The sequence below is a fragment of the Vidua macroura genome, chromosome Z (genome assembly GCF_024509145.1).
Source record: "Vidua macroura isolate BioBank_ID:100142 chromosome Z, ASM2450914v1, whole genome shotgun sequence".
NCBI classification, from domain to species: Eukaryota; Metazoa; Chordata; class Aves; order Passeriformes; family Viduidae; genus Vidua; species Vidua macroura.
This window is the reverse complement of record NC_071611.1, coordinates 43,007,186-43,235,988: the sequence shown is the minus strand read 5'-3', so window position 1 is coordinate 43,235,988 and position 228,803 is coordinate 43,007,186. Positions and strand designations below refer to the sequence as shown.

Genomic DNA, 228,803 nt, shown 5'->3' with positions numbered 1-228,803 from the left:
TGTCACTTAATTTTTTAAAGTTTTGAAACAAAAACCCCATGCCCCTCTATACCTTTGTGTGTCCTTTCACAGATTTACAAATGGAAGAGTCCTTTCTCCTGCCACTTGTATGGATTAATCTGTTAAACATTCTCTGTTCTCTGTTGATAATTTAGAAAATAGCTTTGTAATACTACTTTAGTTTTATCTTTGACTAATGAAAAAGTCTTTATAAAAATTAAATGTTTTACAGTTTTGTGAAACATTATGAAACAGCTAAGATTTTCCTTATGAGAAAATACTGTACATGATTCACATGATTTTTATGTTTTCAATAAAAAGTAAAGCTCCTTTTGCTATTTGATTTTTTCTTTTTTTGTGTGTCTGGGTCTGGTAGATTTATCCATTGAGCCCTGCATCGCAGCAGGTAAAGCTACAGTACAAGTGCCTTCTGCCTCTTGACTTAGGCACCACTCTGCAGCTGCAGACAGACATGTCACTCTGTGAGCCTCGAGATATATATATGGAAAGTTGAGAATAACACAGTAACATTCTGTGGAGAGGCAGGTATTTATCTCAGGTGAGTCCTGTAACTGCTGAACTTGGCAAGTGCACAGCAGTGGGTCTTCTTGCCTGCATTTTGTGATGCAAGTCTTTAAGTATGTTCTTAAAATATGTAGGAGAACAAATCCTGAAGGCAAGACAGCTGGAGATATAAGCCAGAAATGCGTATTTTGAGCCATTCAGGAACAGGAGGTGGAGCTTCCTTTGTTCCTGAGTGACTCATTATAAAAGCGCTGAGCAAGTGAGGGGCTTGCATTGTGAGCCATTCAGGAACAAGATGTGGAGCTTCCTTTGTTCCTGAGTGACTCATTATAAAAGCGCTGAGCAGGTGAGGGGTTCGCATTGTGAGCCATTCAGGAACAGGAGGTGGAGCTTCCTTTGTTCCTGAGTGACTCATTATAAGAGACCTCCGGGGAGCACGGCAAAGCCGAGTGTGGTGAACAGGAGCAGGCAAACAGGGTCACAGCAGTTTGCACAGCAGTTCGCGCAGGCAGGGCAAGCAGGCAGGGCTGTAGGTTCTTGCTAGTTTGGTGAGGTGTTTTTATTGGTTGATTGATCTTGGGCTTTCTCCTAAGCAATGGTTTTAACCCAGTCGAAATCTGTGATTGGTACAAGTGTATGTGACCAAGTAGAGCCCTCCAAAAAGGATGTGTCTGTACAGACCCATTCCTGCCCAGAGTGTTTGAGCTTATCAGTGGCTTCAGGGGGTGTTGTGGAGAAGGCCTGCCTACGCTGTGAACAAGTGAATGACCTCCTTTCGCTAGTGGCCAAGCTTAGGGAGGAAGTTGAAAGATTAAGGAGTATCAGGGATAGTGAAAGGGAAATAGACTGGTGGAGTTCAGCCCTTACATCTTAAAGGGAAGCCCACCAGGAGCAGAGGACTCATATGCCTCTCACTCTCAGGCAATAGAGGGGCACCTGGTAGATGAAGGGGAGTGGAAATGGGTCCCTGCTCAGGGTGGTAATAACAAAAATCCCTCCTGCCCCCCATCCCCTAGCCAGCTGCCACTTCAGAATAGGTATGAGGCCCTGGATCTAGAGAGCCAGACAGATGATTTAGAAGAAAATTATCTGCTCAGTGAGCCTCCCAATTATGACTCGTCTAAAAATGGATTACCACCTCTAACGTCAAGAAAAAAAGAAGGGTAATTGTAGTGTGTGATTCCCTTCTGAGGGGGACAGAGGGCCCCGTATGTCGACCTGACCCATCCCACAGGGAGGTCTGCTGCCTCCCTGGGGCCCAGGTACGAAATACCACTGAGAGACTTCCTAGGCTGATTTGGTTCTCTGATTATTACCCACTGCTGATACTCCAGGCTGGCAGTGATGAGATTGAAAAGAGGAGTGTCAAGGCAATTAAAAGGGAGTTTAGGACACTGGGTCAAGTGGTTGATAGGACAGGTGTAGTGATAGCAGGTAGTGTTCTGCTCAGTCCCTTTGGTGGCAGAGAAAAATGATGAAAAGAATAGGAGAACTCACATCATTAACAAGTGGCTCAACAATTGGTGTCATCGGCAAAATTTTGTATTCTTTGATCATGGAGCAACCTTTATGGCACCTGCTCTACTGGAATCAGATGGGATACATCTCTCTGTTAAGGGCAGGAGGTTTTTAGCTCATGAACTGACAGACCTTATTGAGAGGGCTTTAAACTAGGTTTGAAGGGGGAAGGGGATGCAGATGGGCTGTCTGGAAGCAGGCCCAAGGATGGTAAGACTGTGTTAGGGGAGAAATCAGTAGCCCAGCTGAGGTGCATGTATACCAATGCAAGCAGCATGGGTAACAAACAGGAAGAGCTGGAGGCCATGGTGCAACAGCAGAACTGTGATGTAGCTGCCATCACAGAAACTTGGTGGGATGATTCACATAGTTGGAGCACTGCACTGGATGGCTACAAGCTCTTCAGAAGAGACAGAAAAGGGAGAAGAGGTGGAGGGGTGGCCCTTTATATTAGGGGGGTTCTGGATGTCATAGGTATTGAAACTAATGATGATGAAGTTGAGTCCCTATGGGTAAAAATTAAGGGGAAGGCTGACATCCTACTGGGAGTCTGCTATTGTCCACCCAACCAGGATGAAAAGGTGGACAACTTATTCTATAAGCCACTGAACAATGTTTCAGGATCATCAGCCCTTGTTCTTGTAGGTGACTTCAACCTACCAGACATCTACTGGGAACTTAATACAGCAGAAAAACAGCAATCTAGAAAGTTTTTAGAGTGTGTAGAGGATAACTTTTTGTCACAACTGGTGGCCAAGCCCACCAGGGGAGGGACTATTGTTCACAAATTGTTAGACCTATTGTTCACAAATAGACCTATTGTTCACAAATTGTTAGACCTATTGTTCACAAACAGAGACGGACTGGTGGGTGATGTGGAGGTTGGAGGTCGCTTGGGGCACAGTGATCATGAAATTATAGAATTCTCGATAATTGGTGAAATAAGGAGGAATATCAATAAGAACTCTATACTGGACTTCCAGAGGGCAGACTTTGGCCTATTTAAGAGACTTATTCAGAGAGTTCCCCAGGAAACAGCCCTTGAAAACAAAGGAGTTCAGGAGAGATGGGTGTGCTTCAAAGCAGAAATCTTGAGGGCACAAGAACAGACTGTCCCTGTGTGCCAAAAGACAAGTCGATGAAGCAAACGCCCAGTCTGGATGAGCAATGAGGTTTTGAAGGAACTTTGAAATAAAAAAAAAGATGTATCATCTTTTTAAGGAGGGACTGATTTCTCAGGAAGTATTTAAAGGAGCTGCTAGGGCATGTAGAAAAAAAAATCAGGGAGGCCAAAGCTCAGTTTGAACTTAACTTGGCAACTTCTGTTAAAATAATAAAAAAAGTTTTTACAAATATATTAATGGTAAAAGGAAGGGTATAACCAACCTCGGTTCCTTATTGGATGAGGCAGGCAACCTAGTAACTGAAGATGAGGAAAAGGCGGAAATGCTTAATGCCTTCTTTGCCTCAGTCTTTAGTGGTAAGACAGCTTGTCCTCAAGACAACTGTCCCCAGGGGTTGGTAGGTGGTGCCAGGGATCAGAATGGTCCTCTTGTTATCCAAGAGGAGGCAGTCAGAGAACTGCTGGGACACTTGGATATTTATAAATCAATGGGACCAGATGGGATCCAACCTAGGGTGATGCGGGAGCTGGCAGATGAGCTTGTGAAGCCGCTCTCCATCATTTATCAGGAGTCGTGGCTCGCTGGTGAGGTTCCAGATGATTGGAAACTGGCCAATGTGACACCCATTTACAAAAAAGGTAGGAAGGAGGATCCTGGTAATTACAGGCCAGTTAGCCTGACCTCAGTACCAAGTAACATAATGGAACAGTTCATACTGAGTGCTATCACACAGCACTTACAAGATGGCCAGGGTATCAGACCCAGTCAACATGGGTTTACAAAGGGTAGGTCATGTCTGACCAACCTGATCTTCTTCTATGACAAGGTAACTCATCTGGTAGATGCAGGAAAGGCTGTGGATGTTGTCTATTTAGACTTCAGCAAGACCTTTGATACTGTCTCCCATAGCATACTCCTGGAAAAGCTGGCAGCCCATGGCTTGGACAGGAGCACTCTTCGCTGGGTTAGGAACTGGCCAGATGGCCGGGCCCAGAGAGTGATGGTGAATGGTGTTGCATCCAGCTGGCGGCCAGTCACCAGTGGTGTCCCTCAGGGGTCTGTACTGGGACCAGTTCTATTTAATATATTTATAGATGACATGGATGAGGGCATGGAGTCCTTCATTAGATTTGCAGACGACACTAAGCTGGGAGCTTGTGTTGATCTATTGGAAGGAAGGAGGGCTCTACAGAGAGACTTAGATAGGTTGGATGGATGGGCAGAGTCCAACAGCATGAAGTTTAATAAGTCTAAGTGCCGAGTTCTACATTTTGGCCACAAAAATCCCCTACAGCGTCACAGGCTGGGGACAGCATGGCTGGACAGTGTTCAGGCGGAAAGGGACCCGGGGGTGCTGGTCGACAGCTGGTTGGATATGAGCCAGCAATGTGCCTTAGTGGCCAAGAAGGCCAATGGCATCCTGGCCTGCATTAGGAATTGTGTGACCAGCAGGAGTAGGGAGGTCATTCTTCCCCTGTACTCGGCACTGGTAAGACCGCATCTTGAGTGCTGTGTCCAGTTCTGGGCCCCTCAGTTTAGGAAGGATATTGAGATGCTTGAGCATGTCCAGAGGAGGGCAACGAGGCTGGTGAGGGCCTTGGAACACAAGCCCTATGAGGAACGTTTGAAGGAGCTGGGGTTGTTTAGCCTGGAGAAGAGGAGGCTTAGAGGTGACCTTATTGCTCTCTACAACTTCCTGAAGAGAGGCTGTAGACAGGTGGGGGTCGGTCTCTTCCACCGGGCAGCAACTGACAGAACAAGAGGACACAGTCTCAAGCTACGTCAGGGAAGGTATAGGTTAGATATTAGGAAAAAAAAAATCACTGAAAGAATAATAAAGTACTGGAATTGTCTTCCCAGGGAGGTGGAAGAATCACCATCTCTGGATGTGTTTAAAAAAAGACTGGACATGGCACTTGGTGCTATAGTCTAGTTGAGGTGTTAAGGCATAGGTTGGACTTGATAATCTTAGAGGTCTATTCCAACCTCATTATTCTGTGATTCTGTATTTACTACTTGAAGCAAAAAGGGAATGCAGCTTTATTTAATTGAGTGTTGTTTTTCCTTCTCTGCAAAGAATCTAGTGTATAGATGTGATACAGTTTCCACAGACGGAAAACCACAGATACCCACAGACAATAAACTGAGGCCCCCAGTCAGGACTGCGATTCTGTCCAGGAAGAATACTTAGATGCAGTCTTAACTACCATTGAAATCAATATCTGTGTTTCAAATAGCTGTACTATCAAAATCCTTAGTTTGGCATCTTACTGCTCTGCATTTGAAAACTGCAACTTTAATGAGGTGCTAGGTGATTTTAAATAAAATACCTTCTGGTTCTGAAAAGTAAAAAAATAAAGAAAAATAATGTTGACATCATGGAATGTTATATTTTGTACAATAAAAAAGTTTCAATGCACAGAAAATTTAGTTGCTTTGGGGCATAATTCCTTAAAGTCACAGAAGTCCATTTGAAAGTCTAATAGAATTATTGTAGTTGGCAGGCAAAAGAAGCAATTATTATTTAAAATTTTCTTCATACTTAGTACCAGATCTTGGTAATACTCCTGCACTCACTTGAATCACAACTGAAAATGAAGCAAAAAAAAAGATGCCTCCAGACTAGGGCCAGAGGAAAATTTTTATCATCCCATAATATCATCCTCACAGTTCTAAATGTTTATGTTCTGCTGATTTTGAATACTTCACTAACAAGAATGTCATCTTAATTACAAAATTTAAAAAGTGTGGTTTAAGTCGGGCTGTATCAGAGACTGCTGCTGAAATCATCCTCCCATCACCTCTATAAGAAGATCATAAAAAGGAAATACTTTTCATTGGGAGACAGGGATGGAAAGTTGTGGTCTAAAATGACTTTTTTAAAAAAAATGTAATGAGTGAAGTCAGGATATCATAGGATGTTATAGTTTGATCAGGATGTTATAGTGCTGATAAGTCTGGTTCTGATTCCTTTAGCATCTGTAGTACAAAACTACTAGTTAAATGTGTATGAATCATTTTGAAGCAGCTTTGTGTCTAAATAGCAAATATACCTCTGAATTTGAAAGCAAGCTCATTTTACTGCTTCAGTATTTTCTATCATCATTCAGAGGAGCAGTACAGACTGAAATACCCTTTTGGTCAGAAAATTATAAGAAAATTTTGAAAATGTGCCCAGGCTATGGCCTGAGCTGCAGCATGCTGTGGGGAGGGCAGGCATGTGCCAGCCCTGCAGTTTTCCATAGACCTGGGTGGCAGCAGGCAACCCTTTCCAGCTGTGCTCAGGCAAGCCATAGCCTTATGCAGACATAGACAGTTCAGAGTTTACTTTTTTTTTTTTTTTTTAATTTGTTCTTTCTTCTTAAAGAACAATCCCTCTGCATTAATATGTTTTCCTTCCAACATAATGAATACGTATCATTTCAACAAATGAGTGTCAAATCAATCAAGTTCAGCTGGCATGTAAAGGTGAAATTCACTCTTGGCTCCTAAGGTCTAGAGTAGGCCTCTCTGCTAATTAAATACCACTTAGACCCTATTTTGTTGGATTAAGTGGGATTTAAGTGGTACACAGGGATTTTGCTAGGCTAGTGCACAGCAGGTTTACTTCCTCCTTCTTCCCACATATGTGCTGGCTAGCTACAGTAGTGACCAAAAGTTACAACAGTTACCACTTGTCATAACTCTTAAAGAAATACCTGAATTTTAATAGCATTGTCATTTATTCTGAAAGGAAATTGCTGCTTTGTTCTGGAGGAAGTGGGTTACATTTTAGATTGTTTCAGGTTTTTTCCATTCAGTTTTCATTATCTTCTTCAGTAACAGAAAAACAGCCATTTTCATATTCCAAAAATACACTGGAAATAGAAAGCTTGCCTTCATCGTGAGACCAATGGAGGCCCTAAAACCTAACAGATCAATTACAAAAAGAAAATTAGAAGCACTCAGGAAGAATTTTTAAAAGTTTGTAAAAAAGATGTACAAACTAATAGAAAGGGAACTTGAAATATGTCCAAACCAGGAAGCCGAAAGGGGAGATGGTGGGACCATCTGATAGCACAAGTGTGAAAGGGACGTTCAGGAGTGATAAAGCAGTGAAAGAGAAGCTCAGTGAATTACTTGTGTTGGCTTTTCCAGATGAAATGTTGCAGGGTTCCTTATAGCAGAGATGTCAGATAAATTGGATCAAGGTGAAGGAAATGTACAAGAAAGTAAGACAAATAAATATGTTCAATGCAAGCAACATCTTGGGTTGTAGTCACCTGAGAATATTGGAAGAACACAACTGGGAAACTGGTATCAGAGCCACTTGCCATGGTGCCCAAGCTGTTGTTGCAAAGATTCAGTCTGGCAGATTGGTTGACTGCAGTATAATTCCTACCTGTGGAAAAGGCAACCCCTTGAGCTACAGATTGCCATAATAGCCAGTAAAAAAAAATAAGATCCTTGAGCACCTGGATAAGCCTGTGCTCTTGGGTGAGAGTCAGCATGGTTTCAGTTGTGAATGGAGAAAAGAGGATCTGCTGGACACAGAAATCTCTGACAAAGTTCAGTATTACAGGATATTCAAGAAACTGCATTCACACAGGACTACAGGAGCAATCTTTATGGCTTGAAAGGTGATTAAAGGATTGGAAGCAAAACAGTCGTCTGTCAGGATGGAGAGAAGTCAGCAGGTTTTTTGGCATTTTCATCTGTGGCATGAAGAAGAGTAAAAACTGAGGTCTTCATCTACGCAGGTGACATAAAGCTCTTCTGGTTAACTCCTGACTTAGTTGGCAAGAAACACAAAACTGAGTGATTAGACAAGACATTAACTGAAAAACTTTGCTGTAGGTAAATGTCAAGTATTATAGCTATGAGAATAGCCTGAACCATTCCTATGAGAACTGAATTTGCAACTGGCTGTCACAGAAGTGAAGTTACTAGCCCTGTGAGAGTTACTACTGCTATGAGAATAGCAGGAAAAAAAGCACCAAAAACTGATGGATATTTCAGAAGGGAAGACATAATTTTTCCCATTTTTGGAACTGGTGTAACCACAACATGAGCATTGTATTCCTTTATGGTTGCTATATTCTTATGAATAATGTCGTGGCATTACAGTGCAACACACTGAAAATGGAAAATAAATTAGCAAGGAGATAGACTAGGTGGCTTACAAGATATTTAAAAGGTTGATAATTCAGATTGAAAAGAGACTGAGATAGCTATAGTTTAAAAAATCCTGAAGGTGATGGATAAGCTATGTGAGGAGCTCTTCTTAAAGCCCTTGCAGTACTGCAAAGAAGTCATCCTTGCTATGGTTAATGTAGAAATTAATTTAAAAATACATAAAAGTAAGCAATTTAGGCAGATGGTCATGAGGTTCTGAATCTTGCTTCTGGAGGACGTACTAGAAGAATTATTGAAAAGCAGTTAGACAAATTTATTGACAATTTATAAATAATAAAAGGCCTGGAAAAGAGATACTTCAGCACCAAAAAAAAAAAAAAAAAAAAAAGAAAAAAAAAAAAAAAGTGTGGCTTCTGAGGGAGTAAAAGAATGAACTGCAGAAAGTAGCAGGGTGTACACTATCTCCCTAAACAGCATCTTGTTCTTGTCCTTTTCAAACAAAGTGATAGATCCTGGGACTGGGAGAGGTCTGACTTAGTAACATACCTTTTATGTTCTTATGCCCAATGGAGTAGTGTTGGTATGTATTTTAGAACACAAATTATTACTCCCTTAGTTATTACTGGACAGGGAAAAAGTGAGAACTACGTGTCATGGTAAGTCCAAAACAGGAGCTTCATGGTAATCCCTAGGGTATGCTGGAAAGGTGTATTAGTGTTTCAGGGCTTCATTAGACAGGGGAGACATAGTTGTAAATGTAGCACCAGGTTCCCCAAAAGCATGTACATCCACTCAGAAACACAGTCACTACTGTCTCATTTGTGGCTGCTCACAGCTAACTTATTTGAGCATCTACTTGAAAAGTGCAATATTAATAATTTTAAACAGATATGCTTTAAAATAATCTTGAATAATTACATGCAAGGAAACATCATTAGCTTTCTAAGTAAATAACAGATTGAACCTATATGTTTATCCAACTATTCATTTTTACTTTAGGGTTTAAAAAATGTTTTCCTATTTTTATTTAGTTTCTGTATTTAGCTGTTTTCTGTGTGATAAATAGATTGGTTTGATTCTATGGTCTAAGTAAAGAGCTACATTTTTTTTTATGCCCTGATTCTCAGCACAAATTTGATTAAAAAAAAGGTTTTCCTGGATTTCAAGCGATGACCTTTCAAAAGCTTATCCTCTGTGGTAATTTCATCAAAATGAAATATATCCTAGAAAAACATGCATATTTTAAGAGAAGGTTCAAATAAGAATGGGGAGGCTACTTTTGCTAGTCATACATAGAGGCCATAATGAGAAGGAGAATTTCATGAGCTGAAAGTCAAAAGGACTTAAGATTCATAAAATTATGATGAAAATATCAAATCTCAAAATAAAATAATAAAAGTGATGGGACTGACACCATATCATTTAAGTCAGTTACAGTGAATTTTTTGCATTTGAATGGGAGCAGAATCAATTCCCTGAAAACTTCTGTTATCAATTACTTGAAACAATCTAATATTTCCCAGGGTCAAGAAGAATTTACTGTGAAAGAAATCCCTGACCCTAAAAAAAAAATGCATGTCATAACTGTTGTGGTAAATGGTACCAACCCACACAGCACAATGGAGCCTCTTGGTACTGCTGCAGAAAAGGAAGACTTGCTTTGACTGGAAGCTGCTTCTAATTTTCTCGGGAAAAAAATGTTACTTTGAAGTATTGTAGGCTTGACATTTTTGGCAGATAACTTGAGGAAGTGCTGGCATGCATTTAAGTGTCTTATGCATCTACTCACTGGTACTCAGTTAGTTTTAATGAGCACATATGTATCTATCAAAACAGACCTTGAACCTGAAAACTTAAGCTAGGCACTTACAGAAACTTCTCTTGTCTGCTCTGCCACTTCTAAACAATCTTTTATCATTAGTAGATGTTATAAGTGAGCCTGATACCAAACAGGGGTCAGATACAGTTTCAGGAAACTGTCGTATCCTTCTTCACATCATTAATAATAGAAAGAGCATGCACAGCCAGGAAGCAGAAGCTGGGGCTGTTTTCATTATTACTTTACAGCACAGAAACATGGACGGCTCCGTTTTGCCAAACAACAACCATCCTGATAAATTCCTGCAACTGGAGGTTAAATCTTTAGTGAAAAACTCTGCCTTTCTACCAGCCAACTGGGAAAAATTCCCAGAAGCAGCTTTACCTGGAGTGCAGCGGTGGCACAACAGGGTCTATTTACAGGTAAGATCTAAAAGAGGCTGACATTTTCCTGATTTTTCTACCTTGTTTTAAGGATCAGGAGAAAAATTACATGATGGTGACAGATCAGCTGTAGTTTCAGCTTCCTGCATCTCTTAATTGCCATCATTAATATTCCTGTGTATTTTTCTATGGACATCAGCGAGGATCAGGCTCCATGAGAAGAGTTAGTCTCTTCAGGGAGGTCTACTGTCTTTATTTCAGTGTATTAGGATTTCTACTGCTCTTTGTAACATTTTCATTGCATTTCCCAGAAAGTCTACTGAAGTCAAATACCACTTAATTGTACTAAAGATGTGTGTGGAATATGCTCTCTGAAGCAAGAAAAGCCCCAGATTTAAAACTGAAAGTGAAGTCATATCCCTTAAACTTTATAAAAAGGCATATTAGAGGGACATCAGGGATTCTTGCTAGAAATGTAAATATCTACATAGCTCACCACAACTTCCTTTTTATTTTCCTTCATTTTTTCCCTCATTCAACTTTGTCCTTCCCGGTATACTGAAAGACAACTGTTAGAAGTGTGAAACATGCTAACTGCATCAATCCAGGTTATTATATAGAGGTAGCAGCAGTTTCTTGGTAAAAACGTAAATGTGCACTGCCTAGCAGAGGCCCTGGAGCTGGCAGAGAAGAAGTTCATGTCTGGATCAGCGGCAGTACAGCTGCATCAGCTCACACCCCTCTGGGCCCCACTTGCTGCTCCACAGTGCTCCTTCCCTGCTGCCTGGGGAGCCCCTTGCCTTTCCTCACCCCTAGCATGAGCAAAAGCTCCAATGTCTGGTTCTTGTCAAGGGATGGAGACATACATAAGTGGTTGGGGGTGAGGGGAGTGATGGAGAAGGATCTACAGTCTCAGGATCCTTAGCGTAGGGGTTTGATTCCCCAGGGGAATGAGGAGTAAGAGCCAAAAGAACCTGGGGGAAGGGAGGAGAATGATGCTGAAAGTCTCCTACAGCTACTTCCTGTTGCACTGCTCTCTTTTCAGACATTTCTCCCCATCATCTTTGCTCCCTCCCAGAGTCCATTCCAGTCCCCTTCCAACTGCAAAAGTCCTCTCCCCCCGTGACACCCGCTTCCATGCTCCCCCCTTACTTTACCTAGCTTCTTCCCTACCCCAGACACCCTTCCCTCTGACTACTCCACTGCCCCCAGCCACCCTGTTCTTGTTGTATAATCTTTGCTGACGGCTCCCCAAGGAGAGCTGGGGCGCGGAACACGCGGTCGCCCGTAGTGTCCCATGCAAACAGCCCTAACCAAGGGACGGAGCCTGAAGGATCCCAAACTATAGGGTATGGTGCAATGCTGCCTCAGCCCCTCCCCCCATCTAAGCCACTCTTTTATGCAGGAGGGAGGCAGCCACACACAGAGCCTCCTCCGCAGCAGGGATCCTTCTCCCCATTGTTGTCAATCAGGACACACTGTCACCGAGCCAGGGCTGCAGAGCTGCGGGAGGATTAAAACTGTGTAGGGAGCCCTGTGCTTTTTGACTTGTGCTCTGCTTTTTTGCCACCAGCGAGAAGGTTTTCCTGGAACTCTGTGTCCCAACCCAGGATGGCTGTTACAAAGGAAATGTCTGTACTCACCATGACTCCAAAAATGGAGTTTTCAAAGTGGTGTATTTTATAAGTGTTAAATCTAGGATACAATCTATACTTTTTAATGTAGTCATTAGTGGATTCAAGCTGTCCAGATAAAATGTATTGTGCCATTCTCTTCCCTTAGGAGCTCGCCTTCTTTTTCTCCTTTTGCTGACAATCAAATAAAGGGAAAAGTACTGATGAGTTCCAGACATTAGAAGAAAACATGATGGCACAGTGGAGAACTAATGGTGCAGGAATAACATATTTCACTTCAAGATGAGAGAGATAATGAGGTTAAGGGTTAGTTAATTCAGAAACGGAAAAAGGGGGAATGGGAGGAGAGAGAGAATTAATTTCAGAACATGTGTGCATGATCTAAAGATTCCTAAAGTCATTAAACCTTGAAAGTAGCCTAAATTCCCTCTTTAGAAGTTAATATTCTCTGAAGAAACTAATGCTACTCATGTCTCCCTATGCAAAGTGTCTCCTCAGTGGTATGTTTGTGGTCTCTTCCAAACTTTTATTATGAGATCACTTAAATTCAAAAGCAATGAAGTGCTTATGTGTTTTCTCCACCTTTAAGTTTTAAAATTTGTTTCCATTACAAAAAGCAGCTTTCATGTAATGACAAAAACTGCTGTCTTTCTCCTCACTTTCCTCTTTGGTATCAGGCAAACTAAACAGCTTCTCCACTTAGCATTTACTTTCATCATCTACTTTGACTTAAACAAACCATAAAGCAGTCCAGGAATTTTGGCCCTTTCTTGTGAAAAGCAGCATAAAAAGCACAGACTTTCTCCTGCAAATGTATCACTGCTGACTGCATTCTGACTATTTCCCCTGACAATTTCCAGTCCTGCTGGACTCCCTGCCCCACAATATGTTTTAATGCCCGGCACACACCTGATGATTAATCCTCCCTATCTGTTTCTCATGCATGTCTCCACTGTAGTCAACCTGGTAGTTTTCTGCAATTCTCAGACTTCTCTTTCTTGTTTATATTTCCCTTTTGCCCCCCTATTTTTTGGAAGACAGAAAAGAACATTCAGTCTAAGCAGCATGCTACTTCTTGGCATGGTGTTTTTTGAGCCTTACATATGAGTTAATGACTATGTCCTATCCTTGCTTGTTTCTCAATATACCAGGACAAGAGGGTTTTAAAAAATCTTTAAGTTAGGTGCCAGGTTAGAATCACTTCTTTGTCCCCTGGCTCAAATGTGAATTACATATTTCCACTCTCTTCCTTATTCTTCCCTAGACAACTGCAAGTGGCCACAGCAAGAGCCAGCAGCAAGGTTTGCAGGAGCATTTGTCTGAGACTGTACAAAAGTTTTTATATAAAAGTTTTTATTTTGCATTATATAAAATGCAAAATATATATACATATAAAAATGCAGCCCTGCAGAGCTGCATTGCCAATGACAGATAAAAAAACTTTTTAAACTAAACAATTAATTACAAGAAGTGGTCTCAATAATGCACAATTAAAATAGTCCATATGAACATTCACTTTTGTCTAAATATCTCTGTCACTTTGGCTGAAGTGTTTGTAACCCTCTCTTTCCAGTCCATGTCAGGTGGCTTGTCAGTTTTGCAGTACCTGAGGCTGCCTTAATGTCTCTGACAAGGAATCCAGATCCCCTTCATTTCCTTCCTTAAGAAAAGTTTCATTTCTAGAATCATAGAAAGGTTTGAGTTGGAAGGGACCTTACAGGTCATCTGGTGCAAACTCCCATGCCAAACACAGAGATGTCTTCCACTTGAGCAGGTGTCTTCAAAGCCCCAGCCAGCCTGGCTTTGAATACTGTCAGGAATGGGGCATTCACAACTTCTCTGGGCAACCTGTTCAAGTGTCTCACCATCCTCACAGAGAAGAATGTCATCCTTATAACTAATCTAAACCCACCCTCTTTCAGTTTAAAGCCATTTCCTTTGTCTTATTTTTGTAAAAATTCTCTCTTCAGCTTTCTTGTCAGACATCTGTATGTTTTAGAAGGGTGCTACATGGTCTCCCTGTAGCCTTCTCTTCCCCAGGCTGAACAACCCCAGCTCACACAAATAGGAGATATGCTTCAACCCTCTGATCATCTTTGCAGCCTCATCTGGACCTGCTTGGGCTTCTCAGGAGCCCTTGATGTGAGCTGTCTGCCCTACTGCCTTTCTTATCTCCTTATGTACCTTTGGTTAATCCTTGCCTTCCCGACTGCTTTTCCATCACATCTCCTATGAGATGTGATTTGTTGAATGAAGCTCTCAAGTGCTAATATTCTTCATAAAAAAAGAGCTTTTACTTTTCCAAATGCAGCAAAAGTAGTAATACCTACACAGTTGATGCACCTACCACAGGGATTCTTAGCTACACCCTAGAAGTTTTTTGTCTGTCAGACATTTTGTTTGCCTTCAAAGTAGTTCTCTACATCAGAAAAATTACCCTACCAGTGCAGGGAGGGTCCTCCACAATCTGTTACAAGGGTTTTTGCACAACAGAGGGTTATAGTATTAAACAAACTACTGTCAAATATAATGACCACCCTTCTAGTCACTTTCATTAGGATTGAGAAGGCTGTTATGAAACAAATCCTGCAGTATTTTGTGACTGTAAGTTTCTGTAGGACTGCCTTGGTTAAAATTTCTAGTTGTAGCTGCCCATCAACAGCATTTCTTACTTTCCCTGAGCATCATTGACAACATCAAGTGGAAACTGGGGCTGGCCATGGGAACAGAGAAACTGGTTCTATCTGGGGGGCAAGGAAAGAAAAGCTTGAGTTCCAGGAAGTATATTTCCTTAATTTTTTATCGGTCTCTTTGTTCTCTTCTTTCAGGTAGAGGGGCTTGAAACCAAGGTCTAGCCTTAACTGTTGATGTCCTGGGTTTGATGAGTGATACCTCATATCACAGGCTGAGAAAAAAATGTTTAGGCTCTTGGGTTGTTTCAGTGCTATCAACAATAGAAGTGGGAACAGAAGGATGAAGTCAAGATAAAAATGTTTCCTAGTAATAAAGACTAAATTATAACTTTAGTTATATGTATTGTAAGGTATGCATAATTTGCATTATAAAATAATCAGCAAGAAAAAATATGGAGTAGGCACATGTTGACTCAGTAATGGAACTAACATCAACTCTCTATAGATCTCTGGGCTTTTCACAGAATACTAGTACTTGTATGTAACAGCTCTCTGGGTCTGTCAAAGAGGAACATATTTTTCTCAGTGACAAATGAGTTATTAACCAGTTATAACACTGCTTTTGCTCATGAGCTATATGTAGATGAAACACAGCTATGTGTTTGCAGAGTTGAGCACTTTTCAGCTTGTTAAATAAGTATTTCAGAAACTTATTTCATCTACAATTTTCAGTGTTCTCCCTAATACTGCTTCTTTGAGTATTTGCTGTTTGCTCCTTCCATTCAGTGAATAACAACATAAACAGCCTTTGATTTGTTCTGTTCCAGCCTCATTCACACTGTCTTCTTATATTCAGTGTATATAGTATGAATTCTGTAATGGATATTGATACCTAAATTTACAATATTTTTCTCTTTATTTGAACATTTGCTGCATGACTCAGAGTCTGTGACAAAGATTGGGATGTGTTTTGAATCTCAAAAGAAAATGCAAAAAAAGTAGCTTTTTCAATAATTAATACTAGCAAGCATATTTTTGTTATCTAACCTTATGTTTCTCTGCTTCTAGAAATGCATATGTTTAATGCAATATTGTTCATATTTCTTTGTATGATATCTTAGTCTTAAAACTTTTGGGATTTGATGTGATTCCAGCTTTTGTCCTTACTTTTCCCAAACTAGTCTGTAGGACATATCTACCGCAGAAATTTTACAATCAAGCATCTGCTGTACTCAAGTACATTCTCCCAATTAGTTTGTCACTTCAATGTCTGTTCTCTAAAATTTCTGCAAACTATATCCTACCCCAAATTCTGGTCCAGCTCTCATGATACAACTGGTTGCCCCTCCCAATCTATTCCCTCTCTATATCTGCTCCAAGCCACCACAGTTTCCTCATCCCCATGAAAAGAAAAGTACTTCAGACAGTAGGTGAAAAAAGTTTTGCTACAAAGCACTGTTTTTATGAACAAATTTTTGCATCATGCCATCTATCCCAAGTTTTGGAGAATTTTATGGAAAACAGCTTTAAAAATTAATGTCAAGTCACATTCTTTTCACAACATTTTAGCCTAGGGAGACCAATCAACCCCTGGTGAGACGGTTTGCGTTCTTCAACAAAATGTTCTCCAACTTCAACTATTTAGCAAGCCTGAAGGAAGAGTCATTAAGGTCATGACAAATCTTAAATAAGAAATAAAGTAAATAAAATGCAGTCAGGAAAAAAAAAAGGCAGTTAAAAACACCAGCTCAGCTGAAATCTGGCCAGTACAGCCCAGAGGGCTTCAGTGCCAGCTGTAACTGCAATGCAGAGAGTAATATTATCAGGGGATGTGTGGAGGCTAATGAATGACATGTGGAAATTATGAACTAACAGAAGGATGGGAGGTCACTGAGGATCCACCCACCTACTAATGGCAATTATTGATGGGAAACATGCTTAGTCACTTCTGCAGGATTTAGTGATAGCAATACCAGCATGATGCTTCCTCCTAGAGTTTCTTAGACAAAGTCTGCTGTTTTCTCTTCTTCACCTTCAATTTCTGAAGGAAATCAGTTCTTATGCTTCCTTCTACACCTGCCTGCCTCAGACTAATGTATACAAAGCTATACATGCACACAGACACTGCAGTCATGAAGTAGGTGATGGCACACAGCAGCTGACTTCCACTGAAAATGGATTCACCAGCCCACAAACTGGGCAGAAAATTATTCAAGCAGAAGAAGCCAACAGTTTGCTGTCATCTTAGGGACCTTCACTGACTTGATGAGGTGTCCAAGCAGTTCCCAAAGCCAGTGTGCAGGAGGTCAGATGCCCTGAACTCCCACCAGAAAGGTGGAAGAAGAAGCAGTACATGCCCCTAGCCCTTTTGCAGCTGAAGTCCATCCAGCCTGCAGTACCTTAACATCAGGAGATCTCAGTAAAAGTGAAAAATTCAGGGAAAGTCATCCTTACATGGAAGTAAGTTTCTCAGGACCCAGATTCTTCAGTGGCTGTTTACTATATGCACTTTACCTTATGGGCATTGTGCAGGAGGTGCTGCACACATCTTTGTGATTTCTGAGAGGAGAGAGGTGGGTATTGTCCCCTCCCAGCATACCTGACACAGGACCACTGGACCAAGCCAAGGCTCTCCTTGACTCAACATAAAGTTCCTAAGGATAAAAGTACTTGTGAGGAGGGATGAATATGCTCTGTGTCGATTCTAAAATCCTAAGAGATGGGCAAGGTGTTAGTGTAAGGCAAAGGCTCTGCAAAAATCAGGTCTCTTAGGTAGCTGACACACTGTGGTACCACAGGTCAGTGACAGGTTAATTGAAAGTATTGGTGACAGAAGGTTGGGACAAATCTTGAATAGCTTGGATTAGAGAGTCTGATTGCACTCCTCCAGGCAATTACAGATTGAAAAGTAACATAACTACTATTTTACAGACCCCTAAAGAGGCCCTTAGTACTGTTTTAAGAGGCAGCTTGTGATTTCTCAAAAAATATGATCCCACCAGGGCTGTTATTCTCTTCCTCCCTTGACACCCACATATTCTAAAAGGTCTTATTTAACAGCTTTTATTATTGGGAAAGTGCTCAGATATTTAATTACCTATGAATTCTGACAGTGCCCTCAGTTGAATGAAGAGCCTCTTTGACATCCTGAAATGGATCTAACAGTCAAGAGTGTGAACAGAATTGTGCCACACCCCTGCTATCAGAGGTGCATTTCCAGTTGAGTTTGTCATTTACATACCATTGCCCCTGTGATCATTCTGCTTTGTCCTTACATCTTTGCTCCTGCATCACACATCCATGGCTTTCACCAGAACTATAATGTTCTACTGCAGCTCTCTCACTGTTTCATAAAGCAGAGGCCTTCTTCCAGCAGGCATTATAATGTCAGTTCACATTTGGAAAATAACTTAATGTTCAGACTGTACCCACCTGATTTCTTCCTTTCACTAGAAGGAAGAAATATGTCCAGAGTGAGCAGTTAAGCTCCCTCGCTGCCGAAGTTTGCCAGGAGAAAAATGGTTGCATGTTCAGTTTTTAAATGATTCTGTTGCATTACAAGTGATAATTCTGGAAGGGGGCCTGTATTGTAGGTAATGCAAGTGAAAGCCAGGTTCTGATCTAACTTGTGTCTTACAGAAAGAAAAGAGAACTGTCACTGAGCTGCCAGGCTTAGACTTGAACAGGGTCAGTCAAGAAATAATAGACAAATCCTTGGGCAAACACATTACTCCCATCACCCTGAAATCCACAATCAAGAGCAACCCATTGTACAGTGATTTCCATGTTGATGATGACTGGGAGGAGAAGAAAAAGACCCCTTCCTGGACTGTGCAAGAGTATGACAGACAGTCACTGCGTTCTAACTTGGCCAGCCACATAAAGGTAATTGGCTGTTGTGCTGAGTTTGAGCAAGTGAATTGCTGTGAAATGTGTGATGTGTGCATAAACCGCTGTGCAGCTCTCTTGGATCTTTAGGTGGGACTACAGAAGTAACTGTGGAGGTATTTTCTGGTACAGACATGACACTAACATCAGTTTTATCAGGAAAGAAGTCTACATATCTGCTGAGATTCCAGGAATTTCAATTTTACAGTACATGACATCTGATTAGAGGAACTCTTAAACCATAACATTGTATAACTCAGCTTCCCTATTTACAGAGGGAAGAGCTACAAATTTGGCACTTAAATACTATATAGTCACTTTATAAATGTTATTCTGTTATTAAATTACATATGTTTTTCTCAGTCTCATCCACACTATACAGGATCCTGCCTCCCCGTGGGTTGGCACAAATCACTTCTAAGATTACTTTTGGGTTTTTTTTTTGCTTTTTGTTGTTGTTGTTGTTGGGGGGGGGGGCGGTTTGGTGGTGGGGTTTTTTTTGGTTTTTGTTTTTTTTTTGCTGTTCTGTTTTTTGAAAAGGGAGTCAGAACTGTGTTTATACAGCATGACATCTCTTCTTGAGAAGACAACATGGTTTGTTCTGGGTTTTTAAACACATTTCAATGGCTGGTGTCCTACTTTTGGTTCCTGGATGAAAAGTGTGGTTTTAATTTTCCCCAGTGGAACATTTGCAGCATCTGGAAAGTAGCACAACCTACATTCAAGTGAAAGTATCTTGCATATGTGTTGTTATATCTTAAATTCATTAATCAGTGTCTGATGATAGCCAAAATACTTCAGGGTATGTTCTAATGATTTGTATGTAAAAGAGAGAAACTAATTTCATATTCTAATTTTTCTTCTAGGAAAATCCTAATGATCTGCAGTTCTGGATGGGGGATATTTATACTCCTGGGTATGATACCTTGTTAAAAAAGGAGCGAGGAAAAAAACGTTCAAAATATTGCCGAATCATTCTGCTCATGGTACTAGCCATTTGCATCCTAATTACTGTAATCATACTTAGCATTTTACTTACTTAGCTTAGTCAAACGATGATGAAAATTTTTTTCAATAAATATTTTTATTAAACAATTTCCTTCTCTGGTTTTATTTGAATTCCATTTTTTTTTTTTTTTGGTCACAAACACAATTTGCTTGACACCACTTCTTCAGAATATTCCTGTACAGCACAAGGAATTGACCCTGAAAAGAGACAAATATTCTGTGTATGGCTGAATGTCTCCTTACATGTATAATTTAAAAAGAAAACTGTTCTCTATCTTTTTTTATGCCTTCTTTAGTCTAGTGATTTAAGTCAGTATGTGTGGTATGTGTCCACAGAACCAGCTGACTATTTGTTCTAATAAACAGCTACCATCCTCTTTGTCTTTTTATGATAGCTATTTTTATAATATAGAAAAGTATTATTAAAGCATCATTCAAGATATTGCCAAGAATTATAAAAAAAAAATTAACACATTACTTAGTCACTGAGTGCATTGCTGCAATGATGCAGCACACAGTAAAATCCAGCCTAAACACATATTTTCTTACACTTTTTCAGAGAAGAAAAACAGAAAATCAATCACCGAGTTTCTATCAAAAAAAATCCGTAACCCGTGACAAAGTATCTTCCTATCACTAGGTCATATTCTTTAATTATATTTCTGTCATCCCAAAAGATGGAGTGACATTATTTTTTTTTTCAACAAAATATGTGGAGTACAGGAGTATATACTGGAATTAATACACCTTAAAAATATTAAAGTTATATAACCAGGCTGTGAAAAAGGATCTTTGTAAATTAAAGGAACAAAATGAAATGTTTAGAGCACAGAGACCGTTAAGTTAATATACCTCAAAATAATTCAGGAGAATCAAAACATGAGATAAAATTACAAAATAAAAAATGAGTGAACAGGGAGACAAGAACTTATCTTTCTGAAAAGATACTCTAGGTGCTGCAAAAACTTTATACCTCTGTATTTGGTATTTAAGGAGCTATGAATACTGTTGAGATAGGGATTTCCCTTTTGAACGAGAATCTCACAGATGCACATAATCTGGAAAGTTGAAGTTATACCAGATCTGCTTTTTGTCCCACAAAAAATACTTTGGATTAGTCAAGAATAGAACTAAGGTAGAAGGTTTGTACTATCCCCTCTGAATTCTAGAATGTGCTCTACCTACAGCAGGTTTACAGTGCTTCAACTCATGTCAAGATGAATTCATCTTCAGACAAGTGTATTTCATTCCTTTCTTCTCATCTAGTCCATGACTGATTCTTTTGTGTGCTGTAATTTCTTGGATCCTACTCTAGCTTGTACTATAACTAGTTTGAAGATTCAACCTGAAAAAATTCAAGCTAAAATTAACTGCTTTAATCTGGTCTGCAGACAACAGTAAAAGAGTAGCAGCATTTAAATGCACGTGCATAAAATTAATATCCCTGTTACAAAATTGGACATTGCTGTAAATATATAAGGAACTCAGTCTCCCGACTTGCTGCAGTTTCAGTGCAGATGGGAGTTCTTGTCTGAAAGATCAGGCCCGTTCAGTTTACAAAAGTAAGAACTTGGGAGTATTTTACAAGACTAATAGCTGCCATTATGAAGTAACTAATAACATTAAACCAACAATACTTGACTTTTTTTCCAGCCCAAGTACATTTGCTTTAAATGCATTGCATATAATGCAGAGACGTACTTTTGTAAATTATTGAGGCCGGTAGTCTGGAAGCCTAAAAGCAAAGAGCTCTGTAATTTCCAGGAAAACCGCCAATAACGCGAGTTTCTCAACTGCATTACTCTGTGAGGGCTTAGCTGAAAGGATAAAGCTGTTTTCTCCACAAGTTGACTACGGGCGGTTTTACTCCAATTTCACTGCTGTCACCTAGCAGAAAGCCAGCAAACAGGAAAAACGTGTCAGCGTATCAAGCGAAGATGCCGCTTGTAACTTTTTTTTTTTTTTTTTAATAATGTCATGTTTCTCTTGGATGTGGGGGAAGGGCTGCTCTATTTTTTGCGATCCTCAGGCGCCGTCGCGATGCGGGTTCCTTTGGTGACCCCTCGCGGCGGAGCGCGGCGGGCGGAGGGACTCCGCGGCTCCAGCGTGTTCCCGGGAAGGTGCGCAAACGTGCGGAGTGCCGGCAGGGAAGGGAAGGCTCTTTCGTGCCCTGCGGGAGTGTTTGCCCGCCCGTGAAGGAAGGGGCTTGCTGCTGCGCCCTTTGGAGAGCACTTACATGGGGAGAGCCCATTGTCTGTGTAAATGCGAGCTGTGCTGCTGGTAACGGGAAAATGGACAATACTCGAATACTTTGAGAGGAACCAACCAGCTCAGCAAACTGAGAGACAAAGACTTTTCATCAGGGGAGAGTGGTGGAGCCTTGGGATCCTTTGTGCCATGTGCTACCTCTAAAAACAGTAAATTAGACGCCCCTCCTTTAACCATGTGGCGCAGTATAAACTTTACATATCTTGTAGGGAAAAAAAAAAAGGTTAATAGACATTGCTGTGTCTGCTTTCTTTTGTCATGTGAGTTTTTTGTTTTTGTTGGTTTGGGTAATTTAGGGTTCTTTTAATTCATTAGTGACAGAGACTGAAGAAGATAAGTCATCACACAACATTCATAATAAACTAGCATCAGTATTGGTGGTTAGAGAACAGAATGTTTAGTGTATTCCAAAAGTGCTTAAAATGCTATAAGAAAAGGAGACTCAGTGGGACATTGTCACTGTCTACAACTACGTGAAAAGAGGTTGTAGACATGTGGGTGTCAGCTTCTTTCCCCAGGTAGCAAGAGGAAATGGCCTCAAGTTGTGCCAGGGAAGGTTGGGAATGGACATTATAAGAAAGTTCTTCACTGAAATGGTTGTCATGCACTGGAGCAGGTTGCCCAGAGAAGTGACAGAGTCACCACCTATGGAAGTGTTCAAGAAACATATGGACATGGTTTGTATGCATGCGGTTTAGTGGTCATTACAGTGGCGCTGATTTAAGAGTTGGCACTGATTATCTTAGAGGTGTTTTCCAACCTTATGATTCCATGAATGAAACAACTCTACTAGGTAACTTTCCATAAGTAATCTCTATAATCTACATTCATTGGTCTCTTCCTACCCTGAGAGCACACTAACACAGATAATTTCATACTTTCATAGAATCATAAAATATGCTGAATTGGAAGGGGCCTATCAGGATCATCAACTCCCACTCCTTGCCCTGCACGGGACACCCCAAGAATCTCATATCAAGAATGCCTGAGAGCATTGTCCAAATACTTCATGAACTCTGTCAGGCTTGGTGTTGTGACCAATTCCCTGGGGAGACTGTTCCAGGGCACAGCCACCCCCTGGGTGAAAAACCTTTTCCTGGCATCCAACCTAAACCTCCCCTCACTCAGCTTCATTCTATTTCTTCAAGTCCTGTCACTGGTCACAAGAGTGAAGGGGTTGGTGCCTGTTCCTGTTTCACCCTGTGTGGATGTTGAAGACCTCAGTGAGATCTCACCTCAGTCTCCTCCAGGCTGAACAGACCAAGTGACCTCAGCCACTCCTCACACAGCTTCCCCTCTAGACCCTTCACCATCCTCACAACCCTCCTTCAGATGCTCTCCAATAGCTTAATATCTTTTTATATTGTGATATTCAGACCAGCACCCAGAACTCGAGGTGAGGCTGCCCCAGTGCAGAGCAGAGTGAGACAATCCCCTTCCTTGCCCTGCTATGCCTGATGCACCCCAGGACACAGTTGGTCCTCCTGGCTGCCAGGACACTGCTGGCTCATGATCAACTTGCCCTTAACAAGGACCCCGAAGTCCCTTTCCTGCAGCCCTGCAGAAAACTTAACTTCAATAAAACTTTAACCAAATGCTTAAGGATAAGAAAGAAGTCAAGTTTGCATCAGAACATAAATAAATCTTGGCCTGTGTGGTAGCACATTTCTCTCTCTCAGGATTTTTCATAGAGGTGCACAGAAAGAAAGAAAGAGAAAATAATTTCTATTTCTGCTCCTTGTTTTTCTCATGTGGAATGTGCTTGGAGAATTGTTTACCTGGGGTGATTGCTTGATTGGATTCTGGTGAGGATTGTTTGAGCCTGATGGCCAATTCCATCCACCTGTGTCTGGACTCTCACGAACAGGGTCACAAGTTGTGAGTAGTTAGATATGATAGTTAGAGAAAGTAGGTATGTAGTTTTAGTATCTTCCTTTATATAGTATATTATAGCATAGTTAAAATAAATCATTCAGCCTTCTGAAAATGAGTTAGACATCATCATTCTTCCCATTGGGTTTGTCTGCATTTTACAATAGACCTGATTTAAAAATTTTTATTCCAACAGTAATCAACTAAAATAGCAGCAAAGACTTCTATGTAGTCAGTGAAACTTCGTAACATACATCAGCTGCGGTGGTTACCTGCTATGACCTCAAGCAGTCGAGAAGCGCCGGCTAGCACTGCCTTTGTGAGGCTGGGTCCGCCACGTGAGCGGGCACTCCAGGGTTATGGCGTCTGCCTCCCTCATAGTGCTAAGCGCTGCAGCATGGGTAACGCAGCTTTGGTAGCTTCATGCTGAGAGGAAGCGAAGGGACGAGAGAAGGACACTTTGCTTGCGAGCCTAAGAGCTTTTATTCTCCCATGCGTGGTCGGAGTGAATTGTCCTCAGCGCAATGCAAAGCAAATGCCGGAGAACAAAGAACTTGTAACAGATTAAAACAACCAATGGTAACATAACAGAGGTGGGTACAGCGTTCTGGGACAAATAGAAGGGCTAAGGTGGGGTGATTGATGCAGAACTTTCATGAAGAAGCTGGGAGTAGTTACATGATTGACACCCCGACAAGGCGTGAACAAACCTTGACTGACAGAACCAAATAAGGAGAAAACTGTGAGAAGTGAGAAGAATGACAGGTCTGAGTGGCAGGAGCTCTCATGGTAAACAACTTGGAGCAAACCACTGTGAGGGAAAAATAGGGGAGTACAAGGAACCAACCTAATTAACATTAATAAAATCCCTGACTAAATCAACCCAACCTACAACAATCAATATCTTGCCAGCACCTCTAAAAAGATGTAGGACAATGGTATAACTGTGGTAGAATACCGCCTTTTGCTGGGAAAACTGGCATTTGCAGTAACATGCAGTAACTGCAGGAATTTGCTCTTATAAACTGCACAGCAGCAACCTGGAAGCAAATGAGAGTTCTGCAGATTGTGCCCACTTATAATTGCACTGGAAATTACTATATTTCACAAATGATTTTAGAGAAATTATCTATTCTCCAGTAAATAAGGATTAGCTGTTTAAACTACCTAATTGAAATTTTTATACTGTCATTCAGTACAACTACTCTCCCAAGTCACGAGAACATATTGGAAGACTCTGCTGAGGAAATTCTCAGCCCTTCTCTTCCTTTGCTTCATTCTTCTCATCCCAAAAGTGTCCAGAAATATGCAACTATGTTCTCATTATATTTGGTTATGGTGTATAAAGTTGCTGAAAAATAAGTCCTGCATGGTTCTGGCAGTTCAACAGGCACAATTTGGGAAAATTACAGCTACCACTCACCTTCAGTAAAGCACAGACCTGGTCCATGAAAAGATCTCAAAGGGCTTCTTGCTTTAGCAGGGTACATGTTTTCATATTCCAGCCTACTTTTTTTTTTTTTTCCCTTCCAATGCACCTAGTACAGAAGGAAAGGTTTATAATAAAAAAAAAAAAAGAGGAAGGAAAGAGACATTTTTGAGTTTGTCATGAGTAAAACTAGCTGGTCACATCGGGATTTGAGAAAGAAAGAAGCAATGTGAGTTGTGAGTTGCGATATACTATAAATGTGTCTGGGTAGGGCAGAAATTACTCCTTTAATTATGATATTTTGGTGTGCGAATGGTAAATGAATAACAGCAGAATCTGCATAGACACTGTGCATCTCTGCTATCACTGAAAGATCAGGAAGGTCTACCCCAAATTTCCCTACCCAGGTCCCACTGATTAGTTCAGAGATATTTTGATGTAGATGAGACTGCCGAATACACTCCAAGGATCTATTCTATGTGGTTATGCTCCTGAAAGTTGAATAATTCACTGAAATACAAATTTATGAGTGATCTAGTCAGCCATCAGACAAGCATCCAGCACAACAAATGCAATGTTTCTGTCAACTATTTTCTCATGTGGTTTTACTGGCTAGAATATGCATCTAGATTTGAAAAGTTAGAGTAGCAGTTACCTTCTGTAACAAGTGGCAGGTGTAAGATGAAGTGTATCATCTCTTTGTCGCACAAGGTAAATTTCAAAAGTTTTAGCACCTAGTATTTTAAGTGGATTACACTTTTTGATTTAACAACAGCACTTCCTCCTATATAGCTTCCTTTGTGAAAAGCACCTTTAGCATTATTTACTTTTAAATAAAATATATTATTATTTTCCTTATTAGTCTTACTTTGTGGGTGAAGAAGCATACAAATTTCTGTGGATTGATAGTTCTGCTGGGGCCTGCACAGCCATAACCTGCTTATTTGCGAATATGATTATTTACATTCTGGAGAAATGCATTACTGAATGCAGGAAAGGCTCTTCTGTCTGTGAGATCCTACTTGTATTGAAAGATTTTCTCTGTTCCAACTCTTATTTCCCATGATATTTGCTTGGACTCAAGACGCTGTTACACCCCTATTCAGGTACATGCGGTACCATATATTCATAGGAACATGACATGTGCCATGGTTCAATTAATTTCTCAGCAACCTGGTGGCACTGCAAACTCGGAGTTATAAGTCAAGTTTGATAGGCCTGTGCCCACTTACAGGACATTGTCTGAAAGAAGGACAATAGAACAATGGTAGAGAAAAATAAATTTCTTCATGTAATTGTCATCTGTAAGTCCATGAATCTAAATCTGTATAAGATTTAACTTGCAAGATTTGGGATTTGTGGGAGCACTGCCCCCTCTCCTCCTCCCCAGAGAAAACCACATTCCAGGCAGATTTCTGTTGAAGAACAGATGTAGTTCAAGTTTGAGCTGAGGTGGAGTTTGAATGAACATGTGCTTTAGGTAAGGAACTTTTGACCAGATTGCTCTAGCCCTCTTGATTTCTTCCTTTTACAGCTGTTTCTAAGTGAGCTTCTCCCTGGGGGCAGCCTATCTGGTCAGTGGTAGCAGTGCATCCTGACAGGCAACCCTCTTCCTGACAGAGGTACTTGGCAGGATTTTCTAATCATGGAAGCTGACTTTGTGAATCTTTTCAACTGGAAACTTGTTGCAATGATCCTGATATGGCAAAATGCTGATCATGAGATATTGAATCCAAGAGTCAGAATATTCTGTTACAAATTACACATTGTTAAGGGGTCTTTTTCCTCACCAGAGCTATTGTAAGTCATCTGGTTGAGGAAAAAATGCTGGACACTTTCTCCTCTCATGTATTGCATTCTATTAAGGCAACCCAGCAACAAAAGTCCTGTACACAATTATGTTTTCAATGCATTATTGTAACCAGTTGGATGGCAATTTTTAGGCTGAGAGAGAAGAATGGGTAATTCATAGCAGCATGACTAGCAATGTCATTTTCATGAAAACACACAGATCCTGAGTTGGTGTGCATTATTTTTTCCATCCATGTACTTAACTTCACATACAACCCAGTATATGAACCAGCCTTCCTGAAGAGGGCTTGTTTCTCTCCGGGGTTTCGCCTGTACTAATTGTGGTCTTTTTGGAAATTCTCCAATAAGCTACTCTCAGTTCAGAAATCAATTTGCTGCAGCTGCTGTAGTAAATTGAAACTCTTGTAGCTGTAAGTGGGTTCATCTGTGGGAATTCTTGTTGCCTGTGGTAAGGTTAGTCTTCTTGGAGGAAACATTGTGGAGTTAAGGCAGAAGGCAGAAAGTTTTTGGCAGCACAGTTATTGTTCAACACACAGCACAAATCTACTGAGTGTTGGGCTTATTTGCTTCAAATTTGGCAGACTGCTGTTTTTAATACCTGTGGGTATGTGTGCCTTTTCAGCCTTTAAAGCTGCTTTTCTCTAGGTGCAACTGAATACTGAAAACACACACATAAGTATGCATGCTGAAGCAGGGTTTTTTTGTTGTTTTTGTTGTTCCGCTGTTTGGGTCTCTCTTCTAAATACCTTGATCCTGCCTCAGAAAGGGAAGAGATAAAGACAGTGGAAATAACAGGGGATGGTTTTATTGTGGGAGGTACTTGCTTTTGGTCGAAGTCTGATTCCTCTTTTCTATAATAATAATAATAATAATAATAATAATAATAATAATAATAATAATAAAAAACATATGCGTTTTTTATTTTCTGAACTGTAAGAAAGATAATGTTTTGAAACTGCTTGGGATATAAAATAATCTGGGTACAGAAGCCATTAATAAATAATGTTCTGTGTGTGACTAGCCCTGCTGGTGAATTGCTAAAGGAGAGACTGTGTGCCTCATAAAAGTAGTTCTTAGGCTAAAATGAGCACAGGGCATTCAATCTTTAAACTTGCATTAGTTCTCTGGCTTTTTTAATGAGCAATGCCATAAATATTGTCTCAGCTCATTGAGATGTGAGCTGAACCAAGTGTTAGTAAACTGGCATGTTTTTACAATAGTCGAGGGCCTAAATCTTTATTTTACTTTCATTTTTAAAATATCTGTTTCTTAATATTAACTGCATCAAGTTTTATTAGCTGTATCATTTGTGGGGAAAAAATTCAAGTAAGAAATCTGAAAGCTCTGTTTTGTCTGAAATAGTCTGTACTGATCTAAAGGTTTGACAAGTTATTGCACCCCATAAACACTTCTGAAATGCCTGCAATATTAAGTTACTATAGAGCACAGTTTATAGAGACTGTTTAAAAATAAAATAATGAAAAAAGGAATTGAAAACCTCCTAATTTGTTAAAATTAAGCTGAGGATAAAGAGAAAGCTATGACATTAAATCAGTCCCTGATTGAAATGTGACATAGAAAGTATACTTAAGACAAGAATAAATCCTGGGCAAAGCATTTAGAATTGAATGAGCTGACACAACAGTACCTCTGACTTTTTACATATGGGTTAAAATATTAAATATTAGAAGTAATTAAGCTGGAAGTATAAGTTTATGCAAAGCTCAAAGCTGGAGAAAAATGGGTTCTCCCGGTAAATGGAATAGAGATATTGTTTGCAGCCTGGAAGGCAGTGTGTTAAATTGGCAAGTTGTCAAGTCCCGAGGCAGTAGAAAACAAGTGAGTAAAAAGGTTTATAGCAGTAATGTTGTGTGGAAATGAATGTTGCAATACACCACAAACTGCTGAGGGAGAAAAGAATTCACTTAGGGCCTAAATGCATGTCTGACCTTGAAGTGAGAAATCAGCTTTTTTGTGTGTTTTTTGACAAAAATAAAGGTGGATCTCTATAGTGAAATCTATTGAATTCTACCTTAGTGACTACATTGAAGAGTATGTGCCTTGGTCAGATACTTTCCCCAGTGTTGTGCTCATACCCCCATTACAAGCAAGGAATGAGTGACCTTGTTTTCAGACGGCAATTCTACCATCAGAAAATCTTCTTCCATTCCAAGTGAGATCTCCTTCCATTATAGTAGATTATTCCCTGCACCCCAGTTTGAAGTTTAGACACAACAATTGTGATGATGGCTCAGTCAGATGCTGCCAATGGCCTGGCCTTCCTCCCTCTGCATCCTGGCAACAGGCAGCTATCATTGACATTTCCATTTGTTTGACACCTCTAACATTTCTTGGATCCTCAGTTGTACACCCCTTGCTCCAGGCATGCTCTTCAGTTTATTTTCAGTCCTGAATTCTGTCAACTATTTTCTCATGTGGTTTTACTGGCTAGAATATGCATCTAGATTTGAAAAGTTAAGAGTAGCATTTACCTTCTGTAACAAATGACAGGTGTGAGATAAAGTGTATCATCTCTTTGTTGCACAAAATAAATTTCAAAAGTTTTTAGCACCTAGTATTTTAAGAGGTGCAGAGGTCTGCAAATCTGCCTTTCTTACACAGTTGTGAGCTGAGGCTGTGGAGGACATGCAGGGCTGTGGGCACCCTGCTTGTCAGACAGGCAGTTCAGACAAAGAGCTGGACACTAAGCAGCTCAGCAGGCTGTACTGGCTACCTGGGGAGCGAGGCAGCCCTGCAACTGGGGCAAACCAGGCAGGCAGCATTGGTCATCTCTGCTGGCTCCCACCGAAATTTCTTGTGGGATCAGTTCACTTCAGAGAGATGACCCTCGCTTTTAATGAAAAAGATCCTCCCCACTTTCTCCCCGTAAATATTTTAACATGTTATGACTGGGGGCTGAAAGCTTGCTGAAAATAAAACGTCTTTTTGCTGTTGTTTTCTTAATCCATTTTAACTTCATTATTCAGCATGGTGATGTGGACTGTAAATGTGAGATACAATGACAGCTCACCAAAACCAAAATTATACATATTTATGTGAATTATCAGGAGCCTAGTGTCCAAAATCAGTTTCAAACTTAGTAATTAAGTAAACTGCTGCTGCATGCTTATGAAGTGTTAAGGAATAAGGTGTTACTGATGATTTCAGCAGAATCAATTGGAGAGACCTGTTAATCAATGAGATGATGAGGAAGACATCCATTATAAAGTTCTGCAAACTAAGCACAACTAAATTCTGTCACTAGTAGCACAGTGGTATACTGCACTTGACTGACAAGTACTAAAGTCCAGGAGGCTTTCCCTGCCTGCTATCTGTTGGTAGACGTGCTTCCAGCTATACCTTTAAAACTCGATAACAATAAGGGGCATTTCTTGACAATTCATTCTAAGGATTCTGAATAATATCCTCCTCAAAAAAAAAAGTTCAATGGCTTAAGATTTTGTAATTTTTTCCTTTCATACATGGCATTCAGAGAGGATGTCAGGATCCCTTGGAAGTTGTTCTTTGTAACATCAGCAGTGTTGTTAGACAAATTCTACTTTTACAGTATAGTTATGAGATCCTTCTCAACTTTCTTTTCTGACACAAAGTTAGCTCTTGCTAACTGGTTAGATCTGTATATACCAACATCATATTTGGTTATCTGACATGGTTCACGTCTATGGAACCAGCTGCATCCACTGCTTGCTTCTAGCCAGTTTCCATTCATGCCACTCATTGACAGTATGCAAGTTTGGCAAGCACATTTAAGCTTCAAAATATATCAGTTTATATTTGCAGCTCCCTCTGACATATTTTTAAGTGCGCCATTTACAACACAGGTGATGCAATATTCTCTGGAGACTGGCTTGCCACACTAAGCTATCTCATCCAGTGTCATATCATCTGCAGGAAAGATGCACCACCACCTGTATCAGAGTCATGCTTTGCATTGGGGCCAGGTACCTCAAAAAGTGGCCATTATATATTTAAATAAGCAGACTTCAAAATGCATGGGCAAAGACTGATGAAAACAGGTAGACTGTGAAATATGATGCTCTCAGAGGCAGGATGCAGATGACCAGGTGCTGTTAAGCAACAGTCCTGGGTTGCTGGGCTGCTTTAAGAAGTGGGAAGCTGAGAACTCCTGGGGAGTTGGTGGCTGTCACAAAACCATCACCCACTTCCTAGGTGCACAGATCCTACTCCTAAGGAACACAGCAGGAGCTGAGAGCTGCCTGGCATAGAGACACTACCTAAATTATCACCATGCTACTTCTGACAAAATAGCAGTAACTGGTTTTTTGTGCTTGCCACAGTTTATATATATATATATATATATAAAATTCCTTGCTCTCTGTAAAGAGGTGAATAATTTTGACTCATCTCACACATAATTCCTTCAATGTGACAATGTTAAGACACAAAATGAGTTACTATCTATTCCAGAAAATGAAACTCAAGAAAGTTCGCAGTAAATGTTGGTCATAAACAAGGATTTTGTTCTATTTTAATTATGATGGCAGAATTTGCCCAAAACCTACATATTTCTCTTTTTTTTCCTCAGGAAGTCGATTGCTGCTCGATTTTGAAGTGATGCATGTCTTGTGGTTTCTTCTTCCTTTAAAAGATCACTTAGGGCGGCAGAGGTAGCATTGGCTTGCTTGCTGAGCCAGCACCCTAAGTGATTTATTTCCCCAAGAGTTTTAGCTGCAGCTACCCAGGGTAGGAATAGGGAGACTGCAATCTTTTTTGTTTTGTTCCAATCATATAATTTTGGATCGCAATTTTCATCAAATTCTGTGTAGGATCTTTTGTGGTGTTTTATTTCACTTTCTTTTTTCCAGTTATGTAACAAGGTAATATTGGGAGTGAGGGTGGAAAGTTTTCCAAGGCTACAGGGACCTCCCTGAAGGCGGGAGGGAATCCCAGCCCATACTCTGTCACCACAGATGAGAAACGTTCCCTTGGGTAATACTTTGGGGTGGAGAGAGGATACAGAGATCACCTGAGCGGTGTAATTGCACCAATCCGGATAGTTATAGGCTTTATTAATGGGTGATACATCCTTTCTGTATGTGTTTTTTGTCTGTTCAATTTCTGGCCAATTGCTCTTTGGACATCTAAAGTAAAATTTGATGCAGTATGTTGCCTTGGAGGACTCCAACAGGTCCAATTCTTGGGCTTCCTCTTGAGCACTGGGCAACATTTTTGTCCACTTGTCCCAAGTATCTACCATGTTGGGTCTCTTACCTGTGGTGCGGAGTAGCTCTGAATTGTAGGCGGGCCAATCATCTGCTACGAATGGAATCCCTACTAAACATGTGGAAAGTGGGTTATCAAGGCTTCCCATGGATAAGCACATGTTATCCTGTTTTAATGTTTTCGCCAAGGTTACCCAAACATTGTGGCTAGGCTGTGGGCTAATCCAGCCGAAGGCATATGGTATGTTGAAGAGCATCCAGGCAGCAGCGAGGATGGAGATGGAGATAATTTTCATCTTTGGATAAGGATGGGGCTTCTGATAGGGAATATAAGTTAACATTTGTTATCTTTATGGTGGTAGGAGGGGATTCTCTCCCTTATTCCTTTCCTCCTTTCCTTCCCTCCCCACCCCTTTTTTTTTTTTTTTCTATAAGCTAAGGATGGGGGAGTGGGTATAAGGTTAGAGGTTTTTGGTAAGAGTTAAATTAAGAAGGGAAAGCAATAGGGTTTTTTAGGGTAAACAAAGGGTAATAACATATCATTCAGAGAACAATTTGTGTTCAGGCTGTGTCTAGCTTATGGCTTAACTGCTACAGCAGAATGTTGTTACACTTTCTGTTTTGTCTGCTGTCACGTGATGGGATGGTCTTTTCTTCTGTATGTGGATATTCGGCGATGTCTTTGTCTCCAGGCAGAGCTTGTCTGATTTTGAGGAGGTCTTGTATTTGACTCCGGGGGATTCTTGTCGCTGTTTGTGGGAGTAGTGTTTGCATTGCCTAGGTATGGCTTTATGTTTTTTCCTCGGTACCGTCTTGGAAGAGATGGTAGTAGAACACATGCATACCCTCTACCCCAAGTAATCAACTGGAAAGGCCCAGAAATTTGATGTGTTTCCGGGTTCTTCACTAGCACTGGTGGTTTCTCAGTGAGCTTTACTTGGGTGGTATTTGCAAAGTGGCGAAGTATTGGCGGGTCAGGCTCTGATGTTGTACCATTTAGAAAATTGATGACGTAGAGAGCCTTGCAAAGTCTCTCAACTGGAGATATGATTTTTGTCTCTCTTCACTGCTGATTGAGGACTCTTTTGAGTGTTTGATGTGTCCTTTCCACGATTGATTGTCCTGTGGGATTTGCTGGTATGCCTCTCTTGTGTTCTATTCCCCATTCACTGAAGAACTCTCTTAATTTTTGAGAGGTATAGGCAGGTCCATTGTCTGTTTTGATTTGTTTTGGTACTCCCAGGGTAGCGAATGCAAGGAGGAAGTGCTTTATGGTGTGTTGTGTAGTTTCTCCTGGATGAGCTGATGCAAATATTGCTCCCGAAAATGTGTCGACCGATACATGCACATATTTGAACCTTCCAAAAGGTGTGAAATGAGTTACGTCTGTCTGCCACAGCTGGCAGCTGTTCAGTCCTCAGGGATTGACTCCTGTCCCCATAGAGGGTATCTGGTAATTTTGACAGTTTGGGCATGTGGCGACAATAGCTTTTGCTTGATCTTTTGAAAGCTTGAACATTCTAATAAGGGCATGTACATTTTGATGGCAAAATGCGTTTGAGAACTTTGTCTGGGCAAAGATGTCAGGAACGTTAGCAGTTTCTATTGCCATGGCCAATGCATCCGCTTTCCTGTTTCCTTCTGTGATGAAACCTGGGAGATCAGTGTGCGACCTCACATGCATTACATGGTAAGCTTTCTTTCGGTGAGAGATTAAACGTGTTAATGCCGAAATCAATTGATGTAACTTTGGGTTGGAAATCTCTTTGAGAAAAGCGTGTTCTGCTCTCATAGCTATACCTGCGACATATGCAGAATCTGTGACCAGATTAAAAGGTTCATCTTTGAATTTCTCAAAGGCTCTGACAACAGCTGCTAATTCTGCAATCTGTGGAGATCCCTCCACTATTTGGATATCAGACTCCCAATTTTGAGTCTTAGGGTTCTTCCAAGTCATTACAGATTTGTGGGATGACCCTGAGCCGTCTGTAAAAATTGTTAGAGCTTTGAGTGGTGTTTTACTTTGGACTAATTTTGGGGTCAGATTAAAGACTGCATTAAAAAGTTTGTGTTTTAGGATATGAATGGAAATTTGGCCTGTATAGCTGTCTAGGGCAAATTGGAGGTTTTCATTGGTCTGGAGCAAATGTTCCAGATCCCCAGTGGTCAGTGGCAAATATATGCATGTGAAATCACACCCTGCAAGGGAGCGGAGGCGAGTTCTGGCCTTTTTTATTAAATTTCCCATTATTTCCTGGAAGGTAGTAATTGTCTTTGAAGGTTGGTTGTTTGTAAAGATCCATTCCAGTATCAATAAAGGGTCTGGGAGTTGAAGATCCCATTGGAAGATCAGTCCATAGAACCAAGGTGCTTTTCCAAGGATGACGAACTGGAAAAGCAGCTTGGGCTCGAAGCGATGGGCTTGGTGTGAAGACAGGGCTTCTTGGACCTTGGCGATGGTGTCTTGGGCTTCTGTTGTGGGCGTGCATGGAAAGTCTAGGTCTTCGTTGCCATGGAGAAGGTTGAACAGGGGAGCGAGGTCCTCTGTTTTAATTCCTAGCAGGGGACGTACCCAGTTGATGGATCCACACAGACTGTGTAAGTCTCTCAAGGTTTTTGGGTCGTCTCGGATGGCAAGCTGCTGAGGTACAACTGTCCTTTCTCAGATCAGGAATCCAAGATAAGTCCATGGGTTGGTGTACTGTATTTTGTCCTCACGGATCTCGAACCCTGCTTTTTCTATGGTTTTGATTGTCCCTTTAACTGCTTTTTCTAAGTAAGTTTTTCCTGATGCACAGACCAGGATATCGTCCATATAGTGGTAGATGATTGCATCTGGAAATAGGTTCCGAACAGGAGACAGGATGTGAGCAACGTACCACTGACATATGGTAGGTGAGACTTTTAGTCCTTGGAGAAGATACAACCAATGGTATCTTTTGAGTGGAGCCTCTCTGTTAAGAGAGGGTACGAAGAAAGCAAACCATGGAGTGTCCTGGGGGTGCAGCGGAATGCTGAAGAAGCAGTCCTTAATGTCTATGATGGCAAGTGTCCAGTCTCGGGGCAGCATCGATGGTGAAGGCAGGCCAGGCGGGAGGGCACCCATGTCCTCAATGACCGCATTGATTTTGCGAAGGTCATGGAGGAGCCTCCGCCTGTCCATCCCAGGATTTTTCAATATGAAGACTGGAGAATTCCAAGGACTGGTGGTCTCAACAATGTGACCTTTGGCGAGCTGTTCTTCCACAAGGGCTCGTAGTGCGCGCAGTTTTGCTTTAGAGAGGGGCACTGGTCAATCCAGATTGGGTCTTGGCATTTCCAGGTGAGCCGAGGGGTGTCTGGTAGTGCGCGCTCCTCAGTGGCCCCAGTCAGAAATCCTGACTGGGAATACGTAGGGAAGCTCCCCATTGGGATAGAACATCCCTTCCCCAAAGGGTGATGGGGGCTTTTACCATGAATGGGCGGATGGTTGCCAGCTTGCCTTCAGGCCCTTCAACGAGGATGTTGTGTTTGCTTCGCATGGACACTGTGGCTCCACCGATCCCTGAAATCATTCCTGCTACTGGTTGTAGTCCCCAGTGTGCTGGCCATTCCGAGCGAGCGATGGTCACATCCGCACCAGTGTCCAGCATCCCTGGCAGGTGGAACTCTTCTCCTCTGTAGGATAGATCGCACTTGATGGTAGGCTTGCTTGATCCCACAACTTGTGCCCACATTACTGTCGGATTGAGAGGAAGCTGTTCCCTGTGATTCTTTGGGAGTAGAAAGGCTTGTGCGATAGGAGTTCCCTTTGAAAGAAAAAATGGTAAGTCCGTGCAACACAGCTGAACAGAGATTTCTTGTCCTGGGTGCACTGTTTGTACCTCTGGAATGACAAAGATTTCCTCTGGGCCATGGAGAGTGTCCGCTATAATTAAGATAATAAGAGGACCACCTTTTGGTCCATGCTTTCCTGTGGGAACACGATAAACATCCTTATTATTAAAGTCAATGGATAAAGCAGTTACCAACTGGCGCCTTGTTCCCATCTGTATCTCTCTGTGGTTTGGATCCTCTCCATGTGGCCTGGAATCTGCTGGGATGACGCGTGACTGGATCTGGATGGCTTCTGATTTGTTGTCTTTGCGTAGGGCCTGGCCGTGCTCCGCTGGAAGTTTCCCGAACGTTGCTGGTATCGCTGCTGGTTCTGGGGTCTTTGGTAGGTGTTACGGGGGTTTCGGGTAGGTGACCTGTCTGGACAGTCCTTCATGAAATGTCCAAATTCCCCAAAGTAATAGTAGCGGTCCTGGTCTTTGGAAGTTATTACTGCATACACACCAGAAACTCCATCTGCAATACCCTGAGAGACTGCTTGGGCCACTGTGTTCTCAGTGGACAGATGACGTGTGCAGCTTTCCACCATTTGCTCTATGGTGGGTTCTGTATCCAAGGGTAAAGCCCTCAGAATTGTTTTACATTGTTCATTTGCATTTGACAAAGCAAGCTTGCACAACAGTTCTTTTCTTGCTTCTGTGCTCTCTATCTGTTTTTCCAGAGCATCTTTAATTCTGTCTACAAACTTGATAAAGCTTTCATCTATTCCTTGTTTAATACTAGATAAGTGTTGGGTAGGGATAGAGTCATCTGGGGTAAGAAGCAATGAGGTTTTTGCTGCAATAGCCAAATCTTGTAGTGCTGCCTTAGGTAAGGTGTTAGTTTGGTCAGAGGGTTTCTGTAAATCCCCTTCTCTGGCCAGCTGTTGGACTGTAAAATCTTGCTTATTTGCATCTTAAGCATAGGTGTCTGATAATGTTTTTAATTGCCTTTTCCAGTCTTTTCCATAGCATATAATCTGCTGGGGAAAGAAGGCAGTTGGCAATGTTTTTAAGGTCATGAGGGACCAGAATATGTGCCAAAAAAAGCACTTCGAGGAAGTTTCTAAAAATATATGAACTTCTACCATGTTCTTTGGCTGTTTTTTGTAGTTGGATCAGTTCTTTATTTGTGTTAGGTTCCCATGTTATTCTAGTAGTGGTCCCTCCCTTTTCCCCTTTATATAATTTACTGGAAGGCAGTAATTCTCTGAGCTAGTTCCCAATCCCCTGCCCGAGTCGCTTCCATTTTAATTAAAGCCCATGGATCAATTTCGTCTGTGTCAGATTCAGACTCACTGTCCTCTGATGAGGTGTGGTCAGGAGGTGCTCTATGCTTTTTTGGGCGTGTTGGAGTGACCTTTTGCAGGGGTGCGGGAGACTGGACAGAGTGTGGGGGCCTGCTGTTAGGGGGGCATTGAGGGTGGGTGGGTGGATGCATCACTTCGGAATGCAGGCAGGGGAGAAGCGGGGGAGAGGACGCGGTGGGGTTGGGGGGTGCTGCTGCCGCTGGCACCATGGGGGGTGCAGAGATATTTGCTGGGGCTGCGGCAGGCAGGCAGGTAGGGGTGGTAACAGGGGTGGGGAGAGTTGTGGTGGGGGGGGGAGGCATGGCGGCGGGGGGGGAGAGGAGGGGATGCGGCGGGCTGCACAGCGGGCTGCTGGGCAGTGTTGGGGCAGGGCGGGGCATACCTGATCAAGATTTACGTGATTTTACCCGAGCATGGAGGCAGTGCGAGCGCCATGCTGTACATTGCGTAACTGAGGGAGCTGAGTTCTGGCTTGCCGCATCCAGGGGGGGCAGAGGGATGAGCGGGCTCCGCGGACCCCGCAGGTGCAGGAAGGGTGGCGCAGCTCCCCTGTTCCCCATCCCAGGAAGAAGTGAGCTGACAGAGAGAGGACTGTTATCTCGGAGATAAGCATTTGAAGGGTCTGGTGGTGATAGAGATAAGAATGGAATTTCCTCACTAGTAGAGGTTTGCCTAGGAACTGAGTTCTGTATCTTTTTTACAGCTTTAGTGATAGAGTGAAACAGAGGCAGGAATTTGGTAACAGAAAAGTCTTCTTTGGTTTGGAAAACATATATTCTTGTCCCTACTAAGTCCCAAAAAGAGTCTGAAGCAGTCATGCTTATGTTAAAGTCTGGAAACTGAGAAAGGATCCATGTTACAATTTTTTTCAAGTTAGTTTTTGAAAGATTGCCTTTAGAGAAAGAAAAGTTGTTAGCATTTAGGGTTTCTAGGATTTGTAAATATAAATCTCTCTTGTGCTGGGATCGTTTTAATTTACTAGAGTTTGATCCCATTGCTGTAAGTTCCTTTGCCCCCCCAGCAGTGAAAAAGAAAAAAAAAAAGAAAAAAAAAACCAAAAAGGGGACCCAAGATTGAAAGCGTGCAGAAAGGCTGTTTTTAACTTACACTTTTTTCAGCGGAAACTGGGTCAGAGACTGCTGGGTGGGTGGTCTGCTTTGTCCAACTCCTGAGGATCTTCCGTCCCAGATGGTGATATTCAGGTTCGTTGGACGCCTCTTCCAGATAACTTCTTCTATAATGGAGAAGTTACCCTCAGAGGGTCATGGCGGGCTGAGGCAGTAACAATCCGCAAAGGAATGCTGCTCTCAGGAGTACCAGGATATCAGTTCTCCCATTCGGGCTGCCACGTGTGGTGGTCTGGAGTCCTGGGGGTCCGTCCGGCCCCCCGGGCAGCATACGCCTTTGGTGTCCTGGATAGCACTGTTCTGATGAGGCACAGCCTGTCTGGGCTCTCCGGCTAGCTCCCAGCCACAGGCAACTTTAGCGAGCACTTGAGGAATGATTTCAGCTCTAGTCAGTTCAGCTCTCAGTGATTTCAGCTCAGTGCTCGCAAAGTGCCTCGGCAGACACAGGGATGGAGAGAGGTGAAGGCTGTGTGGAATTCTGCGGAGATGTCTTTATTGGCAGCTTCTGCAAAGGGTTCCACTGACAGTTCTTCCACTGAACTGGGCAGAGGTGAGGGTTTATATAGGCTACTGGGGGATTGGAAATCGTCCAATGGCTGGGGTCGAGGAGAATATGACCTATAGCCTTACAGAGAGATAACAGGCGTCTGAGTGCAGAAGAGGGGCAGCTCTGGTCCACTCATCATGACTCTGCATTTCTTATCTTAGGTGAGTGACCGCCATGGAGACCTTTCAGGGCCTGTGACTGCTACAAACTATGACATTTTATTGCATAGGCTTGGAGAGTGATGTGTACAGCATTGATATGGCAGAAAATCCCATGGTCTCCCAGGGCAACAGAGCCTTCATATGCAAACCTCAGCAGAAATATTTGGAAAAATTCACCCAAGATCAGGAGAGTTTAGAACCACTATGGAGGTGTCCAGTGGAATTAGGAGAAATTGAGATCACTTGAAATTAAACAGAGAACAGATGGGAGCTCCTGATCAGAGCTATAGCAGAAGGCTTTTAAAGTACAGACATCTGTAGAGATTCCTAGTTTTCAATGTCAATTTCAGCAGCGAACCTGAAAAATTTGAAAAGAGTTAAAGAATTGGTACTAAGAATAATATATCAATTTTTCCTGCTCTAATTTTGAGCGCCATGCTCAAAAATCTAGAATTTTTGAGTCACTGAACCTGAGTCATTCAATCAAATGCTGATTTGATTCTGTAAAGCATGTTGAAGCCTGAGGACATGTTTTTGTTCTCAAAGATAGAGACTGGCCAAGCACAGCCTCCTGTGCCCAGGAAAGCCCCAAGTTCAGGAGGACTTTCTACTCTCAGCTCTTGTTAGGCTTTTACATAATAGGAAGTTGCTGGATTTGCTTCAGCAATTCTCTCTGGAAGCCATAGTTAAGTAAATGATGAGATTTTAAACACTGAAGTTTGAACTTTAAACCAGTTTAACACTGGTACTGTTTTGTTTGTGTAGAACTTCACCAAACTCGCTATTATGAGATGTAACTTCTGGTTTTACAGCAGCAACCCAGTTCTTGAAGCATCCTAGACTTCACCTTTGCAATATCTAATTTCCCTAAGGGTTCTCACTGGTGTCTTCCTGCCCTACTCTATTTTGAATTCTTATGTCTTTGGTACTGACTGTGTTATCAACCAGTTCAAAAATAGCCTCGGTTAAAATTAATGAGAAATGTAAGTACAATGGCATTTTAAAGCAAAGAAAGATATAATGAGTGCTCACATATCTGCTCTCTGGCCTGCACATCATGACTGCTATTTCTGCAGCTACACAAGAAGTTATTGTTACCCCTGATACCTACTGTTATACTGCATAATTTTAGTCCCTGGATACTTTATTAAATGTTCAGCCTTATTTTCAGTACTTATTTTTCACATTCTGCATACTTCTTTCTTTTATTTAAGGCACTAAAAAATGTAAAATTAAGTCAGGTTGGTTCAGTTGTTGTACTTACCAATGGGTGCACTGTAAATGTACAAAATGGGGATTTCTCTTAGTGCTGGCACTGTTTCTTTGAGAAACCACTTTTTTGCTTCCTTTAAAACCCAAGGGATTTTTGCATGGCAGTGCTCTAAACTTATTCATGTCTGCCCATTCTGTAATGTATCATTCTGCTGAAAACTGGTGTCAGTGATGAAAACTGGTGTCCAGTGATTCTCTTCTAATATGCCCACATGCTAGCCTCAGCTTCATTGGAAATGAGGCATTGCAAAGGAGACTATTCTCTTGTGTAGGATCTGTCAGCTACTGTTTAAGCATAAAGCAGCATGCTGAGCACTCTTCAGTGTGAAACGGCTTTCAAATACAACTCTGAAAACAGAAGAGATGAATCATTGAGGGTATTGAAGGTGAAGATAAGACTTTTTTCCCATGTCCCTGGTTTAAAGAGTGAAGCTAAATAAATGGAAGAGAATGGCAAATTTTAGATCTTCAATAAAATCTATAATTTCCTGCCTGACACTGCAAGAGACAGATAAGGAATATTCTGACTCCCTTCTGCTCAGGAAATCACACTTTGGGAAAAGACAAAGATAAGAAGAGTTGAGGTCTGAACCTTTCCATCAGAATAGGGAGGTCAATCTGTAGAAAATGTTCTCCAGTAAATAAATTCTGCAGCCTTATACTGCTGGGGAAATGCTACTTTCAGGGTAGTAGCAGGGATCTTGATGTGTGCTTGACAGAAAAAATATTTATAAGCTGTATTTACCAAATAACACCGGTTTTATAAATTAATCACCTTTTGTACCATGTCAGAAGAGAAATGCTGCAAAGACAGGGCATGGTTTTATTTTATATGCTCTTGTATTGTACTAGGTGCTGAATAGCTGAAATCTGTTTAAAATATTACTGAGAGAAAATAATTAGTTAGCTGAAAAATAAAACTTCTAATGTTAAAATTCCTAGTGGTGATTACTTGAATAAAAGGAGCCAGAGACAAGGATTAGCCACATACACACAAGGACTAAGAAATGCTGATTCCTTGCTTTCTCATTTACAATTACTGGTGAAATAAAGACAAATATAGCTAATAATAGACTTGAACAACTAGTTTCATATAAAAATATCTTTAGGTAATGATATCAAATGTTCTTTACTGTCCATGTCCCAGGAATAGGGAGGAATGTGGTTGTCTCCCTCAAATGTTTTTGTATTGTGCTGCACAGCTATGCCTTCAGGTCTATCTCCAGCCTTTCAAAGTTTGGTTTAGTTGATTGCTGGCTTCTTCTTTCCTTACTTCATGCTTTACAAAAGATTATAGCCAGAAAAATTACAGAGGGTAAGATATGATGGCCACAGCAGTCAGGCTTACCAGTGCAGCCAAAAGGAGCAGTGCATGCCCTCCTGCTAAACTCTTTGTGGCTGTTTCCTTTGGGTGATGTGATGGTACCTCTCCATATCAGTCCTGTTTGTATCAGCCATCTGGAAAGAACTATACATAATGGAAGTGGTGGAATAAACTATTTGAGGAATTCCTAGGTCCTTTGTTTATTAATTAATAATAATTGGCAATTTAGCCTTCTTGCCCCAGGGGAACTTTCACATCTTTGTCCATAGAGCACTCCAAAGATCTTAACAGCCCCTTCTTCTATGGTTGCCACAGACGCCGTAGCAGCTTGGAGGCACAAGGCATATAAAATTGCTCCTTAATATAAATGAAATGAGAATTCATTGGGAGCAGCCTGCTGTCATCAACCTTGCATCTTCAAGCCTGGAAGGATGGGTTCCCATGTGGGACAGGAGCCTGACTAACTTGCCTAACTTTAAAATCCAAAGCCTTTTTTTACTTTAGCTAGATTTTGCATAGACACAATTCTTGGAGACAACCATAGTTAGGATTATACAAAAGAGAGTAAGACATATATGCTTATTTTATCATCAGAGAAATTAATCCATATTTGTCTTATGATCATCTGAAATTTCAGAAGCTTACCCATGAGAAAATTTATCTTAGAAACTTGTGGCATGAGACTGTAAATTTGTAAATTTTCTTTATTCTTACCTGAAGACCACAATCTAAAATGATAAACAGTCCTAAGTCCTGGATATTTTCTGCAATTTGTTACATGCTGATGCTCATCAGTGTTGTAAATGCCAGTTCCCCACCAAGCAAACTTTTCCTTTGCAAATGTTGCATGAAATACAAGTAGCTATGTAAGCAACTGGATTTTGCAAAGCAAATTTGCCAGAGTTCACGCTTGATGCCATTGCCCTGAGAATGTTAAGTTGCTAAATGCATATAAGTCACAAATTGAATTTCATAGTTTCTCGCTTTACTATGGCCATTTTTAAGAGTAAAAATACATTGAAAAAAAATTTAATTTCAAGCACTCTATTTCTATAATCACAACAAGCTTGAATTCCCACATTAGTGATTTGGGGACAGTGCATTTAAATACAAACCTGTACTTTTACTTTGTAGCATCTCTTAAAATATAGCCATTCTAAAGCAAAATATTGTGGTGCTGTATTTATTTTATGTACAAAGTTAACCTTTTATAATTTTTGTTTTGAAACTTCTAGTTTAACTGCCCTAGTTCCATAAGGATAGCTTCCATGCTAAAAAGAATATATTCTGCTGAATTGGGCCACCATGTACTGCGTAACTGAGTAGAGAAAATATGCCACAAACTGCTTATTGAACAAATGAAATGATAGAATGGAAATCAGGGATGATTCCTTCTTCAGCTGTGGGGTTCTCTTCAACCAAGTGTAGGTTTGCAACATTACTAATCAAATCTCCTATTTGTATTATAAGTAAAAATGCTAGTAAAATTATGATGTATATATTTTATATGATGTATTTTTAAAACAGAGCAACTGTGTTGTTGTAGAAATTTGTTGAATGGATTTCATGGCTGATATTTCATGCATGCATTTTTACTCACAGAAATATATATTTTAAATCTAAAAAGTGTTTTTTTTTAAGTTGTTTTAATTTTTAAAAAAATTTTGAATGCAATCATAGAAAGATAAAACCAAAAATCCAACTTTTTCCTTCTGAAATCCCTTATGCCTCTTAGAAGATTTGTTTATTTGTTTGCTTGTATGGGTTTCCTCTCAAAATTCTAGATTCTCTGAAGAAAATACATTCTACAAATTTGTTATTAATTTTGACAGAGATAGAATTATTTGGGAAAAAAATTATTGTATTAAGAGATACCTACTCTTTGCACAAAGTATTGCAGCTACATAGGACAGAAATAAGCAGGTAAAAGATAATTTTTTCAAAACTGTGACAGCATTTTTCAGGAAATAAATCAGAAAGCAAGTAGAAAAGTTGTTTCTTTTAAAGTATTTTTCTAATAAAAGGTATAAAATAAAATAGTGTAATAATAACTTGGCCTGAAGACATTATGTGATGGTTTGAATTGTAAAGAAATGCTGCCAGAAACCATCTCACTGCAACCACGGTGTTGTTTCACAAGGTGGCACAACTCTCTTCCTATTGTGCATGTGTATTTTCCTCATCCAATGTCTAATTAGGCTCCCAGTGTAGCTGTTAAAGAACCTACCTGTATTCAAATCAAGAAAGCATAAGAAAGGTCTCAGGCATAAACAAGATTTCAGTCCCATTCCAAGGCTAGTTGAAATAAATAAGCAGCTTTCCAATGTCTTTGATAGGAATTTAATAGTTTATCCATGGCATGTTTAAAATCTCCTGCTAGGCTTTCTAATCATGTATGTGATCAGCTACAGCAGACAATATATTAAACTTCTCAGGAAAATAATCTCATATTGCTTAGCTCTTGTCTGGCTTTTTAGAAATCTTAGTATGATTACTAATATACTAATCTAGTAATAAGAACAAGAAGCTGACACATCCATAATCCTACCAAATTCAATTGGACAGCTTCTACGTAAATTCAGAATACTGATAGACTGAAAGACTGGATTCTAATCAAAATTCTTTATATTTTGCTCTCTTAATGTTAAGTATAACTATATTCTTAATTCAGACTTCGGAAATTTGTCTCTAGAACATAGTGGGAAAAGTGATATAATATAAAAAAGAAATTTTTTTTCTGGCTTTACACAATAATTGCAAAATAATGTTATTGCAATGTTTGATAAAGAGGGTGAGTCTTGTAAGTATCAGTATTTGTCCTTCATCCAGGCATTTCAAGTTACAGACTAGAAGGATATTCCATTAGGTGACTTTGATGTCAAATCTGAGTAAAAGTTATACTTGAGTAAAATTCCTAACAAACTTGGGAAAAATGTTGTTTGTTATCAACTTGTTTATAACCTCTTCAATAGTTCTTAAAAAAGGATTACATAAATGCATGAAACCAATACGCCTAGCATCAGACTTTTGACCATACAGTTCTCTCCTTCTAGTTTTTCCTTTTAAGATGCCACATGGTTCATCAACACTGGATGTTGGAAGAGGGGATGTGTATGTGTTTATTGTCAATTCTGTTTTGTCTGTTTATAATGAAACTATTATAATGTTATAATGAAATTATTCAGTTCTTCCTCTGGAAGCAATAGCTGCTCACGTCTGTAGACATCCTGCTATTATCTTTCTAGTTCTCTTCTGAGTGGAATTTTTTTTTAATTCAGTTTAGATTTTTATTTACTTTGCCAGATTTTTCTTTTCAGATTGCTTCAGCAGCCTTACAGCAGTGACCTCTACCTTTCCCAAACCACACAACAAAGTATGTCACACAGTTTCCTGCAGTCTGCAGATTAACCAGTAAGGTATTTGTGTATGTAGGATACTGCTATTGCTATTAGAAATTACTCCTCTATTTTATCTTCTCTTGTTTTCCAGGTGGAAAAAGAAAAAAGACTTCTTGTGGCCAGGTTAATCAAATGGTGCTATTACCTTTTGTAGTAAAACAATTAATAAAAGCTATTACAACTAAAACTTTTTCAGTCTTATGAACATATTTTACAATTTTGAAAGAAAACACTACACAGTTTATTTTCCTAATGCAGAAATTGCAGGGAAGTTATGTAAAGCAAGAAAGGTTTTTAGTTTCAATCTTGATGTTCCTCCATACAGGCTGTTCTCAGAGTGCAAGGCGAATATGTTTGCTGAGGTCTTTAAAAGAGAAATTTTTTGTTGTGCTCCTCACAGCTATAGCCACCTCTTTGCCAGGATTAAGGTACAGTGGATTTCTGTCTATCTTAAATATTTGGAAACACAACACTTTGCTGACTTTCTTTCAAATGGCAACTTTGCTGGTTTTCTTTTAATTCTTTCATCTCTCATTAGAGTAATAGGCAATAATGTATGACAAAAGTATTAAGACAAATCTGTTTAAGACACTTGAGACTATGTCTTCCATTCTAGTCCATGCCTATAGCGGTACCTGAGAAGGAAGAGAGTAAACACTGCTGTCCACCACTTAGAACCTTTTAGTGTATCCCAAGTAGAGGTGGGAGCTATGTATGGAGGTCTTCTATTCGTAAAAGTGATTTTGTCTCATTTGTTTCTCTTCTAAGAGGAGAGGGAAAACAACTACAAAGTACAGACAAGAAAAAGAGTTTGAAATAAGAGTAAGATAAAGCAGGTTAAACAAATTTACCTATAAATTGCTCATGTAAAGTTTTGTGTAATAATATTTTTTTCATAAATAATGTAGAAAATATTAAATCTAAACAGATTTTTCAGAAGTACAGATTTCCCAGCATAGTCTATGTTATATGTAATAGGTATAATTCACGCCTTTTTTTTTTGCATGATATATATAATATTAAATAGTTGTTAGAATGTACCCTTTGGCATTAGAAGCCCCCCTTCTCAGGCAAAACCAGGTGTATGTTGAAACCCGATTTACAAGCAAAGGGATGTGGCTGGCCAGGAGATGAGCCTTATCTGAGGCGATATGGAGACAGCCAGGTGCTGATCATCGCGTGAACGACCCAAGATGGACATCAGGAACATCCCCCCGGGCTGAGACACGTGAATACTGTGTTCCCGTAAATTTCATCAAGGGTTTCAATGACACCAGACTTCGAATTGTTCTGCCTTGTCGCCGAGAAGGAAATCTCATCAACTTATGGGACTTTGAATGAAACAAAGGACTGAATGCCAAAATCCTGGCTTCAGGCAAAATTTTCCCTATAAAAATCGCTTGTTCCAGGATGGTGGGGTGGGAGCATAGAGTGAAACCTCTGCTGAGGCTGATCTCTGTGTCTTGCACCCAGCGCCGATCCCGGGCTCGGCACTGTCCTTTTCCTTGTGGCTGGCTAAGTTAGATCTCTATTGCTAAAATACATTCTTTTTATTTTTTTTTAAATTTGGCTGGATCATTTTTCATTTATAACAATCTTGGTGACCCTGATGTGATCCGGTTTGGGGTATCCAGGGGGTTCCCTATCCTCGATCCGGGTGGCGCCTCGCTGAGTTCAGTGGCCGGACGGGAAGGAGGAATCCCATGGAACCAACTGGATTACGAAAAGCCGCAAAAGCCATGGTAAGGAAAAAGAAAGGTGGGCTCAGAGCCTAAGTCTCCGAGGCTGCAGCAGAAATTTTTTCACTCATAAAATCAATGTGCATGAAGAATCCATGCGGGAAAAGGAGCCGTAAGTATTGCGTGGTTGCGTGAGGCGTGAGTGGGTGTGTGTGTGAGACGTGACCTCGTCACAGGGCGAGAGTGGACCCCAATAAACCGCAGTTTCACTATCCCACAAGGGAAGTGGTCGGCCATGGGGGAAGCGAAAGAACTCGGGTACACTCACAACATGCATACGACCTGAAACTCGGGGGAGTTATGGGGATCCACTCACAGACAGGTCGGGAGAGGGAAGGTACGTTCTCGTGGGTTCGAGAAATTGGTAAACCTCACCGACTTCTGGACTCGGAGAGTCCAGGGAAACAGGTAAAAGAGAGCTCACCCTTCTTCCAACTGAAAACCCACAGAGAGGTTCACTGTGCGGCTACTAAGTTGGCAAGGCTCAGTCTGGGACAGACCGGTTTAAAACATTTGGTAAGACTTGGTCTGGGACAGGACTGGAGTTAAGACTTGGTCCGGGACAGGACTGGAGTATACATTTAGCACGTGAGTAACTGACTTCTTGGAACGGCTTGCAGACACTGACTCGGAAACACGGTAAAGAAAAATTTTAAACATGGGACAAAGGAACAGTAAAGTCCAGGGGAGAACTCAAGAGAAGAGTTCTAAATCCGAAAAAGGTAAGAACTTAAAATCAGGGAAAAATAAATCGGGAGGAGGGAAAAAGGACGGGTTGCCCGAAATTCTGAGGGAAAGTCCCTTGGGCTGGATGTTAGAACACTGGGAAGACTGCTCCTTGAGGCGGAGGAAGTCCAAAGAAAAAATGATACACTACTGTGTAGAAGTATGGGGAAACAGGGAAATTGGAATATTCCTATACTGGCCCATTTTTGGTACCTTTGAAAGTAAGTTTTGCCAAGCACTCTCTGAACACTTATACGAAGAAGGGGAGTGGGATGATGAGGAGCTGGGGTATGCCAGGCTGTGGGAATATGCTAGCGTGTGGCTGTTCCCTATTAAGACTTCTGGCAGCAAGGTAAGTTCAGGTAAAACTTGGGAACCCCTGGAAAACCTACCACCCCCATACCAAGTTCCTCCATCACAAGCACAGGTCCCGGCCACCCCACCAACAGCACCTCCAGCTCAGTCTGCATTGCCACCTAATGCCCAAATACTGGCTGCAGACGCACCGGGACCTTCTCAACCCCCCCTCCCCACACAACATGGGGACACACACACACAGCCGCTTCACACTGGGGAAAACTCATCTCCTCCCACCAGTAGAACTCGGCGTAAAGCAAGGAGAGAAAATACGGAGGATAGTGATGATGAAAGGGACAGACCTAATCTATACCCTTTAAGGGAAATCCCAACCGCCCCCAGAGTCATCAGATTTGTAAACGTTCCCATCAATATGTGGGATGTAAGGGCTTTTAAAAAGGAGATGGAGAAACTAATGGATGACCCGTTGGGGGTGGCGGAGAGGTTGGATGAATTCTTGGGAAATAGTATATACTCATACGATGATATCTCAGCCATATTAAGATCCTTGTTTAATGCAGAGGAACGAGATATGATAAGGCAGGCTGCCATCAAGGATTGGGAATTCAGAAACCCCCAGGGAGGGAGCGGGGCGGAGAAGTGGCCAGAACAAAGACCATCATGGAACGCTCAGGCAGAGGAGGATTGGGCCAAAATGATTGGACTAAGAAACGTGGTAATACAAGGTATCTGGGGAGCAGTCCCCAAAGGACAAAATATTAGTAAAGCACTAGGGGAGTGTCAAGGGAAGGACGAAACTCCCACGGAATGGTTGGAAAGGCTCAGGAAAAGCCTTCAAATGTACTCAGGTACTGATCCCGAATCCCCTGTAGGGGGAATCCTTTTAAAAATGCAATTCGTTGCAAAATCATGGGAGGACATTAGGAGAAAATTGGAGAAAATAGATAATTGGCAAGAGAAAAGCCTACAAGAATTGTTAAAAGAAGGGCAAAAGGTATATATGAGGAGGGATGAGGAGAAACAAAAGATACAAGCCAAGGTATTGGTAGCAGCAGTCAGGGAAGCAAACAAACAAGAGCAAGTCCAAACAATGGGAAAGCCGGCACAGGCTCGAAAGCCCCAGGAAAAGCCGGGACCTACACCATGGTAGGACAAACAGGTAAGTGCCCCGAATGCTTTTACTGTAAGAAAAGAGGACACCTCAAGAGGGACTGTAAAAAAAGGATGAAAGATGAAATGATTTTTCAGGAGGATTAGAGGTGTCAGGGGCTCTATAATTTGGGGTCATGAACATCTGGAGAGCCCTTGATAAAATTAAAGGTTGGACCCCAAAAGCAGGAGTTGATTTTTTTGGTTGATTCAGGAGCAGAAAGAACCACAGTCCAGCAACTACCTCCCGGGTGCACAAAAGGTAAGGATTCTATGACCATAATTGGGGCAAAAGGGGAATCCTTTCAAGTCCCTGTCTTAAGGGATGTAGAAATATAATCTGAGAATAAAATCTGTGTGAGGGACATCTTATTAGTAGAAGAAACAGAATACAATTTACTGGGAAGAGACCTGATTGTAATGCTAGGAATAAGCATAATTACGAAGGACTCAAGACTCATGGTAAGTTTATATAAGCTGACCACCGAGGATGAGGAAAAGATTGATCCCAGGGTTTGGCACACTCCGGGGGAAGCTGGAAAATTAAACATGGAACCAATTCACATCAAAATTGAGAGACCAGAAGATCCCATAAGGATCAAACAATATCCCATCCCTTTAGAGGGAAGAAAGGGATTGAAACCAATAATTGAGGATTTAATAAAGAGAGGCACATTAGAACCTTGCATGTCAAGACATAATACACCTATCCTGGCAGTTCAGAAACTGGATGGTAGTTACTGATTGGTACAAGATTTAAGAGCAGTAAATCTAAGAACAAAAACCTTATTTCCCACGGTCTCTAATCCATATACTTTATTGAATAATATGTCCCTGGAAGATATATGGTATAGTGTGATTGACTTGAAAGACGCCTTCTGGACTTGCCCCCTAGCCGAGGGGAGCCGGGATTTCTTTGCCTTCCAATGGGAGGACCCGGACACACAAAGAAAACAGCAATTGAGGTGGACTTCCCTCCCTCAAGGGTTTGTGGATTCACCTAATCTTTTTGGTCAAGCCCTTGAAAGACTGCTTAGTGAATTTGTGCCAATTCATGGGACCAAACTGTTACAATATGTAGATGATTTATTGGTAGCTGGTTCTAATGAAGAGGAGGTACGAATGGGAACTATAGCTTTATTGAATTTCCTGGGAAAACGGGGGTTGAAGGTATCAAAGTCCAAATTACAATTCACAGAGCCCAAAGTACTTAGAGCACTGGTTAACAAAAGGGAAAAAGAAATTCGATCCAGACCGGGTGGCCGGAATAATTGCACTGCCTCCCCCGAAAACAAAAAGGGAGTTTAGGCAGTTGCTGGGACTTTTGGGTTATTGTAGGCAATGGATTGAAGGATACAGTGAAAAGGTAAGGTTTCTCTATGACAAACTTACCACAGATAGGCTCAAATGGACTGAACAAGATGAAGAAAGCTTCAGGGAATTAAAGGAGACCCGTATGGCAGCCCCTGTATTGAGTCTCCCTGATATAAAAAGGCCCTTTCAGCTTTCTGTAGATGTTAGCAATCATACTGCCCATGGATTTTTAACTCAGGACTGGGCAGGGGCCAAGAAACCGGTTGGATACCTATCCAAGCTCCTGGATCCTGTCAGCAGGGCGTGGCCCACTTGCTTACAAGCAATTGTGGCCGTGGCAATATTGGTAGAAGAAGCCAAAAAGGTAACATTTGGGGCTTCATTGACCATCTACTCCCCCCACAATGTAAGGAGCATTTTACAGCAAAAAGCTGACAAGTGGCTGACAGATGTTAGGCTTCTGAAATACGAAGCCATTTTAATTCATTCCCACAACTTGGAGCTAAAAACCACCCCGGCACAAAACCCAGCCCAATTCCTATTTGGGGACACTCCAGGTGACCTGTCTTATGATTGTGTTGAGATGGTGGAGCTACAAACCAAAATAAGACCGGATTTAGAGGAAGAAGAGCTCAAGGAAGGGGAAAAATGGTTTGTGGATGGTTCTGCAAGGGTAATAGAAGGCAAAAGAAAGTCGGGATATGCGGTAATTGATGGGCAAACGGGAAAAGTGACAGAGTCCAGACCCCTGAATGCAGGATGGTCGGCTCAAGCCTGTGAGCTATATGCCGTATACAGGGCATTGCTTGGACTTGAAGGGAAAAGGGGACGATTTTCACTGATTCCAAGTACGCATTTGGGGTAGTACATACCTTTGGGAAAATTTGGGAAGAAAGGGGACTGCTAAATACCCGGGGAAAGGGGCTAATTCATGAAGAAATAATTAAACAAATATTAAAAGCTATCAGAGGGCCAAAGGCAGTTGCTGTAGTCCATGTAAAAGGACACCAAGCTGGGATGCACTTCCGAACTTGGGGGAACAACTTAGCCGACAAAGAAGCAAAAAGTGCAGCTTTGTTAAAGGTAAGTATCCTGGAGGTTGAAAGGGAGGAAACCCAGGAACCGCCCCCCCAACCCTCCAAAAAGGAGATAGAAGATTATCAGAAGATTGGGGGGGCGTCTGGAAGGAGGTAAGTGGAAGTTGCCAGACGGGAGGGAATTATTATTGAAAGAATACACTAGGAAGATTCTAAGGAGATTACACCAACAAACACACTGGGGGGCCCAAGCACTAGCCGAGCAATTCCTGAGATTCTTTGGCTGTAAAGGGATATATGAACTGGCTAAGCAAGAGGTACAGGAGTACATAATCTGCAAAAAAATAAATAGGGCAAACTCCCAGAAACTAACATCAGGGAGTCGCCCAGCAGCTTACCAACCTTTTGAAAGAATCCAGGTAGATTTCACTGATCTACCTAAGGTTGGGAGATACAAATTTTTACTAGTCATAGTAGACAAACTAACCCACTGGATGGAGGCTTTTCCAAGCTCCAGGGCTACAGCCCAGACAGTATCAAAGTTCTTATTGGAGGAAATTATACCTCGATATGGGTTAGCAAGCTACATTGATTCGGACCAAGGAACACATTTTACTTCAAAAATTATTAAGCAATTGGCAGATACCTTAGGTATCAGATGGGATTATCACACCCCGTGGCACTCTCAGAGTTCTGGGCAAGTGGAAAGGATGAATCAAACATTAAAGGCCCAACTAGCCAAACTAATGCTAGAAACAAAAATGTCATGGATAAAATGTCTCTCATTGGCCTTATTAAACATAAGAACTATGCCTCATTCCGAAACGGGGCTTTCACCTTTTGAAATGTTATATGGGGATGCCTTATACTCATGGTATGCCTGTAGGGCATCCAAGATTAGAAGATGGGCAAATACAACCATACCTGATAACATTAAATAAGAATCTCGAGGAATTGCGAAAGCAGGGTGTAATCATGCAGCACAGCCCCCTTGGCTTCTCGATGCATAAGATACAGCCTGGGGACAGGGTTCTCATAAAAACATGGAAGGAAGTTCCACTATCCTCTCACTGGGAGGGACCCTATATTGTCCTTTTAACTACAGACACTGCTATATGCACTGCAGAGAAGGGGTGGACACATGCGTCAAGGGTGAAGAAAATTGACCTTCAGGACTGAGCCCCGGAGTGGAAAGTTACCTCCTCCCCTGGAGATTTGAAGATAACTTTGCGCTGGCCTAGTAAATGACCGGGAGTAACTTGGTCAGATGTTCTGTACCAGATTGTAACTGTTACCCCTTTGCATATTTCATTCGCGAATACTGTTATAAGAAGTGGGTTGTTCACTGTCGGGAGAGGAATAAGACCTAGTGGGCTGTGTGCAAAGTGCTTTAAACAAGAACAAAACCTGACTAGCCATTTTCTGGTATTGGCCACCAGGCTGAGACTGATTCAATTGGATTCAATAATTTGGTTTCGTCTATATCAGAGCGGATTGAGGGGGAAATTACAAACAAGAGCTCAAATCATTACTGTTGAGTGCCATAGGTTGAACAAGGTACCCTGCAGTGCAGATCCTGTTGAATTACGCTGGTGGGGCACCTTTAAGCGAAAGTATGCAGCTCGGTCTTGGTGCGAAACCACTGACGAAGATTCCTGCTGCCAAGAAGATGGTCTACCCCGCTGCTGGAGGCACCCCAGTGGGCGCAGGGAATGGCAGAGGAATCCTAGCAGTGGGAGTAATCCTGATGAGCCTGAGTCTAGTCACATGCTTCAGTAACCTTCCTAACACTGAAACAGGGGAATCCGGTTGCAGGTACCCAGGAGGTCCAGTGCCCCTGACCCCATGGAACTGCAGTAAAGGTAAGCCTAATAAACCTTGTTCTAAAATTAACACTCAACAGGGAGCATATAAATTCAAGGAAAAATTAAAATACCTCGAAAATGGACAGTCAGCACATAAATCGCACCGAAGGAGCCCAGGGGAAATTTCCATCCCAGCCTGTAGCAAATGTAATCGTACTGTATAGATTGGTGGGAAGCAAGAGTCAGTTTTTGTTGCTTACTTTCAAGGTAATTCAGTGTGTTATAACCCCGATGAACTAGGTATGTGTGTGATGGGGGAAAAAACCTACTGGGTGGGAAATAATCTGAAGTATGAAAATAGGATACCTCTAAAAACTGAGCCAATTATCCTGGACCTTTTAGAGGACCAGGACAACAGGGTTTGTTTACAGTATGACAAGATATTCTGCTTCACAAAGGACAAAGAGGGAATGGACCCAGAAAATAGGATGAAACAGGTAATGCAAGAGATAAAAAGACAGGAGGCTGAAATGAGAAAAAAGAGGGTGGAACAGGAAAGATTGAAAACTCTAAGTGAGCAATATGACCAATTGGAAAAACAATACACAAAATGGGGATTACCTGCTTCAGATCAGAATCTATTTGTGGATCTGATGCAGGAAATTGTCACGGAACTAGGGTTGTTGAATTGCTGGATCTGTGGGGGGCTAAAATCTGCTGAGAAATGGCCTTGGAAGACCAAGGGTTTGACTCCTGAACAACTATTGAAGTGGAAGGCCAACTGGACCCCCAAAATAATTCAAAGACCAGAGGGATGGGTGCTGGATAAACAGGTAATTGGAACTTTCTGTGTCAGCAGAGAAGGTAGAGAATACTCAGAAGTTGTAGGCTACACTCCGTGCATATACACTTTAACCATTAACTCTACCAGCAAAATTAAGACCTGGCAGCCCGAAAACCCTACTGGATATTGGAGACAGAAGAAAAAGGGTAAGTGCGAATGGAGTGATAAAATCGGGCTTTGCTGGAACAAAAGCCCTGGAGCTAACCCATACCAGTCAATCAGCGAGTTAAGTAAGTACTGGGATGAACCGGAGAACATAAGGAATAGATGGAAAGCACCAAATGGGTTGTACTGGATCTGTGGGAAAAAGGCCTACAGCGAGTTACCTCAGCGCTGGAAGGGATCCTGCACTGTAGGACTAATCAGACCTGTTTTCTTCACTTTACCCAGGTCAGAAAGCAACTCACTGGGGGCCCCCTTGTATGAATCTCTAAATCGGGAGAGGAGAAGCTTAAAGGAAAAATTCCCTCTCATTGGTGGGGGACAAACTTGGGGGGAAGACGAATGGCTTGCTGAAAGAATTATTGAATACTATGATCCAGCAACATGGGCACAGGATGAGTCATGGGGATATAGGACCCCCATCTATTTGCTGAACCGCTTAATAAGACTGCAGGCTGTGGTAGAGATCGTATCCAATCAGACCTCAGATGCCCTTGAATTATTATCCAAGCTACACTCTCAGATGAGGGCCTTTGTGTACCAAAACAGGATAGCCCTCAATTACTTACTAGCCGAGGAAGGGGGTGTCTGTGGGAAATTTAACGAATGTCAGTGCTGTGTGGAGATAGATGATTATGGGGAGACTATTAGAGACCTGGCCACAGAGATTAAACGAGTAGCCCATGTCCCGGTACAAAAGTGGAACTCCCTGCTCCAGTCATTGTGGTGGGACCATTTGTTCGACGGGGCCTGGTGGAAAAAGGTAATTTTCTTCATTTCATGCTCGGTGGCAGGGGTCATATTCCTACCCTGTCTCATCCCCTGTTTCATAAGGCTCATACACTCAGTAGTACAGGGGATGCAGATGGCAGCATTACCCAAAGATCCAGAATCCGCTCTAGGAAAAACGAACCAGGTATCAAAACTGATGACACTAGAAGAGGAGATACCACATAGCAGGGCAGCTGAAGCCCTAGCCAGATTTGAAAAACAAATAAAGGGAAGAGAACAGATACACAAATACTACCACGAAATTCCGGGAGAGGACTTGAACATGGGGAAGTAAGGAAAGAATATATATATCAAACTCATTGTAGGCTCTGTAACCGTAAGATAAAATAAAAACTATAGAAACTAGTAGAAATTATAAGTAGGGCGCGAATTAATGGGTTAATATAAAAGGTGAGGGATTATTATATGTAACAGGTATAATTCACGCCATTTTTTTTGCATGATATATATAATATTAAATAGTTGTTAGAATGTACCCTTTGGCATTAGAAGCCCCCCTTCTCAGGCAAAACCAGGTGTGTGTTGAAACCCGATTTACAAGCAAAGGGATGTGACTGGCCAGGAGATGAGCCTTATCTGAGGCGATATGGAGACAGCCAGGTGCTGATCATCGCGTGAACGACCCAAGATGGACATCAGGAACATCCCCCCGGGCTGAGACACGTGAATACTGTGTTCCCGTAAATTTCATCAAGGGTTTCAATGACACCAGACTTCGAATTGTTCTGCCTTGTCGCCGAGAAGGAAATCTCATCAACTTATGGGACTTTGAATGAAACAAAGGACTGAATGCCAAAATCCTGGCTTCAGGCAAAATTTTCCCTATAAAAATCGCTTGTTCCAGGATGGTGGGGTGGGAGCATAGAGTGAAACCTCTGCTGAGGCTGATCTCTGTGTCTTGCACCCAGCGCCGATCCTGGGCTCGGCACTGTCCTTTTCCTTGTGGCTGGCTAAATTAGATCTCTATTGCTAAAATACATTCTTTTTATTTTTTTTTAATTTGGCTGGATAATTTTTCATTTATAACAGTCTATCATAGTATTTAAATTTTGTTTTTACTTAAATTTGAGTATGAAGCGCCACACTTTAATTAAATTGCAGATCGTGTAGTTTGTTTTCCCGAAATAAAAGATGGGTTTAGTAATAGTTGATGTTGCTGAAATAGAGATTTTTAGAGTTCACTTAAGTTAACAAAATTAATTAAGCATTTATACTTTAGTTTGTAGAGTTATGTATTAAATTTTAACCTTTTACTTAAGAAACCTCTGCCTGGTGCAAAGGGTATAAGAAAATGCAAAATCCTGAAGCTTCTTGCATAAAGAACAATACCAGAAGAGGCAAAGAACCCAGATAAAGAAGCTCCTCTGTCTCCAAGCCTATCAAGACTGACAGACGTACTCAGATAAACACCACAGGACCGAAAGCGCACGCGCAGAGAGGAAAACTTCAAAAGTTCAGTCATGAGGAAGACCACAATCTTCAGCCTCAGGACCACCGAGAGACCCCCGTATGACCACCACAGCAAACCATGCATGCCCAGAAGGGCGTGGACTTATTTAGCATGAGAGGCAAAGACAGGCGGGGCCAGGGGTTGAATATGCATGAAAAAGTTGTGCAATGTATTGCATATGGAACATCTTTGGGAATAAAGGTCTGGGTCAGACTGAGGCTCAGGGCACAAGTTTTGGAGAGCTATCTCACTTGTGCCGGGCGCTGACATACATACCCACTTCATAACTACCCCAGGTTGTGGAATCTATTTATTTATCCCGTGTATCGCTTCATTGCGAAATCATCTTGAATCTAAAATTTTAATTACTGATGGATTTTCAGAACTTCAAGTAATTCTAGATGATACAAAGGTTTTGTTTTTAGTAATACCTGTTGCACTTCACTGGTCTCAGTCTGGAACAGGACTGAATATATGAGCATCAGAATTGGTTCTGTGGACAGTAGTGAAGGAGCAAGATATTTCAGTTGGCCTCCTGCTGCACTAGGTGCAATTTCTCTGCAAGGAAATTCTGGTAAGACTGTGTTGGGGGTTAGGGTTATTCCTTTTCTTTCTTTCTCTCATAGAATTTTGTCCCATCTGTTGCTAAGAAACAATAATGACCGATACTTAAGAGAAAAAAAGATATAGCTGGGAGGAAGAGGAAGAGGGGGAAGGGTGCAGCTGGCTACTCTCTTTCCCTGGGTTGACCCCCGAGCCTCTCCCCCCTCAGAGGGATGCTCCCTGTGGCACTGGCATGTGGGAATCACTTTCCAAGTGCTGCTTCAAAGGACGCCAGAAAAGAGTTTGCATGAGGTGTTTAGCCCTAACCCCACCCTACTAATTTCAGTTTGAAAACCCAGGAAGTCTGATATTCTTTAAATAAAATTGCGCCTGCGCGTCTGTATAAACAGAGATAGTGAGGTATACTAATCAAGGCTTTCCACAGGTACAGGGAGGGCGCTGCCAACTGGGATGTCACTTTCCGTGGTCCCACCAAAACCCACCTCCTGTCAGACAGACTGGCAAGAAGGGGAAAAAGTCAACTAATTTCCTCAGAGGTGCTTTGTTCTTCTGGTTCTTTTTGCTGTCGCTGCCGTTGTTGTTTGTTTGCCTTGTTACACATATAAAGTATGTAGTAGTAAAAGTAGTAAAGAACTGTTTATACATGTAAAGTAGTAAAGAACTGTTATTCCTTTTCCTGTATCTCCCTGAAGGCCCCTTAATTTCAAATTTGTAGTAATTCAGAGGGAAAGGTATATTTTTTTTTTCCATTCCAAGGGAGGTTCCCACCTTCCATGGCAGGCACCTGTTTTTCAAACCAAGACAGATGAAGGACATAGCAGCTGATCTCTCTTGAAAGAAAGGGGTATATTAATCTGACTGTGTCCAGTGCCCGGTAAAATCAATTGAAAAGGCTTTAACCATATTCGGATGTCTGTGAGGGTTAATAGATTGAACATATAATAACCTTCCAAAATAAAATGGTGCATAGAAATGCAAATGGTTATAGAGCCAGATGTTGCAATAATGCAAACACTGTAAAAATACCAAACTCAGCCATAAACCCTGAGGTGTTTTGGAACATTATAATAAAAACAAAGGACTATTCTTTTGTTAAGATACAATTAATGCATATGATTACCCAGGTGTATCAATGAATAAATATATACCTACAAAAATATTATAGGATGGTTGGCAGTTACAACTACTGCTCTGTAAATGATGTCTGTATGCCTCCCTAATGAAACCAAATGCCCAACTCAAGCATAGAGTTCCTGTAAGTTTGCTCTACAAAGACAATTGATATTTCTTTATTTATTGCAGGTGATTGTGCTAGCTCTGATATGAGCTATTTTTGTGGGCTGGGCAAATTATTTTGCATCACTTAGAGCCAAAAGCTCTGATTAGTTTTTAATCTCACGCACCTAAAAGGACGTTATTCACTGATTTGTGGTGATAGTTTAAAGAATGAAAGTGAAAAAGTGGTGAAAAAGATTTTGTTTTGGATTTGAACACTGCCACCCTATTGCAAATTTTTCAGATTTGTCTGATTATTGATAGAAATAGCTCCAGTCCTTTCAATAACTAATATATTCCAGTCTTAAATTTCCCCTTTCTTGCATCAAGCATATCTGCTTCCCACCGCTTTTTCAGGCTTTTTTGTTGTTGTTGTCTTGAAAATGGCATTCACAGCCAAAATGGCATTCTTTCTTAACTTTCTAACGGAACACCTAAAGGACAGCTAGATTTAGTCATTGCTTTCCACCTATGGCTGCTATGAATATATATGGTGTTTTAGATGCTCTTTACATGATTTTTAAAGGCATTCTGAACACAGGTACAGGACTGTTATTGTTAACCACTAGATGCCACCATTGCTCCTATAAAAGTGGTCCAGTCTATGTCTGTGTCCATTAAATCCCACAAACCTTCAATAGATTTCTCTTTTTTTCAAAACAGTGGAATAGTATTGAACTAAAAATATAAATGCAGGTAGATACACACCTTATATTCAATTTATTTATAAATTATTTTGATAATATACAACACCTTGGGGTCCATTTTCAACTCAGAAGTGTTTAAAGGGCTTTATAATCACCTCTCACCTGTTCTTTTTGTGAAAAAAATAAGAGCTGTCAGATCTGAGGAGCTGGTGCAGCTGACACTGACAGGAGTAATTTCATTTATATGCATAAGCAAGGGAAGTGGCTTAGTGTACCTCTGCAACCTAAGAGCAGTAAGTTGTCTGAAAATTTAGGATACCATTATGATTGGGCTGTGAAGGTCCCAAGGAGGTTGTACTGCACATGACACCATAGCCCAGCAACTCCAACTGTTTGCAAGGAGTTGGGGGGCAAGGGATGTGAGATAGTATTTTAAAGTGCAAGGCTCATACAGAAAGCTGAGACTTTCATAACACTGGTAACTCCCAATGCCATTGTAAATCCTTTCTGGAGGATATTCTTTCAATTTAGCTTGTCTGTTAGTAGCGTGGGGAAGACAGACTCAGGATGTGCTACCTCGTTGCTCGCGCAACATCTCGGATAGTGATCATAAATCCAGACACAACACTTGGGCTGTTGTTTTTAGTGGTGAATGGAGTGAATGCCTAGTGCCTCACTGATTGGTATTACAAACATGCTAGCCTGTGTGCACATGGGGAGGAAATTAACCATGGTCTGTTTGGAAAGGACATTCAGTCCTGGTGAAACCATAGGGGTATGCTTCCTGAGTCTGATGCTTCCACATCTCAAAAACACAAAGAGCAGGCAGCCTGCTCACTGCACGTGGAGGTGTCACATGGAAAAACTGCAAATTACTTCAGTAAGTGACCTCTTCACAGCTAAAGACTATGCAGAGTGGACTTGCTTTGTTAGGTGGGTAAAGTGGCATCATTTTCCAAAAAGGCTTGAAATTTTTCTTTCACTATTCGCATACTTTTGCTAACATCACAGACCACCAGCCTCCATACTCCTCCTCCCACCTTGACATGTGTCTGACAATTGATAAAGTCACAAGAAGTGATAGACAATGCCATAGATTAGCCACAAAAATGGGTGGTTTTGCTGAAAACTATTAAATATATGCTACTGGATCTGTTGTATTGATGTATTTCAGTGAAAAGATGTATGGATATGAGGAGCAATTTATAGCTTTTGTTGGAGATAGACATCTTGCACAATTAAGAAAGGAATGCATATAAATATGGAGGATCTGCAGGCAACCTTAAACTTCAGAATTAAAACTGTCCCTGTAGCCACAGTGTCCTTAACGTTATATTGCTGCTGTCAATTATCCTAGACAGCGCTGTTACCCAGAGGTTACCCAGAGGTCAGGGGGATGAGGAAGCAATGTTCTAGGATCTTGGAGCTCATGAGAACCAAAGCAATATTAACAATACAAATACTACCAACACTAATTATATACTCAGGCCGTGGGAATCCATGCCATAGGAAAAGGCACTTTTAGCTGGGGAGTTGTTAACTGTCGAGGGCAGAAGGCAGAGGCCAGAGCGGTGGCAGCGGAAAGGGCATCTCTCCTCCCGACACGATACCCCGGACCTGGCTTTCACGACCACCCCTCCGGAGGAGACGACAGGGCGGAACGGTCCCGTCCGTCGCCCCGTGGCCCTCGGATGGTGCTGAGCCGCGGCCGCTGATGAGATCCCGGCCTCGCCCTCTGCTACAGCGGATCCGGGACACACCGGAGGATCCAGACCTAAGCGAGGATGCCGGGGGCAACCCCACCGCGCCCCACCCTTCCGCACCGCCCGGCGGGCGGCCCCGGCCCGGCCGCCGCCCTGCCCCCGCTTCAGCAGGCAGGAGGGTCGCCGGCGGACGGCGGGGCCGGTTCGGGTGCTGACGCCGCGGCGCGGGTGATCCGCGAGAGGCATCTAAAACAAATCGTTTCCTTCCGGAGCGGCGGCGACGGCTGCCACTTCTCCGGCGCAGCTCGGGCGCCGGCGGCGCCCTCCGGGGTGAGGCGCTCAGCAGCCACGGAGGAAGGCGGCGGGCGCCGCGCGGGGGCCGGAGCGGAGGAGGCTGAGCAGTGGGAGGGGCAGGGAGGGACCAGCCAGATGCGGCGGGGACAAGGTGGCAGCGGAGCGGAGGCGCCGCCGCTCGCGCTTCGCTGCCCTCCCGCCCGCAGAAGTTTGACTCGGCAGCAGCGCAGCCGCCCGGGCCGCCGCGGCGGGTGACGCCGCGCTTGAGGCCGCCGCGGGACGGTGGTCGCCTCCAGCGGGACGCCGGCGGCGGTAGCGGTGCTCCGGGAGCCGCCCCGCCCGCGATATGGCAGCGCGATCCCGGAGACCCTGGCTGAGCGTGGTGCTGGGGTTGGTGCTGGGTTTCACCGCTGCCTCCTGGCTCATCGCCCCTAGAGTGGCCGAGCTCAGCGAGAAGAAGCGGCGCAGCGCCAGCCTCTGCTCCTACTACGGCCGCGCGGCGGGGCCGGGGGCGGCCCGGGGCGCGGCGGCGGCGGGCGGGCAGCAGGCGCCGCCGGGGGCAGCGGCGGTGCTGGGCGGCACGAGTTTCAGGAGCAGCCCCTGGGAGCTGCCTTCTGCGGCGGCGGAGGGCACGGTCTCCAGCCCCGCTGCCGGCGGGGAAGGGGAGCCGGAGGAGGAGGATGAAGGTGGCGAGAAGCGGAGCGGCCGGCCTGGCGGCAGCCACAACGGGAGCGGGGACTGGGGGGGCGCCCAGGCCTGCACCAAGCCCCGCAACTTTCTCTACGTGGGCGTGATGACGGCCCAGAAGTACCTGGGCAGTCGGGCGGTGGCGGCGCAGCGGACGTGGGCGCCCTCGGTGCCCGGCCGCGTGGAGTTCTTCTCCAGCCAGGGCTCCGCCGCGCCCCCCGGGATGCCCCCGCTGCCCGTCGTCGCCCTGCCAGGAGTGGACGACTCTTATCCACCGCAGAAGAAGTCTTTCATGATGATCAAGTACATGCACGACCACTACCTGGACAAGTACGAGTGGTTCATGCGGGCGGACGACGACGTCTACATAAAAGGTGACTGGGGCGAATCCTGCCGGCGGGAGGTAGGGAGGAAGGGGAGCGCTGTCTGGGAGCCCATCGGAGTCTCCCCATGGGTCGGGGAGAGATTTGGTTCCCGCCTGGGGCGGAGAGCATGGGGTACCTGGACCTGCCACCACCCCGCCGGCGTTTGCTTCCGGCGCCAGTGTGCGGGGTATGGGAACCGCCCCATCCCTGAGGGAACCCCGGCGTGCCCGGGGCGGGCCGTCTTTGCGGAAGCCGCGACTCATTGGAGAGCCAAAACTGCGGGTTGGACCACGCCAGGCACGATGAGCGGTCCCTTGGATGGTCGTGTGGTCCCGGTGCTGCCCAACCCGCCCTCGCTTTCATGGCGATCCTGCGGACGAGCCTCCGCCGTAGTCCGGCGGAGAGGGTCCGGTCTGACCGGGCGCGGCGGGCTGTGGGGCAGTGCAGGACTCACGACCCGACTGCAGGGTGTCCAGCGGTCGTGCCGCGCACCGGCCCTCCAGTGGAGTCGGTGCGGGACTCCTGGGGAGCGGTGCTGCTATCACCGGTACCAGCTCCCCGCCTGCTTCGACCCTGGGTTGGGCGAGCGCAGCCGCCGCGGGCTCCAATAAAGCTGCTGTTCAGTGCAGCGTGCGCCTCCGGGAAGCACCAGCTCTGCTCCCGTGCGAGTTTCATAGCACCGTTAAGACGTGGTGTTCTGCAGCCTGCTTCCTTTTGGTCTGCGCTTGAGGTTGGCATTGTTTGTGCCGTGTCCCGCGCTTAGGAAAGGGAAGCTGAAGTTGAAAGCATAAGACCAGGTTGTGAGCTTGGTTGCTTACACTGTTGTAGATTCATTGGTGGTGGCTGTACCCTTCCATGTTTGTCACTTTTGAGTCGTTTAATAGGCTGCCTCCTCATCAGTTGTCATTCACCTGTCAAATACTTGCAGATGTACACATGTATATATGTATATACATTCAGTTGCAGGCATAAAGTTGTGTTTTCTTTGAGCTCATTCCGAAGTTGTACTGAACCTCTCTTTAATTGATTACATGGTACCAAATTAAACCTATACAGAAACTTTTAATTTCAAATGAATATTAAAGTTTCCTAAAATAACTAGCTAAGTGATGATAAACACTGTAGCACTGGAACTATTTGAAATTGACAAGAATCTTACTTTCTTTCCAAGAATTAGTCTATAATCTGTTTTCCTTAATTAATTTAGATTTGCTCTGGTATTTAAAAAAATTAATCTTATTAAATCTTACCTGGTATTTCCCATCCACTCTCTTTCCTCCCCAGCCTATATGGGGAGGAACTATATTGTATATTTGGAACTATATTGTCCAAATTGTCCAACTTTAGGGACTTTTATACTAGCAAGTGCTTTCCGTCGTATTGTTTGAACAGAACAAGTTCACTGTCAAAAATTAAGTTTTGGACCATATTCCAGCTTGTGGCTAGAAGGAAAATGTTATTGTAATGTTGATTTAAAAAAAAACTGTTCACTTGTCCAAGGATGTTTTCTATGAGGTCTAGGATATTGCTTTGGAAGTCATTTCCTCTGACAGTCTCAGGTACCTGTTACATTTTTCTAAAAGCTTGAAGTACAGGGAGAGAGATGTCTGGCAGAGTAGTCAGAGAAATAACAGTAATCTTGTCTTTTTTTCAGGTGAAAAATTGGAAGAGTTTCTTCGCTCACTGAATAGCAGTAAACCTCTGTATTTGGGGCAGACTGGTCTGGGTAATACTGAAGAACTTGGAAAACTGGGTCTGGAGCCTGGAGAAAATTTCTGCATGGGAGGGCCAGGAATGATCTTCAGCCGGGAAGTTCTCCGGAGGATGGTGCCACATATAGGTGAATGCCTTCGAGAAATGTACACCACTCACGAGGATGTGGAAGTGGGCAGGTGTGTCCGGAGGTTTGGAGGAACTCAGTGTGTTTGGTCCTATGAGGTGAGTGACAGTATAAATTGCAGTGTGCTATTTGTTTACAGAGTTTTTCATCTTGCAAGGTAAGTAGCTGTATCTGCAATCTCTTTCCACTTTAATTATCTTCCAGTGCTTGCATCAGGATGTGAACTGCAGACTGTAAGGAAAAAAGAGAGGAAAGCATTCACAGCATATTGCTGTAATCATATTTATTTCTACTTGTGTCTTACAGTTTCAATTTACTGCAGCTATGTTATAAGTATTGCTGTGCTGTAAATTGCTAAAGCATTACCGAGAGGGTTTCAAAACAATCCTTGACAGGGAGCTGTTGCATTTGATATATATATATGCTGTTCAGGATAGATTGTTTTAAGAGATCTTTTCAAGTTTAGATAAGCACAAAGCATATCTGTTTGCTCTGTATCACAATCTCTTAAAATACATTGTAGCATTTAAAAAATGGCCTGTATTTTCTTAATTAGTCAGATGTATTTTATTCAAGTTTGTTATTGACAAAAGCAGAAATAGGTGTTGTTTGGCTGGGTTTTTTTTTTGTACAGAAATTAAATTTTTTACACTGCTTTTCTATGATACAACTTTGATAGAGTTTTTCTTAGCATAGAACAGTGTTAAAATGGATTAAGAATATGTGCAGTGTAATAAATTTTCCTATGCCGAAGTAATTTTAGGAACAAATTACTTCATTCAGTAGTAGCATTTTCTAAAGTAATAAGGGTCTGTTGCAGTACCAAAAAAGTGTCTGCAATGCCGTCACTAAAATTCATGCTGGTTTCTCTGGAATTATTGTGATTATTTGCATGACTATCATCACAGATAAAAATAGGCTGAGCATACAACTACAGGAAAGGGTAAAGGGTGAAACCTAATATGCTGAATATTATTTCACTTATTTTGATCAGTTATTTAATATTAAAATATGCTTGCTCTTGTGGCACTCCCTCATTAATCGGAAAAATCCATTTAAATGGGCCACAGAAAGAGGCTATGTGGTATTTAGTGTCAAAAAGTCAGAAAAATAAATTTTGTGTAATAGTATTTTTCTGAATGGCCCAGGGTAAGGTGACCATTTATAAATGTGTTTGGTAGGCTACAGTGTATGTAAACAGGAGAACAAAAGAAAATACTGCATGCTTGTTACTAATTAGATAGAAATCTTAGAGAGACAAATCTACTTCACAATAGAAATATGCTTTTTCAGACTACTTCATTATGTGTTGTAAATGCTACTGTGAGGTAATATACCCGTCGCTCTGGCAGAGAAGGGAAGGCATTTATGGTGTTGATGGAAATCCATGTAGAACTATATAGGACCAGTGGTTCCTAATCAGACATCCAAATTGCATGGTACATCTGCAGCCTAATCATACACTCTGATGTGTTTGGGCTGTGCCTGTACAAAGCGTTTTCCAGTCCTTATGGGCTTGTGATGCTTGCTGATCTGTATCAGGTGGCAGCATTAAGATCCTGCCTTGACAGTTGTATCACGGAAGGAGTTTTGGTTTTGTTTTTATGGCTTGACTTGGGGAGGAATCTGTGGAAGAAAACTGATAATATTGTCACCATGGTTATAATTTGTTTTGATGTTGAATGTCAGGAAATGTTTGCTCCAGGCACTGATCTTAAGGGGGATGGAACAAAAAAATACAGTTTTGGAGACTGGTTTATATGACTACCCAGAAGCTCAGCTTTTCATGGTAGGATCGAGGCCTGAAAACAGACTTTTTGAAAAAAACTCATGCTTGTATGGGATCTGGAATAGAGTGTGGATCTGGAATAGAGTGTGGATCTGGAATAGAGTGACAGTTGCTTGGTTGTCAGTTGCTCTTGAAGTCTATGTAATAAAGAATAGAAGAAAAAAAAAAAGTGTTGGGCATTGCAATAGTTAATACTAATTTCTGACCAGTATTTCTGTCTGATTCTGAAGAATCTTTGACTCTGTTGCCAGTGCAGAAGCTGCTTGGGAAAATGCAGATGATTAAGACAAAGCTGCTTAGGATGTTATCCCAACATTAAACCTATTTAGATGGGAAGGAGTGGAATGGGGTGTCTGGAGAGAGAAGCTGCATTTGTGCTTTGGCATAGTTTGTGCTGTGCAACAGTATGATTCTCCACCTGAGGAGATCTATGTGTTGCAGATTGCTAGATTATTTGGCGAATAGAGTGATTTTTTTCCCTGGGGCACTGAAACTGTTTCTGTGTGCTTTTTCATTCCTGTATTAGACCAGAAACTGTTGATGTGCAAGAAGGGGAGTATTCCTTCAGATACATGTGCACAAAATCTAAGATTGGGGCCAGGACTTCCTGTATAGCCAGTTGCACTTTTGTCCTCTTGTTCTATATAAGTAATAAACTGAATCCTGTTGAGCTGCAAGATTATGATGAACTTAGTTGATTTTAGTAAGATAAATAATTTGTCTTTTGTATGTATTTGTGAAAACCAATGTAAGCTGGAAACAATTACATTAAAATTCATAGAGGCTTTTTAGCTCCAGAAGAGTTGAATCACTGTTGACTCATTTTTTACTAGATTTCTTTTTGAAGAACTGGACTGGAAAATCAAAGAGTTGCTGAGAAAACCTGAAATGCTTGATCTTTGCTGGGTGGCTTAGCTGGTGTAGTTGACTGGCTGCCTGTCAGAGTTTGTTCTGCTGCTACTTAGGGCTAGTCAGAAGCCTATTGTAGCTTATATGCATCATATGCTTGCTGACAAGAAGAGAGTAACAACTTTGGTGGGTTTTTAAAAAAAAATGGTTAAAATTTTTTTTTGTTGTAAGAATGAATAAGAAAAGAAGATATTTATGGGCCTGCAGGAAGTCACTCTTATATTTTGAGCTTTCCAGAGTTAAATTCTAGTTCTGCCAGATTTGAAGCCAGGTCTAAATACTGGGACCCCCACATACCAAGTGACTCACAGCTGAAGTGATGATGCAGCTCCTCCACTCTAAATAAAGAATTAGTCATTAGATTGCTGAGAGAGGGAATCTAATGATAGTGTTTTTAGGGTTCTTACGAAAAATGGAGGACAGAAAGAGGAGGACACTCGGGTTAGTGTCTCTTTTTAGTTGCTGTCCTGTTCTGCTGGACTTGGGCAGCCCTGTGGTGAGCTGTAACAGGGGAGAATCCACTTTGCTGAGCATGAGCATCAGGAGAAAAAGAGGTGGTCATAGCCAGCAAGAAAGGACAAGCAAAGTGTCAAACTGCTGTCTTGGCAGCAGCTTGGATTCAAATTGTCTGGAAGCAACAGCTGAACTGTAGCCTAAATCTAGTCCATTTCCTTGCTTCATGAGAAGGTATCTGCTAGAAGTGTATTTTGGATTAATCATTTTCTTTCTACAGAAAATTCACCCATGTTCTGGTATATTTTTTCAATTATGTTTTAATTTACTCTTAGTTTTGATGACGCTGTAATGACTGAGGTATAATGAACCTGACAAATTTGTCCAAAATATCTCTGTAAAAAGTCTGTTCATTTTTGTAAGGTCATAGCATCTTCTGCTTCCCCAAATCAGAAACTAAAGATTAAAACTGCCTTTTGATTTGTTCTCAGAATCCATATTTCAAGCGATCACTCTCTTCCACTAATTTTGAAGCTTCCAAATGTTTTTATTTCAAAGGAATGAAGAAATTAACGTGATTTTTGTGAGTCATATGTTTTCTATTCTTTTGAAAACAAAAATATAGTTAAAAAGCTGAGATGCTGTGTACTTCCTTGTTTTGCTGTTTAAGAGGGATTTGAGTATAGAGGACGATTTGAAATAAAGGTCTGATTGCTTTATCTCTCTTCCCCCTTTCTTTTAAAAATACATTTTAGGTTTCAGAAGACCATTTTGTAATTTATAACCTGAGATTTGAACAGATCAAATAGTGTAGTTCCATAAAATGACTAAAAGAAATGCTATGTATGAAATAAGTAGCTATAACAATTGAAGAAGACTTTGTCAGAGTGTAAATGCTATCAGGGAATGTGTTTTTTTAGAAAATAAAAAATGTCAAATGGAGAATAAAACATCTAAAGACAATTTATTGCTGTATTTCTAACATATATTCAGTTGCTTGCAAAGCTTTTCTTTTTGTAGCCTTTTTTCCCTTTTTATGGATGAAAATAATATAGAATATCTTAAGGTAGAAGAGACTCGAGGATTATCAAGTCCAGTGCTTGCTATGTTCACTTTAGAGTTAAAAATGACATTCATCCAAAGCATCCTATACAGTATTGTTCCTTTGGTATTGTGTAGGTTGATGTTAAAGAAAATATGGTACTTTGTACATACAAGTAGTCCACATAGATAATATATCTATTTTTCCCATTGTTTTTTTTTTCCCTTTGTTTCCAAAGTTCAAGGACAACCATAGAATACAGTCTCATTACTGCAACATTCTTTTGGTAAAAAAGCTCTCTATTATCCTATTTGTTGTTGATTCCCAGTAGTTACAGTAAATATTGCAGTAAATGTCATGGGAAAATGCCTCTTTGGATCAAGCTGTGTACTCAGAAACTTTTCCTTTACGGTGCATTGGTATTTTGACTGTCTCTGGTGGTACTAGAACTTTGTAAACCATTTTAAAAATGCTTCTAAAAATGCTTTATATTTTCTGTTTTAGTTTAAGATTTCCTTCCTGATATATTTTAATCTCTCATTTGAGGCTTTATCTCTTTCTTTGGTGAAGATTGGTACTAAGCTTTGAGTTCAACCTTGCACCGAACAGAAACATTAGAAGTGTGTGTGCCTTTGATGATAGGATGGTATTTTGCTCATTTTGGGTACTGGAATGATCAGTCTTGAAGCAGCAGTGTCCCACTCCCACTTAAGTTGAATTTGGACAGCATCTTTAGGTAGTTACATAAATGCAGCGAATACTTAAAAAAACCCACCCAGTGATCCTAGAATAAAAATGCATATAAGAGTGGACCCTTGCAGTAGGGGCATCTGAGTGTATAGGAAGAGAAATCGGATGATCCCAGATGCCTTGGAACTTTTTGATTCAGGATTTTTTGTGTGCTGTCTTAACTGTTTGTTACCAACATCTATCCGATTCATTATGTTAACTGTATGTATCAAATTTCTTTCCTTTATGTGATTCTCACCTGGTTAGAAAAATCATACTATTGTAGTATAGTGTTTCGGTGTGTACATGATACAAATAACTGTAAATCCTTAAATGCATATCCTGTTGCTTTAAGCAAGATGCTAAGTTGGGTCATTACTCTTGCCTGTGTGGCTCTGCCTGATCCTCACTTGAGCTGCCAGCCCTAACTGCGCTGTGCAGATTTCCTGCTTATTATTTTTTTTCCCTATGGCTTTTGGCATAACCTCCTGTCATTCATTTGCTCTTTTATGTGGGGAATCTGGGGAGACTGCCTGAGGGCCCTGCCTCCCTTGGGTTCATGAATCCTGTCATGATCGGCTTGGCTGGGAAGTTGAGGAACGTCATGGTGAGAAAGCAGAGTCATTCCTGGTACTTGTATGTTTCATCATGTGGCTGAGCACAACAGCAAGACCTGGAGATACCTTTTCTGGCGTCCTTATTGTGATGGATAGCATTCCCATAGCTACCATGGAGATGTGCAGAAGAACACACATGCCTATGGCTGTGGTCCACTGTATGAGGGCATCTGATATGTGGAGCCAAAAGCTAAGAGGGCCATTTCTCACCTGGTTGAGTGCTAAGGTCTCTTACATTCCTGTCTTGGTTTCAAGTTTAGTGTCCTGTGTTTTCTGCCCTGCCCTAAGAGAAAATATTACTTGTGCGATTTTGGAGTTTTACAGCTGTGTAATTGTGACACCTGGTGCTGAGTTACCAAGTTGTTGAAAGACTCTGGGGCATATTTTCATGCCCCTGGTATGAAGGGATGAATTCATGGCTACACTTTCCTTCCAATGTGTTTTTATCTAAAAGCAGCCCTTTGTTTGGAGGACTAAGTGGCTAGCTAACAGCTTTTGGGTCAGTTGCAAATGTTTGAATATTCTTAAAGCAAGTATTTCAAAATTTCTCCTCTAAGAATAAGCTCTCGTTTGACTTACAAAAGGATCCCACAGACAAGAATAAAAATGTTCCTAAACTATTATAAATGTGTCTTCAGTTCTGCATATGGGTATCTTGACCCATGTCTCTCTGTCTCAGTGTCTCTGAATGTTTAAAGCTAGCCATGTTAGATTTTTTTCCCTCAAGTTTGCTGTCATTTTGTTGGAAATATTTTCTCAAGACTTTTGTGCTATTGTATATATCTAGGTGGTGCTTCCACAGATGTCTAATGCAGAAGTCTAGGTGTTCAAGTGTTTAAAAGAGTGCTTGTCATGAGCTGATGCAGTTGTGGCACAATATTGTAAGACATATCTTGTTTAAACCCATCAGATCATCAGTCTTTACAATGCCCTATTACTGTACAAGGAATAAGCTTGATTTTTAGAATGAGAGTAACAGATGAATAACTGCTTTAAGTGAAAACAACTTTAAGTGAATTTGTGAAGCAAAGCAAGATGAAACCCTGATGTTTACTTTATTTTCCTGAAATAGTTTTCTATACTTTACCTTAAAATCAAGTAAACCTGACCACACAGGAAGCATTAGTTTCTACTGATATTTCCAGAATTACCTATGCTTTCAAAGTTTTGTCTTTCCTACAAGTTCTAAAATAACTGTATTTCACATGTACAGATCTGATTGTGGTAATTGGTCATGCTTTGGCTAACCATTTTGTTAAACTGTCCTACTTCAGCCTTTCTGAAGATGAATGGTGAGTTGAAATGGAATAGTAGAGCATTACTGAAAGTGTGTTTAGTTTTCTCAAAGACACAGATAGTCCTCAAGTTGTTTCCTCCTGCTCCCTCCTGACCTGTAGATGGGTTTTTTACTTGTTCTGGGCTATTCTTTGTATCTCTTCTTATCCCAACTTAGAAAAATCTCGCAGAGATAACTTTTTCCTGACTTTGACATCTTTTGAGATCAAAAGACATATTTCTACTGAAATAGAAAATGCTCACAAAAGAGAGAGGCTGGAAGTTGTAAACAGAGGGAGTTACAAAAACTATTTGAAATAAAAACTTATTAAATGTACTCTTGAAACCTAGTGGAATACTACAGGAGGATATGTCTTTTTCTAGAAGAATAAGCTTTCTAGCTACTATTCCAGATTGTATTTTTCTTGGGAGTTTGCTTCAGGTAGACAACTAGGCATAAAATGTAGCTGGATCACTTAAAGTCTTCTTGCTTTATTTTATGATTCTCATTACTGAAGCGCTTGTCAGTTCTTTTCAGTTCTTATGTGAGAAGGCATTAACTCATCATCAGCATATGCTGCTGTACCATATTCTCTGCAATATGTTTTTGTTTAGTTACTTCATTGCATAGAAAAACACAAAACACTTGAAGAATACCTCACGTATTAAAATGGTAGCAAGAATTGCCAGCTTTGAGGAGTTTATTCCATCAGACCAGTGCTGGGTACTGATTTAAGCTCAAGATGAGTGCCAGGTTTGTGTCTTTTTAGTACATATTTGGAAATGGGGAGCAAATAATTGTGTAGTTCCACCCCTGCTGCAATATTTTTAGTTTCTGGGTATTACTCTAGGCAAAAAGTTTTGGTGTACCTGTAAGAAATATTTTAAAACACTCATATACTTTCAAAAATAAAGAACATCTTGAACTATAGGTACAATTTTAAGAAATTCTGGAGGACGATAAGCAGCCTGGTAGCTGATGCAGGCTTCTGGAATGCTGTTTTATGTATGATTTAGTCTTAAAATGAACATAGGAAAGGAGTTAGCATTTTTTTTTTTAAATGTAGTGGTGTTGAGTTACATTTCCATTATCTTTTATGTAGTACTCTTGAGATACACTTTCAACACATTGGTTGAAGTTTTACCTTTAGTAAGATGAACACTTAAAAATATTTTTAAAAAGGCTTAAAGTAAGTCTTCTGTAGTATGTCGGTTTAGCCATACAGTTGAATACTGAAAGCTGAAACCTGAAGTTCTGACTGGACAGATTGTCTGTTTGGTTTTAATTTTTGGTTTGTGATATTTTATTTAGAAACTTGAAACTGTTCATTTTAATAAGTTTAAAATAGGATGGTAGGCTTCTTGTTTAGTTGCTTGGGGTTTTATTGTGTGTTACTTTGAAGGACTTTATACTTTCAGGAGTGCTTTCAAGTGCTTTGCCATGCTTTTAAAACATTTGAGTCCCTAAACTGTTTTGCTTTTTTTTTTTTTTTCCTTTAATTATTATTATTATTTACAAACATTTCCGGGACAAGATAACATCTGAAGGACAGAAATCTGATCAGCAGGGACACTGCTTCTTTTGACTCTGCATTTGCTGGTATGAGAGAAGTGCTTGTTCATGGGGTCCTTTCTGACTGCAGCTTCTGTGAACGAGCTTCTTATGGTGTATGAACAAATGCATTGAAGAAATGCAGCATTTCTTTAGCAGTATATGTGGCTGCAATATAGTGTAAATATATGTGGGCTTTGCTGCTAGATGAGGCATACACTGTAACTCTGCATGCATGGAAATGTGCATGTGTACATACGCATATGTTTAAAGCTTGTGCCTAGGTGATAAACAAGCTTCCTGGGGCACCAGTGAAAATCCTTTGGAGAATAAGCTGTGCTTCTAAGTTGTTACTGCAGTCTCTCTACTGTAAAGCTAAAGAATTTAACTTTCAGTTTGTTTTAAATTTATCTTTCCAGTTAGATCTGTGTCCTTCTGTTCTGTACATATGTATTTTTTTGCCTTCAATTTGACATAGCTTTTTTTAGCTTTCCTTGAAAGCTTTTTCTTTACTGCTGCAGACTGTAGTACACCTATTATCATAACGACTTTTCATCACAAAAAGGCCCATCTTATGGAGCTCTTATCCTACTAGAATTGCACAAGTTCCTATTGTTGATCATGACAAAACACAATGACTTTTTATACCATTTTTTATCACTTTGTGGAAAAATTTTCTGAAGTGCAGTAGGTTCCAGAAGTCAGGGAATTTAGCTGTAAAAAATGTAACTGATGACTAAGTTTTTAGGAAAGTGCCTAACTCGGCAAATGAAACAGTTTTGTTATGTGCTTTTGCTATATTTAATTGTTGTTTTTAAATGATCTGTTAGGTATGAATCTGGCCTGCAAGATGGAATGAAAGCAGATGCTAGTATACTGCATCCTTTTCTTCTGTGCTATATTTTTGTGGTTTCTTTTTTCTTCATTTTGTAGGGGGAAAAACTGTACCTAACTGAGGGTAGTTGACTACCATAGAAAATATGGTGTAATAGTACAAAATAATTTTGAAAAATATAGTACTGAGGGATCCCAGAGGGGCATGTAAATATATATGCATTTATTTTGTGGGATTTAATACTTGAGGTTTGCTTAGAGTTATGGAGTGTGTCTGTTACATCCTTGCAAAAATTGATTATTGTTTTTACTGTAAAGAAAGAATTCTGTACTAAAACTATGCATTGGGAATTGCTCCGTCCTTGCCATAGGAAGTTGGTGCTCCTGTCCTCTCTTCCAAATCTGTTACCCTTAGTTTTTAGTCTATTAAGTCCAAGAATAAACACCTTTCTGTTCTTAAATTCCTAGCTGTGCTGTGGTGCTGACATGTATGCTTGAAGATGGCAACTCTATCATGGGAGTGAGATAGAAAAGATATACAGTCTTTGTGGGGCAGAGAGCCTTGAATGAGCTAATATTCTTTTTGCAGTATGATTAACAACTTGGCCAGCATGAGCTTCCTAACTCATGGCTGGAAAAATGTTTTGAACAGCAGTGGCTTTATTATTTTAGCTATATTCCTCCTAGAGTAAGTGACTGCACATGTCATGGATGGGTGGACTGTTTAATGGGTAAAACACTGGATGGCTGGGCCCAGACCGTTGTGGTGAATGGAGGTAAATCCAGTTGGTGGCTGGTCACTAGAACTGTTTGCCTGGTCTTGATTTTGGTGCCAGTCCTATTTAATGTCTTCACTGATGGTCTGGACATGGGGATTGAGGGCACCCTCAGTGCAAAGCTGGGTGAGAGTGTTGATCTTTTCGAGAGTAAGAAGGCTCTACAGAGGCCTGGACAGACTCAGTCAGTGGGCCAAGGACAATGGCATGAGGATTAATAAGGCAAAGTGCTGGGTTCTGCACTTTAGCCTCAGCAAACCTATGCAGCACTACAGGCTGGGGCAAAATTGGCTTAAGAGCTGCTTGGAAAAAAGGGACTTTGGGGGTGCTTGTTGAGAGCCAGCCTAGTGTGAGCCACTGTGTGCTCAGGTGGCCAAGAAGGCCAATGGCATCTTGCTTGGCCTGAGCCAAGTGCAGTGTGGCCAACAGGACAATGGACGTGATCATCCTCCTGTACTTGGGGTTGCTGAGGCCATACCTCAAGTCCAGTTTTGGTCCTCTCACACCTCCAGGACATTGAGGTGCTGGAGCTTGTCCAGTTAAAGTCAACAAGGCTCATGGGAGGATTAGAAAACATGTCTTATGAGGAATGCTGAGGGAGTTGGGTTTGTTTAGTCATGAGAAGAGCAGGCTCAAGGGAGACCTCATTGCTCTCCACAACTCCCTGAAAGGAGGTTGTAGTGAGGTGGGAATTGGTCTGTTCTACTGTCCCTGCAGTGATAGGACCAGAGGAAATGGCCTTCAGCTGAGACAGGAGAATCAGATTAAATATTAGAAAAAAGTTCTCACTGTTAGGGTGTTCAGGCATTGAAATAGATTGTCCTGGGAGATGGTGCAGTTGCTATCCCTGGAGGTGTTTAAGAGGCATCTGGATCTGATGCTGAGGGATGTGGTTTATGGGTTACAGTGGTAGTGTTGGGTGGGTGGTAGGACTTGATCTTGAAGGCCTCTTCCAACCTTGAAAATTCTATGATTGTGTGAATGCTCAAAGCAGGAGAAGGAAGTACTAGAAGGAGGTAGGTTAGAATAACAGACTGACTTGCCTTTGAGTTTGGCAAGTTAGAAAACAGCTGGTATGAATCAGCAGCTTGTGGCTGGATTTCATCCACACAAGTAGGACTTCTTTCATGAGTTTTTGCCTGGAAATAGGATGTGGTGTTGAAGTTCTTTGTGTGTGTGTAGATGTGTGTATATATATATTTTTAAGTATAATGCAGTTTATATTTTTAAGTCTAATGCAGTTAAGTTGGCATTTGCCTTTTTACTGCACTTTGGATAGCAAATAATGATAAAGACCAGTAAGTACTTGTCAGTTTCTTACTGACTTTTTCTGGAGACTGTTACTATAGCAATTGTTGTGCCTAGAATTTCTCATCCCCATGTGAGAATCCAGCATTAGAATGTTGTCATGTTTCTGTTAAATATGTCAGTGATATAGTATTCACTTACTACCTGTGTTTTGCTAGTGTATTGAGTGATGTGAAAGCACTTAATCATCCACATTGATCAGAATGGGATTTCATTAGCTATGTATAGTGTTGATAAAATGCTGATAAAATTTCCTGAGTTCAGAAGGCAGAAAATCTGAGGATTTCAGAACAATCATGTTAAAATATGTTCCTGAATGTAGGAGCAGTCAAATTTTTCATAGTTCTGAATGCGGGTGGTACCTTCTTTTTTATATGAAAATATGCTTCAGAAGTAGCATTCCTGCAGGGTAAGTCGAGAACTGCAGGAACTTCCTGCTCATCTCAATTTGAAAGAACTTTGCTTATTGAAATGTTTAGTTTAGTACTAAACTCATAATTTAGTAAAAAACTTCATTGTATTGCTAAACATCATTTGGGGACCTAATGCTTTCCTTGGAAATGGCCTCCAAAAAGATTTTTTGGAGGGTTCTGTCATAAATCCGTTATGTGGCCAACAAAAACAAACGAGCTGATGTTTTTACTAGTTTTAATAGCCGTATTACCTTCAGTGTAAGTACACTCTATATTCTTTCTAACTTGAAATAAAGAAAAAAGTGATGCCCCGAACTGGGGGGAGGAAGGGGTTTGTTCTTTCCTTGTTGAGTTTTATTTAGTTATTTCTCTTTGACCATAATTATATTAGTCAGTTTGGTCCAGCTTTCTCTGCACAGTACATACTTCATTAATCTGTACTTCTCTGCAGAGTAGATACTTCATTAGCCTGTACAAATGAAGTAACTTTTTGCCCTTATCCTATCCATAACAACCATGTAGATAGGTAACAAAAATAGTTGCTGGGTTAAGTATTTCAGTTATATAGTAAAATAAGCTGTAGTGAGCAGTATAAAAATGGAATTGTTAAGAGTTGCTCTGTTTTTATAAACAGTTTAAAGAATTGTTTGCTATGTTTTGTGGTATACTTATTACACTTTGTGCACTATGGAAAAATACATAATAATGAGAGATGTTAAATAGAGTTTTGGGTATCTGTTAATCAATACAGAAAATAAACCAGCAATGCTCTTGTATTTAACAGATTGAAATTTCCATTCATACACAGACTCTGAGGAGGTATTTGATACCTTCAACACATGCCACGATTATTGTCTTATAAGCACATTGAGCTCTAAAATTATTTTTAGAAGGATTTCCATTTTACTTGTCCTGTTCCACTAGAATATTGTTGTATAAATGCAGTTTCCTCAATAAGTAGCAGTTTAAACTTATTTGAGGCAAATATGCAGCCTATTTTCTTCTGTGAGCTGTTACTACTCTCTTGTTCTTCTCCCTTGTATCTATACTGATAAGGTACTATTAAGCTTTTATTTGGTTAGGTATAAGGATTCACAATCCTCTTGTTCCCTTAACCCTTCCTTTCATTTGGCTCAGTTTCTCTTTTTATTTATTTATTTTTTAAATGTATGATCAGGATTATGTATAGTACTATGTATGGGAACTTGTGTGTAACTTCTACTGTGGTGTTCAATGTTCAGCCTTGCTACTGCAGCTCTGGATTCCATTTATCATTTTTAAGGCTTTGTCACTCTATAAATTCATCACCATTTTTGAGTTGGTTAGTACTGCCAGGTCAGTATCATCTTTGGCTGTTTTCAGCTACTGAACTCCTAGTTGTGCTAAAATTTGCTAGTATAGTAGTTGCATTGTTTAATCCTGTTGCTATTAGAAAACTGTGCCATCCTAAACATCATGTCGCAGTATCAGCCAAAAAATGGCCTTTTCTTGTGTAAAGGGAATGTTCCTGGTTCTCACTGTGACCTCCACAGCAAAGGTAAATGCTATGGTAGTATGAGAGGGAAGGTATAGTATTGTGTGATCATGTCCCATGTGGAAAATGCAGCCGTTGTGTCCAGTCTACTTGTACCTCCTGGCAGGCAAATGGCTAGTGAATAAGAAGGGTTTCATTTTACAAAGACCTAAGTCAAATCATGGTAATTGTTGAGGACTTTAATTCCAACTAAAGGAAGCAATTCAGTGCATCTTAGAAGGAAGTCAGCTTTTGGCTTTCCAGCTTTATGCTCCATCATTTGCCATTTTCTTTTCTGCTGTTCATGTTAGTTAAATGACTCCAAATAAACATGGAGATGATCAGAAACTCCCGAAGGTTTATCTTTAAACACTGGACTTGTTTTTGAAATCTGTTATGTGAATCTAAAGTTGAACATCTATGGAACACAAACATGCAGTAGTTGACCATTTTGCTCTGCACCCTTCATAGCAAGGACAAATAACAAATGGATACTGGAGTCTGCTGGCAGAGCTGATGTTTCTGGTTAAAGCATGTTGACTGTGTAATACAGGTCCTTTTGTGCTACAACTTTGTACCTAATTTAGAAAAAAAATTCCTCTGTGTACTGTTCATGAATGTTTTAATTCATGAAGAATTGAAGTGGAAGATTCCAATTAATTGTTTAAGGAAATAAAGGTTGAAGATGTGTGTATGTATATGTGTGCACACACATGTGTATGTATATATATGTGACAAACACTAGAAGAGCGTGCCAGTGCTTTTCAATGTGACAGCTTGAGGCAATTTCCTTGAAATATCTAAAATATTGCACAAAATTTTAGAAGAGGTTTTTGGCTAGGTTGGCAGTCATGCTCTTGTGAAAACAAGACTTGCATAAATGCATGGATTTTTTCCAGTGTTGATGCTTCTTCAGAGCTTTTAAACTTCAGTAATAAGTAGTAAATATATGTGTGTTAAATCTTATGTATGCCTGTATTCCTTAGGCAGTTTAGTTCATGTCTGCGTGTTCAGGTTGGCACCAGTCCTGCAACTGATACCAAACAAATGGCTCAGTCATTGCAGTGTGGAAGCAGTCTGCTCCTGCCAGCTCTGGCAGCTTTCTTGGAAGACAGACGTCAACTTTTGCAGAACTTAGCTTTTCCTAAGTAAATAAATTAATTCAAGTTGTAGACCTAAAACTGCCTTTGGAGTCTGCTTGCAGTGATCTGTGTTACATGCTGATATGCTGGTATGAAAAGATGCCTATTCAGTGCCTATTTGGCATTCAAAGGATGAGAAGAACCATAAAACTTGAAGAAGATCCGAGAGCCCTTAGTACATGCAGGTGTTAAAGCTACTGCCCATGAAGGGTGTTCTGAGCTGAGATGAAATCAGTCCACCTTCTCTCTTTGCTCTGATAAAAATCACTCTCTTTTTATGTCTTTCACTTACAGCTGTAGCAGGGAACCTGTGGCTTGTAGAAGAGATGTGGCCCTTGGATTTGTCATAGTCTGCAGCAGCTTTTTGGTGTTCTGCTTTTGGGTGACACAAAACCATGTGGGAGCAGGAATCTCACTGAAGTGTTAGGTTTAAGAGGAATAATTTCTCCCCTAAGGAAAGTTTGTCTCCTCTCCTACCTTGCTGCACTTGTTCTCTGTATACATCTCTTCAGCCTACTTTATGGGAAGTGTCTTCAATTTAAAGTTTGATTAAATGTATGTCACATACTGCATATAGTGACTTATTTTCTGCCATAAAATCGCCTCCTTGCTCAGAGCTTACATTCCCTTCATCCTCTGTCTCTTTCTGCTGCTTTGCCTTTTGTATTCTGTTGCCACTTGGTCTCATTTACAATAAAATTTTTGTTCTGACTATTGCCTCTGCTTTTGAAGTGACATGAAACCCTATAAAACCATACAAAATTGCTCCCTGTTACTGTGGAAATGAAACCGTTTCAATAAAAGCTGTGATCTGTCTATGAAAAGAAAAAAAAAAAGCTTGCTAATGAAATAGATGTGCAAGGCAAACATATTAAAGGAATGATGAAGGCTGTTAATGTTTCCTTCAGTGGTTTGAACACACATAGAAAGGGGAGATGTCATTTTCAGTGCATGAAGCATTAATCACTTCGGAAGGTTATTAAGGAGGAAGTATGTTTTTTCTGTAGATTCTGAGCTTTTTTTCCCCATCAAGGTCCCAAGAAAGTAGATTTTAAGTAAGCTGCTTGCGCTGATCAAGAAATATGTCCATAGACACTTCTCAGCTATATTCTCTTCCTCAAATCTTCAAATTTTTTAATTAATATATGTATTTTCTCAAGAATACTGTCTCTATAGTCATATGTTTCCAGAGAAAGCCTTAACGATTTTTTAAAAGGTTTTTTAGCTTTGTAGAAAGGCAACAACTGGAAGGTATTTCTCTGAGGTTGGATGAGTATAGGTTACTGTTGTGGCAATCTGTTGTGCGGTCTATCCTGAAATGAAAGGGTGTGAGACACCAGGTTGTTTTTCCTTACAGTGATGATGGCATTGAAGATGGTGCTCTACCTTCTTCTTTCTGTGTTACCCCATAGCGCTGAGCAGCTGAATGCCATTGCCTGAAGTGTTGCTTTGACACCAGACAGATTTTAAGATAAACTCAGTTTCCTTGGGGCTTCCTGTACACCTCTGTGTCTTGAGTATTTTTTATTGTTTTTATTATTATTTATTATTTATCTTCAGTACCTTTTTTCAGTAGCAAAAGGTTGTATAAACTGCTGCTGAATTCATAAGATCACATTTTTTATACATACCCTCTTTGTTCACTCATGATCCATAGTTCTTCAGCTCTTAAATATTAATGACATGTAGTATTCTTTGTTACAAATTTTCAAAACCTGAACAATGTAATTTTCATGGGACACATCTTCAAGGTTTTCCCTTCAGATGGTGAAATCACAAAGCAATAAAAATGCTTTCACCGTAGTAATGTGTGTCTCCCTGAATGCCTGCAGCCATGTTGTCTGTTCTAAATCCTTCAGATGTAATCAGTTAAATGTGGTTAGTTCTCAAAATCAGTTGGATGGGAGACTTATGGAAGATATTAGGTAATTTAAAGAAATTATCTTGGCAGTAGCTGGTGCATTTCTCACTTTCCTTAATCCACACTTGGGGAATGCCTGCAGAGCAGAGTGAAGAGTGGAGCTCTTGGGGTACTGCTTTCTGAGGCACTTTCTCTAGAAGAGGTATCAGTTGTGGTTCTGGCAACTAGTGACCCAAAGAAATCCCATATTAATCTGCTTGACAATCTTCGTCTAACTTTTTTTGTTTTATGGTCAGCCTACTTAAATCTCTTTGAAAGTTGTTACAGTATTGCCATGCATTATTAACAATGTTAATTTTTTTAGCTAGATGTATTCTTGCCCTGTTTGAGAGCTGAACTATTTGGACTTCTGCACAAGTGATTAGAAAATATTCCAGTGTTCAAATGGTTTATGATCTTCATCGAAGTGACTTCTTACTATGTGTGTGCATTGTAAGTAATCAACAGTAGGCAAAGCTGAATTGGTTGTTTGGATTGTGAATTGCTAGTGCATACTGTTGGCTTGGCTGCAGAGTTTCTGTAACAGGATTGTGAAGTGTTTCTGAAATGTAGGTACAGAGAAAAATATGTCCTTTAAGAGGGTATATGCTCTCAAGGCCAGGTGCTAGCAAAGCCTTGCAGTGCTGAGGGGTTGGAGGGGCTGGGAGCATCACATGCATGGCTTGGACATCTACACGATCATCACTGAAGATGGAAGGCAAGATTGAGAGATGTTTTTATTAGGCAAAATGAGGATACCTGAACAGATTCTCAACTGAATAGTTTTCTATGAGCTCTGAAGAGACAAAAAAGAGAACAATGTGCAAGTCTCACCATTGTGTCCTGTGTAGGGGGAGATGGATGTGGCAAAGTGAGAGTGAAAGAGGAAAGTGGAAAGAAAGGAAAAAATATGCTCACCTAGGAAGGGATAAAACCAAATATCTCCAGTCTGGGGTAACATGTATAGCCTTGCGATAGGGTGTTGAAGTTGAGGACTTTAAACCAAGTGCTGTTAGAGATGAGAACAGAGGGAGGCTTTCTGTGGTCGTGAATGATTTTGTTTCCAGCTAAGGAGATATGTTTGTCGTTAAATGAAGAAAGGATAAACTTTAGGAAGAGCTACTAAATGCTAATAATGTCAAAATATAGTGGTAGTGGTGATGGGATGTTCCAAGCAAAATTAAAGTTGCACTAGTTAAGACATGATATATATTTGATGGAAGAAGCCAATGTGCTATCACTCCTTAAAAGAAACAGTTCACTAAGGGTTCATACTTAACATAAAGGACGCTTAAATCAACTGCAGTTTTAATAACAAAAAGTATTCTCCTTGAGCAGCCTTAAAAAACTAGATTTTTTTTATGGCTCTCCTGGTTTAGTTTCCTTTATTAATTTTATAATTAATTTTTATTTTTATAGCTTATGTCATAGGCACCCAGATAAACACAAAATTAATAAATATTTACTAAAAACCAATTGTTCATACATGCAAGAGTTGAGAGTAAGTTTAAATGTATGAAGCTGTATTTTATAGGGATTTACTACTATTACTGTTTTGGGTTTTGTTGTTGGGTTTGTTTGTTTGTTTGTTTGTTTTTAAATTTCCCTTTATTGGGTTTTTTGGTGTTGTTTTTTCCCCCTCCAGTTTAATTGTTTAGTGCCGGTGCTCAGGCATCCTTGCTCTGTAATTTCTTGGAACAGTAAGTCTGCAGCCTTTCACTCTTATATACACTACCAACAAGAAGTCACATCAGAGTCTGTGCAGTAGGCTGATGATGTTCAACACCTTCACTTTCAAAATGCGTATGTGTATCTTGCTTTCTAGTTGAATGCTGGACTGAAACACTTAATTCTTACACCTGGTTCCCTCATGAGCTAAGTCAGACAGCTAGGTCTAGGTCTGCTAGGTCTACACCTAGTTAGGTTAATTTTCTATGAAATTTTGGTATAATTCCAGTCTAAGTGGGCAGCAGGGTAAAAAAGACCATATAAAATTGCAGGTTTTGTGACTCCCTATCAACTTACAGTAATCATTTATAAGTGGAAGTTAGCCCATGTTAAATACCTGTCAGGCTAATGTTTTCCTTGAGGTATTGCTTTTCAGGCACTAGATAAAACTGGACGTCTTCTTCCAATGTCCAAATGCATAGTCCAAGTCAAAAGCACCTCTGTGCAGAGGCTTTGGTACCTACCATTTCAAACAGGCTTTTCAGATCATGGGGAACAATATGGTATTTGAATCCAGGATTTTCAAATTCATGGGATTTTTTTAACTCTCTGCTTATTGAATGCTTCCCATCTTGCATGTAATATTTTTTGTTTCCAGTCAGTCTATTCTCTTCCTATGAAGAATGTAAATTAAAAAAAAAAAAAATAAAGGACTGGAAAATATGTTTCTGTTTATTTTGTTAGATTTACTGTTTTGCCCCCTTGGTAGTCTCATCATCAAATTTCAGTCACCTTTTGATTCAACTTGGTGATTTTTGACAGATCTTATTCTTAAACCAGGGTATGTGTTATGCTGCATACTGTTGTTTCATACAGGCTTTCAGCTGAAAATTGTACTTCATTTCTATCAACATTTATCTTCAGTAAACTTACTGTAAAGCAGCTCAGTTTTTAATATGCTACATTCTAGAACAAATTCTGCAAGTGTGAGGCAAAGGTAAAATTCTTATGCTTGGCAGATGTGGTTTCTGCAGACTGTTGTGTCTGAACAAAACAAAAGCAAACCTGTTGCAGTGCACATTTGACCGCCGGTGATCTCTCTGACCCGGCTAGCAGCAGAGCGGCCGGAGACAGGCTGGCAACAACACTCCGAAGGATCTGCGGAGCTCACGGGAAAGCCTCTGGTCTCAGGAGCTCGACGATGGTGTGGTCACACGGTGCAGCAGCAAGGAAGGGACGGCTACAAATGAAATGCCAAAACTGAAGATATTTATTAAACAAATAAAAGGGCATAAACAAGGGTACAAAACAAAACATAAAGAGGCTGCTTCAGAAGACCCCAAAGTGGAGCTGACACATATATATACAGTCTCATAAAATATTCTAGAAGCCTTCTGGCCACTCACAGGCTGTTGATCTGCATGGCCACTCCTAGTTGGTCCCAGACTCCTTTGCAAGCCCTTTGCTCCTCACCATAAGCTGCCTAGATGTCATTAGTTGTGGCTTCTTATTTCTTTAGGCATGATGTTGGTTGTCTGTGGTGTGGCTGTGTGCCCAGTCTCTGGCCTGTCTTCTCCAGGACAAGCTCCCACACAAACTGACTTCAGACTTCAGAGCGGCTGTTGCTCAGAAACCTGTAGTTTACAGACTTTGGGGTTCTTAGTAGTTCACCTAAAGATGGTAGCTTACAGTTAATAAAATGTAATTTCTTTTAAATGTTTGCTAGACAGATGGTGTGCATTTGTCTGTTTTCCATCCCAAAATTTCAAGAGCGTTATAATGGAGATAGGAATCCGACATGAAAGCAAATGATCATCTCATTGAAAAAAAAATCTCTATAAAGCCAAGTGGAGATAAATGAGTTGTGAATGTTCTGATTTTTCTGTACTGTCATAGTCCACAACTCTTCAATTATGCCTGTCATCTATCATGAAAAGCTGTCTGGGAGGAAGCACTGTGAGGAAACTCTCCATCAGCACATTGTTAGTTTTAGGAAGTGTTAGGATACATCATCAGCTGGCTGAGGAATACAAAAGAAAAGGCAGGAGCCTTCCTTTTGGCAGCCAGAGAGGGACCAGAAGGTGTTTTCCCTTTCTAGGTGCAACCAGCCATGGACTGGTATATGGTAGTTTTTCCTCCCTTCAGCCCATATGTTGGCATCCTCCAAGAGGAATTGATGAAATAGAGGTTTTTCTGAATGCATCTTTCTTTATTCTCTGACATTGCAACTCCCAGGCTTTGTCCTGTCAAAAAAAAAAAAAAAAAAAAAGCAGGTATCATTTGCCATACAAAATTGTCAGCTCCGTAAGTATTAGGGTTTTATTTTTGGTTCAAAATTATAATATCTGAAGATTTTAAAGTGTCTAGGATGCATATGACACAACGTGGCATTTCTGTCCCTGACTGACTTTCAATAGAATATTTTTACAGGCATTCATTGTGCCATTTTGTCACACAAAGTGTTGGAGAATCAGCATATTCTTTAAGGGCGTACATATTTCCCTTTCCTGTTTGTTTTTTTTTTTTTTTTTGTTGTTGTTTTTTGTTTTTTTTTTTGTTTGTTTGGTTTTTTTTGTGTAAATCTGCCTGAGAGGCACAGGAAAAAATGAGCCCCCACAGTTGTAGATTGTGATTTCATGCTTAATACTCTGAGAACTTTTCTGCTTCATGATTACTTTATCAAAACTGATTAACTCAAGGTTTTATTTCCATGTTTTATTTATAGTCTATACTAATGGTAACCCTGTGTTATCAGTATACTTCCTCTCATGTGCAAGCCGACGTAATTTGAAAGATGCAGGATTTCTCTGTCATGAAGTAACAGCTATTTTATTCTGTCCAGGTGCAAAAGGAACATATATGTATATATAATGAACTTGCTATTTATGGAAAAGTACTTCTGTGACTGTGTGTAAGTAACTATTTTGTCATTTTTTCATCCAACTTTTTGTTCCAAAATTCTTTTCCATAGATTTTATATTTGTCATAACACTTTGTTCTTCCTGAAAAAGTTGTAGTCCAATGCTTTCTCCCTGAGATAGTGAGACCCTGTAAAAAAACCTCTGTATGGATGACAAACAGCATTGAAGAGTTTGTTACCACTCTTGTTTGTGAGTAGTGTCGTGATTTCAGCAGCTTTGCTGATAGACTTTTACTATGTGGCTATGTGCTACTTTTGCAAAGAAGAATCCATTTTTATTAAAAGCTAAACCATAATATACTTCATTCAAAGACAAGCAGTGTGTGTTAATAGGCTAGCTCAAACCCTTAGCATTCATGAGCTGTACTATTGTGGAATGACAACTTAGCTTATGCTTTGCATACTATTTTTTATTATTTATTCTGATCCCTGGGATAACGTGTTGTAATTTTTCCCATCTATTGTGTTTCTTTTGGTTCTTCAATTCTAAATGTTCTTCCACTGTGCCTAACACTTTCCATAGTTATCCAGCAGTTTCCCAGGACCTTTAAATATTTGATACAGAATTTGCTATTGTAACAAGAACTAAGCAGGAATTAATTTATCAGGTTTCTTTGTATGATTTATCAGGTTTCCCTTTTTGCTAGGTATTCTGAGAATTTATCAAGTTGGTTTTCTTTTTTTCAGATGTTGGGGGTTTTTTTAACTTGCTCAAAAGTTGTGTGTTAAGTTTATGATTAAAATTAAAATACAGATTGTTTGACTAAAAGCAGTATTTAGCTATTACAGAGTTGAAGGATACATGGCTTCACTTTAGCTTTGTGGGAAAGAGCCTTTATAGATTTAATTTTCATCTTATCTCTTAATAAACCTCTTTTGGTTAGTAAGTGATGGAGAAATAGTAAACTCCATTGAACAGTTAGCAGACAGGGACAGACATTTTCTTTTAATGATACCTCTTCAGTGATGGCATCTTCTAGTTTCTAATAGGTTTCCATAAATTATCTGAATAATTCAGTTGTTTAGCTGTTGTAATTAGATTAGTTTGGTTTTAATGCACTCAGTTCATAATTAGTAAGTATCATGTGCTTCTTTTCTTGTGGCATCTCTGAAAGAGTTGACATTATGATAGTGTTCTCTAAGAAGGTTGCTAAAATTACTATTCTCATACTACTTTGACTTACAGAATCAAATGCAACTGAATTTAAAAAGACTGATTGAAAGTAAAAACCTATTTAAGAAACACTTTCTATATCATTCTCTATCATTCTGTCTGTTCTCAACTTTTCACCTTCTGATACTTCGCTCACTTATATTTTGAAGTTTGCTTTCTGTGTCCATGCTTATGTTCTTATGTTGTAAGGGCTCTGCTGCTTCTTTATGTTGTTATGTTTCAGTGTGTAATGAAACTTGCTTTTTAATGTTTTTTAAAGTAGAGGAACACATAAATCTGACTACTTAGTTTGTTTACATTGTTGCTGGAGAAGATGGAAATACTTTATAGCAATTTCAAAAGTGTTTTAAAAAATTGGAAATTTTTCCTGTAAAGACTGCAGGTGATTTTTGTGTCAATATTCTTTGTGTTCAGAAAGTAATTACCAGTGCAAATAATTTGCTTTCTCTACACAGAAAAAAAGGGAAGATCAAAGTTGGAGAGACGCCCTCTTTCTTCCCAAAAAGCAGTTAATGTTTAAATTGGTTTCGAGGCATGTTATTTACAGTATCTTTTTAGCTCTTGGCTATAACGGTTATGTTTTTGGTGCTTTAATTTGCATACATAAAGTGAGTTTTATTTCAGTCCATTAGTATGGCATAAGGGTAGGATATATTGGAAAAAAACACACTTCAAATATTTGGTTTCAAGTGAGACAGTTATTATTTATTGCAGGAAATACAGTAAAGCTACATGACAAAAACAATAGCAAAGGTAATCTGTTTATTATATGTTTTCTCTCAGTGATTAAATAGTTTCAGGTAATCCTAATTGCAAAAGCTGCTTTTCAGTGTTGAGTTTAAAAATAAAAGCATTAAGGGAAGGTGTTTTCTGTAATTTTATTAATTTCTCCATTTACAAATCTATTTTTCTCAATATTTTGTCAATATTTCTTTGTGCTAACAAATTTTTTGAATAAACTCTTTCTTAATTCTGCATTTCTCTCAGTATTAAAATACTGTTTGTTGATATAGGTTTGAAATTAAACTTCAGGTTCATAACAGGTGTGGAAATATGACAACAGAATATAAACCAGTCATAATAATTTTTAGGTTCTAAGAGATTTCTAATTTTTTCCTTGTAATTATTCAAGCTTACTTCAAAAATTACTCTTGTCAGTGCTTGACAAAATTTACATGTTTGATATTTTCTCTGAGGTCTCAACTACCTAATTAATTGTGAGTATTTTTAGAATACATTTTTGTGTTATTATCATGCTGGATTTGTACTTCATTAACTGTCATACTACAGCAGATTATATAGTTTTTATGGAGGCATGATGATAATTAATAGTTTGTAGTCCTGGAATAAGACTTGTAATGTTTGTATTTGATAAGGATAATGCAGTGCCATTTTTTTACATTTCCAGGAAGCATATTTCTTCTGACATCTCTTTTAAAAATTGTTTTGATATTGTAATGGAAATTTCCAGTTTCCGACAAATATCTAAAGGAAGATGGATCTATTTGTCCAGTGGGTTTCAGTTTAAATTTGTATGCAGAAGGCAATTAGTCCAATGCACTCTCTGTTAATTTCCTTGACCACAAAATCACAGTAAAATACTGCTGTGGTTAGTCAGAGGACCATGGCTTGGTGAGAGCTCTGCAGGTCTGGTTGGTTGGCAGAGGTAAAGTATTGCAAAGGGAAAAATAAGTGTTATGCTTATCAGCTTATATCATGAGTAGTGATATGGCTGTAGGAAGCAAATTAATCTGGCAAAAAGTGGTTTTAGCTGTACCTGAAAGCAGGTTTGCTTCATCTGCCTGGGGTAAATGAATGGGGAGAACAATAAAATAGTAAAAAAAAAAAAAAAAAAAAAAAAAAAAAAAAAAAAAAAAAGGCTTGGATTGTAATCCTGTTTAAATGGAAATATTCAGGATTAAGGAATATGTGGAAAAATAGATAAGAAATATGTACTTTTTTTCCCTTACCAAAAATACACAGTAATCAGTAAAGGTGTGTTTTGTCTATTACAAGTGCAGGCCTGTTATTTACTATTTAACAAGAGAAGGGAATTAAAATATTTTTAGTTGTAGTAATTTGTTATTAATCCTATTTAGTAATGTAAATTCTTTAATAAGAAGTATATAACAAAATGCACACTGTAAAGATTAGATGTCATGTTAGTTTTCAGTTTTAAAGTTTGTTGGGTTATGGTGACTAGACGGTAGTACATAGGAACTAATTTTGATTTATACACAAAAGACACAAAAATGCTCAACTGTCAGTGACTAATCAATGATGCTGCCTGATGCTAGGGAGATCTGTACAAATTATGCCTTGTTTGAGTGAAATATCATGACACCAGTTCTATCTTTTCAAGTTTAGGTGAGTCTGCTGTAAAATGTAACATTGATACACAAATATTTGCACATTAATAGGCTTTTTTAAAAAGTACATTCACCCTTACTAAAGATAGCTATGGACTAGCACAGGAATTAATTTGAAGAACAAAAAGTAGGAAAAGGATGGGTATTCTTCATAATTTCAAATACTCATAACATTAAAGTTATGGCATTAGAATTTCCCACGATATTTAAAAAAAATTGAAGTTTCAGCAGTCTTAAACCATAAGCAGAGAGAAAAGAAATGTGACATAGGCTTGAAAAAGGCAGAATGACAAAAATCAGTAGCTTAAATACTGTTTTTAATCAGAGTGGAGTCTTGTAAAAACACACAAAAATGTCTAATTTTCTGTAATGGTTTTAAATGGCATACATTATTTGGTTATATTGATTGGCTATTTCATTATCGCTTTCATAAATTTCATTCAAGCTTAAGACAAGATTATAGTATTTTTCCAGTGCTCTTATGCCTGACAGGCTCACTGCTTCACTGCATCTCAAATTTTGCTAATGTTCTCTAAGTAAAAAGTAGTGTCTGCTATATAAACTCTTTGACTTGGCACCTTATAATGATACCAAATTGCAGCAATATTTTGTCCTTAAGAAGTTGGTCAGACTTCTCTTTGTCACATTGGACCAAAATCATGGACTCAGGGCTATTTCTCATTCCCTTTTGTAGTCTTTTTATTTCCCACTATAGAGAAAACACTTAATTCATGAGACTATTAGGATGTATCACTAGCAGAAATCATTGTATGTGCAGCAAACTCAAGTGTTTTAAAATATGACAATTTACAGTTGTCATCAGAATGAAGGAGTCCCTGTCAGATGCTTATGTTTCCTGTCAGTGACATATTGACACTTAATGGTCTAACAGTTATGGTTAAGCAGCACTGATGATCAGAAATCAGATCTCTGACTATTTTTCTGTTTTACAGACATGTGAGCTTACTTACCTGCTGGTCACACGGCAGTTATGATTAGTAAAAGGAAGTGGCCCAGAGGACTTGGCTGCATTTGATAAAAAAAAGAAAAATAACCAAACTTGGTTATATTATGTTACAAAAATAAAAAGAAATTCCTTCCTTCCTTCCTTCCTTCCTTCCTTCCTTCCTTCCTTCCTTCCTTCCTTCCTTCCTTCCTTCCTTCCTTCCTTCCTTCCTTCCTTCCTTCCTTCCTTCCTTCCTTCCTTCCTTCCTTCCTTCCTTCCTTCCTTCCTTCCTTCCTTCCTTCCTTCCTTCCTTCCTTCCTTCCTTCCTTCCTTCCTTCCTTCCTTCCTTCCTTCCTTCCTTCCTTCCTTCCTTCCTTCCTTCCTTCCTTCCTTCCTTCCTTCCTTCCTTCCTTCCTTCCTTCCTTCCTTCCTTCCTTCCTTCCTTCCTTCCTTCCTTCCTTCCTTCCTTCCTTCCTTCCTTCCTTCCTTCCTTCCTTCCTGCCTTCCTGCCTTCCTTCCTGCCTTCCTTCCTGCCTTCCTGCCTGCCTTCCTGCCTGCCTTCCTGCCTGCCTTCCTGCCTGCCTTCCTGCCTGCCTTCCTTCCTGCCTTCCTTCCTGCCTTCCTTCCTGCCTTCCTGCCTTCCTGCCTGCCTTCCTGCCTGCCTGCCTTCCTGCCTGCCTGCCTGCCTGCCTTCCTGCCTGCCTGCCTTCCTGCCTGCCTGCCTTCCTGCCTTCCTTCCTGCCTTCCTTCCTGCCTTCCTTCCTGCCTTCCTGCCTTCCTGCCTGCCTTCCTGCCTGCCTGCCTTCCTGCCTGCCTGCCTTCCTGCCTGCCTGCCTGCCTGCCTTCCTGCCTGCCTGCCTTCCTGCCTGCCTGCCTTCCTGCCTGCCTTCCTGCCTGCCTTCCTGCCTGCCTTCCTTCCTGCCTTCCTTCCTGCCTTCCTTCCTGCCTTCCTTCCTGCCTTCCTGCCTTCCTGCCTGCCTTCCTGCCTGCCTGCCTTCCTGCCTGCCTGCCTTCCTGCCTGCCTGCCTGCCTGCCTTCCTGCCTGCCTGCCTTCCTGCCTGCCTGCCTTCCTGCCTGCCTTCCTGCCTGCCTTCCTGCCTTCCTGCCTTCCTTCCTTCCTGCCTTCCTGCCTTCCTGCCTTCCTGCCTTCCTGCCTTCCTGCCTGCCTGCCTGCCTTCCTGCCTTCCTGCCTTCCTGCCTGCCTTCCTGCCTGCCTTCCTGCCTTCCTGCCTTCCTGCCTTCCTGCCTGCCTTCCTGCCTGCCTTCCTGCCTTCCTGCCTTCCTGCCTTCCTGCCTTCCTGCCTTCCTGCCTTCCTGCCTTCCTTCCTTCCTTCCTTCCTTCCTTCCTCCTTCCTGCCTGCCTTCCTGCCTGCCTTCCTTCCTGCCTTCCTTCCTGCCTTCCTCCCTTCCTTCCTTCCGAACTGCCTTCCTTCCTTCTTTCCTCCCTCCCTCTCTTTCCATTTCCTATCCCCTCTCCCTGACATTCCCTAGCACTTGAATTACATTCTTCATTCCTACTGACATTCTCCCAAGTGCATGACTTCTGTAGGAATTTTTCCTTGACTCCCAAGAGAAGTGTCTGTGCCATGTGCTTCTGTCAATGCTTCACATTGTCTTACTTAGAAATAATAGTGTTGTTTATATAATTGATAAAAGATTTAAGAAAGATGCTTGCATATTTATAGTCCTATCTAGTGAGTACAATGAAAAAAAAAAGTGAACTGGACAATTCATAAGAACAACATTTTTCTTGCTAAAGGATCAAAATCTCAAACACTCAAATAATGTGTGTACTTTGATTTATGACACATGCAGAAAAACCTCACTCGACTAGAACGGTACTCCATAGGTAGTTCTTTTTCCTCTCCGAAGGAGAAGAAAATAACCTGCTACACTACCAGAAACAAAGTTTTGGTCTAATTTACCAACTAATGTACTCTACAGGCTGAAATCTGTTACAGCCTGATTTCAGAGACTTAAAAGCCTGGTGAAGACTGAGTGAGCCAGAAAGCTGACTCTGTAGATGAGTCAGATGACCTCTTTATGGAAATTTTTGTGTTATTTAAATTTCTGTATGCATTTTACAAATTAGTCTGAGGAAGTGAAGAATGAGAAGGGCTTTAAATACAGAAAACAGTAATTTTGCTCAAAATATGAGTTGTGTGCATTTAATACGTTGCTAGAAAGTATTAATTAGTTGAAACTGAGTTACCACAAAAGCTTATGTTTGAAGCTCTTTCAGTGAGCACATCAAGAGCTTTCTCTTTTTCAGAGCTGAACCCCTCTTAAATTGTTCAAAAGAGCTTATCTGTTGTTGACATCAATGTATGTCCCAGGTGGATATTGTAAATGCCAACTGTTGCATTTTTAAGAACAGATGGCTGATTCAACTTCATTACTGAATACTTTAAGTAATAAATTCTCTAGTTGTTTTTTTTCCACATTGTCCTATGTTGTCTTTCAGTGTGACTAGTTAGCTGTTAGAGACGCAAATGTCTATATATGTATTGATTATAAATTCCTGTCTGTGTGAAACTTACAGTAAGTAATCTTGCTTAACTGTATACATACAAAGGAGCAGGAATGTGATTCTTGTACTAAGTGATGTCATGAATTTCAGACTTACATTTTAAATCACACAAATGTTGAACATTCAAATGTTTTAAGACCTGACTCTACTGAAGCAGTTTACTTAATATGCTTTTTCCAAGCTTTTTGCAAATCAAGAAGTTATTGAGAGGTGTTCTATCCATTCTAACCACTTTCAGATAAGAAAATCAAAAATATATTAAAATGAATAGTGTTTTAAGTTGCTTGGAAAAGGATGGAGTGATCTATTACAAACCCCCGTTGATTAAATATAGCCTAGTTACCAAGGATTACTTGGGTTAATTCCATTTTTGTTAGATCTGCTAAACAACAGGAATATAGGTCATCTCTTGAAACAAAGCAGAAGCTACAATAGCTGTACAAATTACTGTAGTTATAGCAGCAACCTCCCTCTAGAGTGTGTTGAGACAGAAGAATGAAATAGACACTGCTGTGCAACAATACACTTCTGAGATCAATATAAAACTTAGGAGATTTATGTGCCTTTTTATGGATTGCTTCTCCTTGTGTATAGAGCTCTGTTAAAATAATCCTTCAGCATAAAAAGACCATTTAATTAAATGTGGCCGGGTAATATGGCTTATAATAAATGTCTGATGTGAAAACACAAAAGAAATGTAAAAATGTTTCAAAACCCAATGTAGCTGGTTATTGCTTTTGTGTATTATATAATAAAATCTGGAACCTTTTTAGGAAAGCTGTGTCATCAAGTATGCTTGTTTAAAAAACTGCCATTTGCTATTAAGCAGCCTATGTACCTTTATAGGCCTGGAAGAGTAATAGAGTGATGTGACTGGAAAGGTCATGAAGAGACTGTGCAAAATGTTATTATAGGAATTCATAAGTAAATACCACCATATCTCAAGTCTAGATACTTACATCACCTGCTGTTCAGTCTAGAGATTACTTCCAATATGGGGTGTTGCTCCCTAGTGGCAATCTTTGTGTCTACCAAATTCTGGGACAAATTACTGTGACAAGGCTCATGTTGTGCTCTGGGCATTTTTAAGCCCTTCACTAGATTCAGTTATCATGGTGTGTAACTAAATTACTGTCAGTAGGGCAAAAGGAAGCAGCTTAAGGAAGGAAGTACTTAATTAGAAATTAGCTAATTAAGGAAGTACTTAATTAGAAATCCTTCTCAGACTACTCTTTGAAACTTGATTCTGGAAGCTGCTGAATTAATTTGCTTTCTAAAATGATTCTTCATTTGGCAGTGAATTTAAAGCATATATACAAAGCAAATTAAACCAATCTGTTAAATACAATTAAAGTTGCTTTGTCAAGCACTTAAAACTTGAAACACCAGGATGTAATTTCAATGCATATTGCTTGTGTTAAAATAGAATTACTAATTATAGACTTGTATGTAGGTGTTATTTCAGTTGAAAAATGAAAAATTTGGCTTTAAAGGATTTTCATAAAATCATCACAAGCTGGTGGAGCATTCACTGCTAAACAGTAACATATAGTGACCTTGGTAAGGCAGCAGATCATGATTTCTTTTGTCTGTATTAGACATTTCATCCCAAATGACAAGTCTTGTAAATGGGGTAATATAATAAATAATGAATTCTTTTTTCTAAAGCATATTTCTATTCCTATTAATGTGTTATGCAGACTATAAAAAAAGGCTTTAATAACATGCCTTCTGAATAGGTTTAGGTAACTTAAAAATTAATTCACTAATTGTCTAGTATTTAATGATGTTTGAAATGAAGCAATTTGGACCTATCAGCCATGGTTTGTGGACCACTGGTTATTTTGTAGTCAGCTGCATCTTTGAATAATATAGAGAATTTGTGTAGCATCATCTAAAGTTGTTCTCTTAATTGCCTCTTCATTTCATGTATCATGTGATGAATCATTACATATTTCTTGGCTTTAAACTTTTGAACACAATTTAGCTTTGACAGCTCATAAATGTAAAATTACTTCTACAGAAGTATAACAGGCACTCTTTTTTGGCAGTGTAAACCTGAAGTGCTGCAGGTCTCTGCATCTCAAAGATAACTGACTACAATCTGCTTTGTCTCTTCTGTTTGCTTTCAATCCTATTGAGTTGCCTTTCAGATAATGCTTTACAAGTTAGAGGAAATTGAGTATTGGTTATAACAGTAGAGTATTCTCAAATGGCTGGAACTATTCCTTCATAAAATAGTATCTTCAGACATGTATAAATCAATTTTATTTCATTTCATGGCTTTCTCTCTGTCCAACCTAAAAGTGTAAAATAACAAAATTTTGGGATGTTGTTACAAGAGAAGTGCTCAGTGGGTTGAAAATACATTCTCCTGTTTCTTTGCATGGGAGGTAAATTTAAAAATAATTTAAATTTAAGGTTTACTTTTGTCCTGCTTTTAAGAAATAATCCCAGCAACCTTTAAAAACATGCAATCTAAAGGAGAAAATTGTTCTTTTTCACACTGTTCTGTGGAAGACTGCAATAGCTTTTCCAGCCGGATGATGTGACATGTGTTGCACTATTAGAACAAGTGAGAACAGAGAGACTGTGAATAATACATTTTTGAGGAGTTAACAATTTCTTTGTTACAGGATTAAAGTTTAGGATGGTTCATTTAAGTAGGTGTCATGTTCAGTATAGATGAATTACTTGCTTTTGGTTGCATTGGTAAAAATGAGTTAAGTATTACAGACTAACACTACTGCTGAAGAAGTGAAAAGGCATGTATATTTTTTTATAGTTTTATAGTTTTCAATGCATAACTTATACCTTTTTTTAAAAAAATCTATATGCTGAACTGGAATCAATGCATTTCAAAGATGCTTGTTTTAGCAGAACAGTATTTAAGACATTAGTCTCTGTTTCTAAGCATCAAATTTCAGTATTACAGTCCCCTAGTTTTTTGCTTGCTAAACCAGTAGGCAGTAATCACCTTGGGAATACTTCCATGTTCTTATGAGAAGGTTGTATGTCTGTTTTATTACTTCACATACTCATTTTCCTTCATGATCTCACTATGATGCAGCTTTTTAAAGGATTATTTTGGCTACAGTTAAGAATTTAATTTTTCTAAGTCTTGCACTTTATTATAGAATCACAGAATACTTTTGTATTGAAACGGAGCTTTAAAGGCCATCTACTCCAACTTCCCGGCAATGACAAGGAACATCTTCAACTAGGTCAAGAGCCTGATCCAGACTGACATGGCATGTTTCAAGGAGGGGGCATCTACCACCTCTCTGGGCAAAATCCTTCAGTATTTCACCACCCTTATTGTGACAAACATTTTCCCTACATGTAGCCTAAATTTACTTTCTTTTAGTTTAAAACTATTGCTCTTCGTCCTGTCTCAACAAGCCCTGCTTAAAAAGTCTGTGCCCATCTTTCTTGTAAACCCCTTTTAGAATGGAAGGCCACAATGAGGTCTTCCCAGAGCCCTCTTTTCTCCAGGCTGAGCAACCCCAACTTTCTCAGCCTTTAGTCATTACAAAAATGTTCCCTCTGGTTGTTTCTTTGTCTCTTCTCTGGGCTCCAACGGGTCTGTGTCCTCCCTGTGCTGGGACCCCAGAGCTGGATGCAGGGTTCCAAGTGGGCTCTTGCCAGAGCAGAGCAGAGGGGCAGAATCCCCTCCCTCCTCTGCTGCCCACGCTGCTTTGGATGCAACCCAGGACACATTTGGCTTTCTGAGCTGAGAGTGCCCATGGCTGGGTCATGTCCAGCCTCTCACCCACCAGCTGGTCAGGCAGGACTTGCCCTTGGTGAAGCCATGCTGCCTGTCTCAAGTCACCTTCCTGTCCTCCGTGCACCTTAGCACAGCTTCTAAAAGGATCATCCCAGACACAGAGAGGAGGCTGACAGGTTGGTAGTTCCCAGGATCCTCCTTACTACCTTTTCTAAAAATGGGTGCAGTTTTTCTCTGATTTTGTTCACCAGAGTCTTCACCTGATTGCCATGGCTTTTCAAATATCATAGAGAGAGGCTTGGCAACTGTGTGGAATCATAGGTTGGAAAAGACCCGTAAGATCATCGAGTCCAACCATAAACCCAGCACTGCCGAGTCCACCATCCTTACATAATTAGACACCTTCTCTGTGCTCTTCCTTGAAAGCCTGTTCCTGCTTTCACCATGACTGCATTTGCTTTGTGCCCTTTAGTTTGACCAGCTGGTCTGTGCTTATCCATGCTGGTCTCTGGCCTTGTTTGCCTGATTTCTTGCTCCTGGGGATTGTGCTCTTTAAGATCTGCCAGGCCTTCTCTGCTTCCTTGTCTCCAAGGGCAGATTCCCTGGGGCCCTACTGACTAGCTCATTTAGGTGCTGGAAATTTGCTTTCATGTGGTTCAAGACTTCCTCTCCTCTTTACCTCAACCTCAGGTCTGCAAACTCCACCACTGTGTCTTCCACTTCACTCCAGGCTTGCCTTCAATCTTGGTGTTTCCAAATGGCTCGCTTGTACTGGTGGCCACCAGGTACAGCCTTTCATACCCTCTGGTAGGGGAATCTTGGGTAGAGGTAGGCATGTCTTAAGAAGTTATCTTCCATGTGTTCCAGGAGTGTCATGGGTTGCTCACCATGCAACCTCTACAGAAGATGTCAGGGTGGTTGAAATACATCCAGCAGGATGAGAGCCTGCAAACCTTTGATCTATATTTATTTCCACATTAATTATTGATTTTTTAAAAATTAGATTGCAATCTACAACTAATATGTTGATTTATTACTAACATGTTACTAATAAAGACAACAAGCCTGGATTTTTTTGCCATTTGAAGTAACTGACTATGCCTTATGATCAGCTCTACTTTTTCATTGTTCTCTGTTACTTGATGTCTATCTTGGGTGTTCAAATGAAACAGTTCTTTAATAAAAAAACCAAAAAAGTGATAGGGAACTTCCAGATTTCAGTGATTTATCTTCTGTTAAAAGCACAACTAAAACTGATTTAATTATGCAGTCTTGAGAAAACCATCCAGATATTTTTGTGGCAGTACATGTGTGTTCTGTTTGGGAATCTGAATGTTGGAAACATGAGACAACCACTCTGTAAGTGTTTAGCGCACTCTTACCACCATTTTGAAATGAAGGAATCAAGGAAACAGATTGTGAAATTTGAAGGAAAAATAGCCTTAAACCAAGCAATTTTGGCAGGAAAATTCAGGAAAGTAGATGTCTACTTCCTATGTATTTAGCCATCTTAGATACTAATCTATGTATGTATGTATGTATGTATGTATGTATGTATGTATGTATCTATCTATCTATCTATCTATCTATCTCTCTCTCTGTATGTCTGTATGTGCTGTGGCTCTTACCACTAATAAATGATTTTACACTTGAGATCCTAAGAGCTTCTGCTATAAAGAAATATAGCAGCAAAATGTATATTTTAATATATCTCCAAATCTTAAAACAGATTTTCCAACTTTTCTAGACTTTTGTGGAGAAGAATATATTTTTAAATTGTGATTAGGAGTACTTGGGTATCTAAAGATAGGGATAATGTCTTCTACATGTCTAATATCTGTTGATGCCTAGCACTACTATACATTTTCTTCTAGGTCAGTATTTCTTAGCTTTACTGAAATCAAGACAACCGTAGTATTTTCCTGATTTTTCTTAGGGCATTTCTTTGAAGCAAGTGACCAAAGAAAACCCCCAACCTGTGGCATTCTGGTGTCTCTCCTGGGTCCGGAGCAGCCTCCATGCCCAGCAGGGCACTGTGGCTCCTCCGGTCCGGGTCCTGCCGCTGCTCCCAGGCTCCGCACTCCGGGAAGGTGGGTCGGCCACTTCTACCACTGTGCGCGAGGGACCTCGATAAAGGGGATGAAGGAAGGACCAAATTCCCCACGGCAGGAGCTGAGAGCATTTTATTGATGTGCTCCCAACCCCTGCATTGGACAATATGGCCACCCAGCCTCAGCTCCATCCTCAGAAACATCTTAAGCCCAGTAAGATAATGGAAACATGGGGGTGGAGTGGGGGGTGTCACGTGGTCTTGGGAAGCCAATAGGGACGCAGTAGGGGATGGCACCCAGGCCCGGGGCAGTCCTGGGGCGGTCCCAGGGCGTGGCATGGCCTGGGGGAACCAATAGGGGCACGGCAGGGAAGGTGCCAGGGCCCAGGGCTGTCCCAGGGCCACGAGGGTGTGGTGTGGAGGGCAGGATGGGGAAGTGGCAGGGGCGGTGCCAGGGGTCCGGGGCGGCCCCTGCCATGGGGGAGGGGTAACAGCAGGAAAGGACTCACAGGAAGAGACAGGGGGGATGGGAGCCAGGCCACATGGTAAGGCAGCTTGGGAACCAGGTACTCGGGGTCAGGAGGGAAGCGGGAGATACATGGGGGTACACAGAATTTGCTAAGACACACTAGAACCCTGGTCTAAACCCAAAGTCAGGGATGCAACATCTTGCTGTTTTAAAATATATTAAAAAAACCAAACAAACTCCCCAAAACACAACACCAACAAAAAAACAAATAAATCCTCCAAATAAAATCCCCCAAAAACCAACAACAACAAAAAAACTCCAAAAAAGATCCAGCTTCTGTTCTGCAGAAAAGGTGAGATTTTATTTTTTTTTTCTCTGTGGCAAATCTCCTCTAAGATTTCTTTGTGTCACCTTGTTATTTCAGAAAGCTGACAACAATGCATTACAATGATTGGGTTCTTCTGCTGGCACATTCTGACTCACCTACATTTTTGGCAAGACACATACCGTTATGTTAAATTAGAAAGATTATACCTGATGTCCCATTTGCAAAACCTCTTGCATATCTGTCCTGTTTGAAGATGTTATGTCTTAGTATGAGCACTATGGAATTCTTTCCATTCTTCCAAAAACTCTGCTTGCATTGAAATTCTCTGGGAATCTCATTGTTTTAAACAATATTTTTAGAAGAATTATGGAAAATAAATATTTATGTCAAATGAAGTGCAGGTTAGTAACATGCTGGTATTTTATGCTGTCTGTTGAAAAGTGTGTTCAGATACACTTCATTATTAATAGAGGGCAAAAATCTTGACATCTGAATATTCACTGAGGTGAAAAGAGTATCCCAACCAGTTTATTTTGGACAATGGCTGAATCGTTGAGCTAATTTGGCAAATTATTTCCTGGACTGTGGAGATAACTAGACTGACTATAGTATCTAATTTAAACAATCTCAGCATAGTCCTAGGGTGTTTATGATACACAAATCTTTTTTTGTATTTGCATAATTGCCATCAGTGATTTTAATAATTATGTGGCAGCAATACAACAGTGTTTCCAGAACTGTAGTTCTGTTGGCTTCCATGCTGAGAATCCTGAAGTTATTCATCATCACCAAAGATCATGCTTCAGCTGTCTTTTGTTTTCACCTGAGGCAAACATGGCGACAGTTGTGATGAGACATCTACATTGAGACGTAGACTTCCCGAGGAGGACAGACAATTTCCCAAACAGTGAAAATTGGTATTTATAACAACGGGGGGGGAGGGGGGGGGGGAGTTTCACTGTCTTCCTCCTTGATCAAATCAGGCCTCCATTTGTGTTGTGGCAAGTATGAAACATACTGGTATTTCAGCCAATACAAGTAGCTGATAACACATCATTGCATTTGAAAACACGTGTGAGAGGCACAGAGGACAAAAACTGGTCATACGTGGAAACACAGCCATCACTTTCCCCATTCTCTTCAGCTTTTAAGAACTGATTTCTATGGCATGTTCTAAATAATGTATTGTATGTATATGTAATTGTAATTAATTACAAACATGCTGTGGGCAGTGCATGGGAACAGATGCTCATCTCCAAGAAAAACTGGGAGAAGCCCCGAGATGTCTGGAGGCCTGTCTCCCAGGCAGAAGTGCTAGGGGAGGAGTGCAGTGTGGCCCTGAGGTTGTGGTGAGTGTCCAGGCTTTGCTCCTGAGGCACAAGCAAGTATCTATGGAAGGTGTAGGCTGAGGCCCGGCACACCAGGTGGCTGAGTTACAGGAGCCCGTGTGGTGCTGGACAGGCTGAAGAAGAAACAGAGGAGGGCTTTCTTAACCAGTCCCTGATGGTTGATGCTACTCTGAGTAACACGCCACAGATCCTGGTGACCCACAAGAGCAGAACTCTGGTGCACTCTCCACTCTCCTGCATAGAAACCAGGATGAGATGAGAATAAAAGCAGTGTGGCCAGCAGGTCAAGGGAGGTGATTCTCTCTCGTAAAACCCCACCTGGAACCCTCCGTCCAGCTCTGGGATCCCAGCACAGAAAGGACCTGTTGAGTGAGTCCAGAGGAGGCCAGCAAGATGATTAGAAGGATGGACTACCTTTACTACAAATTAAAACTGTAAGAATTGGGATTGTTCAGCCTGGAGAAGAGAAGGTTTCAGAGCATAGACTTTGAGTATGTCAAGGAAGTCTACAAGAAAGATGGAAAGAGACTATTTGCAAGGGCATGTAGCAGTAACAGGACAGAGGGGAATAGTTTTAGACTGAAAGAGAGGGCAGGTTTAGATTAGATATTAAGAATTCTTTACTGTAGGGGTGGTGAGGCACTGGCCCAGGTTACTCAGAGAAGCTGAAGAAGTCCCATCCCTGGCAATATTCAAGGCCAGGTTGGATGGGGCTTTGAGCAACCTGGTCTAGTGGAAGGTGTTCCTGGCCATGACAGGGAGATTGGAACTGGATGGTCTTCAAGGTACCTTCCAACCCAAAACATTCTTTGATACTAGGATATCTTAATACTTGAAGACACTGATGAGCAAGCTCTGGAGGGAGAAACCACACCTACAGCACATGTTAGAAACCACAAAAAGAAATTATAAGTGCACATTGTGAGTATCTCTCTGCAAAGGAGTACTGACCCATTTGTCAGCCTGAAGTTTGCTTCTTTCCAGGTGCTATAGCCTGGGATGTCACAGATAGCACAACCTAGTAGAAACAGGGATTATTATGCCTTGTTCTTCTCTCTTGTAGGCATGAATAACAAAGCAAACCAGAACTTGGGCAGAATCAACCAAGATGGCAAAGTTCTGGGTGTATGATTGAAAGGGATTAGTGCTTGGGTGACCTGATCCTCTCGTTACCAGTAAGATTGTAGGCAGGAAACATTGGAGCAGCAGCAGGACCATCTGGGTGCTTGACTGAGCTTGCTGTGGTTGGCTACCAAGAAACACTTTCCCAGACTTGCGTTTCTCCACCATGACAGACTTTGTAAAGCAAAACAAAGGTCCTCTTGGAATCTGCATGTGATGGAATCATGAATAAATTGCCTTGGGCAGAGGCTTTGGCTGCAGGGACACCGCCTGTTACTTATCTCCATTTCAATATTGAGCCATTGACTGCAGTATTTTCTTTTTGGCTGCTGCTGTCCAGCCAATTGTCCATCGAATAGTTCATATAGAAAATCCATATCTCTCCAGTTTATTGGCAAGGATGTTGCATGTAACTAAATCAAAGGTCTGCAGAAGTCAAGGGAGATACTGTTGCTCTTGCCTTATCCAGCAAGTTGCAGATGGTAACCAGATTTGTTTGACACAGTTTTCAACTGGTGAAGCCAAGTTGGCTGACTTTTATCACCTCCCTGTGTAACATATGCCTTGGCACAGCTTCCAAGAGGATGCGTTCCGTTATCTTACTGGGCTTAGGATGTTTCTGAGGACCTCCATTTTACCCCTTTTAAAAATGAGTGCAATATTTCTCTGTTTTTTAGTCACAGGCTGCCAGGGCTGATCAAATATGCTTGAGAATGGCTAGGTAACTACATCAGCCATTTCCTTCAAGAACCTGAGGTGCATTCTATTGGATTCTGTAGTCTTGTGTATGCTTGAATTCCTCCAATGATCCTACAATGATGGGAAGGAATTTCCTCCCCCAGTCCCTGCCTGAAGCTTCAGGGACTTGTGAGTGTGGGAAGAGTATCTGCCAAAGAAAACGGAGGCTTTTGCTCTGCATTTGCAGCATCCTCTTTTCTCTTTCCCCATCTTCCTTCTCCCTACTCTGCTTGGTTAGCATCTGGTAATCTGGATTGATTCAGGACACAATTTTAAATTTTTTTTTCTATTTCTCTCCATTCCACTACTTCCCATGCCCCCTATTAAATTTTATGAGCTAGCCTTATCCTTTAACTTTTTTCAGATCTGCTTGGTTACAAACTGCATTTAATCCTGGATTTGGGATAAGTAAATCCTGGATTTAACTAACATTACATCATGCTGCTGAACACCTCAGTGATGCAGTCTTTGTCTGCAGCAGAGCTGCCAGCTTTTGAAGCCTGGTTTGGTGGAATGTTGCAAAAATGTTACAAAGATGTTAACCTTAACACATTTTTGATGTGATACCTAGTAACAGATTGGAGATAGAAGTTCTTAGTGCATTAGAATTTCAAAAATAAATCTTGCCCCCTCCCAGTTTTAGACTCTTGTTCATTTCTGTGATTCACAGTGGAATATTTTCTGCAGTGAATCAGTATTGTTGACATTGCTACAGTTCTATACATTTTCAAAGCAAATCTTCATGCTGTAAGTGTATCCATCATCTCTTCAGTGCTGCTGATAATAACTAAATAAGATATAAACTCGCTCTTGAAAGATTTCATCTTGAATTTATAAACTGGTGTCATTTTATGACGCTTACTGCCACCTGCTACCACTTTTCAGTTGATGTAAAATCCTTCTATTTATTAGGACAAGCCAAATATGTTGGGATTTCCTTAGCAAAAGGATGTGTGTTGGTTTTGCATCATGGAAGTGATGTTTTGGGAGAGGTGTCGCAAAAAGTGTCAAAAAGACAGAATTACAGTAGAGAGCTTGAGGACTTTATCTGCATATCTTTAACAGTCTTGTGATTTTTGTGGAATGGCTATTAATCATACACTAGACACTAGGTGAATGTATAAAGAATAATGCAAAGACACACTGTCTAGACAGCTGTTTTTGTCCTTAAGCATTGCACCGTTTCACTGACAGGTCTTAATTAAGCAGAAAGTTTAGATTTTGCTATGATAAAGACCTGAAGGGTCACAGCCAAAATTATAATTTGTATTTGGAATCCTTTTAATTTAGTCTGTAGTGAAGTAATTTATCTCAAAATATTTGTTATAGGCATTTGATAGACGAAAAGCAGCAAATAACAGTTCAAGATGAATAAAACTTGACAAAAAGAGAGATGCCTCTTACTATGAAATCCTACTCAAGCTGTAATTGATGCTGAAAGGCTGTTAAAAATTCCCACTGTGAGTTATACTATAATATTTTACTGTGTTTTAAAGGCATGCAGTTCAGGATATAATTACACATTTTATAAAGATGTGTCAATGAGTGTGCTGTGCCTGGTGAGCCACATCATTCGTGAGAAATTTTCTATTTTGTACTTGCCATGGTTATATATTTAAACCTGATTATGCTGCATGCTTTTAGAAGGAAATGGGTCTATTTTTAATGACCTAATAATAAATAATTTAAAAATTAAATTAAGTGGTATTAATCTGAAATTTCGAGGAGCCATGTATTAAAGGCAGTGTTTTCTTTGCATGAGGATGTACTGACTGATAGGATCATCACACTCTGCAAATCTCTTGGAAGGCTCAAGACTTCGGGCGGCACAGCATAAGGAGAGTTAGGTGTGATTATTCTCAGTTCAGTCAGAGAGAAAAGGAGAGATTTCTACTAGGCTGAGCCTGGGAAAGAGTTTGAAAGGAATGTAAATAATTAATTATATCTCTTGTTGTTTACATTGTTTATAGATATGTTCTGCCACCGTGCGCCATTCACAGTGCACCAATGGTGTGAGATGCTTTTACTTTAAGACCAATGAAATTGGTCGCACGATGTACTCTATAGAAAGAGCAGTGTATTTGAAATATATCGGTTCTCTTCTCACCTTCTGATTTGGAGTCTTCATTATTCCTGTCCTGCCTCAATGGCAACAGTTAGGTGGAAAGTTTAAAGCGTAGGCAAAGACAGCTTGTTACTGGTTGGAAGCCCTAAAAAATATACTTATTAAGATCTTGATATGATTATTCTATATCACTTGATGTGTTTGAGTGGACTTGGCAATGTACAGGTAACAGTTTAACTTGATGATCTGAAATGTCTTTTCCAACTAAATTCTATGATTCTAAATTCTATGAAATACTATAGATATGATATACAGTAGCCTGCAGAGTTATGAATGAATTACTTTAAATTTTAGGCAAACTAGTTATGTTGCGAAGAGAAATGAAACAGCATTGTGGTCTGCTGGAGGAATACAATCCTAGTGAGTTGGATTGTATTATGTTATAACAGAAGTTTGGGAGCTCACTAAAATGTGGGTGATATCTTGCCTTTGAGCTTGAAGCATCATTTGCTAATGTTCTTTTTAAATATGCTCTTGCATTAGGGAAAAAAAGGAAAAAGTAAAGAATAAAAAAGTGCTCCTTCCTCTCCTTCCTTTATTTTTTAAAATGAAATGTGGGGTGGATAGAAGAACTCTTGATCCATTTTCATTTCCACATTGTAAATCAGTAATAATTGTAAACCAGTAATAGTAACATAATAATTTATATTGCCTAAAAAAGGAAATAGTGTGTTGGAAGAAAAGAAATACTGATGATACCCTTAAGTAAAGTTCTCTTAAAAAATCTTCTATTTTAATCTGTGGAGCATCATGGCTCTTTGTGTACAATCAGTCATGTTGTTTGTATTTGGCAGTTATCCTAAATTTCTGCAGAACAAATATCACTCAAAACTTCGAGTTGTAAATGGCCTCCCAGTTACATTTCTGATGAATAATGTTGTGATCATGTGTTACTTTTGGTTTGCACATGACTCTGCTAGGATCACTGTTTTTCTGCTTTGAATCAAGACAGAAGCTCAGAGGTGATAAAGAGGGAGCTAGATTCAGAGGGGTAAAACTTGGGAACTAGACTCAGTAACACCAGCATTCTCAGTAATGGAGATGCTCTGTTTGCCTGAAAGGATGAAGAATGTAGCCTGGAAACCTAGTGGAAAACTCTGAAAGCAATGTCAGGATTGAAAAATGGAAATCTGATTTTAAGGGCCTTTGCTGAAAGAAATAAATTTTTGATGCAACAGATTTGAGAGAATTTAATAAATGCTGCAGAGTGAAGATAATTTTGCTTTTCATGATAATTTCTGAGATGGATAATGCCTATCTTGGCTCTCAGCCTAGACTAAATTTACAATACTTCCAGCTAGAAAAGCTTTTGGTCTACCACCTGGGCAGCTTTTCCATGGAATCTGTGAGAAAAGATACAGTGAACAACCAAATGCTTTTTCTGAGTCATATCAGTCAAGCACCAAATCAAAGCACCAAATGCTTTTGAGTTACGCTTAATGGTAATTTCTTCCTGAGGCATATGTTTCTAAAGGATTGTGAGTTAAAGTAATTTCTTCATATAATCATTATAATCCTGGTCCCCATGGTCTTCAGTTGGAAAATTCAATACTCGGTTTAAGGGATTACATCTGGAATACTGCAAAAATTGTTTCAGTGAGCTAAATTTTGTAATGTTTGAGGATTCAGTTCTTGTGTGTAGTTCATTCATACCCATGAATAGAAAGGAAAAAATAAATCAAATAATCTCTTTACAACCGAGGAATGAATACCTACATGGGAAGTATAACTGATGAAAGCAATGAAACACAGCATTGAATCACAGTTACAATCTGAAAACAACAGCTCTATGAACTCAGATTCAAAATAAGTTCTAATACCATGCTTAGAATGAGGAAACCCAGAGCATTTAAACCACTTGCAGCTGAGATGTAGGCCAGAGAGAGGCTTATAATACTCAAGTAGACATTGTTGTTTTCCAGCCATGGACCTCTCTCAAGGTTTTCACTCTGAGTTTTGGAAGTTGTGACCCTTAAATCAATGAAGTTTCTTAATAGAAAAAAGGATCATAAAAATTCAACCCACCCCGTGAAGTGGCATATAGTGTTGGGAGAGCTTTTTTTTTGTTTTCCAACAAGTACAATTTTGCAATTTTAATATTTTGATCCATTATGTGTCTAAGTCTCAATTTGGTCAACTGGAAGTGTGTGTGGGAGAGTAGCATACTTCTGTCATCTAGAGTCACAGTGATTGTTGGCTGACTAGACAGTGCTTTTCCCAGTAACATTGATCAACTGGTATTTCCTTAGCACTTTGTAGGGAGAGTTTGCATATTTTATGTTAGATCATAGTGATGGGATTTAAAGCAAAGTCATGTTTTCAGTACAGTAGTGGGTCTTTGGGAGGTTTGTATTTTAGACTCATGAAGAAAAATCAAACTGATCAACTTGGATCATTAGGATATAGAAACTTAAGTAGATCTTTCCTACCATGTTTAAAAGGAGTGCATAGCATACTCTGAAGAACTGAAAAGTACTTAAATATATTTAGTGGGCCAGAATAGGGCATGTGTTGTGTTTTTTTTTCAGTCAAGTAGCTTAGCCACAGGTATGCAGACTCTGGTATATAGTGTGTGGCTTTCTTTTTTAGGTGAGTTCACATCATTTTCACTAAGTTAATTGAGCTAGTGGTAGAGGCATCTTCTGTCCAAAATCAGAAAGTTGTGACATTTTTGTTTCTGAAGTTCCTAAATGAATTGGCATTTGGAAACTTAATTTCAGTTTTATGTAAAAATGTGCCAGTGTGCCAAAATAAGCTTTCGGTTGAACAAGGTATATCATTCAGTCTGAAACTAAGTACGGCCATGGTCTGCATTTGACTTTTTCCTGTGGGGAAAATGAAAAGAAAGCCCTTACCTCAAGACTGTGGAAAGTTGATGGAATGGCTTTCACCATGGATGGCTCATCCAGGAGGCCATCACTGAGCATGTGGAAGATAAGAAGGTGATTAGGAGTTGTTAGCATGTATTTGTTAAAGCAATCTGATTGCCTTCTATGCTGGGAAAAATGATAGATGGAGGGGAGAGCAATGGTTGTTGCCTACCTAGACTTTGGCAAGGCTTTTGGCACTGTCTCCCATGATGCCCTCATAAGCAAACTCAGGAAGTACTGGCTGGACCAGGGAAGAGTGGGTTGATAAATCACTGAATGGCAGACCTCAGAGAGTAATGATCAGTGGCACAGAGTCTAGTTGGAGGCATGTCGCTAGTGGTGTCCTTCAAAGGTTGAAGCTTAGTCCAATATTTTGACATCTTTCAAGAGGATTTAGCAGTGTTGGATGACAGAGGATGTGGTTATTTTAATTGAGGTGACAGGAAATTACTCTATTCTTGTGCATGAAAATAAGATAGTCAGATTGAAAGAATTACATTTGTAAGATTTTGAAGAATTATTATAATTTTAGGTAGCCATTTATGTGTAAAGTTTTGTAAATTGTCTTTAATCTCTAGTCACTTTAATGAGGAGACATACATTATGGAAGCAATAATAATTGGATATTAAAAAATCCAGCTACTGTAACATACTTTGAAACACTGCAAGTATTTGTGATACTAGAATTCTGTTCTGACAGCCTTGAGGTGGTAATTACTGGAAAACTGAGCAGCTGCGTGTGCAGTGCCTAACTTTACTCCTACTGATTGTTAGTGCTTTGCTTCTGTGCACTTGAGAACTGAGTTTTATGGTTACTTCTCTAAAGCAACTCCACATTCTGATAGCTGACTCTGCTTTGTCAGGAAGAGAAAGAGTGATTGCCACAGATCGGTTTAGTAAAATCTCAGGATTATACAGGTAGAGATGGAAGCAGGTACATTGTAGAATTTTTAGCTTGATTGTAATACGATTATGTTTCAAGCTTACTTTCAGCTCTTAAAACTTGTGGGCTTTCCCCAGTTAGCCACAGCCTCCCCTGCTCTTATCTGGAATGATCTGTGCTCGCTGGTCCCTAAATTTTTTGAAAATCCATTGTAATCTGGGAAGTAGAATTAGTTTATCACTTAAGCAATTTGAATAGATTCAGGAAAGGTATCAACAAAAGATCTTTAATTCTTCATGGATCTTTGAGCAATGCAGTCTTAATTGTGTGAATCGTCCATAGAGCACTTTTAAATGCAGATATACTGTAAAAATTGGCCACTCAAAGACAACTTTGAAAATTACTGCTTCACCATCGGTCTTTTGGGAACCATAGCCTGCCATTTTCTGTGGGCTTTTGTGAAGTTATTCTGTAGTTTCTTGACAATATGCACCTTAAAACACAAGGTTGGCCAAGTTATATGGAAAATTGGAAGTCACTCTACTTTAATCCAAAAGTTTGAGTTAGCATATGCTCTTCCCTCCTATTCAAGCCATGTCACAGGTCACTGTACTGAAAAAAGAATATGGAGTATAGCAATCAGAGCACACCTTAAATATTTTAACTTCAGTATTTAGCTTTGACATCACGACATGGGTTAATAAGAGGTTAGTATTTTGAAACACTAAGACCTGATTAAAGCAAATCTATGACCTAAAGTGTGGGAAAAAAATAGTCAGGGGGTCTTGTGATTTTTGGTATCTTGTCAAACCACAATAGGTCTTAAAATATAATTTCAGAATACTTGTATTTGTTTATTTATTTCTTAGTTTTGAATTTTATTATTTACTTGTGTGTATGCAGCATAAAACTACAGTATATTCTTCTTTGTTACAATACAGCTTTTTATAGAAACATCCAGAATCCCTTCACATGTTGTAGAGACTTTTTTTCTGGTGATCTCTGCCCAGGAGAAAAAAAAAACAGTGTTTTTATTTTTAAATCTGGGGCCTTCTACAGTTACTCGAGGCTTGTCTGACAACAGATACTTCACAGCTGTTGGTGTCTTTCTCGGACATCTCAATGCTAAACATCAACTATCTGATGTTCAGCACATAAAAGTAAGGTCCAGATTCTCCTATGCTTCTAGGTCAGCAAAATACCCTAATCACCTGATGTCAAGTGCTTGCTTTATTACTGTTCATGTCTGAAGGCATTTACATTGGCAGACCTTAGGAGCTGTCATTCATTTCTAAGGCTGTTTGGATTTAATGGTGTGTTTTAATGATGCAAATTTTTCAATACTTCTAATGCCAAACCTGTCACAGTAAGATTTCAGGCATATCACTCTCTTAAGTGTTTTATCTGACTGACTTAGCATACTGAGGCAGGAGACAGCAGGAAAATTTTCAGTGTTGCAGTTTTTATTTTATTTTTCTTAAGCTCTTTGTCCTTTTGATGGATTGTGCCGTGAAATTAACAGTGTAATTCGGGAAAACTTGTACTTTATAATGGTAGAAGCCCAAGAGAGTCACTTCTACGGTCAGTATCATTGCTATTTTTTTAAATGGGATTCTGAAAGTGTCTTTCTGGAAACCTTGGGACTAAAGCCTGATGTGAAAACAATAACTTCGAGTTATTAGCCCTCATCTTTCTTGAGTATGTAATTAGCTGGCATGGACCTCTAAACATCTATGGTGTCCAAGGGTAAACAGTCACTGAGATCAAAGGTGACAGCTTCGGCATTGGAATGCAAGTCCCAGTGTACAGAAAAGAGGAAGAAGAAAGGTAGGAAACAGAATAACAGTCTTCTGCAAGGTAGGAGGCAGAAGACTTTTGAGGAGTTTTTCCAGTAGGGTAAGGCAGAGAAGGAAGTACTCAAAATAATAGAATGACTGTGCAAGTTCAGCATGACATATGGACTTTTAAACCTGGCCTTTGATACCTCTCATTAAGTGTTGAAGAAGTGACATTTTTTTATAATGTACTTGTTTTTCTTGCAAAAATCAATTTTGTTGCTCTTCTAGCAGTGTATTTCTCTATTGCTTCTTACCTAGGTTATATTTATTAATATTTTAAAATGTTTTTTAATCTGAAACTTCACTCAAGAGTGTGAAACACACACCTTAGGTTTTCTGTATTTATAGCTACTCCTGTTGGTATTTAAGCAATTACTCCTGTGTTTTGTTGGGAAGACTTATATTTCTCATTTGAATCTCTTCCATGGTGCATTTTATGAAGTTCTTAATAACTGGCTCTATCAAGCAGTTACAGCTTTTTAGATAAGCAGACTATAAAGCAATGACTTTTTAAGTGACAGCCTTACAGCTGTGTCTTGTGACACATGTGTCTGGTAATTGCTTTGGTGATACTAGAAAAGTAGTATGTGTATATCAGAAGAGCAGGAAGAAGTGGTGAAAAAAAAAAAAGAGAAAGAACACTGATTTTTGTTCATTATGCATGAAGGCAATAATTGAGTAACAGTCAGTGAAAAGTAGTAAATTCGGATTGTTCTGAAATTGTAAGTGTAAAACACTAACTCAGGAAGGAGGATCAAATAGAAGCAGTTTTCTCTAGGTGAATAGCAATTTCCTGGATGTGATTTCTTGATTTTACTCTGAAATATTTGAAGTTATTTTATTAAATGAGAAAAAAAATATTTTTACTCAAATGAGTTTTGAACTGCTGTGTGATGTTTTGTCCTTGAAACATCATGCTTGTAGAGGACATATCTCTTGTTAACACATCTTGCACTTTCACTTACTGGATGACATTAGATACCCCTAAATAGTCCAGAGCTTCTGCAAGGAAAAGACCATTAAGTTTGTCCAAAAAACACAGATCCAAAGCAGGCTGTTTTCCAAAAATCTGTGACATTTTGGCATAAAAAACAGTAAATCTGCATAGGCCAAAATTATTCTGATCTTGAAAACTGAAGGCACTTTTAACTGGAGGAGACACTTCAAATTGGTAAATAGTGTATTTTGTCTTTTGCTGAGTAACATTTGCCTTGATGTTACAGTACAAATATTTCAAATGTGATTTCATAATCACAGTACATTCAACACAGTGCATAGCCACTACTATTAATTTAATGTTATCAGATTTTTTTTTTGGTTTCACCATGGAATGGAATTTAGAAATGTGGCTTTTTGTATCACTTTCAATTTTAGTACATGCTAGAGAGTGAGATATTAGAGCACACAAATTTTAAACCCAGCTGAGGACATTGGCAAATTACTATATTGTAAAAGCAGATGGAAAATTAATCTTTCATGAAACTCAATAAAGTAAAAAGTTAAACCTTAATTATAATCTTGCCTGCTGCTGCTGTTGTATCAAAAATTATGCTACAGCTACGTCTATGGCATTTTTCATGGAGCACTGTGTCACTGACTTCTATCCAATGACAAATTGTACTTACTTCAATCTTATAGAGATACTTCTCTAGAAATAAAGATGTTAATTTTTATTAGGCATTTTCTTGCTTGGAAGCATTTCCCTTTTTTTGTAATTAGTCATTACATTAATTGAGGGATTGCTTTGAACTTTAACAAGTGTTAATAGCATTTGTAACAAATTTTATTACTAAAAGTTTTGGGAAAGATTGCACTATTTATTATAAATGTGGAAAATTGCATCTTTTTAGAAAGCATAAACCATGTTACTGATAGGTTCCATTATTTGATTTAATTGATTTGTATGAATAATATCTTTACAGTGGTGATTTTTTTACTAGATATAAGCTTATTTAGAATTTCTGCATTGAAAAGGAAAAATGGAAATTGATGGAACTGAAGACTAATCAAAATTAATTCCTTTCCAGAATCTTAATGTTGCCAGTTGGATTTTGATTTTCAGTTGTCCCATGGATTAAAAGGTTCTGCAGAAGAGCAGTCTTTTCTTAAAGAGCAATAAGATTTTTTTCCATTCCTTTAAAAATGTCTCTCATTGTCAGCCTTTCCTCCCTTTTTTTTTTTTATCCCAGGGACTGACCCAGCACCTGGAGTGCCTGATTTGACTCTCTAAAATTTGGTGAGATGTCTTTTGGGACTGGGAGTGTGAGAGGGTGCTATGTGAATAGTATTCACACTTACTTGATTAGATGCATACATGATGTTTCTTTTGTGACTCCATTGTTTATATTTGGTACGGATACTTGGGCTTTGCAAACTCTGACAGTTTCATTTTCAGGAAACTTACGCACATGTGCTGTCATTCATCTGAGATGTAAGCATCTTTTTCTGCTGCAAGAATGGTATTTTCCTTTCTCTGTAATTCCTCTGTGTTTGTTAAGTGCGGTCCTTGTGTCTTCGGAGTTATTCCACTTTAAATTATTTCAAGGTAACCTGGTATCTCATGTGTTTTCTAGATAACTAAGGACATAGATGTTTTATAATTAGGATAGTAACTATTATATGTTGTTTCTCAGTTGGGGTTTCCCCTTTTTTTAAAATTACTTTCGAATGCTCCCTGACTGCATTAAAGTATCTGATTATTTTAGCTGAATTAGAAAATAATTTAATCTTAATGATGTTTCATAATTTTCAAATACTGTTTCTTGAATATTAGTGGCTTAATTCCTATTTGGCTAACTCCTCAGGAGAAGATTTTGCAGAAAAATATGTGAAAACATTATTAAGTGTAACTCAATAATCCTTTTATCTAATCTTGCTGCAGCTTAACTATGGGGTAGAGTTCCCTTCTGACACAATTGTATAATTGCTAATTTTTGATCAATCCTTTCTGAGGATTTAGATCAGTGCAAAACTGTATTTCTTGCAGAGCAATAAAATATATGCATCAAAACTATAATGACAGTCCAATTCCTTTCAAATACCTTGGTATATGAGTTCTTCTGTACTGCAGACTTCAGGATAGTAGAGAGCACCATGAAGAAGCTAGGATAACAGAGGTGCAGGAAGCATGACAGTGTGGAGTTTGTGTGCAGTAATGTAGCCTGTATCTCACGAGTTTTGGTAAGTTATTGGAGGGTATCATATAGTGCACTGTAATTGCAAGCCAAAAATATCCAGTTATGTTTGGGGCTGGTGCAATATAAAACCAGGATTATAGTAAAGCAGGGCAAGAACCTGAGCATTTGAGAAGAAACAGAATAACAATTTACATTCTTTATTTCTGTGATGTATAGTAATTAACTCCTATCATCTTCTTTCACAATGAATTTCAACACAGGGAGAAGGATCTGAGATCCTTCTTCTTTCCCCTTTGTTGCCAGCACTAGTGAAAGGTGCAGGGACTGCTTTACAAGCAGTTTTGCCTGTAATTATGCTGGTCCATCTATAATGAAGGCATGAAAATCAATGTGTTCACATCCGGCTTAATAACAGTCTTGGTAAATCTTATGAACTATCAAGTGTTCCCCTCAAAGCTTCTTTTTGCTTCAGGGAATGCAGCTGCAGTTGCAGAGACATCCACATCCATGATGCACAACTGTTTTAGATCCAGGGCAAGATTAGACTTCATTAGTTTACTACAGGGAACAAGTTCTAATCTTGGTAACAAGTTCCTGAGGTTTAATTTTACTGTTCAGAATATAAGCATAATGTTTAAGTTTGTCTTTAATCACTTAAGTCCTTTTGTCTTCTAGAAGATGCTGATACTTGTGGCCTCTAAACTGTGCTAAAATTTTTCTCAAAAACATCATGTTGGAAAGGGGTATTGCATCATTCAAGCATTTTCTTTTCCATTAAGATTGGCCAAAGTGAGGCATGTTTTAGTAGCACTCTATGTTTCCTTTTTCCTTGGGCAATTCTTAAAAGGTTTTTACCTCAGTGAACTTTTTTGTAATTTCCTAAAGCCTCAGTTCAATGTAATGTTTTTGGAAGAAGAAGACTTCAGAGATACCTTACTGTTAATAACTGACAGTCTGATCTGTTTCTTCTTCCTCTAAAAAATGCATATCAGGGATTGGAGCTTCTGCATCTGAAACTGATTATTAGATCCATCAGTTCTGTAATTGCTGAAAAGGTGATGTTTAAAACTGCAGGGTATGAGTGTCTTCAGTGCATTTTACTGACTGCCTGGAATTTAGTAATTTTAAATATGTAGTATCAGTACAGCCCAACAGTATTTTCTGCTTAGATTCTGTAACAATTGGCTTGGAACTTTACTCATGGTTGTATAAACAATATAATTTTAAACATAACTAACTGGGAGTTTCAGATTGGTATCACAGAAGATCAGTTTTTCTATGTTACATTTCTCTGCTGATCATCTAAGATGTCTGTATTTATTCCAAATGTGTTGCACTCGGAAGAGAAAAGCATTTAATAGCATTACTTAGCCCCCTTTTGGGTCCAAGTCCCAGTTTAAAGGAAATAAGGAGTATCTGCTTTCTGAAAACATTAACTTCTTATTACTTTTACCTTTACTATTATTTTATGGTAGTCAGTCTCATTTTCAATCCAAGCACCCATGTTGTTAAGTTTTCCCTGAACCCACACAATCTGTTCATAGATATGTTTAGATTGGGAATCATGTGCCTTTTCAAGTAACAGTGTTTTTGGGCTCTGTTGTCATCACAAATATGTCTTTATCAGGAACAGCAGTTCTATGGTAGTGGAAGGAGATCTACTGCTACAAGCATCCATCTACTCTAATGACCACACAATGACACATTTTATTATTCAAGAAGTTACACTGTGCTGTCAAGAGTCAGTTATGAGTCCTGAGAGCAAGTACAAAATCAGGCTCCTGAAATGAGCTGAGCTCCAGGTCTGAAGAGAAAAAATAAAAGATTTGCGGCTTTGAAAGTATATTTAAGGAGGGATGAATTAATGGGAAATGAGGTGGCAGCTAGGTAACATGTGACATGAAAATCAAGACCAGAAAAGTCTTTTAGTGAAGCTTAAAACTGTGAACAATATTGTTCAGCCTTTCCAAGCAAATTCATGAATGTATTTCTACTTGGTCATATAAATTTGTATGGACTTCAGAGGTTGAATATACTTCAAAGTAAATTAAATAGTTTCTTGTTTTGTAGTTGTGTCCTTCTTTAACTCACTGTGTGAAAAAATATATACATGTATACATTCATGTACAAGGCAAATGTGAGGTATATGCTGGTGCTGTATTCTTCAATTAGATTTGATGATACCTTTTGTATCCTTCATGATATGTAATGTAGTTTGTAAGATACTAATTTACTATTTGAGAGCAGAGGTAGTGAGAGTCATAATTTTTCCCCTGGAGCCGAAGGTATTTTTAATATGACAAATCTAGGGAATTTTTTTCTGTTTGGAACATTACTTTGATGCAAATTTTATTGTTCAAATTACTTTTAAATTGTTTGCCTGTGTAAGTTCTTTTTTTAACTAAAAAGCTTTTGGAGACAGTAAATTGATCGTGTGTCTGCAGGCTTACTATGAAATGTAGTTCATAACAGCTGAATAAGGATGCTCTTTTTAGCAATCTCGTACAGACTCTTTAGTGGTCAAGGGAAGGAAAACCAGTTTGCAGAAGCATTTGAAGGGACCATTTCACAGTTAGCAGTGAAGCACTTCGGAGTATTCCTGAGAATTCATGTTTGACAGGTATCTTTGGCATTAGGCACATTGTTCATATTTTTAGTGTACCTCTTTGTGGCACAAACTTTGTTTTGTGGAAAAGGATTTATCTCTGTAAAGATAAATGTATCTTTACAGCTGCTCTTACTGAAAAGTCTCAAGAGCCATTAATTTTATTATTTCTTTAGTAATGTGTATTACTAAAAAAGTCATAATTTCATTCTAGAGAAACTGTTGGCAAAGTTAAGGATAAAATACACCTGTGGCGTGATGTAAAATCTTCATATTACTATTGCCATTGCATCTAGTCACCCAGTACAGAATCATAGAGTGGTCTGGGATGGAAAGGACTTTAAAGATCTTCTAGTTCCAACCCTTCCTGTCATGGGCAGGGATGCCATTCACTGGATCAGGTTGCTCAGAGCCACATGCAATCTAGCCTAGATGGGGCATCCCCAGCTTCTCTGGGCAAGTTGTGCCTCACCACCCTCACAGTAAGGAATATCTTCCTAATATCTAATCTAAATCTCCCCCTTTAGTTTAAAACCATTCCCTCTTATCCTGTCACTCTCTGCCTGTGTAAAAAGTCACTCTGCCTTTGTCTTTATAAAGAAAGGGAAATACTTTAAGTACTGGAAGGACCTTGTAGTAGGGTCTCCCTTGATCCTTCTCTTCACCACACTGAACCACCACAGCTGTCTCAGCCTCTGTTTGTAGGAGAGGTGGTCCAGCCCTGTGTCATCCTCATAGCCTCCTCTGGTCCCCCTCTAATAGGTCCACGTTCTTCTTGTGCTGGAGGCCCCTGTGCTAAACATACTCCAGGTGACGTCCACATGGGCAGAGCAGAGGGGAAGGATCACCCTGCTAGGCTGCAAGTGCATACTATTACCTTATCTCCTGGTTTTCATCCAGGATAACCTCAAGTCCTTCTCCACAGGACTGCTCTCAGTTCTACTTCCAGTTGATACTCATGTCTCTGATTGTTTTGAACCAGGTGGACAACCTTGAACTTGGATTTGTTGAATTTCATTAGGTTATCATGGGCCTGTTTCTCAAGTTTTTACAGGTCCCAATTCCATGATTCTGTCAACAGCATCACTCATCTTCATGTCATCTGCAAAACTGCTGAGTGTGCACTCGATCCCACTGTCTGTTTCATTGATGAAGATATTGAAGGGCACCCATCCCAAAAGAGAGCCCTGAGGAACATCACATTCACTGGCCTGCATCTGGACATAGAGTCATATATCAGAGCTGTCTGGCTGTGTCCATTTAGCCAATTCCTTATCCTCCAAATAATCTACCCTTCAAATGTATGTCAAAAGATTTAAAGAAATCTAGGTAGATTATGTTAGTCAGTCTTCCCTTTGTTGACTGTTGCAGTCCCTCAGTCACTGAAGGCCACCACATCAGAGGTTAGTCAGGCAAAATTTGGACTTAGTAAAACCTTTTTGGCTGTCTTGGATCACTTCCTTATCTTGTATGTACCTTAACAGGCTTCTGTGAAAATCTACCTCATGATCTTCCCAGGCTCAGAGATAAGGCTCACCAGTCTGTAGTCCCTGAGTCTCCCTTTATGTTTTTTAAAAGTAGAAGTGACGCGTCCCTTTTTTCCTGCCACAGTGGACTTTGTCTGACTGCCATGACTTTTCAGATATGATTAAGAGGTGTTGCAGGTTTGGCAACAACCTTAGTCAGGACCCTGGGATGCATCTCATCAGGCCTCACAGACTCATGGCTGTTCAGTTTCATCACATGGTCCCAAACCTGCTCTTTGTTTACAGTGAAAGAGATTTCAACACCGACTTAGAGGTTCATGGACTGGAGAGGAGAGAGAAGCCCAAAGTGCTTTAAGTGAACTCAGTGAAGACTGATGTAAACCCCAGCCTTCTCCATATCCATTGTCACCAGTTCTACCTTCACATTTACTGAGATTCCATATTCTCATTGGGCTTTCTTTTCTGACCAATACACTTACAGAATCCCCACTTAGTGTTCTTCACATCTCTTGCCAAGTCCCATTACATCTGAGCCTTAGCTTTTGTTATCCGATCCCTAAACATCTGAACCATATCCCTCTAATTTTCCAGGCCACATGTACCTGCTTTTACTGGCTATGCATTTCTTTCTTATTCCTCAGTTTGAGGAGCAGACCTTGCTTTTCAACCTTATAGGTTTACAGTTTGCCTTGCTTGATTTCCTAAACATCAGGTTGGAGGGTTCTTGTGCTCTAAGAAAAGTGACCTTAAGAGTTGCCAGGTCTTATCAACTGCTTTGTCCCTTAGGATAATTTGTCAGGGGATCTCACCCACTAATTATTTGAGCAGCTGGAATTCTACTCCTCCAAAATTCAGGGTCTTGACTTTGCTCTTTGCTCTTTGCTGGGCCTGCGTTCCTCAGGATCACGAGCTCAGCAAAGGTGTGGTCACTACAGCCCAGACTGCTCCAGCCTTAAGCCCTCTAATGAGCTCATCATGTATGAAGAAGTGAAGAAAAGTGAAAATTAAAAGCTAGTATTTCTACTAGGTGATCATGTTTCAGGGTGTAATTTCTACATTTAATATTTAGTTCTTTGCAAAACTTAGAAAAAGATTGCTCCATGACTGAGATAAAGGACAAAATCATAACCATAAATTCATGAAAATTATTTGAATTACTTAGTTCTCTGTATTTTTTTTAACCTAGGTTTGTGCACAAATTTAATTTGTGGGTCAAAAAATGGAGTATTTCTAGTGCCTCAGCATTGTCTAAACCTAGCATCTTATGTGTAGCTGGTTGCTGTAAAAACACACAATCATATCACATAACACACATATTCTGCCATTACAAATATCCAGCCATATTTTACTATTTTAGGCAAAAAAAAGGTATTTTTCTTGTGGCTGCTAAATTTAACATTGCTTTAGCATTAGCACAGTGATTTCTATATTTAATCATTTGTAAATTAAATCTGCATTTTTCAAACTGGAAATTCAGAGCTAGTGCATCCTTTGGATCTTAATCTGGTTTTATTCCTTCACTTGTTAAAATGGAAAAATTTATGGGTCTACTGTGAGAAGGAGAAAGGTATTAATGTGTCTGAGATGTTCTTCTAGCTATAATCATTGCACAAGAGCATAGGAAAAACTAATCATTGTTAGTTCAGAACATAACTTATGGGGTACACAGTAAAACGTTTGGATAAAAAAAAAGTAGTGAGTATTTTTTCATCGTATTTTTTCAGCAACCATAATACATTTTGTGCCTCTGTTAAAGTGTCAGCCCTTTTAGAGAAATGTATACCCAAGATTGTATTCTGTGAATACCTGTGACCCAAATTAAGGAACCTGCATACTGTTATTTCTGAGTGATCTTATGAAATGTTGGGCTTCACAACTGCAGTCTTTAAAATATTGTATAAAAGGTTTTGTCTTTTAAGAGTTCTGTTTTGTGCAGTAATTTTTCCTAGAGGATAGCAGAAAGCAACATCCCTTTCACTCAGTTTTTGTAAGATTTCAAGTATCTGTTTTCTGCTTTCAGCTTTGCTAAAACAGTTGTAAAGCATTTTGATATGATCAAACAGTGGTTTGTTTAGTTGTCATGACCTTTCCCTTGTCTGGCTTCCCTCCTTCTACACAAAACAACATTTATTCTGAAGTATACATTGACAATTTCCATACTGAAACTTAGGAATTAAGAGTTTGCTAAAGTTATATTCCAAGGGAGGAAGGGGTGAGCTAAGGTTTCCTTATTAGTGTTTTATGATAATACACACCACTGTGCAAGTGGCACGACAGCAGCCAGGTGGCTGTATTGGCCTTTATCCACAACAAAACAGCATCAATCTCAATGTGCAAATCACAGATTTCTGAAGTATTGTAGGGCCTGAGCCTGCAGACAACATCCACGGCATGTAATTTTGTACTCTTTTCTTTCCAGGTTTTTCTATCCAGTTAATAAGATGTTGGAAATGGAAGTGGTCCATACACAAGACAAAATCAAGTTGATTTGTGTGATTCTTTACACAGGATTAGGTCATCTTTTAATAACTAAAGAGCAGAGGAAGATAGTATATCAGCATATAATATTTAAGATGGTAAACATAATGTTATCTATTAAGTAGCTGGTTTATATTTTCTTCTTATCAGTAGAACACATATAAGTGATATATTTAGTAGCTGCTATACTGAGATATCTTACTTTTCACTTGACTTTGGTTTCCTGCACATTGCTATTAATATGACATTTCTCTTTACATTTTATATTGAAGAAATAACAGTAAAAATCTGCATTTTTAATAAATAGTTTTACTATAATAATAAATAATAAATAGTAAATAATAAATAGTAAATAAATAATAAATAAATAGTAAATAATAAATAGCTTTACTGTAAGTATTTTAATGAGGATGCTTCCTTAAAATCTTAACATTTTAAAAATAATCTATAATTAGCAGCTTTCCTGTCAGGGATTGGTGTGTGTGTTTGAGCTGCCTCTTTTACCTCAGCTCTTAGTTGGATTGCTTAAATGTATGGGATCAAAGCAACCACCATATTAATGGTAAGTGATGTACAAGTATTTAAGACATGTAACAAAGCCTATTGTAAGAAACCTGGCAATTCAGCCTCTCCTCCATCTGCTTCACTATCTGCTTATGCAGCCCATCAGCTTTTCTCTGAGGATGATACAGTGTCAAAAGCTTTTCTAAGGTCAAGGTAGACAATATCAATTATTCTTCTGTTGTCTGGCACTGTCAGTGGTAGCTGCTTCCTGGCTGAAGATGAAGTTTGTAACAGAGGAACTTCTGTCAGTATCTTTTGAAAATAATGCAAAGTAAGAAATGATAGAGTATAAGAGTCACTGACATGGTGGGCTGTTGAGAGAATGGGTAGACTATAGCTACCAGATAGGCTTTTTTTCCTGGGAAATAAAAACTGGAATGTCAGAAGCTCAGTCTGGTAAAAAGGAACAAATCAGTGAAGACTGATTAAATAAATACTTAAGAGGAATTTTGAGAAGAATTGCCTCTAAGATTATTAGTGTGCTCTATGAGTGACTTTTGTTTCTCGGCCAGACAGAGGAATGAGCTGAACTCAGAATCCCAGAAAGGTCAATGCATCTGATGCCACCATGCTGTTTAAATAGGGGATCTGTTTTCCTGGGACTACACTGAGATTGCTTTGTAGATCTTCAAGGTTGAAGATTCCACCACCTCCTTGGATACCTTTCTCAGGTGCTCAGTCACTCTCACAGCAAAGAGTGTTTTCTGAAGTTCATACAGCATCTTCTGTATTTCAGTTTGGACCCACTTTGATCCTGTGACTGGGCAACAGTGAAAAGACCTGGTCATGTTTTTTATTACCCCTTCATTTCAAGTATACCTTCACCACCATCATCCCTTCAGGTATTTACATTAAAAATGGCTTTATGCCATTGCATACTGTAGTTGCACATTTGCATAATTTGAGTTGAGTGGTCAACAAATGTTACTGTAGTAGGACAGCAGTCCAATCCTGTCCTGGTCCAGCTTATGTTCCTCTACATCTGCTCCCTGGGAGCATCAAAGTAATGACATTGAAATATTAATATTATTAAATGGCTTAATGGAGCTCAGTTGGCTTACATTCTGCTTGGAAAGACATCAGAATTAGGCGAAAGTAAGCAGTGGGTACACAGTCAGAGGTGAATGAGTTGTGGAGGGGAAAGGAGAGAAAGAACCTTTATGTTTAATGGTAAAAAACTATTAATTCAGTTAAGCAGGACATAAAAATCATTCTCTGATAAATGATTTTGAACAGTGACAGAATCAAAACTGTTAAAATTAGGAAGAAGAAGAGTATGTAATGATTAGAGAAGAAACACAAGTTTTAAAATAAGGAAGCTAATTACAGTATCAGTTTATTGGATATATTGTGATTTATGTTGTAATAAAATATGATAAGTAAAGCATGTGAGTTTAAGTGTAGTTACAGTTTCAGGTACATTGCAGTTCGTTTTCCTGGTAAGTCTGTAATTTTAACAGTGTTTCAATTTTACTGAGATTTATTACAATAGCATAATTTACTACTGAATGAGAATTAAATTACCTTTTTTTGATTTAACATTAAGCCATTTTTCAGGATTACTACTTTAAAAGCAGCTTGTTGTTCACTGTATACACAGTGCAATGTAAATTTTTGACGCATTCTGGATTGGCAAATCTTCATGGCTGTTCTTAGATTTACATCAGAAGTAGCAGCTCTCTTGCAAGTATTCAGATTTTGTAATGAGGCCTTGGCTCATTTTGTTGTAATTCAGATCTACAGAGCCAGACTTTGTTCATTCAGCAGTTTAGTCTCTTGCCTGCCAAGAAGATCCTGATGAGTTCCAGTTTTCCTTTTGAAGAACAGAAGCACTTGAATACTGCAAAACAAATGTGCTTTCAAATTGATTATCACTAACTGCTGCCAGGATGCCTGTTTTCCTTTGTCTGCTTCATGTCACAATAGAGTGTATTTATATGGAAGGCTTTCTTTAGTTACTTACTTAGGTACAGGTAATGTTTAAGAAATGGCTTCACCATTTCACCACACCTGTGCAACTCTGTTTTGAAGAGGAGTGCTTATTTCTATCCAAGCAGCATCACTTCAAACAATATTTCAGGCAAGTTTCGGATCTCACAGAGCACATATAAAACCCCAGGAATTCTTGGTTCTATCAATCCAAAATCATGGTATTGGTTGGTAGTTGTGCAGATTTCATACTTTTCCTGTTTTATAGTGTTGCTGGGGAGGACTTTGTAAATCAGTGAGATTGGTAGGTAAATCTACCGTGAAACATGAAGTTTGGCAACTTTGATGCAACATAGCATTTTAATACGGCTTTATCACATAGTGGAGTTTTATGTAAATGAGTAGCAAAATCAGAACTTTGTATTAGTAAAGTAAATGCAAGCATTGAGTCAATATATAGAGGTCAGTGTGAATGAACATTAATTTAAATGAACCTTATCTTCCAGTCCTTTAGCTTATCTGAGCAAGTACATTTACTTCCTAAATAATGTTTTTCAGTAACATTTTGTTTATAAATTATTTTAATGCTTTGATTCTACTAGATACACTTGGATTCTTTTGTGTATATTGTCAAAAGGATCTGGCAGTAGATAAGAAATAAACAGAACAGCTAAAATTATTAAAACAATGGTGTGCTTTTTTCCCCTATTTCTCTGAACCAAAACTGTAGGGAGTTTTAACATCAGATTATGGTGACTTGCTTGATCCGTGCTTCCAGCCATTTCATTAGAAAGGAATTCGTGAACCACTTAGTCTCGAGTACAGTAATCACTAACACAGGGAGCTCTTTCTCCATGATATCACAAACAGAAATATGGCTTTATTCCCAGAAGCAGCATTATATTTTGAAAATAAGATATTATGCCTTCCTTTGGAGAAAAATGCATTTGTTTATTAAATAATTACGGCAATTATATTGAAGTTAATTTTCAGTATCAAGTTTCTTGGTAATGCTGTTTTTCATACCATCTCTAGAAGTATATATTATGCCTTAGATTTCATCAACATGGGATGACATTTCCACAAGGGAAAAAAAAGCAAACCTTTTAATTTAAGTAATTTCTTTTGTGTTTTTTTCTTATAAGTGGTACTTATGAATAATCGTATTTTTAAGATGAGAATATAGAATCATATTTTAAAGAACAGAATTCTGGTAGGTTTGCAGTTTCATAATTCTGAGCTTATAGGTGGTAGGTGATCAGATGTATTTAAAATGGTAGGTGATCTGATTCAGCTGATAATGCTTTCTCTTTTGAAGCCATGCTAATGCTCTGGTTTTTTGCATGCTGTCTATTTCTATCTGCTAATTTATTACATTTCTGCCCACGAGAGGGGCTAATAACTCTTGTTTCTATAGAATATGTGGTCTCTTTATGCATTCTGTCATACAAATGCAGGGCATTTCTCATACCTAATAACATTTTCTAATCCTTTCCTTTTTTTGTCTGTCTTCAGCTGCAAGTAAAATAACTGTGTCTACACTGACTTCCAATACTGTTGTTTATGTTTAATACATTTGAAAGTCTTTAAGTCCTCTATATAGCCTCCTTTCTGTTCTAATTCTATGGCTGCTTTGGGACTTCATGCCCCTCCCTGTTTTCACTCTCAGTCTGGTTAATCAAGTCATACTTCCTATCCATCTCTAAATTATCCTTATTGTTTACTTTATTGGTTTTTGGCATTTGATTGTTTTTATTTGTCTCTGCTTTCCTTATATAAAAAGAAATACTTTTTTTTTTTTTTCCCCTCTGGACCTTGTTCTTTTGAAGGTGATTCTTTATTGCAGTGTGCCATAATTCAAGTGCATTTGGTGTTGGAATTGTCACACTATTTTTCTTTTATCAGACACTGATGTCTGGGAAGTGCTTTATGAAGTATTTTTTCAAGTTCCTTTTCTCCATTCATTTTCATATTTAAAGTAGGTATTACTTCCCCTATTACTATGTGTTTATTCTGATCTCTCCCTATTGTCTTTTCTGTGATTTTGTTTTACTTATTCTTGCATATTTCTGCCAGTCTATAGGACCTTGTCAGTATTCAGTGTCTTCTGATTTCTCCTCTTTATCTTGTGGTTTGGCATATTTTCTTTTTAACTTTTTTAAAAAAATAGCCAATTTATATTTTGTTACTCTTTCTGGTGATCTGCATCAATTTACATTATTTTCAATATGTCAGTCTTCTCTGTTCATATGTACACCTACAATTCTGAACTGAGTAGCAAAAATAAAAGAAAAGATCTTTCCATCGACAATCTTATTTCTGTCTTTTTTTCCTCCCATTTCATATAGGGAGGGAAAATTTTCCTGTAGCTATTAAACAGTTTCTAATTCTCTATGCTGACTTCACCTATATTCTTAGGCTGTTTTTTGTTCAATGTTTGCCTAAATTCTATGTACTTAACAATCTCCTTTCATTTAATTTCATACTATTTGTCAAGATCTATTCTAATTGTGGCTTTTTATCCTTTTATCGAGTTCTTTATTTCTACCTACAATTACTCTCATTGAAGAGAATGAAGACATTGAAGGCTTTTCTGGAATCAGGAACTATCTGATCTTCCCTCTGTAATGTCCTGAAATGTATTAATTTCCTTTTCAGAACTGTTTTTTAATAAGTGTATTTAAGTGTTTTTCTGAGTCACTACCTTTAGGAAGACAGAAGACTTTTATTTATGTCTGGTTTGTTGTTGATTTATTGTTTGGGGGATATTATTGGGTTTTTGTTGTTGTTTCCTGGGAGGATAACATTTTAGCTAAATCTGCTTCTATGGTTTTTCCACTCTACTAATACTCCTCCAACCAGTAAGTGATTGTAGATTTTTCACACACCTTGTGTGCGTCTCTGACATTTTATGTGTTATGTAACACTGAAGTTTGATAATGTGTTGAACCTAAATTCTAGTCATTGGTTGTTTATTCATCTGCTTGTTTCAACAGGAACTGGAATTTCAGCAAGAGTCTGTAGTAGGTTATTGGAGGGCTGCTTCTTCGGGAGGTTGATTTATTTTTCTGATTTATTTTTTTGACAACTCACCATACACAATAATACATTTGGAACAAGTGTTAAAAGTTTTCATTTGTGCTACTTACCTTGTAGTTATTATCAGTGTAGGTTGCAAACATTGTATTATAATATCTAAAATGTTTATTTGCTGTAAAGTGTAAATTACAGTGAAATGGTACTTCTACCATTACAACATATTTTGATTTAAAAAAAAAAAAAATCCTACAGTTCACACTAGTAGCTATTCAGGTGGTTGGGGTAGTGTTAATTTTTTTTTTTAAGTCCTAGCTCTGACTTATCAAAAAATATTTTCTAGCTTGGTTGTTTCTGTGAAAATGTAGGTATGAGAGTATTCACAGTGCTGTGCCTATGTGAGAGACAGAGAGGGATTTGTTTTTTGGCTGCCTCATTAAGCATTTCATTCCATCCCTTCTTCTGAGTTGTCCCTTTAATCAGCTCTAGCACACTACTGCTTATTGGAACAGAAGCACAAATATATTAGCCTTTTTTTCTTCCAATGTCTTAATCAGGGGTTCATTCCTTCCAAGTAGAAACAAGTTATGAAATAAAAAAGATCAGACTCAAAGTTGATTTGCCAGATACTAACAGAAAAGGACCCATCCTGAGGATTTTAAAGGAGCACTGAAGAAGTTTGTCATTGACTCTACCGGCATTGTCTCAACACAGTCTTCTGTCATACCTGATCTAGTTTATTATCCTGTGAAAAATAACATAATCTGTGACTAAGCCAGAGAAAACTAAAAATATAGAAGTATACAAACTGAATACATTGCTAATGATGTGTGGTTTATTGAGAACTGTAGCAAATCAGAATGCTTAAAATTTTGTAAATGTAAGCAGAAAGCAAAAATCTCCTACTGTTTCATCTCCTATTCTCTCTAGGACATTTGAATTGCTGAAATATTTTGAAACTTAATGGACAATACAATATTATATTGCGCAGATACTGTTTAGAAGAAATTTATTGGAATTTGAAAGATGTCTTTGAAACCTCTTTAATTAGAAATGAAATCTCTTTGAAATCTCTTTAATTAGAAATATGCACATAGAAATGTGCATATTCCACTGAAATGTTTTGAATTTGACTTGACAGAATTAAGGGAAAGCTATATAATTACATGGGGATTTAACAGTTATTTAAAGGTTTTGTAACTTTTTCAAGCTGGCATCATATTTTCTAAATTTATGTCCTTGTAGTTCTTCTTCCCTCTGTATTTTCTTTCCCTCAATTTAGGGTTTTTTAGTGGTTTTTTTTTTTCCTTCTAATGTTGAAAAAAAAAATCCCACACTTGTAAACATTGTCCCTGAAAAACTGGGAAAAAGGTGCCCTTATTTATTAGCTGAAATGGAATATTTTTTAATTTTCCATTATAATTTGTTTTTCTAGGCGTTGTGGTTATAGAATTTTAGAACATCATTCATTGAGAAAAACATTTTTTATTATTACTTTTCTGTGGAATTACCTGTTAGAAAGAGTGCTATTGTCTTTTATGGTAAGACAGAAGTATCATATATTAAAATTTTACTACTCTTCACTTTAGAAGAGTAATTTTACTATTACATTCAAATATCTTTACTTGAAGAGTGATTTTTTTTATTAGAGTGGATATAAAAGTGTTTGTATCAAAACAAAACATGATGTATTAACTTTGTACGGAGAACATTATCTCCTTGGGGCATTCTGCTCAGTCTTTAAAATTTCAAACTAATTTTATGGTATATAAAAATTTCAATTTCATTTTCTTCTTAAGACAGTGTTAAAGTTTAAAAAATAGGAGTTGAAAATGTAGTTTCTCAGGAAGAGTATATTTTTACTTCACAGTTTCTGGGACTGTGTGTAATGTCCCCCATAGGAAAATACTGACATTTGGAACGTAATATACTACACTAAAAGGTGGTACTACACACCTGCCCAATTCTCCTGTAGTGACAGAAAATGCCAGTTGGGCTAAGTGAGGCTTCTTAAAAGGCTGATGATAAGATTTGAGTAAGAATACAGTTATGCAGCTAAACTCTGATCAAAGAGCTTTGAAGCCAGAGCCGATGATTTTGCTAGTAGGTGGTGTATATAAATAGAGGTATTCACTGTACTGTATACTGGGAAATTGAGTTTGTTATTTTTATCATTCTTTATGATTCAGATTCTAATGCTATTACTAGTACTAAACAAATACTAATATCAATCAGTTTCTAACACCCAACCCCACAGGATTCTGTGCAATCCTGCAAAAACAAAACCAACCAAAAACTAGCTTATATATACTTGAGCTATGAAAACAACAACAAAATCTTTGAATCAGATATTTGATATACTGAAGGTTATGTTCACAGAGATTATAGAAGAAGATGCATCTTGCCAAATAATTTATTACATTGTCCTTTGCTAGTGAGCTGTACCCTGAATAGATTCATAAACAATTTGCATTTCATAACCTTCCACTGCATAGTACAACATGGCTTTAATTGTTGATGGTTAATGATAGAAGTATTTCTGCTTTATATTAATGTTTCAAAAATATATTTAATTTATAATTACTTTGGAGAAATAAACTCTTTTCCTGGAAATAAATTCTTTTCTGACATTTGGATGACTATTGATGCTATTAAAAAAATTTTAATAGCATCATCTTTTGTGTCTATATTCATTTAAGGTATTAAATTCTTCTACCATTGTAGTTTTGGTGCTCTCTATACAGTGTCTAGCACATGGGCCATTGGTTAGTTATGACAGGCTGCATAACTATTTAGAGTTTCCACTAGTCCTTATTTCCATACAGGCAGTATAAAGCAGCACATGTGCCCAGAATTGATTTAAGGATAAAATATTTAGAAACAGATGGAACATTCAATAACGTGAATAAAATACATTGTTACATCGTTCATCAGAAAGTTCCAAATTAAATTAACAAAATTAGAAAAAAAAGGAAATACCTTTATAATACTTTTTTTTTTCAATATTATCTGTCACTTTGTCTGGTATGTTAAATAGAAAGCAATTTATAAAGCATTCATATCTCTACTATTGCTTGGTTCAGGTCTTCTAAAGAAAAATAGGCATAAGTACATGAATTTGATTGTGCACCAAAGGAAGTCTGTTGTTTGTTCTTTCATGCTGTGAAATAGTTCTGAAATTTCCAATGAATTTAAGAAAAAAAAAGGAAAATAATGTCTTTACTTTTAAAATAATTTGAATTAATATGAATTGATACTTTTCCCCAGGTTAATAACTATCCAGATAACAAAATATTTTCCCATTCTCACTATTATTAGACTGTTTATTTTTAGTACAGGCAGTTTCCTTCCAGTTTCCACTGTTGCTTCTGCTAGTTTTGGCAGAGGTGAAACCTGAAACCCCTTCTTCATATCATTGTGTGAAATTAATTTAATAATTTGCATTAAGACTTCTGTAACTATTTTTTAATGCAACCCATTAGTCTTGGCTATCAGGCTAACAGATAGTAAGCATTAAATTTTGTAATTCTGACTTGGATTTGCCAGAGTTTGAAGTAAATTGCAAACTAATATTTTTTTGTCTCAGCAGTAGAGACTCCTCTTGTCTGACTCATATTTCTGAAACTGAAACCCAGGCCTTCCTACATATTTTTGACCTCTTTCAAATGCTTGATTTCATCATGCAAGTCAAAAATGTGTGTGTAAGAATGGTGGGTCAGGTGATGTTGATTGTATTGAGGCATCTTTGGGAAAAGAGCATGTATATACATTATCCCTGTAAATGGAAGGTTGCTCTGAGCAGAGGGGACATGGTGGTCACTGTCTAATTTTTTTTCACTTATTGTCTTGATATGCATGGAATTTCTGGCTCTTGAGACAGAAGCACATTATCTCTCGAACTGTTTAAGCAGTTTAAACCTCCTGTACACACTACACCTTCTTGCTGTGGCAGGGCAAAGCCCTAACAAAGTGAGCAGAAGGAGAAATGAACCACTAGTTGATATCCTGACTGGGCTGGGCTGGGCACTGTTTTCCTCCCTCAGCTGCCTTGCAGAACAACTCAGGATATCAGCAACTCATCAGTTTTCTCCTAGATTTTCTTGAACTCTTAAAAGAATATAACTCCTTTTTTAGCAAGAAAAATCCTGAGTAATTGAAGTTAATGCTTATTCCCCAGCAAGACATTCATTCTTGCAGTGAAATAAGGAAAATAGATGGTCAGCAAATACTCTATAATAAAATAATTTATTACTTTTAGCTCATTTGAAGTATACAGATTCATTTATATGGTTGAGCCCCATACACAAAATAAGAATTAAGAAGGTAAGTTATTTGTCCTATAAGTCGAATGAGAAACAAAAAAGTTCTCTATATTAAATAATTCCAAGATGCCCTTGTAGATGCATAGGGGGCACTGAGGTACATTGGTTCACAGTTTTAGCAATGTCTGGAGTATGTGCTTTTTTAAGGGATAAGCTGTTGGGTTTTAAACATTTTCTTTTTTCAGCAGTTTTAATTAAGGTGTTCTAATGTTTATAACAGTTATTTTTATTCAAACCTATATTTTTAAGAATGCACTTTTTCAATTTAATCTGGTCTGGTCACACTTTTCTCTCTCACAACTAGCTAAATGTGGACTCTGAATGGAGTCTCCTTAAAAATATTCATAGCTCTGTGGAAGTGAATTGAGGAGTCAAAGAAAATTTCAGAAAAAGAAAAGGAACCAAAACATTAAGATATGACAGGAAAAATAAAAGGTAAAAAAAAGGCACACCCAAAGCCAGTATTCTTCTAAAGAGAATTATAGTAACTTGAGTGTCAGTTACAAAGAGTAGCAACAGATGATTTTTTCATAGTAGCTTTGACAGAAATAAATATATTTATTTTTTCTTAGTGTAAAGGCAAATAATGCTTTTCTTGTTAGGATTTTTCATTACAGTTTGATTGACTTCAATAACCTAGGTACCTCAGGATAACAGAAAATCTGCACTTCTTTTATTTCTCCAAGTACTGATGGTAATTTCGAGTCCCTATGTTGAGACCTCCTAGAAAAACTGAATTTAATAATGATTTATTCTACAGAACCTTTAAAAGCTCAGTTATAAAATTCAATTGGAGGGTTTTTTTTATACATAATACATGTAATCATAGATTTTAAGAGACACTTAGCAGATATTTCTGGTTTAATGCTGAAATAAATAATCAGATTCTGAGTTTTCTTATAGCCAATGACAATCAATCCAGCAAGAAAGGTGTTATAATAATGAAAAGAGTCACAGGAAGATCAAGTATAACAATACAGTAAGTGTCTCCACACTCAATAACTTTACATTTTAATCTATCTCTCTTCACAACTTTGATTTGGAGATCAGCTAGCTCATGCAGCTTTGACAGATTCCTCCTTTTATTTTCAAGCTCAGAAACACTGACTTTTTTTTTCCAACTTTATATATATTTGTATTTTACATGCTCTTTGACAACAGTTGCTAGGTATTTTTCAGTTCCTAGATTATTTTCTTCTATAATAGTCTAAATTATTTTGAAGCAAGCTTGGGAAGATGTACCTAATTTTTATCTGATGACTGCTTATAGTAGGGAGAAGGTGTAAGATTAGACAGTGTCTTGATTTTTATAGACACTTATTTTATTTATTTTATTCTTGCTTTTGAGGAAACCAGCTGAATACTTGCAAATAGGGATTCAGACTTTACAAAAAGACTTTACAATAGCTGTGGAGAAAAAAAAAGATCATTACTTCCAGTTTGTTTGGACAGTGCCCAGTTCTCTGGGGTTCCAAACTTGAAGATATCAAGATCTCTCTCGAGATCTTGAAGATCTCTAACCAAAATGATGCAGTCACAAGTCTGGTTTCAGAGGCTATGAAACTAGAAATATATATGAAACTGGCAGCCAGTAGTTCTGCAGTGCTGCAAAGCAGCCTGCATTTTAAAAAGTGCAGTCCTTCAGTAGGGGTAAGAAGATCCAAGAACAGATATTTTATAACCTTACTTTGGAAATTCTGGTCAGCTGCAAAATGAGCAAAACTCCCGTGTCTTAACTGTCAACAGCCAGGCCAGGAAATACAGCTTTCAATTGTATTCTTTGTTGTGGGATTGATCAAAGAAAGATGGTAAGAGTCTTGGTATGAGAATTATTAGGGTCAGAGGTTTAGGAAGCCAAGGAGCATCTTAAAGTTCAAGAAGAGCAGTCTGTCAGGCGAGGGCAAAATCTATATTTAGATGTGACACTAGGTCAGAATAATAAAGTTGCCGAAAACAACAGTCAAACATGAAAGTTTTGGTTATGCCACATTGTATTGTTCGTGTTCATTCAACAGACTACAATTCCAGCATAAAATATTTTGAATCCTAGCTTTTTTGTGTGACTGTCCATGTGAATTTTATTTACCTCAGCCATTCATATTATCAGCAGGTAAAGATTTTACTATCCTTAATCTCTCTCAGTTTAATCCCCAGAAGTTAGTATTTGTTTCCTCCTGCTTTTTAGGAATGGTATTGCTAATTAACATTTAAAAATCTTTATTTTCTGATTTGTGGTAGAAGTTTTAGTTTTATTTTTAGCAAGAAGCTGATTCAGTAAACTACTTGTAAGGACTGTATGTACATACTGTGCATGTATGTGTGTGTATGTAAGTGTACTAGTTTGTCAGCTTGTAGAATGAAGTTGGTTACCGGTGTACCACACAGCAATTTAGTACAGAAAATGGAAAAAACAACTTTACACTAAAAGGGAAAGGCTATTTTGTGCTACAGCATGTGTTGATTTGGCTTGGAGCTGGGATTGGGGTACTAATTTTGCTAGATTTGCTGCCTTTTAATTAAATCTGCTGTGTAGCTGGATTAGGTGCACTGTAAACGCACAGATACCGATGTGAAAATTGAATGATGAAATTCAATCTAAACTTAATCTCAAATTATGCTTCCTACTGGTACAGCTTAGCTAGGCTTTAGTAGCATACTTGATCCTTAATTCCTGACTTTGATAACTGTTTCTAGAAGATATATGATTTTTCAACATTTTCCTCCTATAGCCAGTTTTTGCCACATGAGCATTGACTGAATGGGACTTGAGGATGAGAAGAAATTGTTACATTGTGGATAGATCTGTATACTTATCATCTCACTATAAATGCTTTGAAAATAAGATTTTCAGTATTCAGAATCAGGTTCAGGGCTAATAAGTAAGAGAAGAGCAGTAAAAGAAGTAGAAAAGTGAGCTTCCCTAAAGAATGATTGCTGTATGTATATCTCTTTGTATATAGGTATACATATTATTAATTAAAATTAACAACTTTTTATACCATGTCCAAGACAAATCATACATCTTCAAACTGACTCTTCAATTCCTTGTTGCATACTTGCTTCAATAAATCAAATATGCAGTTATTACCTTTTATTATAATTTCTAAATGAAGATATGATGCTTAGATATGTTATATTTAGCACTGAAATGACATTCATTTACTGGTATGGAAAGAGCATTAGGAGCAACTCATTAGGGATGTAAGAGCCTGTGTTCAATGAAGCTAAATTTCAGGCTTCACCATTTCTGAAAGGAAAAACTGAAGTAGTTGCTTCTCTGTCAAGCTTGTACCCAACATATGTCAATAGTAAAGGACCATTAGAACAGAGAATTCAGCTGTTAGGTTGGTGTCTGTAGGGGTAGGTGGAGCATTCTTGCAGGCAGCCCTGTTACACAGCCCCAGCACAGACTGTGAGACTGATTTTGTAAGTCTGGTGACTGACTTTGTAAGTCTGGTGAACAGCATAGTGAGCAATTTCCATGAAGCTCAAAAGTTCAAGGAAGACAATAGTAGCATTCTTTTTCATAGCTTCTGTTGAGCAATTTTGTAGAAATTCAAAGTATAGAAACTTTCATTAAATTTGATTGGTTTTTACAGAACTATATGGAAACCATACAGTTTCCTATTTAATTAAATATGAGTATTCTGCAAGGAAAAGCAGTTTGCATAAAATCTAGGATGATTTTGCATCTAGGATGAAGTTGCCTGTACATCACATAGAAGAACCTGGCAGATCTTTCCTTTGAGGGCCAGTGCACAGGGCTGTGAGTGTGTCAAATCAGCACTGGTTATATATTAGCTTGCGATAAAAGTACCTGTGAATCTGCTGTAAAATACTAAAGTGGTTGCTGCTTTTTTGGCCTTCTGAAGAACTGTGATTGGTATCTGCTATTTTTCCAGAAAAATAAGTGCCTGTCTAGACCCTTCATTGTGTTTAATGCCCTGTAAGTTGCTCCCCATGAAAAGCAGGTCTGGGCTGGGGGCTGCTGGCACCTCAGCATTTACGAGGGAGCCATAAGAACTAAGGCTTCTAGCCCTGGCAGCAGAATACTCTGCCTGTAGCTTCAAGTAATGGCACCGAAGTAAGCCCAAGACCACCTACTTCAGATAAGTGGTAGTAGCATCTCTTCTGTCAGCTGAATCCCACATTTTTTTATTAAATAGGACCCATTTCAGCAATCATGCTGCATAAGCCCCTTTGATGCTTTGTTGTTTTGGGCTGAGTGCATTGCCCCAGAGATGACTGAAAAAACCTGTCTGCTATCCTAGGCATCATGTTAAAATAGCTGTCATGGGTGTGTTCCTGATTCTGCAGGTCACCCTTGAAATGCTGAAATGTGCAGTATCTGTAGTCCTAACAGAGTTACTAAGGAATTTCAGAGAGAAGTGATAAAAAGTTCCTGGGTATTCTCTGCATGGAGAGCTGTGAAAGGATAGAGTATGTCTGTGTTTCATGTCTGAATAAACCAATCTTTAAATCTAGTCAAATCTTGGTCAAGAATCAATTCCAAAGTCCATACTTTGCAACTGAGCTAAACTGAAATGTTGGTTTTAGTTCATTATTTTTTCTGAATCACTTTTTTGAGTGCACTTTATGAGATTGCATGGCTCTAACTTCTGAATTACATTTATTTTTATCTTCAGAATAGCTTGCATATTCTCAGCAGAGGTGAAGGTATTTAATGACATATCAGGAGGATTAGAATTCATTTCATGGTGACTTTCATTTCATGTCAAGCCTTTGAAATTTGATTTTTTTCTGCAAATACAGGTAAAATAACCTAACATCAAAAGAATGTTTCAGTAAAAATTGTTTAGAGGTTTGACTGTATCTGTATTGCATTAAGTAAGTAGTGTCTATTTTACTACCCAGTACCTGGCATCTTTTTTTCCACTATTACTGTCTGTGGTTGTGTGATTAAACTTTTGTTTGGGGGTTTCCTGACCCATGACTATGTACATAGAAGAGTAGAAGGGAGGGAATATAAGATCTCTGTTAATTGTGACTGTTAATTTGAGCTAGGCAACATACAAATTTGTGTATTAATTCTGCCTTTAGATTCCTTACATAGTCATTTTTCAATTCTATTATTGTAGTACCATTATGTTTTAAATTTATGTTTAAATATTAATACATACATAAAAACCTCTTCCACTTTCCTTGATCTCCTTCTGCCACATTGCCTACAATGTTTCTTATAGCATCAAGAAACATATTTGTGATTTTAAAAGCTGTCACCGTTTTGTAAAACAGAATTGAAGTATCACATACCATAGTATTCCATAACTGCAAGAAAACCAAACAGTAAGAGAAAATTAATTTATTTAGCAGCTCAACTGGTATTCAAGAGATTAGAAGTAGTCTCTCATGTAATTCAGTTTACCTAATTTGGATGTTTAAAATCCATGTAATTCTGCAAGTAGCTTTTACTGTACCCTGCTTGAACAGCAAGTATATACATTCATCTCAGAGTAAGGGAAGCTTCTGATGCTGGAGTTGCCAGAGGAGGAGTAACTTGCTCAGCTGCTGGTAGAAGAGGGATTGGACACAGGTGGGTGGGCTAAGTCAGCCTAAAATGCAATGTCACTGCAACCTGCAGAGTGTTCCCAGTGGGTAATGCATTTACATGGTCTCCTTGAGTGTTTCACCAGTTTTATCATTCTTGAGAGTTTGCATTTTTCAGTTTGTAGTTATCATATGGAGTTATCACTATAGCTAAATTAGCTGTGAATAGGTCAAAACTCTTAGGGGAGTTTGTTGGTTTTGTTTGGTTTTGATACAGAAGATAAAGTTTTTATTGTTCAGTTAGACCTAAGTAAAGATCATGTATTTAGGCCATGTCCTGTTCAGCCAGACTGATTCAGTGGGTGTTACATGCTCAGACCCTTGAAATACAAATTTAAATTTCCACATGAAACAGGTTTGTCCTAAGCTATACTGGTTAGTTGAATTTCTAAATTTCTTTAACAGATCTTAATGGGCTTTCAGGTGTTTGAATATTTTAAATGCAGTTTCTTATTCCTGAAACAAGGATTATTTATAACCTTTTCACTGTTTTCAGTTGGAAGGGATTGTAACCTTTGCCTGAACCTATGGTAACTTAGGTACTGTAACGCCTTTTCACGTATTGAATCATCAAAGTATCACAGAGAAAGGTATTACCTTTCTCAAACTACTGCACGTCTCTTACAAAAAACAAAGCATTGACCTTTTATATAAATTTAATCAAGAATCTTGTAGGATATCTTAAAAAGAATGAAAGTAAATAAATGGAAGTTCCAAGCACAGTCAATTTAAAATGAAAGAACTAAAATACCCATGGGTTTGCTAAGTCTTCATGTTTCTCTAGTCATCTACAAAATCCTTCGCATAAAATGAAATTAGGAATGCTACCTTGCATGAAGTCTTGGCCAGTAATTGTAGAATTATAAATTGTCAGGTTCATATTCTTTTCATTAATTGAAGCTTATACAATTCTGAAAGTCACAGACTGAACGGAGAATAAACTAAAAGTATACAGTTCTTCCCATTTTATTCCTGCCTTTTAAGTCTGCATCTCAGTTAGATCAGGGATTCCTACCCGACTCAGATAAAATGCTGCTCTCTACAAAGAATTTTGATGATGTATAAGTAACAGGGCTTTTTTCATGGCAAGCTGAAAAGAGTTTTTCTTTAAATATGGCTGAACTGCATACAGAATGTCTACTATGTTGCATCATAATTTCATTCTCTAGTAAAATGATTGGTGAGTTCCATATTAATGTGCTTGCTACATTAAAATTGTAATTTGGTATTTGCAATTGCAGAACTGTGTGAAACTCCTTAAATGCTCCACAAATGGTAGCATTTTTCTGCATGCTGTTACAGAATAGATGAAAAAAATTGTGAATGTGTTTTCTCAAGACCAATTGCATTTGTTGTCAGGTTATTGCAGGTCTTTGCAATAAATTTTAGAGATTTCAGGATAATTGCTCTTGCAACTTTCCGTCAATTTTAGGAAAGTGTAACAGAAACTAAAAAGATACATGCCACACTATCTATAATATAGTTAATGCATTTAATGAAACTTGTGCAGTATTTCAACTACTATGTGATATTTATTTCTTTTGAGGGAGTATTTGTCTTTTTCAGTAGTTTGCTTTACCAATATTCACTGATAGATCAAAACTAATTAACTGATGTTCCTGTAAGTGTTTCTCCCTACAGCGTCTAGATTCTTTTTGGTTGGGCTTTTCTTTTGTATATTGCATGTTGTGCATGGAAATTCTAGATGAAAAAGAAATGTTCGTAGAAGAAGAAAATATGCAACATGGCAATGGATTTTTGAGTGGTTATAACCCTTGTAAAATCAGTCATAGTATCTAAATACATACTTAAATAATAATTCTGTTTACTACATGGAAAAAAGATAACGGGAAGATGAGTCTGGATGCATTAGGTAATATACAGACAAACAGTATTCTAGTTAAGAATATGTGCAGCTGGAAGCATTTCTATTATAGATAACAAATAGAGTTCAATATCCTAGAGGCAAATGTGTACTGGCATTCACAGTTTGAATAATTATCTTTGCATCTTCACATCATACTTAACACTTCACATTGTTTTAATGTAGAATGTAGTTTGTTGGTTTGTTTGGTGGTGTTTTTTTTTTTTTGTTTGTGTTTTTTTTTTTTGTTTTGTTTTTTTTTTTTTTTTTTTTTTTTTTTTTTTTTTTTTAATCAGAGCACATGCCTAAAATTCTTATCTAGAAGAATGGAATTCTGGTCAAGCTGTGGAGCTGGGAGCAAAACTTAGCTTCTTCCAATGCAGACTGTAATTGTAAATGCCAAAGACATGCAGTCGTCAGGCATTTAAAATACTCTTAGGCATGACCATGTGAACAGTGCTAGCATGTCTGGCCATTTTAATTATTTGAAGGCTTTGATTTTTTTAGAAGGACAGAAAGGAGGTTTTGGAGGCTTAACATTTTTAATGTATTTTGGTGTCAGCTGCTGTTGTGTATCCAACAGTAATCACAGATAAGTACAATACAGATTGCAATAATTTCTATTTTTTGTCCATTTTTTTCCTTTAGTTAATTAGTATATAAAACTTCTCTTCACTGAAACGCACCAAATAATTTAATGTTTTTCCCCTAAAACTTAACCAGTGTCACATATTTGTGAAGTACCATCACTGTGGTCAGACTAATAAAGAAGAGGAAACAGGCCCTTGGACAAAACTTACACAAAAGCTGGTCTTACCATATTGCTCCATTCCTCACCTCTTCTTAAATGAGAATCAGTCTAAACATCCAGTGAATTAAGCTAAAAGCTGTCACTATAATTCATCTTTGCTTCCTACCCAGAAAAAAAAAATTATATTATTTATGCCAAGAAATATCCTTGTGGAAGTGCAAAAGGCCTTGAAATAGAATCAGGGTAGTGTAGCCTGCATTTGAATGTGATAGAAGCCATACAAAACTGTTTCATTTTATTTCTTTAGTTGTTGCTTTTCAGCCTAATTAATCAGTCTCTGATTAATAGAGGGCTTGTGAGAGACAGTATTCCTCAGTATAGTACTTCTTAATTGTGTTTCTTGACACGTTATTTAGTTCATAAAAAGAACTTTGCCCAAGTGGCTTGGCAGTTTTGCAGTCTAGAGTATTAGCAGTTGGAATTATCCAGTTAAGAGTACATTTTGCTTTTCAAGGTTAAGACTGGAGCACAGGATATTTTGAGATGAGGAGGCTATGGTATTTAGATAAGTGTTACAGGGTAGCTGTTCCTTTTTTCATGAGCCATCAAAAGAGGTGAACTGTCTTATGTCTGGGCTGCAGCTGGATTGCAGTTACTTTGTTCTACTCTAAATCTAGAAGTCCCAAATAGTAATTTAGTTCAGAGTTATCTTGCAATAGGTCAGAAGTTTTCTTTTGAAAACTTTTTTTCAGGCTTTTCAAGACCTTACTGATCAAGATCTTTGTGCCAAGATGTCTTGAAAATCACGTGCTTTTGTTTAATTTCTGAGCACATCCTATATTCACAGTAGTCAATACAGTTCATTGACCCAGAAAGCCTTTGATAGCAGCTACTGGGTACTTGAAGCAAACTTCCTCCAATTAAAACTGTGCCCCATGAAAGATGAGGGAGAAAAATATGACGGTATGTTGTTTATGCAAAGATAAAGGATAAAAGATAGTAGTGTGTTGCTTTCTGTGACAAAAACTTCTTTCCTGCCTTTTTCCACAGCTGTTTTTACTTATGTGTTTGGAAATTAGCATAATAAAAACAAGTGCTTTTCTAAGGAACTACTCGATGAATGTGAATGTTTTGACAGTAGACATTGGTGCTTTTAAAGCCACACAGACTGATAGGTATCTGTGCTTAATAAATTTCTAAATCATTAAATAACCATGCACCAACAAAATACACATTGCAGAAAAGTGTATTTGCTATCTTTTTGCTTGCATGTGGAAATTAATTTTACTATATTAGGATTAGAAGCCTGAGTTACCCTTTTGTGGAAGCCCCATCTTTCAGACACTTGAGCTCATGTCATTTATTATACTATATACTAATTATTTACTATCCAATGCTTGATTGCACTATATGCACCCTGTGGAAAAGCATTCTCTCCAATAAGTTCATCTGAACCAAGTGCAAGTTTGTGGAATGCACTTCCATTTTTTTACTTTTATTTCAGGTTATTAATGTCTTCTTACCTTACTTACAATACTTATGTTTTTAATCATGAATTAAGTACCCACAATTGTTTGAAATATAATTAAAAATTATGATGTCGCAGAGGCTTTACAGTGCTGTCCCACACCTTCTCCCCTTGTCTGCATGGTAGTACTTTTCTGGTTCTTATACATTTCCATGTTCTACTTGTGCAGCTTCTTTGAGATTGAAATCTGCTGAAGAGTTGAGATTTTTATAAATGTGTAGGTTGAGGGCCACCACTTCCTATTGCTGTTGTCATTTCAGGTAAGGTTGCTTCTCTGTGTGAGACTGCTCTTGCTGGAATTGTACCCTGTCCTGTTTTAATGAAAATGAACTGGGTACACTTAAATTTAAGCAGCAGCCTGACTGATAAATCAAGGGGGCAGAAGTCTCTGGCAGTGATGCACACAGAAGTGGTATTGCAGTCATGTCAGCTGGATTAGCTAGCCCTAAAGGGAGGGCCAACCCTAAGCTGGCTGTTAGCTTTGTCAGTTGTACTTGATATACGTAGCACAAGAAATTGATACATGTGATTATATTGCCTTACAGGATGAAGCTGCTTATCAGACAGTGATTTTCCTTTTGCTAGTCAGTGTATAAACATCAGAAGTTTGTGCTTCCTATAAACTAGTAATATTGTAGCTGCTAATTTCTTCAGTTTAGAGCAGCTCATTAGCCTGTAAATACTTATGGATATACATGTAGAGAGACATTACAGGGAACAAGACTTGTGTGTCTCGTTTAGAAACAGGTCTCTAAGAAACCTGGGCTTTTGGGCTATCTAGACAAATATCTTCAATGTAGAAGCAACCGTACTGTTCTTCTCCAGCTTGGCGCTGTAAGGCAGCCTGAAAAATAATAATGGAAAGTTAAAAATAACAGGAGAACATTTGATAATTAAAGTTACATTAAACGAAGCAAGTTTTCTGTGGGTAGTAGGTACAGACATGGTTATTTTTGCCATAGGTATAGATTAATATTCATTGTTGATATTAAGAAGGTGCTTATGCATCTTCTTGTTTAGTTCTCAAATAATTGATTTTAAATCTCTATGTAATTTAATGATTAACAACTCTCAGCTATTTACCACTTGGATGTAAATTCAACACATTACTTATGATAAAAAATATTGTTTGTAATTACAAAATCTCTGCATTTAACAACTATTTTGAATGGTAATTTTGATCATGAATGTCTGGAGTCTGATATATGAATATAAAATATTCTTTAAGAACTTATCTGTAGGGGGGAAATATCTTAATTAACTCCTGCTGTTTGTGTATGTCTATTTATTTTAATCTAGTTCCAAATAACTTCCTTAAGAAGGAACATATTTATATATATGTGTGTGTGTGTGTGTACATTTTAATACTTTGTACAAAAATTAAATTAGAACAGTGTTTTTTAAATACTAGTCTGTTCAGTAGACTTGTATAGGCAGGCTTCAATACACTGTCGTAAATGGAGAATTAATTCTTCATTGAGGAGGATCTGGTCAGTCCCAGCAATATCCCATTTTTATTAAGTATTTGCCTTAACATTGTGGCATTTATAAGAAGTACAAAAATATTTTTGTGTTTTATGTTATTCTTCTTCTGCTTTGTTGAGTATAGGATATATTGCTTTTATCTCCAAAAAGCAGCAACCCTAGAGCAAGTTTTGAATGTGGTTTGTAGAACTGCAGTTATGAAAAAAGTAGATCTTAAAAGACAGTATTTTCTGTTGCCTTCCTCTATACTTTAGTAAAGAATGCCCAGATCCTTCTCAAGGACATTTTATTTCTGCATTTTTAGTCTTATCAATAGCCTAATTCATTAAAAATGCATGGCTGCTTCAGCACACAGGCTGTACTCACTCCAACAGACAGTGTTCTGATGAGATGGTTCACTTTTAGGAAATGACTTTACAAACTGAGTTGTTTTCATAAATGTTTTCATAGTTGCCATGAATTATAAGATAAAGAAGTAGTTATAACTTAAGAAATGGAATTAGAAAAAGGCTGTGTATTTTTAACAGCGGTATTATAACAGCTTCAGTACAGAAATTATAAAACAAAACATCCTTTTAAATTTAAAAATAGGAAAGCATTTAAAGAAACATCAAAAATAAATTGCAACAAATATCTTCAAAAACTGCTTGGTTTTTGCTGTCTGCCTAATATGATATCCTTGCTGTTCTTTTAAACTTGTTAAGATACATGATTGACAAAAAGTCTGAAAAAAATCAGTTTCTTACCATCTCAATGTGTAAACTGCACATTTAAAACATAACGAGCAAAAGCTGAGTAGATTGACCTCTTTGGGTGAATGAAGAGGATGATTAATCTTAGAATATTTTTAGAACTTCCTAGCATAATTAATTTCTATTTTGGATACATAGTTCATCACTGTGGCCCTGGTAATCTTGTAGTGTTAAATTAAGGTTGTATTTTTACACTCTGATGAGAAGAGTTGCTGAATGAAATGCCTTTCCTGTGAGACCAGATAGGGAAACTTGGGAATTTCTTTTACCTCGAACTTCTTTCTCAAAGACTGTAAGCAATAGTAATAATCAACTACAGATAAAATAAAAATCTGAGTTTAATGTGTTTAATTTTTTTCTTCTTTTTTATTAGAAAGTATTAAGAAGTAGCAACTTTTATCGACTAACACCTGTCATGTTTTCCCCCCATCTTTATAGGAATATGACTGATAATGATAAGATGTTTTAAAGATGGTACTACTTGTAGCACCAAGCATTATAGGTAGTTTTGAGCTTGTTTCACAGTAGAGAAAAAAAAGGAGAGTGAAAAAAATGTGGGTCAGACACATGGCAGCTTTGTTACTTATTCTTTCTTCTGTACTGCTAGGGTGAAAGAGGCAGTAACAACAGCAGAGCTGCAATTGTTTAAGTTTGTTTACTTTCCTTTTTTTTTTTTTTTTTTGAAGATTCTTATGATTCAAATTGAAAATTGCCAGGTCAAATCTTAGGAAAAATTGAGGAAGAAAAAATCTTACATACATGCCTTTTTATTCTCTCACATTGGTATGTATGTAGTGAAAGTTAGTGGAAAAAAATACTTTATTTAATTCCAAAGTGGGATAAGTCTTCACTTGTTTTCTGTGCTAGTATATGTAAGGAAGGTTATTTATATTTGTCACTTGCAGAGCCATTCATTCCAGTCATTGCTTCCTCAGCCATTTTGTCTTTAGGCTTATAACAAGATGTACATTGCCTAAACTTTACATCCCAGCCATGCTACACCACCACAAATGGGGTAATATTGCTTCAGATATCTAATTTAGGTATCTTTGCATTTAGCCTTCACATAAGAATTCTTTCTTGCTTAGTTACTTGCCTTTTTTTATTGCAGAATTCATTTACATATGTCCTGGTTTGACAAGGAAGTGAGTTTTCTCAGGAAGTTGGGGTCAAACTAATCAGTGGTCAGATTTGAATATTAACACCTGGTGTGACCACTGAAGACATGGGCACACCTCTGAGAACAGAGGGGGTTAAAAGCAGAGAACTGCCAGGGGAACTCTCTCTTTTGTTCCAGTCAGAGAGAGAGAGACATAGAGGGAGACAGAGGGAGACAGAAAGCCTGTGTTAAAACACCTGGAAATTTGATATCATGTGCCTACCTTAGGCTGGCAGAGTGAAGCGATACGTGGAATAAATAAATAGATTCCATAACCTGGTGTAGTTTCTTCTGGTCTCACTTAAATAACATAAGTTGTAACAAGGTATTATATTCCAATGTACTTGTAGGAGGCTATCTTGCCTCCTCCTTTAGATAATATCATGGTCATCAATGGAAGCAATATACTTTCATTCGTCCACATTCACTTAATTTTTCACTTATTCTCACACACAACAAAACAACCACAACAAGGTACCTTTTATTTTTCAACACACTTATTACACTTTTAGGTTTCCCTAGCCAGTCCCAGTGTTCTTGGATACCCCTCAATCCAGCTGTGTTGTTCCCAACTCCAGATCCTCTCAGATTTATCTCCAAACTGGCAAAATTTTTATTCAATTCTGGGTGCTCTCGAATATTAATATCTCAACCCTGCAAAACTTAATTCTGGGTGCTCTCGAATATTAATATCTCAACCCAGCAAAACTTAATTCTGGGTGCTCTTGGAATGTTAATCCCTCAACCCGGCAGGTTTGAATCAACCCTGGATGCTCTTGGCATATTAATCCCTCAACCCAGCAGGTTTAATCCTGGATGTTCTTGGGCATTCTTATCCCTCAATCCAGCAGAATTTTTAGGGGCTCCTCCCACACATTTTACCTTTTATTCTTCCCCAATAGATTATGTCAAGAAAACCTTCTTTTTACTTCTTATTATTTTTTTTTCTTCTCAATTAATTAACTTTTATTCCCCCCCCCCCCCCCACTAAGGGGTCCCATTCTTTCTCTGAGACCCAGTCCCGGGGGGGGGGGGTTCTCTCACCCTTTTTATCACTCGCTTCGTCTCTTTACTGGCCGCTTTTCTCGCGAAAAAGACGGAAACGCAGCATGGGAGACTACCGCTCTCGCTTAGCAGGTCTGGGGTAACCAGCCCGCCTCTCATTCACACACATTCATCCCCCCTTTATCCGCCCTGTAATGCAAAGGATCTCCCAGTGACAGCTTTTAACACTAAAGGGCAGTGCTATCGCACAACAAACACTTAACTCTTAGCCCAGCCGGGTTCGCTGGCTACTTTTGCAAGCCCTTTACTAACCAGCGATGCTTGTAAGCGGTGCTTGCAACTCCCAGCTTGTACCACGCTCCCACTATCTAGCTGCGCTATCAGCTAGCGGCGTTCAAAGCAGCTCCTCAAACCGCGGCTTGTGCCCGCGCGCCCGCTGCGCTACCAGCTAGGCCGCGCCTAAAGCACCTTTGCAAGCCCCGACTTAAGCCCCGCGCTGCGCTCCCCCCGCTCGCCAGGGACAGCCCGTGCCGCGCATGCGCACCACCCGCTCTATCAGGTAGAGTGGCTGCTAGCCGCCCCGCGCATGCGCACCACCCGCTCTAGGCGGTAGTGTGGGGCTGTTGCCCTGCGCATGCGCTCTCCAGCATCGCCGCGCCGCGTCTCTGTATCTTAGCAACGCCGCACCGCGCTTCACCGTTTCACTCACACATACGCGCACAAGCACGCACGTCCGGACGTAACAGACACACCACACTGCAATCGGGACACACACAACACACTGAAATCGCGATTTCTCCCTCCCCGAGCCGCTCTATCAGCTGGAGAGGTCCTCCCGCCACCGGCCTCTCCCCCGGTGGCGGTCTGCTTGCAAGCCCCTGGGCAAACCTGCGCGCAAAAACGTCTTTTTTGCGACTTATCCTTGCCAACCTTAAGAAAAGAAATTAATACATACCCCTTTCATCCGCTAGTCGACGGGCCGTGGTCTATTCCCCGCAGTGTACAGCCGAGGCGCAGAGTCCCACCGGGGAAAAGCCCCGCGGCACCTGAGGGTGTCTGCTCCCAACCGGACCCGCGGGTGAGCAGAGCAGTCCCTTCGTGGTCGCCAACTGAAGCGATACGCGGAATAAATAAATAGACTCCATAACCTGGGGTAGTTATGAAGTGGGTATGTATGTCAGCGCCCGGCAAAAGTGAGATAGCTCTCCAAAACTTGTGCCCCAAGCCTCAGTCTGACCCACACTTTATTCCCAAAGATGTTCCATATGCAATACATTGCACAACTTTTTCATGCATATTCAACCCCTGGCCCCGCCTGTCCTCGCTTCTCATGCTAAATAAGTCCACGCCCTTCTGGGCACGCGTGGTTTGCTGTGGTGGTCGTACGGGGGTCTCTCGGTGGTCCTGAGGCTGAAGATTGTAGTCTTCCTCATGGCTGAACTTTTGAACTTTTCCTCTCTGCGCGTGCGCTTTCGGTCCTGTGGTGTTTATCTGAGTACGTCTGTCAGTCTTGATAGGCTTGGAGACAGAGGAGCTTCTTTATCTGAGTTCTTTGCCTCTTCTGGTATTGTTCTTTATGCAAGAAGCTTCAGAAATCTGCATTTTCCTATGCCCTTTGTACCAGGCAGAAGTTTCTTAAGTAAAAGGTTAAAATTCAATACATACCTCTACAAGCTAAATTGTAAATGCTTAATTCATTTTGTTAACTCCAAAAATCTCTGTTTCAAGAGAAGAAAAAGAAGCGGGGGCGGGGGGGAAGGTGCCCAGCTGTGGGAGTTCTAGGCAGCCGAGATTTCAGCTGTCCTGGGAGCTTGAGACTTTTAACCCCTTCTTGGACAATGAAAGCTTTGTGAAACATTAATCCTCCTTGATCTGAAAGAGAAGAGAGACAGCCTGGGACCTGAGATGTTAGAAGAAGAAATCCTAGGTGGGAGGAGATGATGGAGTGGCCTTGGCTGGACTTTTCTTGTATAGCCATAGGCTGAACCAATTTCTCCTGTAACAGAGACTGCATGCTGTTGAAGATGCAATGGTTTGAGCCAAGAGAGTGACCAACTGCAGTGATTGCAGGAGTGGAGTGAACAGAGGAAGATGAGGAGGATGTGGTGGTGCCCTCTGTCTTCAGGAAGAAGAAGATCTCTGTTCTCAAGACCCTCAGCCCCAGGGGAGGAGAAAATGGGGGAGACTGTTGTCCCAAAATGAGAAACTGTTGTTCTTTGGTCCTTGGCAAAGCATCGTTAAAGGAACCCTATGAGCAGTTTTGGTCCATGCACGGTGGTGAGAGCACTGTACATGGAAGGAGGATGTCACGATGGCAGATTTTCTCCAGTGCCATGTGTGACATGGAAACACAAGAGGTTGCAATGGTATATCCTGGGGGAGTCTGTGGTACAAGAGACTCCCTCTCCCTTGATGGACTGAGAATTGATTATCTGAGGGGTGGTAACTTGATCGAGAGTCCAAGGTTTTGTCTCCCTGTGTTTTGCTGGAAATTGTGTGGGGGGGAGGAGGAATGTTTTGGAAGGTTTTCATTCTGAATTCTCTGTGTGTGTCTTTTATTATAGTTGTAGGTTAATAAAGTTCTTTTCTTCAAGTCCGAGCCTGCTCTGCTCTGTTTCTGGTCACATCTCACAGCAGTCTTTTGAGAAAAATATATTTTCATGGATGCACTGGCATTGCGCCAACGTCAAATGGTGACAACATAAGATATGATTGTTTATAAAGAGATGATTAAAGACTAGCTCATTTACATTGCTGCTTAATAAGGGATGCTAATATTATTGATATTTTTATAACTTTCATTGTATTATTACTCCATGGAAGGACGGATTAAATTTTAACTTCTGGGAATTAATATTGTAAAGTTTGGCTATTGAGTAACTTAAAATTCTTTGCCAAAATTGTTATGGTAATTGTTATGCTATTATATCTTCTCTATGGTATTGTATCTTCTCCATCTTCCTGCTCACCAACATTAAAGGCAATAAAATCTTTATGTCATAGCAGCAGTTCTCAGTATTGAAGACCTGCGGAATACTTGTGTTACTGTTACTTCTTGAGTACATGAGTGTCACTCTGAACAACCATATCTTTTACCAAAAATCATGTCGGCTAAGGAGAGACAAGGTATGGCATTTCTAAAGGCAAAACAGAGACAGAAAGACACATCTGGGAACAGAAGCAATAAGATTCTTCCAAAGCAAACAGCAGATTAGAGCAGAAACTTCGGAGCCATAAAAGTGTCAGTAGTCATGATGCAGCTACTGTCCTACAGCCCTGGAAAGAGTCCTGATTGGGTAGAAACTGTGAGAAACATTGTGTCTGGAGTTAGAGGAGAAACTTTTAAGACAGTCTTTTTTGAGAGACTACTAAAGTAGTTTCAGAGCTTAAGGGCCATTTTTGCAATTTATTTATCATTTCAGTTCTTATGGATTAGCTGTTTCTACAGAAATAGAGTTTGCTCTATGGTATAGACAGATTTGTTAAGGCAAAGCACTCCAGCAGTTGTCACATTTTAGGCAGCAAATGTAGTCCTTCATGTCTGTCCTCTTTGCAACTTTGAATGATGACTGTTTCTTGTGGGAAGGCAGTGGGAGCTTCTTGTTCTTAAGACGGTGATAAAAGTAAGTTGCCATCCGACAGAGAATACATCATATATTGCTGAAGAGAAGTTTTTTGAGGATTACTGGTAAATAGTACTTAAGGCAGTACAAATTATCCTTAATATATTCCCATTTCAGAAGAATATACTCTCTAAAGAAAAAAAAATTTCATGTAGCTTTTTAAAATGAAGACTGTAAATTCTGTTTAAAAGAATTCTTATTTAAATTGTGGCTTTGTAGTAGTGAGAAGTAATGAATAGTGATAACTGCTACAAAAAATAAACTGCACCTTAGTTTTGGAAAACAAGTGGGAGGGCTTATTGCATGTCTGTTACAAAGCAGTGTCATTCAGTACACGGACATGTTTTCCCCACTTTTAGGTTGGTGGCAGTCCAGTACGCCTCCATACTCAGGAGGTCTGGGTGTTGGGCTCTTAGGCTGTTCTGGTTGCTGGCTCCTTCCATCAATAAAGGTCAGTTTATCCCATCCTACTGATAATGTTAGTTCAGTGAGAGAGCACAGACACTGAATTAGCCAGCTGACTTGAAAGTAAGTAATTTGGTCACTATTAAAGCTTTGAAACATATGGCATTTTGACTTAATAGGTTTTTAAGGGGAAATTATCACTTTTTCAAATCAAAAAGGGACAATGTTGCCTACCTGGCTTAAAATTGGACATATGCTTTTATTATTAGCCTTCAATGCTCACCCCTTAAGCCCTTAAATTTAAGTGCATTTGTGCAGATATGTATTTACTTGAAAGCATCACTTCATTCAAGTCAGCCAAGACATCAAATATCTTGCCATCTCTCAGAATCTTCATTGTGGTAAAAAAAAAAAAAAAAAAAAAAAAAAAAAAAAAAAATTAACACTCCCTTCTTATAGAAGGAAAGCAGAGAAACATGATTCTTTCTGTTATTTTGTGTTATGAATGTCAAATAAAAATTTATCTGTAGGATGTCCATTATTTTGTCATGTTTTGTATGGTTTTTTAATTGATTGTCTTTAAAGCTGTTGGAGCTGTTGATTTTCTTTAAAGCTGTTGGAGGTAGTTTCTTCAGTATACTGGCTGATCATAAAAAAACTTAATGCGTAGAGTTTTCAACATTAGAAGGAAGTACCTTGTGGAAGAAGTATGGCACTGCTTTGTTTTTCAGTGTTAGTGCTGGTTAAGAAATCTGAAATGTTAATTTAAAAATAGTTGTTTTCATGTCTGTGTGGAGAGAGATGATTGTAGTAGGAAGAGTTGATTTAGATTTTGTTGATGAGAAATACCAGATGTGTCTTTATTTTCCATTATTTTTAGGAGCATTCTGCAAGTGTTAAAATTTTATTTCAGCAGGTTCTTAAACTTGCCAATACAAGGCAGAAGAAAATCTTAGAATTAATTTTAGAAAGGGATTGTGTTGATCCTCTGTTTAACCTCACTGCTTTTTAAAATTGGCAATTGTCCTTGAGTATACTCTAACATGAAGTATTTTGAATAGTAGAAATGTACCTGTTAATTTACTCAATATCAGGTAGTATATTTAGTGTACTTTTGGTAGCTGGGTTTCAGAGACATTTGTTAAAGATTTTTATGAAAAGAACTACGTGAAGTGATCCTTATGGCTTTTATATTCCAGATCAATCTGTGCAAATACACCTAACAGAAGAAAGTCCTTCAGCATATTTCAGAGCACTGTAACAAAACTCAATTACCCATTCTTCTCTACTACATCTGTAAAGAAAATGGTCAGCAGAAATTGTGTTACTCACTGTAGAATTGCATTGTCAGGACTTTTAATCTACAAGCAATGTAGACGTGTAATATTCTGGAAAGTAGAATTGTTAAATGCAATTTGCTATGGTACTACTATATTTGTGTGGATACTACAGCCTGATTTGTTCTCAAAGTCATCCATTTGTATGCTTTCAACATTACTCTAGAGGCCTCTGTCACGTGGAGAATAATTGTGCCAGATTAAAAAGCTATAGGAATTCTGACAGTGAGAGCTGGGAAGAATAAAATCAACAGAGTTGAGTAGAGGAATCTAATAAACTTTTCTGAAATTATGTAATGCACTTTAAACTGTTATTGGAAGTTTTTAAAACTTGTTAGTACTCCTGCTGCATCTTTGCCAACCTGTGGTTATAATAGGCATCCCACTTAAAGCTGTTTGAGGTGCAGAAATCAATTTTAAGTAAACAAAGCAGAGAAAATACTGGTCTTATATTTTGAGCTGAAGAGTTTTTCTGGCTTGCCACTGAAATTTACAATGCAGTCTGTGCTTAAGACCATATGTATGACAGACAGGGGGTTTGGCAAATTTTGGGTTTTGGGTGCTGAGCTCAATGTGCTATTGACTGGGTTCCAGGCTTTTCCAAATCCTCATCTAGCACGTACCTCTGTTGCATCTGATGTTCAAGGAACATTACTTACATCATGGGTCATGCTTCTGGAATCAGCTTTGTAGATATTTCCATGTGTAACCTCCTGTCATCTTAAGTTCCATTAGAGAACTTCCTTCAGCATTAAGAATAAATATAAATGTATTGATAATTTTCAGTGCTATTATCTAACAACTTGGGATTGTTTACCTCTAAATAGTACAGTGAGGATAAAAAACCATTTAGCTAGACACCTCTGTATTTACATACATTATGAATCTTTCCTAATTCTTCCAGTACTGTGTGAAAATCAGATAGAAAAGTGGATAGAAGTGCAGATAAAATACCTTTGTTTGTCAAAACACTAAAGACATCAAATGTATGATTCTTAGTGTTAGTCACCTTTCATGAATTCAGCAGCAGACCATTGAACAGATTTTTTTCAATGCTACTTGCTAAAATTCCTTGTATCATCTGTTAAAATACATGATTGGTGAAACCTCATGTGAAACAGCTTATCTTCTTTTCCTACTTCAGCGAGTGTCTGTGGCTAAATTTGCTTAAATAATTTCTTTCTTTCATCAGTTGGAATAATGAAATAACTTTATTTCAAACATGCTGTACTAAAACAACATAAATTCTTGCTTTATAGAATAACTGTTTTTCTCTCTTCACAAGAAGACATAATTTAATTGCTCAATAATTTGCTATTTTTTTCTGAATAATTTTATTTAAATTTCAGATTGGATAAAGTAAATATGGAGACCTGTACAAAATAGTCTATGAGGTTGAATAACACTTCCTGTTATTCCTACTCTAAATAGAGGCTTTTATCAATGTAGCGTTAAGCTTGTTATCCACAGAGTGGATCATGTAGATGTGACAATAAGGAAGCCATAATACTAGTTCTTAAATTGTGATGTTAACCTGATGATTAATTTTTAAAAGTATTTGTTTCTTTGGAATACTATATTCTTTCGAGTAAGTCTAGCATATTTTTTTATTGTTAACAAATTGAAAAAAATCCTTTTCTATATTTTAAGATTTATTGAAATGCATGCCTGAGAAAGCCTGCTGTTATGCATGAATTCTAACAGCCTTAAAATAAACCAACTCCCCAGAAAATTTACATTAGCTGTCAGTTGCATATCCACTGCACAGCCTAGTCATATTTGTTGCAAATATATCCTTAGCAAATGTGAAAGAAATCTCAATTCTAATGTCCTCCCAATTACTAGAATGGAATTCTAAATTTTCCACTTCCCTCCATTTCAAATTAGTTATTCACAACCTGCCAATATTATCACTTTAGGAGAAAGTAATCTTATGATGCTGCTACAGTAGCCTAAGAATTTACAGAAAAACATTAAGAAATATGTAGATGCTATTTCAAATTTTGGCCTTAATTTATACCGTCATTGAATATTGTTATAATTCCTGTAATCTTCAAATTAATGCCTTAGCCTATGTCAAGAAAACAGCAAGAGGAACATTTTCATTAGGTAAAGCTGCAGAAGATTTGTTCTGCTGGCTTTAACATTAATCAGTAGGAGTCAAGAGGAATCCTTGTTAGTAGAAGCTGTTTTCTTATCTATTTATTTTTCTTTGAAATATAATCAGCAAGAAGAGAATGCATTCATCAATAATTATCATATTATGACATTCCGGTATCATCTGAAATAATTATATTAACTTCAGATAATATTAACCAGTAGTACAGATATACTGTACAATTAGGTTTACATCTAGAAAGAGTGCAGTTTTGTAACAGAAAATGATGACTCATTTTTACTTTAAACCTACATTTAATAGTGTTTTTCATTCTTATGAAGAGAACACAGAATGAGCAGGAAAGTAACAAATACAACTAGATTTGTCTTCTCTGAGCTGAATGCTCTATGGTTTTAAGTGGCATATACACATATATTTGTCATGTTTGCCTTTATCTACCAATAATAAAGAAAATACAAAGCAGATAACAACTGTGAGCTCCAGTTAGTTAAGATTTAGTAGAACTCACTGAAAGAGCAGTCTCCCTGGTTTTCTAAGTTGTTAAATATAAGTGAAGATTATCGTCTCCAAGACATACTGCAAATCAGAAAGCTATTTTAAGTTTTTAATTGCTTGATGGTTGGTTTGTTCTTATTCTTGCAACAAGAAAAAACTATGGTTTTAAAGGCAGGGCCAAATCTGATAATATTTGTTGGCAATACAGTGAAGTATACTCATGTTTAAAATTGTGTCACTGTGAAGATTGACCATACCAATTTTAATTTTATCACCTCAGCCTTTGCATGTCATGCAGTTTCCAGTGTTATATCCAAGTTCTGTTTCTACTTGGATACAGGAAATATATCTTAGGAATACTTAGATGGAACAAAGGATAGCACATAATGAGTGACTGCTATGCTTCAGCCCAGCCACCGAAACCACCAGAGTGACCTAAGTGTTTGCAATGTGAAACTTAATGTTAATTTCAGTGCCATATTTCATTCCTTTTAAAAGAGACAATTATCAACTTATTCTCATAAGGCATACTAAATAATTGTGAATTTCTCCATTGTAATTGCTGGGAATAATGGGGTGTAGATTAATAAATATGGTGTTTAAAAAAGTAATTTTAAGTCATCTACTGAAAATTATTATAAATATCAAGAGTCTATTCCCATGTTGACAAACAATATGACTTTTTATCCTCAGACTTTTATCATTCACAGGCTGAATCCCTTCAACAGTGGTGGTGTCTTGCAAAGGGGATAGATTTCTCTATCTCCAGATGTCTCCTTTGTACATAAAGATAACATCATACTTCTTCCCCCAGTACATCCCCTCTCTTCCCTTTGTTTTGCTATAGTAGGTTACTTGATAATTCAAGCCAGGCAACAAGACTGTAGTGCCTCAGAGGAAACAGATGAGTGGATTCAGAGATAAAAAAATTTGGGAGCCAGAGCAGGTTGTGCAGGAAGATAAGAACCCTCCAGGAAGGAGCTGAATGAGCTACATTGAACAGGAAATAGAGCTGTTGCTATATATTCCCAGATACCTATGAGAAGGGAAAAATATTTGTCACAGATTTGATCACAGGGTGAACTATGGCTTGACAATATCTCAATATTGTATAACCTACCCCAGGACTTTACCCTCTACTGTTGGTTTTTGGCTCTTTTAATCTGATTTTATTGTTTTTTCTTCAAAACCTCACTATTATTTGGCACGTATGAAATATGATTTGAGTTTCATTTGCAAGGTGTACAGTAGCATAAGTTGACCCTGAATGTAACTGTGAGTACTCAACCAGTATTCATCTTACTAAGGTAAGATGTCCCTCATTATCTAAAAAGCGTGACCATTACTGATATATTTTAAAGCATGTCAACCCTAGTTTCTAGGTTATCAACATTTGAGTGCAGCTGGCAGTCTTACTACTTGAAATTGATGTTTTACCAGAAGAAAAATTATGAGGCGTTTGGAACATGAACAGGAACATGAAAAATTAACAATGGTAGGGGTTTGTTTTGTTTTGGTTGTTGTTTGTTGTCTTGTGGGACAGGTTTAGTGGAGGTGTGAGTTGGTTTTTGGTTTGTTTAGTCCAGAGGAGAGAATACTGAGCAGGGATCTCATTAGTGAATATAAGTATCTCAAAGATGGATGCTAAGAGGATGGTGCCAGACTCTTTTCAGTGGTGCCCAGTGACAAGATGATGAGCAATGGCCAAGCACAAGAAGTTCTACCTCAACTTCATTGCACTGTGAGGATGTCAGAGCACTGGAACAGCTACTTGAGGAAGTTATGGAGTCTCCCTCTCTGGAGACATTCAAAACCCATCTGGAGATGTTCCTGTGTCACCTGTTTTAGGTGACCCTGCCTTGGGAGTTGGACTAGATGATTGTCAGACTAGATGATCTCTAACTAGCCTATGATTCTGTGAAATTGCTCACCTGTAATCTTACTTTCCCAGCATTCTGGAAAGCCAGATCAGTGTCATTCTCTTGCTGCTTTCCACTGATGTTGTAGAATTAATCAGTTGTTTTATGTGGTATTTTGTGTTAGCATAACCTGTAACCTCTTCAGTACCTGTGGACTCTTTCTTTGCTCTCCTATCTTCAGCTACTAGAGTTAATCTCATATTTTAATTCTTCTCTTGTTTTAAGAATTATGTTATTAATTTTGCTATAATCTATGAATTATGTTATCTTGAACATTTTTGTCAGTAAGCATCAACAGAAGACGAAGAATGATTACAGATGGGGCTGAAAATACAGTATTTATTCAGTATCTCATGTCTTAGCCTACTTTCTTTACAAGTAAGAACTTCCCCATAAAGCTTTCAAGTTATATTAGTTATATTGTGGTGTTTACTTAATATAACTAACTGTAAAACCTTATTACCTATATTAATTAAAGCTGAATTAAATGTCTACAGACAAGGCCTGTTTCCTTGTGAGGTCAAGTAGATGGTGCTGTGCTGTGCAGAACCTTGCTGCAAAATGTGAAAGAGAAACCACTTTCCAAGGTTGGCCAAGATCCAGTAGTATTCATGTCAACTTCACATGACTATCTAAGAACTGGATTTTATATAATTTATAGATTTTTATATTCTAATTGAGTACAAAAATTTCATGTTCTATTTCCCAAATTATTTGAGTGCATACAATCCATAGGCATTTTTTTAAAGTAGCTGTCTCCTATTAGTACTGTCTAGTTTTCTGCACATAGTGAGGAAAAGATATTTCCCTGTATGTACCTTATGCGTATTATCCTCATTGTCAAACACACTCAAATAGTGGATCTCATCTTCATGCCCTTCTTTTTTTGAAAATGTGATGTATTCGAGGAACTGGGTAGGGGGAGATCCTGAAACACACCTGCCTGTGTGCTGCTGGATGCAATTCTAAATTGCCAGATGAGAAAGAAATGCAGAGACAGAGAAAGTTGCATGCAGAAAGTTATCTTAAGACAAACTTTTTGTAAAGTCAGATATGAAAGAAAAGATGAATTTGGGCACTTTTCTGTTTTTTTTCCTCTGTGACTTCCTTCTGCTCAAGTTCTGTCAATTAGACATTTAAATATACATGTACCAATTTTGCAGCCTAGGTCAATTCTCTCTTTCCCTGCATTACACCCAACCCAATTTGGATATTTACCAACATCTGTCTGTTTAGTGACTTCATGCTATAACAATATAAAATTTTAATAAGATAAAGTACTCCTTTGTTAATAAAATTATTGAGAATTTGACTTTTAACACTTTATAGTAGAAGACCTGTAAAAAACTTGTCTTTTTTTTTCTTCCTCTTTTTGATTGGTGAGGTATTTCAGAAAGAATATAGAAGAAATTTATAGATGGAACTATGCCTTTAGGAAATGTAAGTCAAAAACTGCTGTATTACATGGCAACACACATGAAGGGTTACATATGATTTAATTTTTACTCACCTGATTATTAACATGTGACAGTTAATTAGAAACACTTCTATAAATTTTAAATCTCTGTTTATTTTAGTTATTTTAGAACTTCAAATGAAACCCTGCTCAATCAACCAATAACCCACAAATCCCAAATCTAAATGTTAGACTTTCCCAATTGCTTTTGAATTGATTATGCTTTTCATACTCATGTAGGATAGCCAATGTGTTGCTTTAATCAAACCTTGCTGTAATGTTTTTATAGGTAAAAATTTGAAAGAGCTGATTCTTCATGACTGAGAATCAGGGATTTTGTCATTATTGCTTTATTTTAATATAGATCTAGTTTAGCCAATGATGCACGTATATATGTGCTTAAGTAAGACTTCTGAGTTTTGCTGCATTCAAAATAATATTCTTGAATAAACAGTCTTCATGATTTTAGATGGTTTGTTTTCTGGGGTCGTCTACCTGTTAAGTAGAACATACAGTGAAATAAAGCTTCCAAAATATACAGGATTTAAGTACAATTTTTTCCATGTTGTGAAATCTTTGTACAATCTCAGGAAGGTAGACATCACACAAATGGAAGAACCCTCAAGGAATCCTTATTTACACTTCCATATTATGTATATGCCACAACTGTAAAAAGGTGTTTCTATTTATTATTTTTGCATGCCAGTCTAATGTGATTGTCTTCTGTGTTGAAAATAAATAAATGTAAAAAACTTTCAAAAATTAGCCTCAGTCTGTGGGAATATTGGAACCATAGATTAAAAATAATCCATTGCAAATGATTCTTATATGGGATTTTAAAATATTTTCAGGCAGTAGAACTATCAAGTTTTAAATCTGAATTAAGAAAAAAAAATTAGTTTTGGTACTTCTCATTGCCTTAATAAACTTTTTGTTCATATATGAAAATTTATTTTCTGTTTCTCCATCCTAAATGAGGTTACTAAATTTTAGGGGATTTGCAGCAGCTATAGTGATGCTTGAAGCCATTGTGCTGGCTAAAATTCACACTGGCTCAGCACACAATGAAAAGACTGGAGAACAAAAAAACAACAAAGAATTCTCTGTTTTAGGAGCGACTGAAGACAGTGCTGCATGCAGTAGCTACACTTGCAGATTTTCAGACTTGCAATGCAAATTTATGTGATATGGTCCTAATCTAACATACAATTTCTTCATTATAACACTGATGCCAAACAATGTTCTCTCACAATTCCTTGTGGGTGTCTTGCCTGTGACTGGTGAGTGTTGGGCAGGGACATGACTGTTGTTTCCAGCAACACTATTCTATTCCCTCTTTCATTTTTTCTCTTTTTTTTGCCCCTGATATTTCAGTTTTAATTATATCTGTACTATTAACGGCAAAGGAAGAAAGGAGTATGCATATAAAGAATCAAAAATCTGAGTGGGTAGTAATAAATGGAAGAACTAATGGTTTGTCATGTATCTGTCTTAATAGAGTAAAATCTGGTAAAGTTAAATATCAGCAATAGAATCTGACCAGGTAGAAATAACAGTGAAAATAGTCAGTGCAGGGTGCAGAGAACTAGTAACAGGAACTAGTGCAAGATGAAACTACAATTAATTCCTGAAGTTAATATATTCAGATGTAATTAAATTGAATTAATTATGAAATATAGTTACGTTCCTATATGTAAACATTTGGTGATGCATAAATACGTAAGTCTGCTTCTAACACCTACCTTTTCTGTCAACATAAACATGCCAGTCCAGTAAGTCCATGCTCATTATCAAATAAAGAGATTACTATTTGTATCATTTGTCCTTTCCTTTAAGATGATTTTACAGTTATCATAAACTGAATACTGTAATATTTTGCTGTTGCTTTAGCTCAAACAATAGTCAAACTCTCCAGATTGTAGGTTTGCATTTTGTGAAAAAAAACTTCACGGTTTTTAAAAAAATCAATGTAATACATATTTTCTGAGTGGAATGAAGTATTTTTTTCTTCTAAATGACATTACATCTTTACATTACATTGCCCAGCAGGCTTGTAAAAACTCTTCAGCGTCTTCATATGGAAAATTTGTTTGATCAGTTTTGTTTTTAAACTAGCACTTTCATGCAGCATCAGCCCAAATGACCCTCATAGAGCTGGATTATGTCTGTGGATGATTACAGGGGGAAGACACCTGGTCTGAAGATAATTGGTTGGAATATTGTTATAAGGTTATAAGGTTTTATGTGGCTACTTTGGCATTAAATTTGATTTGATTTGATAAAAATATAATTGGTGGCATATGCTCGCTGCAGCCTCACAACACACCAGAAGTGTGCTTTAACTGTAGCAGTGCAAAGCTCTGACATTAGGTATAGGGGAGCCCATCCACAGCAGGACCTTATACAACTTGGTAAAATCATTAATTTTTATGCTGCCTTGATAGTGACATCCAGTGACAGCATGGTGCGGGGGAGGTTTGAGGGAGTGCTCTTATACAAAACAGGAATGATGTGATTTATTCAGAGTCAAAAAACCATTAGCCAGATGGAAATAGCTGTTACATGTTTTAGAATAGAAAAATTTATAGATTCTTATGGAGTCATTACTAACTTAAATTACACACTAAACTGATAAGATTCTGTGTGAAACACATTGTGCTATCTTCTCCATGGGGTTCAGCCAGTGCTGACGCAGCCCATCTCTGCAAGCTTGGGATTGACAGTTATTCCTGAGATGAGGTGGAGTGCTGTTTGCTGTGAAAACATGGCCTAGCCTATGGAGGTGGCCATTGTTACCTGGGTTTTAAAATTCATTCACCTGGGCACCACACAGCACAGTCTTGATAACAACTAACCCATATTGCCCTTGGACAGTAGCATTCTCTTCTGCTGCCAGAGTATGCCTGTGCATGTGGATGGACATCTATAGCTGTAGATGAGCTGAGCTCTGTACTTCTAGAAGCCACCATGGGACCAAATCAGCTTTCTGTGCATGGAAGCAAAGGCCCAGTTTTCCCCTCATTGTGTTCTTCACTTTGTTGCAACCTGTAATTCATGATATCCATGTGGTTTGCATATTATTCAGAGGCTCCTCCTGTCTCTAGATTACTGTTCTGGGGGCTTGGCAGTGAGATACTTATTTAAGAAATAAATTAAAAACTTAAATGGTTATCAGTGAAGTTTATTGTTGTTTCCACTGAAGACACTGTTTCCATTGCTTTTTAAAATGCAATATGTAACCCATGTTTTCCATCAATTAATTCTATATAAGGCAGTGATACCATCTGTGTAAAAAAAAGCAAAAATATGTGATTAAACTGTATATATTTACTAAAATAATATTATTTTTCCCTTTGATGGAATTGTCTTTATTGCATTTAGAGATTAAAAGTAATTCCTCCAAGCTTTCAAAAAGCATGCACAACTTATTTTGATTTTCTTATTATATTTTGTGTTTAGTACAATGGAAATACTATTACATAATAATGAAGTTTTAGTTTAATAGATCTAGATTTATTTAGTATCTGCAATAGTTGTAAGGAGTCACTGTGATTTTAATACATGTGTTCAGTCTATGATACCTGGAAACATGGAAGGCCTACGTAAAGCCTAAAACTGTGGGAAATATTGAGGAATACCCCTGGTGCAGGTAGCTCACTCTGCAAGCTGCAGTTCAGGAAGCAGGTTGAGATGTAGGTTGAGTTCTGGCTGAGAGCCCACAGAGGCCATGAGCTGGTGACCCTTCGCACAGCAAAGCGCACAAAGAGCGGTGGCACTGGCCAGGGGAAGGGACGCTGGGAGACACAGCAGGAGCCGAGGGCTCGGGAGGAAGGGTGAGATTTGGGAGGCTTGAGACTTGCGTGCGGCTTGGACTGTGAGGGTGTAAAAGCCCAGGAGTTCCTTTGCTCAGGATCCTCCTCGGAGGCACTAGCTCGGGCTGTTTCTGTGTTACTGCGCTGTGAATAAATTGTTCTGTGGAATGAGACATCTCAGACTCTGCCCTGGGAAGTCTCCTCTGACTGAGAGTGAGGTGACTCAAGCGGGGCTGCCTTGGGCTCAATGCAGCCCCTGCTTGTGAAGGGGCTATTGTCCCAACAGTTACAGTCTCTGACACTGGGACTGCGACTGCCAGAGACTCATCAGTGGTCAGACTGGGAAGTTTCCTTAACAGGAAAACTCTTTTCTGTGGTCAAAGTCTTGATTACATGTCTATAATTAACAACAAACCACTGATATTTAGCATTTAAAAACATACCCCCATTCCCCTCCAGTCAGGGGAATTGTGGAAATTGTGGAAAGAATGTGCTTTTAAGGTGAGTCCTCCAGTCACAGCTACCTATTGCATCATTGGCTCCCTGATTTAATATATTATAACTACCATACCAAATCATGGCATATTATTTTTCAGGTCTGAAAAGCTTTAAATCTAATAAAATATACTGGCAAATATACACACACAGCAAATACAGAGCTTTATGTTGAGTAATTTTCAGCTGGATAGCTCTGTGCCATTGCTGCAGGCTTTTCCTGCAGCTGACTGAAAGCTTCAAAAAAAGGAGTTAGGTTATGCTTAGTGGCTCCATAGTATGAGCTTGCCTACTAAGACACCTGTCTGGATTTTAGCTGGTGTAATGCTACAGCCAGAAGCAAAGCACATCAACAGCAGGAGGGTATAGCGGTAGTGCAGAACCAGAGAGCTGTCAGCAGAATTGCTTCAGTGTCTTGAGCATGGCACTGAGCCTCCTCCTTCAGCTATGCAGAAGCCAAGTAGGAGCAGGCCAGAGAAGTGTGACTTGATCTGTGCCTACCTCAGCATCAAGAGACATAGGAGTGCAGTTCTTTGAGTAACAGGACTGTGGATTGGAAATGAAATTTATTTTTTATTGTCATTCTTACAAATAAGTACTGCTGATCTGTTCAATAACAAGTGCAGCAATCTGTAGATTTAGGTATTTAGAGTTAATTTTTACTGGGGGAAAAAATTACTAGCTAAAATATCTAGTCAAAATTTCAGCACAAAACATTACTCTACAGCTACGTATATTCCTGTCACTTTTCATCCACAAAATATATTTCTAATTTCACAAATATACTGTTGTATTTTAGAAGGTGACTATGCACAGAATGCCAGGGCACTTTGTATTCTTGACATATAAACTTGCTTTCTTTTTTTTTTTAATCTAATCAGTTAATTTTTTGGGATTGTGTAGAGGTTTTTTTCCCACACTCATACTTTGTGATACCACACTCTGGAATTCTGGTGACATATCAATAAGGTGGTATCATGTGCTCCATGTATTTCAAAGAAGTAAGTTATATGTAAGTAAGATGTTGTGACCTGCCTCTCAGGCAGGTTCATTGTTCACAGACCCTTTGGGGTGGATTAAAGCAAATTGATGGTAAATAACCAGTAAAGCAACAAACTTTATTAGAACAAATGCTTTGAAAACGTAACTGGAAAAAATCCATAATGATCTGGAAAAGGATGTATGTAGATGTTCTGGGGTGCATGATCACCCTATGAGAAGATAATTGCCAGGATAAAAAATAGAGAAAAAGATAGGAGAAGATTCTGGAAGTCTGGTGGTGTTGAGAGATGGGGATGAGTGTATGTCTGTCTGTCTGGGTGTGCTTGGACAGACTTTTGGAGTAAAGTCTGAATTTTGTGGCCTTGCAGTGGTGGCTTACAGTGTGGGAAAGAGATTGGCATTAAAAGGAACACTGACCCTGCTTCTGCAGGATCTATTGCATGTCGGCTTCTACTTTACCTCAAAACCAGCTTGTTTAAGGTAAAATTTAGCTGCAAGGTCCCAGTGGTTCAGTACAGATGTCTTTCATAACAAAACAAAACAAAACAAAACAAAACAAAACAAAACAAAACAAAACGAACCAAACAAACAAAAAACAAAACAAAACCCTAGCAAACTCATTGTCTTCCAGAGGGAAGACTTGAAAAATTTTGAACTGAAATGCCAAAGCCATGGAAGCACTTCTCTGCAAGACACTCAGCAGAGAGAAAATGAACAAACAAAAAAAACCCCAAAGTTTATCAGCAGGAGAGTGTGACACAAATTGTTTGCCTCTACCTGCCTGTTTTCTGCCTAATGCAAAGCTTCTCTGCAGTACAATACCCAGCATGGCAGGAAACAGAAAACGGGTTATATTCTGTATGTTCACTGCTCAAGTAGATCTCCTTTGGCAAGTTCTTGCATGAGATACTGTTGCAGATATCTTTCTTGCTGGATTAGAGAGATTTGTATGCTGAACAGAATAGAAAAGAAGGAATAATACCCTCAGCCTTCACTATTAATGCACATAGAGAACTGATGTTCTCAGAGGAGCAAGCAATCCTGTTGTAGGTAATAAAGATTTAGGAACAGGTTTCTATGACCAAACAGCCTAGCCAGAGTTCGACCAGTTCTCACTTACACCTAAGCTGAACACTTTTCCTAATATGTTTTGCTAAATAGCTCTTTTATTCATTGATCCTAATGGGAGCTGTTCATCCTTAAGACAAATTCTCACCTTGTGTGAAGTTAGTGGTGACATCACAGTGATATTGATTGATTCCTTGATTTCATTTTAGCTTTGTTTGATCCTAAATGTGGACGTGGGAACTGCTATTTTTGCACTCAGATCTAGCAAGTTCATTCTTTCTGCAACTCATCGTAACATATGAAGAAAAACAGAGCTACCAAGTGAAGCTCAAAGGATCAAAAATCTTTTTAACTCATTCCTCTCAAAGTTCAGTGACCAATTGCTTGCAAAATGATTCTAAGACAACACAGAAGTTACAGCCTTTCTTAAATTGCCCCAGGAAAAAGCTACATTTCAGGCTTAGTGAGTTTGTGTAGAACTCCTGAAGATTCACTGCTAGTTTATTAATAGCATATTTAAGTGTTTTGCTATAATGGCAGTGGGTCGGGGGGAGAAGGCTGGGAGGAAACTTGAAAATATGTGCTGGGAAGAGTTTCAAATTACTTTTAAAATTACTTTAAGATGACTATAAATGGTTGCAATATGCAGTGCAGTCTGTTTCCTCCTTTCTTCAGCAGAATGTATTAGAGTCAGACTGGTTTGCAGTAGCCCTTCCTTGAATAACATCTCTCATATTAAAATATTTAATTTTTTAGGAAACCATGGATCTTTTGTATTTTGCATGTTGAGATCTATGAAGAACTGTAAAAATTCTTTCTATTAGTGATGCAAAATAGAACACAGCATATAAAACTTCTAAAATGACACTTATTTTGTCCCAGTGGTTCTCAGAATTAATCAGAATGAATCTGATTCATTGGTGTGCTTAATTTCGTGTTCTCTGGAAGCCAAAAAAATGTTCCTAGGACACACAAAATGTGGAATCTCAGATGCTCTTCATAATATTTTTTCCTGCACCATCTTCCTAATCTCTTTCACTGAAGCAGTACATCAGTCAGACAGTAGTCAGACCATGATATGTGCCTGTGAACATTTCCAGAATAATTTTGTGTCTTCACATGTGACTTTGGGAATCTAATCTTTATTAATAGCATTCCATTTCAACTATTTTTTTACTCAATATTTAATTGCTTTCAATATTTGAGGTCTTTATGGTAGCTTTTTTCTTTCAAGGGATGTCATTTAAATATTGTATCTTTAACTATTACATGTAAGCTACCTATTAGTATTCAAATATTTTTCTGCTTGTGTATCTCATCAGGAAAGTTTAAAAGTGAGATAATACTGGAGGGCCAAATAAATCAGGATGATTAATGGTGTACTACAACTTTATAAGTAGCGTGATCTTTTAGGTGAGCACTTTTAAACAGTAGCTTGTGTTCCTTTTTTTCTTACAACTGTGCAGAAGAATAGGCTTAATATAAAGCAAAGGAGATCTTCAAAGATGGATAGGTACAGGTGGGAATTTTGTGGTCATGTACTTGTGAGTCTGCACATTGGCTTGCTGTGCATCAGCCTCATCAGCTCATCTTCTATACTATACTGAGTGGAAAAAGAGGCTTCCATATTATGAAGGTGATTCAGGGAAGGAGCTAAATTAGGTTCTTGGTTTAGACAATTCAAATATTCATCTTTAAGAGATGCTCTTCTGCTTCCTTCTGCTCCCGTTCTACCCACTGTACAAGTTATAATCTGTCTTGAGATCTGTTTGGTCAAGGACAACAAGGAATTAGATGCTGGTGGTGTGACAAGCACATACTCTTTCTTGTAATTGCCTCTGATTCTGCCACCTCCCATTTCAGCCTGGGGATTGCTAGAACAGGGCCTTCACAAAGACAGGCTTTGCTGTACCAACATGACAGTCCTGTGGGACCTCTTAAGGGTCTTGCAGTACATTGTTCCATGGACAACCTTGTAACAGATGATTGAAAGTTCATCTAATTTAAAGGAGTCATGTTTTCTGAAAATATTTGGTGAATGCCTTTGTAAAAGATTGTATCATGAGTAGAGTCTATACAGACTTCTGTAACTAGGTCTAAATTCACAGTACAGAGGTGGCAAAATACCGTTTAACTGCTGTTCAAACTATACTATGTTAGAAAAATATGGCAATACTGCAAAATCTATTAATGCTGTTTCACAAAGGTTCTCTTAGACCAAAAAAAGGCAAAGTCTCATTTCTTTCTAGAACATGGGCCTTTTCTATATCTGTGACTTTTACTTGAACAGTGCAGGCCTGATTTGCTGTCTAAGTTCAGTGTTTGTATACATTCAGAATGTGCTGAAATGATGAGAGGGTAAGAAATCTGATGCCTATTGGTATTTGTAATTAAAGTGGTTAAAATTGAGTTAAGCCTGTGGAAGTTTCTTTCTGAATGTTTATTTTGGTTGAAGTGAAGTTCAGTTTCAATAATCTCTGTTAATAAGGAATGTGTTTGGGTAGACTTCATTCCTGCCAGTATTTTTAGCATTTTTACCAAATTGTTAAAATTGACTTTTACAGAAAGCACTGCTTTTTTAATAAAGTAGAATGTGTATAATGTGTCTGAATCCATTCCTGTGTCAGATGAGTGAGCCAAGAAATGTGCTCTCCAACAATAATCATGCCAGCAAATTAAATTTGTTAGTTAGATATAAATGCAGGTTCTACTACATGAGCTGAATGCTTTACTAGCATACCTGTTAAAATGTCCAGACCTTACCTGTAATTGTTGGTCATTGATTTGGAACACGCCAAAGTGCATGAAGGTTCTTTTCTATATGATTTGAGTGCTCTATGTTCCATGATGACAATCACATTGTGACATTTTTACATCATCCTGAAAATATGGATAAATTGGCTGAAACTTTTATCCACTTACAGTCTGTTTATAAAAGAACTGAATGGAAGAAATTCAGAATAGAGTGTCATTATGAACCCTGAGTGAGGGTGCCATTAACACCTGAGAAGAATGGAAAAATTGGTGAAATGGGGAGATTATAGTGATGAGTTCATAAGTGCAATTTCCAGGTATCCCTGCTGAAATGGATGTTTCCCACCCCTCCTATGCTCCCTTAAGCTGAATTTAGTAGTCTCTCTCAGAACATGAGCAGCAAGAAGAGCTCTGATGGGTGTTATCTCAACACCTAGAAGGCTGTTACTTGCCCTTGATATCCTATTGGTTCACCTTAGACCTCTCATGTCTTGCTGGCAGAATCTGTTGGTTTGTATGGCTGCTGCCCACATGCTGGAAAGCTTGCGCTGTAGGTCATGTAGTATTGCACCATTTGGTTATGAATTGTCTGTCCTTGGGATTTTTTTAAAGAGGAAACTTTGCATTTCTCCCCTTTACGAAAGAATGAGTAAACAGCACCAAAAAAGCAATGGGATTTGGAAAACAAAGTTTAGTGCCTCTGAGCAAGAGTTTTGTAGTGGTCTTCAAGAGGACAAATTTGAGAGAGAGAGGCTTTGTTCTGGCTGACATGTAAAAGCTTTGATTACTTCAAGAGTAGGTACAGAACTTCTAAATACATGAAAGGCATTCCTCAGGGAAACCACGATTTTTTTGACCTGTCTTTGTATTTTAGAGTCAAACAAATATAACCTTTGAGTTAGAACCAGTTTTTTATTGCTGACTTTTGGGTTTGAGCAGTTTAAAAAACTCCAAGGTTATTGGAAGTCCTCAAGAAGGAATATGATGTTTTTCCAGATACTAACTTATTCACATGGTTGAGAGGGTTTGGTTTGATCATTGTTTTGTTTTGCTTTGTTTTGCTTTGTTTTGTTTTGTTTTGTTTTGTTTTGTTGTTGATACTACTTAAAATTCAGAAGTTTTTATTAAACTGTATCTGTATGAAAGTAGACATATCTATGTATAAATTATTATATTATGAGCCCTCAGACATTTTTAAGAGGGTGATATTTTAACCTAGTTGACTGTTAAAATATATTTATTTTCTGTTTTTTCCTTATAATATGGCTACATAAATTTTAAATGGCTGAATTTAAGATACAGAAATACAACTGTTTGAAGGTCATCTGATCTTAAAGGATTCAGTTCACTAAGGCCTTCTTAAGTCTGCTTTGACCACCTCTTCTGTAAGTTTAAGAACATGGAAATATGTTCCTAAAAGTCTCTTGGTCAAAACAGTCTTAATGTATCCTAATTAATGACATCATATAATTTTTCCACTGTACGTATAGTAGAAAGGCCTGTTTCTAATGTGTGAGCAAAATGGCCTTGCTGCAGATTAAATCCCCTTCCTCGTAGTCCTTCCCTGGAGGCCAGTAAATGCAAGGAAAATCTCATAGCCACATTCCCCATAGTGGTTTCCTTGAATGCTGGAAGGTTGTTTCTTATTTTTCACTCATTCTTCTCTTCATAGTTTCTGTTTTCTTCAGCTAAATTGTGTTTCCAGCATGAGCTGGATTTCTACTTTCCCCAATATCTGTAGATAGTTGAAAAGATTACCTGAAGATAAATTTCAGTGTTATCTGATTACCTGAAGATAACATTCAAGTTCACCAAATGAAGTGTATTTCAGAATGTTTTTTTTAAATCCTTAGATCCCTTTACCTATATCTAAACGTGATGGTCAGCATACCACATATGGTCTGTCTTCTGATAGCTGCATGTGTAAAAACAACAGCAATTTAGGCTATTAATCGGCTATATTAAAAAAAAAAAACAAAAAAACCCCAAAAAAAACCCCAAAATAACTTTTGTCTATTTAATATATAAATAGCAAGGATTCTATATATGTATTATCCCATCCATGAGGAAGATGATCACCTGTATTGACTGCTATTGGCCTTGATAATGGAAGCTCTCAACAGTAGCACTTGGAAAAATCAGGCCTGTACAAACCTAAAAAGATCATGTAGTGTTGCATCCTGGGTTGGGTCAGTTAGGGGTTCTGAGAAATGTTAGTTAGCCGGTTCTATGTACCCCCATTTCTCCCCGCGATGGTTCGCTCCGTGTCACTTACCATTGGAGCCTCCCCATGTCAGTCTCTGTTCGTTCCTGAGATTTCTGTGTCAGTTACCCCATCCCTGTATTCCTATTTGTCCCGGAACCCTGGATCCACCCCTGTTGTCTTCCCGTTGGCTGCCATGGTCCATGTCACTCCCCCGTTGCCTGTCCCCATTGGGCGACGGAGGCTTCCGCCCCTGTCTGCCCGCCCCCTATATAATCCCATGGTTCCTTTGTCTCACCGCCATCTTGACCACGCAGGCACTGGGAGCGGACGCTGCCCTCCACCACGTCTGACAGGCAGGAATAAAGGTTCTCTAGCCATGCAGGACAAGGTGTGCCTCCCTCGCCCCTTTGTCTCCTCTCAGTGTTGGTTAGTCCATGCGGCTAGTCCATGTGGAGGCTTGGTGTTAGAACCTTCGAACCAGCGGCAGCCCCGGTCTGGCCGAAGGGGCAGAACCTAGCCGGGCTCCAGAGCCACCCGGGATCAGGAAGAAGAATGCAACGCTGCAACATAGCTCATGTTGTCAGGATCAATTCCCTGTAAGCAACATCCCATAACCTCATTAGGAAGTCTGTTTTAACCCAACTTCCTTTTCTGCCTTTTTTATCCCTGCCTCTCTCATGCTTAACAGTTTAATATTAATACCCAACCCACTGTGGAGACAAGGAACATTGCTTTGCATCCAACAGTATGTTTCTCCTTGGTCTTTTCTCAAGCAGTGAAAAGGATTAGATTTAACTATTGCATCTCATCTAGGATTTCTGATGGTGGTTTCTGAAGAAATTATTTTTTACTCTCTCTCATTTAGACTTTTAAAAGATTTGTTGGAAAACAGTATGACCAGTATTATGCAGAGCAATTGATTACAGCTTGATTGCCAAACTGCTTGTTGCTCTCTTGTTCCCTTACCATTTTACGAAAAGATTAGACGCCAAGTTTTAGTAGTGAAAAAGAATCATGATGTTGTATAGAGCCCATGTTATATATTGGCATTTCTTCTCCTTTTGATTCTGAGTCTGTGTAACCCGTTCTGTTTCTCCATCCTCTGCTCTGGTCAATGTCTACTATCCTTCCCAATTTCGCATTCTTGTTAGAGCTTTAAGTTTTCAACAGATACAAAGGCTGTTGTCATCATTCTGCTCCCACTGGTCTAAGTGACTGTTAATGCTTTCTGATGTGCATTAACTACAACATCTTGACAATAAAGGTGAAACCTGATTTTTGGATATAGCTGCTTTGTGTTTTAGGCTCATATTGAAAAAAAAAGTATTAAATCTCTGTACACCTCTCTGCTCCCAAAATCTACATTTCTTCTTGATATCCTCACATAGTCTATAGTCAAATTAGCTCCAGACAACATACAGCTATCCTGTGTAGGAAGGGAAAAATAGGTCATGTTTTAAGAGTGGTATGGGTTTGGTTTTGTGAGGATTTTTAAGACTATTAATTGCCATTATGCAACAGTTGCTTTACTGGGTCTAGAGCACTGAATGCAAATAACTATTAAAGGATTTTTGCTTTCATCTGTTTTTGACATGTTAAAATACCAATACTTCCAAAGCTGAGTGGCTGAGTGAAAACCTGTTTTTTAAATAATTAGGGAACAACTGTTTTTAATCTATCCCTTTCTTGTACCTGAATTCTGTGTCTGAATGTTCTATAGCTTTGCATATTTTCGAGATGAGGAAGTCAGCCATCACTCAAGGTATATAAAATATACCTTGAATAACTGAATATATCAGTTAAATTTTTTTACTAACTTAGATTAAAATTATTTTTTGCATCTAAATTGAGTGTCATCAGTATTTGTTCACCAAGCCTATTGTTTCAACCAGATACTCAGTGGATTGCATTTTGGTTTAATTACACTGGGAGAATTTTAAATCTTTGTTCAGATATAGCTATTGACATCTTACATAGCTTAGTAAACTCAGTATGTTCACAATGAGTATTGTGCTTGTGCAATATGCAGTTTTAGAGTCAAGCTTACCCTTAGCTAACTGGCCCAGTGTTCCTTGGGGATACATATCCTGGCTTCTCTCTACAGACAAAATTAGAAAATTAGGTCATGAACAGGCTTTGTGATGAATTATGTTGTTGTGTCTGGAACATAGAAGATTTTCATGCCAAAAAAGTGTTTGGACACCGCGGCGGTTACCTGCTACGACCTCAAGCAGTCGAAAAACCCTGGCTAGCGCTGCCTTTGTAAGGCCATAGCCACCACGTGAGCAGGCACTCCAGGGTTCTGAGTGCCCCGGCATGGGTAACGCAGCTTCGGTAGCTTCACGCTGAGAGGAAGCGAAGGGACGAGAGAAGAACACTTTGCTTGCGAGCCTGAGAACTTTTATTCCCCCAGGCGTGGTCAAAGCTAATTGCCCTCAGCGCAATGCAAGGCAAGATGGCGCTGGAACAAAGGAATGCATTAGATTAAGTAGGGGGTGGGCGGACAAGGGTGGAAATCTGCCTCGCCCTATGAGGATAAACGACAGGGGAGTGACTTGGATTATAACAACCTATGGGAATGTAATAGAGGTGGGTACAGTGTTCTGAGACAAATAGGAAGGGTTAAAGTGGGGTGATTGATGCGGAACTTTCATGAAGAAGCAGGGAGTGGTTACAAGACTCCAACAAGGAGTGACAACCCCTGACTGACAGAACCTTGTAAGGAGAAAACTGAGAGAAGTGAGAAGATTGACAGGGCTGTGTGACAGGGGTTCCTGTCGTAAACAACTTGGAGCAAACCACTGTGAGGGAAAATAGGGGTACAAGAAACCAACCTAACTAACATTTAATAAAATCCCTGACTAAACCAACCCAACCTACAACAGGACACTATTTTTCTTGTAGTTGCTCTTGTAAAACCAGAACCACGTTTGTTAGCATTTGACAAAGTGTAGTGGGTTAGCCTTGGCTGAGGACCAAAATCCTGAGTACCCAGCTGCTTGCTCACGCTGCTCTCTCAGTAAGTGGGGGGAATAAAGACCAAGAGTGTGAGATCACTTACCAGTTGTCGTCATGGGCAAAGTAAACTCAGCTTGGGGGAAATTAATTCATTTACTGCCAATTAAAAAGGCACCTCCTTCTCTGACCCTCACGCTCTCCCTGCTGCTTCTAACTCTTTTGGTTACCTCCTTCTCTCCCTGTCCAGTGATTTTGCCTGTCCTTAAATGTGCTTTCACAGAGTCACCACCAGCTGTGGATCTACTGGAGGTGGTTGGAACTGCCAGTACAGGCCACCACAGGCACATGGCGCAGCACAGCCCTCTGCCACCAACACTGAGACACAGACATCACATAATCCCAGAACACAGACTCTACTACTATGTTGTGTAAGGTCCCAGCTTTGGAGCCAACACACTATGATTTTATGGTGGAAAAAAGCCTGCAAGCTGTGTGGAATTTCCTTTTAGGTATTTATTGGTTTTGTTATTTGGTGGTTTGGGGTTTTTTTAGCACAATGCAAGTTTGTTCAGATTTTATGTGGGAGAAAGACAGAAAATCCTTTTCTGTTTATGAAGATATGTTTTATTCTGTGCTTAAAAACTGGTCAGCTTGTTTTTCCACAACACACAGGTTATAAATTGATTTAGAGGGCTTCATGCTTTCTTCAAGTAAATATGTTTGCAGTTATCACCATACTACTGACTTTGGGATGAGTATTATTGTGCCTTTCTCCACCAATATCATTGCAAATAATCCTATCAGAGCTCATTACTATCTATAAGGCCCTCTGTAGGCCTATTTTTATGATTCAAAATTTGTTTTTAATATCTTAAGTTAATTGTTGATAAGTGCAACCTGATTCATCGCACTCTCTGCTCCTAAAGAGCTGGACCTCTGCTTTGCACTGGGAGGTCTTTGTCTCTTCTGGAAGGCAGAGTGAGACTTCATTTGTCTAGTTTTTAGGGTTTTTTTTGTTTGGTTTTTTTGGGGGTTTTGTTTGTTTGTTTGTTTGTTTGTTTTTCTTAGAATCCTGTAAAAAGCATACTGAAATAGGCAGCACTTGCATCTGCAACATGTATTGTTTGAGTATGTTGTCACCTACTGTCAGGATCTGCAGACAGCAGCTGCTGGTCATTCCTGCAGTGCTGCCTGCCAGGAGTGACAGATGCTTGAAAAAGCAGAGTATCAGTAGGATTATGGGAGTCTAACTGAGCAGGTCCTATCCTAAGACATACAGTTGGCAGATCTATTTAATATCATAGATGCAGAGTGTGTAGGGTCAGAGGATGTTACATGCTCTTAAAAATCACTTCAGTGATCTGTGCAAATTTCCGCTCCAAGCTCTGAAACCAACTGCTTTGTACTTCAGAGTGGAGAAATGAAAAACACCTGGGACAAGCTGCTGATTATCTGTTGCACAGGAAATTATCATGGGGAACTGAATATGCCTCAGATGTTGAGTGCTTTCTGTTTTTATGAAACTGTTGTTTGCCTAGATCATCTACTTGTAAAGCAAGTGATTTTTGTATTTTATTGTTATTGTGTTCATCATGTGCATTGGATAGAAAAGCAGATGTGATTATCCATGGGTTTGACAAAAATGAAAAGCAGAATCAATCTGTTTCCTCTTATATTGATGCTATATATAATATATTTGTGTGTACATATGTATATATACATGTATGTATACATACACAAAATTGTAATTGTATTGTAATCTTATGGCTAAAGTACTATAATTGCAAAAGGTCATTATGTATGTTTATAGTTTTAGTATTCTGGAAGCTCTTGTTTCTGGAAAAGGAGTAATGTAAAAGAGTGGTAATGTGTATTTTTTTCTTCCTTTGAGAATTGAAACTCTGGTGTCTCATGATACTACCATAAAATCTGCAGCACTTTCTCTGTGCCTTCTTAAAACACTGTATTGTTATAGTCAAGCACTTTTAGTAGACTGAAATTTTGTGGTAAGGTCTAAAGTTTAGAAAGATAAAATGTTAGAATATAGCCTAGTCTTTTAGAGTCTGAAATCTAACCAACACAGAGAAAGATTACACAAAGATTAGATTACAGTGAAGAAAATCTGGATGCAAGAGTCAAACTATTGATGGTTTTTAATAGGACTGAAAAGTAATCAGTGCAGAAAAGTAAAGGAAGAATTGAGGAGGGGTAACACAATATTTGTTTATTGATTAATAGATTCTGAAAAAGAAACAAAATACTTTAAAGCTTGTGCCAAAATACATTTAAGCTTTTGTACTTGTTGCATACTGACACCGTTGAAAATTAGATCTGGAAGAGGTCAATTTTCTTAATTTTTAAATCTAAGGAGATTTATTTACAAATTGGGGCTAGAAAGAACATTTGGTGGTAAATTCAGGCAGATGTTGTCCTAAATACTCTTGTTCTGTCCATAAACAGTGTAACCAAGAATGATAGATTTGCCTTCAGTCTTGCAAACTGCCTTAGAAATTGAAAAAAGCTGAATAATTTGTCAGTGCTTTCACCCCCTTCCAGAATATATCTTTAATGAGTCTGTTTATTTTGCTGTCCTTGGATTTTTTTGTGAAGACTTCCTTGCATATAAGCATAAGACCTTAATATTTTCTTTACTGTAATATGTATGGGTTTATATTATTCACAGGTGTTTACATAACCTGCAATAAACATTAATCTGGCTAAGTAGTATCATATGCTCTATGTTTTCCTTAATGCTTCATTTTTTTGTCTCATCTTATTTTGTCATCATTACTTGTTCAATTCTTCCAATCTTTTCTCATTTTAAGCTCTCAGAAGTTTTAGTGTTCTCTACCTCCATTTTTAAGTCAAGTCAAAAGAAAAAGCTTAGAAAATATACTTTTTAAATGAGTCCGTTGTATCCTTTTAAACATGTAAACATAAATAGCCCCATATTATGCTTTTTTCTGAATTCAGTCAGCTATGATCCCTCCTTCACAGCCACTGGTTTTACATTCAATTGCTATGACTCCCAGTGAATACTGTATGTAGTGAATTTATGAACAGAAATTGTTCCTTTGATATAACATGACTTGCACAAACCCTTACTAAAAAATCCTCTTTTAAAGGGAATCCTTACGTGGCTACTGTGTTAGTTCTTGTGATCACTTTGTGTGACTCCTGGTAGTCTGCTTGTGTGATGACTGAAGGTTATCTTTTGATTCACACTTTCCTAGTGAGATATTATCTGATTAATATATTCCACACATTTCATTAGTAAAGTCCTATTTTGTTGTAATTATACTGCAGGGTTGTTTGTTTTTTTTTTAAGAAGCTGGTTTTTTCTGTCATCTCCCAGCTAACATATGCAGCAAGCACTGTGTTTATGGTGGTTTATTTTTATTTCCTAGGTAGCATATACCTGAGTTTAATACTTAACTTTCTGAGTAAAAATGAGACTTTATATGACTATGTTTACAATTTTATAGTGGCCTGTGCATTTTCTGATACATTGTAAAACACAGCATAAGATTTCAGGACAGTTAGACTTCAGGACAGCTAGCTAGACTTTTTGACAGTAAGCTCACAATAGTAGCCAATTTCAGCCAGGATTTTCAAGCATTAACTCAAAAAGATGATGTCATCTGGTAATGGGATCTACAAATGTGAAATTACATAATTTACTGTAAAAGCATGGACTATTTGCTTATTTTGGCTGCTGGCCTCAGTCAGTTATATCCAAACAGATGAAACTTTGTTTGCATTGGAGGTTTCATGATTGCAGTTTGTCTGCATTTGATCTTCTCACACACTGTAGCCATTCTGTATGTTCTTGTCTTTATAGTCTAGATATTTTATGATTGGTCTGCAGCAAAAAGTGAGAGATTACTGTGCTTGAGAGTAGCACAATGTTCTCAGCATTTCATGGAACCTTGAAGAGTGATCCTGTACTTAAGGGGGCTACAGAGAGGGAGAAGCTTTTGCTCAGGCAACAAAAAAATATTTTAATTTGAATTTTTAAGGACATTAGTGGTTTGATAAGACCTTATTTTTTTTAATTAGTAACCTTATGAAGTATTTTCTGTATTAGATCCTATATGTCTGTTGTAGACTTTGACGTCTAAGATGTCTGTCACCCTGATCCCGTAACCCCGTTCGCCCCAGAGCCCCGTGTCTGCCCCTGCCGTGCTCCCGTTGGTCACTGTAGTTGACGTCACTGCCATGGTGCATGCCCCATTGGCCGGGGGGCGCTCCTGCTCCCCTCACCCCGCCTCTGATAAAACCCTGCGTCTCCCCGGTCCTAGCGCCTTTTCCCCCATGCGGGCGTTGGAAGTGGGGGTTGGGGTCTCCCTGCCGCAGCTCTCCATGACCAATAAAACCTTCCTGTCTCCCGCGTGGGTGATTTGGTCAATTCCTTCCCTCCTTGCCTCGGACTCTCATGTGAGTTTCAGAACCCGGCAAGTCCCGACTGGCGTGCCGCCGCAGTGGAGGAACTGCCCAGAGCCTGGAGAAACAATGCACCGTTGCAAGGGGCGCCCAACAGTGGGGCCAGGGCCAGCGGAGTCACCCTTGCAGGCGGAGACTCACCGCGAAGCGCCGGGAGCCACATCGGGGGCTGCTGCCACCGGCGTGGGGCCGCATCACCGATCAGTGAGTGCTGCCACCAAGCTGAGCATGCGCGGTCCATGCAGAGTGCTGCCATGCAGCCGCAGAGCCATGCCAGAACAGTGCTTTGTGTTGGACTGAAAATGGGAGCAGAGTATCCCCAAAGTAAGTCAGTGAACCCTCCGCCATCCACAGGGAGGCACACGGTGCCTCCCCGCATAGGAGGGGAAGTGAAACTCTTCACAGCCACTAAGAGCCAAAGAAGAGAAACTTCCTGGGACCAAGGACCCTGGTAGCAGCTTTTTGTTTGCAGAGATCCCAGTTTGGTGACTACTTGGTGGCGGGAGGGTACCCGGGCAATACTCCCCTTCATGTGGATGGGCTCTGACCGCGCTTCCGAGGGTACGGAACACGCAGCATGCAGCATGAGCAGCGGCCGCCAGGGTCTCCTGCATTTTTTGGGGTTTTTTTCCGCTTTTTCTGCACCAGGGGTGAGGTTGTGTGGGTGGAAACAGCATGGGGACCATGTTATCTACCAACCAGAAGGAATTTTATACCCTACTTAAGGGAATTCTATCAGTGAAGGGCCCCTACCCAAAAAAAAGTTCAGTTAAGCAGTTTGTACGATGGCTGTACTTTTCCTTCCCACGCATAACCACGGGGGATGCCTGCAAAAAAAAAGTTCTGGGAGTGGGTGGGAGCAAAATTGGCAGAGGGGATCAAATGCAGGGATCTCTCTGTAAAAGGTTGCTTTGCCACTCTCCATTTACTGATTTCAGAAGTGGTAAAAGCGGAGCCCACGCGGGAAGCGAGCCGGGGGCGGGGGGAAGGAGCCATCGTACAATAATGTTGTTTCCCCTGAACCTGTTTCCCCATCTTCCTCTCCAACCCCTTCTTCCCCTAACCCTGGTGGGCAGGGGGGATTACTCCGCTGCTCTAAGGCGCAGGGCAGCTCCACAAATGTGGACCATGCTCCTGGCTCCCCTGAGCCCCCCCGCTGCCCTCGCCTTATCAAAATTAACTACTTCGCTGAGGAACTGACCCCAAACCTCTTTCCCAATCCCTTTTTCCCAGTTCTGGAGCTACCCCATGCTGCTCTGTTTCTCTGAACCCTTTTCTTTGTTCCCCTGAGGAAGCCACGGCCACGTGATCGGGGCTTTTGTCTTCCTAAGATGGAGGACGGCCACATGGAGGGGCTTCTTCTTCCCACAACCCCTTTCTCTCTTTTGTTCTCAGTGTCCCCACCTTTGACCCAACCCCCTCCTGCCTCCCTGTGGGCATGGGCACCGCCCCCTTGGGAAGTCAGGTTACTCCCTCAGCCATTGTTCCCCCTCCTGTGGGCGTTCCCTCCAGCCCTTTACATGTTCTCCCAGTTGCATCATCGACCCCGCCCTCTCCGTCCAGGGAGAGCTCTGCCGTCTCTGGCCCGCTGCCTGAGGGAGGCAGCCCCCGTCCTGTTCCCTGCACCCTGTCCTCATCTTCCAATGGGTCCCGGAGAGCCGGGCGGGAGGGAAGAGGGGGGAGGGAGGAGCGGAGACCCCTACCTTCATCTTCCCATGACCCTCAGAGATCCGGGGGGGAGGGAAAAGGAGGTTGGGGTGGACGGGAGCCCCTGCCTCCACATTCCCATGGGCCCCGGAGACCCGGGAAGGAGGGAAGAGGAGGGAGGGGAGAGCAAGAGCCCCCGATTCTGCATTCCCATGGTTCCCAGAGACCTGGGAGGGAGGGAAGCAGGGGGAAGGGGGAGCAGGGGCAGGTTTCTGAGCATTTTGCAGATTCCGTGGATCGAGTCAAGGTGGCAGCTGAGAGGCATGTGGAGGGATCGGAGGTTCAGGACAAGTTTGTCCCAGAAACAGCATCCATGAACACTGACACACAACTTGAGGTCCCTGAAAAGCCCAGAAGCCACGTGGTTGCCTTGGATGCTGTGCCTCCAAAGAACGTCGGTCCGAGACAGCCTCCATCAAAACGCCTGTGCTTCCATTGTGATCGGAAGGGACATTTTGTTATACAATGTCCATTTTTGGGGAGGGCAACCCCAGGGACAGTGGGAGGGGAGAAGAGGGGGGAAGGAGACCCCATTCTCCCAAAAAACTGAAAAAAGAACGCGCCTCGCATGAAGATAAAAATAAGGCAGGCCACAGCACCTCAAGAGGAGCTGTGATTTATCAAGTAGTTGTGCAGGTGGTGAGTTGTAACATCAGGGTGCCTGTGTGTACAGCAGATGACCCCACCAGTCGGGGGATGGCATCAAACCACAGGCGATGCAAGGAAAAAAAAGATCCTACATCTCCTTAAAAAATGCTTTTCCCCAAAACCCCAGCAAAAACCTTCCAGCTACTCCAGTCTGTGTGTCTCCCCAGTCGACGTGTTTGTAATAAAGTTGTTGTCCCAGTTCCCCTATCCCCAAACATCCAGGGAAGAACCACCCCCAGCATCATTGCAGCAAGCCCTCTCCATCTGCAAAGGGTAGCCGTTGCAGCAGCAGAAACACCAGGAGCAGAAGCTGAGTGAAGAAGCAGTCAGACGAGCAGCGAAGAAGATCAAGCAGCCGTTCCTTTTTATATTTTGAAAAACAGGGAGATGTTGCTTCCCGGGTTTGCGTTTAGATTAGGGGTTCTAATTTATGTTAGCTAGCCGAGTCCTGTGTACCCCCATGCACCCCCGTGTTTCCCCCACCCCGGGGTGGCTCGCTCCAGGCTGCCTGCCATTGGAGCCTCCCCCGTCACTCCTGTGACCACTCCCCCATCCACTCCCAGGAGTTCAGTGTCTGTCACCCTGATCCCGCAACCCCGTTCACCCTGGAGCCCTGTGTCCACCCCTGCTGCGCTCCCGTTGGTCACTGTAGTTGACGTCACTGCCATGGTGCATGCCCCATTGGCCGGGGGGCGCTCCTGCTCCCCTCACCCCGCCCCTGATAAAACCCTGCATCTCCCCGGTCCTGGCGCCTTTTCCCCCACGCGGGCGTTGGAAGTGGGGGTCGGGGTCTCCTTGCCGCAGCTCTCCGTGACCAATAAAACCTTCCCGCCTCCCGCATGGGTGATTTGGTCAATTCCTTCCCTCTTTGCCTCAGACCCTCGCACGAGCAACAGAACCCGGCAAGCCCCGACTGGCGTGTCGTCACAGTGGCACACGGGAGAGAAGCGGCGAGACCAAGCTCCGGAGGGAGGCGCTGCCGAAAGGCACCAGAGCTGCCCAGAGCCTGGAGAAACAACGCACCGTCGCAGTTTCGTTGTATTTATAACAAGGGAACTAAGTGAAATACAGCACCATGTTTTAACCCTAACGTCTAATAATACTTGAAGATGTCTGACTGAAATGGCTGTCTTTGTTTTGCTTAAAATTTAGGTCTTTTTATCAGTCAGTCTTCTTGAGCTTTTGAGGGTGTGTGGTTGTGTTCAAGTTAGCATGATCTATGCTCATGATAAACCTATTTCCTTTGAAGTGCTGGAGTGCTTAGTTTTACAAGTTTACCCGTCAAACTTCATAATAAAAGTAATCAGTAACTTATACTTCCTGTATTATTTATCTGAGATATTCTTTCAAGGAATCAGTAGTTTAAGGAGAGATTTATAAACATGGACTGATGTGTGTGAGTGTGGGCTTAACCATATGTTACATGCCATAGCATTGCCAGTTGTTTATATTGTATGTTGGACAACCATTTCAGCAGATTGTCATCTCTGGTGTTATTCCTTAAGGTTATTAGAGTCTACAAAACAAATCAAAATAGTTCTGGTCTTGCACACAAGAATAATCCCTCTTCAATTTAATGATGTCTTAAATTGCAATTTTCTTTTTAAATGTTTTTAACAGATGAAAGAAGGAATGGGTGTCCAAAAGGCAGCTCAGTTACTATAGCCACCCCAAGAAAAAGCTAAGGGGGAAGTAGTGGTCAAGGGAAGTGATGACCTATGATGAGATTTATAGCTAGCTAGTATTTCCAGATGCGATGTTAAAGTTTTATCTTAATTAGTTTTTGTCATATTTATCTTCTACTCTGACTGGAACACTTTTTAAACTTTAATAGCTTTATTTCCTGGCACCAAAAAAAAAAAAAAAAAAAAAAAAAAAAATCCCACAGATTTATTTGCTCTTTCCTTGTTTAGTATTTAGTTTCATCATTTTATGCATACTTGAATGCTCCTCCTGGTTTCTAATTTTCTATCTTGAAAGTTTTACCTTTGATCTAGCTAGAGTAGTTGAAGACTTTTTAATAAATTATCTAAGGTTCTGACTTGAGGTATGTAGGGAAAGAATGAGAGAAGTCCATGCTTCTATGTAATAAACTGTGAAGGTGTCAGATTAGCTTCAGGATTAGCTTGACATTATTTTAAAAAATTAGCTCCTGGTATAAACTTAATGTGTGTCTTTGTAATATATTTTAGCTTCATCTGCATAATTTGAAAATCTGCTCCCACCTTTAGCTGAAAGTAAGTCCAGGTTACTCTCTGTGTGGGCTGTGAAGGGCATATTTGATTTTCTGGTTTAGGGGTTGAAAAAGGTGTTGAATATTTGGTTTTTTAGAATATCATTATAGAACCAGTGTTTCTTTCTGACTAGTTACTGAAACAGTCTCAAATCTGGAACAATTTTATTCAGTCACCTTGTGGAACTTCTGTTTTTCCAGAACTTGCTCTTGTATGTAGCTCACCATTGTACATCGTACTTCGCTCTGTCTGCAGTGAGACATTGCAACTGCAGCAATGGCCATAGGCAATGTTGCTTATATCTGGATGTTTCTTAAATTGTATCATATGAGACCAGGGTGGTTGCCTAAATTAATTCAGTTTCTTATTTTGAGAAATTCTTAAGTTAAAAATACTGGATTTCTATATGCTCTCATTTGTTTTATTCATGCTGAAATTTACTATATTTCTGTTTGTTTGTCAGTGAGACCTGTCTTTTGAGCATCTTTGTGTTTGTTTTCTGCAAAGTGCTATACTTTATCAGTTATATATTTGTCTTTTCTTGGTATCTTGCTTTCTATTTTTTTTTTTTTTTTTTACTTCAATATCAAGGTTTCTAATGAATCTCACAGAAAGGATCATATTTTACTGCTATTTAAGTAAGGAGAGCTATGATCTCTTGTTTAGGTCTGGAAGACCTAGGAAAAGAAGGAGTTCTCTAGGGAAATAAGAACTTTAGTATCCTTATACATTAGGTAACACAGGAAACCAAACCATATTGCTTTAAATAGCTAAAATGTCTTGGAAAGAAAAGCAAAACATATGGCTTTAGCAACTAAAATAAGTGGAATGAGAACTTCTTGGAAAAAATAAGTCCTTTGGAAATCAGATTTTAAATGGTCAATGCAATAAATGGTGATTCTGCAAGCAACAAGAGACACCACAGTGATAGGTGGTGCTGGTTTAGAGCTGGTGTAGAGTCTTCTCAATGCTCCAGCGCTTTGGCAGGGTTCTCACTTTAGTTAATCAAGACTGAATTACTCAGCTGCGAACTAAGTAGAGCACAGAGTAGGGCAGAGTTGATCCTCTGCCAAGCTGGCTCAGGGCAGGCAGGGTATATTTGCTCCAGTGCCTTCACATTTATACCCCTATGGCTTCCAGGTGAAGTGGAACAGCTGCTTCAAGGCAGTGTGGTGCTTGGGCTAATAAACCTGCAGCTGTCAGCACACAGGCCCACGCAGAAGCACACCCACACAACACCACTGCATATGCACACACACCCATTCCCATTGCTGTCTAATCCTGTGTGATCTGCTTTATCCTTTTGTTATAGGAATCCTCTTTCATCCCATTACTCTAGGTAATGAAAGAGGACTCTCATTGGTATTGCCTTTTACAGATTTTCTGTACAAAAATTCTTGATTTAAGTTAAGTGATCAGTTAAACTAATGTCAGGCAGCTCAGGTCGACGTGTGAAAGGGAGCCCTAAAAACCACAGAATGCTGAGAGCATAACAGTAACTGAAGGGAGTTGTGGGACCTGGAGCTACAGAAGTGCTTGAGGTCTCAATCAATCATGCTTGCTTCACTATTGCTTCATAGGATAACTGCTTTCACTTGCATTAAAGTAAGGGGAGTAATTGAGGTATAAAAACCTAAGCTAACGGCTCCAGTGAAGTCTACCATGACTTAACAGAGCCAGATTAGGTAAATTTACTTGGTAAATTTTTTTTTTTTTTTTGAAGACTTCATAATGCTGTATGATAACTGGTATGAAAGTGTGTTCTTAATCTAAAATAAAGGTCAAGTACAGGTGGTGGGTTGACCCTGGCTGGATGCCAGGTGCCCACCAAAGCTTCTCTATCCCTCCCCTCAGTTAGACACAGTAAAGAAAATATGAGTAAAAGTTCCTGGATCAGCAGAGGTGCAGGGAGGGATCACTGACATGTTACAAAAGTGTCATGGACAAAAGTGTCAGTTCGGGGACATTAGTTTAATTTTTTACCCATCAAATCTGGTCAGAATAATGAGAAAAAAATCCGTAATTTTTAAAAAATCTCTCCCCCAACCCCTCTATTCTTTGTAGGCTCAACTTCACTCACAAGTTCTCTACATCTTGCCACACTGTGATGCAGTGGGACAGGCAATCGGAACTGTGGTCAATTCATCACATGTTGACTCTGTCTCTCCTTCCTCTTCAGGGGAAGGACACCTCACACTTTTTCCTGCTTTAATGTGGGGTCCCTCCCACAGGAGACAATTCTCCATGAATTTCTCCACCATACGTCCTTTCCACAGGCTGCAGTTCTCCACTAACTGCTCCAGCATGGGCCCCTCCCAGGGCCTGCACTCCTTCAGACACAGGCTGCTCTGGTGTGGATCCTCCATAGGGTCACAATTCTTGCCAGCAAGCCTGCTCATGTGTGGGTTCCTTTCTCCATGGGTCCACATGGCCTCCCAGGAGCCTGTTCCAGTATGAGCTTCCCATGGGGTCACAGCCTCTGCTGGACACGTCTGTGACATGGGGTGCTCCATGGTCTTCCCCACAGCCTGCCAGGGAAGTGCTCTTCTCCAGCATCTGGATCCCCTTCTTCTCCTCCTTTGTCACTCACCTTGGTGTCTGCAAGGCTGTTTCTCTCACATGTTCTCATTCCTCTCTGGCTGCAGTTGTGCAGTTCTTAGATATTATCCCAGAGGCATTGCAACCACTGTTGATGGGCTCAACCTTGTCTTGCAGCTGATTAGCACTGGCTCTGCCTGACATGGTGGGAAGCTTCTGGCATCCTCTCACAAAAAGCCACCCATGTAGTCCCCCCATTACCAAAATTGTGCCACATAAAACCAATGCAGCACAACAATCTACAGGCTTGCAATTCTCCCTTGATGATAATCACAGTGAAAAAGATAATAATTTAATTACAATAAACCCTGTGTTCTGGTCAATGATGCAGTTCAGCATGTGAATCTGTGAGTTCCTCCAGAAGGATCTTCTCAAGTTGTTTCTCTTTCTAATGAAACACTTCAGCTGTCATAAGGTGGCTTGTAAGTTCTTATATTTCACAACAGCTCTGATATTAATTAAATGCAGCTGCTGTTTACAAAGAATGGTAGCATAATTTTTGCTGTCTTTTGGGTTGTTGCTTGGTCAATTGTAAAAATGCCCTTTTTTGAATACAATTCAGTTCCTTTTGTATCAGCGAGTTTAAAAGGTACACACATTCTTGAAGGCCTTTCAGAACTTGGATTGATACACATGTTAGTTTTTGGGGATATTACTGCTTGTCTGCAGTACATAATTTTGCTTATACTAGGAATGTCAGTATTAAATAGTAGTAATTTCTCAACAATTTTTCTTGGAGAAGGATATGATTTGTGTCATAAGTGATTATGACATTTTATACTTCATTTAGTTGGAAGCAGCTTAATTATGTAGAAAAGATTGGATTAAAAATAAAAAATTTCATCTGATAAAGCAATTTTACTAATCCTGGTGAGCACTTAACTCTCTAACGAGTTAACTATGCCATTTTCCTAAATTTTATATATATTCACCTAGGAAACTTTCCAACTGTGAATTGTGAACTGAATCCATTGTACTATTTCTTTACTGTTGCTGTGTTTATTTATGACTGTTAAAGCACCTGTGTAATTTAGACAGGGTTGTGTTAAAGTCTTGGTATGCTCATAGCAGGACCCACTTTAGGATTTATGGTATTACTAAAAAAAGACACATTCTCAAGGGAAAGTGCTGCCACTTTCTCTGTATCTGCAGAATTACATAAAAATGTCCGTCCACGTTGGAATTGGGAATTTTACTAATATTGTAGTGTTTATATTAAAAAGTGACAAACTTTTTAATATAAAATAATAATAATTAAAGACCCTGAGATAGAGTTTGTAAATGTGCAAAGACAATTGTAATGCATTTCTTGGCAAGTTTTATGCAAAGTGAGGTGGAATCAGATACTGACTTAATATATAAATCTTCATGTGTATATATACTATTTTATCTCATCAACAAAACAGAGTTTTGCAGTTAGCTGATAAAATACAGAGGCTAGTAAAGGGTACTGCAATTACAGTTCTCACTCTCTGCAGTTTGCTTAGTTATTTGTGACATATTCTAGCTGTGCTGTCTTTAAAAGATGCATCACCATGTTCATAAGGAAAACAAAGATGTTCCTCAATATAGGCAGGAATTAAATATGGATTGATATCTTACCAAAAAGGGAAATAAATCAGTAATTAAATTGCACTGATGGGATAGAGATAATTAAAATATATATAAAAATTGGCTTTACAAGCCATAAAAAGAAATCCATCTGTTTTAAAAGAAAATACAACCAAGTATAAAATCAGCTTGACTCATAATTTTTTTCATAGCTCTTGAACATCTGTGCAAAGCACTTTACTAGTGTAAGTAATGATGGGTTTACTTTTATCAGCAAAGATTTCATGTAAAGGAGTAGAAGCCTATAAATGCAATACAAACACTGCTGAGCCTAAAGTCTAACTTGGATTCCTTCCACTGAAAATTTGTTACCATGTCTCCATGTCACGTGCTGCCTGAAGGTGATAGGAACAGTCATCTGCATAAGCATGCCTTCTGAAGAAAATAGTATGTAGGTATTAATTTTGTGAAAGAATTTTTATTGCATTTATTTTCCTTCCAAATATTGCATATATTTGCACAGCAACACTATATTGACCAGTGCCTTCTCCCTTTCTTGGAGTTTTTATTGCCTTTCAGGACTTAAACTTATCCAGAGTGAATAAATCCGTAATCCAGAGAAGCTGTTTTCCATTTTGTTTTCCTCCATTGTCAGACGATGGGGTTTTCTTCTACGTTTTCATCATAGTTCAAATCTGTGATAATATGTTGTAAGAAAAATCCATGAACTTTTGTATCTATTTCTAGTGCTTGTAGTCCCTGAAGTACTCAATGCATTTTTGGATACTTAGGAACACAGCTGGTACCCAAAAGGTTCCTCTCAGAATATGTCTGGCCAAAACTGAGGACAACTAAATTTTCAGGTTAACTGTTATCTACAGTAAAATGTCTCATTGTCTTACTTTTCTAATAGAGGGAAATAAATTATGTGTTTTCCTATCTAAACCATCTAACTCTCTGATGTGAAATGAACATTAGATTGATCCAAATTTTGGCTGATGCCAGGGAATATTTTTTCTCTTAATGGGGTAAAAGACCTCTTTAGACTGCAGTTTAAAGGTAATAGAAAATTAGGTAAAAAGAGAAAAGCATATATAAGTAAAATGATGAAAAAGGTATGAAAAGTTTCAGTATTTTAAATCTTAAGCAATTTTTTTTAAAGTTAAGCAAAATATTTTAAAATCTCTACACAATTTAATTAGTACTAGAACAGCTACTAAACTAGTCGCAAACCCTGAGGAGTCTATAGTGATGAAATTGCTGGGAAATTTTGGTAAACAGAATGTCTTTGTCATCATGCTTAGATTTCTTATCAGACATTTATTTGTCTTTTCCTTTAGTGAGCAGGAGGAAAACTTAATTCTGTATAAGAAGCCCAAAGTTGCTCTGCTCTTTCACAGACATGCAATTATTTAGTATAGCTTCCACTAATTGTGTTGCTGTTAATTATGGGTGCATAAATTTTCCTATGAAAAGGCTTTATTTTCTTTGTTTATATTTCTGCTAGATTTGAACCATTGTACCTAAAATTTTCTATGCCATGAACAGATTTGTTTAAATTTTGTAAAAAATACTGTGCTTTGAGGAGTAAGATTAGGGGAACTGTATTGCTGATCTGAAAACAGAAATGCCTCCTAACAGACAAACTGGTTCACATTTATCCTTGGGGTAACTTTACTTATTACTTCAGTGCAGTGACTTGAGGGTGTGAAGTGGAACTGGGGAGGAGATACAAATCACATGAGACTGCATATAGGAAGAGGATGACAAAGTGGGCACTGTAACTGTTAGAGGAGCACTGGCCAGGGCTTTAAGCAGAAAATACAGTAGGAGTGATCACAAGGACCAACAGGAACAGGGATGGAAGACATGTAGGGTTTAGAGCATTCACCTTCTGGAGCAGATAGTTGGAGTTTTCATTCCTACACTCCTTTCTGTTCATCCACAACTCAAAGCAAACTGAAAGGGTTTTTCTAATTTGCCGCAAGTGCAGAGGATTTAATTCAATTAATTGTAGCAGCCAGGAGTCAAAATGGCCCTGCCTGAATATTTCTGACCCAGGCTCGAGCCTCTGTTCTTTGAACTTCTAATCTTCCAGCCATAGGTTGTGATGTCCCATACCTTTGATCCTTAGCTTTATTGCAAAGTGCAAAACTGGATAAAAGCAATTATTTCTTTAAGATGGAATAATGGGTACTTGCTTTTAATTTTTGGGTTTTGGGCAAGTAACAGAAGATTACATGCAGAATTTAGTAAAGAATAGAAGCATTGAAATTTCCTACCCTTAGAAACTGTGGAAAGTCAGGCTTAATTCTTTCATTGCATCAATGTTTTTGAGTTTCTATAAGAGAAAAAGTGTGTATGAAGAGAGGCATACTGCTTTTGTTAGACCTACTCAATATAGGTGAGAAAATTTGGTCATGGAAGCCCCCTTCAAGTCTGCAATACAGACATGAATTAATTAATGAACATTAACATTAATTTCCAACTAAATACAATCTCAAAATAATTATTTGACACTGTCATTACATAAGATGACTTAGACTATCTGAGGAAAAACTTCAGTGAGTGGGAGGGAATGTTGACAGGATTGGAAATGTGATAGAGTCTTTTATTCCAATGGGATGTTATGCTATGGATGGTCATTTTGTTTATGGAGGATGAAAATTGAATTGTATTTTATACTTGTAAAATACAATAATATAGTATTTTTCTAAAGGACCCTGTGTTTCCTAATTTTTGAATCTTAATTTTCAGACTTGCACTTGACCTTTGCTAAACCTCATGAGGTTCCCATGGGCCCAAGTCTTGAGCTTGTCCTAGTACCTCTGGATGATATCCAGAGGGACTAGGACATACATCAGGTGTGTCAACTCATCTATACCACTCAGCTTGGTGTCATTTGCAGACTTGCTGAGGGTTCACTTGATCCTGATGTCTGTGTCATTGATGAAGACATTAAACAACACTGCTCCAAGTGAAGGACACCACTTGTCACTGATCCCTATCACAACACAGAGCCATTGACCATCACCCTCTGAATGCCACCATTGATAGATGCTTTAAACATTAAAAAACACAGCTGACACTAATCAGAAAAAGACCAAATTTAATTTCCAAATAAAAGATAGCTGATTCTTCTTCTTACTTGCTGAAACTCAGGAAACAACTGATCAGATCAGCATATTCACAACAGTGGTAGAAACACTAATGATTACATCTGTAATTTCTAGTTTTAGTGCATTTTGCCTTACTAGGAGGAAGTTCCAATACATTATTCTTTCTTCCTTTTCAATAATATTAGTGAACCTCATATATAAATGAGGGCATTTGCACATTTTAGTACACAGTTCTCAGAAGGAAAAGGCTACCTGGTTTTGAGGAAGATATACTTGATACTTCAACTCATCTTCATAAAACTTGTATCCATATCCTTTGTGGCTTAACTACTGCTTACATTCCCTCATTCTACATCTGTCTCCAGCTACAATAAAGGAAAAATAATTTTGTTGCTACATACTTAAATGAACTTATTTCTGTTACAATCTCTCTGAAAAGTTCTTTGTAGCTTTCCCCATTTTGTTCAGTATTCTAAACAAGCGTTGTCAACATCAGCAGCAGGTTGAGGGAGGTGATTCTCCGCCCTACTCTGTCATTGTGAGTCTCGCTTGGTGTACTGCATCCAGCTCTGGAGTCTTCAGCAGTCCTCTGTCTTTCATGAAGAAAGACATCAACCTGCTGGAGGGAGTCCAGAGAAGAACCATAAAAATGATCCAATGACTGGAGCTCCTATTTTATGATGACAGGATGAGGGAGCTGGGGTTGTTCAGTCTGGGGAAGAGAAATCTCCAGGGAGACCTCATTTCACTTTCCAGTACATAAAGGAGACTTACAAAAGGATGCTGAACAACTTTTTACGTTATCAGATAATGATATTATAAGGGGGAGGGGTTTTAAACTAAAAGAGGAGAGATTTAGATTAGATATTAGATGGAAGTTCTTCAGAGTTTGGTGAGGCACTAGATCAGGTTGTCGAGAGCGGCTGTGCATGCATCATCCCTGGAAGTGTTCAGGGCCAGACTGCATGAGACTTAGAACAACCTAGTCTATTGAAAGGTGTCCCTACCCATGGTACAAATTTAGAACTAGAAGGTCTTTAAGGTCACTTCCAACCCAAACCATTGTATGATTCTATGACTGCCTAATTTTACTTTTTAGAGGATTTGGTATGTATAGTTGTAACAGTAGTAACAGCTCTCTGTAGGCACACATCCAAGCAGACACATGTAATAAACACATTAGGTGGGTTTCAAGCAGCTCTCTCTTCCAAGTTATTTCAACCTGATCATAAACTAAAATTGTGTAAGAAAGTTTCTCTTAATATATGGTGTCACCATTGTTATGCAATAGAACTATTGGCCACCTTGACAGAGTAGTTATTTGCTTAATATTTGTCCTATTAAAAACATGTAATCTAATCCTATAGAAAAAGCCTTAGCTATGTATAGTTCTGTTCTCATTCCTTCAGGGTATTATTACCTTTTACATTAAGAGATGAGAACAGTAAAATGGATTATTTCACTTTGTTTCAATTTTTACTCTTCTTTGCCTGTTCTCTTCTGTTTCATGTTCAAAGCACAACTCAAGCCAATCAAAAATTTAATAAAAACTAGAGCAACAATTTCTGAATTATTTAGGTCAATTGAATTGGTAAAATCGGAGGTCTTTACTATTTTTTCTGAATTGTTTTCACTGAGAATTCTCCAAATATATAAATCTCATCTATTTTCTGTACTGCATTGTACCTCCCTATTTGTTATCTTTTAGAGTTTTTCTTTTTGCTTTGTTTGATTTGAAAATCTATAGTAAAGATAGAACTGCTTTCTATGTATTTGATTATTCTGTGACAGAATACTGTGTGAAAACAGTGACATAATGTAAAAGAAGACATAGTGCATATAAATTACAAATTCCTTAATGAGTTAAATGACCAAGCTAGACATACTTCAATGATTTGTAAGAAAATCATTATTACTGAAGAATCAATCAGTGAATGTGCAGGTCTTTTACTGCTTGGAAAAAAATTAGTTTCAAGTCTGTGACTTAAATAGGAGGGCACCTTCAAATCTCCATTAAAAATTTTCAGACATGAAAATATATGAAGCAGTATAAAATGGGTTTCAAATTATCACAGTCTATCTGAAAGACTTTTTCTTTTTACTAATCAACCACACTTTCCAATTCAGAAGTTCAACAATGAAGGATCTTGTTAAGGATATTTTATGATAAAGGGAGGATGAAGAATCACTGTTCAATCTTAGATCTCCTGTCACCAAGGAGCATATAACTCAGTAGGCTTGGATTTTTTTATTTTAACATAATAGCAATTTGTGGTAATGCTATAAGAACACAGTCATATTAATTAATGTTATATTTTCATACCATCCAGTCAGAAAGCACAGCTATGCCTGTGGAAAAGTATAATGGCAATATAATTAGGATTTCTTCTAAGGAAAACATTGTAACAGACATTCTGCCATGCTTATGTTATTTTAATTGGATGTTTAGCTCAAGGACGTTCATAATTTATCATAAACTTTAATGGTAATACAATCAGCTGGAAGGAAGCTGTACTTATCTCATTGATTACACCATAAAAAATGAAATCCTAATTTGAACATCCTTGTTTTAATATTCTTTTACTGACATGGCAAGAAGTGAAGACTTGGTTGACAAGGAGGTCATGCTGTTCACTGTCTCAGCTGCGTAATGACTTGATGTAGTACAAGTGTAAGAAAAAATAAATAAAAAAACAGATTAAATCTGGCCTATCTTGCAGAAATCTGGCCAGTGTGCAGAAAAGCTTTTATGTCAAGGGGATGACGAAGTATTACAGGAAGTCTTACTGTACTGATTTTCCCTTTTCTTTCTTTGGAAGAACTCAGATGTCTTGGATCCACTAGTTCAGTCATTAGTTCCCCAGTGGTAACTTCTGAGAAACTACTTTTAGGTCTACCAGCCACCAAAACCAGGTTCTAGTAATTTCCAATTTTTGAAGTTGTTACAAATTTTATAGTTGACTTTCCTATAAGAATGATGGAGTATTTAATTAGTGGGGATAGATTAGAGAGCCTTGGTCCATAGTAGGTAGATCTGCTGGCACTTCTGCTTTCTTGCTTAATATGAGAGCTTAAAATGTGACTTGGCAATGCATTTAAGAGTTCTCAAGATATGTTTACCAAAGAGGAGAATAGATCATTTTTTATCAGTCTATGTTTATTGTTTTGTTGTCCAAAGATGTTGAAAATCCTGTGTTAAGAATGTTAATGTGATGTGATACATTTCTTAACTAAATATATTTCCCTTGGAGAAGTTATTAACATTGCATTCTGTAGGCTTGATCTTTGTGGTGAGCTTGTGCTGACACTTTTCAAAGGGCCATTATGAGCTACCAAATTGCTTTTACCCTGAATCAGTAAGGATTCTCAATGCTCTTGTTCCTTGTAATATCATCTTGGATATTCTTATTATCTGTATGTTTAATCTTTTTAGCTTCATGCTAAGTTATGAGCTTCAATAATTTTAAAATTCAGTAATTTTGATCTCCCTTAACTACTTTTTCACACACATTTTATATTTTTCCATTTTTCATTTGCTGACTTTCTATTTCTTTGTCCTAGTAAAACATAAATATCTGATTTATGTTAATTATTATTTATAAAATATTCATGTTTTATTGTTACTGCATGACTGTATGTTTCCTCCATAAAGTTAATATTCCTAGCACTAAAAAAACCCTGTGGAGGCAATTCTTAGTTCCAGTTATTTTAGAGGCTTTGCTTCCAGTACCCAACTTAGTCATCTGCTTCTGGCTGGGAGGGATAGACCCTCCACCCAGGCAGGCAACAGCTGTGCATAGCAGGAATACGAAGCCTTACCACTGTATGAGTGAGCAAAGAGGGGAACATATAGGGAATTGGCTGATACAGCTGCCAAGCTACTTTCCACAATTTTTGAAAAGTCATGGCAGTCAGATGCTGTCTCTAAACTGGAGAGAGATGGATTAGATGGGTAGACTGATCAATGGGTAAGGAATTGGTTGAGTGGTGACATCCAAAGAGGGGTGGTCAACAGATGAGGGTCCTGATGGAGGGACATCAGTGACAAGTGGTGTCCCTCACGTGTTGGTATTGGGGCCTGTGGTATTTAATGTCTTCATCAATGACACTGACATCAGGGATCAAGTGAACCCTCAGCAAATCTGCAGATGACACCAATCTGAGTTGTGTGGCTGACACCATCCAGAGGGACTAGGACAAGCTCAAGACGGCTCCATGGGTATCTCATGAGTTTTAACAAGGCCAAATTAAAATGGCCTGCAACTCAGTTGCAGTGCTGCAACTGGTTTGGGGCAAAACCTGGTACAAACCCAGGCTGTGGCATGAACAGATGGAGAGTAGCCCTGGGGTATAGGATTTGGGGGTGCTGGTGTGTGAGAGGCTGGACATGACTCAGCCATGGGCACTCCCAGCCCAGAAAGCCAGCGGGATCTTAGGCTGCATCCAAAGCAGCATGGGCAGCAGGGGAGGGAGGGGATTCTGCCCCTCTGCTCTGCCCTGGTAAGAGCCCACTTGGAACCCTATAACCAGCTCTGAAGTTCCCAAAAAGACAGCATGGACCTTTTGGATCAAGTCCAAAGGAGAGCCACAAAGATGATCCAGAGTGATGGAGCATGTCTCCTAATGAGACTGAGAAAGTTAGGCTTGTTCAGCCTGGAGAAGAAAAGGCTCTGGGGAGACTTTGGAGCAGCCTCCCAGTACCTGAAAGGAGCCTACAAGAAAGCTGGAGAGGCACTTTTTACCAGAGCATGGAGTGGAAGAGGGAATGGCTTTGAAACAGAAGAATAAACAATTTAGATCGGATATAAGAAAGGAATTTTTACAATGAGGGTGATGGAACACTGCAATAGATTACCCAGGGTGTGGGGAGATTTCTCGGTCCCTGTGAATATTCAATGTCAGTGTGGATGAAGCTCTGTGCAGCCTTTCTACTTGAAGACATCTCTGATCATTACAATGGGGGTTTGACTAGATGACCTTTAAAGCTCCCGTGCAATTCAACCTATTCTATAATTCCCTCTTGCCTCCTGTAGATGAAAATATATGGCACCCAGAGGGGACCATTTCTCACTGGATCATTGCTTTAATGATCCAAGATTACCATTTGTCAGTATTTCCTACTGTGGGCAGCCCCTTACCATAGTTCTAAGTCTCCCAGACCACTTCCATATAAATATAAATAAATTGTCATGGCTGAGTGTTTAAACACGCTTCAGTGTGCTTGTGTAATCTATTTCAGAGAATCACACAGAATCAGTCAGGTTGGAAAAGATCTTTGAGATCATCAAGTCCAACTTGTGACCTAACAACACCTTGTCAACCAGACCATGCCACCCAGTGTCACATTCAGTCTTTCCTTACACCTCCAGGTTTTTATGTCACCTCCACAGTAACTCCACCACTTTCCTGGGCAGCTCATTTCAGGCTAATTACCCTTCTGTGAAGATCTTCCTCCTGATGACCAGCCTAAGCCTCCCCTGGTGCAGATTAAGGCTGTGTCCTCTTGTCCTGTGGATATTCTCAGTTCAGTCAGAGAGAAAAAGAGAGGGTTTTTCTAACCAGGCAAGAGCCTGGGAAGCAGTTGGGAAAGAATGTAAATAATTCTCTAATCTATCTTGTTATTCACATTGTTTATAGATATGTTCTGCCACCGTGCGTCATTCACTGCACACCAATGGTGTGAGATGTTTTTACTCTAAGATCAACAAAATTAGTCTCCACTATGTTCTCTATATATAGAGCAGTGCATTTGAAATAAATCAGTTCATTCTCTTTGCCTTCTAACTTGGAGTCATTTCCTTCCTGTCCTGCTCAACAGTGACATTGTCCTATTGCTAGTTGCCTGAGGGAAGAGGCTGACTCCCACCTGGCTACAGCCTCCTTTCAGAGAGTTGTAAGGCTCACCCCTGAGCTTCTTTTTCTCCAGGCTAAACACCCTCAACTCCCTCAGCCACTCCTCACAGGACTTGTGTTCTAGGCACTTCCTTCACCAGCCTTGTTACCCTATTTGTCTGTCTATCCTAGCTAATATGAAATCACACTGTTTTTCCCACTTGGATGCTGTCTTTCAGGAATTCTGTGCCCCAGCACATCCATATCTTAACACCTAATCTACCCAACAGCTTTTATAAAATGCCAGACTTTGATGACAATTTGAATAAATACGAAGACTTCAAAGCAAATCAAATAACTTTAAGGCTCTTAGAGTTCTAAACAAAAAGTCAGTGCTCTGCTACAAGTGTTGATCTTATGAGATTGCCTGGTTTTATCCTAGTAAGTTCTTCCTTGTAAGTCTAGATAGGCTCTAGAGGCACTAGTCCTGATCTTTTTCTCTTTTTTGCCTGCCAATTTCCATTACCCTTTATCTCTTTTGATACCTCAGATTTTGTCAGAATGTTGGATTAATTACCAGAAAACAAGAAGTGAAACAACTTGGCCTGAGCTTAAAGCAAGGAGATTAGTCAGCTATTTAAGGTATCCAAAAGGCTTCCAGGTAGCTTTAGGTCTTCAAAACTTTGCTTCCCCTATATGTCCATTTTGCTAGATTGGTTTAGAAACATGTATTACCTCTGTCTCACATTCATGGCTTCATCCTTAGACCAGCACTGCTAAAAGGTGGCACAGAGTTTTTATCTGATGTTGCCTGGATGAAGGCAATTTAAAAAGAATGCTGCAGATTGAATTCCTATTTTCCATAAGACGATATAATCAAGTATCATTTCTGTGCTAAGGTTCTATGTTTTTCTGTTATGTATATCTCTTGATAATGCTTATCCTTTCTTTATTTTATGTGGAAAAAAATCTATCCAAGTAAGGCCAATGGACTAAGAAATTAAAATACATAAACTAATAGTGAAATATTGCTAATTATGAATAAACAAAGTCATCCAAGGCCAGGTGTTTTCCTACACTGTTTTTGTTGTAAGTGTTTACACATTAATGTAAAAAAAAGAGTGTAATGTATGCAGACAGTTCATTTGTTTGATTGATGAAGTACTTAAACAGAATTCATGGTATTACTTAATGGAAGTTATGGATGCCATTTTTTATGCATTATTTCAGCATTATCTGATAGTGCTGGAATGTAAATCTGTAGGCAATTGGCTATACAAGCATTTATTGAATTTTTCTTTGAATAATTAAAGGATTCAGAAGCTTCTCTAAAGGGTAGACCCAGCAGTTTTCTGAAGTGTATTTGCAGTGGAATGATAACTTCTTGAGATTAAAAGAAAAAAAAAAATGTAGCTGGTAAACAGTAGCAATGAAAATAAGCTGCATGCCTGTGCCTCAAAACAAATAAAAATTTACATCCATAATTATGGATTGTGTTGCAATATATAGGGAGTTACAGGATTTTTTTTCCCAACCAGTCCCATTTTTTCTTCACTTCTTGACATTTTAAAATGTTTTCCTAATTTCAGTGCTTGAGGTAATTTCTATTAGTAATATGACTTACTGTTTGGAGTTACAATTATTTCAGACATGAAAACACTTTCTTTCAGATCTGCCTATACTGAGAAGAAAATATCTCTAGAAATATCAGACCAGTCACAGTTTCTGTTGTTTCTGCTCTGCAGATCTGTTCAGATGAGAGATCTGAACAAACTCTGTATTGAGAAACTCACCAAACTCCTTCCTCTTTGGCTCCAGTCTGCAGGGGATGGCAAACTTCAGTCTCCTGGCATTTCCCACCTGAGATCGCTGCTGCTTTGGCTAGAAGTCCTTGACTACTTTTGGGCTGATTTTCTGTTAAGTTTTAGAAAATAAGCCTTTTTCATTAACCTAGTGCTTTTTTATTATGGTCCCCTGTAGCTAAATCCCACTATTCTGCCTATGGGAATATTCCTGATATGGCTTAATTTCCCAGTGGGAGGAGTTGGGTGTAGGTAAGACTTATGTTGTAGTGGTGGTGAGAGCCATCAGTATTCATTTTCTGTCATAAATACAGTTTCTGACAAAGCAAGCCCTATGTGCAGCAGTACTCTGCCTTGATTGTCTTTTCTGTTCAGAAGTATCTTAGTATCAAATAAGAGATCTGCTGGTACACCGCATTCTTCTGTATGTGGCAAGATGTGTTTCCTGATCAAGAAGTTCCTTCCAGTTTATCTGACCTTTCAAACTTCTGCATGTTCATGTAATATAATTGATGCTCACCACTCCCCAGGATAGGTTGGCATCCCATCTGTTCCCTCTTGTCATGCTTTCTATTTTCACTTTTTGAAATTACTCTTTCTTACTAACTTCTATTCTCCATCTTCATGGGTGTCCTAGGGTGACATTACGATGCTCATATCCCAGTCGTGTGTTCTGTTTATGCTGGATATTCTATTCTGTGCCTTCAAGATGGGCTCTGAGAGCGAAGGCAGGGAGAAGAAGCACAGAGTTTTGTTATCAGCCTGCACTCACTTCTCCATAGAACTCCACTGTGTTTTCTGGGCACAGAAGGGGCAGAACACCGCGCTCCTTCGCTTTCTAGTTCGTTTAGCTAGCTGAGGCAGTCCAAGTTTTCCTGGACTGGTTTTCTTTCCCTTTTCTTGGATCCATTCAAACCTGCTCCGGACTGGGGCCTGGGGAAACACCGAGAGCTCGCACTTTGTGGCCCACCAGGGCCTACTGTGGGCAGCAGCAGCCTTTCCCAGCGCCAGAGGGACTGATAACAGAGCGACCACCCATTGGAGAGATTTTCTGAATCTGTCATCTCTTCAGAGTGACAAATGAGTTTTGTCATCTGGCATTGTTCATTTTTTGTGCTGGGTAGTGCTTTGCCTGTTAAATAAACAGGTTTTTCCACTTCTCTCTGAGGAAATTCTTCCTGAACTGATTGAGGGGAGGGGTCATGTGGGTTTGCTTTCTGTGGGGGGCCCCTTTTGGAGGTTTTCTCATAAATTTGCCCTAAACCAGGACAATGGGCTTTTCAGACAACATTAGCAAACTGATGTTTCTCCTCAGGCAGTATTTTAACAGCTCTACTTTGCCGAAGAAATAAGCATTGACTATTCTTGTTTATCGTTTATGTGGTAGGTGTGCATCCAGACTTGTTAGCTAAAAAGAGATACTGTATTCTCCACAAGATGTTATACTGTACTGTTTATGGCATTACCTGTGTGGTATTAACAAATCAGCCATCTTTTTTAGTTGCATGAATGTTCAGCTAAAGAAATTGCCATTGGTGTAATTTTGTTTAACTGGATGCGTACAATACAATCATTGAGACCATGTGTTTCATCTTCAGGTATGTTGTACTCATCTTGTAGAACTCCCAGTGCATAATTTTGGGCATATATAGAACATGTTGGGGGGAAAAAAGGATATGTGAATAAATGAAGGGGTATCAAATAAACACAGGAGAACGATTCTTTTTTTAATGTACTGTGTACTTTCCACAAATCTGCAGAAGAGTAAGACACTCCCAAGAAAAGAGGTAAGTGAAAAACTTAACTACAAAATAATTGTAAAAAAGGATAAATGAACAGAGAAAGTAGTAACTCTTTAAGGCTGAGTTACTCAAAATAATTTTGAATAATGCTATGTGTTTGCCTATTCACACATGCTGTATAATATAGATCATATTATACAAATTAAAAATTATGCTGAATTGTCAGTGTTTCCAGTCTCCCAAAGTTTATATTTTTGTGAAAAACTCTTGGAGGAGGTCAGGTGCAGATTCTCTAATATTGATTCTACAGTAGGTATTGCTACCACTCTGTTCCTCTTCAAATTGTTTTGTAATATAAGTTTACTAATTAATATGGAGTAAGGCTGTGGAGTAATAAAAGTTTAACAGGTCACAGAGATCATCTTGGTCTTCAAGCAGGATCTGTTTCAAGACTGGAAATCAAAGTTCCATCAGGTTGCACTGGATTAACATTACTTAGTAAGTTCCAAAACCTCATGTTTTTGCAAATGGATGTGTTAGAGGGTGACAGACAGATGTAACAGAATGCCTATCACTGTGAAAAAGTAGTTTATATTAAGTAGCTCTTTAAATAATTGAGATATAAACTTAAAGGGAGAACTTTTTGGTAAGTGGCTTGCATAGATAAATCCTCTACTTAAAGATGATTCCATTTTTTTCTTTTAGTATTTACTGAAAGTGAAGTTCTGTTTCCAAATAACTGTGGACTTTTGGAAGGATAAGACTGTTTGGTTTTGTTGCCTTGTATCAAAATGGATTTTATGGAAACTTAGGTTAAAATGAGGTTAACAAGCAATAAAAACAGCTTGAGAAGAATATTTATTACTTTCATTTTAGCCTCAAATTTTAGTCTCAAACAGCAGTACTATCAAAGACTCCAAAAACAATAGGAAAGACCTTTTGTGTCCCAATAATTGACTTCACAGATGGATAGTAGCTCATAGCATTTCCCTTTTGTCGACTATAATGACAATTATACTGTGAATAGTAAACTCAAATGATTATTTTCACTTAGAATTTTTCATTTAGTGAGAAATGTGACCAACTTCTGAAGCAGAGAAATACTGCAGTTTAACTCAGCACTTAGATCTCAGTATTTGTAGCCCTGAAGCTTGATTTTTTTAAATAGTTTATTTTCTTGAGAAGAATTAGAACTTAAAATGGCTTTTTCTCAAATTTTTCTTCAACATTTGAATTGATGAGTTACTTCAGAAGTAAGGATACTTAGGACTCATTTTAGAAAGTCCTTTTAAGCTCCTGATGAGCAAAGTAAGATATACATTTTCTGTAGTGGGTAACAGGTTTAGTAAGGCACAGGCATGCAGATTCTTCAGGAAGATTGACTTTTCTAAGGGAAGTCATAAATACCAGGGAAGTCTTTGTGTCAGACTGTTGTAGTTTGCAGGATGCTCATCTCCCAGTCGGAAGAATTATAACTGGTAAAATATCACTGCAGTATAAAGATTCTTCATGAGACAGGAGCCTCATACTTTTTTTATAGCTAGTGTTATTACTGGGGCAGGGGCATGCAGAGGGCTGCTCTCTCTTTGCAAATGAAATTGTCCTCTCCCAGTGTTTTAAGATTACACATTCAAGAGTACTTGAAGCATAAAGGCTCTAGAAACATTAATTTTGTTATATTGCACTGCAGAAGAAAATCTCCTCAATTCTTCATTCAGCGGAAGAGGTTTCCTGCATTGAACATGGCAGGTTTCTGAGTGGAGCAGGTTACTTTCCCATGTCAGGCGATGTGACAGGAGTGCAGATGGTGTTCTGAGCATCTGAACTGGTGTCAGTTGGTATGTAGGTGTGAAGTCATCAGATGAAGCAGGCAGCACAGCCTCAGGCCATTTACAGGGTGTTAGTTCTGTGGCTTCAACATCCACTTGATTAGTGTGAAGTGGGTCTGGATGGACAAAGATTCTCAAACACGTACAAGGAGATTGGTCTCAACAAGTGAAAAGCAGAAAGGATACATTACCACTGGGGTTTTTTTTAGGAATGACTCTAGCCAAGTGTGAATGAAATTCTGTCCCAGGCATCTTCATACTGTCGTAAACCAAATTACTCTTTTCTATAATGCTGTGAAGAGTGCTGAATATAACCATGCTAAAAAGTGTTCACCACACTAGCTGTCAGTATTTGGATGTTTTCTTTAGAAGTGTGGCGTTTTTTGTAGGAGGGACAGCTTTGGGGATAAAGTAAATGTAAACGTATGAGCACTACTATGAGTAGGAATGAAAAGGATATGATCTTTGTTGGTGTAACAAAAGGGAAATTTCTCAATAAAAAGAGCTTCTGCAGTAATCCTGTAAAGTGGGGTGTGTTGCTAGTTCAATTGTGATACTACTCACAAAGTACACAATAAAAGCAAAATTTCCAGTTTCTATAGAATTTGTATATGTGGAATCAGCATTTGTGGTGTTCATGCACTTCAGAGAATAATTACAGTATTCAAGTCTTTGGTCAGATACACAAACGCAAGAGTCCATGTTTTAGAAAAGTTTATCATTAAAAAATTGACTACTTTACATAGAAACACATAGAAACACTTCAGAAATTATGATTAGTCATCAAATAACTTTTTCATCTTTTTTTTCCTTAACACAGAGGGTAGAACTTGATATTTCTGTCTAGATATATAACCTTAAATACTTTTTCCGTATTTTTCTGTTGTGCACATTGAAGGCTAATATTTGACAGATTTAATATTTCTGCCTCTATATGGTCAAATGTGTCACATAGTGAGAAAGGAACAGTCTATAAAATAAAAGTACTTACACACTTTGCATGCCTGTGTTATGTAATGGAGTTAATTGTAATTTTCACTTAATTTAATAAATAATTCCACAGGCACACTAAGACTTTAATAATTTTTATTTTGCTAACACAAAAATTTGTTTTTTAGTCTTATGGTTCAATAATCATTTAATCATTGTAAACTACCTTCAGGACTATGCTTAAGGGTAAGAGGTTGGCAAAATAACTTCCTTCTTCTTTTGCTCCTTAAAGTTAATGATTAAGCATTTTTCTCAACTCTGTATTAAAAAAAGTATTAAGGAAGGAAGAAATATGTATTTAATGTACATATGTACATTAGAATATGTACATGACATATGTTCAAAAGAATAATGTAGGAAGAAATATTGGTAAATGCTCTGGTGCACTGCTGTGTATGAGCCTTCAGGAAGGTTTATTGTCTTGCACTGAAGATGTGTTGGTATAAAAGATTATGTATTACTTTTGTGGTCAAATTTTACAATGCTTTTAATATATAATATGAATTCTGTAAAAAATAAAGCATGTACATAAAAAGCTAGGGTTTCTTATCAATTGTACTTGATGCAGGTTATAGCTAACTAGTAGATAATAATGTAATGTGTGTTATTTTAACAATGGAGTATTTGAGTGGCTTGATACAAATGCAGAAATAATTGATTATTGATTAATTATCTTTAAATTTGTGAAATACCACTTATTAATAAATTCTCATACTGTATGAAACATGCCAGAGAAGAGTATTTGATTGTAAGAGAGCTGAAGCACACTTTATGGCAGGGCAGGAACCTTGGCAAGATCCAGTTTGGAATATGGCCCTGAGGTCATGGGAGATTTGGCTTCAAGGAGGGAGGATTGCTCCTTTGCTTGATGTGTGGAAGCCAGAGAACAATTATAGCATTTGGAAAAGTTTTTAGCATTGAGCTGTTATCTAAGGAAGCACACATGCCCTGCCAAGATGTTCAAAAGGACATGAAGTACATACATGCTGAGGGTTGTCACCTGAATGTGATAATGGCAATGCTACTGTGGTAAACCACATTCTGTAATGAGGCAAACAATGGCAAAACTGCAGATGACTCTACCTGCTGGACTGCAGGGGTATTAGTTTAATGCCATGGAGGGCATGTTCAGCTCCCAAGATTTATGGTGTAAACATGTAGCTGATCCCAGTGCATTTGTTCTCACTGTGAAACACCCTGATAATATAACCTGCTTTTCTCTGCTGAGCTCTCTTAGTGACTGAGTATGTAGGAGCAAGCACAAGTCTGAATATCACTAAGTTACCTGAAGCTTAAGCTATGATAGGAAAATTAGTTATACCTTCTCCGTAATCATTCATCCAGAACAGGAAATGTGTCAGATCTTTGGCATCATCAAAACTGATGAGTCAGCCATTTCCATTTCACATCCTAATGGAAAAATTGGCAGTGCGTAAGGGGCTGTTCATTGTAACTGGAGCTGTTATTACCAGCTTCTTAACCTGTCATCCCTTCTACATTACCCTGGTGCTTCTCTTCTAAAGGCTGGTTTGTTCCAAAGAAGGGGGCTAGTGACACCAGGCAGTCCAAACCTGAGGAGGCTGAAAGACTATCAGCCTACCTTCATTAAATCTGCTGACTATTAAAATGCAGCCTTTTCCACAACTGTTTCACTTAGATAATGCCCAGGGTAATTTAAGACATTTTTCTGTTTCTTTCCATGCATGCTGCTGTCCTTGTATACCAGTGCTGTTTAATTTGTCTATTTACAAGCTAAATTAGAAAAGTCCTGACAAGTTTCTTTTGCATTTATTTGTCCAATGCATTTGATAAAAATGCAAGTCCAGAATTGTGTGAAATTGTTTCTTGTGTCTTTCTGAATTATTCTGACTGATGCAACACTAAGTTTTGTGTCCCTTTCCTGTAGAGGATTCACACTGAATTTCCATAATCTCTTCATGTCACCTTAGTGTCTGATAACATTCTTATGTTTTCTTTGTATGTCAATTATTTCTAGTTTAAAAAGTCAGTTTTCCTAAGATATTTAGTCATCATCTACCTCTTACAACCATGGGTATAGCATTATATGTGTTGTTTTATTATAACGACTTAATTTCCACAACTTCTTAATTTCCAAGTTCTCTGGCTCTTATGAGTTGTCTTCTCATTTAGTCATAATGTCCTTGAGTGTGTGTCATGAGCAGTGTCTAAGATTTTGTCCCAGTGTCACTGGGAACTATAGTGATCCTTAGAAGCTTCTGTAATAACTTCCCTCCAAACTGATAATTCCCCACTTGTACATAGCTTGTTATTGCTTCTCTGTTATCTAGTTCATATGCATTTCGTAATTCCAGTCTTAATCCTTATCTTCTCCAGGCTTATAGTATTTCTCAGAACATCAAAACTGACCTGCTCAAATCTGTCTTCTTGTCCAGAAACTTAGATTACCTGTGGCTTAGTCTTGCATTTTATTATAGTACATATTATTGAGACCATCCTAATGTGCCTATAGTAATCTGAATTTTTTTATGCACTTAACTTCCTGCTGTTCAGCAAAACAGAATCATCTCAAACACAGTAGATTTACATATGTACTTCATATGGATGATATGTCCCTTGAATTCACTGACAGCAGTGAATAAATCTTCATCTTTAGAAGAGCTAAACTCTAAAGAGCAGAGGGAAGAAAGACCAGGAATAATTCCTGTTCATCTTATTTCTACATTTATTAAAAGTCCAGTTTAGATAAAATGGTCAACAGTTTAGCACTCCCATGGATTTAAGAACATCTTGAGTGAATGGAGGATTAAATTTTATCTCTTCTCTGTAAAATGTTCTTAATGCCCAAACAAAAATGGTGTTAATTTAAAAAGCACCATTTGCATTTACTCTTTTCATATGTGATAGTCTTGCAATAATAAAGTTGGTAGGTTTGGGCTTTTGTGTATATGCAGTAAGAACCTTCCTGTTTTATTATATCAGTAAATCACAGCAATTACAATGATTTCAGAGATTGCAATGCAAATTACTTTGTGCTTGTGTATTAGCTATTGTATTTTTCTGCCACAATAATAAAAATTTGCCTTTATTCTGATTTCTTTCTTATATTTTTTTAAATTCCTGCTTGCAGTTCAGAGTTCCTCAGAGCATTAGTATTTCTTGCCAGCTTCTAGTTTCAGCTGGCATGGAAAAAGGCAATCAGAAGTCCGTGCCAACTCTTGCATTAGTTGTGCTGTAAGAACCATTCAGAAGACAGCAAACTATTCAGAAAAGTCCCTAAGTCATGCAGCGTGAAAAGATAAAATGTTGGGCCTTCCAGGTATTATATTGAATTGAAGACAAATTCTCCCATTCACTGCTTTCAGTGAACATAAATTGGTTGTATCATGTCAAACTAAATGTTCATTTGGCAAAATATCTCTCTCCTGTACCCTGCAGAGGTCCAGGACAATACCCTACCCCCTGCAGGGGTACAGGACAATAAGGAAATATTGTGATATATCTTCGGCTGGGGCTCGAGGAGTTCTAGATAGCAATGATTGGAGTTTCCCTCTAAGCTGTTGCTTCTCTCTTTAAAGTGACCCAAAATTTTACTGTTAGCAGCTTGCTGTGCCAGTAAGATCTGTGCTTGAGCTATGTGATTATTTCCTTTTCTGTTTCCAGATCTTGAGTGCATCCTTGTAAGTGTCATAGTTCTTTATGTGAGAAGAGGTGGTACCATTCCTATCAATGTTTCTTATGGTGCTCACTCACTCTGACTCCATTGATCTCGGAGTTGGCCCTCTTTGAATTTCTCTCTTTTCCCCTAGTTATCTGTTTATTTAATGATCCAGATGTGTAATTGTTTGGTGTACCTTTGTACCAAGGTTGGGTGTACCTTGGTCAGTACCTTTGTACTCACATGATGGTTGATGACAAGCTCAACATGACCTGGCCATGAGCACTCCCAGCCCAGAAAGCCAGCGGGATCTTAGGCTGCATCCAAAGCAGCATTGGCAGCAGGGTGAGGGAGGGGATTCTGCCCCTCTGCTCTGCTCTGCTCTGGTGACACCCCACCTGGAGTGCCAGTTCTGGTGCCCCCAACACAGGAAGGATATGGGATTGTTGGAGAAAGTGCAGAGGAGGACACAAAGTTGATAAGAGGTACAAAGACAGGCTGAGAAAGTTGGGGCTGCTCACTCTACAGAAGAGAAAGTTGCATGGAGACCTCATAGCAGCCTTTTACCATATGGACGCCCACAGGGAAGCCAGAGAGCAACTCTTCATGGATTGTATTGACAGAACAAGGAGTAATGGGTACAAACTGAAAGAAGAAAAACTTAGGCTACAGGTTAGGAAGAAATTCTTTCCTGTGAGGGTGGTGAGATATTGGAACAGATTGTCCAAGGGAGATTGTGGCTATCCCAACCCTGACACTGTTAAAGGTAGGGTTGGATAATACTTTGAGCAACCTGGTCTAATGGAAGGTATCTCTGCCCATGGCAGAGGTCTTGGAACTAGATGATATTTAAGGTCCCTATCAACCCTTAACATTCTATAATTCTGTGTTATCAGTTTCAGATGGGATGATACTGTCAAGGTGCTTGGCCACAGTCTTCAAGATGCTGTGCTATGGACACAACCATGTAATGAAGCTTCTGATTCACTCTAGACTTGTCCTCATGCTATTTGCTTTTCCTTTCATCACTGCTGAACATTTGTGTGACACCTACACAGAACTGCATACTGTGTGGACTGGGTTCTCTTCCCAGAGTCCTAATTACTTGCACAGTCTGACATTCTTCAGGTAGAGTTAGGATTGTGTTCCTCATATGTACTTTGCATTTATCTATGCAGAATTTAATCTGGCATTTTATTAACCTGCCATTCAAAATCATGAAAACTTTTGCAAGAAGGTTTACTCTTCCATGCTGAATAATTTTAATTTATAGTCAATAAATTTTGCCACTTCCTAAACTCACCTCCTTTTCCAGATGATTTATGGCTGCATTTTTCAATTCAGACTCTTACACAAATCCATTTTCCAGGAAATTTAATCATCCTTCCCTTTGCCTTCTGGGCTTGACCATCTTGCTTAGAAATTTCAAAGCAAAGTTAGAATCAAATTGAATTGCTTTCATTTAAATGTTAATAAATTGAATTGTAAAAAGACATTTTTTTCTTGCAACATTAAGAACAAATTTCTGCACCAAGATTAAAACAGGATATCTTCAGGAAGTGTTGATGCTTTCAGTGTCATGTTTGTTCTGTTTTCTCCAAATCAGGATCTATTAAAAGTTTTCAGTAACTTAACTGAAAATGGATTAGTGCCATTTTGCACATATGTGATAGTACTGCATTACTGAGTTGATTGAATTTTTTTTAATTGCTACTTTTAATCTGTTGTTGATTATCAAAAGCAAAATCATTATTATAATGGAGTATATCTTCTCTCCATGGTTTCAGTGGAGCATATCAAATGAACCCAGGCATCTGACATTGGAATGTGCGAAAAACACAGTATTTATGTCAACAGAATATTTCTGTTAAATAAGTGCTGCTAATGAATCTTCTGTAAAGCTGATTTTGTAATAAGTCAAGGGTTACAGAAGAATTTGCACAGTTGGAGGACAGCATTTAGCTTTGCAGCAATATGTAATCTGTTGCAAATCTTTTGGATAAAATGCATTTTACTACTTTACATAAAACTTTCATGTACTTAACTATGAAAAATCATTTACTTTAAATGTAATGTGTAAAGGTTTTCATGGTTGTAAATGGGTAAATTAATGGTTGTTTCATTTATACTCAAATAGCATTCTTCATTAGACAATTTAGAAAAGAAAGTCATGTAAACCACCTCCCCTTCTTTCTTTTGTTTTCCACATTACACATTTTATTTTCCTTTAAGGGGACTTTACAATGAAATTTTAGATGTAAAAATCATGCCTTCAGCTTTTTGCAGAAAAAGTGGACAATGCAAACTCATAGTCACCTTGCAGAGTTCACACCATACAATTTAAGTAAAACAGACCAGGAAGGAAGTATAACTTATAACTGGAGAGCTGGAAATTTAGCCAGATAAGCTGTTCTCTTTTCATTATTCAAAATGTAAATTGTAGACCGAGAAGAGAAAATTGTTTTTCCAAAGAGCAAATGCCATCAGCCGGCACTTTCCTAAACACTGTTTTCCCTTTCAATCTCTAATCCACCTGTCCTGCCAGCGACCATCTCTAATCCTCAAGAAAGCCATATTTCAGTTTTTTCAGCACTGCTAATTAAACCACTAACAGGCCTGATGATGTTGGTTCCTGTGTGATTAAAAGGAAATCAGCCAAACTCTCATGTCCCTGGTTCATCTCATCTCATCTCATATAACAAGCAAAACACCCACACTTCAAGACAGAACAAACGTTCTCATAGAGCTTTAGGTAGGTTCTGTGAATAAGGGGTATATGAGTCATGTTGTAACTTTGTATGTTTTTTTCATATTAATTTTCACTTTAATATAACAGAGGTGCCTGTTTTATTAGAGGCAAATTTAACATAGCTTAAGGTATTTCTCAGAATGTATCTGTTGCTTTTCTACATGTTATATGACTAACCTCAAAAATTTTAATCTGAGTAATAGTAGCAGCCATGTTTGCTCAAGCAGAGGCATTTGGGGTCTGAATGAGATGGGAGGGCCACTCCAGGAGTTCTGTATTAAAGTTCTGTTTATAAATGTGACAATGTCTATGTCTTGTACATGCTAATGACTTTACATAGCTTTCATGATTCTTACCTTCGTTAGGAGTTTTTTGCATTTATTGCCCTATTCTTAATATTACTTCCAGTATCAAAGCTTCTGTTCTTGAAAGAATTGAAGTAAAATGAGCTAAATGTTTTAAGTCTGATATACTGCGCAATCAGGACTTACCTCTCCTGATTTCTTCAGTGTATAAAAGACGAACTTCAATACCCATCTCAGTTTAAAACACATTACTGAACAACATTTTCTATCTAATTAGCACATTTTCCTTATGTATTAATTGCAGACCAATCTGTTTGCAAAAAAAAAAAACACAGCCTTTTCTCCTTTATCTCCTAGTCATGGAAAATAATTCTCTGGAGTTAGTAGGTGTTAGCAAAGAGCAGCAGGTTTTAAAGGTATTTATGATATCAGTAATTTACTACTCCATATTATTTCCCATTTAAGAATAAATACTTATCACATTAATAATGAGCTAAGTTGTCTTCTGGGGAGGAAACTGAGTCAAAGAGAGTTTTCTGATTTGCTTATAGTTTAGTTGTCAGCACAGAAAGTATACAGGCCAGATATTTTGGATCCTAGATCTGTCAGCCACAAAACGTATCTCTTCATTATATCACAATTACTGATTTGAAGAACTAGAATGTCTTTTCTTGCTACAGAAATAAATTGGAAATCACTATCACAATCAATTGCTTAATTGACATGCTCTATTACATGTGTGCCTTACAAACTGTATATTCAAATGGTTTTATTTCAATTATTGAATTCTCTGTCAACATGAAAAATAAAGGTTTTGTAAAGTCTGTTCAGTTTTTGAATGTTAAGCAGCACTAACTATTTGCATATATCAGTACAATTAGCTTTGTGCTCCATAGACACAAATACAGGGTGCTCTTTAATAAATGTTGCTAACCTTCCATTAAGGATCTGTGCTAACTGGGGTTTAGGTTGAAGTGAAGTCAGTGGTTCAAGCATAGCACCCATGAACTCAGAAATATTACCCACAGAGCTATGCCTATGCATTTCCCGTAGTTCTGCAGCTGGACAAAATGAAGGTAAACCCAAGATAACTGACCTTCTCTTTAGACAGAGGACAATATTTGCTTAGTGTGGACATTACTGAAACCCACAGCAAAACAATGTAACTATTTTTTACTGAATGCTTTAAAAGTCTATGCCTAAAAATAACCAAGATCTATAAGAATTGGTAATGATACCAGTACCACTGTGAGTCCTTTTTCTGGGTAGAAGCACTTCAACTTAATGTCTCTTTCCCCCCTACACCCCTCTCTCTCTCTTTCTAGATGCAGCAATTGTTCCATGAAAACTATGAACACAACCGCAAGGGTTACATTCAAGATCTTCACAACAGCAAGATCCACACAGCCATAACGCTTCATCCAAACAAAAGACCTGCCTACCAATATAGGCTGCACAGTTACATACTGAGTCGCAAAATTTCCGAACTGCGCTATCGGACCATCCAACTCCATCGAGAAAGTGTCCTGATGAGTAAGCTCAGTAACACTGAAGTAAATAAGGAAGATCAGCAACTGGGAGTGGTGCCATCTTTCAATAATTTCCAGCCACATGAAAGGGATGAAGTCATCGAGTGGGAGTTCCTGACAGGAAAGTTTCTTTACTCAATGGTGGAGAACCAGCCACCCCGCCAGAGCCTGAGCAGTGTCCTGCGGGCTGCACTGGATGATACTGTGATGCAGGTCATGGAAATAACAAATGAGAACTCCAGATCTAGAGGAAGGCTCATTGATTTCAAGGAAATACAGTATGGGTACCGCAGGGTAGATCCGCTGCATGGAGTAGAGTACATCCTGGATTTACTGCTTTTGTACAAAAGGCACAAAGGAAGGAAAGTTACAGTTCCAGTGAGACGCCATGCTTACCTTCAGCAATTGTTTAGCAAACCTTTCTTCAAAGAAGCAGAGGAGCTGGATGTAAAAAGCTTGCTGGAGGACACCAACAGTGACACTCCATCTTTCTCTTTCCTTTCAAATTCTTTAAAGATTTTTTCCTCTTCATTCCAAAGCACCAAAGGCATTGGGGGACACAGTGACAAGAAAATACATATTCTTGTCCCTATCACGGGAAGATTTGATACTTTCTCAAGATTTATGGATAATTTTGAGAAGACTTGTCTGATTCCCAAGCAGAATGTAAAGTTGGCAATAATTCTCTTCAGTTCTGATTCAGGCAAAGACTCTAGCAAACATATAGAGCTAATGAAAGAATACAGCATTAAGTATCCCAAGGCAGATATGACCCTGATTCCAATGTCAGGAAAGTTTTCTAGAGGTTTAGCTCTTGAGATGGCCTCGTCTCATTTTGACAATGACACTTTGCTGCTGTTCTGTGATGTTGATCTGGTATTCACATCAGACTTCCTCCAGCGATGCAGAGATAACACTATTCAGGGAGAACAGGTTTACTACCCTATCATCTTCAGCCAATACGATCCAAAAGTAATATATGGAGGCAACCCTCCAGCTGACAGTAGTTTTATTTTCACAAAAAGAACTGGATTTTGGAGGGAGTATGGATTTGGAATTACCTGCATTTACAAAAGTGATCTACTTACTGCTGGTGGATTTGATACCTCGATTCAAGGCTGGGGACTTGAGGATGTAGATCTCTTTACTAAAGTGATAATGTCTGGCTTGAAGGCTTTCAGAAGTCAGGAAGTAGGAGTTGTCCATATTTTTCATCATGTTCACTGTGACCCCAATTTAGATCCGAAACAATATAAAATGTGCTTAGGGTCCAAAGCAAGTACATTTGCGTCTACCATGCAGCTCGCTGGACTCTGGCTACAGAAACATTTGGGTGTCAGGTACAATTGGACTCTCTCCTGACAACTCCGCCTATTTGGCCTTTTTAGGGGAGTTTACCTCATTCTGTTATTTGATTTTGCTGTTGTAGTTTTAAACTCCCTCCTTGTAGTCTTCCAAAGACTGTTGACCTCAAACAGGCTGACTCTGCTGTTCACTGATGTTTCTTATACCTACTGAACTGGTGAGGTGAATTCCTTTATATTTCCTTTATTTGAAATTCAGTCTTGTCATGGAAATCATACAAGCCCATGGAGCATATTCATCACAAGAGACTGTATTAGAAGAATGTTGTCTTTCAGCTTTTGGATTCAGTATCATCTTTGTTGCATTTCTCAGATTTGATGTGATACAAGTATTTACTGGTGTAGGTACCACAAAAGTGCTTTATGCTTCTTCTGGGGATGGAACTCTCTAAGACAAACTTGAGTTTTATAATTTATATGAGGACTTATATGTATAAACACTACTTTTCTTCACCTTTAGAATTTTTTAAGTAAATAAATAACTGTACCTTTATTTTTGAAAAAAAAGAGTAAAGCTGAGGAGCTACTTGCAAATACAACTGGTACTGGCTACCAAGGTCCTTAAATGTCTTATTATTAAAACAAACTCCTCATTGTTATTCAGTCAAAGTGTAAATGAACTTTATTTTCACAACAAACAGAATTTAATCAAATGCTCATGTACACTTTGAAGATTATTTGAGCCAACATCCTTAATTTGCAGGCAAGAAGAAACGATGACTCAACATGGTCATTTATGCTAAAGTGCAAACATACAGTGTTCTTGCTTTGAAACACATAGTATAAGTTGCTCTTTCTCTTTTTAGAATGAGTCTCTAATACATAATTTTCTTTTACATTCCTTTCATAAGGCTGCATTTCAGTGTTAAAAGTTAAAGTTCTATTTTTTGTTTTACATTTTTCATAAATATTGGTATTCAGTAGAAACTTGTTGTTAAAATTAAAATAACTGTAGAATAGTTATTTAAATTTCAAAATTTACAACTGCTGGTCAAAGTTCCTTGCAAATATATTTATGTTAGTGGAGGTTATAAGACTGTGTTCAGATTTATCTCTCCAACAGCCTGAAGTTGCCATATTGTGGATTCATGAAGTAAAGTATTTAAAGTAATACCAACAGGAGAAATAATAAAATTAATTTCTGTATTTTAAAGAAATGTTTATATAGGGATATATATATGTGTGTGTGTCTGCCTGTGTGTATATCCCTATATATTGATATATAGAGAGAGTAATTTCAAAATATGTTCCACTTTTCAGTTCAGGCAGTGATTTGTTACAATTGTTGTTATTTTTGCCAGATGCTTGGAACATTTCATGTTATACTGTGGTAAGAGCTTAGAGACATTCGGCTCAGAGTCATTCATCAGAATTCAGCTAAACTAAGTAATTACAGTGGGTACATCTAATAACCTCAGTACCCTTGATTTCAAACTATATTTCAAACCAAGCTGGGCAAGAAAAAGTAGAAAGCTTTTTAGCTGTAACTGATGGCTTCTGTGTTTCCTTAAAAAAAAAAAAAGCCAGCCAAAAAACCCCCAAAACCCCCGAAAACAACTGATTGGAATTCATTGGCACATCTGTTTGTGGGAGAATATCCAGATAATTTGAAGAGGGTATGTAGGTCAGTTAATGTCTCTTATCTGTATTCTCTGTTCTGGACTTACCATGCAAAGAAAAAGGCAACCCTGACAAGGATTGAGTAAATTCAGAATTAAAAGACTGGCCATAGTTCATTGTGTGCTCTAAAAAAGTCCATTCCCTTGCCCTGGAGAAAGTAGTAATTTTTGTAGGTGAGAACAGAGAGTGTAATTCATGTTTGTACCAGCCCTTCTCAAACAGAACTCCTGGCTTGTTATTTTCCTGGAGGCTTTTGCCTTCCTAGCCTAGTATTGTTAGCTCAAATGTATGCAAAAGAAAAATTCACTTTCAATTATAATATAATTCTTCAAAATTACTCTTCAAATCGAGTGCAAATGTCACACTTTTTTTTCTTAAAAAAGCCAAGAACAAGGAACCTAATATATTTTAAAAATCTCAACCAATTGTAATTATCAAAAACTGATTGCCTGTTGATAAATATTTGTGATGATTTCATAAACAAGAAAAAACCTAATGACTTAGAAAGACATCTAAGGAAATCATTGTCTTCTGGGATATATTCCAGTGTTTATTTCAATTACTCAACTTAGTGGCCAGAAAGTATTTGCTTAGCTCAAAGTAAAATAGTAGATTACAACAAGCAATGAAACCAATAATTCAGTGGGGATAAAGATGTATACAGAGGGCTTGCAGGATCAGGTCCTACATGATATAAGCAAAATACTAGTATTTACCAGTACAAATATTTATTTAGTGTCTTGACTGATTCATTTGTTTATATGATGAATTACTTTGTTAAAAACCTGATTATAAATGTTTATTATGAAATATTGCATTTTCTTTTGAAATAACTATCCTGAGATAACTTGAGAACTTGTGTTAGTTTGTCTAAGGAATAATATGCCTTCTAAGGAGATCATATCAAGAGGAAAAAAAAAAAGCACAAAAGTGTTAATGTTATGTATGTATAGATTAAGACGGGAATATCTGTGTTAATCAACTGTTCGCTTTTGTCTAATCTGAATCATAATCTTTACTGTAAAATGAAATTTCTATGTGTATAATGTCCCTTTATAAATGCGTGACAAGTGAATTCACAATAGAACATAACAATCAGTTCTTCTCCAAACCTCCTTCCCCTGGGAATAGTTTTCCTGGCTTCATTGTTGGGAAGTGGGTTGTGAACAGCTCACACTTTGACTTTTCAGACACAGCCATTCTTAAAAAAAATCTCAGCATTCACTACTCAGAAACCTCACAAATCCTCAAACTACTGCATCATGTCATGTTTTCCCAGTCACAGTGCTTAATTTAACAGAGCATTTGCATCTCCTGGATGAAGGAAAAACATCATGTTGGGCTCTCTGAGAGTTGATGAGTGTACTCTGCATCAGGGTACTGGTTTTCAAGCTGAAGAAAGGCAGAAGGCCAGGGGGAGATATGAGGCTCAGCCGTGGGAGTTGGCACCTTGTGCCCAAGTTATCCCTGTGCTGCCACCTGTGCTGCCCATGGCCTGTTTTGGAACTATGAGTTGGCAGCTCAAACAAGCACAGAAGAGCTGTGCTTGCTGCCACCAACTGTTCTTGAGAAGCAAAAGGGCCATTTTAATCAGGGAGGAATGAAAGGAGGGTCCCAGACTGGGGATTCATTGAGTGGGGTGGGCAGGTTGTCTTGTGCAGATCTTGTTTCTCAGTGTTTCTCACTGAAAAGACCCTGGTCCCACATGGTTTCCCTCTGTTTGCGCTCTAAGAGCTTTGAAGGACAGGGCAAAAGTTCATGGGGTTTGTGGACCTGCATCATGTACTTGGATCCTGCCATATCATGGGACATGTGGGAGGAAAAGGTGCCACATGGGCTTCCCAAAGAGCAGTACAGAGAAGAGCACTCAGCAAATGCCAGCTGTGCGCAAAATTGCCTTCTGGAGCCTTTGCTCTCTGTGTGCTTGATAGTACTTCAAGATTCTTCAAAAAAATTACAGTGCTGGTAAAATGACTCCTAGGAGTGTACTGCATATCCTCGGTAACTTGAGAGTTGCAAGCAGCATGAGTTAAAACCACTTTTTTAATCAGAGGGAAATAAATAATTTAAACTTCTTTTGATGTCTTAACTAGTCATTACAATTACTTAAGATGTAGTTTGCTACAGCAAACATTTTGCTCCAAGGAATGATGCCAGCTTTAAGGCATAAAAAAACCCCACGTGTGTAGTAGTCTAGATCTTGTTTTCCTGCAACTTGAAATCAGTTAAAACTCATAGGAAAAAACAGGGATTAGAAATTGGTGAGTCACTGATAGGGGAAAGGTTTATGTTTCTGCTGTATTTTTAAAAGCTAATCAAATCAGGAGAAAAAACAATCCTGTGTTAGATACACACAAAAATTAGCTGTGATGTTAAGTAGCAGTGATAGTTGTGGTCCTAAAATGCACCAAAATGAGATGTTTCACTAAGTCTAACTATTTACAATAACTGAGTATCATTGAAGATTATTGTCTGTTGTACATCTGTAAGTAATGTGTAATCCATTTTTAAATCATTCATTTCTTAGAATAATTTAAATTTTCTTCCATCAGCAATTATTCACTTGATTAATAACATGACTTATCATGACTCACTCTCAATTGCCTATTTTTCTTTTTCTTGGGTCTTCCTATTTGCAGTATGTCTTACTACAGAATTGAAACTTTTTGAGATAATATATGATATTTCTGTTACATTTTTATGATTTCACTGCCATATAAAACTGATGAACTAGAATATTTTAGTGAATGAGTTTCCAAGCCTACTTCAAATTGTTTCTATTTGCCTGTCACTGTAAGTTAAAAGTGTTCTGAATATTATTACTTCATTTCTTCCTCTGGTCTCCTTCATACCAGAATCACACTAAAGCAAGGAAATGCAAAAACTTTGTAATGCTTACATCTAGGAAAATTAACAGAACCAGAGGATTTGTGTGATCCTTTTTTTCCCCTATTTTTTTTTTTTTTTGCTTTGTTTTGTTTTGGTTTTGGTTTTTGGTTTTGGTTTTTTTGTTTGTTTGTTTTTGTTTTTGTTTTGTTTTGTTTTGTTGGATTTTGTTGGGGTTTTTTTGGGTTTTTTTGGGTTTTTTTTTTGTTTTTTTTTTTTGTTTTTGTTTTCAAGTCTTTTATCTCAAATTTCAAAACCTTACTTAACAGTTTTATAATTTTAATAAAAGAAATAATGATTATTAAGATGTAAGGCAGCACATATATTAGCTTCACCCTACAAACTGTCATTTAACATCCTTATTTTCTAGTCACTTTATTATTCAACAGATGTCTTCTATTTATAGGGACGTTAAAGATAAATTAAAAGCATCCTTGCTGGTTCAGTATTTACCTAGTCTTAGTGGAGAGCTTAACCATGTGGGCAGAGATCCAAAGATGTACTGTATACTGCAGGCTGCTGATTCAATGAAGATATTCGTAAAAGACATGTATTCTCGCTAACATTGGTGCCAAACACTTCTACTTAGAGCAGGTAAATTGCATTTAGCTGACTTCTGTAAAAAAAGAAAAAAAAAATATTAAAAAAATTAAAATGCTTGTGCTTGAGATTATTAACATTATTACTACTGGTTATTTGGGAAGCCTTTATGACTTGCTCTTATTCTTGATCAGGGTTATATGGAACAATAAATTATGCTTGTTTTTCACATCTGTCCATACACTGTTGGCTAAAGGAAAGAAAAGCTAACTAACTGCTTTGCAGATGGTGGTTGAACTGTGAGTGACCAGAGGGAGAACTGCTTGGTGTAGTTCAACTTTGAAACCAAAACTGAGACCTACCAGCAGGTAAGGAGAATTTCAGCATAAGAAGTAGCAGCCTGAGTTTGTGCAAGGTATTATGGTATCTGGGGATCCATCTTAATGCTTAGTGAGTGATTGCCAGGAGCAGGCACTGTGTAGTCTGAATCCAGTGCTACTAGCACTTGAATAAAAAAGTGAGGAATGCAGTAAAATATGTTTCACAGGTGACAGGATAGATAGTAAGATGTAAATCCAGAGAGCTATATATATTTTCTTATTTTAAGAGCCTGGAAGATAAAACATCTTTTAAAAAGAAGAATTCTGCTTTACCTTCTTTCTGAAATCTTTTCCCCTTGTACATTCCACTTGTACATGCTGATCAGCAAGCCCAAGTTTTCGGAAGTGATAGCTGAGCTGGCAATTTTTAGTCCCTCCTCTTCTCTTTTTAGATATGATGCACTTTATTATTATTTAATTAAGTGGGATCTTTGACTGCTTTGTGTCACAGATGCTTTAGTGCTTTGTGCCTAAGATGCTTTAGTTTTCCATTGTATCTTCATATATTGGACTGCTACATGGCACATCATTGCTTTAAATTATGAGGTTCCTTTAAGCAAAGGCTTCTGCACAGTAGTTTTCACCAGATGTAACCTTGCAACCACAGCTGTATGGCTGAAACAAATTACATTCACCTATGGTAATTTATTTGTTGCATTCATACAATGGTTTTGTTTGGTAGAAAATTCAAAATGAATATGAGTTAAAATTGAATATTTTTTTGTGACAAAGTTGAGCCAATCTGTTTAACTGGGACCAAGAAATGAGCCATTCCCTCCAGTATGTGCTGTTACTGGAGGACATCCAGAAACTACCAAAAAGGTTATAGGGAGATATCTCTAGTACAACTGAATGGGAAACACTGTTCTGCACTTCAGAACAGCTGGTAACAGAAAATCTAACTTTTCTGTAAAAATATATCAGTCATAACTTCTGCCACAGTCAACTGATGTTTAAGGGACAGACACAAGGGCAGATCCCTTGATCTTGCACTCATCTGTGAAAGAGACCAGAGAGATCAAGATTTAACATGGAATACCCTTAGAAGAGAGTCCACTCTGAAAGATGTGGACAAAGGGAGCATGCAAGAAACCAAAGAGAAGATTCTTTTTCTTCTTTTTCCTTTAGGCTTGACATGGTGCTGTGCTCATCAGGGAGCTACCAGGTCTTCCTGGATTGAGCTTGGCACCAGGCAAAAGAAGCACTAAAAATAAAGAATAAATGTTGTGTATATGACAGGACCAGATACTGGTGGGTGATGAGAAAGAAAGTGCATGGGAAAACATATAAGGAGACAAGAAAATAATTTTTTTTGCATGTCAAGTAGAAAGATAGTGTGTGTGTAAGCTATTTTACTAGCTCTGATATATAGGGGGAAAAGTGAGTAATTAAAGGACATAGATTTCAAAGGAAGGAGAAGACAAAGTTCAGGAAATACAGTACGGGTCTAAACACAAAATTTAATTACAGTAGCTATTAAAAGTATATGTGAAAAAATAGCATAAGAAATATCAGGAAAGAAACTGCAGGAAGAAAGGGAGAATTGAAAAATATTTAATAAAAAGCAACTGATGGACTAGCATAGATGTAATTTATGCCCTCAATACAGAATATGTTATAGCGCCATTCAAGAAACAACAGAAACATGTTATGGAAAGCATTTCTGTAGCACTGCATCCCACTGCTTTACCTGGGTGGAACTGAGGGACCAAATGCCAAGGTAATATTAAAATATGCTTTCTTTTGCTTGCTTTTTTATCGAAGCCCAAAATACCTATATTTGTTTTCCTCTTGGTTAGCCCCCACCCTGCATGGTAAATATCTACTGTGTTACTGGGATTTTGTGGTTTTGAACTCAGTAAAACATACAGGAGATATCTTTAATAAGCAAAATGGCAGTACCAATGCTATCATACATCTGAATTTATCTTTTTGTGGTTGAAATGTCCTCCAATTACAAAAAATTGGCAGTCAGCAGGAACTTCTGCAGTCTTGCCCTACCTTTCATTCCCTCACATTTTCAATGTGTAGCTTCTGCTGTACTTCGGTACTGATGGCAAATTTAGACTAAGGAAAAACTAAAGGAAACTAAGAAAATCTATCTCCTTTTAATAGCATCATACCAATGAATTTAATTTTTCACACAAACTTTATTACAATATTGTGTATTTAAACTAAAATCATATATCGCAGATTGTTGCATCCTGGACTTTGGGTTTAGGTCAGGGTTCTGATGTCTGTTAGCAGATTCTGTGTATCTGTATTCCCCCGTGTATCCCCCAGATTTTCTCCCCTGCGGTAGCCAGTTCCCGGGTTGTCTTACCATGCAGGCCCGGCTCCCATCCCCCCGTCCCTTCCTGTGGGTCCTTTCCTGCCATTACCCCTCCCCCGTGGCCAGGGTCACCCTGGGCCCCCAGCGCCGCCCCTGTCACCTCCCCATTGGCTCCTGCCTTCCACACCACACCCCCCGCAGCCCCAGGACTGCCTAGGGCCCTGGCGCCACCCCTGCCGTGCCCCTATTGGCTCGCCTGGGCCACACCACGCCCCGGGACCGCCCCAGGCCCTGGTGCTGTCACCTACTGTGTCCCTATTGGCTTCCCCAGACCACGTGACACCCCCCGCTCCACCCCCGATAAAAGCCCCACACAGCTGGGGCCAGGCAGCCATATTTCCCAACACAGAAGCTGGGAACACACCAATATAATCCTCTCAGCTCCTGCCACGGGGCATTTGGTCCTTCCTTCACCCCCTTTATCGAGGTCCCTTGCGCGCAGCGGTAGAAACAGCCAACCCACCTTCCCGGAGCGCACGGCACCCGGGAACAGTAGCGGGACTGGGATCAGAGGAGCCGCGGTGCCCTGACAGGCATGGCGGCTGCTCCGGAGCCGGGAGAGACAGCAGAACGCTGCACCAGATAAAATTATCTTTCAGAGTTTTTCTAGATTATTCATACAATTATGAAGTTAGATACTGTAATGATGTCACTGATGTGTAAAATTGCTGAACTACAGCATTTTGTTGCATTAGTTCCCAGCTCTGTTGCAATCCTGTTACTCTCTTTAAATCCTGAATTTTATTACTGCTTCCCTCAGCCCCTTCTTATGACACCTTAAGTTTATTGCCAGGAACAGAAACACAAAACCTTCCCAGATTTAAAATGCATCTCCAAAATTAGGTCTGAAGTATAGGGAGTCACATGATTCAGCAGATATTAAAGGGCTCAGTGACATAAGAAGGCAAAAACCTTAGAAACTGAGATAGAAAACATTGAAGAAGCAGACCTTGAATGTTCTCAGGAATGGGGCATCTCCCACCTCCCTGGGCAATCTGTTTCAGTAATTTACCAATTGCATTGAAATAAAACCTTCTTCCTTATGTCTAATGGAAGTCAACTCTCTTACAGTTTAAAACCATTATCATTCATCCTGTCGCAACAGAACTGGCAAAAAGGGTTGTCCCCCTCTCTATTAGGCCCCACTGAGGTATCTAAATGCTTCTGTAAGGTTTCCATGGGACCTCCTCCTGCAGGATGAACAACCCCATCTCTCTCAGGCTGTCTTCATAGAGGAGGTGCTCCAGCCCTTTGAACATGTCTGGACCTACTCCCACTCCAGCAGGTCCATGTCCTCCCTGTGTGGGGACCCCAGAGCTGAATACAGGGTTCCAGGTGGGGTCTCACCCCACTAAATACAGTGCTACTAGCACTGGAAGCAGAGCAGAGGGGCAGAATCCCTTCCCTGTCCCTGCTGCCCACACTGCTTTGGATGCAGCCCAGGACACGTTTGGCTTTCTAGGCTGGGAGTGCCCATGGCTGGGTCATGTCCAGCCTCTCACCCACCAGCACCCCCAAGGCCTTCTCCCAAGGCCTGTTCTCAATCTTCCAGCCTGTGTTGATAGCAGGGGTGGCCCTGACCCAGGTGCAGGACCTCATACTTGGTCTTGTTAAACTGCATGAAAATGAAGCTTCATTGTTACTCTTCAAGGTTTGTGTTCTTTTTTCCCCCTGCTTTTTCAGTTCTCCTATTTAATGACTGATGCCATAGATATATTTAAAAAGCACTTACAACTAGATGTATAGCTGTGTAACTTTGTGTTGCTCTCTGTGAATTATTGCCTGGATATATTGATTAGTTTGTTTCATGGTTACGAAATTACTTATGTGCAGAAGGGGAGGCACGTCAAACTGCCCCTCTGCAGGATCATAATTCCAGGAGCACCAAACACCTGCAAACTTTGGTGGAAAAGCTAACGCAGCCCAGCCTGATACAGTCTGCAGGAGCTGTCCCAAGAAATCACACAGATATTTGCACTGGATTTGATAAGCAATACTTCTGTGATTTTTGTCTTATATTGTATTTGTGTTTCTCCCTCCAATAGAATTAAATACTAATTCAGGATCTCAGGAGGCCAGGTTTGCAGAGATAATGCTTTTATCTACAGTACAATTACATCCAATCTCTTGCAAGTTATGTAAACCTTAACAATAGGAATATGAACATAAGCAAAATTTCTGTTACAGAAACTTCCAATTCTTTCAATTTACAAAAAAATACTTCAGTAAGTGGGAATATTAAAAACCAAAAAGGAAATGGCTGCACAACCATATATACAGAGGCTTACCCCTACCACTGTGTAGATCTCACACTTTAAATGTCTCTCTGACAGGTTTAAGAGTGCAATTAGTTTGGTCATATAAAATCTTTGCATGCTTTTGACTTCTGCCTGAAATAAAAGGGAGAGAAACCATGCCAGTAGGGGGAATTTATCTTCATGGATCAGTTAAAAAAAACCCCAACAAAACACAACAACAACAAAACCACAAACAAAAAAAAACCCAAAGGAAAAAAAACTCTAGAAATACACTTTTGCTTTGGGGATCTTCTTTAGTTAGGGTCACTCTGCTTTTAAACTTACTTGTTCTGAAGCAGTGAAATGGAAGCTATCCTCAGAACAATGTTGGTGTTTGTAACTCTGTTCAGCATTTTGGTTTTGCCCATTGGGAATTAGTGAAACGTATCACCCCCTGTCCACCTCCACAGCTACAGATATTCCTGTAGGCCACTCATGCTGGCAAGCAGGCACAGGCATCTGATAACCTACTCAGGCAGCAGAGAACTGTCCAGGAAACTGGACTGAAGCCACAACTCACTCCAAATAAAATACAGTGAAATCTGTTTTTTTCTCCTTTTCCTCCACACATACTGGTTCTTGATATGTCCTACATGAGGCTGAGAGCTGAATGCGATAATCCTTGTGGGTCCCTTCCAGATCAGTATATTTTGTGATTCTGTGCTGGACATTTAGCTTTCTTTAACTCATATCAAAGCCGTATCTCCTGAAATAACTTAACAAGTGGGATGCATGATGGGTACTTAATCATCTGTGTGGTGGGTTGTTTTTGTCCTGCATTAACTTCATTTGCAACTGCTGGAGTCATTGCCTTCAATTCAATAGGATGAAGGAGTGAAAAAGGCAGTCTGTGTGTGTTTAACAAAGACCACAGAATAAAATTGCAGTAATAAAGAGCCACTCATGCAATAACCAAGTGTAAAACTAATGGCAGGCTAATGCAGAAATGCATATTGAAAGCATTTCCGTACTTTGAGGTGAACTGGCAACTGTGACCAAGTGAAAAAGGGAAGGCAAAGCCTGTTAAGGAGCACATCTCCCTGTTCTGTTGAAAGTCCCAACTTTGTTCTACCTCTCACACAAGACCATGTGCTGTGAAGCAAAGAGACTGCACCTATAAGGTGGTATAGCACAGCACTGTATTTTTGTAGTTCTGAGCCTGTAAGCAATCACAAACTCTGATGGATTTCCATTATGAAAAGTGATGGATACAGTGTCTTTCTTTCATCCCATGAACCAGTATGTTTCCCCTAGATTTCTCACTGCTCTTGCAGGGGCTTCTGAAGCCAGTAAAATGTTGTTGCTTTGATTGCTGTTACTTTCAACAGAACACGGAAAACAAAAATTCTCTCATCACTTTGGCACTGTATTTAGCTGTTCATTGAGCAGTACTTGACTACATAAAAATGAGAAAACTTTTTTCTTGTAACTCATTTATTTTCTTTTTATCTGTTGAGAGATGTGTATACTTTGACCTGATTAAAGAGATATTCAATTATGGGAGGATTATGTCTCAAAGTTAAACCTATAGTTTTGAGACTTGAATCAGGTATCCAGGTAAACCAGAGCTAATTTTTGTCAAAGTCAGTGGTCTTCAATATTTATTTTACATTTGATATCTCATACAGCTTACAATCTGAGGCTTTGGTACATCTCTAGACTCTTGGAAGACATTCAAGCCCTCTCCCAGAACTCAGTACAAACAAGATTTATGAATGCAGTCATTCTCTTTCCACTCTCACCTACCAGTGAGTGGGTCAGTCTTAGAGGGTTCCTTATGGTGATCAGCTCAGGCTGTTACATGTGTGAGAAAAAACAAACACTGCAGGGCTGCCCTTTCCACTGAGCTGGAAGCATTATTGGTATCCTGTGCTCTATCCTGCATGACTTGATGCTGTACAGCCTTCATTTCCAGCCTTCATTAATTTAAAGCAGTATGAAAGGCTATTCAAAATGTGTAGGAATGAAAATCTGTAAGTTTCTCTAATTTGAATTTTAATTTTTTTAAAAGATTTTATTTTAAAATTCTCTCTTACATACTAGAATAACTCAGGGGTTTAGCTGACACCATGCTAGATTCAGCTAGTGTCTTGGTAGCAAGGTGGGAATATCAGTGTACGTTCTTTCGTTTTATTATAAATTTTTATTCCCCCCTTCCAGAGATAAATCTGTCTTAAAATCTATTTTTTATTTCTAAGCCAACAAAGAACATTTTCTGTGCCTCTCAAGTGCACCATTGACATTCCTTTGACTGTTTCAATGGGTGACATTTTACAAGCTTTTACTTTTCCACGTAGATCATTGCTAGTTGCTACTTCGCAAATAAAGCATTTTAATAACTGCTGAGATAAGCAGGTGTTGAAGGCAATTTCTATCTACTTTCCAAACCACCTTGTTCATTTCTACCTACAAAACTTATCTGTGCAGTATTTTCACTTCATATTTACAATCTTTCACAGACTTCAGATGACAATTGGGGTTTTTTTGGGATTCCTATTTGGATTTAAAGGTTTTCTATGGAAAAAAATGTACATATGTTTCAGTATTTTCTCTATAAGTTAGATGTAGTGAGTGATGTTAGGTTTTTTCCATTTGGAGAAAAGGGCAAATGCAAACAAAAGTGTTTAATTTTAACATCAGAATTTCCAGAGATGCTATAGTAGTTAGTGCTGACTTTTTTAGTCTTTGCATATTCCCCTTCAATATGACAGCCTCTGTGTCTACAAAAAGTGAGTTCTGAAAAGTAGTTACAACATCACTATCAGTTGGCTGACTGTGCCTGATGGAATTCAGTATACTTGCAAGACAGGCCCTTGGAAGGGCAAGGGAAGACCTTCAACATACTTTTTCTGTGACTCCTTTGTAGCTAATTCTGAACTTATTTGTACTGGTGCTGGTCCTGGTCCTAGATAGTAATGCTGTAACATATTTTGCTTACAAAGTGAAAAGAAATTTCCATACTGAGGCATGTGGCATTTCCAGTATGGCATCTTGATTAACCTGCTTGGTGAGAGGGTTCAGAAGTCCTTGAAATGGGAACTATGGAAAAATAGAGACATATTGTCTTCTTGAACTTCAGGAGGACCTGACAATTTCTTACAGTCTGACAAATAAAAAGTTACCTTTTTTCCATTTTAGAATTCTAAATGTAGTTATTTTAGAGCCTATCCATATGCAATTTTCTACTTAATAAGAACATAACATGTGTCAAGAGCATTCATTTGCAATCCAGATTGATATATCCCTGCTCTCCTCTTCTTTGACAGGAATGCTGTTAAGAAGCCTGAGCAATTGTTTTGTCATGGAGCAATGCATTCAACAGTCAACGCATACAAGAGGATCTGGCAAAAATAGTGCATTTCCACACAAAGGATAAAATCATAAAGCTTAAAGTGGGGAGTACAGAGGATGACAGAAAGTGCTTCCAGAGTTGTCCATGTTAGTAGGATCTATACTCCAAGTCCATTTTAAGAACAATAGCTTGAACAATTTTAGCCGCTCATCAGGATGCTTCTGTTTGTGACTAGAGTAACATTAATGGCTCAGTTCTCTCACTTTTCACTATATTGCACTGCCAGAATGGTAGATTTTCTGGAGATAAAACACAACAAAAAATACTTCTCTTCTGGCCTACATGCATTACAATCTTAGTGAATTAAGTGGGGGTCACATTTTTGAACAACATTGGGGTAATTTTTGTGACATTAAAATATCTAGAAAATGTGAGTCAAAATTAATAGTAATTCTTTTGATACTTGAAACCCCAGCCTGAATGATTTCTGGAAAAATAAACAGACTTTAAAATTGGATAAATCAGCACAATATGTTTGTTATTTTTGTTATATTTTATATATTTATTTGAAATTCATTTGACAAAAACAAAAACCACCAAACAACAACAACAACAACAAACCAAAAAAAAAAACCCTACCAAACCAAACTAAAAAAAAAAAAATCAAATCCCCAACCACCAAAAGCCAACAAACCCCAGCCCAAATTATATATGAGAATAACTTAGAAAAATTAGTGAAGGGCTGGCCTCAAAAGGATAACTAGTTTATGTGAAATGCCCTGAAGTTGAAATACTTATCGAGGCTGTTTGGTTGGGAAATTGGTCAGAAAATCTCCCCAAGAACCAAGTTTATCCCAAACACTTAAAATTTCTGGGCAGGAATTACGGCAGCATGGTGTGAGGCTATATTTAATTATCTTAATTCCTCTGAAATCATATATGTGAAAATTGATGTAATTCCCATAGACTAAAAGAAATTATTTTTAATCACTGCCACAAAACGAAGATAATTCATTGCAAAAAATCATCTGCAATCAGAACATCCTGTTAACTACATCCTATATCACCAGCTGAGAAGATTCTAAATCTTTCATCACTAATATTCACCAGCAGACTGATAAAAAGGTGATTAAAAAATGGAAGCAATTTTGCAGATGTGTTTGTATTGTTTGAAACTACTTACACTTCTATTGCAGATTCAAGGAAAATTGAACATGACTGTAGAAACTACAGATGAACACCCATTTCTTTCTCAGTGAACTCAGATTACTCAGGAGAAATGCATTTTCATTCTTTTCCATTGAGAAAAAAATGTGTGATCCTTCTCAAGCATCACATCAGTTATAGCAAATGGAAACAAGTGGAAGCCCTAAGGGTTTCATACTTAAGTTGTCAAATAACTTTCATACAATGTTTCAAGTAGGAAGATACTAAAAGTAGTGTTTGGAAAAGAACAGATCCTGATTTCCCTGAATGTGTAGAAATTACAAAGAAGAAAGCTTAACTTTCACTGCTCTGAGCCAAACAGTGAAAACCTATGTTCATAAAGTTTATTTGAAGCTTACTTGCAGTTTATTTGAAGTTTAAGAGTATATTTTCATGGCAGATTTTCATATACAAACTCTCACCAGCCACAGATGAAGCATGAGATACATCAGATTTGGGTTTTTCAGCATCCAAATCTGGAGTATTTTCAGCACCCAAATTTTTTTCAGTGGGAGTAGATGGGGTCCCAACACCAAGATGGCACTAATCTGTGCTTGCCCTCATGACAAAACTCTTTGACATTCTTTAGTAGAAATGGTCTTTGCTTTCCTTTCTCTCAATTCTTTACATTGCTTAGTTGAAAATTACTTTCTGTGTAGGGAAACACAGTAAAGTATGTGATAGGCATGAGGTGTGTAATAGTCATGAAGCTTTTGCATTGTCTGAGGATGATCTCATCATTACATCTACAAGACTCCTGAGCTCACAGGCAAGTCTGACTGCTGCACATCTTTGTATGTACGAAGTCATTTCCTGAGGCTCTGCAGCAGCACATTTCTGAGCCATTTGTCTTACGCTCCCCTCCCTTTCACTGCCACTGCAGGCTTGTTATATTTGCCTAAAAATGCGTTGCCTGATTACTGATTTTTCTTCAAGTAACACAGATTGGTTTTCCTTGCACACAGATTTTCTTGTGCAATTAAAAAAAACAAAAAAAAACCAAAAAAAGAAATGGATATTTAGATGAACGGAAATGGGAAAAAGAAGAAAGTGTTTGCCAACATGTGCTGTCAGTTTACAAGAAAGCTTGACCTGAAGCAATGCTTCCTCTGTTTTTCCTTTGTAGTTAACTATTGATTAAAGAGCCAAACTCATTTGTAAATACTAGCATATGCTCTATCATATATAAACTATTCTAAAGTTAAGTTTTGGAAAAATTATTAATGAAATATTGCAAATAAAAGCCCCAGATAAAAGATGTACCACATAAAATTATGACAATATTGATGACAATAATTTTAAAACTGCATCTTTTGATTGTTTGAGTTCTATATCCAGTATAAGCTCATATGTAAAAGTCAAATAGCCTTGGCTATTGACTCTATATTTACTGTTAGGAAACACCATCATAATCCCAAAGCAGAATATTATAAAAAAGAAGACATTTATTGTAATTTACAGTTAATTTCACTCCTCAAAGATTGCATAACTTCTTTTGATTAAATTGTATATTGCTTTATAAATAATATTTGTTAATTCTGCAGACAAGCTTTAAAAGCTTTGGGTTTGTGAAAGACCAACTTGAGTCTTTAAAATCATTGAAGGGAAAACATTGCTACTTTAACTACACAGAAAGTAAAAAATAATTGTATTTCTATGCAATTGCTAATTCTCTTCAATCTTTTTTTTTTTTTAAGAGTGAGAAGTCACCCATTCATCCTAACCATTTGCGCTAGAAGAAGCATCATTTGAATATTGCAACAATAATAAAAATATCTACTTTTAAAGAATTTTTTTGGTGGGTAATCTCTTAGCATACTGGCAAATGCCAGGCCCTTTGAATACAGCCTATTAATACTTTTCCTTAAAGAATTCATCATCACATGTCACTTTTTAAGTGAAGAGATCAGGAGAAAAATAATAATACTGTTTTCTCAGAGGCCTAATTCTGTATATCAGAAGTACGTTATAGCACTTTCAATAATCATAATTTTCTGCTTTGCAGTACATGAGACCTTCTAATCCAAAATATTATATGCATATTTGTTAGCCCTGTCAATTTGTTAAGAAAACTCTGAAATATTTATTATTCTTTTACAATGTCCTAAATTCCCCGTCACAAACAATGTTCAGTAAGATAAATCTGTGCAGTCTCTAGATTTCACTGCCATGAACCACTCCATCACAGCACTCACTGCTGGAGTGAGCTGACAGGTATTAGGTCTTCTGTAGTTCAATAGCTCTGAAATGATCATTGTGAATATGAGGAGGAAGAGTATTCATTCAGAATTCCAGAAGAATCTTCATAATGAAATATTTAGGCTAAATTGTTGACAAGTGGCTTAGTTCAGATCCTTTGAATAATGAAAAAGATGATGTGACTTTTCATGTGACTTTTTTTAAAACTGTAATTTGTCGTGCTTTAAAGCATTTTTTTCCTCAGTTTAAATAATTCAGTTAAATGGCAAAGGAACTGAATAATCTGCTGGTTTATAAAGACAAGCTTAGGAAAGTCACTGAATACACATGAAAATAGGATGGTAAGAATTCTGTAATATCTCTTAGTGTTAGGTCCTCAGTGTGAGAAGTGTGCCAGAAAAGTGATTATTCAGATGTCTGCCAGATCTCTGCAAAGTGGTGTTTCCAGTTACTCTTCAGGAATATTTCTTGCAATCATAAATGGCTTAAGACCTTGTGCCCCCAATGCTCTGTAGGGTTTGTTAATTCAATCAAAGAGTGCCCTGAGGATGAGCAGCAAATACTGGAGGAGAAGTATTCCATACTTCTGAATACAGCATCTCAGTGAATTCAGTCACATATTTTTCTGGTTACACGTAAGAGGTTGTTTGTAAGTATCACTGATAATATGATATTCTCATGATGATATGATTGATGATATATTCACAAGTTCTCAAAATCTGTTTAAATTGATTCCAAGCTGAGACGAATACATTTTAAGTTGTTTTGCAGCTGTTCTTGCCAGAGATCTGTCATAGGATTTGTAGGTAAATTAATTATTTCCACAGTCTTGGTTTCATTTAATGTGTAATAATAAGGAAGAGAGAGAATAAAAATTACTGGAAGAGATTCATATTGTAACAAAATTTTGGCCTAGGTGTCTAGGAACTCTTTGCTTGTAATGTTCTCTCCTGTAGGGCTACAGTAAGGTAAATCAGTCTAATATTAAAGCTTAGACCTACTGAAAGATAAACAAAGAATCTAAAACTTTCCCAAGTGCCCTAGGTTAAAATGTCAATTATGTCTTTTAAGAAGTGTCAGCAGCAAAATGCAGTATGTACAGTATCGAAAAATGGAAATAAGACAAATCAGCCACAACTCTTGGTGGTTTCACACCAGTTCAGTGCCTAAGTCCAGCACATCCTCATTACCACTATAGTCTCATTTTGTGGACATTAGCAGCTTAAAGACTCTTGGGTTGCAAAAGAAGTAAAAGACAACTGAAGTCAGCATCCTGTGAACATTCAAATGCCTGACTTTTAAGCCATTAATAGTTCCTAATGCTCTCTGTTAGGCAAGAAGGACCTTGAGAAACAATTCAGAAAATTAAATATAAAAGGAATGAGCTTACAGAGCCAAACTCACTGTTAAGATTAAGTGAAGCAGAGGAAAGGTGCTACAATTGCTCATTAAGTGTAAAACATGCCAGGTTGTGCCATTCACCTAACATTTAATGAAATGCCATGATATGATGAAAAACCTTAAGAAGAAATAGAGAAATGATGCCATAGCTGTCTATCTTCACATCATTCTTCAGAGCTCCAGGAACCTTCACAAAATTTAGGGCAGACTGAAACTCCCACAGGGGAGGAAAATGTCACCGTGTGGCCCTAACTAATATAACATCTCTTCTCTAATGAAGGGAAAACCCACAGTTACTGCCACAGGGGGTAATGGTTGTTGACCTCTACGGTGTTCCTGAAGTTGGCACTGAGTTTCAGTACACTGAAATTCATAGCTGAGGTGTACCCTAGATTATGCTTCTATGATTTCCATTAAGGATGCAGTGGCCAGGGCTTAACTAATGACTGAGACCTCTTGGAGTGTGACAGGAAGGTCATAGCAAGGAGGAACTCTCTAGGGGATGTTACACACGGAGGTGAATAATAGGTCTTTTACAAGTTAATGTGTGACACGGAATTGTTAATAAAAATCTGAACTTGTACTAATATCTCATGATTTAGAAAAGGTACTACCTAGTTTAGTGCTCCCACTGAGACTCTCCAAACTGTGCCACTTGCTTGCTCCTCTCCCTCCCCATCTTCCTCCCTTCTACTCCTGAAGGAGGCTGGAGAGGCACCAAAAGTGAAAGTCATGGGTTGAGAAAATAATTATTTGTTGGAAACAGCAATGAGATAAGAAAGTGAACAGTAACAGCAACAATATTAATAATAAAAACACAAGAGAGGGGAACAATTCACATGTGATTGCTGAGAATCAGCATCACCCAAATGCTCCCTCCACCACATTTAGTCAACCAGCAGGACCCTCCTCTCTCCAGAAGAGACTACTTTCTTCTTGCCCCCAGCAATGAGGTGAGGTGGTGTATTAATAACCTCTGGGTCTTAGATATGCCCTCTCCTGATTACTGCAAAAATGAACCCAGTCCTGACTGGAATCAAGGCATAATATTTGCTAGCACAAATGTATTAGGTATCTTTCCCTTTAATCTTTAATTATCATAATGATATATAAAGGAAACTGAACTCAGCTGCTAGATATTTTAGGTCAGCTGGATTCACACAATGACAGGATAACTGAGATTGGAAGGGACCTGTGGAGATCATCTAATCCAAACCCTCTGATAAAGAAGGTTTGTATAGAGGCGAGTGAACAGGATTTGTGACCAGGTGGGTTTTGAATGTCTCCAGAGAAGGGGGACTCTGAGCCAAGTTATCCTGATTAAAATTATTCTCTTTGAAAAGATCCTAAAATAAAAAGTTGCTAAGAATAAATTACATTTTATCATCTAGTTGATTTTTTTCTATAACAATAATAATAACAAATTCTTTACTAGAAAAAGCCATTAAAATGAATGTGTTTCTCTATCCCTCCCTGCTCCCCTGCTCCTTTCTTTTATATTTGCTGTGGTATCAGGAGGGAAAAATAACCTGTTTTATTTCTCTTTACAAGCTGGCGTCTGCACAACCTGATGTCCACTGTCCAAGAAGAGGCATATTCTTGGGTGCTTCTACTGCTTCTACCCCTAGCAAAGGTTTTTGGACATCACTGATGTTGAGCAGGGACAATCCCAACTTGAAGCAGAAATATATAAGAATCCAAAACCATCTCCAGGGAAGACTCTAATATTAATTCAAGGCATGGAACGATGGTTAAGAAAAAATTTTGCTAACTGAATCACATCCTGATCCTGTATGCATTTCACAGCCAAAACTCAATTTCAGCAGAAGTTTTTCTAGGTTCTAGTTTATCAATGGATTTAATTTACATCTACGCATTCTCATGTGAAAGCTTGATGATAATAGGGGGAGAAAAACATAAAACTCTCAAAGATGATATCCAGCAGATACATATTCAAACTTTTATCTTCTTAATTTGTGGTTTTTTTTGAAGATACATATTTTATTTGTTCTTTTTCCTGATCAACAGTTTTGTCAACTATATACCAATTTCCTATTTCTTACTGTTTTCCCTGCATCTTTCCTTCCTCCTTTTCTCAAGACTGTGATTTGGCCTTCAGCCACTGACTTTCTGTTTTGTTGCAAAGAAAATATTTCTATCTAATTGTAACAGTGAAACTTAATTTCTTCACTATTCCTTTCTTTCCTCCCGCAAAGTGTTGCCATAAATATATGAAAAACTACTCAGAATTAATTTCGCTTTTTGTATCCGACTTGCTGGAGCACAAAGGGAAAAAGTAGAAATGTAGTGAAACTCTCTACATTCTAATGCACTAAACTCAAGTAGTTCTATCTATCTTTTGGAAATACTCTTCTCAAAAGACATGCAGTCAACAGCCATCTTGTGTTAATATGTGATGTGCCAGAAAGCCATACTGAGCTGCAAATCAGGATTTCACAAATAATGCTGTATATAACTTTGGACTACCTCAAGATATATAATAGACTATTAAATATGCTACATGCTAGCTGAAAAGAATAAATTGCACTTAGATTGCTAGAGAGGTATAGCCTGTATGGTTAGCAGAAGTGGCTTAAATATGCAGCTGGTTAAAATATTAACATCTGATCCTGAGCCTTTGAATGCTATTAGCACTACCATAGCAATTCCTCTAAAGGCCACCCAGATGCCCACTGTCTTTATCCTTCCTTTAAAAATATATTCCTCCTTAATTTAGGTGAAACAGCTGGCATGACTTCGTTTCAATTGCATGCCTAGAATCAGTGAAAAATGCTCCTGTAATTGATAATGAATATTTTGAACTGGATTTGCAAGAAACATGCTAATGTCCGTGCCACTGTGCTCTGCCTCTGACCAGTGATGTTCTTGTGGAAGTGATATACTGTCTGTCCATGGCATTTCACTGAGGTAGAGGAGATGGAGTGTCACCATCCAGGTTGGCCTTACAGGTCACTGCTAGTGATTGTTTTACGGAGGTGCAGGATGGGTCAAGAGAAGGAGCTATAGACTTCCTCTGTCATTACCTGCCTCCTCAGAGGATGAAGTAGTTGATGATGCAATTTACCTTGCAAAACTGGGACAGGCTGGGCATGTAACAGATTCCTAGAAAAATTTCAGGACACCTTTTTAAAATATAAATTACTTTTTATTTCTTTGCTCAGTTACTTTACCAATGTAGAGTAAGGGCACAAGAAGAGAAAGAATGCAAAATGTAGCACAGATGTTGGGAGGTCATTTAGTTGCCTAAACTTTAAGCTTTTGTCATCACTCACCTGCCTCTGGGTAAGCAGCATATCAGGATAAAGGCAAGTATGAAATGGAAAACCAAGGTTCTGGTGTACAATAGATGATCTCCTAGGAAAGAAAAAATACTTTGTGGTCTCTATGGTTCCTTCATGTGGCCATGGTATTTTTTTATCAAAATTGCATGCTAAGCTCAAAAAGGAATGTCATCCTGATCTCTCTTTATTCAGTGAGAATGTAAATGGAATATACTATGATGGGAAATCTTCAGTACCTTTAATTTAATTTTTTTATATTTCTTTACTTTCAGATGGAATTTTCTTTAAAGAGGAAAAATATTACCTTGCTAATTGCTACAATTAGAGCTACTGCTGCTAAAGCATTTATCCATATAAACTAAACAAACAAACAAAAAATTGCAACAACCATCAAGCACATTAGCACTTCAATTTTAGAAAGGCAATAAATAAAATTCACAGAAAGGATGCCAGTCTATCTTGAAGCAGCACATTTGTATTTTCCATGAAGATTCTGGCAGTGTTTGTCATTATTCACTATGACTATACACATATGTTTGGTGTTGAAATAAAAACCCAAACTCATATTCATTTTATGGAAAAAATATATTTCTGCCTTAATTTGATATATCTCTTATCACAGTTTATTTCAATTTTTTGTTATAATTGGAGAATAAATA

The 228,803-nt window shown here is 38.9% G+C and overlaps 2 protein-coding genes and 2 long non-coding RNA genes across 4 annotated transcripts; 3 read left to right on the top strand and 1 right to left on the bottom strand.

The window, feature by feature from the left end:
* The first annotated feature begins 10,358 nt into the window (after nt 1-10,358).
* On the top strand, nt 10,359-19,682 carry MINAR2 (membrane integral NOTCH2 associated receptor 2). The gene is made up of 3 exons (XM_054004424.1): nt 10,359-10,523; nt 18,391-18,636; nt 19,506-19,682. Exons 1-3 carry the CDS (start codon nt 10,359-10,361, stop codon nt 19,680-19,682), a joined length of 588 nt encoding a protein of 195 aa, XP_053860399.1.
* A 1,678-nt stretch (nt 19,683-21,360) lies between these two features.
* On the bottom strand, nt 21,361-23,856 carry LOC128822604 (uncharacterized). The gene is made up of 3 exons (XR_008441508.1): nt 23,694-23,856; nt 21,884-21,985; nt 21,361-21,534 (listed from the first exon to the last, which is right to left on the bottom strand). It is a non-coding gene; the product is annotated as an uncharacterized LOC128822604 (long non-coding RNA).
* Nucleotides 23,857-38,511: 14,655 nt separating this feature from the next.
* Nucleotides 38,512-39,908, top strand: LOC128822605 (uncharacterized). Its single transcript, XR_008441509.1, has 3 exons — nt 38,512-38,595; nt 39,023-39,070; nt 39,775-39,908. It is a non-coding gene; the product is annotated as an uncharacterized LOC128822605 (long non-coding RNA).
* Nucleotides 39,909-61,387: 21,479 nt separating this feature from the next.
* CHSY3 (chondroitin sulfate synthase 3) lies at nt 61,388-207,398 on the top strand. The gene is made up of 3 exons (XM_054003851.1): nt 61,388-62,102; nt 63,748-64,031; nt 205,122-207,398. The coding sequence occupies exons 1-3, from the start codon at nt 61,388-61,390 to the stop codon at nt 206,685-206,687; spliced, it is 2,565 nt and encodes an 854-aa protein (XP_053859826.1). The 3' UTR covers nt 206,688-207,398.
* The last annotated feature ends 21,405 nt before the right edge of the window (nt 207,399-228,803 follow it).

Excerpts from the sequence above, each read along its gene's own strand:
- CHSY3 (XM_054003851.1), top strand. The coding sequence starts at position 61,388 with ATGGCAGCGCGATCCCGGAGACCCTGGCTGAGCGTGGTGCTGGGGTTG. Across the intron at positions 62,103-63,747 it reads CGACGACGTCTACATAAAAG|GTGAAAAATTGGAAGAGTTT; the intron begins GTGACTGGGGCG and ends TCTTTTTTTCAG. Across the intron at positions 64,032-205,121 it reads AGTGTGTTTGGTCCTATGAG|ATGCAGCAATTGTTCCATGA; the intron begins GTGAGTGACAGT and ends CTCTCTTTCTAG.
- MINAR2 (XM_054004424.1), top strand. The coding sequence starts at position 10,359 with ATGGACGGCTCCGTTTTGCCAAACAACAACCATCCTGATAAATTCCTG. Across the intron at positions 10,524-18,390 it reads ACAACAGGGTCTATTTACAG|AAAGAAAAGAGAACTGTCAC; the intron begins GTAAGATCTAAA and ends TGTGTCTTACAG. Across the intron at positions 18,637-19,505 it reads ACTTGGCCAGCCACATAAAG|GAAAATCCTAATGATCTGCA; the intron begins GTAATTGGCTGT and ends TTTTTCTTCTAG.